At 36.3% G+C, this 240,978-nt stretch overlaps 8 protein-coding genes and 1 non-coding gene across 17 annotated transcripts; 4 read left to right on the plus strand and 5 right to left on the minus strand.

Annotated features, from left to right (window-relative positions):
- Positions 1–8,128: 8,128 nt before the first annotated feature.
- LOC127803600 (cysteine protease ATG4-like) lies at positions 8,129–26,071 on the plus strand. 8 transcript variants are annotated; one of them, XM_052339967.1, is made up of 12 exons: positions 8,129–8,345; positions 8,435–8,510; positions 11,982–12,054; positions 12,543–12,634; positions 12,737–13,131; positions 13,230–13,315; positions 13,625–13,675; positions 13,838–14,211; positions 24,095–24,233; positions 25,219–25,274; positions 25,425–25,495; positions 25,596–26,071. In XM_052339967.1, exons 1-12 carry the CDS (start codon positions 8,144–8,146, stop codon positions 25,811–25,813), a joined length of 1,833 nt encoding a protein of 610 aa, XP_052195927.1. In that variant the 5' UTR covers positions 8,129–8,143; the 3' UTR covers positions 25,814–26,071. The 8 variants fall into 8 exon arrangements, with proteins under 8 accessions (XP_052195927.1, XP_052195929.1, XP_052195928.1 ...); XM_052339969.1 differs by having other exon boundaries at positions 25,577–25,738; XM_052339968.1 differs by lacking the exon at positions 12,543–12,634 and having other exon boundaries at positions 12,663–13,131.
- Positions 26,072–27,184: 1,113 nt separating this feature from the next.
- Positions 27,185–27,256, plus strand: TRNAD-GUC (transfer RNA aspartic acid (anticodon GUC)). The gene has a single exon. It is a non-coding gene; the product is annotated as a tRNA-Asp (tRNA).
- Positions 27,257–34,361: 7,105 nt separating this feature from the next.
- LOC127804064 (annexin Gh1-like) lies at positions 34,362–37,337 on the plus strand. Its single transcript, XM_052340786.1, has 5 exons — positions 34,362–34,509; positions 35,454–35,599; positions 35,785–36,003; positions 36,333–36,545; positions 36,903–37,337. Exons 1-5 carry the CDS (start codon positions 34,434–34,436, stop codon positions 37,197–37,199), a joined length of 951 nt encoding a protein of 316 aa, XP_052196746.1. The 5' UTR covers positions 34,362–34,433; the 3' UTR covers positions 37,200–37,337.
- Positions 37,338–37,490: 153 nt separating this feature from the next.
- On the minus strand, positions 37,491–68,126 carry LOC127804065 (uncharacterized). Its single transcript, XM_052340787.1, has 5 exons — positions 67,898–68,126; positions 67,719–67,792; positions 38,711–38,840; positions 38,308–38,622; positions 37,491–37,967 (listed from the first exon to the last, which is right to left on the minus strand). Exons 1-5 carry the CDS (start codon positions 68,012–68,014, stop codon positions 37,692–37,694), a joined length of 912 nt encoding a protein of 303 aa, XP_052196747.1. The 5' UTR covers positions 68,015–68,126; the 3' UTR covers positions 37,491–37,691.
- On the plus strand, positions 65,840–66,871 carry LOC127804066 (uncharacterized). The gene is made up of 3 exons (XM_052340788.1): positions 65,840–65,996; positions 66,080–66,198; positions 66,295–66,871. The coding sequence occupies exons 1-3, from the start codon at positions 65,858–65,860 to the stop codon at positions 66,448–66,450; spliced, it is 414 nt and encodes a 137-aa protein (XP_052196748.1). The 5' UTR covers positions 65,840–65,857; the 3' UTR covers positions 66,451–66,871.
- Positions 68,127–80,219: 12,093 nt separating the features above from the next.
- LOC127804824 (ABC transporter D family member 1) lies at positions 80,220–168,558 on the minus strand. Its single transcript, XM_052341854.1, has 26 exons — positions 168,245–168,558; positions 166,945–167,091; positions 162,558–162,840; positions 158,974–159,198; positions 156,186–156,383; positions 155,549–156,003; positions 154,779–154,914; positions 154,614–154,692; positions 146,708–146,946; positions 146,266–146,570; positions 146,061–146,172; positions 145,781–145,939; positions 127,320–127,419; positions 127,100–127,208; positions 119,801–119,891; positions 119,308–119,432; positions 119,003–119,152; positions 118,834–118,906; positions 99,625–99,805; positions 99,372–99,530; positions 83,537–83,695; positions 83,230–83,466; positions 82,236–82,396; positions 82,072–82,124; positions 81,876–81,954; positions 80,220–80,813 (listed from the first exon to the last, which is right to left on the minus strand). Exons 2-26 carry the CDS (start codon positions 167,004–167,006, stop codon positions 80,727–80,729), a joined length of 4,017 nt encoding a protein of 1,338 aa, XP_052197814.1. The 5' UTR covers positions 167,007–167,091; positions 168,245–168,558; the 3' UTR covers positions 80,220–80,726.
- Positions 168,559–190,835: 22,277 nt separating this feature from the next.
- On the minus strand, positions 190,836–192,450 carry LOC127804366 (zinc finger BED domain-containing protein RICESLEEPER 2-like). Its single transcript, XM_052341225.1, has 3 exons — positions 192,158–192,450; positions 191,259–192,048; positions 190,836–191,066 (listed from the first exon to the last, which is right to left on the minus strand). The coding sequence occupies exons 1-3, from the start codon at positions 192,448–192,450 to the stop codon at positions 190,836–190,838; spliced, it is 1,314 nt and encodes a 437-aa protein (XP_052197185.1).
- Positions 192,451–201,890: 9,440 nt separating this feature from the next.
- Positions 201,891–203,696, minus strand: LOC127804923 (uncharacterized). The gene has a single exon (XM_052342026.1). The coding sequence runs from the start codon at positions 203,428–203,430 to the stop codon at positions 202,060–202,062; it is 1,371 nt and encodes a 456-aa protein (XP_052197986.1). The 5' UTR covers positions 203,431–203,696; the 3' UTR covers positions 201,891–202,059.
- A 14,431-nt stretch (positions 203,697–218,127) lies between these two features.
- Positions 218,128–230,495, minus strand: LOC127804696 (uncharacterized). 2 transcript variants are annotated; one of them, XM_052341634.1, is made up of 3 exons: positions 230,062–230,494; positions 220,972–221,717; positions 218,128–218,912 (listed from the first exon to the last, which is right to left on the minus strand). In XM_052341634.1, exons 1-3 carry the CDS (start codon positions 230,353–230,355, stop codon positions 218,396–218,398), a joined length of 1,557 nt encoding a protein of 518 aa, XP_052197594.1. In that variant the 5' UTR covers positions 230,356–230,494; the 3' UTR covers positions 218,128–218,395. The 2 variants fall into 2 exon arrangements, with proteins under 2 accessions (XP_052197594.1, XP_052197595.1); XM_052341635.1 differs by having other exon boundaries at positions 218,743–218,898; positions 230,062–230,495.
- Between the last annotated feature and the right edge of the window lie 10,483 nt (positions 230,496–240,978).

Genomic DNA, 240,978 nt, shown 5'->3' on the forward strand with positions numbered 1-240,978 from the left:
AATTGGAAACCTTTGTTGCTTATATAAATAGGCTCCTAGTGTCTATTTTTAGCACCACAACATGCAAGGAAGTAAAAAGAAGATAAAAAATGAATGATTTGGATGAGTTTTGGTGGTAGATTACATTAAGTTTATAGTGCTCACCCCAAGAAAATTAGGAACATAAAAGAAACAGAGAATAAACAAAAAATAAATTTGAAAATATGGTAAACATTTCTTTCATCTTCTATTTTGTTTTTTCTTAATTTTATATATCTAGTTTTAGGTGCCAATCTCGGGCCCTCTAGTTACAATCTCTACAATAACTAAAAGGAGACTAAAATGTCATTTAAGGAGAATTTATAACTATCTATTTCTTTATTCTAGTAGCCTCATGGGTAACTTCTTATCTCGTTGTGGTTTTTTCTTAGTTATGGGTAATTGCTCTTCTTTAAGAGCTTGAACCTTATTCATTGTATCTTGATCGTTATCAATTAATGCCAAAGGTATAGTTTCAATGAAATAGCGGTGATTAGTGGTTCTGTATAACCAGATTTTCAATGATTTTAATAACTTTTTTGAAATATGAAGGGTTTATGATAATTATCGATGTGAGGTAAATGTGATGAAATGCAATGATAAGAGGTTGCGATAACTATTAAAGCAGCCTCTTATGGTAACCACTCATTTTGAGAAAAATAAGGGTGTGTGTATAATTTTCTAAAAGTTCTAGGCTTTTGTAAGGTGACATTTCTACCCTTAAAACTTATTGCATTTAAGACCAACATGTTTATTATGTTATGCATTTGACCTCTATTTTTGCTCAAATTGCACGAGTGCTTTATAATTTACATTGTATTATGCATGCGACTCTCTATTTGGCAAAAATTGCATTATAACCCTAAAAATTAATTCATTTTGAAATATGATGTGAAACCTTATGATTATTACACTAAAACTCACTGTTAATGGTGTACATGCATATATGGTGTTATCGTCACCTTTTATAACTTGATAAATAAATGCGGGAAGAAGGAAAAAAGTGGTACATTATTTTCAATAGGTGATATACATTTCACCCTAAACCAAATTATGTTTGTTCAATTGATAAACAAAAAAAGACGATTACCATTTCATTTGTTATAATGGGTGTAATAAGCTTATGCATAACATGTTCTTGTTTATATGCATGAAAAATCATTTTAAGGGAAAAAGAAAATATGATTAACAAAGAGGACAATATTTTTAATTATGTTCGTGTACTTAGAATATTTTTTCATTGTAATATTTAATTTTCTTAAATTGTGGAGCATTGTCATGGGAAATATAATAACTTTGTTTATAAATTTGATATTTAATTTTTGATATTATGTCTCGATAAAGTTCGATCTAGACTATATTTTATGTATAACTATAATTAGTCATCTTAGTTATTGTTAAAGGGGTTAAAAGGAATATTCCTGAAAATTGATGGATGTAAACGTAATTTATAAAAAATTGGTGAATTTTGTAGGGAATTGTTGAGCCAACTTGCTCTATTTAATTTTCAATTAAGTTTTAATAATTAACAAAAATAATATTTTGTACCTAATTATTTTTTATTCATTTATAAAATATATTGGCATAGTATATGTATCACTAAAACTATTATCTTCCATTAAATTGCATAAAAAATTTATATAAAAATATATTTTTTCAAAATGTTACAGTGAATAGTGAATAAAGAATCTTGAATAATGATCCGACCGTTGTGAACAGTGATTTGACCGTTATGAACAGTGATTGGACCGTTGTAAACAGTAATCGGACTGTTATGAATAGTGTTTTTCAGCAAATGCCTATAAATGCCCCCAAGCTCTTTTTGAAGATCATTCATTGCTCATTTTGCATATCTGAAGCACCCACAAGCTCCCAAATGCTCTCAAATAAAAATCTAAATAATTCAAGGCTCTCGAAGCTACATTGCACATTCATCAAAGAGCCACAAGGCAAGAGGGGAAAAACATTTCAAGTTTTTTTAACAAATTCAAATTTCTCCAATCAATGTTACTAATTTAATTATTTATATTTCATTGTCTTATATATTTGTGCTTATTTATTTGGGTCCAATTGTGAACAAATATTTATATTCATAAAAACTTGTAGCGGATTGTATTAATTTTCTAGAACCATTAAAATCTAGGTGTATCTAGTTTCCAAGATAAGTTAAGGATAAAACCTTGGTGGTGGTTTTTCTAGAACCCGTTATAATCTAGGAGTGTATCTAGTTTCTAAGATGAGCTAGTGTGGAAACCTTGGTGAAATTAGTGGAACCCCAAGGGTGATTGAGACCTTGAGAGAGTGGAGTAAGCGTGTAAGATATCGAACCACTATAAATTGTCTTGTGCCTTATTTATTTATTTTTTCTATAACTTGTGACTTGCAATTCATTAATCCCAAACTCACATATACATAGCTACAAAAACTTAATTTGTTTAAAATTAAATAACAAGAATTTTAATTAAGTAAATTGTCAAAAATTTTAAGCACTCAATTCACCCCTCTCTTGAGTGGTCATATCCTAAAGGACCAACAATTAGTATAAGAGTAAACTTCTAAAATATTTGAACCTTTAGTTTATACTTCAATTTAGAAAAGATTTAGATGGTCTCATTTACTAACCAAGCCATAGTTGAAGGATCTTCATCCTCTGTACCACCATTCTTTGATGGCATGAATTTTGTCTATTGGGAGATGAAAATGGAGTCATATTTATTTTTAATAGATTATTATTTGTGAAAAATTGTTAGAGATAGTTGTACCACATCTTCAAACATAGAAGAAAAATGAACCGAATAAGATATTAGAAAACATCAAATGGATCACAAAGCTAGCTACATACTATTCTATTCAATCATTCTTAGTGAATTTGAGAAACTTTCTACTTATTCTACATCGCATGAAATATGGAAAAAATTAAAAATAGTATATGAAGGAACATACCAAGTGAAAGACACTAAGATTAATTTGCTAATATCCCAATATAAGAAGTTTAAATTACTCCAAAATGAAAACATTAGTCAAATGAATGATAGGTTCCAAAAGATCATAAATAACCTAACAATGTTAGGAAAAATAATTTCGGAAGTAGATGAAGTTAAGCAAATTCTTAGATCCTCATCTTTAGAATGACAACCTTTAGTGATTGTAATATTCCAAGTAAGAAACCTTAAAGAGTTAACAATGCAAGAGTTCATAGGAAATTTATTAACTCATGAACTAGTATTAAATAAAATGAACGAATACATAAAGAGTAAAAAGGATAAGAAAACCTTAACCCTAAAAATAAATGAAGAAAAGACACGTGTGCTATAAGGGTAAAGAAGAAGAAGAAGATATGGAGTTAGAAGAACTCTAAAGAATTATATATAAGATTTCAATTCACTAAGAAAGAATTAAAAAATTCTAAGAAATCTCACAAAGATGAAATTGATAAATTAAAAAATGAAATAAAGAATTTCGAAGAAAAATCACAAGAGTTGAAGATAGAAAATGAAAGTAAGGTAAATAATTAATTAATCAAACTTCAAGAAGAAAACAAATTTCTAAAAACTCAAAATAATAAATTATCAGTATAAAAGAATGCCATTGAAAGAACCTTAGCCACATTAATTTCAAAGAAAAATTATAGACCGAAACTAAGGTATAAGATAAAATGAAAACAATCTAAATAGAAACCCCAACCTAAGAAGAGCAATGAGGTGCAAATTTGGATACCAAAAGGGGTAGTCCAAAAATTGAGATCCTTAGAATATAAGATCTCAAATTCTGTAAATGAGTCTCATTCTAATGCTTTAAAAGCATTTTACTTAAAATGAAAAAAAAATTAAGGGACCCGCCTATAGATGGGTGCCCAAAATTAAAAGGTAATTTTGAAAGTGCATATGTTTGTGAGGGCCACAAAGGCAATAAATGATATATGGATAATGGATGCCCACGACACATGACTGGTGAGAAAGATTTATTTAGATCTTACTCCCAAAGATGGAAGGTTTGTCACTTTCAAAAACAATGCCCAATGGTAAAGAATGAAAATATTCTTTTGTGGGATAGAAGATTAGGTCATATAAATCCAAACCTAATTAGGAAAATCTTGATCTAGTTGTCGGGCTTTCTAAGATGAAATTCAATGAAGAAATTTTTTGTAATACTTGTTATCAAGGTAAGCAAACTAGAGCTTAATTTAGATCCAAACATGAAATTCCAACAAGTAAACCATTACAAATTTTACACTTGTAATTGGATTTATTTGGACTCACACAAATTAGGAGTTTAGGCAGAAAACATTATGTATATGTTGTAGTATATGATTTCTCTGGGTTTACTTGAATTATGTTTTTAATCTCAAAGGATGAAGCGCTTCAAAATTTTGTCAAACTAGCTAAAAGAGTTTAAAGAAAGTGATCGAGATGATACAATTGTCGCTATTAGAAGTAATCATGGTAAAGAATTTGAGAATAGGTGTTTTATGGAGTTGTGTGAAGAGAATGGTATTTTTTTTATCAATTCTTCACATTTAAAACCCCACAACAAAATTATGTTGTTGAAAGGAAAAATACGACTTTTCATGAGATGGCTAGGACCATACTTTTGGAGAATAGTTTATCTACTTATTTTAGGCCGAAGCAGTTAATATCGCATGCTATATTCTAAATAGGTTTAATTTAAAGCAAGGCATAAAGGAAACACCATTTATGAGAAAAAGCCTAACCTGTCCTATTTTAGAGTTTTTGGATGTAAATGTTATATATTTAACATAAATGACAACTTAGGAAAATTTGATGTTAAAAGTGACCAAGGTATTTTCCTTGAATATTCAAATTCTAGTAAGTCTTATAAATTCATGTAAAATTTAATGAGTTTGTTAATAGAAAAAGAAATATATGATATCTATATATCCATTTAAGGAATTTGAGAAGTTGAAAAATCAATAAGAGGTTAAGGATGAAACATCAAACCCTCAATCTAGAACCCAAGAGAAACTGTTAGATGAGTATGATGTAGGTAAACTTCTCAAAAGTTATAAATTTGTGAAAAATCATCTTATAGATCAAATAATTGGGGAACTAAGTCAATGTGTGAGGACTAAGGCATCCTTGCATCAATATTGCAAAGATATGGCATTCATATCTAATGTTGAGCCAACTTGCATAAATCTAGCCTTAGGAGATGAATCTTGGATATGTAATAGGAATTAGATCAATGAAGTATGAGAACTAGTTCCTAGACTTAAAGATAAATCCATAATAAGAACCAAATGGGTGTTCAAAAAGCAAATCAATTTTATATAATCAGTATCATTCATTTATTATCTACCACGTGCATATGGATTATTATGCTTGGATAATTTCTCTCACGGTTTATATTGTTTACATCTTTATTCTCTCAACTAACAATATCTCTTTTGATTATGATAAAAAGAAGGAGAAGAATGAGATTTTATGAGATGAAAGAGAGATCTTATTTATGAGAGTTATAATATATTTTGTTTATATGGGATAAGAATGTATGAGAAATTTCTTATATATGAAAGAATGAGAGCTATGCAATCAGGTTTGGTCTTTAAAATTTTTGAAAAATATTTTATCTATTAAACTATATCCAAAACACTTTTATTTATACTATTAGTACTTTTGAAAGGGGGAGCATATAGTATAAAATTAAGGGGGAGGTCAAAATATTTTCTATCAAATTAATAATCTTAAAAATTATTTTTTGTTATTATGAAAAAAGGGATGAATGTTGAGCCAACTTACTCTATTTAATTTTTAATTAAGTTTTGATGATTAAAAAAAATGATATTTTGTATCTAATTATTTTCGATTAATTTATAAAATATTTTGACATAATATATGTATTATCAAAACTTTTATCTTCCATTAAAATGCATAAAAATTTTATATAAGAATATATTTTTTCAAAATGTTACAGTGGATAGTAAACAGCAATCTAACTGTTGTGAATGGTGATCTCCCGTTATGAACAATAATCGAACCGTTGTGAATAATAATCGGACCATTATAAATAATGTTTTTCAACAAATGCCTATAAATGCCTCCAAACTTTTTTTGAAGATTATTTATTGCTCATTTTTTAAATACCCACAAGCTCTCAAACGCTCTCAAGCAAAAATTCAAACAATTCAAAACTCTCGAAATTACATTGCACATCCATCAAAGAATCGCAAGACAAGAAAGGAAAAACATTTCAAGTCTTTTACGACAAATCCAAATTTCTCCAACTAAGGTTATTGATTTAATTATTTATATTTCATTGTCTTGTATATTTGTGCTTAAGTACTTGTTTATTTGGGTCCAATTGTGGATAAATATTTGTATCCATAAAAACTTATTGTGAATTGTATTGATTTTCTAGAATTGCTAAAATCTAAGTGTATCTAGTTTTCAAGATAAGTTAGGAAGAAAACTTTGATGGTGGTTTTCCTATAATTCGCTGTAATCTAGGATTGTATTTAGTTTTCAATGTAAGCTAATGTGAAAATATTGGTGAGATTAGTGGAACTTCAAGGGTGGTTGAGACATTGAGATAGTGGAGTAAGTGTGTGTGTTGAGACATCTAACCATTAAAAATTGTCTTGTGCCTAATTTATTTATTTTTGTTATATCTTGTGGCTTGCAATTCATTAATCTCAAACTCACATATACATAGTTATAAAATCTTAATTTATTTAAAATTAAGTAATAATAATTTTAATTAAGTAAATTGTCAAAAAATTTAAACACTCAATTCACCCTCCTTCTTAAGTGATCATATTCTAAGGACCAGCAGGAATAATACTTTGAAAGTACACAGTGTTATAGATAATATCAAAGCAAACCTATTAGAGTAGAGGTTTACCCATTTGGAATAAGAGTGAAACTTTGGAGGTTTGTGTTGTATAAGACACAAGCAAACTTGATATACTAAGAGGTTACCGAGGAATGTAACTTTAATTAAGGAATAAGGAAAACGCAAAAATGAAGTACAAATTGACAATCGACATCATCTAATTCTCCTAAACTCTAGGTTATGGGAAGGTAATCAGTAGAGAACCTAAGAATATGGTCAAACATTATATTATTAAAGGGATTCATAAGTTGATTTTACCTAAATGGTTACAATTTAATCATGAATGGTGAGAATCCTAAGACCGTAGGTTTTGGAATTGTCATATGTGATTGCTTGCATTGTTACGTGCCCACATATGGAACTAACGATGAGGAGATGAACCAGATAATCGACAAATAAACAAGTTGAAAAAGAAATCTAAGTAATAATGATTAATGCGAAAAAAACTTGTAGATATTCTAAAATAATATTTTGAAGAAGATCACGAGAAATACATTAATGAGGATCGTAGGAAATAAAGTTTTGAGGAATAGACTTTTTGTCCCACTATAATATTAAAGTAGATTTATCGAGATAAGATGATTATCTTAATAAAAACAAATAACACAAAAACCTAGTTACGAGGTGAAAAAAGTTGAAGAGAAAAGAGAATAATTATGACTTTGAAATTCGTTCATCTGCTAAAAATAGAAGCATATTAGTACTTGCCCAACATACAAAGAAAAATAAAAGTAGTGTCGGTGGTAATTTTAGATCTGAAAATCTTTAGAAAAATGAAGTATGGAAGAAATAAGATGGAGAAATAATGGATTAGGAAGAAAAGAAGAAGATCAGAAGAAAGAATAAAAGAGAAATATTGAGAAGAAGAAAAATGTGACAGTGATGATTTTAAATTTAAAAATATTTATAAATTTAATTTTTAAAAGAATAAAAAGAGAAATAATGATAATAGATGATAAGAATAATACTAGTGACAATGACGATGATAAATGTGGCGATCACAGGGAAAGAGTTGAAAAAAAAGAAAGAAAAGGAGTTGACTTTTTATATATAGGGACAAATTTGTCCAAATAATGCGAAAGAGTTGAAAAGGGGAAGACAATGAGTTTTGAGTTTTTATATGTAGGGACAAATTTGTCCAAATAATTCAAAATTGTAATCCCACAAATACGAGTCAAAATTAAACCATTGTGAGTGGCGGGATTAAGTTATTCGCCAATATGGGATAAGTTAAAGACGAAACTAATTTATCCGATTTTTTGTCTCAAACCCAAACATGGTGATTCTTCTACCTTTCACTAATCCTCAAACCAAACAGCCCGTTAGGGTTAGCGCGCATCTGGCGTCTCTTTCTCTTCTTGCTCTCTCCTTTCTCTCTATCTCCCTGTCAATTTCTATTCAGGAACCACATCGCAGGCCGCCGTCGTCACTGTCGACGGCCATCGTCATCAACAACGACCTCCATAATCGGCGTTCAGGTACAAACTTCCTGCTCGGATCTAGGCAGTACACTTCTGTAATCTGTATGCTAAACATCTCTCTCGCTCTATCTTTTATCTCTCTTCAGCAACGCCGCAACGCCTCTGTGACCGCAACCTCCGGCCGCCTTCTTCATCATCATCGGCGGTCATCTCTCTGTGCTGGTACGAGGTTATTTTAGCTTTATTTTCTTAACCTATTCTATTATTTCACAGATCTTGGTCGAGCATTATTTTTTTTATTTTTTGAATTGAAGATATGTTTATTATTTTTTTATGTGTTTTTTATTTTTACTTTTAGTCTTAAAATCTGCTTGCATTCATAGGTCATTCAAAGCACAGTATTTGGTAATAATTTTCCTTCTTAGATCTGGGCCTAGCATATTTTTTTAACTTATTTTTATTTCTGCTATGGGAAGCTGCTTGGATAGTTCTCTGGTTTATTGATCACTTGTTTAATTTTTAGTTTTAATTTTTATTTTTTAACTTGTTTTTATTTCCCCGTTTTTTTTTTTCTGATTTATTGATCAATTGGAAAGCTGCTGGTGTATTTTTATTCTTTAACATTTTTATTTTTGCTATGGACAGTTCTTGGTTTTAACTTATTTTTATTGCAAAATCAGTGCTTGGAAGTTCCCAAGCCCTGGTCTGCATGCAGCCATCATTGTCAGTGTTCTCAGTTATGAATGAAGTTCATCTAATAATTTTATCAGCTTCTCTTTTGATGAAATAAAGAGAAAAGAGGAGCAGAAAAAGAGTGGAAATTTAGCTCCTGTTGTTTGGATATAATTAATCTTGTTCAATATGATTCTAAGTGTTAAATCAATTGTTAGAAGATTACTTCTCATTTTCTTGGAAGTTTTCTCTCTCAACCTTTAAATTGTTAATTAGATGTTAAAACATAAAACTAAAAAGAAGCTCATACTAGCTTGGTAGTGCTTAAATCTTTAATTACATTGAGTTAATGCTATTAAATTCTAGGCTTTTATAATCCTCATTTTTTCCTGCTAATTTTCAAACATTACATTATAATTATGTGGCATTCTATTTTGAAACTATTGTTTGCTGAATCAATCCTGTCATCCATTGTTTATGTGCTTTGCAGAAAAACAGTACATTTTGTCTAAGTGAGGATATCATATTATAATCCATGTACATAAGCATTTTTGCATGTTTCTTTTCACTATATCTTTTTGGCCTTTGAATTTTCATATGCAAGAGGATGAAATGTTGCAATTGTTTCTGAATTGGGGTTGGCTATATTTTTTTTTTTTTCAAATTTCACAATTATGTCTAGGCCTAAACAGCAAGGGGAAAGCCATGTATCTGGTGACCACCTTAGTAATGTGATAGGGCTGGAACACATGTTCATCCTTCATCCCCATCATGTAAGTCAAACCCTATAGTGTGTCAAGTAGGAAAAGCAAGTTGACTTCAATTGTGTGGAAAACTGGAAATACTTTGAAAAGGTTACAATAGATGGAGAGGACTGGCTATTTGTAACCATTGTAAGAGGCAACTAAGTGCAGAGCCTTGAAATGGGACAAAACATTTGCATGAACACTTGAATAGGTGCTTGAATGAGATTTAATCAACAACACAAGAAAATGAAAGAGCAATTCAATTGAATGCTAAAACAAACAGATAACTAATGCATGCAAAAGTATGCAATTCTAAATCTTCTCAATGTCACTTTAAATCATTATAGCTAAATGCGTAAAGTGTGCTAAAATTACAAAGTTACATATTTCCATGCATATCTATACTTTCCACACACATATAATTGCATGCATAATCATGTACCAAGTGCAAGATCTATGCAATCTTACTCCATGAAACTCAGATCAGAATGCAGAATTATACAATTAAATACATAACGTTAACTTATATGATTATATGGGCAAGGCATCCACTCCTATATATTCACTGAAAACGAGGTTTTTTGGGCTCAGTTGAACTTGGGTAAATACAGAATCAGAATAAGAAGGTCACAAAGATCTAAGTTGGTCAAAATAAGATGAGCAAGCATAATTTCTGGCAACAATTACCTTATGAAATCCCGAGTACAATCTATCTATGCACACATATCTAATAAACTGAAGATTTAATCCCACAATACAATCAAAAAGGAAAAAATATAAAAAAGAACAAAGAGAAATATACATTGAAATCAGGAAAATTCGGCAAAGGAAATACATCCATACATACTATGAAATATATTGTGAAAGGACAAAATTTATTTTCTTTTTTAGTTTTGTAAATAATTTAAACAGCGTAAAGTGCAAGTATAGATACATATATGCATACATGGAGAGAGATCACTTATAGGCAAGCAAAGACAGAGGAAGAGGAAAGAAAGAAACCTATAGTTTTTCAGACCAAGACAGACTGAAAGACCTCCAACTCATAAAAAATGAAACAAAAAAGAAGAAAAGTTAATTATGTGTGGACACTCTCAACTATGGTTTACTTTTGCTATCTCCTTTCTGCCAATTAACATTACACATTCCATTCGGTTATAGCAATGGGATGCATAACCAACATAAGAAGTTTTAAATTTCACGAATAAGTTTTTCGAACAAAAAATTGAAATTGAAGAATGAAATTGAAATTGTCAATAAAAAATTTACACAAATTTATTAAAAGGTAAAGGCAAAATGCTAATTAAGTTAGAAAATGAATGGGAATTAATGTTGTCTATAATGTTTTACTTGATGACTTCAATTAGCTCATGTGCCACTAAGGGAAGATCTCATGCTCATATATTGCCCTGCTACCATAATTGTTTGGTGGGGGAGGGGGTGATAGTAAAAGTAAACTATAGTTGAGGGGGTTCAAATATAATAACTTTTCTTTTGTTTGTTTGTTTGTTTTGTTTTTGATGAGTTGAAGGTCTTAAGGTGTGTCTTGGTTTGAAAAACTATAGCTTTCTTTCTCTCCTTGTTCTTTGTCTTTGCTTGTCTGTAGTAATCTCTCTCCATGTATGTATATATATATATATATCTGCACTTACACTTTATGTCGTTTATATGTATTACTACACTTACTGCACAATCTTAATTCCTTTCGTTAATTTTAGATTTATTGTTCTTATAAAGGCCAAAAACTCACATCTGGATATGATTAGCAGACAATAGAATTCCAATTCTCAATTATGAAAGCTTGAATCTTGTCCAGGTCAATAATTTTTGATTTTGTTATGATGAATATGTTTTTTTGCCAACTAATTGCCAAGTAAAGGGAGACATGGGTCGACTAGTGTAGCAATCCCCTTTGGGTGTGACCATAAGAGCTCTCTCCCGCTAGAGAATGTCTAGTTTGAGCCATAGCTACTACCTGTGAAGGCGAACCTGTCATCCTAGCCCCACCATGGTGCAGAGTGTGGGCTCGTACGCTTGCCCTATATGGTTGGGTCTACTTTCACATGTGGGTTCATATTTGAGGATATTATGATGCAATCTCCTGACCATCAGCAGCAAGGGGTGCCTCCCCAACCGCTGGGCTACAACCATGGTTTCTATATTATGTCATAAAACTTTTATATAATTGAAAAAATAATAAAATTTTGTCCGTTCACATATATTTCCTAGTATGTATGGCTATTTCCATTGCTAAATTTTCCTTTTGCCTTTTCAGTGGTCCTGTGGGTTTAAATGTTCTTTTTGCCAGATATGTTTGTGTACATAGCTTCTACTTGGGATTTTGTAAGGTAATTGTTGCCAGAAATTATGCTTTCTTATATCCTTTTGACTCAAACTTAAATCTTGGTGACCTTGTTCTGATTTTATAGTTCCTTAATTTCAACTGAGCCCCAAAAGCCTCATTTTTGGTGAATATATGGGAGTGTATGCCTTGGGTGTATAGTCATATAAGTTACACATTTGCTTAATTGATAATTCTACATTATGATCTGGGTTTCATGGTGTAAGATTGTGTGAATCTTTAGACTTGGTAATTGATTATGTATGCAGTTATATATAATATATATGTATATATGGAAAGTACATATAATCATGGAAATCTGTAATTTGTAATTTATTGTAGCATACTTTATGCATTTAGCTATAATGATTTAAAGTGACATTGTGAACATTTAGAATTGTGTAGCTTTTGCTTGCATTGGTTAGTTGTTTGTTTTAGCATTCAATTGATAAGTCATGGACAATAATTGACAGCTATCTAATTTTTTCCATGTAGCCACGTATCTTGGTTCCTATTTCAACCTTTTGCAACTTTTACCGTGGACTGTTGATGAGTATTCTAAATTCCTGTTGCCCTATGAGCCAGTTGTATGTTTTTTCACTCCTTTATGATTAGGTAATGAAGGGTATTTGCGAGAGAACTATTAATTCAAAGCACTGTAGTAAAACTTATTCTGATTCTCCAAATAGAAATTCTGGATCTGTTTGTTCGGAGCCGGGATCCAGTGACTGTAAGCCATCAAAAAGTTCCTTGTGGCCAGACTTACTTAAGCTGTCCAAGTCTTTGTCAATCTTTGAAACACATGGAGAGCACAAAGATGGTAGAAAGAAGGGATCCTGTACTAAAAGTAATGGGTGGACATCAGCTGTGAAAAGGTTTTTGAATAGTGGCTCAATGTGGAGACTTCAAGAGCGTGTGCTGGGCCTAACCAAGACTGGAATTTCTAGTTCCACTAGTGACATATGGCTTCTGGGAGTGTGTTACAAAATTCAGGGAGAATCCTCTAGTGATCCAGTTAATACCAATGGAGAAGCTGCATTTATTGAAGATTTCTCATCAAGAATTTTGCTGACATATCGCAAAGGTTTGTTTCATGGACCATTGTCCCATTCTTGAAGGATTGAATTCAACTGATAACTATGATGATGTGTATAAAGGCATGTTTTGTTCGCTCATTCATAGGCTTTGCTGCTATTGGAGATTCAAAGTACACTAGTGATGTAAATTGGGGTTGTATGCTTCGGAGCAGTCAGATGCTCATTGCGCAGGTATAGGGCTGTCTGTTTCCTCTCATTATTTCATGACATGTGTTTTTGTTAAGAACCAGTTACCGTTTATTTAATTTTTGGTTAAGAAAAGCAATTTGTCCAATTATCTATGGGTGTAGTAAATTTTTTTCCTTTGTTTTTTCCTCTTGAGTTTTATTTACTTGTTTATTTTTATGTTGATAAGAAGGGATGCTCTGATCTGTGCTTTCTTTTTGCCACATTCATAATGGATCTTATGACACCCAGCCCTGTATTCGTATTGCACATGACCTGATTGACTTGTTTTTCAATGACTACAACTATCTGCAGGCACTGATTGTTCATCAATTAGGGAGAGCATGGAGAAGAGCATTTCATAAGGTAATTTGAAATCTAAAATCCTTTATCTATTTTTTTTTTATCTTGAACAACAAATGTCCTAATATAAACATTTAAACCTGCTGGTTCTGGAGACACATAACCACACATTTTGATGGACTACTGGATGGTCATGCTAATGTAATTTTCTTTTCTTATATGCAGCCACTCGATAAAGAATACATTCATATATTGCACCTCTTTGGTGATTCTGAGACAGCACCTTTTTCTATCCACAATCTTCTTCGAATAGGAAAAAGTCATAAACTTGCTGCTGGATCATGGGTTGGCCCTTATGTAATGTGTCGCACATGGGAGTCCCTGTTGTGCTGGAATAAGGAGACTGAACTTGGACACCTATCATTTCCCATGGCTATTTACATCGTTTCTGGTGATGATGGAGAAAGGGGTGGAGCTCCAGTAGTTTGCATGGAAGATGCTTCGAGACATTGTTTTGAGTTTTCGAAAGGCCAGGCTAATTGGGCACCTATTCTTTTGTTGGTGCCTTTGGTTCTTGGTCTTGACAAAATCAACACCAGGTACTCGGAAATTCTGAGAGATTGTACTTTCCTTTTGATGCTTGTCCAGTCAATATCCATGTGTGGGCCTTAACATGTTTCTATTAGTTTACTTTTCTCAGATCTCATCTTTTTGTCTTATTTTTCATGTTTTGAATTTTTTCTGCTTTGTGGTTCTTTTAGTACAGCATCCTTATTTAGTTCATTTGTTTTTAACATGGCTAAATCTATAAAAGCTTAGCTATCAAGAGGTTTTTGTGCAGCTTGGATGGTGAACGAATTTTTGTGTATCTTTCTTTTGAGATGTTTGTATGATTATATTATACATGGCGCAATCCTCTGAGGCTGTGGCTGTTGCTGTTAATAAAGTCCACTCCATGTGAACTGAAATGTGGGGGTGGATATCCAGTTGCTCTTAACCACATATTACCTTTTTTTAAAACCACCTTTCACCCTTCTTCTGAGTCTGGTCAAAGCTTTCTTGTTCTTTAATGTTTGACTCACGCTTTTAATCCAATTTTCAGTTTTTGGTTTACAATCTGGCTATGTCAAGATCAATATTCAATGTTAGTACACAAAGTAGGTTCAAATTTATGAAAAAGGAGTGACATTGCAAGTTGTTATCAAAGGTATTAGTTTCCACATACTAATTAGCCTAATAAGGAACTTGAAAGAAAAGAAATAAATTAGAGCAAGAGAAGTGAAATAAATGAGTGTTTGAAAGGTGTCTCTCATGCTCAAGAGGATATGGCTGGAAGTGAGGAAGTTAGCTTGGGCTAGTGGTGATGTGCCCTTCCGTAGACAGCACTAGGATTGATCCCTTGGTCTTGGCCTCTAATTTATCAAAACAGAATATACTGCTGTCACTTCTGCTATAAATATGGCTAATTTGATATATTCAACTTCAAGATCTAGGATTGAACCAATGGTTGAAAACTGTGTTGCTCCCTAGCTTAATGGAGTTGGGTTGTCAATTTCTAATTTTGAGGGATGCCTGGAATGGATTTCTTGGACAATAATCTAAAACTCTTAAAGTAGGTATGGTCTGAGGAAAGACTTAAGTTAAGGTCTAAGGAAAGACCCATCATGTTCCATTTTATGACTTCTATAGCATTGCTATTGATAAGAATACTTTGTACCAAGATGGAGTCTGGGAGGCATGAGAGAACCTGCAATTTTTATATCTCACGGGCAAGTTTCTTTGGATCTCAATCTTGATAAGTATTGGAGAATAATAGTGATGTGGAAATAATGGTAACTTGTGGCGCATTGGAAATGGTATCCACTTTTTATAATTCAGGATATGTAAGGGTGTCTTATTTAAGTGGGATAATTTCAGGATTTCACTTTCATCTGTTGTTGGGTAATTGTGAGAGTTTCTATGTTCCTAAGTTTGACTATCTTACAGTGGATGGCAGCTTGGATGAGATTTTGAATGATTGGGAAGTGGGGAAATTGGTGAATCTCTTTGGTTTGCTTTGTTTTATTCCTCGAATAGGTCATGGAGATTAACTTTTGTGGAAGGGATGATGTTTCAATGTGAAGAGCTACCTTTTATTATACTTGGGAGTAGTCAATCTCATTCTTCCCTATGAAGGCGTGTGGATGTTTCATGCTCTTATTGAAGTGGCATATTTTGTGTGGACTGTGGGTACATTATAAGTTCAGACAGTCAAATCACTTAAATTTGGACTGCGAGTTCATGATAAGTTCAGACATTCAATAATTTAATTTAGATGTTACATATGTCAATTGGTGTTTTATGTGTAAACAGGATAGGAATTTGTTAATTACCATTTGATTCAATTGTCTGGTAACAAGACAATCAATCTCATTCTTCCCTGGGAAGGCGTGTGGATATTTCATGCTCTTATTGAAGTGGCATATTTTGTGTGGACTGTGGGTACATTATAAGTTCAGACAGTCAATCACTTAAGTTTGGACTGCGAGTTCATGATAAGTTCAGACATTCAATAATTTAATTAAGATGTTACATATGTCAATTGGTGTTTTATGTGTAAACAGGATAGGAATTTGTTAATTACCATTTGATTCAATTGTCTGGTAACAAGAGATCTCTCAACCCGTGATGCTTGATAGCTTTGATGCCAGTGGGAGATAAGAGGTTTCCTTCTCAAGTGTTGAAGTGTGGATGTTCATTGAAGATGAAGAAGAAAGGTTTTTGGGGGGGGGGGGGGGGGGTGGGGGGGTGGGAGAGGTGTTTTATGTGTCATCATGTAATACTTGTGGAGGAAACAAGTGCCATGTCCCTAGGAGGATTAGAAGGGTAATATTGAGATAGAGATATAATAAAGGGGTAGTATTGTAATAGGCTTATATTAGTTTGTTAAGAGATATTTGGTTGTTTGTTAGGAGTACATGGGTGCTGTTAGAAATTAGTTAAGGGGCTACCTATGCGGCCCTATGCCTATAAAAAGGCCATTGTAAGAGGAGATGAGGATGCTTGAATTGATTAATGAAAATCTGATTCCCTCTCTACAATTCTCCCTCTCATTTTCTCTCTACTTCTCTCCCTCATTTCTCTCTACATCCTTCCCCCATTTCTGTCCAAATATCCCTCTAAACTTTTTGTTCTTAATCCTAAGCATCTCGGATCCCTTCGAATGCCAATTTCAATCCGTTTTGAACCCTAGGATCATGACAACAAGCTTACCCACAATTACAAATACCGGAATGACAATGAAATGTTAAATATGTTTTAATTGCATAATTTTAATTTTGGTTTGAAGAGGATATTGTGGCCCTTTTTTCTTTTGTAAATTTTGTAACACATGTATTCCATGTTTACCTTATTTCTTGTGTATAGTCTCTTGTTCAAACATTTGCCTCTAGGAATCCTTTTACAAATGAGAAACCATGTTGCCCTTCCATTAGAGTATTTGAGAGGCAACAGTCTTCGTTGCAAATGCCATCTTGACCAGATGAACCCTGCATTGGAAAGAGGGTAAGCTGGTTCTATTTAGTGAATCATTGAAATTTAACCTCGGTATGCTTCAGATCTGTCTTTTATTCGGGAACTTTTTCTAATGTTATCAGGGTTCTTTAATTTTATTTTATGTTGGCCGATGGGGATACTTCATTAATTTTGCTGAATTCAAGTTTATTACTAATCCAATCACGTCTGGTGCACGTCAAATGCATGAGCATGGGCAAGTAGTGTTGTATCTTTGTTCTGATCCAAACTGCTTTGAAATATCTTGAAGATTAACTGAACAGATAGAATAAAACTTAAGACAGATATTTCTTGTTTTTGTGTTGGTTCTCTGCCCATTTTTACTAGTTTCCACTCTTCTGTCTTCATTCTTTCCTTGTACATATCTTTATTGATCTCGTTTTTGTTTCCAAATAACCTAGTGATGGAGATGAAGAGTGTTAATTATGTTTTTGGACTTTTAACTTCAAACTGCTATGTTTTTTTTTTGGTAGGGTTATGTGAGTGCTATAAATAACTCACTGCATAAGATTTTATTCAGTGTGGTAGGGTTTTTCTATTGAATTGTGGGTACATATGTCTTACATGCTGAGGTGGCATGCTAGATAACTTCCATGTCTACTGCTTAGAGCTTCATAACATTTAGCTACAAGGTTTGTTCTCCGCGTGAATTTCCAAATATGGTGCAAATTTTTATAATCTTGAAAAGAAGAGTCTACATGGAGTCCCTTTGAGATAGCAACTTGGCAAAAATCACTCATGCCCTATAAATTTATTGCTACCTATGAGGGGATGAGCTTGGGAGCCTATCATATGGCTAAGTCTTAGAAGGAGCAGGTTCATGTGACACACTTTTACCTTGATAAGACTGAGAAAATGATGGAACAAGAAGTGAGAACAAACGGAGTATCTTGTTGTCAACATAGTGATAATCAAGTGTCTTCTTGAACAGGTCAAAACCTTCATGAAGATGCACAAAGTGTTGGTGTGAAATTATGAAGGCCAGTTCTAGGTTGTGGGCAAGGTAAGGAATGTTTCCTACAAACTCAACCTACCTCTTAGCCTAAGATTCACTTGATCTTCCATGCAAGCTTGTTAAAACCTCACAACAAAAACCTAGGGTAGAGCGATTCAAAAAGGGCGCCTGTAATTGTGACCATGTCATTTGATGAGGCTATTAAGGAGGGGTATTGGTTGTTTGAGTTGTGGAAAGGATAGGGGTGCCACCTAACCCGTACTTGATAAAATTGAAGGGGTCGCCAAAAAAACATGTCTAGATGGGAAGCAAAAGAAGGAACTTTGGCGATTCAAAGACCACCTATGATGCTACAAGGACAAGGGAATGAGGAGGATGCCACTGGGTTGGTAAGGGGGGGGGGGGAGGGTGTTACACTGACGAAAAACAAATTAACTCTCTGGGCTAGGGAATAGAATGATAAGAGGTTAAAAAGAAGATTTTGAAATACTTCAGCCCCCAGATAAAAATTTGGGCTTCATAGAAAGTCTTAAATATATTCTAGATAATTCTAGACTTTTAACAGTAAAGAGTTCCATGTAACCATCCTAGATATTTGTAAGTGAGGCTGTGAGAACATTTTAGAGGATAGATCATAACTATTGATTAGATTTGATTTCTCCCTTAAGTTAAGGAGGTGGAATGCCCATAAATAAGCCATGCCTGATTGGTTAAAGCAAGGTAGAAAAGTTGTAAGCTCTCTCATATGGTGCAATACAAGTCCTCTCTCTCTCTCTCTCTCTCTCTCTCGTCATTTTTCTGTCACTGGGTGGTAAAGCTAATGTAGTATTCAGTAAGGGGCTAAAAAGGGATTGAGTGTTGGCATGGATGCTTGGAAGGTTGAAGGCTTTGACATTAAGTCCGTGGTTGCTTTTTTCTTTCCTATGTTGCCTGTCTTCATCCACTTGTCACACCTGTCCAACAATCCTTGGTTTTGATTTGCTTATTGCATCTTTCTTGTGCACTTCTTGGTATGCAATAAGCTTTTGTAATTTTTGAAATGGGGGTTTGGTTAAGTTTCAATATGAAGACTTTACTTGGATTTTTTTACCTAATAATTGGGTTGATGTATGTTCGAGTGTGGGCTGAGTCTTTTGATTGGTCACTTTGAGATCCAAGAAAAAACTGTTATCATAGCATGTACAAATCCTCCCTTGCACACTCAATTAATAGAAAGTGGTTGTTGGAATTCTTTGCTGTAAAGTTTGTTGGATAATCAATCTTATCCCACAATCTATGAGATTGCACGATCTCTGACAAGGTGATTTATCTGTGACCGAGTATTACAGCAAACTCCTTCAAAACTAGCAGCAACTGGATGCTTTTTTGAAAAATATTCCTAGGAAACCATCACTGATCTCAAACTTCACACGAAGATTATAGAGAATAAGAGGGTCTACAAATATTGCTTGGGCCTGAATTCAAGTCTTGACCTGAATTCAAGTCTTGATGCAGTAAGAGGAAGGATATTTAGCACGAAACCATTGCCAAGCTTACGAGAAGCTTTCTTTGAGGTTCGAAGGGAAGAGAGTAGACACCAATTGATGCTGGGGATAGAAAAATTAACTGTTGGTGGTGAATCATCAGCCTTGGCTGTCTGAAACCAACAACAGCCACAAAAAGGGGAAGGCCATGGTGTGAACATTGCTGCCCCCTCGTCATACAAAAGAAATTTACTGGCAACTCCATGGAAAACCTGCTTATTGGAAGCCAAAGATAGTAGCACAAAAGGAAAGTCGAGGCAACATGGTTGGCAGTTTAGAGCAACTTGCAAACTTTAGCAAAGAGGAACTTGATGGACTGAGAAGGCTGCTACAAGCACAACAAAACCTACTAGTTGTTGGATCAGGTTCCATAGCTCAAAAAGGTAATTTTCTTAAGGCTTTAATTGTGAAACAAGAGCACTATAAGCCCTGGATTGTCGACCCAGGTGCTTCTGATCTCATGACAGGAGATAGGCAAGTTTTCAACACATTCTCTTTGTAATGAAGCTCTTATGGTTAGAATTATAGATGGTTCTTTGGCAAAAGTTGAAGGGATCGGTTCGGTTGTGGTATCTAGGGACATAACACTCAAATTTGTATTATATGTTCCTAATCTAGATTGCAACTTGCTCTCCATAAATAAAATCACCCAAGAACTTAACTGTATAGCTAATTTTTCTCCTCATGTCTGTGAATTTCAGGATTTGACTTTGGAGAGACTGATTAGCAATGCTAGGAGTTATGTTGGGCTCTATCATCTTAAGATTCAACCAGATTCTGTGAGGCAATCTCATCTAGGAGTGAGTGAACCTATTTCTTGTCAAACTAATTCTTGTGTGTCTGTTAGTGAGTTGAAAAATGAGAGAGAGAGGTTGGTCATGATGTGATATTACAGGTTAGGCCACTCAAGTTTTCTGTACTTATCCAAACTTTTCCCACGTTTATTTAGAAATAAAAGTGCTATTTCTTTTCAATGTGAAATTTGTCAATTTGCAAAACACTCGCAGTTCATACGCAATTCAGCCATACAAATCATCAAAACCTTTTTTTATGATCCACATTGATGTTTGAGGCCCTTCTCAAGTTCCAAATATCATAGGAGCTCAATGGTTCATCTCTTTCATGCATGATCTACACAATTCATGGATTTTTCCCACGAAAAATAAATCAGAAGTTCCTCAAACATTTAAAAATTTCAAAACAATGATCAAAAATCAATATCAAACTTCCATTTAAATACTTAGAACTGACAATGGAAGAGAGTTTTTTAATTATAGTCTTCGCTCATACCTATCAACTGAGGGAATCATATACCAAAGTTCCTGTGTAGATACCTCTCAACAAAATAGGATAGCTGAGAGAAAGAATAGGCACCTTCTGGACATTGTTAGGTCTCTGTTGTTTTCATCTAATGTTCCAAAACGTTTTTGGGGTAAGGCTGTTCTTATAGCAGCATACTTAATCAATCAGCTTCCATCCAAGGTTATAGATTTCTCCACTCCACATCAAGTATTCTTACAACACTTCCCTCAAAGTCGACTGATTTCCTCTCTTCCTCCAAAGATATTTGGGTGTACTGTGTTTGTTCATATCCATCAACAACATCGAACCAAGCTTGACTCTCGATCCTCTAAATGTATCTTTGTAGGGTACTTTTCCAACCAAAAGGGTTACAAATGCTTCTGTCCTAACAACCAAAGGTTTTATCACACCATGGATGTCACATTATTTGAAACAAAACCCTATTACCCCAAAACTGACATTCAGGGGGAGAGTTCCAGTTAGAGTCAATAAGAATATCAATTTTTCTTGGATATCATAGATTGCACACCACTTAAAATTGCACATTCTCCAAGTGTCCAAATTGAACCTAGACCAAAACCAACTGATTCTTTCAGTCCCGAGTTTAGTGTCTATCATAGAAAGGAAAATCGAAGGAATCAGAGACTAGCAGATTCACCATTATTGTCGACATTTGAGCCTGAGGTAAAAATCCCTACATCTAACTTTCAGACTGTAGAAGAAAATTCTGCAAGTACTAGTTTAAGTGATCATGATAATTCCCATGAGAACCTACCCATTGCACTCAGGAAAGGGGTGAGAGAATGCAGAAGCAAGCCATTGTACCCTATTACCAACTATGTGAGTTATGAGGGTCTATCTTCATCTTACCAAGCATTCACCAGCAAAATCAATTCTATCTCCATTCCTTCAATCTAAGATGCCATGGCTATCCCAGAATGGAAGAAGGCAATTAATGAGGAAGTTAATGCTCTGGTGAAGAATGGTCTTGGGAAATTATTGATTTGTCTCACGGAAAGAACTTGATTGGGTGCAAGTGGATCTTCACAGTAAAAACAAAGGCATATGGTAGTATTGAGAGATACAAGACTCGATTGGTAGCTAAGAGGCTTACTCAAACCTATGACATAGATTATGAGGAGACCTTTGCTCCAGTTGCAAAACTCAACACTATTCGGATACTCCTATCTCTTGCAGCAAATCTGAATTGGCCCCTCCATCAACTAGATGTCAAGAATGCGTTCTTGAACGGGAATCTAGAAGAGGAGGTCTATATGGACATTCCCTAGGGACTACAAATCTCATCAAACATCAACAAAGTGTATCGACTAAAGAAGTCACTTTATGGTCTAAAACAATCACTCCGAGTTTGGTTTGAGAGATTTACTAGTGTTATGAAGAGTAATGGGTATATACAGGGACAGTTTGATCGTACAATGTTTGTAAAACATTCTTTAGATGGATTGATTTCTGTGTTAATTGTCTATATTGATGATATAGTTTTAACAAGGGATTATGCTGAGGAGTTTCCAAGAGTCAGAATTTCTAGCTAGAGAGTTTGAGATCAAGGATCTAGGGAGACTCACATACTTCTTGGAATGGAAGTGGCTAGGTCTAAGCAGGGCATTTCAATTTCTCAAGGAAAGTATGTACTGGATTTTCTTAAAGAAACATGTATGCTTGGGTGTAAACCTGCAGAGACACTTATGGACTACACTACCAAACTTGGTTCAAATAAAGACAGTGCTCCTGTAGAAAAGTGAAGATATCAAAGACTTGTAGAGAAGTTGATTTATCTCTTGCATATTAGGCCTGACATAGCATTCTCAGCAAGTGTTGTTACCCAGTTCATGAACAACCCTAATGAAGAACACGACAGTGGTGTACAGAATCTTGAGATACTTGAAGATGTCTCCAGGAAAGTGACTGTTATTCAGAAAAAACTCAAGTAGGAAAGTGGAATTGTATTCTGATGCAAATTGGGCAGGCTCAATCTCAGATAGACGATCCACTTCTGGATATTGTACCTATGTTTGGGGAAATCTGACAACATGGAGAAGTAAAAAGCAAGCTGTGGTAGTTAGGAGTAGTGCAGAAGCAGAATTTCGAGCTATGGCTCACGGTATTTGTGAAGGAATTTGGGTGAAAAGAGTATTAGCTGATTCGAAAATACCTTCTGAGGGATCAATCCAACTACTGTGTGATAGTCAATCTACCATAAGTATTGCCAAAAATCTAGTTCATCACGATCGAACAAAGCATGTGGAAATAGATTGGCATTTTATCAGAAAAAAAATAGAAGGGATGTAATCAAGCCTGTTTAGATTCCTTCTAATTTATAGACTGTCGATATCTTAACTAAAGTACTTTCAAGGGCACATTTTGAAGACATGAGTTGCAAGTTGCGTATAATAAATATTTATAACTCAACTTGAGGGGGAGTGTTGGAATTCTTTCCTGTAAAGTTTGTTAGATAATCAATCCCACAATCTATGGGATTGATTATTAATTATCCCACAATCTATGAGATTGATTATAATCAATCTTAATTGTTGAGATTGATTAATTGATGTAAATTAGTAATTGGTATAATTATGATTCTTTTTTTTTTTTCTTAATTATAGGGATTTGATTGATTTCTTATTTCTATATATATTGTAATCAAGTGAAAGAGAAATATACCAAGTTTTCTCACAATTATTCAGTGGTGTTGTGTGCTCATTTTAAACTTGGATGCACATATTTGTTTGCAATTATATACAGATCATTGTCTGCTCAACGTGTGTGACTATTTCATACATCTTAATGTTCGACATTGAGTAACTTATTGCTACATAAAACTTCCATAAGCATGTTAGAAGGACCTAATAAACGTTTGGAAGCACTTTTTGCCTCACTCATGACTAGATACTGTTAATAATCTTTTCACTAGGGTTTGTGCTTGATATTTTAGGATTGTATTTTGTGAAGTTATTATGCATGTTGTCCTGGGATTTCTGATGTTTTTACGGAAACCTCTCTTTTACACCGGTACATTTTACCTCCAGTTATATTCAAATTTATTGATAGGTTGTATGTTTTTCTTTTTTGGTTTGGTTTATGATGTGTTCTATATAAAATAGGATAAATTTTTCCCTCTAAATTTATCAGGTACATTCCTCTGTTAAGTGCAACATTTACCTTTCCCCAGAGTCTTGGAATCCTTGGTGGTAGATCTGGTGCTTCAACTTACATTGTTGGCGTGCAGGATGATGAGGCCTTCTACCTCGATCCACATGAAGTTCAGCCGGTACAATAGAATCCTCCTTGTCTTTTCACATTCCTTCACCAATGATATGAGGCTTCTAAGATCAGTCAAGGATTGGAATTTTATGAATATGGAGATCTAAGGTTTACAACACCCCCCCCCCCCCCCCCCCCCCCCCCCCTCTCTCTCTCTCTCTCACCCCCCCAAAAAACAACTAACACCCAAAGTAAATCCCAGTTTTGAAAGACGGAAACATATAACACCAAAAAATTGAGATCCTGTCACTTTAAAATTTGTCAAAGAAGCCAATTATTGGATTTGAACAGATGGATCCTGCCAAAATATCTCCGTATATCTCCGTCATAGTGTACTAATCCAGTGACAACCACAAGCCCGCTTATTTTTGTAACCAGGGCATGAGGCTCCCTGCTTTGCGAGGTTGTATTAGTATGTAGCCTTCCATGTTTTTTTTTGGCATTTTTTTTTTGGGCAAAGGGAGTGTTTCCAGATGAAACAAATCAGACTATTAGCAAGGACATTTAACATATCATGCCTCAGTCCTAATAGGTGGGGTTGGCTACGTAATTCGAGCTTGTCTATCAATTTGTTATAATTCGTGAGGTTTGATCTGATTAGTTTTATGTTAGCCACCAGCTACCTAACACAACCTTTATCTGGATTTGGAATTGGCTCCACAGGCGGAGTTTCAATATCAACAAAGACTCCTTTGCTTCTTTTTTGGGGGGGTGGGGGGGTGTTGGATTGTGTGCCCCATTCTCCCCTGCCTATGTTTGAAAATGTGCAAGGTATCATAAAAACATGATAATATGCCAACCAAATGTTGGATCCCCCTCGGTCAAAATTTTCATCAAAACATGTGTTCTTTGTAGTTAATTTAAATCCTTGGAATTATTTTCAAGGTTTGGCATTGTTCTTTGTTTTGGTTCTAATTGAAATTGTTGTTGACTTGCTGAGCCAAAAAAAAAAAAAATAATGTTCGTTATTTGCTTGCCCACATCATCATCAGGTAGTTGATATCAGGGAGGATAATCTAGAAGGTGATACTTCATCTTACCACTGCAAGTAAGTTGTGATGCAATGAAGCAAGAGTGCAGTTGCCTTATTATCATCCTCATTTTGTTGATTCTTCTTTTGTTTATGTCGTTTTATGCTTTCCCCTCGTCTCTTTTATTTTTTGTGACTTTTTTTTTCCCTGGCATAATGGTGTTCCAGTGTTGTGCGACACATCCCCCTTGACTCCATCGATCCGTCCCTGGCAATTGGGTTTTATTGCCGAGACAAAGGTATGTTGGCTGTCTCCCGGTTTAAATTCCAAGCGTTCATTATTATGGCTGCAAACTGAATCTCTCATTAACCAAAACCAGTAACATCTTGGGTTGACAGACACTTTTGATGATTTCTGTGACCGGGCCACCAAGCTAGCTGATGAATCAAAGGGTGCTCCATTATTTACCGTTACTCGCACTCGGACTGCACCGAAACCCGTTCACCATGAGATTCAGAGTGAAAGTGATGGGATTCAACTGGACGAGTCCTTTGACGATGAGCCTGGAAAAAGTGCAGAGAGCTGTTCGCAGGAAGATGACTGGCAAATCCTTTGACCATTTATGTGTAGTGGCTTTGAAGGCAGTCTTCCAGCTTAATTATTTATGCATGCCAACCTCGTCGAGTATCTAAACTGTACAGACAAATATCAATTTAAGTTTGCATTTATGTTTATTACCCGATGATGATCAGCATTGTTAGGTTAGTCCGTGTAGAATAAGTTAGTTGGGAGTTTAATCTCGATTTGTTCATAAAATTGTAAGTTAATTTGACTCGTGGTTTCAAGTTCTATACAATTGTCTTTCTTGAGTGCAGCAGATGATCTAAAGCAGCTAGCTGTCTACTTTGTGAGTTCTGTGGCGCACGCGCACACATCATTATACACTTTTGGGGTAATTCACTACTGAAGTTAGCCTTCTCCCTTCCCCACCCTTGCTCTGTTTTTGGGCCTTAAATTAGCATCAGTATGGATTGCTTTCTTGAAACATTGACACAATATATCCTGTAATTTGTCACAAAGTACAATTATTTAAATTCTTTGCACACAAATTGTTTTTTTTTATAGATTTATTTTTTGTAAATATAATTGGGTACGTGTTTTTTTTAGTCATTTTACAATTTTTAAGAGCCTATAAGTTTTTGTTTGATAATTTAAAGAGTATTTTTTGTAAGTACACCATTGATAATTTAAAGAATATTTTATTCAAACATTTTATTAGTTTACAAGTATTATAACATAAAAAGTTGAGAGCTTGAAAGCTCTTTTAAGAAACGCTTAGAATGAATGTATGAATATAATTATACATAATACATATTAGGAACTATTTAAAAGTAAAGATGTAAAAATTGGAGTGAGCATTGAACTAAAAAAAAAAACACTTAGAGAATTAAGAGTTAATGGTTAGAGCATGGTTGATAATACCATAATTATTAGTTATATATATACATTATTTTTAATTGTTTATGTAATTTTTGTTGTAAATAATTCATAAAGGAATGAAAAATAATAATCATTTTTATGACTTTGAAAATAAGAAGATATTTTTGACATCTTTTATATACACTTAAATTATTTATTTTGTCTTGATATATATATATATATATATGTTATGTTATCAGTTGTATAATCTATCTTTTTGTACAAGTTTTATGATGATTTGTGTGCATTATTATATTGTGACAAATAATATATATTTTTATAATAATGATAGTTTTATATTGAAAATTTTATTATAATTATATATATATAAAATCAATAAATTCGAAACAGTACTCAGTATTTAGAGGGGCTGTTTGGCTTATTTTATCTTCTCAATTCACGCCATTTACGAAAGAAGCCCCACGGACAGGAAAAATTAAAGAATAAGAACTTGGATACAATTGTAATAATCTTAAATAAATATAATTTACACGCTAAACGTCAATGGGTCGTTGTAGTATAGTGGTGAGTATTCCCGCCTGTCACGCGGGTGACCCGGGTTCGATCCCCGGCAACGGCGAAATCTTTTTTGTTCTTGACAAGTTTCAATGATCATGTCCCAATCCCTAACAGACACGTGGACTGAAACAGCACGCATTCATTCTCGGCGCGAGGAATCAGGGGAAGATAAATCAGACGGTCTGAAGATTATCTCAAGTGGGGCGTTGTTACAGAAGATTTAATTTATTTATGCATATATATAAATATATATCATTTATCATTGTGAATAGATTAAGTGTAATATTTTAAATTATGACAATTGCTTAAAAAAATTAATTATATGACTGGACACTTTAAAAATTTAGCTCATCAATTATGAAAATTGCTACTTTGTTCGAGAGAATTATTGAGAGGTTCTACAATGACGAAAATGCCCTCGTTTGTTGACCATATTTATATCTGTCGTAGTGGATGTAGTGGCAGTCGACGGGTAAGAAGCGACGACAAGGCAAAGGTGGTGAGGAGGCAAGGCAATGACGACCATAAGAAAGGAGAGAGATGAGATTGACAACGATCATGGAAGGGAAGAGGAAGCAATTATAAAAGACATGAGTGTGAAGGACATTTTTGTCATTTTGACATACTTCTATCAACTAATAGGTAAGCCTCTCGGGCAAAGTAGTATAATTTATCAATTATTGTTGCTAGAAAATATTTTATGATAAATTTTATATATTACTCAAATTTAATGAATAGAGCGACTGCCCTTAGATTATTAAGAATAAATTTCACATATCATTCTTGAGTTTTGGTCAAATTATACTGATTATTCTTACATTTTCAAAAATATCACATACCTCCTTTGTTTTTAATAAAAAAAAAAACTTAAAATGACCATTTTATCTTTATTTTTATACTAACACAAGTTGTAACACCCTACTCACTCACTCATGTGTCTTATTGAACCAAAAATTCATAATTTTTTTTAAATAAAATAATTAATTCAACTTTCATTGCTAAATTAATTTTTTTTCCTCATTTTTTGGCTGAACAAATATTCACCTTTTTATGAGATCCATATACTGTTAGAAATCTTGCGTGGTGGGTTACACTACACAGTTATTACCAAGTAGGGCATATATTTTTCTACTAAAATCGAACATATATGAAACCAAATGTTCTAGAAATTAGACTTTCTTGAAACTTTCTTCTAGTTTAATACATTATCTACTATTTATGGGAAGTTGTTAAAATAAAGGGTTATGCTATTGTTACCTCATGAGCTATACCTTGGGCTACATAATGTATCATAAATGATAAAAATACCCCTTATATCTCATCGCGCCTCATGACGTCTTACCGCATTGGATGAGGGGTATTTTAGTCATGTGCCTCACTGCCTCACTTCATCACCTTTAGTAAGGGGTATTTTAGACATTTTTACACCATTGTGTAGGCTAAGGTGTACGCTACATAATGGTGTAAGAGTAACATTTTCCTAAAATAAATTGTTTAATAGTAATACTCTGTTTTAAATTGTTCAAATAGGTTTTACAAAAAAGTCATAACTAATTGTAAAAAAATTATTTCTTGGTGATTTTGATATAAAAAGTTTGAGTACACGTCCTAATTTTTTTTTTAAATATAGTTTAAGAATAATCACACAATAAGATTTTCGTTCTAGCCAAAACAATAAGTATTGATAACATAGCCATTTTTTGATTTCTTGTTCACAAAATATTCATCACAAATTGCCTTACAACTCAATATCCACGACACTTCATTCTTTTAAAACTTTTTCAATGTTTTTTTTATTTTTGTAACAACTAGGTTTGTCTAACAAGTTTTTACTCAATGGGAAATCCCTTAGTTTCTCGAATGGTTGCCTAACTCGAATTTGAGACATGTCTGGTGCCTTGGTTTGGGACAATTCTTTTTAGCATGGATGGTTAATCTAATTCGCATTTTTGTATTTTTTTGATATTTCATTATTCGAATTCTTCAACTTTAATCCTTTGCAATCGCTCGTATGCTTCGTTTTTGGTTGGATTTTGTAAACTTAGGTCGTTGTAGCCACTTTGAACTAGAGACTATTCTAATAGCCTCCACTAGTGGTAGCCACTATCGAAACATCTAAAAATTTAGAAAATGAAAGTCATGAGCTTTTATAATTCAGTAAGAATTTCATGTATAAAATGAATGCACCCTTATTTCTCATTTTTCTATTTTCAAGGCCCTTGAGCCAAGACAATGCCCTTTTTCTACAAAGGGAGTAACCTCTATGATTACTGTCTTCGAAGCAACCTCCATTGCTACAACATGGAAAGTCCTCTATGGACAACTTTGTCATTCCATAATCCATGCACTTTAATTGTCCATGACAATAATTATATAGCATAAATAAAATGCATCACACATAAAAACCACATATTATGGATGTTGTGTCATTGTGCTCCATGCATGCAAGAGGGATTAAGGAAGACTTACTATGGTCTCCAAGCACTAAAATCTCTCACTACAACAAAAATGATTTGTTGAGGCATCTTTTTTAGGGCATTTTTTAGAAAGTGTCATCTAAAATACCATTTTAAGGCACAATCTAAAAAAGTGCCCCAATACAATAACTTTAATGAGTCACAACAATTAAGTGCCTTATAAAATATCATTTTAAGGCACAATTTAATAAAGTACCTCAATATAACAATTCTAATGAGGCACAACAATGAAATGCCCTAATAGACAAATATAAGTGTCTTAATAGATAAATCTAATAGGGCATAATTTTTGAAATGCCCCATTAAAATAATTCTAACAAGACACTCTGATGAAGTGCCCTAATAGACAAATCTTAAGTGCCCCAATAGAATAATTCTAATGAAACTTAGATATACTATAAAATAAACATAGACACATATATTAATAAGATGATGTGCAGATTAGGTGGTCACGCATGTGCAAGAAGAAGAAAATGTTTAGGGTTCGAGTCGAGGGAGAAGTAAGTTAGAATTAAGAGAAGGCCTTGTGGGGGATATGAAAAATAAATTTACAGTAATTTTTGAGGCATTTTTAAGTGTCGCAACAAACTTAAATTTATAATTGTTTTTAAGGCATTTGTAAGTGTCTCAATATGTTTTTGGGGCACAGTTACATGGGGCATTATTATTAATGCCCTAATAGTTAAAATGCCTCAAGAAACTATCTATTGAGGCATTTTTAAATGCCTCATAATTCAAAATTTGTTGTAGTGTCTATTTTATTTCCTTAGTCTCTTGCTTTTGGAAGAAGTGCTCTCCTCAAGCTTTTAAGATCTCTTCCATGTTTTTTTTTTCTTCCTTTCAATTTTTTGTAGCTTACTTTTAAGAAAACAAGAGAACCTATTCTTTGAGCCTCATACAATCCTTTACCATTTAGCAATTGCCCTTACTTGATACTTTATTTGTCTCTTTCATGAGCACATTTTAGTCCGCAAAGATTAGGAGACAACCTACAGATTTACCCCATTTTTTGTTTGTTTTCTCCCCATTTTTTCTAGCATTTTTCAGGTTTTTTGGCTTGGCCAATTAGGGTAAACATCAACCTTAATCCCCTTTCTAGATTTATACCCCGTTTTTCGGTGGTCCCCCTATTATTGTGGTTGGTTTTTATGTTAATCCCTTCATTTTCTCCTGTTTCATCCCTCAATTTTTGTCCAAACTTTTAAGAGATAAATATTGGAGACTTTTTGTCCTATCTTCTCGATTGTCCTCTAATTTCGAATCAATTTAACCAAATTATGGATCACCATAATTGATCAATTTGTTGGTGATGTATACCATAATGCTAGATTTAGATGACATTTATTATGTAATAGAGATATATGTATGATATTTTTGTAATTAATAAAATGGTTATTTCTTCATTCATTGTGCTCCAAATTGTTCATGAATGAGTCCCTAAAATTCCTAATGATCATATTCTTAAGTTGTTAAAAATATGTGACAAGGATCTATAACATGAAATTTCTTAAAAGTATTCATAGTTCTTAGATTTCTCAGATGGAAACTATGATTAATCATTTATGAACTAGCACATAAGTTGTTACCTTTGATTAGTATGAGATACTAAAGATAAAGGATGGTGAGTCATGTGCCATATTTCGTGAGATACATATAGTAGATATGTGGGTGGATGTTGGTTGAATATTTATTAAATGTAACGCTTCTGATAGATCACGTGGCTGAGAGGATTAATGATTTGTTATTGGTTTTCGATTGTGTATTTGATTCTCAAACTAGAGGTGATAGAGTTGTCTTATGCACTAGTATCGGAGATTTGTCGTTGAGTAGAATTATCCAATATAAGAGGTGAGAATACTCTTTGTGTGGTCTCTATGTAGTGGTGTATGGAAACAGATGCTCACCAATGAGATCTATTGACATTCGGTGTGAGGCGAACATCCTATTTAGTCGTAGTTGATTGTGGTTGAAAAACCCTTGATCAGGGTGCGCATGATCGGAAAGAAGTTTCTAATGTTGAAAAGTGTTTCGATGTGTCATCTCGATCATACCATATTGGATCTTGTCATAGTTATCGAGTCCTATGAGTTTAATTAGTCCATGACTCTCACTCGATCGAGATATTAGTTAGTAGAATAATTATAGTGCATAGTAATCAAAAAGCCTAATAGGTTTATTTGAAGTATTGACTTCATTGCCATTAAGATTGTCTTAACATTATGTTAAAAGTCATTCATGACCTTTTGGGGTGCTGTAAGGAAATGGTTTCTTATAATAGATCAAAGTGTTTGATCGGCATTAAAGAGTTTGACGTGTTTTGATTACTACATAATTGTGAACCTAAAAGTTTGTGTGTGACCTTCTAGATTCACCGCCATGTAGCAATCATGACACGCTAAATTCTTGATTTCAGACCACTTGGTTACTAAACGGTAATTATCTAACAAGAATACCCTTATGTTTTTAAAAAAAATAAATAAAAGACCATTTACCTTTAACTTTTAAATCAATATTTTCCCTTTCTCTTCCTTGTATTTGGCACAACAAAAACCTTTGTGGCTATTAATCATTGCCACTAGAAAAGCCATGGCTTCTCCAACGAAAGAGGAAGAAGGAAGTAAAATATAAAAATAACTGACCAAAGAGAATTATTAGTAGTCGGAATGATATATTTCAACAGTAAGAGTAAGAGAGAAGATAACAAGAGAAAAAATAAATTAATGGGAAAAACTCAAGCTACAAAGTTGTTTTTAAAGAAGACATAAAGAGTACAATGAGGAATAAGAAGAGAGATAGGAGAGAAAATATGAGGGTATTTTTGTTATATTAAAATTTTTAATGTTTGTGGAGTAATGAAAAAAGAAAAAGTAAAGACTTATAAAATTAAAGAAAATCTTTATCATTTTTCACATGTTAAAGGTATGAGAAATTATATCTGCAGCCCACAAATTTACTCTTCACAGCCCGCACCTCGCTAAATTCTTCACTCATTTTAAAATTCCTATTTTTACCTCTACAGCCCACAACACACTCTCTCTCCAACCACTCCCGATCGCCGCCTCGCCTTTCTCTTCTGCACCATACACACACAAACACATACATATATATATATATATATACACACGCATGGTCAACCATGGCTATCGACCCACCGCTTTTGCTGGGTCGGCCATGGTGGCTGACCTACTCTCTCTTTCTTTGCGACGGCCGTGAGGTAGGTCGGCGATGGCGGCCTACCTACCGCCATTGCCAAGGTGGGTTCGCTATGGCCAACTCACCGGGGGAACTGCCGAACTGCGGGGTTTGAGAGTTTCTCAAACCCCCGAACCCTAGCGTTTAGGGGTTCGAGGGATCCCTAAACCTCGCGGTTCGGCGGTTCCCCCCTCGGTGGGTCGACCATCGCACAGAGAGAGAGAGAGTGTGTGTGTGGGGGGGGGGTCAGCTAATGGCGATGGGTTGATCTAGTATTTCAACAATGTGGCTAAGTTCGTATTTGATTATGTTAATTTATTTTCTATTTTATGTTTTCTAATATGAAATGTTCAAGTAAGACTTCATTTTTTGAGTATTACTAATGGTGTAGGATACATGGCAGCAATTGAAGCACATTTTTCTCACACAGATATATATATATATATATATATACACATACACGACTGTGGGTGCGGCCATGGAATGCCCTGACTGCTGGTACCCATGGCTGCAGCCATGCAGTAGTCGTGTGTGTGTATATATATATATGTGTGTGTGTGTGTGTGTGGGTTGGCCATGGCCGACCCAATGGCATGTATATATATATATGTGTGTGTGTGTATATAGTGCGAGAGAGAAAAAGAGATGCGAAGCAACGACTGGTGATCATGGATGATCGGAAAAAAGAGTGGATTGTAGGTTCTGGGGGGTAAAATAGGTATTTTAAAATTATTGGAGAATTTGGTGGGGGTATGGGCTATGAAGAGCAATTTTATGGGTTGCAGATAGAATTTCTCTAAAGGTATTTTATGTCGTTTTGGCAAATCTTAGAATGCATATTGCAATTTTACTTACAAAATAACAACTTTTGAAAATATTATATGTAATACCCTTGAGATTTATGATAAATACAAAAATTACTTTTGATGTTTAAAAAAATATAACACTTTTAAGATTTAATATTACATTGTAATTTTTTTTAATCATTAGTTAACCTTAATTAAATATTAAAACAAATAACTAAAATATAATTGTAATTTACAGGCTCATTTTTTTTTCTTTCCCGACAAATTAAGATCGCTAGCGATGGCAACTTATTTCTGACAATAATGCCGACATTGACGATGATATTTCTTCTGTTCTCTCATAAGTTCATCATGCAATCTATTAAATTCATCGACAATACTTCTTTGGATTCGAAATTAAAACCACAAGCATTTATTATTTTTCATTTTCTAAGATTAGAGGAGAAACAAAGAAAAGAAAAAAAAGGGGGAAACTAAAAAATAATTATTTTATCTTTTTATTTAATAACATAAGAAATTATTGTTATTCTTAAAACGTAAAAATCATTCCTGTAATTATATCAAAACTGAAGAGCTTTATTGTAATTTCTCCTAAACTTTTCGACTCGTGACGTAGACGGTAATTCTGGCGTACATTTCCATGATGGCGTCAGTATCAGTGGGGCGTTTCACTCGCGCTAAACATATATATATACGTTACGCGCATTAGACGGGGAGAAAGCGTGAGAGAGAGAGAGAGAGAGAGAGAGAGAGAAGGACGACAATGGCGACTCTTACCATTCCTTCATCGGTTCCATCTCCAGCGGAGGACGCCGAGCAGCTCAGGAAAGCCTTTGCAGGTCGTGTTACAAATCACTTCTCTCCCTCTTTTGGTTCTGGTTTTGGTTTGATCTCGCTTCGCATACATTGACAAATCCGGAGGGATTTTCGTGTTTGATCAATCGTAATGGCTAGTTTGATCTCAATTACCGTCGCATCCTTTAATATACACAATTAGATTATATATGGGTGGATAATATGTATTGATAGGCTCCATTCTGCTGCTTATCGGTAGTATTGATCATTCATACGTTTCTTCTGATTTGTTTAACTTTCTTGAGGAAGACATATATTCAGCATTATTAGATTTGATCTTTTAATTGATGCTATTTGGTGTTAGATCGTCGCTTAACTACGATGCAGGGAGGCTATTGACTGTATATGATCATATCTGTCTCTTTCTCGTTATCAAATGGAAATGGCTTGAAAGATTTACGTTTGGAATCGTAGAACGTGGGGTTCCGTGCAGTCTATAGCGCCATTGATTAGATCAGTTGGATGTTAATAATGTCTTTTGTTTTACCGTGCTTCATTCCATATAATTTAGTTAGATTGCTATTACTGTAGATGAATGTGATTAGAGTTAGTGATCTATTTATAGACTGCTTAGACTCTTGAGTTAAATGCCAATTTCTTCGTATACCTTTGATGGTACAATTCACCAGATGCAATATAAGTACAATAGGGGCATCTGATTGTCAAATGATTGGTTTGGTTATTTGCCAACCTAATGCTGAATACCTGTTGGTTTTGTGACGTGTTTACAGAAGTTTTAAGTTGAGGATTTTATTGTAGATGGAACCAGAATAGGTAGATTTTTTGGTGACAGTTCTGAATTTTATTTGGACGTGGTTTGGGATGCTGTGTCATTGTCACTACAAGTACAAGAGCTGTGTACCCCCTAGGTTCTGCTGATATGTATTGGATGGACTAATCATGAGCTGTTGTCATAAACTCTTCGCAGGGTGGGGAACAAATGAGGATTTGATTATACAAATTTTGGCTCACAGGAATGCAGCCCAACGCACATTGATCCGACAGACTTATGCTGCCACTTATGGAGAAGATCTATTGAAAGAACTGGACAGAGAACTTTCGAGTGACTTTGAGGTCAGTCTTGGATACTGCTAGAAATAGAGTTCTTCATGTAGCACAAGCATAGTTGAGGAATCTAATTGTTGGCAATTTTAATCTCCTTTGCATTCTTTGAGTACAGATTGCTGTACTTTGAGTAAGCTTTTACCTCACTTTTAGAGTGGTTAATGCGTGTTTTTCATATTGTTTATGAAAAACAGCAAATAGTAATGCTATGGGCACTGGATCCAGATGAACGTGACGCATTCTTAGTTAATGAAGCTACAAGGAGGTTCACTGCTAGTAACTTGGTGCTCATTGAAATTGCTTGTACCAGATCTTCCAATGAGCTGTTTTTGGTGAGGCGGGCATACCATGCTCGTTATAAGAGATCCCTCGAAGAAGATGTTGCATACCACACAACTGGTGACTTCCGGAAGGTAAAATCATTGAACTTTCTGGTTTTTCAATTTGGATCTAGAAATTGGCCGTTATGATTAAGTTTGGCGAACATTGTATCGCTGTTGGTGAAAAAGAAGGTTCTTAGTAAGAAGATTCCCTGCTGATAGGAAAGGAATGTTGCTTTGGGACAATTTGTTATCCCCCGCCCCCTAAACATGAAAAATGAGGCGGCTATGGCAATGGACAGTTTGTTCTATTCATTTCTTATGTTTCTCCAAATGAAAGATTGTATTTTATTGTTGTGACAATGACTGTTTGTTGGTTGTTTGGTTATGTTTCTTTTTCTAATTTTTTAATTTTGACACAGCTTTTGGTTCCTCTGGTGAGTTCATTCCGGTATGAGGGAGATGTGGTGAACATGATGCTTGCAAAATCAGAGGCCAAGACACTCCATGCGAAGATATCTGAGAAGGCTTATAATGATGAGGAAATTATCAGGATTCTGACCACACGGAGTAAAGCACAGCTGAACGCAACCTTTAACCAATATAACAATGAATTTGGAAATGCAATCAACAAGGTTTGTGCATCTCCTAAGAGTTACAAGGATAATGTTGAAAGCCGTTAATCCGTGGTCATTTTATTTTTGTTCCTTCGGATAGCTAAATCATTTTTTACCTGACCACTGAGGAGCATGCATGCAAAGAGGAAACATTTAAGGAAAAATGGATGTCATTGAAGTTTAGAATAATTATACTGTTGACCTCCAAATATTTCCCTGGCATGTCGTTTGTAGAGGTCCTTAAAAACTACCCATCAGGAGGGCATTTTGAAATGGTCTTCTTCTAAGAGTTTGTTTGGTATCATTTTATGTGGTCCTTCCTTTTAGCATTTGATCAACTCTGTCTCATATCTCAAATAAGGGTTTCTGTTGCAGGATCTGAGGACAGACCCCAAAAATGAGTACCTTTCTCTATTGAGAGCAACAATAAGGTGCTTAACTTGCCCTGAAAAATACTTCGAGAAAGCTCTTCGACGGGCCATCAACAAGTTAGGGACAGACGAATGGGCTCTGACTCGCGTGGTTGCAACTCGGGCTGAGGTTGACATGCAGCGTATTAAGGAGGAATATCAAAGGAGGAACACTGCTCATCTGGACCGTGCGATTGCTGGAGACACATCTGGAGACTACAAGAACATGCTTCTAGCTTTGATAGGGCATGTTGATGCCTAAGCAAACTAAACTTGCTGCTGGCAAAGCTACTTTGTGTGCGTGAAAATGGTTTTTGTTAGTTTGCTTAAATGGGAGATGATGATGATGATCGAATAAAATGATCCATCTGTTTGGTAAACGATGATGAGCCAATTCTAATTTTATTTGATACCTTCCGCCCTATACAAATAATTCATGAATTAAAACTGGCGCCAGCAAAATGTTCAATCATTTTTCACAGTAATATAGAATGGGTTGCATCTTTCAAATGCCTTACTTGTTCGTATTTATAGAATGATTGCTGGAAGAAGATGCAAGAAAAGTCGTCCATGCTCGTCTTTTAAACAGAATGTTTCAAGTCCTAAAGTTGTTCTTATGCAACAAAACCAGTCCAAAATTGACACTATCCGTTTTGACAAGCACGCAAATGATGCTACACTAGCCAAACATGGTCGCACTGGCAATGATAGATAGGGATCCTACTGCCAATACATAACAGATTACATGCGACAATTAAACCAACGCGATGCTGCTCTCGCCGCCAGGGGGCTTGCGGATGCCCCTATGATAGTCTCTTGATACGGCCTTTCCATCAGCAAATATGTTGTTACCGCTAATTTCTCTCAGCTTAGCCATGCTCAATGGCTTTTCAGCCGACCCTGGCGGAACATCTCCTTTGAAGATGTCATTGCCAGTCAGCTCTGAAAGCTTCTGGTTGTGTATTTTCTTTGTAGTCCTAACTACTGGTGGTTCATTACCGAATAGGATGTTACTCTGACCTCCAGCAGGCTAAAGAAGCAAAAGGTTCAGAATAAGGTTAGCACAGCTTTGTATTTAAAACTAGAGCTTGAACAAGTATACAGATTGTTATGTTTAACAACACAGAGGAGAACATTCATGAAAGCTCGTATCTTCTAAATTTGCACTAAAAATGACGCAAGAAAATTTCCAATTTCCCTGATAAAATGTTATTTATTTTGGGGGTGGGGGAAAGTGACTCTTAAAAGGAATTGGATATCGGATTTGAGTATTACTTTCAGCATAACCTAAATATCCATATTTGGAAAGTGAATAATCTTGGAGAAATGAAAACCATAAACGAGAAAAGGATTCCAACAAATAAACTCACATTAGAAACTCTGACAGATGTCCGTAAATTCCTAGGTGCAGGTTCAACCATGTCTTTCCTTTCTTTTCTTCCCGAGGATCGTGCAGCAGCCAATGATCGAGGAGGAGTTTCAGAAGGGGGACCAAAAATATTATTCCCACTTAGTTCCTTGCACTTTGCATCAGACAAATGTTTCCTAACCTTTGCATTTGACTCACTTTTGAGTGTCCCACTTAATTCACGCTGCTTAGCTACCTCAGGTAAAGTGGTAGGTTTCTTGGGAGAAACCTTGCCCTCAGCGCTGAATGAAATCTGGCTTATTCCATTTATTGCTTGCTGAAAACTCAGAATTTCAGAGATATTGCTCCATGAAATTTTGGGCATCCTATATGCATGCTTAATCAAACCAATATAAAATAAATACCTGATAAGTACGTACTCCTGTTTTGTTGACATGGTCAGAATTAGCAATGACAGAGTTTTGTTCTCCATCTTCACCAGCAAATATTTTGCTTCCAGTCATTTCCTTCAATTTATATCCTGAACAGGGCTTCCTGAAAAGAGCACGCTAAGCAGTTCTAAGTTTTAAAGAAAAACCAAGTAAAACAGAAGCCATACAAGCCATAATTATAGCTAAAGTACATAGAAACAAGTTCACAATCTTGTGTGTTAGGTACCGTACTGGAAGCATGGCTCATAAGGGGCTTGTGCTTGCAGAACTACAATTCTAGTGCCATTTTCATATCCATGCTAGAAAGATGTAAAACAAGAAACATACAATCATGAAGCTTGCAAAACTACAATTCTAATGCCATTTTCATATCCATGCTAGAAAGATGTAAACCAAGAAACATACAATCATGAATTATGTGGAACCATTAACATGGAAACGTCTTTGGTAAAAAGGAAAACGGACATTGCAAGGATATGATGCATTTAAACATACATAAACCTATTGCCCAACTCCTCTTCTCCTTTTAGTCCATCTTGAATCTTAATTTATTGCCTTTTTTCCTAGGAAGGGTTCCTTTTCAGTTAGATCCTACTTTCATTATCATTTTCCTTCACAAATTACTACTTTCTGATACTCAAAAAGTCCTCTAATGGCTGCTGCATCTATCATAATTTTTTTGTCTAAAACCATGAACAGATCAAATCAAATGGGTCAACTAATCTTTTTTTTTTTTTTTTGGGAAGGGGTGGGGAGGGGCGCAGAGGGTGATCTACTCTCTCTTTTCTGTCACTACCATCACTAGCCAAAGATTAAAAAAACAGAAGAATAAAATATAAGATTTACAAGGTTCTCTATAAATTGTTAGTGTCTAGTGAGGTTGCCAACAATGCAAGATCAAACAGGAAATGGTCACTGTGTTGGTTTCACTCGTTCACAGTAGTTATGAAACAAACAACAATCCCAAGCTGCCTTCCTACTAGGTGGGCTTGGCAGCACAACAATTATGAAGGGAATGATAAATTTAAAAGGCGATATCTACTTGCAGGAATGTGCTTCACACACATAGGGATGCCAATTTTTACTCAACCAGACGAGTATCCAACAAATACAATCCATCTGGGGCAGATATGGGCATAAAATTTTGCCCAACAAGACAGGTATGGACAGAGAAAAAAATACTACACAGATACAAGCACAATGCCCCCATCCCATTCTTGACCCACATGTATTAACCAATATAAATTATTTTGCTTAACAAGGTGCTGTGCATTAAACATACAAGGCTAGGCTCAAGCAGTATATGGCCTACCTAATCCAATGTTGGTTGTTGGCTACTAGTTAGGCCCATACTCTCATTGTGTAGCTCATTGTTAGGATCTAACTAACTTTTTAATTTAAATTGAATGGTTATGGATATTCAATATGGATGAAAACTGGGGGGGTTGGGGGCTAAGTATATTGAGTACAGGAGAACATGCACTTGGTTCATATTTGGTCCATTGCCTTTCCCACCAACACAAGTGATTCATGAGAAACGATACATAATTGAACATTTTAGCCTTGAATTGGGGCATGTAAATGGACCTTTATGTGATAAACACAAGTCAGGTTTATCTGTACAGATCATGTAACCAGGATATCTGGCCAGCACCCTAGTACATTTGTTAACCAAAAAGTTTGACCTTGATAAAGAAGTGTGGGGCAATTCTAGCCCTTAGAGGTATGGATATCTGACACCTCAGGATAAGATAGCCAGGAATTTTGGGGTTATATCAGATGTTGTCATGAGATAGAAATTTGCCTTGGCATGCAGCCCAACAGGAAGTTTAGTGCCACAATGCCAACTTGACTTTGATAGTAAATTCTCATTATAGGCATATTAGGAATGGATTTTAAAGAATAAGATGGATAAGGGTTTGTGAGTGTATATATAGGTAATCCATAACCATTTGGGTTGGGATTATCCATATTATTGGTAGAAACCAATATGAAAGAACCCATTATCATCCTCTATATTAAGGGAATTGATGCAAATAGGAGCAGCAAAAATAGCACAAACACAACAAGGTTGTAGTGTTGAAACAATGGACAGCAAATAACACACTTAAATAACTGAGATCACACCTCTTCAGTCCTAGAACAGCCAAGTAGCAGCAGTTTCTTGCTAGCCTCTCGCGCCTATGGCAGAGGTGGAGGGATTGGTAGGCGCCGCAGGGTCGACTCCTCAAAACCCAAGCCTCCAAATCTTCAAAACCCTAGCTGGTTTGGAGCTGAAACTCCCTGAGGCTTCTGTCTTCAAAATGCTGAAAAAGTCGCCAAAGTGGCTTGGAGACCCTTTATTTATACCAGACCTCAAACTTCCAGGGAAGCCAACTTCTATCTCTCCAAGCTTCCAAGAGAAGCCAACTCCCATTTTGCAAATAACTCCCCTAAACGTCACTAATCTTTAGAAACCCCAACAAAATACTTGATCTTACAAAAAGACACCCCAAAATTAACTTACACCAAAATATACCAAAAGCTGAAAATTACCAAAATACCCCTACCCAATTAGAGAAAACACATGAAAATAAAAACTATGTACAGGTTTGCATCAGGAATCTAACCATAGAAGAGATGCCTTAATGAGGTTGGGAAGATGCCTTAATGTATTCCATGACAATGAGTAAGTTTGCTAGATCAAACATATGAATATGGGGGTCTTAAGGTCTTGAATGCACAGTTCTTATGGGCAGCAACTTCTTGTTTTGGTGGCTGAAGCTTGCTGTTTGTGGGTGTTAAAAACAGTCCCTAAATTGTATATAAAGTCTCCAGAAGGTTTTAGGAAGTTAGGTAATGAATGAAAAAATAATAAGGGTCAAGAAGGTTTTAGGGAATGGCTTAAAAACGGGTGAGTTTTCTTCACCCAAGTGCTTCAGTTATAGTTTGCTATTTTGGGGCCCAAAGAGCTTAAAATTTTAGGCCATTTGAACTAATAAAATATGGGCTTAATTGCTTAGGGGTCGTTTGGAATGTTCTGTGTTTCTCCTGTTTCTTTTTAGTGTTCATTTTCAAAATTTTGTATTGTGTCCAAGTTAGTTGGGAAAAGGAAACTGAACTTTTCGTTTGCTTTAGCTGCTAGCATATTGTCAAAGGCATGAGGTGTGCACATTTACTAAAAATTTGAATAAAAATACTTATACATCATTATTTTCAATATATACCTATAAAGAGGTATGCAAACTTGTAAAATCATAAGTAACAAATAACTAACACCATATTACTATAATAACAACTAATATTATTTCAACAACTATATTAAGTTAATTACAACTAATATTATTTCAATACGGTACTAGAAGTCTAAAACATCAACATGAAGCCTTGATTCAAATTCAAGTTTCAACCAGGGACATATACTTTGCAAACATAATAAATCACAAGTAATACTTAAATCACCTTAAAGCATAGCATTGTTTAAAATCTTTAAAATTTAAAATTGCAATCATTTCTCAATCCTCATCAGAAAGGGGCAAAAAACCAGATCTATGCTATTGTGCTTTCATGTTGACACCCAAAAAAAAAAAAAAAAACAGATTCTCCAATGACAATCAAGATAAAACCTTTTGAAAATAAAAAGAAAAATCAAAACAATACCCAAGTTTGTGCCAACAAGATTAATACTGAGATTTGATGGTCAAATTTGATATTGGATCTCTTTCAATCCTTTCTGATGCGGTCACTGTTCGAGACAAGATGGAGTTCAAGACCCGGTCCAAACTGGCCCATTCAAGAACCGGCCCAGACATGGGCCGAAACTTCATATTTTCATATTCTTTTAGCATTTTATTCTACTTCATATTTTAGAGTTTTATTTCTATTAAGATTCTAATTGGTTTTTACTTACAATACTACCATGGGGTGGTCAAACACTATAAGTACTTAGGTGGTGTTCTCTTTGTGTTTCAGTTTTGAGTTTTGAATTCATTTTCAGTTTTGTATTTTGAGTGTCTATTTTGAAATTTATAAAAATGCGTTCTTTTTGTTATTCTGCAAAATTGTTTCTCAAAACAGAAAAGTGAAAAACACGTTTGCTTTGAAATTTTGTAAAATGTTATTTTATGATATTTTATTTAAGAAATTTGACTCAAAATAAATTTAAAATATTTATTAATAAATTATAAATTTAATTTAAAGAATTTCATATATAATATAAGTTTTATAATTTAATCATATATAATATATTAAAATTACAAAATACATTCTAAGTCATTTTTAATTTCACTTAACTATTAATTTCATAATAAATTTATTTTCACCTATAAATTAAAATCTTATATTAATTTTGAGATTTAAATTATCCACAACATAAATATTAAAAAAAATATAAATCATCAAATAACAAAATATTAATATATTCAAAATTTTAAAAATATCATTGAAAAAAAATTAATGAAAAAACTATATTATTACAATGGGCGTGGAGGCGATGGTGGTAGGAAGAAATGACAGAGGGCGGTGGCGGGTGGTGGTTGTGGCGGATCTGGGTGTGGAAGACAATGGCGGATCTAGGCTTTGAGGGCAGTGGTGAGCAAAGACGGATCTGGGCGTGGAAGGCAGTGGCAGGGGGTGGCAATGGCAGATCTAGGCTTGGAGGGCAGTGGTGAGCGGATTTGGGCGTGGCGGGCGGCCAAATTTGGGTGGTGGCAGTGATAGCCATGGTAGTGATGGTCGTGGTGAGCGTGGATGGCAGTGATGGTGGCGATCGAGCTTGAAGAGAAAAGAAGAGAAAGAGAAGAGAGAAGAGATGTGGAAGAGAAGAGGTGAAAACATTGGTTGTTTTTCGTATTTTCAATTGAGGGGCTGGTTTTGGCTGAAAACAGCCAAAACATATTTTTGGCGTTTTGGGTTTTCTGTGTAAAATTTGTGTGTTTTGCAAAATGCGTTTTTGAAAATGGGTAAGGAAACGCGTTTTGAGTATTTTGAAAAATTGAAAATGGAAAACAGGCTGAAAACACCAAAGAGAACAGGCCCTTAGATTTTAGGGTTTGTAAACAATTTTTTCCGACTTCAATTTTCTAGCAACCCATTCGGTTTTCTTCTCTTACTCAAGACCAAGTTTCGGTGCTTGAAACTTGTTGCTTTGAGGGTATTATTCGTGTGTTAGTTTTCTACACACGTACTACAAACTACATAAGGTGGTATCAGAGCAGTAAAATCAACCAATCAGATGGCCAATCTTGAAGGTGATAGCCACCAACCTCATGATGATGATCAGGGGTTGCCTGCAGTTTGGAGAGCAATCAAAGAACAATGAGAAATAACTCGTAATATGAAAGAACAATTGTAGCAGATCAACCACCAATTGGGTACTTTATTACGAGGTGATGATAACAGGAACTAGAAAAATGGAATGAATCACGTTGGAGGAGTTAACCCGGGAAGATCAGCCATTAATCTTGTCCCCGTTAATCCTAGAAGACCACTAATGACAGATGATAGTGATGATGAAGATGATCTTGGTCTTGTAATGACTAATCCTGTTGGTAGAGGGGTTAGGAGGAATGCATATTATAATAACCATTGGGGAAACAATGAGTTTAAACTAAAGGTTGATATTCCTACCTTTAGTGAAGATCTTAATATTGAGTTCCTGGATTGGATCACTGAGGTTGCCCGATTCTTCGAATACATGAAAATCCTAGATGAAAGACAAGTCAAATTAGTGGCTTATAGATTGAAGGGAGGTGCATCTGTTTGGTGTGAGCGATTGAGCGAGATGAGATTGAGGGGAAGACCAACATCCAGTTCAGACATGGAGACGAATGAAACAACTGTTAAGAGGTAGGTTTTTGTCTCATGACTACAAACAACACATGTTTGACTACTATCAGAGATGTGCCCAAGGCATGAGGAGTGTGAATGAATATACCTCAGAGTTTCTGAGGTTGACGAAGAGAAACCAGATGTCAAAAAGTGACAATCAACAAGCAACCTGTTATTTGAATGGATTGAAGCCTGCTATTTGTGATAAAATTAGGGTTCAGATGGTTATGAGTGTGCTAGAAGCAAGGAACTTGGCTTTAAAGGCTAAGTTAATGTTGAGTGAGAGGACCCACAATGACAACTATTACTGATATAGTGGGAATGACAATAAACAAGTAGCTTTTGATAGAGGTAAGCTAGTTCAAGGAGTGCAACCTTCCAATCCATCTAATGTAGTTAACACCAATAAGGCTACAACGGTAGGAAACACTCGAGGTACTACTTCTAACCCTCCAAAACCCACTAATCCTTATGCAAAGTCTGTTCTTTTAAAATGTTTCAAGTGCAATGAGATTGGGCATAGGTCTAGTGATTGTCCAAAGCAAAAGACAATCAATATTGTAGAAAGGGAGGAGGAAGATGTTGTTGACAATGAAGTATATTGTGGACCTGATGGGGAGGATGATGAAGGAGAGTATGGGCATGACGAGTATACATGTGTGGTGAGGAAGTTAATGTTGTCTCAAAAGAATGAAGATAATACTCAACGGCATTGGTTTTTTTGCACGAGATGTACGATGAAGGGGAAAATATTTGAGTTGATTATCGATAGTGGAAGTCACGAGAACATCATAGGAAGAGATGTGGTGGAAAAGCTATAGTTAACTCTTGAGAAACATCCAAACCCTTACACGATTGGATGGATTAAAGAAGTTGATGGCATACGTGTGGATAAATGTTGCAAGGTGTCTTTCTCTACTGGTAAGTACTCTGACGAAATTTATTGTGATATTGTTGATATGGATGCTTGCCATATTTTATTTGAGAGGCCTTGGCAATTTGACGTGGGAAGAACACATATCAGCTTGAGAAAGAGGGTGTGCGTTATACGTTGTTACCTATGGTGGAAAAGAACTAAACCAACGCTTCTAAAGTGGAGAGGAGGAATTTTCTTACCATTATACATAAACACTCCGAGTTTTGTGAGGGAGTGTAGGGATACCCGAGAGGCTCACTTGTTGGTTCTAAAGGGGGAGAGTGTGAGTAAACCATTAGAAGTGAATCAAATTCCAATGGAGGTGCAGGGATTGTTAGAGGAATTTCATGATGCGGTTCCTAAGGAGTTGCCTGATGAGCTACCTCCTATGAGGGTGTCAAGTCTCAGGAACAAGACTTGAGAGAACATAATTTAGAAAGATCGAGAGGGAGAGATAGAGATAGAATTGGGAGGGAAAATGAGAGAATTGAGAGGGAAGAGAGAGAAATTAAGAGAGAAAGATCTTCTCATTCAACATAGAAGTCCCATCCTCATACAATCGGCCTTATATAGGCACTTCTTGCGGTTCATGTTATAACCGCAGGAAAGTTCTAGTTCCAGCTACACAAGGGTTGCAGTTATTACAACAACTAATTGCAAAAATTTACAAAACTGCCACTGGGACATAACAGAGGGATATTCAACACCACATTGATTTGGTTCCTGACGCTAGCTTGCCTAACCTACTGCACTACATGATGAGTCTTAGAGAGAATGAGATTTTGTGGGAGCAAGTAGAGGAATTGTTGAAAAAAGGGCACATTCAAGCTAGTATGAGTCCATGTGCAATGCCGACATTATTAACACCAAAGAAAGATGGGAGTTGGAGGATGTGTGTTGACAACAGGGCAATTAACAAGATTACTATTGGGTACAAGTTTCCAATTCCTAGACTCGATGACATGCTTGATCAACTTGATGGAGCTGCAGTTTTTACCAAGATTGATCTTAGAAGTGATTATTATGAAATCAGAATCCGTCTTGGAGATAAGTGAAAGACAACTTTCAAGACGAGGGATGGGTTGTTTGTGTGGTTAACCATGCCCTTTGGACTAACCAATGCACGAAGACGAGGTATGTCATGACCCTAGGAGCAATAGAGGGGCACAATTGTAATAGGAATATAAATAGTTGAGGGTATTTTGCAATTTGATAGAATTTCAATTGTTTTGCAGATGGGTGCATGGTTGAGGCTATAAATAATATGAAGAAATTATGCTTGAATTGTCTGAATGAATTCTTAATTCTCTCTCTATAATTTTCTCTTGAATGAATTCTTAATTCTCTCTCCAATCTCCCTCTCGTTTCTCTCTACTACTCTCCCTTATTTCTCTCTAAATTCTTCCTTATTTCTGTCCAATCTTCAGATCTAACTCTCTCAATTCCTCCCAATTACTTCTTAAACCTGTTATGAATCCTAGGTTCATGACAAGGTACAACGCCCTTTCATTGGTAAATTTGTTGTGGTATATTTTGATGATATTTTGATATATAGTAAGTCTATTGATGAGCATGTTGGCATATTAGAGAGGTGTTAACTGTGTTGAGGGAAAACAAACTTTATGCTAATTTGAAGAAGTGTACTTTTATGAGAGTTTGTTGTTCTTGGGTTTTGTTATAAGTAAAGATGGGATAAAGGTAGATGAGAAGAAAGTGAGAGCTATTAGAAAGTGGCCAACCCTTAAAAATGTGAGTGATGTGAGGAATTTCCATGGGTTAGCAACTTTCCGCAAGCGGTTTATTAAACACTTTAGTAGTATTGTGGCTCTAATTACTGAGTGTTTAAAGAAAGGAAAGTTCCATTGGGGTGAAGAACAAGAGCATAGTTTCGCCTTGATAAAAGAAAAGTTCTTGTCTTAGCTTTGCCAAGCTTTGACAAAATGTTGAGGTTGAGTGTGATGCAAATGGAGTGGGTATAGGTGTTGTGTTGTCCCAAGAGGAGACCAATCGCATTCTTTAGCGAGAAGTTGTGTAAAGCTAGAAGAAAGTGGTCAACTTATAATAAGGAATTTTATACAGTTGTGAGGGCTCTTAAAACATGTGAACATTACTTGATTGTTAAAGAGTTTTTTCTTTACACAGATCACCAAGCTCTTAAGTATTTGAGTAGTCAAAGGCAGTTGAGGAGTAATATGCATGCTAGATGGTCTGCTTTTGTTGATAAATTCCTATATAAAATTGTGCACAAGTCAAGCCAGCACAATCAAGTGGTGGATGCTTTGAGTAGGCGTGCGGATTTAATCAAAACTCTTAGTGTTGAAATTGTTGGTTTTGAGTGTTTGAAAGATTTATATGCTAAGGATGATGATTTTAAGCTTGTGTGGGAACTATAACATCCCGGTATTTTGGGAAATAAATTAATTTTGTATTTGGAAAAATTTATTTATGATTTATTGCTTAGTTGTGATTTTGAGAAATTTAATGGTGACTTTAAATTTATCGTATTTTTGGTTGAGAAAGTGATTGGAAGTTTATGGAATTATTGGGATTTAAGTATAATTTTAGAATCTGAGAGTTGGTTTAATAAAAATAAAATTAATTGTTTTCAATGTGGGTAAACAATGGAGTATAGTAGTTGGGTGGTTATGTGTGCAGGTGAGATTTGGCAAGTTCTCTAGTTTCGAATCATGGGAGGAAAATGCTAAAATTTATTTTAGCAAAGGGAGTTGGGATTAGTATATAAATATTTGGTGCAAGTATATTAATGAGAAAACGTGTAGGTGAGGTGGTCACACTTGCATGCATAAGTGTTAGTATGGCTGGTGATCTGGGGTTCGTATCAGGCTGGTGCATTCGAATTAAACTTTTCTACGCACTGCACGTGACGTGGGCCCAGTCACGCGGCCTAGTGGCGTGGGCAGAAAGGCTGAAGATGTTGGAGAAAAAAATAATTAATTAAAAGAAAACATAAAAAACAATGTGAGTTAGTGGCTAATAAACAATACTAAGTGTGCAATGGGATTCTAGGCAATTGGAAAAGAAATAAAAAGTGAATTGAAGAGAATGTGGGAGACAAATTGGAAAGATGTGCCCCCACGTGTATTGTTTTTACATATAATATAATATATAAAAAGAAAGTACATTTGAGAGGAGAATTGGAAACTGATATAGATAATTTAATATTAAAAGAATTGGCAATTTTAATTGAATATATAGATATATATGATAATATATATTATAAAAAAATAAAAAAGATATTGAAATGAGAGACATGATGGTGGAAGGAACAATCATGCCTATTTTCACTTTAAATTAGAAAAGTAAAATGACAATGTTATATATGTATGTAAATATATATATAAATTATAATATAATAAGGTGGTATATATAGATAGAAGAGGGGTTATTAAATTATTAAGCAAAATATGTGAAAATTTTGGAGGAAACAAATTGAATTGGGGGTGGTATCGGCACAGATTATTTTGTCAAAGGGACAAGTTAAATTGATGGATTGAAGGCCATTGATAAGAAAGGAAAGGGCATGGGGAGTAGAGGCCCATGATGGCGCGTGAAAAGGTGGAATTTGGAGGGCTTTTCCTAAAGCCTTCAATTTGACATTATAATACTATAATAAATAATATAAAAAATTGATATAAGAGTAGATAGTGGGAGACCAGGTTGTAGCCCACGTGAAGTTACCAATTTAATGTATAATATTATATTTTAATAAAAGGGAGATTTGAAATTTGAGAGATTGGATTGGAGAGGATGTTGTTGTGCGCATATATGTAAAAAAAATATATATATATATAATATGTTATGATATTAATAGATATATATATTTATGGTTTTATTAGAAAGAAATTGAATAGGAGACAGCTACCAAATACATATATATATTATATTTTATACTTTATATAAAAAGAAGCAATGTGCACGCCTCTTCTCCTATGTGTCGCTGAATTAATATGTATATATTCTCCTCTTCCATTTTCTTTCATGTGCTGTCAATTTAATATATATATGATAATTTAATGTGATTAATAAAAGGAAGATAAGGGGCAACAGCAACAGCGTGAGCCCTTCCCAATTTTTGCGTCCATCTCTCTATTTATCAAATGCATGAGTGTGCAACGCACTTCAATGCGTTCTGCTTCCAATTTTCAGTTGCCCTTGTTTCATCTCATTTCTTCCTTCTTCTGCTCTGCTGTCTGTTTAATTCATTGGATTTTCTCTTCTTGTCTCGATAGCTCCCAAGCTCATTGCAAACATTAAAGGAAAAACATTTAAGGCAAGTTCTTATACTCTTTCCATTTAAATTTTAGATACAAGTTTATACTGTCTTCGTTCTGTATATTTTTTTTAGTTCTTAAATCTCTTTTCTATTTCAGAAAATCTATTCCTTTCATTTTTTTTTAATAAAATTCTTATTTTCGAAAAAAATTGTATTATAATTCTTCTTGAAAGTAGGGTTTCAGTTCACCCTATATTTTTAAACAAAATGGTGTTCTTTGTCATAGTAAGCTTTATTTTTTTTGGGTGATCCAAGCTTCTCTGTTCGTGATGAATCATATTTATTTCATGATATTCTATTCAAACAGTATGTGTGGTTTCATAATAAATGTTATGTTGATTATTTACTTCATTAATATTATTAATGGTGCTAACATTTCGATAACTTTAAATTTACCCTCTCGTTGTTATAGAAATTACACGCATGAATAAAATTATTTGTTGTAATTTGCACAGCTATTATATTATATTTTATTGAAAAATAAATGAATTATGAATAGTTGGGCATAGCGAGTTGAAAAAAAAAAATTGGAGCATGATTATATATATATATAATATTGTATGATATAAAATAAATAAATAAATTAGGGGTGATGCAGCTATTATGTAGACAGAAAAATGGAAATGGGGGGATCAACCTCCCCATGTGTTGCCAAGATTAAGTATATAGATATATATATTATAATAATATATAGAAGATTGGCAAGGTGAAGTCCCAACTAATGCATTTTTAAGTGGCCATTTTCCATTTCTTTTTTTTTTCTTTTATTCTGTTTAATTAATTCAATCGTATAATATATATATATATAATAGTAGATATTCATAAATCGTGTTGGTTATTAATATGTACATTAATTGATTTTATGTTATGGTTAATCACGATTAGGGCTATTTGTTATAAATGTATATCCACGAGCATGATGAGATGCGTAATATATACTTATCTTGTATGAATTTTTATTCTTTACAACTATTTTAAGTGTAACATGATGATGAATGCTCGAGGCAGATAATATACGCGGGGTATACTCATAAGCTCGGTAGGTGAAAGCCTGACGCAAGGAAGTTGATGGTTATTATGCCATAAACTCGGTAGGCGATGGCCTGACGCGAGGATTATGTTGATGGTTTTATGCCATAAACTCGGTAGACGAAAATCTGACGAGAGAATTTTGGCTCGTATTGAACGGCTATTATGTCGAAAGCTCGGTAGACATAAGTCTATTGCGAGGAAGGACTTCGGTCCACAATTTAATATTTAATGTTTGCTGGCATATGACCATAAGACAGGAACGCATTTCTAGGCCTTGGGTGCCGGTATGACTTATGTGGGTCCCAAGGGCCATATGTGTGCATTTATGCATATCATTTTATATGATGTTGTAAAGCATAGCATGGATGTGTTTAATGTAAATAAGTAATTTCATCGCTTACTTCAATTCTTGTTGATTCTGTCCGTTTTAAAATTATACTTACTAAGCCTTACGGCTCATACTTGTTTTCACATCATTCCAGGTAAAGGGAAAACAAAGGTTGAGGGTCAGTCCAGTGGAGCTTGATCCTCGTTGGGTAGGCTTGCGTACAAAGCAATCTCGACCGAAAAGGTCTTTGGGAATATTTGGAGTGCAGGGGAAAAATTATCAAATTATGTTATATTGAACTTAGTTGAACCTTTTGAGAATTATGTTGGAATAAACCCCTAGTGGTTGTATTAGATAAACTTATGATTTTTATTATCTATTTAGCTTCCGCTGTGTGTTAAAAAAAAAAAGTCGAGGAAAAAAAATTCGGGTCGTTACAATACTAATTGTAGCGACCCAAAAATTTTCCTCATATATAAATATTTTTTTTCACCCAACGAAAGCTAAAGAAATATTATAAACTATAAGTTCATCTAATACAACTACTGGGGGTTTATTCCACCATAATTCTCAAAAGGTTCAACTAAGTTCAATATAACATAATTTGATAATTTTTCCCCTGCACTCAAAATATTCCCAAAGACTTTTTAAGTCGGGATTGCTCTGTACACAAGTCTACCCCATGAGGATTAAATTTCACTAGGCTCACCTCGACCTTTGCTTTTCCCTTATGTGGAATGATGTAAAAGCAAGTATAAACCACAAGTCTCAGCAAGTATAATTTTAAAACGGACAGAATCAATAAGAATCAAAGTAAGCGACGGAATTACTTATTTACATTAAACACACCCACACTATGCTTCACAACATCATATAAAATTATGTACATACACACACATATAGCCTTTGGGGCCCACATAAGTCATACCAGTACCCAAGGCCTAAAAATACGTACCTGACTTATGGTCATATACTTGCAAACATAATTATTAAATTGTGGACCGAAATCCTTCCTCTAGTCAGACTTACGTCTACCGAGCTTTTGACATAATAGTCGTCCAATACAAGCCGAAGCTCCCTCGCGTCAGACTTTCATCTACCAAGCTTATGGCACAATAACTATCATCATATTCCTCGTGTCAAACTTTTGTCTATTGAGGTTATGGGTATACCCCTCGAACATTATTCGTTGCGTGTATTCATCATCACGTAACACTTAAACAGTTTTAAAGAATAACAATTCATACAAGATAAGCATATGCTCATACATGATCATATATTATGCATCTCATCATGCTCGTGGATATATATTTATAACATATAGCCCCAATCGTGATTAACCATAACGGAAAATCAATTAATGTACATATTAATAACCAACATAATTTATGAATGTCTCTATATATATATTTCATATGCTTAAATTAATTAAACAAAATAAAAGAAAAAAGAAAGAAATGGAAAATGACCACTTAAAAATGCATTAGTTGGGACTTCACCTTACCAATATTCTATATATTATTATAATATAATATATATATATATATACTTAATCTTGGCAGCACATGGGAGAGGTTAATCCCCCCATTTCCATTTTCCTATCTGCAGCTCGCATGATTATTCGAGCTCACCCCTAATTTATTTATTTATTTTTTATATCATAAATGTATATATATAATCATGCTCCAATTTTTCTTTTTCAACTCGCTATGCCCAACTGTTCATAATTCATTTATTTTTCAATAACATATAATATAATAGCTGTGCAAATTACAAAAAATAATTTTATTCATGCGTATAATTTCTATAACAACGAGAAGGTAAATTTAAAGTTATCGAAATGTAAGTACCATCAATAATATTAATGAAGTAAATAATCAACATAACATTTATTATGAAGTCACACATACTGTTTGAACAGAAAATCATGAAATAAATATGATTCATCATGAACCAAGCAGACAGAGAAGCTTGGATCACCCAAAAAAAATAGATATCTATGACAAAAAACACCGTTCCATTTAAAAATATAGGATGAATCGAAACCCTACTTTCAAGATTAAATATGATAAGATATGTGAGAATTATAATATCAAATTTATTCTAAAATAAGAATTTTAATTAAAAAAAATGAAAGGAATAGATTTTCTAAAATAGAAAAGAGGTTTAAGAACTAAAAAAAAATACAGAACGAAGACGGTATAAACTTGTATATGAAATTTAAATGAAAATAGTATAAGAATTTGCCTTAAATGTTTTTCCTTCAATGTTTGCAGTGAGCTTGGGAGCTATTGAGACAAGAAGAGAAAATCCAATGAGTTAAACAAACAGCAGAGCAAAAGAAGGAAGAAAGGAGACGGAACAAGGGCAACTGAAAATTGGAAGCAGAACGCACTGAAGTGCGTTGCACACTCACGCATTTGATAAATAGAGAGACGAATGAAAAAATTGAGAAGGGCTCACGCTGCTGCTGGCCTCCTCTTCCTTTTATTAATCACAATAAATTATCATATATATATATTAAATCGACAACATGTGGAAGAAAGAGTGGAGGAGGAGAAAATATACATATTAATTCAGCAGCACATAGGAGTAGAGATGACTCTCAATGTGCATGGACGCACATTGCTTCTTTTTATATAAAGTATAAAATATATTATATAAGGAAAATGTTACTTGTACAAATAACTGGGTTACCTAAAAGATGACCAAAGGCGCCAAAATTCAAAAAATGTCCTCACCTAAAAGATGTCACTTCTGCCTCTGGATGAAGCCCCGGGTTTCATCCCGTGGTGAAGCCTGGTCGGGCTTCATCCCATGATGAAGCCCGATCCAACTTCATGATTGATGAAGCCTGATGATTGATGATGAAGTCTGATTCGGTCATCGAGCTTGTACATCTTGTCAGAACATGTAGCACGGTCCATTATATAATATATATATGTATATGTATATGGCAGCTTGTAACTGCCTCCTATTCAATTTCTTTCTAATAAAACCATAAATATATATATATATCTATTAATATCATAAAATATTATATATATATATTTACATATATCCGCATAACAACATCCTCTCCAATCCAATCTCTCAAATTTCAAATCCCCCTTTTATTAAAATATAATATTATATATATTATACATTAAATTGGTAGTTTCACGTGGGCTACAACCTAATCTCCCACTATCTCCTCTTATATCAATTTTCTATATTATCTATTACTTATTATAGTATTATAATGTCAAATTGGAGGCTTTAGAAAAAGCCCTCTAAATTCCACCTTTTTAGGCATCATCATGGGCCTCTGCTCCTCATGCCCTTTCCTTCCTTATCAATGGCCTTCAATCCATCAATTTAACTTGTCCCTTTGACAAAATAGTCTATGATGATACCACCCAATTCAATTTGCTTCCTCTAAAATTTTCACATTTTTTGCTTAATAATTTAATAACCCCTCTTCTATCTATATATATACCACCTTATTATATTATAATTTATATATATATATTTACATACATACATATATAACATCGTCATTTTACTTTTCTAATTTAAAGTGAAAAAAGGCATAATTGCGCCTTCCACTATCATGTCTCTCATTTCAATATCTTTTTTTTTTATAATATATATTATCATATATATCTATATATAAAAAGAAAAGAAAACAAGACACTCGAGCCCATCCTCTCACTTAGCCTTTCTCATTCCTTTTTCAATTAAAATTGCCAATTCTTCTAATATTAAATTATCTTTATCAATTTCCAATTCTCCTCCCAAATGTACTTTCTTTTTATATATTATATTATATGTAAAAACAATACACGGGGGCACATCTTTCCAATTTGTCTCCCACATTCTCTTCAATTCACTTTTTATTTCTTTTCCAATTGCCTAGAATCCCACTGCACACTTAGTATTGTTTATTAGCTTAATTCGAACCCCAAACCACCAGCCATACTACACTTATGCATGCGAGCGTGACCACCTCACCTACACGTTTTCTCATTAATATACTTGCACTAAATATTTATATACTAATCCCAACTCCTTTCACTAAAATAAATTTTAGCATTTTCCTCCCATGATTTGAAACCAGATAACCTGCCAAATCTCTCCCGCACACAACCACCCAACTATTATACTCCATTGTTTACCCACATGCAAAACAATTAATTTCATTTTTACTAAACCAACTCCCAAATTCTAAAATTATACTTAGATCCCGATAATTCCAGAAACTTCCAATCATTTTCTCATCCAAAAATACAATAAATTTAATGTTACCATTAAATTCCTCAAACTTACAGCTAACCAATAAATCATAAATAAATTTTCTCAAATACAAAATTAATTTATTTCCCAAAATACCAAGATGTTACAATCACTCCCCTTAACAGAATTTGGTCCTCCAAATTCTCACTTGATTTATTAAATAAATGAGAGTAAACACGTCTCATTTCTTCCTCTAATTCCCAAGTGGCCTAGACTATGACGTTGCTATTGGACCTTCACATAGGAAATGGATCGGTTCCTTAGTACTTTCTCCTTTCAGTCCAAAATACTTGTAGGCAACTCTTCATATGATGCGTCCTCTTTGATCTCAAGGGGTTGATAATCAATGACATGCTATAGGTTTGGCACGTATTTTCATAGCATAGACACATGAAAGACATTATGTACGTTGGCTAGCTATGGAGGCATGGCTAACCGATAGGCTAAGGATTCTACTCGCTCCAATATCTCAAAAGGTCCTATAAAACGAGGAGTGAGTTTCCCAGAGACTCCAAATCTTCACACACCTCTCGTCGGCATCACCCTAAAAAATACATGGTCATCGACAGTAAACTCTAGGTCATGTCGCCACTTATCAGCATATGACTTATGCCTATCTTGGGCCGCCTTCATTCCAACCCTGATGATCTGAATCTTTTCAAATGACTGCTCAATAACTTTCGGCCCTGATAAAGTTCTATCCCCAATCACTTCCCAACAAATAGGCGACCTACAAGGTCTGCCATAAAGTGCCTCATAAGGTGACATCCCAATACTGAAATGATAGCTATTATTGTAAGTAAATTCCACTAACTTAATTGTCTTTTCCCCAAAGTCTAACTATACCTGCTATTGGGACAATAAGTTCATGTCTAAAATTACATCAATATCTTGGATCTCCAATGGATTTCGGTCTATCAAGAACGCAATTTGGCCTCACATCCCAGCACATCACTTATTTTCCCTTTACGCATATGTACAAGGTTCACATAACAAATATCCAGTAGTCACATTTAGGCTGTTTCAATACAAAACTCTTATTTCATTTCACTTCCATATACATTATACATACTTCACCCATACACAACTGCAAATACAACAACCCACAACTACACCCTTAGCTAGAGCGGATAAGTTCATGTCACTTGTGGTACCCTAACTAGTACCACTTGTTTCTCCTCCTTACACTAGTACAATCACATTTTTGCTATGTGATACTCCTCTCATCTCCCTCAGCGTGGGTTGTTACCTGCATCCCGGGCATCGCTAGCTTCTGGATGGATCTCTAACTCTGTTCCCCCTAGCCTCTGTCTGCCATTCTGAGGTGGTTGTATACAACTTTTTTCTTTATAGCCTTCTCGACCACATCGGAAACAGGTTACCTCCTTGTTAGGTGTCACGTCCTGTTTTCGAGGACAATGAACAATGCAAGTCTAAGCAACCACCGAGAGATTTTTATGTGTGTGATGGATTTCTTATAAAAGGAAATCAGCTATGTATTGCTTATACATCCCTTCGTGAGAAAATCATTCGGAATTTGCATAGTGGTGGTTTAGTAGGGCATCTTGGTAGAGATAAGACTATTAAGGCTGTTATGGGCAAGTATTATTGGCCTATAGTGAGGAGAGATGTTTTTATTATTGTGGTTAGATGTTATGTATGTCAAACAACTAAGGGGTAATCTTCTAACGCTAGTCTTTACATGCCATTGCATGTTCCCAACGCTATTTGGAAAAAATTGTCAATGGACTTCATGCTGGGTTTATCGCGAACTCAACGAGATATGAATTCTGTTTTTGTAATGGTTGATAAGTTTTCAAAGATGGCGCATTTTCTTCCATGTAAGAAGACGATAGATGCAGTAGCCACAACCAAACTGTTTTTCAAGGAGGTTGTTACACTACATGGAGTCCCTAAAACCATTACTTCGGATCGTAATACAGGGTTCTTGAGTCACTTCTGGATTACTTTGTGGAGAATGATCAATTCATCTTTGAATTTCAGCAACACAACGCATTCCCAGATTAATGGACAGACAGAGGTGGTGAATCGTACGTTAGGAAATCTAATTTGCAGCATTTGCAAAGACAAGGCAAGACAATGGAATTTAGTCATAGCTCAAGCGGAGTTTTCCTACAACAATGTCGTGCATAGTTTAACAGGAAGGTCACCATTTTCCATTGTATACATGAAAGTTCCTAATCATGCATTGGATTTGGTGAAGTTGCCAAAGGTACCAAGTTTTAGTGCTACAGCTAATGACTTAGCCAAGCAAGTTAGAGCGGTTCAAGAGAATGTCAAGAAAAAGTTGCAAATAGCTAATGAGAAGTACAAGGTGGCAGCTAACAAGCATAGCAAGTACAAGGTATTTGAGGTTGGAGATGAAGTCATGGTATTCTTGAGGAGGGAAAGGATTCCAGCAGGAAAACAAAGCAAGCTCAAGCCAAAGAAGTATAGTTCTTACAAGATTACAAAGAAAATCAATGACAATGCTTATGTTGTGGATTTGCCTAATTATATGGGTATTTTTTGTAATACCCAAAAACTTTGGGTTGTCTTTGGAATCAGAATCAGAATAGTCTGAGAAAATGACCAAATCAACCAAAGAGAAGGCCCGAGAGCTTAGATAGCTAAGGAAATAGGTATGTTCCTAACAAGCACCCCAAGGCATGATTTTAGCATCAAAAGAAGTCAGATCAGAAACAGTTTTCGGTACAGCTATAATTCGGACTGAAAAATCGAATTGACGTAAGGGATTTCTGGGAAGTCAACGGAACCCTTAAAGGAGTCAAATTTTGCATGAGGAACAACCCTTAAGTGGTTTCGGATTGAAACAAAAGGATTTACGATCAAATTGGTTATTCGAGCCAAAGTGTAATTTCTTAAAAATGCCCGAAGAAGGTCGAAATAATGTAATTTCTAAATCTTCAAGGTGGGGATGAGAAACTTAGAACTTAAGGGCCTCGATGGAAGTTTTGAAAAGTTTAAGGGCTATTTGGAAAGGGCAGAAATGGAAATTTAAAAAGTCAGATGGGCAAAAGTGGAATTTCGAAAAAACTAGCAGTGAACATTGCCAACCGCCGACTGCCTTTCCCATCGCCAATTTCGGCCGGTGGGGTGTTCAAGGAAGGGCTCCAGAGGGTCAGGGCTAGGGTAGGATGCTTTGGGAGTTGTCCTTAGGCCGAAAATTGACCACGTCGTCGTCGATTTGTTCAAGAAAATCTGGTTGTCTTGGCCAGAGAATTGAGCCTTTGGGGGGTCATTTTCGGAGCTTTAATCACAGCTTTAGGTCGATCTAAGGGAGGTAAGGCCATTAATGACCAAGGATTAGACAGGGTTGGATGTTTTGGAGCTCAATTTTGGCAATAAATAGAAATCGAAGGGGCAGAGGGTTTCCAGAAATTAAAACTCAAATTTCTCTCATTTTGGTTTGAATCAAGAGCATGGGATGAGGGGCTTTTGTTCCTTGAAGGTTGAGGAGTGTTTCTAGAGGATTTGGAGAGCTTTCACATAGGTTTGGCGAGGTTTTGAAGGTGCATCGGGCGAAAGTTTAAACCTCCGGTTGGACCACTTCCGACCATCTTTTCAAGCATCCAAGCCCACCATCTTGATCGACTGAAGGAATAGAACAAGCTAGGAGAAAAAGCCAGCATCGTCAATGTGCCGGAGCCAGAGAAGACGACCGACGCGTGAGGTGCACGCGCCAGTCCTCACTCACAGCACACGCATTAGGGGCGTGGCTTTGAGGTATTTTCTGTAATTTTTTTAATATTCTTAGAAAATTATTTTAGGAATTATGGTGCAAAAATATTTGGAAAAATGTTTGAGTTGGTATTTATTTTGGATTTTTCCAAGAGAAAAATAGGAAGAAAATAATGAAAAATGTGAATAAATTATGAAAAAATAGGGTTGATATTTATTTAAATAAATATGATGAATAGAGTGCTTTGTGGCTCAAGATTTGAGTGTTTGTACAACTTTTGAGGCTTGGCATGCAAACTGAGGTAGTGCACATTTTTCAAGGTGATCTGAATCTTGTTGAAAGGTAAGTGGTTTTACTCTAAAAATCTTATACGTGATGTGATTGCTTATATTATGCATGATACTCACCGGATTTATGATCATCTTTATCATATTTGTTCATGTATTGTTGCATCGATAGTCGAAATTTTCACATGACATGATGTTATTGACATATTGATACTTGTGCATGGAATTGGGATGTCACCTTGATTGTGTAACCATAATTCCCTAAGAGTACTGTTGGAACAAGGTTTGGGGTACCCCGTTGCCTTGTATGCAAGTCGGGACTACTGCCTAGGATTCCGTACTGGGTTGGTTTGCCAGGGAAGTTACACTAGAGTATCTGTTTATACATATTCGTACACCATTCATTAATGTTGGACTATGTCCCTGGAATATTCCACGTTCCAGGCGAGATGAGCAGCCGGAAGGGTAAATGGGTGATCGAGGCGTGAGCATGGTGGAAGTTATAGGTCCTATGCCAGGACTAGGACCAGTCATTCAGATGGTTTTGTATTTAGTTTATAACTATTGTTGTAATGATTCATTGGACAGGAAATATGTATGAATGTATTTTTGTATTAAGTTGCAATATCGTTAGGTTTTGATTTTGCTTCCGTTTATGATTAAGTTTATCGTTCCTTAATTATATTATTGGGAATGCTATTCTTACATGGTTATGTTGAGGATTTTGTTATGATTTGTGTATATAAAAATAAAAAATCCTAGGATAAATTCAAACACCTTGAAGAAAAAAGAGATTACATTTCCAAAACTTCTAATGTTGCTAATCTTTCTTTGTATTTGTTGGATGTGGAGTTGTCATACCTGGATCATAATTCAAGGACAAATTCTTTTCAAGTAAAGGTGAATGATGTGGTCACTGTTTGAGACAAGATGGAGGGCCCGTTCAAGACCTGGACCAAACCGACCCGTTCAAGAATCGACCCAAATAGGGGTCGAAACTTCATATTTTCATATTCTTTTAGGATTTTATTCTACTTCATATTTTAGGGTTTTATTTCTATTAGGATTCTAATTGGTTTTTATTTACAATACTACCATGGGGTGGCCAAACACTATAAGTACTTAGATTTTAGGGTTTGTAAACAATTTTTTCCAATTTCAATTTTCCAACAACCTATTCGGTTTTCTTCTCTTACTCAAGACCAAGTTTCGGTGCTTGAAACTTGTTGCTTTGAGAGTATCATTCATGTGTTAGTTCTCTACACACGCATCACACACTGCGTCACTTTCTCACTTTAGGGTTTAGGGCTTTGTGTTGAATAGTTATTGAGACTTGAGAAATTTAGTTTTAATGTTGGGGTTTTATGTTAGATAGCTAATAGGGTGTTATATTGTTTTCTCAAATTTCTTTTAATTTTATCTAGTTATAACTGGTTAGATTTTTTAACATGTCCATAAAAAAAAAAATGACATAGGGGTAAAAAGCGTGTAACTTGTGCCACATAGAACAAGGCACCCTCAGCTGAGCATTGAGCCTAGATGCACCTTTAAAAACTATGTCTGTCAATTGCCATAGAAAGGAAAACTAAAACTGAAACATCGTTTGATTTTTGTGCTCGAGTTCAATTTTTTAATATATTATAAGATATATAATTACCAAATATATATATATATAGAGAGAGAGAGAGAGGGGGGGGGGGGGGGGGAATGGAATGCTCAACAAGGAAAGAGGTTTTGAGCATTTCCAAACTCTTCATTTTCTTGACTTGGTTTTTCATTTTTTTTAACACCAAACACAAAATCAAACATGAATTTTAGTTTTCATTTCGAAAATTTTGTAAACAAACACAAACTCAAATAGGCCCTTAAAAAGTGGGGTAAGGCTTGGGCTCAATTGGAAGTAAAATGGGATCAAAATTTGAGCGAAAGGAGGCACACATGGGAAATACCACCAAGGAGTTGGACTGGGGGCCCAATTTGCACTTATGTGGCGGGTGAATAACAAGCCCAAGTGGTTGTATAATGAACCCAAGTGTGTTTCAAGATTAGGCCCAAGTGAGGAGTAAATTGGGCACAACAATTTAAATAAACCTAAGGTCCAACTTAAAGAGAAGATTAAGGCCCACCTAAAACATAATTTTATGTGACACCCAATATCATAATTGGGGCCCAATGGGTTGAATCAAATGAGTAAACCAAAGTTGCGAAGTAACCTAACATGAGGGTTGAAATACTGTGATAATAACCCAAGGCAATTATGGGATAAACCCTAGATTGATTAAGATAACCTTGGATGAGTTATTTGAATATAGTTGGTTTAGTGTAGTTGCAGGATGAAAATAATATAAAATAATTAAATAATAACATTAAATTGAAAAACTACCCTAATTTTAATTATTAGCAGCGCACTTGAGGGGGTGAGTTGTCACATTATCTGCGATGCCCCTTTTACCAAATAAACTTACTTTCCCACAAAATAGATTACCTTACGAGTCCCTCCATGTGGTTGGCCCTGTCCATATACCTCCATAACAATTTTTTTCTTTTTTTTAGCAATTCTAGATGGATGAGAAACATACTAGAAATGGTAGGTGTCCTCTTGTACTTTCTCCAGTCACATCAGTAAATGAACACACTTTTCAAGGTAATTCATATTTGATATCTCCTACAAATAAAATTATTCTCATTCTTTGTTTCACTACCACTCTTGTATTATTTTCGGTACCAAGTCCCATGTATTTTGACCAAATCCAAGTACCTCATATTACATGCAAAGGTGCGTATTTTTTAGCCTCCCATAAACATCAATAACTTTTTATGCCCCTAGCCCTCCTCCTATACGAGGCACCGATCAAATTTCACATTGATTTGATACTATTTGATGAGTTTTCACGCCTTTCAAAGTTGATCTACTTCTACCAGCAACAAAACTAGAGTTTCGTGTTGGGGGATCTTTACTATGTCTAAAACCTCCCATTCTCGCTTCTAATGTTCTTAAATAGAGCCCACTACTCATACCTCAAAATTTCATCTGTTTGACCAGTCTCAAATTTCGAGTCTTATAAAACCTGTCATGCAAAATGAGGTTCCTCACCAAGCGCCCTATGGACTCAATTTTCACCCTCTCAATTTTAATATTCATTTCCATATTACCTCTAGTGCCTCACTGCCTCTCCAAGTTTTGCCCCAAAATTCACCCTTTATGGCAATTTCTCTTTTTTAAGATCAAAATGACTGTTAGGTTCAAACAATCGACTTTTTTTACTTGTGGTTCAATTCCTCTCCAAACTTGATCCATGATGAACTCCATCTCCAAAAGGATTTCCTATTGAATTAGACCTCTAGGTGTAGTCTAATAAAGGCTTTGTATTCCCAATTTGCCCCCATTTTCTGGTAATCCTAAGCCTGCCATGTTCATAAGTTTTCAATTTCCTCCAAATTTCACCCACTGGATCCATTTAACATCAAAATAGCTCTAAATACCTATGGAAAGGGTCAGGGCATCACACTGGGTGTATAGCATGCCCCACAATTCATGAAGATAATCCACTGCATTGGCAATTCTAGCATTAAAAGCAGAACTAGTAGCTGTTCCCATAGTTCTTCATATTCTAGAATCCCATCGTTCTTCATATTCTAGAATGAACATTACATTGTTTAGTGGTTGAAGAAAGCACAATAATCAAAGTCTACAGGAGCCAAAGGGTTCAATTCCTCTTAAAGACTAGTAATATCATTCTTAAAAAAGGGATTAATATTCTTTCAGAGACAAAGATGTGTGTTAACAGGATGTTTAGCATGCTAGGAAGCAAGCATGAAACTGTGAAAAATTCATTTGCGAGAATGAGGCAATATAGATGTTAGCCTATACCACAAACTACAAGGACACAGAGGATACTTGCCAATAATGCTTAAAGTCACAGCAAAATTCGCAGAATAATTTTACCAATGCCAGGGGCTTTCCGTTCCCATATAATGAAAAAATAGCCCCATCATGCAAGGGATGAAGCAGTGTTCGAAAATTCGGCCTAGGCAGCCGCCTAAGCGTCGCCTAGGCGCTGAGCGGCAACCGGCCGCATCGATTTAGGGCTACTCGGTAGCCCTATGCGCCATGGCCGACTAATCGGTCCGCGGCGCCGCCTAGGCGGACCAGGCGGCGCCTAACCGCCTGGGCGGCCACCTGGGTCGCGCACGACCTGGGCCACCTAGGTCGTGCGCGTCTTGGGCCAACCTTTTTTCCCCCCTCCCTTTCTCTATTTCCCGATCCCCTTTCCCTTTCTTTCTCTCTCTGGTTGTGTTCATCGCGGCTCCTATCTCTCTCTCTCTCTCGCCTTCGATCTCTTCTTGGTTGTTCGCCACCGCCATTGATCTCTTCTCTTGGTCTTGCTCTCTCGTTGCTGCCGACCTCACCTGTTGGTCGTTCTCTCTCGTCGCCGTTCGCGTCTTGCTGCGGTATGTATCCAACCATCCATCTTCCTCCGCCAACGCAAGCTTGCCTTTCTGCAGCAACTCAGCAGCAAGCAGCAACGCAAAGCTACTCATGGCTCGCTTGCATATTGCTTGCTTGCTGCTTCAACGAGCAGCAAGCAGCAGCAACTTGCTGCTTGCTTGCTGCTCGTTGAAGCAGCAAGCTTGCGTTGCTGCAGCAAGCAAGCAGCAAGTTGCTGCTGCTTGCTGCTCGTTGAAGCAGCAAGCAAGCAATATGCAAGCTTGCTGCTTCAAGCAGCAGCTGATTTCATTTCATTTGATGAGTTTTAGTTAAATTTTAATGTATATTATTGAAATTATTCAATACTCAGGGAAAAACAGGAGTCATGAAGTGAAATGAATGATTCGGATAGGACTGGAAGTACGGGAGCATCGTCCGAGGCCTCCTCAATTCTTAAAAGGAAGTCAAATGATGTCGGATGAGAGTATGGAATGTTAATTGATCCGAAAAATATGGATAAAATTAAATGTAAGTTGTGTGGTAAAATTATGTCTGGAGGTGTTTACAGAGTAAAAGAACACATTGGCCACATTTCTGGAAATGTTTCTACATGTCCAAAATCTTCTCCAACTGATCAAGCCAAATGTAAGAATGCTATTGCCGAGGCAAAGAATAAGAGGAAAAATAAGGAGGAGGAGGAAGATTTGATGAGATCAACTGTTAATATCTCCGAAAGAGTGGAAGGGGATGATGAAGATGAATTGCAAGAGTTAGGTAGCAGAAAAACGTCCCGTACTCTTGGCCCTATCGATAAGTTTGCAAGCTCCATCAGCCCTGAAACTTGTTTGAGTGCGAGAATGAGCCAAAGACAACAAACTATTAGTGAAGCACTATTTAAAGAGAGAACACAGTCTGTTCGTGAATATTGTGCTAGATGGGTATATGAAGCTGGTATACCTTTCAATGCGATTGACAATGATAGCTTCAAATTGTTTGTTGAGGCGGTTGGTCAATTTGGGCCGGGCTTCAAACCTCCCAGTCAATACCAATTGAAGGAACCACTATTAAAGGGGGAAGTTGACAGAATAAAAGAGTTATTGAAGAAGCATGAAGAAGAGTGGGCACGAACTAGGTGCTCCATTATGACAGATGCTTGGACAGATAGAAAAAGGAGAAGCATCATGAACCTATGTGTTAATTCTAATGCAGGTACTGCTTTCCTTTCTTCTAGAGAGTCTTCAGATGAAGCACATACAAGTGAACTTATCTTTGAGTATGTGGATAAATGCATTGAGCAAGTTGGGCCACAAAACGTCATCCAAGTAGTAACCGACAATGCTGCCAATAATATGGGAGCGGCAAAATTATTGAAGGTGAAGAGGTCAAATATCTTTTGGACCTCATGTGCTACTCACACCATCAATTTGATGCTTGAAAGTATTGGAAAACTGTCGAAGTATAAGAAAGTCATTGATCAGGCCAAGAGTTTCACAATCTTCATTTATGCACACCATAAGACCTTGTCCTTAATGAGGTCATTTACAAAGAAGAGGGATATAGTGAGACCAGGAGTTACTAGATTCGCTTCTGCTTTCTTGACTTTACAGAGTTTGATGGAGAAAAAGGCCCAATTGAGGGCAATGTTTACCAGCTCCGAATGGGAGGAGTGCAAATGGTCAAAGATTGTTAAAGGGAAAGCAGCCTATGCTACTGTGATGAGCATTGCTTTTTGGAATGGTGTGACTATATGCCTTAAAGTTTTTGCACCTTTGGTGAAGGTACTTCGAATTGTTGATGCGGATAGAAAGCCTTCTATGGGCTTTTTATGTGGAGAGATTAAGCAAGCAAAGGAAGATATTAAGGAGGCCTTAAATAATCTTGAAAAGAACTATAAGCCTATTATGGAGATTATTGAAGCAAGGGTAAAAGATAGGCTAGATAGTCCACTACATTTTGCAGCTTACCTTTTGAATCCCTACTACTTTTTCAAGGATATGGATATACAACTTGATAATGAAGTGATTGATGGGCTTTTTAACTGTGTGGAGATGTTTTATCATTATGATGGTGAATTGCAAGGCCATGTTATAAATGTTGAGTTGCCAAAGTATACTCGTAAAGATGGAGCTTTTGGAAAATCGTGGGCAACTCAAGGGTGTGCGAAAAATGATGACAATTATAATCCAGGTATAAAATTCTTTTAATCCTTTCTATTGTGTATTAGTGTATAAATTAAATTTGTTTACTTTATACTTGTTTGACCTGTGTAGTTACATGGTGGATGACTTATGGAAATCAAACTCCAAACTTGCAACGAATGGCGAGAAAGATTCTCTCGTTAACCACTAGTTCATCCGGTTGTGAAAGAAATTGGAGCACTTTTGAAGGGGTTAGTGTATATATGAATTATATTTATTTACTATCAATTAGTTATCCTTATTCAGTTATCATTTATATTGATATTGCTTTTATTTTATTTATGTAGATACATACGAAGAAAAGAAATAGACTAGACGTGAATCGATTGAACAATCTAGTCTATGTTCAATTTAATGCGAAATTGATGAACAAGCACAAAAGGGAGAAGGAAAGGAATGTTGATGTGCTACTTGCTAGTGATGCTAGTAATGCACAAGGATAGATCGTTGATGGAGAAGATGATGAAGAAGTTGAGCCTGGTACGGGGCTCACTTGGGAAGTGGTTGGTGAAGCATCGGGAGCAGACGAGATGCTTCAAGCTCGAAGAAGTTCTAGGATGAGAGAGCTTCATGAAGATGATTTTCAATCAGAAGAAGAAGATGAGCAAGAAATCAATGAATTTGATTTTGAGTCCGATGAAGATCGTGTATTGGAAGAATATGGAGAGGAAGAAGACCAATTAGATAGTTAGACTTAGATTCTTCGGATATGGTTTATGTTGTATTATTGCTACTTCTACCTTCTTGAACTTATAATTAATATAATAGTTTATTTTTTGAGTCTTAATTCTATTATTTCACTTGTCTTTTCAACTTTGATTTACCTGAAAATAATATCAAATTACATCAAAAGGTTTTTAGAAAAAAAAAAAAAATCATTTTTCCTAGTCGTCGCCTAGGCCCCGCCTAGGCGCCCTAGGCGCTAGGCCCCAGCCTGACGCCCGACTAGCGCCTAGCGCGTTTTTGAACACTGGGATGAAGACAACCCTTTTGAGCCATCTAAGAGAGAAAATTCTCCCTCTAGATAAAAGCAAGGCTACAAGCATTAAGAAATGCAACGATACTGCAGGTGGTTGAGAGAGAGAGAGAAAGCAAGGTCATCATAAAGAGATAGAATTAATTTGTATAAGCATTAGGTAACTGGTCATTAAAAGCAAAATTAAGATTTTGAACAGTTAACTGTTGAGAACTGGCACTAATCGTTGGCATGCAAACATTGCAGTAGATAATTATAAAAAAATAATAATAATAATAATAATAAAACGAGATATTTAAAAATCAGTGAACAGACTGACAGGAAGAGTTCGGGGCAAAGTGCTCACAGTGCAGAAATCAATCGATCAGGAAACCATTAAGATGAAAACGCCTTCTTTCTTCGGCTATATAAATTAGAGCCGAAATACGAGAACCAAAATGGAAAAAAAAAAAAAAAATTGAATCTCTGCTTCAAAAAAGCAGCGATTGACAAGAATCGCCGACACTACGTGACAGATTTAGAGATCTTCAAAAACATAAACGCTATCAACAGATCATGAAGCCAAATTCAACAAACAACCGGAATATGCAACGAACTCATCAAACAGAACAAAACATGCAAGCGAATAAAACAGAAGACAATCGTACAACTAAAATAAAATAAAAGACAAGCGGAAAACCATACAAAACCTCAAGAAAAAGGATTCAAGTACAAATTGGAGCAGATCTCTCTCACCGCTTGTTTAGGCTCTCAGATTCTTGATCAGTGACCCGACCTCCAAACAGCACCTTACCGATTCCATCCGACGGCTTTTTATTTTCAGTAAAAAAAAAAAAAAAACACAGAAACCTCGGTGAGTCGCAGGAAAACGACGGGAAGGACTTATAGTGAGGGCTGGAAATTAAATGAGGTACCTGACGGGAGCGAGAGGCACTGGCAGAGGAAGTGGCGGTCGCGGGAGCAACCTCCGTCCACGTCAGCAGATCGGCGGTGGATGTGTGGGGATTCCGTACAGGCGTCGCCCTATCCATTTCTTTTGCTTCGCTCTTCTTTCTCGCTTTGAAAGGAATTATCACCTGAGCTGAGCTAAATGCAAGTGCAGAATACAGAGAGCGAGAGCGAGACAAGGGGGAGTTTGAATTTTGAAAGTGGAAGATATATCTTATAATTTATCTCTAATTATTAATTAATTATTATTACAATTTATCAGCCCACGTGTTAGCATCCTGCCTTCTTACGTTTATCACTTTCGTTCATTCATTGCCTCGGTGCTTCCTTTCTTCTTGTTGGGGACTGTGACTGTGCGCGCTGTGCTTTTATATTTTTTATTTTTTATAAAAGCAATAAATAAATTTGCCAATTGCACGGTTGAAAACTTTATTTAATCTTATCTTTGTAAACCTCATTTAATTAATATAAAAATATCTATGTAAATAAGAGTTTTAAAAGATTATCTGAAGCAAAATGAAAATAAACATATGTTATTAGTTTCTATTCTTTTAGCACAAAATAAAAATAAAACATAAAATAAATAAAAATAAATTCCAAAAATATCGATAGTAAAATAAAATAAGTCTAACTCAATTGTTTTATCTTTGTAAATAAAGGTGTTTAATGAATTCAGATCGAATCGAATATGAATCAAAATTAATAAAATATTTAAATTAAATAAGAGTAGAATTATATTGGAATAAGACAGTTTAATTTACATACTACATACATTGCATATTACGGCGCATATACTATTGTATTTATTCGATCTTTAGTCTAAAACTAGGAATGGACCGGATTGTAAATTGATTTTTCAAATTTTTTTGACCTAAAACTAAATCAAATTTTTCAATCTACTCTGATTTGATTTTTCAGTTCAGGTCAAAAATTAAACACTCATACTTTTAAAAAAATTAAAATACATTTTAATTTCTCTATATCCTTATAAAAACCGAAATCAAATTTCTTTCTTTTCTTTCTTACTTTTGTTAAAATAAATATATTTTCATAATAGTTACATATTCAATTGTTATAAATTATACACAAATTTATTAGAATATAGTTTTAAATAATATATTTTACATGACTAATCTTTTTTGTAAAATACCCAACTCATTTTGATCAAATTACACAAAGACTTGTTAAAATATACTTTATATGTAATAATAAAACTTATACATAATTAGTTTATCTATATAATTTAATTTATATATATTTATATATAATTATAATTTTTATGTCCTTTTTAATCATGTACATTCTAATTTAATTTAACTTTAGTCTTTTACAAAACACTTGTAGATAATTAAACAACTTGACAAGTTTTCCTCCATAGATTTGCTTAAGGAAAATGTTACTAATTTTTTTGTAAATAAAATAATATAATACTGATACTTTCATAGTTTATGAACATTTTAATTAATTATTACCTTTAATATATTATGTAAATAACTTTTGACATTTGAGAAAATATAATAAGTACCTTTATAATTTAATATCATCTTGCGATTTTAATTGTCGTTAGTAGTTAGATATTCAAAAATATTTAGAATACCCTCATAATTTAAAAACCACTTTTTCTTTTTTTTTTTCTTAAACTCTCACCTATATCTCCTATCACCCATGTTTCTTTTCCTTATCTCTCTTGGTTTGCCATGGTTGTTTAAGGTCATAGCAATTAGAGGTGGTCAAATTTTAGTCCAAGACTCGATCCATTAAAATGCACCAATTGATTTCTAAATTGGTATGAACTGATCAAAGAAGGAAAATCAGTTGGTCCCGCTTAGTCCTGACTCCCTGCTGTTGATGTAACTTGTGTTATTGTTAGCTCATTTTCTTAAAAGTAAACATATATTTATATATTCAAAAGTATATAGATTTTTTAAATATATATTCAAAACAATATATATTTTTAAAATATATATATATGTATTTTTTTTAATTTCATATTCAGAAACAAGAAAAAAAAAATACCAAACTAGTTCAATCCCAACCCTTATTAGTCCAAGATTTTTAAGAATTCGATTCTCAATCCGAATTAAATAAACACCCTTAGTGATAATAGAGATGATTATTCCCAAAGGACAAAATTTTGCATTGTTGATCTCTCTTTTTCTCTCTCCCACATTGCCCGTGGGGTTGCAAAAACCCATGGCAATAGTGCTTCAAACTCTATTGTTATGGGATTTATGTAAGTCAATCGTTGATGGAGCCCATCATCAATCTCTCTCAATCATTTTATTCCTTTGCTAATCAAATGTAGGGTTTGTGATGGCTTCAAGGTATGATTTGTGAGGTAAGTTTTTTCTTCTTATTCTTTTTCTTTCATCTCTTTCTTTTCTTCATCATCATCATTCTCTTTCTCTTTTCTTGTTTTTCTTACTCATTACTTTAACATTTTTAGATCTCATTATCTCTTTCTCCATTTTTATTTGATATAAATAATATTGAGATTCACGTCATTGACTTTGAATTGTTGCGGTTTTATGATGAACCCCTACTAATTTGTGGTTCCATAATTGAACCTAATCAAACTTTAATAATTATTGCGGGTTCGATGGGCATCAGTGGTGGCCACAAGACCAACATTATCAATGTTTTAATTTTTAAATTTTGTATTCTTTTGCTGAGAAAAAAATGGTATTTTGGTTATTTTGTCTTGTTTGTAATAAGAGAGGAAGATGTTACTATTTCTAAAATGTGAAGGATATCTTTAAAATTAAGAAAATTTAAGAGGGTGATTATTGTAATTTATCTTGTTATTATCAATGAGACATATTTTTTAACATAGAAAATATATTTAATTTTTATTTAAGGGTAATGCTAACCATTGTTTTAAGGGCAACTGAAAAGTTATAATAAAAATGTATCATATTTTGTAACATTTTATCAACTAATAAAATTACTTTTGAAGTGAAAACTAAATAGAATAAATACACATTATTTGAAAATAAGGTACACTTGCTTGACTTTAATCATTACATTTAGAACAATAGTTAGTCTTATCTATTATTGTGGGTAAATTTAACACACCACCCTTAAGGTTTGAATAAATTGCACTAATTACCCTCGTGTTTCTAAAACTAGCATACACATCCCTTGACATTAACAAATCAAACAAAATGAATATGTTGTCTTTATATTTTAAAGATGTTTTCTCTTTCTCTCTCTTTTCTACTTATTTTCTTTATCTCTTATAACTCTATCCTTTTATTTTTGTTATATCTATTCTCTCATATTATCTATGATGAATTAAATGAAAAAAAAAAAATCTATTGCACAATGAGGGATTTTTTTCTTATGACAAACCAATAATAATAAGTGTGTAATGGGCTGGTGGTGGAGACTAGATGACGGTGATGTGCCAATGGTAGAAAAATGATAGGAACGATGTCTAATAGTAAATTTTTGTTTCTCTTTCTCATTGGTACAAATTTAGATTTGAAATAGTTATTTGAATTCAAATTCAAAGTGTTATTTGAATTTAGAAGAAACCATTCTAAAGAAGGGTTTCAAATTTGGGTTTGAAACCTATTTTCAAAAGGATTTTGAATCCGGGTTTCAAAACCCATGCTCTTTTGTCTTTTTTCTTTTTCATTGAACCCACTCCATAACAAGAATAAGAGAATGAATCCATTAGTGTGGGTTTTAATAATAATTTAGTTATTATTATTTTTTTATTATAAAAAAGAGAAAGAAGAGCAAGGAAGACATTTTAAAAATTATAATAAAATTAACTATATTTTTACTTAACCTCAAGAGAGAGATTAGTAACATTCTTTTAAACACCATAATAGTTAGTATAATTTTATCAAACTCATAAGTAAGATGTGAGATTTACCCATTATTTATATATCATTAACTTTAAAGATACAACACATATGCATGGTGATAAAATCAATGGGGTTAGTTGGGGAGATCAATCAAATTTAATAATTGCCAACTTTGGTGGTCCAGTTAATTGATTTCAGTCCAAGTTGAAGTCTAGTGGCCCTTCCTCTATCACAAGCAATAAAGTGACAGGATTTTGAAATTTTAGAGATTTTTTGGGGGGTTTAAATAAATTTTTAAATTTTTTATCTAATTTATATTTTCATTTATTATTTATGAATTTTATTTCCCCGAGTTAGAGCCTCTTTGGATTTATTGTATTTTTTAATTGTAATTGTTTCTTTTTTTAAAGTAATTATAGTTGCTTTTAAGTAAAACTTTTAGTAATGTAATGTTTGATAAAATATAATTTCATTTTTAGATTACAATTACTTCTTTAAAAGAAAACAAGTGAAGGCAGTTAAAAGTAATAAAGTATAGAGGATCCCTACTTTTTAATTTTGATTACAAAAATATAATAATTGTAATAAAACCCACATTTATTACTTATTTATTACAAGGGTTTAGTTATTGGTAAATCGTTTGGGTTGTAATTTTCTTTCTTAATTAATATAAAATTTCATCTTCTTTAAAAAAACTAATAACTCAATATTTTATTTTTATTATCTTGCACTCATTAAGTCGCTTCATCAACACTTTTGTTTCATTTTTGGATAATGTTATGTATAGATTAAGATATAATAATTATACATTATTTTCAGTTTTTGAACAATTCTATTGATTTTTTAAATATTTCTATTGTTGTCGAGATATAACAATAAATTTAAGTTGTGGGAGAATCTTTAGTTTTCAATAAACTTGTAAAACAAAAACCTTCCGATGTCTAAGTTAATTTAGTCAAAAATAATAGAGAATATAGAAAGTAACTGTATTATTTATAATAGAAATATAATTTCTATAGAATTTTTAACGTACCTGAAGAGGTCAGGTGGGAGTTATCCCTTATTTATAGAAGTTAAAACTAACAAATGGGAAAATATGCATATATTTTGAGATTATTTGTTTTGATTTTTAAGGTAAAAATTTTAGAGATGAGTTGACAGGACATGGTTTACAAGGTCTCTAGGAGACTGCTTCCCTGGACAAGGAGAATTGGACTGGGGTAAGCTTGTTGTAGAGTCTCCTAAGAACCTCTTCTATTGGGAGAGTCTCCTAGGCCCTTTTTGGGCTTTTTTGCAATCTATTTGGCCTTTGGACTTGTCTTGGGCTTAGCTCTATTAGGCTCATTTTACTTGGCACATTAATTTCCAAACATGATATATAATATCATTAACTAATAAGATTATTTAAAAGCTAACAATAAGATACAATACATATTTTTATTTTAAAACAAAATTCTAAAATAATGACTGACGTTTTTCTTTATTTTTATTAGAGTAATGCGTACGACATATATTGTTGTGTAGTTTGTTTCATTATTAAATAATGAAATAATAAATTAATGAAAAGTGAAGTGTCAAATAAGTCATTGTACTTTGATCTTAAGATTAATTTAAACATTGTACTTTAAAAAAGAGTCAAATAAGCCAATGCACTTTTAAACTTACGGTTATTTAGGCTTATGTACTTTAAAAAATAACAAATAAGTTATTGTACTTTTAAACTCGAGTTCATGTTAGCCATTATTGAAAATGTTTTCTTAATTTCATCTAATAATATTTTAATTCTATTAAAAGTCTTAACTCTATCCTAAATCAAGATAATCCTATACATCGATAAGAAAGCACTTAAAAAATTTAAAATTACTGAAGTACCCCTAGAGAACAACAAATTTGATCTTGTCATGTGTCCTTATTACCTAGCAATAAGGCTATAACACATGTCCCTATATCTAGCTGAGCTCCAAGAGATAAGTCAATGAATTCAACTTCTAGATTTCAATCCAAGAGGATCCGAAACAGATTTGGTGGATTTGCTATTATTATAATATGACCTGACAAATCTTCCATCAACCCATTAACTATCGAGCCTAAGAATCTTAATTAGAGATAATACTAAGTATCCTATTTTTGGCATAACTTTTGTTTTCTCATAGGTAAATCTATCTAATTCATCTTGCTCATTATATACTTACTAGTGCTTCATACTAACTTAAGCAGCAGAGGCTAAACTAGGAGATCCAATCTCGCATCTTTTTTATAGGTGCTTTCATCAAGGTAAACCTTGGTGATTGGTCCCTAACTATCATCATTTGGCACCTATCATGGAGCCCAACTACTCATTTCTACTTTGTTCAATATTGTTAAGCCTCAGGGTCATTTGAGCCACTAGCTATCATGGCCCTGAGATGTGACCTTACTCACAACTAGGAAGTTGGGAGCAATCCAAGTCAGGCTTAAGGAATCTCAAACCAAAATCAAAACTTGCCTTCACCTCCTAATTGATTTACACTATTAGAGGGTTAGGTTCGACATCTCATTGAGTTGTTGAGCAGATTCATTCGCTAATAGGACAACATCATCACTAGCATGAACAATCCCAATAGGACAATTGCCAAACAGAACAGAATGAAATGGAAGACTACTCTCTCTATAATGAGTAAGAGCAGTACCATTTTAAAGAAAAATAGCATTCTAACTCATTTCGTGCCCTAGAAGACAAGACTCTATAAGAGAAACAACATCGACTCATTGAAAAAGAAATTACAAAAACTAAAGAAGATAAGAGAAGAGCCTTGAGCCTTAGGCTCCAACCCTTGAGTTGGAATTTCCATGGCTAAAGTTCCCCTGAAAATATTTTGCATCCTAGCCATCAAGCTTTATGATGAAACTACTAACTTGATGGACCATGTGGAGCTGTTTTCCTTCCTTATGCTCGTTTAAGTTGCCATTGATGCTATGGAGTGTAAAGCCTTTAACCACCACATTAGAGAGCATAAGAGGACATGGTACTTGAACCTCACCCATCGATAAATCTCTTAACTTCGAGCAGTTAAAGACTTGCTTCTTGGTCCATTTCACACCCTTAAAGCATCATTGCATGTCTTTGTTGAATATTGATTCAAAGTTGCTGATTTAGTGGGTTGATTAGGTCAAAATTATCAGTTATGATTGGGTCTTTGATTCTATTTACTAATTTAGTAGGTTGAGATAATTTTGTTTTTTTTTAAATTTAAGTACAGCAATAAATCATATTTTCTTGTTATTCAGTTGACATGTATTGCCTACTTAAAGGCATAATGATATGAATAAAAATAAAGAGGTTACAGTTTTCACATTCATGTTTTTTCTTTCTATAGCTTTTGTTCGTTAACTTCATAGCTACCAATGCCTCTAAAATTCCAACAGTGGTATCAGAGCATTCAATGATCTTAAGAGGCCTGTGAGAGAGAACCCATCAACGCTTTCTTTATTTCTATGGCTTCCACCAACACATCATCTTTTTCACCACCAGTTTTTGATGGAGAAAATTATCAAGTATGGGCTGTCAAAATGAAAGCTCATTTGAGAGGTCTCAGTTTATAGCAGTGGGTTGAAAATGAAAGGGAGATACCTTCGCTTGGCAACAATCCTACACTCAATCAAATCAGAGCTCATGAAGAAGCAGAAGCTAAAGCTCTGAGGGCTTTATCTCAATTACACGCTGCTGTCTCCGAATCAATTTTCTCAAGAATCATGGCTTGTGAAACGGCTAAGGAAGCATGGGATGTATTGAAAGAGCTATATCAAGGGAATGCTAGAACGAAGAGAATACAAGTGTTGAATCTCAAAAGAAATTTTGAGATTCTTAGAATGAATGAAAATGATACAATCCAAGAGTTCTCTGAAAAACTAATGACGGTGGTAAATAGAATTAGACTTATGGGAGAAAAGCTACCTGACAGCAAGATCGTAGAGAAAGTCTTGATAAGTCTACCTGAGAGGTTTGAGGCAAAAATCTCCTCCCTTGAAGATTCAAGGGACATTAGCCAAATTACATTGGCAGAATTAATCAGAGCCTTGCAAGCTTAGGAGCAAAGAAGGATTATGAGAAATGAAGAAAGTGAAAAGACGGTGGAAGGAGCTTATCTTGCCAAGAGTTCATCGTCAAAGAAGAAAGGAAAAATTCCAGAATGTGACCATTGCAAAAAGCCTAGTCATGAAGAGAAAGATTGTTGGCACAAAGGGGAAGCCTCAATGCTTCCAATGTAACAGATTTGGGCATTTGAAAAAGGATTGCAAATTCAGCATGAAAGAACAAGCAAATACAGTGAAGGCGGTTGAAGGGGCAATTGAAGAGGAAACGCTCTTCTAGTTGGTGAGAAGTGCACCAAGAAGAATTTTTTTGGAGAGAAGTGCTCTATGAAACTGAATTGAGTTTTTTTTCAACATTTGAAGGAAGTATTGATTGTGATGAGAAGTGTATCAAAAAGTGAAGAGAAGTACTTCATAATTGGGAAGAAATTTGGAGAGAAGTGCTCCATAAAAAGTTGAAGTTTTGCAACTTTAAATCAAGGAGGAATGTTGAATATTGATTCAAAGTTGCTGATTTAGTGGGTTGATTGGGTCAAAATTATCAGTTATAATTGGGTATTTGATTCTGTTTACTGATTTAGTGGGTTGAGATAATTTTATTTTTTTTAAATTTAAGTCCAGCAATAAATCCTATTTTTTTTATTATTCAGTTGACATGTATTGCCTATTTAAAGACATGATGATATGAAAAAAAATAATGAGGTTACAGCCTTCATATTCATGTTTTTTCTTTCTACAGCTTTTGTTCGTTAACTTCATAACTACCAATGTTTCTAAAATTCCAACAGTCCTCAATGGCCTTAGTTAACATCAAGTAGAACCAATGGGCTTTAGCAAATGAGTTTGTAGCTTGGTTTAACGAAGAAGGACTGGACATGGAAGACTTTGACTAGAGAATTACCATAGTGGCATTCTAAAATGATTTGATAGTAAACACCTTTCGTGTAGTCTTTGGAAAAGACATCCCTAAGGACTTTTATTGAGATCTTTGATTGAGCACAAAAATACATCAACACTAAGGAGGTGATCAAGGTAAAGAATATTGAGAAACCTAACAAAAAAAGAGAAGCCTAAGCAATCTTTTCTAGCAAAAGATGAATGATTGTAAGGTAAGCCTAAGATTGATTAGGTCCAACCAATAACTAGAGGAGTTTAATTCGTTTCACTCTATTGAGTAACAACCAAGTGGAGATATTAACGGTTATAGAGGATAAAGACTATTTAAGGAGAACTCATCTAATGAAAGCATTGACCTCACAATAAGTATTGCCATTTCCACTAAAGCCATGGACAAGACATGGAAGATATCAACAACTCAAAGAGGAAGGGGAAACAACTATTGGATGAGCCACAACAACCGTTGGTCTTCCATATTCTAGTTGCTGGGACCATGCTTGGATGGAGTGCCAGGTAGAACTCCAACACTTATCGCATCCATTAGTCGGGCTCCAAGAGGTCATGCCAAGGACAAATAATCTCTTTCACAAACAAAAACCTATCAAGGCATCCCAAATACGACAATCCCTTAGTTATCGTTGCCATGTTAGGAAAGTGAGAGCTGAAGAAGATTTTGGTAGACCTAGGGAACTTCTTCAAAATTCTGTGCAAGAAGGTCTTCCTTGACATGGGCAACAAAATGGTGCAACTCAAGCCAGCCCATTTCCCTTTGATCAGATTCAATAGGAAGGTTGTCCATGTTGAAAGGCTTATCCAATTACCCTTAACTGTTCGTAGTAGTTTTAGGAGAGTACAAGTAGTGCTCAATTTCTTGGTAGTGGACATCCTCTTGACTTACAATATGATATTGGGGCAATCCAAACTAAGTTCCTTATAACCTATGTCGAGTAGTTATCACATGGTGATGAAGTTTCTCACCCCTAACGGCAGGGGCAGATCCAGAAATTTACGTAGAGGGAGGTTAAAATTTTTTTTAAGGTATAAAATTACACATCACAAATTTTGGGGGGGCTGAAATTTTTTTTAACTGAATTATTAGTAAAATTTATTATTTTTTACAATAAAAAATTAATTTTTTATATTAAGAAAATATTTTTAATTGTGAACTGCCCTGGGCTTCAGCCCAGGGCAGCTCATGCCTGCATCCGCCCCTACCTAATGGGATTAGTGAAGTGTAGGGAGATTAATGAGAAATTCGAAAGTGTTATGGCCTCCCTTAACCTCTCTTCTGAATTTGAGGTCAAGCAAAAGCACTGATCAAAATTGACGCAAGTAGAAAATATAGAACGTAAGTAGGGGTTGAACCCCAGGCCTGGGCAAATCTCTAAAATGCCACAATAGCTCGAAAAAAACCACTAGTTTCATCCTTAAGGGGTCGAGATAGACTAAGATTGAGGTACCACTAGAGAAATAGTAACCAAGACAGCCCAAGATTGAGATACCATTGAAGGAAGAGTAGTCGAGAGAGCCTAAGACTAAGATAACACTAAAGGAAGAGTCAATTAATGAGTTGGTGGAGATACCACTAAAGAAAGAGCAGTTTAATCGAGTTGCCAAGATCAGTGTTGAGCTAAAGAAGCCTGTTAAGATTGAGATTATTTATTTGCTCTGATTGTATGCAAACATCTTTTCTTTGTCGGTGCAAAACATGCCAAGGATAGACCTTGGTATGATCACTGACTAACTAGGGATCAAGCTAAATAACAAACAAGTAGAATAAAAGAAGAGAAAGTTCGACCCAGAAAGGGATGAGGAAATTGAGGAAGAGATAAAGAAGTTGATGGCAACTCAGAACATTTGAGAGGTGGACTGCCTAGACTAGCTAACGTGTTGGGTAAGTGGAAGTTTTGTATAGACTTTATTAACTTGAAGAAAGTGTGCCCCAAGGATAGCTACCCTTGCCCCAAGGATAGCTACCCTTGCTAAGAATTGATGGCACAATCAGGTGTCAACTCATGAGTTTTCTAAATGCCTTTTAAAAATACTACTAGATCTTTCACTATCTAGAGGATCAAGAAAAATGACCTTTATCACGAACAAGGCCATGTATTGCTATAATGTAATGTCCTTTTAAGTTAAAGAATTCAGGTGCCATCTATCTATGACGAATGAACAAATTGTTCAAAAAACCAACTCAACCACCACATAGAGGTGTATGTGGACGAAAGAGTCGAGATACCCCAATGGAGCAGAATTTGGTTGACTTAGAGGTGTGTTTCCAAACCCTAACGAAGTTTCGTATGAAACTCAATGTACCAAGTGTGCCCTTAGGGTTACTAGGTGTAACACCCTAAAATATTTTTAGAATATTTAGAGACTTGAGGAAATAAAGTTAGACTTAATTTTGAAAAAAATTTATTTAACGGAGTGAGTGAGTCAAATGATTTAAATATATGTATTTATACACACACACATATATATATATATATATAGAGAGAGAGAGAGAGAGGGAATCATAACGGGCTAACAATTGAGCCAGCCCGCCTAGTCTCCAAATTACATGGACCACAACGGGGCAGCAAGCAGCGCCATCTGCTTGCCTGCACAAGGGACTGCCTCGGGCAGCCCCCTCTTGCACCCTCGGGGATGGCTTGGAAACCATCTCTCATTAATACCCTTGACTTCTCCTTTCTCCATTCTCACATATATTTATAGGGATATTTCACAAAAAGAGAAGATTTAAAAATAAAATAAAATCAATGAAATACAAATTTTTCATATTAATTGATTTCTATATAGGGAAGATGAGAGGTCCTATACATTAAGGTAAGGTCTCTTACTTAAGGGATTTGAAGCAAGTGTAAGAGAAGAGAAAATAGAGAAGACCAGTGAAGGGAAGAAAGAATAAAAAAAATCTAGCGAATGAAAGAAGAAACTTGCTATCAAGGTTAACCAAAGAGAGGTTGGGACGCTAGGAGGGTTTAGTAGGCTTTCTTGAAAATAGGATGGCCAATTCAATTTCGAGCCGAAGTACATGCCTTCAATTCTATCTAATTCAATTTTATTTCATTATTACTGTACCTCCCGAACAGGATCGACCTGATAATATCCAATTCCATTCCATACTCCTATCCCGAACACACTGTCCATACCCATTTCTCCAGTGAGTATATTCTGAACTTTTTCGAGCATTAGTAAATTTCCTAAATACACACCCAAAAAGTAATAAGTTAAGAGTTCTCAGTCAATATAGAAAAGTGAAAATATCAATTGGGCCGATGCCTAAGCCCCATCTTTGAGGGGCCATCTGCTAATCAGGTGCAATGCAAGTTCATCTAAACTTTTCTCCAAAAGGTTTCAATAAATCAATGTAACAAGCATATACTAATCTGATTTCCTGTACACATCTAATACTATACCTGCCCTCAAAGAAAAGAGGGGGTTAGTGCTTGTTTGGGTAAAACGAAAGAAAGCAGTGAAGAATAAGCATCGGCGACTAACAATCTCGGGCCTTTAATTTCACCCAGTAGAATAGGTTGCATAAATTTTATACCTCCCAAAATCATCTCCATATGTCAACATATCCAAGGCAGAAATAAAAAGGAAAAAACAAAGCCAAAGGCTTAGGAAAGCATTAAACATCTATTTGAGAAAAAATAGGGCCCCCCCCATTTTATTCACAGGGATAACACCCAAATGGTCAGGGTTTTACAACGTAAAAGACCAATCCATATTAATATCAAATAATTGCCTGTACATAGCCTTCCCTAATATTATATAACCAATAATGAGACGCTCGTATTCTCTGTTTTTGCCCTATAACGCTGGGTGACACAGGCTTTCTACCACCTCCGCATGGCTCCATGTCTGTTGTTGCAAATTACTAGCAACTCCTGTGATCGAAGTAAAGCTATTTTGGGCAGTAAATCATAATTGACTTGCACTGGAACAGCATGCAGGACATCACCCTGAATTATGATTGGCAGGAATTGGAACTGGTTTTGCATCCAACTCATTGCTTTATTGACCGGAGCTCCCACTTGCCCTCACCATCGATCATTCGTAATTCGGTTGAATGGAATGGTATTAAGGCAGGACGCTGTGAGTAGCAAAAGAAACGGCCAAGTGAGCGGAGATCACTTTAGAAAGTAAGAAACAAACAAAAAATTGAAGTCACGGGAGACTCCTCAAATTATTAGTATGGTGTTGACATTGTGCATTAAGAGTGTGTAGGAGAATTAGGGGTCCAGTCTGAACCGGAAAACCGGTCCGGTCCACAGTCCGCTTAGAAGCACCAGCCAGTTTTCGGTCCTGTCAGTCCAAGACTAAAAACCGGCTGCCAGCTGCAATACATATAATAAACCGATCTTTTATCTCCCGCACTGTTGCACAGCTGCCCCGCCAATTGAATGGTCGGAGGCTCAGCGAGGGATGGGCAGAGATGGGGAAGCAGGCATGTGGATGAGTGGGGGACACACCAAACTCATTGGTAATAATTGAGTGAACGACCAGGAAAAAAAATAGCAAAAAGAAGAATTGAAGAGAAAAGAAAGAGACCAAGAAAGAAAATGGAAAAGAAAATAATAATGGAAAAATGAAAACCAGCCCCCTCCTCCACCCCTCTCTCTCACTGTAACTATTCACAGTATGCTCAATTTCGGTACTGCCATTGTTGAATCTGAATGATTTAAAGAGACTCAACAAGCAAACAAATTACAGTGAGCCACCGCAAAGCCTTTCCAGTTCTCTCTCTAGAATAACCAGACTCTATCTCTCTCTCTGGTTCTTCTCTTTGAGTTGTATATATAAATATATATATAAATGCATGTTTTTATTTAAATTTTATATACAAAAACAGGGGAAAAAATATACTGGACCGGTTCGGTCTTTGGTCCGGGATTTTTAAGAATCCCAGCCCCCGTCCAGAATGAACACCCCTGGAGAATAATGTCACATTTGCTATGTAATAGATTGATTGAGCTAGGCTGTATAATGTGATTCTAATAAAATCCTCTAATCGGAGAATGATGGAAAAAATGACTATCTTCAGCACAATAGATGAATCCTGACTATGTTTTCTGGCCTAATAATCATTTGAAATATTTAATGAGGCAAACCAACTTACAATGTGCTCATCCATAGTAAGAATAAAAGTACTCACCTGTGATGATGTAATTACTGTGATTCCCACATTATTTGCAAGCATATAAAGGTGTTCTTCAACATCAACACTTGTGGCACTGTAATTAAAAAATTTTGAAAGCAAAGAGTGAGATCCATGTTAGGCAAGCTATTCTAGGAGGAGGGTGGGGGATTGAAGGTAGAAAAAACGACTGATGAGAGTTTTTGTTGCATACTTGGTGCACTCATCAAGGATGGCAAATTTAGGCTTCTGAAAGAATAAACGTGCCTGGCGAAACAAAAACATGTCATCCAATCATTAAGCCTTCCAAGTCATGGCCAAATATTATTGGATCATATAAGAATATGAAATGAAGGTGGTCTAGTTTAGTGAGCTCACCATGCCTAACCTCTGCTGCTCTCCAAGAGAGAGTACATCTTCCCAGTTCTGACTGACATCCCAACCACCTTCTCTTTCCAGAAGATAGAGCAATTTAACATTCTCTAGAATTGTTTTCAAATGCGCATCGAGGATATTTATTGGATAAATTGATGTTCCACCTGAACTTACCATATGATTAGATATTGCATGGAAAAGTTAGCAACGCTGGAGAGTTGAAATATGTGTGTGCATGTATATATATATAACTAGTAAATTGAATGAAACTACGATGAACAGTAGATGACGTGAAACAAATCCACAAAAAAATGTTAAAACTGAATATCAAAATGATGTTCACGATACAACTTCATACTTGTGAGATCTGCTTTTGACTTCCAAGAACAGATCAAACTCCTACAAGCCGCCCCGATATTTTCCTTCTGCTCTTCACATAAATGGACCAACCTGTTTTTATTTTTATTCATATTTTCCCTGCTAACAGGGGGATACACTGTGTTCGTTCCCTCTACCAAGGTATCATACCTTACAGTTTCCTGCCATACACTAAAAGACTCTGCCTTGACTTCCTCTAAGATAAGAGGTTATCATATTATCAGGAGACCATAAGTCTCACAATACACGTTTTCCAGTTACGGAGATGAAAGCATCAATCCCGATTGCTACAGCTAATATATTCAATTTTTATATAAAAGAACCTGTTTATTTATCCCTCCAAATATATTAAATAAACAACCTTGCATTGTAGAGAGGACCTGAACCAAGCAATAGAGAATGTCTCCAAAAATATTTAATGGTAATAATAGTTTAATATACCACCATGAACTAAGACTGATGAAGCAAATAAGATCTCAATCAAGAAAAGCCTAAAATTCACTAATTTAAGAGTGAAAATAGTAAAACAGGGGTTGTAAGATGTTCCAAAATAAAATGAAGTACTTTTGTGGAAATAACAGAAAACAATTAAAAGAATATAATGTATATAGCAACCTACTTTTTCCATGCAAAGCTAATGTCCTTTGCTCTGCTTCCTTACAGGAAAGTGGATATATGACTTGATCCCTAAGCGTTCCTAAGCATGTATAAGGTCGCTGAGGAATATAAAAGACACCACAACCGAATCCAGTCTCTTCATCAAGCTTTTGACATGGTTTTACAAGTCTTCCATTGACAACAGGCCAAAGACCTCTAAGGACTCTGAAGATGGAACTTTTTCCGCTCCCATTTGGACCTTCAAAAATTCAGACTTAATCAGATTTGTATTAGTACAAGAAGGTTAACAGCGAGAATGTTACACTAACCAGTAACAAGCAGGCTTTTCCCTGGTGTTACATCACAAGTCAACTTTGTTGCCAACATTTTCTGTACAGGGCTAATGATGTCCACCTTGGAGAAGGAAATGACATCATTAGAATGAGATTCTGTCAACTTAGTTGGTGATTCTGCAGGAAGAGGATCATCTGCAAGAGTTAACAGACGTTCTCAGCAGGAATGTCACAATTCTCAAAGAAACTTTATCAATAAAATTCAATTAAACAGTCAAGAAAGAAACAGCATTCTAGTAATGTATAACAATGTATAAACACCAAGAAACTAGGACTTAGCAACTCAAATTTAAGCACCAAAATACAAACATACGACACAAATCCTATGAACATTAGAATTGGAGAGAAGTGTAACAATTGAAAAGGGAATGGAGGATAATCTACATGGCTGTACACAGAACCATGGACACATTATTATCGTAAAACTACACCCCTGTGGTTTGGCTAGGAGTCACCAACCACCCTTGTGTTTTTAGAAATGTCATTCACCTCCCTTGAGGTTAATTATTGCGCAATACATAACCCCCCCCTACTGTCAAATAATGTGGCTTATTTTTTTTAAAATTCCTAAAATGCCCTTGGCCCCTCTCTCTCTCTTCTAAAATTAAAAAAAATAAAGTAAAAACTAAAAAACAATTACTTGGTGGGATCTAAACCCATGACGATTCAGAACCCACCAGTGGAACCTAGATCTCATCATAAAGAGAGAGAGAGAGAGAGAGAGAGATCGTCGGCAATAAGGAAGACCCATTGTCAATAGAGAGATATAGAAAGACAAATATGTGTGTATAAATACATATATAATGAGAGAGAGTTGCATAGGGGTGGAACCAACCAACGCCCATTGGTCACCGATGGGGAAGACTGATCACCGATGGTTGGCAGGTGGGTAATCCTTTACCAACCGTCAATGATGTGATAGAGTGAAGAGAGACAAAGATAGGAGGGGAGGGAAAGGAGAGAGAAAGAGAGAAAATATCTTATATACAAGGGAAAAATGATCATTTAATTTAGTTTGTTAACAACAAAGGTGTATGCTATTTCCCAAAACACAGGGGTGGTCAGTATCTTTGAGCCAAACCTCAAGGGTGTTGTGTGAAATTTACCCATTTTTATTTTAACTACTGAAGAAACAATAATGCATATGTAAAACGGTAGATGTTTAACTTAACACATTGACAAGATAGTGTGGTGGCTAGGTTGGAAAAGCGACAGAGACTTCCCTTGGTTTTATTAATTACCCAATTATGAACACACATTCACCTTGTACAAAGGAATAACAAATAGGTACTTGGTGGCAATAACTTTCTTCTAATACTTATCCCTCTAGCATGTGCATTTTCACAGTCACTTATTGGTCCTCATTGGAAACCCTAAAAATCCGAATCCCAAAGTTTTAAATTATTAACATGTGATAAGGGATAGAGTCTAAGGGAGATTAATGAGAGCAGTAGCTATTTCCGTGCAAGAAGGAGATGCCTGTTAGGACCCCCATTAAACAAACTTATCAGAGCATAAAGGAGAAGGGGAAAAGGGTGGGGACCATAGGGGGCAACCAAGTAAAATGACTCAAGGTTAAAAGAGTCACAAGTTAGTTAGAAGAGAATAATCGAGCATGTGGCTGGAACGAGTGTGAGGAGTAGGTACGTAAGGGAGGAGAGAAAGAGAGAAGGATCTGGAAAATTTGTTGAAGAAGTTGGGGGAGAGTGAGGCCCTCTCGAATAGGCCTGATTTGTGTTCTTTCATTGTTTTCACTTACATCCATTGTGGAAGCTACTGTAATTGAGGGATTCCTACTGTTTTTTTGAGTTAAGGTTCAATCAATTGTGAAGAGTTCTATCATTTTGGTATCAGAGCGTGATCCATGGGGGTGTCTGTGTCGGAGAGGGTGGGCAAGTTAGAGGGGAGGTTGGAGACCTACCAACAGTAAATAGAAAGGAGGATGGATGGTCTGCAGGCAAGAATGGACTCGCTAAAGAACGAGTTCTAGAGGATGTAAGGAATAGAGAAGAGCTTAGCGATGGTGCTGGAACAATTTAACTTGCTGGCGGAGAAGTGGGGAAAGCAAGAGAGGGGACGAAAGGGGAAACAGGGCGAGGAGGACGTACCGGCGGACTCATCCCTTGCTTTGGGAGGATCACCAGCACTGGGCGATCGTAGTCGTGAGGTCGGAATGGAGCACGAAGCTTCTGGGAGGCAAGATGGTAGAAGCCAGTGGCTGGAGATGCTGATCTTCGAAGGGGGCGACCCTAATGGGTGGGTTTTCAGGGTCAAGAGGTACTTTGCCATCAACTAGTTGACGGAAGCTGAGAAATTAGACTCAATAGCTTTCTGTTTTGATGGCCTTGCACTTGCCTGGTTTTAATGGAAATAGAGGCAGTGTAGAGTCAGGAGCTGGGAGGAACTTAAGGCAATGCTGAGAAGCCGTTTTCGGTCCACGCAGGAGGGCACGATGGAGGAGAGATTCCTGGCTCTTAGGCAATGGGGGTCTATCAAAGACTATCGTCTCAGGTTTGAGACATTGGCTTCGCCACTTGAAGGCATGCCGGAGACTTTGTTGGAGGGCCAATTTCTCAATGGGCTGAAGCCGGATATTTGAGCTGAAATGCGAGCACTAAGATTGAATGGGTTGGAGCAGATGATGGACGTGGCCCAAAGAATCGAAGAGAGGAATCAAGTGGTTCGTGGGAGCCCTTCGGGAACCGGCCAGAACAGGGGACCAATTCATTCTGGTCATTCTAGTCCAACTCCAAATCATCCAAGGGTGGTGATTATGCCTCCCCCACCGGCATCATCGAGATCACCGACGGTTAGTGCGGCTGCCTCATATCGATCGCTGGCTGCAGGTAAGTGGAGCACTCCTCCTTTCAAGAAGTTGAGTGAGAGTGAGTTGTAGGCCAAACGGGCGAAGGGGTTATGTTTCCGTTGTGACAAGAAGTATTCGGTGGGCCATAAATGCAAGAATAGGGAGCTGCAAGTGATGGTGATTTATGAGGAGGAAAGGGATGAGGAAGAAGAAGAGATAGAGGAGGTTGAAACAGAGAATAATTCAAGGGAAGGGGGAAACCAGGTCAAATTAAGGGAGGTGATGGAGCTATCCCTTAACTCGATAGTGGGATTAACCCCTCCACAAACCATGAAAGTAAAAGGGGAAGTGGAGGGACAAGAGGTGATGGTCTTAATTGATAGTGGGGTTTCTCATAATTTTATAGCAGCTGAATTAGTGCAGAAATTAGGGCTGACCAGGACACAAACAAGAGAATATGGGGTGATCATGGGCTCGGGTATGGCTATTCAAGGGGCGGGGGTGTGTAAGGGGGTGGTCTTAAAGTTGCAAAATATGAAAATAGTAGAGGATTTTTTGCCATTGGAGCTAGGGAGTTTAGATGTGATACTCGGAATGAAGTGGTTGGCTTCCCTAGGGGAGACACAAGTTGATTGGGGCTCATTGGTGATGAGATTTAAGGCAAAGGGGCCCACTGTGACATTGCACGGGGATCCCAGCCTTAGTAAGACCTTGGTAACATTGAAATCAATGATGAGGGCGTTCAGGGAAAATGGGGAAGGGGTGCTACTTGAATTGGGCAGCTTGACTACTGCTGAAAACAAGGCTGGGGGGGCAGCTCCAGACAGCTTGCAGGAGCTGCTCATGGAGTTCAAACATGTGTTTGAGGAGCCGGGAGGGGGGGGGGGGGGGGGGGTCTTCCCTCGCATCGGAAGCAGGACCATGTGATTACACTGCAATCGAAGGTACCACCAGTGAATGTTCGGCCTTATCGGTATCCCCGCTTTCAGAAAAATGAGATCGAGAGACTGGTTAAGGAGATGTTGGCAGCAAGGCTTATCAGGCTGAGTGTAAGTCCATTTTCCAGTCCGGTATTGTTGATCAAGAAGAAGGATGGTGGTTGGAGATTTTGTGTTGACTATAGAGCCTTAAATAAGGTAACCATTTTCGATAGATTTCCCATGCCAATTATTGAAGAATTATTGGATGAATTGAATGGGGTTGCTGTTTTTCCCAAGTTGGACTTAAAATCAGGGTATCATCAAATACGAATCAATCCTAAGGACATTCCTAAGACTGCTTTTCGCACACATGAGGGACATTATGAATTCTTGGTTATGCCGCTTGGGTTAACCAATGCCCCGCCACATTTCAATCCTTGATGAATGAGATCTTTAAGGAGCAGTTGAGGCAATTTGTTTTGGTATTTTTTGATGACATTTTGGTTTATAGGAAGAATATGGCCAAGCACAAGGAACATTTGAGGTGTGTCTTGGTGCTGCTAGCAATGCATCAACTGTATGCTAATGCAAAAAAGTGTTAGTTTGGGCAACAGAAGATTGAGTACTTGGGACACGTCATTTCTCACGAAGGGGTGGCTGCAGATGATTGAAAAATTAAGGCAATCATGCAATGGCCTAGTCCTAAGTCCTTACGGGAGCTTCGGGGATTCTTAGGTCTTACGGGGTATTATCGGAGATTTGTGAAGAATTATGAGAAGCTAGCATGGCCATTGATAGACTACCTTCGGAAGGGGAATTTTTCCTGAGATGAATTAGCAGAACAGGCCTTTCAATCTCTTAAAAGAGTGATGACCGAACTGCCGGTGTTGGCCTTACCAGATTTTTCCAAGGAGTTCGTGGTAGAGACTGATGCATCTGAGCATGGATTGGGAGCTGTTTTGATGCAAGAGCAGCGACCTATAGCTTTTTTCAGCCATTCCCTAAATCCCAAAGGTCGACAAAGGTCCGTCCGTGTATGAGAGAGAGTTGATGGCCGTGGTATTTGCCATGAGGAAGTGGAGACACTATTTGATTGAGCGAAAATTTGTTATTTGGATAGACCAACGAAGCTTAAAGTTTTTAATGGAACAAAGGGAGCTCAGTCCAGAGTGTCAAGAATGGGTCATGAAGTTGATGGGATATGATTGTGAGATTCAATATTGACTTGGGTTGGAGAACCGGGCAACGGATGCCCTTTCACGTCTCAAATCTTCTGTTTCATGAGTGGTGCAACTTGACCAACTTAAGAAGAAGGTGGAGGAGGATGTGACACTCCAACTAATAGTTAAGGAGGTGAAGGCTGATCCCAATAGAAAACCTGGGTTTACCCTGGTAGATGGGCACTTGCTGTTTAGAGGGAAGTTGTATCTACTTAAAGGCTCCACCTTGATTCCTTTAATACTGAATGAGGGGCATGATGGTCGGATTGGAGGCCATTTTGGGGTTCTCAAGACCTATATAAGGATCTCTTCGAACATGTTTTGGGTGGGGATGAAGAGGGATATTCAACAGTATGTTCGTGATTGCCCTATATGCCAACAGAATAAATATGAAGCATTCTCACCTGGTGGGTTGCTGTAGCTGCTTTCAGTTCCGAGCCAAATTTGGGAGGACATGTCTATGGATTTCATTAAAGGGCTGCCAAGGTTAGGGGGGAGGGATACGATATTGGTGGTGGTTGATCGGTTAAGTAAATACGGACATTTCATTATGTAAAACACCCATTCACAGCAGCAAGCATAGTAGGGATATTTGTGAAGGAGGTTGTCAGGTTACAAGGGGTTCCAAACTCTATTGTTTCCGAGAGAGATAAAATTTTTGTTAGTCATTTTTGGGAAGAGCTATTTCAATTGCAAAGCACTCAATTGAACAGGAGCAGCTCCTACGACCCACAGTCCGATGGACAAACGGAGGTCCTAAACCGCACCTTAGAGACCTATCTTTGTTGTTTTTGTTCCTCCAAACCTAAGGCGTGGTGCAGCTGGTTGCCATGGGCCATTGGTACAATACTTCCTTTCATACATCCTCCAAATTAACTCCGTTCTGGATTGTCTATGGGCGTGAACCTGCCCCATTATTGAGATTTGAGAAAGGTACTACAACAGTTTCAGCAATTGAACAACAACCGTTGGAGCAGGACTCAATTCTCGATGAATTGAAGTCCCAATTGTTGAAGGCTCAAGTTCGGATGAAGGAATTAGCAGATAGGAAGCGGCAAGATGTGCAGTTTGACGTGGGGGATATGGTTTATGTAAAAATTTGGCCCTATCGACATAAGATGTTGGCAAAGAGACTGAATGAGAAGTTATCACCAAGGTTCTATGGGCCTTTTCCAGTGGAGAAGAGGATCGGGAATGTGGCCTACATGTTGTCCTTACCCCCTTCTAGCGCTATCCACCCTGTGTTCCATGTATCACAGTTGTGCAAGACGGAAGGAGCAATTAGGAAACCCTCGAAATTCCTGATCAGCTTTCAGTTACGCTGGAAATGAAGGTGTCACCGGAATTTCTATTGGGAAAAAGGCCAGGCACAGGGAAAAATTTAAGGAACCTTGATGTCCTTATTCAATGGAAGAGGCTGCCCCCATTGGAAGCAACCTGGGAGCCTTACCATCAGATTTTACTTCAATTTCCAGAATTCCACCTTGAGGACAAGGTGAGACTTATGGGTGGGAGTGTTGTTAGGACCCCCATTAAACAAACTTATCAAAGGAGAAAGGAGGGGAAAAGGGTGGGGACCACAGGGGGCAACCAAGTAAAATGACTCAAGGCTAAAAGAGTCACAAGTTAGTTAGAAGAGAATAATTGAGCATGTGGCTGGAACGAGTGTGAGGAGTAGGTATATAAGAGAGGAGAGAAAGAGAGAAGGATCTGGAAAATTTGTTGAAGAAGTTGTGGGAGAGTGAGGCCCTCTCGAATAGGCCTGATTTGTGTTCTTTCATTGTTTTCGCTTACATCCATTGTGGAAGCTACTGTAATTGAGGGATTCCTACTATTTTTTTGAGTTAAGGTTCAATCAATTGTGAAGAGTTCTATCAATGCCTTAATAGTTTGTTTCCCCCTTCTTACATATGGTGAAACTTAGGGCTCATTAGAGAGAAGCCCATGACATCAAGTGCTGGAAATAATTCTTATTGCTTGAAAAGTTTAACAAACTAGAGGGTATTTATAAAAACCCTAGCACAGCGATTTAGGAAATAACCCAGTAAGGAAACTAAACTAAATAGGAAACTAACTATTCCTATTTAGTTTTAGGAAATTGAAATACCCTAATAAGGGTAACCAACTTATTAGGAAACTAACTAATAGGAAACTAACTTATTTAGTTTTAGGAAATATCCAAATAACAACAAATCACTAGATAAGGAAACAAGTCCTTCAAAGAAACTAGTCCTCCTTAGTTTTAGGATGTCTCTGGTACGCATGGATTGGCTCCTTTGCTGGCTTGGCTGCTATAAGGCTCATAACATCCTCTCATCTAAAAGCTTAAGTTGGTAGATAGAGGGTTAACAATCTTTTACATCATCTATGTCCAGGCTTTAATGCGTAACTTGTCCAAATGCATGTAACTATTTAAATATTAGTTAGTTATGAGGTTTGAACTTAAGGCCTTTGTCCACTCTAAAACCAATTAATTTTTAACTACCATCTCATTTAGAAGTTTAACTTTTTAAACAAAAGGGTAAACTTTATTTTCTATATTATCATTTTTACTCTTAACACGCCCCCCCCCCCCCCCCCCCCCCCTCACGTGTGGCCAGGCTTCATTGCATATTTGGTCCAAACACATGCAACAATTTAAATATTCAGTTAGCGGTGAGGTTTGACTTAAGATCTTTTCTTGGTCTAATATCATGTTGAATTGTTAACCACCTTCTCATCTAAAAGCTTAAGTTGTTAGATAGAGGGTTAACTTTGTTTTTTATATTATCATTTTTAACCTCAACAAGTGTCACAATTTTCTCTAGCAGTTACCACCATATCAGAATTCATCTAGAGGATGAAGGGAAGATAACCATTGAAACAAAAGATAGTCATGCAGTTTGGAATGTTAAATGCATTGAGTACTTTTGTGCGATTCATGACCCAAGCTCTTAAACCATTCTTCAAATGTTTCTTGGTTCTTTGTTTTGATATTATTTATAGCAAAACCAGGGACCACCACTTGTAACACATTATCCAAGTATGTTTAACTCTTAGGAAAGATTACCTTTATCGAAAAACTCAAAAAGTGTTCATTCTTCATAGATAAGGTTATCTTCCCAGGATTTATTGTTTCTTCAAAAGGAGTTTTTGCTAACCCTAAAAAGAATAAAGTAATTGTAGACTGGCCAATTCCAGAATCTAGCCACAATGTTAGGAGTCTTCACAGTTAGCTACCTGTGTTTTTTTTGGCTACGTAAAGGTATGGATTAGCGACCTTTTATCATCAATTATCAAAGTTTAGCACTATAGTGGCCCCAATTATGGAATAAATGAAAAAAAGGAGAAGAATTTAATTGGATGAATCGTGCAGACAAGGCCTTTGAAATCATAAAAGAAAGAATAACAAAAGCCCTATTAATATCACTTCCAGATTTCTCCAAAGTATTTGAGGTAGACTGTGACGGTACAAGAGTAGGCATTGGTGGAGTCCTTAGTCAAGAAAACCTCCCACTTGCTTGTTTTAGTGAAAAATTGAATGAAACCAAACAAAACTACTCCACCTACAATATGGAATTCTATGTTGTTGTCCAATCCCTATGTCATTGGTGTCATTATTTGTTACACCAAGACTTTGTCCTCCATTCAGACCATGAGACCCTTTGTTTCTTAAATTCACAAAAGCAATTGAATCATAGACATGATCATTGGATTGAATACTTGGGAGCTTAAGAATTTTTTGTAAAGCATCAATCAAGAGAAGAGAATAAAGTCGTGGATGTTCTTAGTAATGCCTCAATTTACTAACAAGATTGAATACCAGGCATGCCATACTTTTGGATAAATCTATAAAACCTTGCCTGTTTGGAAACCTTAAAAACTCTGGAATTGGAATTCTAATTCCAATGTCTCAATGAATTATTGTTTTTGGAATAAAAAAAATTTGTAGGAATTGGAATTTCATTTACCCTCAAACTCTGAAATTAGAATTCTGATCAAAGTTGGTGGCAATTGGTAAATAAAGAATTGGAATTCTCAGGCCCCATTATTTATTTATTTATTTTATTTTCACAAATACTCCTCTCCCATTCTATTTATAATATTTCTGCTGTTTTCAATCTTCCTTTTCTCCTTCTCCTTCCTTTCTCCATGTTCGTGGTGCTATGTAAGACAACCAAGAGCCTATATATAAGGTATGCATGATAGCATGAAGGTTCTTTATTTGCAATATAATTTAAATTTATCTAGTGTTTAATTTTATATTTTGTTATTATCAATGATTTAGCTTTGCGTGTTCCGTATAACTAATTATTGTGATTATCAATAATTTCAAATTTATTAGATTTGTATCATTGGGCTTGTGCATTTTGTTATATTATTTATCTGATGTGTTTGCGAATCCCCATGAGCTTCCAATCACAAATAAATTTGTATTGCTGGACCTAAATATTAGAAGTTGTAAATATAAGTTCATGAATGCTATTTATAACTAATTGGAAGTTATGATAAAATATTTGTTGAAATCATATGTTTAGCATTATGTTAGTTTAACATCTTTTTTTGTTATAACACTTCTAATGATAAAAATGTTATAATTATATACATGATGGCAACGTACTTATTTTGGTGCCTAATATCTTAGTTAAATTTTTTATAGTATGGGTATTTAACTCATTGTTATTGATATAGTGGAGAAAATTTAAAAATTAAAATTAATTATTCAATGTTATATACTAACTTTATATTTTGATTGAGTTGTTAAAAGTAATATGGTCAAACTACTCATTTAATTCCATTTTCGTATTGGTTCCAAACATAAGAATTGGAATTCAATTCTAATTTTTAGTGTTATATTCCAAACAAATAATTAGAATTCCAATTCTGTTGGAATTATTAAGATTGTTGAATGGTTAACCACCATCTCATTCAAAAGCTTAAATTGGTAGATAGAGGGTTAATTTTTATCTTTTATATTACTATTTTTACTCTCAACAAAAACTATGGAATTAGAATTCCGATTCAACTGGAACTGGCTCCAAATAGGCTCTAAAGGTTGGATGGATTAACTCCTTGGATGATTTTCATATTCAAGATAGATTTCTTTTCCATGTTAATAGGCTTTGTATCCTGCTAAAATTAGTGAGATGGGAAACTCATGCAGGAAAATCAGGACATTTTGGGCGTAACATGACTATTTAAGAAGTAGAATGCCAATTTTATTGACTAAGACTAAATGAGATGTAGCCACAATAGTTTGTTGGTTGCACTTAGCAAACAAGCAAAGCATTGGCTTACATAGTCCGGTGTTGATTCCATGTCATCCGTCTTAAGATGTCAGTATGCTTGTTTTAGGTCTTCCTTGCACCCCAAAAGGCATTATTCAATTCTTATGGTTGTGGATCGTTATTCTAAAATGGCCCCTTTTATCCTATGCAGAAAAACTTCAAATGGTTCTAAAGTTACCCAAATATACTTTAATGAAATTGTCAAACAAAGTGGCCTTCCTAAGACCATAGTTTCTGATCAAGACATTAGATTCACTAGTTATTTTTGGAAAATCCTACAGCATTTAGTTGGAACCGAGCAAAAATTTTCCCCAACATATCATCCATTAAATTGATGGATGAACTAAGATCGTCAACCAAAGTTTAGGAAATGTGTTGAGATGTTTTAACTCCTTGAGGACCAATTTGCAGACATGAATGGAAGCATTGGAGTCTAGGGTGAGCAAGAATCATGAAAGTATTTAGTCACTGGAAAATAAGCTGGATGCTTCGATGGGGGATTGGCCAAGAGGCTGGATGGATTCTTGTAGATGTTTTCCAAGATTCCACAGTTAAGCCTACAGGTGGACTTCTCGCCCAAGGAGAATGAGGATCCTATCTTGGAAGGCAATGGCTTAAATCTTAGACAAACTAGAATTCCTGCAATAAAAGTTGAAAATATGCAAGATAAGGAGATTATGGCTGATAGGATGAACGATGGAAGGATGGAAAATAATACAGTGAATAAATCCTATACCCAAAGTGTTGCTCCCATGCCAAAATTAGAAAATCCTTTGTTTGATGGAAAAGACCATAGGTGGTGGATAAGAAGATGCCAAAAGTTCTTTCAGTTTTATAATATACCAGAATTCTAGAAAGTCAATCTGGCTTCAACTTATCTGAATGATACTGTTGATGCCTGGTATCAAGGCTGGGCAAGACTTAGGGTTGAATGCATATGGAAAGATTTTGTGAAAGGTTTGGGGATAAAAATATGACCAATGTTATAGAGGAATTTAAAAAACTGAACATGTTGGATTGGTGCTTGAATATCAAACAAAATTTGAGGAGCTAAAGTCTTTAATGGTCATTACTAACCCTACCTTATCTAAAGCCTATTTTGTCTCTAGCTTCATTAGTGGCCTTAGTGATGAGTTGAGGCCAACAGTGAATATGCTGCAACCTGTAACAGTGAAGTAGTCAGCAAAGAAGGCAAAATTGTAAGAATTGAAAGTAGAGGCCATATACAAGAAGCACATAATTCCGTATAAAGGAATTGGGTCAAGTGAAGCACAAATTTCATCAGTTATCAGGAACTTCAATTCTGGAACTAATAAGGGAAATTTCTTGGAAAAACCTCACCAAGATCCATTATCTTCCTATCAACCTAATATGACAAAAGCTACTAGTTTAGAACAAAGGAGGCAGTTGGGACTCTGTTATACATGTGGAGAAAAATATTCTCCTGGACATCAATGTAAACGACAATTGTTGCAATTAGAAGCTAGAAATGAAGAAAAAGAATTAACAAAGGAAATAGAAGCCACTTATAACATTCCCATCAAGAATGAAGACAGGGAAATTTCATTGCATGCTTTAAAGAGGTATTCCACTAATAAAATCATAAAGGTGGAGGGTATAGAAAAAGGTAAGAAGTTGATGATATTGATTCATAGTGGCAATACACACAATTTTCTTGATGAAAACACTACCAATGACTTGTGTTGTAAGTTGAAGAATACTTTTCTTTTGTTGGTCATTGTGGCAAATGGAAGTAAAATGTACAGTAAATTCAAGTGTGTCGACTTTTGTTGGGAAATGCAAGGGCAGGAATTTATCATTGACTTGCGGTTATTAAAATTAGATGGATGTGATTGTATTAGGAGTGGATTGGATGAGAATAGTCAGTCCAATCATATTTGACTTTAATAAATTAGAGGTTACTTTTGAGAAGGAAGGAAATAAGGTAACTCTCACTTGCAGCTTGGAGATGGGAGCTTATAAACTGATTTCTGGAAAGAAATTACAGAAGTTCTTCAAGATCTCTCCATACAAGTTGTGGAAGAGAAGAAACAGAAAAGGCTGAGATTTGAAGTTGTGGAGTCTAAAAGCTGCTTACCACAATGATACTCAATCTTTAACTGAGGCTTTTATAGAATGTCTTTGTTTTTCTTGAGGACAGGAAAATTTTCAAGGGAGGGAAAACGTCAAGCTCATAGGTTAAAGTAGGCTGTAGAATTGTATTTTGTATGTCAACTGTAGCAAGATTATATCTGCAAAGAATCAGTTATAGGTTGTAACTGATTTGTAACTATTGATTGGTTAGCTATATATAAAGCTAACCAACCTGTTTGGAGAATCAATGAAAAATTGAATTTAGTTTTTCATCTCTCTCTTAATTTTCTCAGTTTTCTCCCCATTTTTCTCTCTGTTTTCTACCCACTTTCTCTCTGTTCTCTCTTCATTTCTTTCTTCCATTCTTCCTTCTCATTTCTATTATGGAAACCCTAAATTCAAAATCTAGGGTGTTGACAATCTCTCTTTCTTTCTCTTTTTCAGGTGACAACAAAACAACCTGTTCCCTCTTTCTCTCTCTCCTCCCTCCTCTTTTCCTCCCATCTCACTGACACAGTAACCCAGTGATCATGCTAGGTAGTGAACCAAACACCTACCATCATCATTAGGTTCAATTCCTACTGGTGATGCTAGGTGCTGGCTTCAAAATTGAACCTAGCAACACTACTAGGTTTGGTTTAGCAAAATATATTAAAAAATTCATCGGAGAAATGGGGGGTGGGGGGCGCAAAACCTAGCATCGCCTTAATTGATTATTTCTTAAGTAATTGGCATTGCTGGGAGGTACAACTATGAATTCTACGTATGCGTGTTGATTTTATCAAAAGGATTATTCACTTAGTTTTTTAAAGTAGGAAACTTCTATGCGGGATATTGATGTAAAATCATGTTATTGCACTGAGGAGGGCTCCATTGGAAATGAATTACGCTAGGAAGTATGCAAACTCTTCCTTATGTTCAAACGATGTTTCATTCTTCAATTCCCATGCTTCAAAGAAAAAAAATGGGTTTTCTTTGAAAACTTTGATTTAGCAAAGCTGAGTTTTCTAGTAGCTAGAAACCCAGGGATGGGAACCCAACCAAACAATTTGGGAAAACTAGCAATTCCTTCGTTACCATCGTTGGGAACCCAATGATGCTAGGTCTTTTAGGTTTCCAGATGGGAGCCCAGCCATCTCAAAGAGAGAGAGAGAGAGAGACATTGGCATTGTCGTTACCAGAGGAAATACGAAAAAAGGGTAGAGAGATAGGGAAAGGAGATAGAGGAGAGAGAGTTTGAAATGGAAGGGGTAAAATAGTCATTCTATTCTGTTTATATTTCAAAATAGAGGGGTGGTCCTTACAATTAAGCCTTACCTTGGGTGATTAGTGTAATTTACTCAAAATTTTAAAAAGTGTTGGACCAAATTCATATGTCAGTGAGATACCACTTGACTTTGGTTTTAGCTCTACTTTTAATGTTGAGGACCTTGTTGCCCATAGAGGCCACATCAGACCACCTGATAATCCTTTTATTGATTCTTCTACTGAACCTCCTCAACCCAAACTCCACACTCCATTTCCCAAACATAATACTGCATTGCCTTCACCTATAAGTTCTGCACCAAGATGAAGAGGTTCAGAGGTTCTCAGTATAATTGAAGGATCACCCTAATTCTGATTCTACCTGGATCACCCCAGTTGAATTACAGCAACTTAAGCCTGATTTACTGGAGGTATACAGGAGCCAACATGATGCCACATAGTTGTCAAAAGCACACCTATGGAGGTCCTAGGCACAAGGCCCAGCAGAGCGCACCTTTGCACAGATGAAGTGAGGTGCCCTCCACAAGGCACCCGCCTAGGTGCAGAGGTGCTTGCCTCAGCCTGAGGCTTAAGGTGCACGCTTTTGTGTCTAAGTCATATGTGTGTGTGTGTTTAGGTTTTTTGTTTGATTGAGGAGGGATTTTAGCTTGATTTGTTATTGAATAATGTTTTTTTTTTCCTAGTCAATAAGAAAGCATAATCACATAAACTGTGAGAAATAAGCAAGAACATGGTAGCTGGAAGTCCACCAGACAGGCCCATGTGCCAGCAATCAGCCGGTGCATGGGACTACCTCTGACGACCTGCTTTCACTGGCAGTGTTGCCAGAGGCAGGCGAACTACCTATGACTATACTTTCACTTTTGGCTTTCATTTGTGTTTTATTGATTCTTTTTTTTTTTTTTTAGTTTCTTCTCTCTACACCCCTGGTTTTTCTCTTCATATTCTGCCCCTGAAATTTGTTTTTCCGTTTTTTTTCCTTTTTGACATAAAGTTTGCGATTTTCATTTATTTAATTCTAATGAACACTTCAAACCCCAAGACCAAAGGAGCCACCTTTAAGGTTTCAGGAAGTTCCATATAATTATATTCTTCATGCAAGTTCCATCAAAATAAGTATTTTCGTACAATTTTTTTTTATTTTTTTACTCTTCACATGCTGGGTTCACTAAATCTCCTTATTTTTCACTAAATTTGGGCTTTTTTTTTTTTGGTCAAATTTGAATGAATTTTTTGTGTTGTTATTATGTAATAATAAAGCAACATTTTGTCACTAAATAGATATAAATATCTAAATTTCAAATGAGCAAGCCTCTCAGTATTTCTTTCCAGTAACACACTAACACTTGAAAATTATAATATGAAACTCTTAAAAATTTGACATCTCTCACAAAATGGGCCCAACCTGTATGGCATCTCTATCTATGTATACATCACAATGAAATCTTCCTACCACAGGCAAGTCGATGCTGATGAAAGTGCACGGCCTCTAATGACATGGGTACATACCATAGGCGGCGATAGAAGGCCATCCAAACAATTTCTCTATGGTTGGGTGATTGAGCAATGTAGATTGGCCAATCTCGATGGCAAGGTTTTCTCCTACTGGAGGAAAACAATAGGATAGTTCTGACATTGATGACCTTATTTATCTTATTTTGTTTCAATTTATCATAGCTTGCTTAGGTTTTAGAGTCATATTTTGTTAATGTTTTAGATTGCTATATTTTGGTTTAACCTTTTACTATAGTTAGGATCAAATTTCATAATTATGTTTTAGTTTAGACTCGATTTTGCCTATAAATAGGTGTATGATGTCTTCAGAAAATTTACACCTTTGATTATATGAATAAGGTTCGTATTTTCTCTACTGAGTTCTCTCCTCTCTCTCAGCTTTACTTCTTCTTCTTGCTCTTCTTCAATCATTCTTTGTTTTCTGGTTGTTCCGTATCACACAAAATTACAGGTTGCCACAAGCATAGGTAGCTTTTTTATCCTTAAAAGAAAAATAAGGTTTTTAAACAATTATACAGGTGACCTACAACATAAGTAAAAGGCCAGATTGAAGCATAAAGATTGATCTTTTTTTCTAAACAAGACTTCTGGTGCAAGTGGTAATACCTTTTTGGAAAACATAGAAAGATCTCTAAAGAATCAAGAAACTCAAACCACTGCAAAACAGTAAGATTTTGGAAATATCCACGCTAAAAACTTAGAAGGAAGAGGAAAGAGAAAAACCTCTTTGAACAGCAGACAAAAACTCCTCCAGTTCAAAAATTCGATTGACACCTCCGGATAGCTCAAGGAACTTTCTATGCAGTTCAAGAATATCACCAAAAGCCATAAAGCTTTGAGTTACAACAGATGCTAAGAACCTCAGTGCATGAGCCAGCTCACCTGATAAATTACATAGTACAAAACAGGCAACTTTCATTATGTATGGAAGGCACTACTATAGTTTCAATTAACAATATTACACACCTAAACTCACCTTGAGTAGAAGTCAAGGCCCTATCTCCCTTGTGTTCCATAGCATATAACAAGCTCAAACCCCAAGTAACATTATGTGGAAGTTGCTTTGTGATAAAGTCATCGAGTACACCAAATAGCCATTTCTTCTTAAGAAGTAACTGAGAGTGATTAAGAAGGTCACTAAATCTTGATTCAACCATCTGCTTGTCACAAAAGGAACCACCATAAAGATTCAGGCTACATTATGAGAAAGGTGAATTCTCTAAAAAAAGGCCAATGCACAGTACTGAACTTGGTGTGTATGGCAAATCCAAAAGCCAAAAGTCTTTCTTGACTTTGAGACTTATTAAGGGTATAAGGTAAACAGGCAGTCATTAACTGTCTACAGAACAAACCCAGAAGCACAAGAGTTAGATGGCACACAGCACAAGTATTCACTGCCCTCTAACATAGTCAATTTGCAGTGACTTTACAAGGCACAACTACTGCAACATAAAGATACAATTAAACTCATAATAATGAAAATATAAGAGCATTCAGCATAAAAGAGAAGAAGACCAAAAATAGCTATTTCTTCCAGCAATATATAATTAGGATGAATTTTATTTTTGTTCCATACTCATAAATTTACTGCATTTGAAGATTTTACCTCAATAAAGGTCTAAACTCCATAAATAAAAAACCTATAACCTCCTCAAGCATGCCCATTAAAATTAAAAAGATTTTATAACATAGTTAGAATATTGGGCAGTAAAGTACCAACATGTGCAAAATATGGTCATAATAGAGATAAAGATGCTAAGATAGATGTGCCGCCATATAAGAAAATAAAAAAGTAGAGGATCGAGGTTATTTGTAATAAGGTTGGCGTGACTCTTATTGAAGATAAGATGTGTGAGACACAATTATGATGGTTTGATCATATGAGAAGAAGACTAATAAATGCTCCAATGAGGAGAGTGGAGTAAATAGAACAAGTATTTTTCCTAAGAGACAAGGGAAGACCAAGGAAAACTTGGTCGGAGACACTTAGGTTTGATATTAACTCTATGGACTTTACAAAAGATAAGGTCATAGAAATGAATAGAAAGATAGAATTCAGGCAGCCGACTTCACATGGTGGGATAAAGGATTGGGATGTAGCTCTTGTTTGTTATTTTGAGACAACTCCTGCATAGTTTTAGCATCAGTTTTCCAAACATAAAAGAGTATGGCTCTTATGTTGGTTAAGTTATGCTATTGGTATTTTATATGTGGTCTTTACTATGAGCAGCATGATATCTATAATGTCACAGTAATTTTAAAAAGAGGGAGAACAATGCCTGAAGCAAGAAAAAGGAGGCTTACAATCAAGACACCAGATAATTTCCAAAATGCAAGTGTGTATATTAAGGACTATCTTAGCTTCTTCACTATAGACAAACAATTTTGCTTTGGGCCCCAAATTGCTAGATGTTTCCCTTCACTTGTATCTTCAAAATACTAGTGGTAATGTAGTTTCAATTATACGGAGTACATCAAACTTAAAGATGATCATATTTCACAATATTTCTATGGGTACCGTGTCTTCTTCCATAACCCCTAATATGGTGCCTAGTGCCTACCATTTTGGCATTATTTGAAAACAAAACACTAAGTGTTAGCTATCAAGAACTTCCAGTACTAAAGTTTCTTAAAAGTTAATTCCAATTACCTTGGCATTCAGAAAATGTCCAAACCTAATCAATCCATAAGACATGGAGCCTTAATCTATCTTTGTTCCCAAAAGGCAAACTTTCCACCCATCTCTGCAACCATAGGTCTGATCACAAGCATGATTCCTCTTGAGGGAATATTTGGTAAGAACTGATACTTTTAGTACAGAAGTTCAGGGATTAAATATTCAAGTACCAAATGATTATATTTGGAAATTGCAGCCCAAAAATGTTAATTGAGAATTAAAGTGAAAGAAACCTTCTACCAAGCATATGTGGCACTCAGTGGTAAGTCTCCATGACTTAAAATGGACTGGGTTCCAGCCAAATATCAATAAGAAACATTTCAAATCAAATTTCAATATATTATGCCAACCAACGGAAAATGTTTTAACAAAAGCTCGCAAGAGAGTTTTTCTGTTCTTTTGCTAGGTACAAGAGAGAGAGTGAGAAAATAATTAGGAGAGAAAAATCTAAGAGATTAAACTCTCTTAGCTTAATATTTATAATAAGCATAATAGCCTTAATCTATGGGTTTCACCTATAGTAGATTACAAGGCCTAATAATTACAAATAAAACACACACAAAATATGTACAATTATACTAATAATTTTAATACTCCCCTCAACCTAGAGTATAGATATTATATGCACCAAGTTTGTTACAAATATATTCTACTCGAGAACCCTTTAGAGGACTTGGTGAAGACATTTGCAGGTTGATCATTGGAGTTAACGGACTCTGTAACAATAACATCTTAAACCAACTTATCTCTAATAAAGTGACAGTTGATTTTAATATGCTTGGTCCGTTCATAAAACACTGGATTGGAAGCAATGTGTACGACAGACTGATTATCACAAACAAACTTCATAGAGGACACTTCACAAAACTTGAGTTCTTATAGGAGTTTCTTAAGCCAGACAAGCTCACAAGTTGCATTAGCCATAGACACTCCGCCCTTATACTGGATCTAGCTACTACATTTTCTTTCTTACTTTTCTAAGAAACTGGATTTCCTCCCACAAGAACACAATACCCAGAGGTTAACCTACAATTAGAAGGAGATCCTGCCCAATCTGCATCTGCATAATAATAAATATCTGTGTGTCCCTTATCCTCATAGAGTAGCCCAGGATAAGCCCTTTACCTGGTGCTCTTTTGATGTATCTTAGAATTCAGATGACAACATCCCAGTGAGATTCACATGGAGAATTGAGAAATTGACTAACTACACTTACAACAAAAACAATGTCAGGACGAGGGACTATGAGATAATTCAATTTGCCTACCAGTCTTCGATACCTTCTAGGATCTGAAAAGAGCTCCCCTTGCCTTGGCAAGAGTTTTGACATTTAGGTTAATTGGAGTGTCAACCAATTTGCAGTTTACCATACCAGTTTCTTCTAAGATGTCATGTGCATACTTCCTCTTAGAGATTGAGATACCATCTCTTGATTGCGCAACTTCAATACCCAAGAAATATCGGAGTCTACCCAGGTCTTTGGTCTGAAATTGTTAATGTAGATGTTCCTTCAGCTTCTGTATGCTAACCTGATCACTCCTTGTGATAACAATGTCATCTATATAAACAACACGGTAGATGTATAAAGAAGAGAAGTGTTGATAGAAAACCAAATGATTAACTTCACTCTAAGTGAGACCAAATGCTTGAATCACAGTGTTGAACATGCTGAACCACGCTCGTGGAGATTGTTTCAGACCATAGAAAAGACTTCTTGAGTTTGCAGATTATATTGGACACCCCCTGAGCAATAAAACCAAGTGGTTGCTCCATATAAACCTCTTCCTATAAATCACCATGGAGAAAGGCCTTTTTAATATCCAGCTGATAGAGAGGCTAATGACGCATGGCTGCCATAGAAAGAAATAGGCGAACAGAGACCATCTTAGCAATAGGAGAGAAGATATCACTATAATCCAGCCAATAAATCTGTGTAAAGCCTTTGGCAACCAAGCAAGCCTTAAGACGATCCACCTGTTCATCGGGGCCCACTTTAGGGGTGAACACCCACCGACAACCAACATGAGTCTTTCCTGGTAGTAAAGGCACAAAATCCCAAGTACCATTTGAATGTAAGGTTGCAATCTCATCTAAATAGTCTAGCGCCAACCAAGATGCAACATGGCTTCACTTGTGGTTTTAAGAACAGAAATAGAGAAAAGACTCGAAACAAAGACATTATAATCAGGTGACAAATGGTCATAGCACAAAAAATTATAAAAAGGGTGTGGATTACGAGTAGACCATGTACCTTTGTGGAGAGCAATAGGAAGGCTATCTAGCGTAAGATCCGTGGCAAGAGGAACCACTGACGAAGAGAGTGAGTTAGGAGAATCCTATTCGGGAGGAATGTTGGAGTCAGTAGCTGGCTGAGGATGACGATGATATGTCAGAAGTGGAGGATCTGTGGAATGTGGACCTGAAGATGGTAGAGGAGGGTCCACAGAGGAGGAGACAGACGAACCTGAAGAGCGCAGTAGAAGAGAAGAGAAATGAATAGGCAATACCTAATCAAGACTGTGAATCGGGCTCAGCAACTGAGAAGAAAGACTATCGTTCAAAGGTGGCATCAGCAAACATCAGATAGTGGTTTATCTTAGGAGAACAACACTTATAGCCTTTCTATAATTGGGAGTAGCCAAGAAAGATACATTCGAGAGATTTGGCTGTAAGTTTATCCTGTCTAAGTGAAAAAAAATGCACAAAATAGATATATCTAAATACAGGAAGGGGAACAGAATAAAGTGGTTGTGTAGTCTAAAATGCTTCTTCCAACACTTGTCTTCCTCATGCCCCTTTTTTAGCAAAAGTTGCACTGAAGGCGAGAGCAGCTACTGGACCAGCCCTAATTACCACCTGAAGTCTGAGATATAAGAGCAGAGGCCTTGAGAGGGGTACCTGTAAAAGCACTAATAGAGGAAGATCTGTCAGCCATATTAAGTAATCTTTTGTATGTATCTTTCATAGTAGGGTTAGTGGACCCAGTCAAGATCTGATGGCGGACAGCCTCGAACTCGGGCTTGAGATTGGATAAAGTAAGGACCATGAACAATTTTCCTCGTTGAGAATCTTGAGTTGCTTTAGAAGCAACGTATGGAAAAAGAGCTTCAAACTCTTACATGAGAGAACACATATAGCCCAAATAGGATTCCATAGATTGACCTTGCTGGATGTTCTTGATAGAGTAGATTGTTAGGAACCGGGCAACCGTGAAGATATGATTCTGCCTTGATTGATCCGTAGAGCCGCAAACACGAACTCCTCCAAGTCGGTCCACACGATCGGCCGTTTCCACGAACGCTTTGAGTAATGCTAGTAACCCTAGGCGCCTCCAATGAGAGATCCGAATTTCTCCTTCTTTTTCCAGCTTCTTAAGTGGCCTATTTATAGAGTTAAAACCCTAATTATGCCTTTGGAAAAACCCTAAACGATTTAGGTCTGGCCCATAATCATATTGGGCCGTATCTCTCTCTTAATTTGTGGAACGGACTCGACCCAAGTGTGTGACCCCTTAGGTCCACCATTGGGCTAGATGTAGGGCCAATTCTATTGGGCTATATGAAGGCCCAACTCCTTAGAATAATTAAACTCTTTTAATTAAACTTATGGGTTTCATAATTAACTCATCTCACGGGCTTCTTAATTAAACTCTTTAATTAATAGTTTTAGAATTAATCATATTAATTCTAAAACCCTACATATCATGGTTAACGTCTAGCAACATGCCATGAACGCCTAGCCAACGATGAAAAACATGAACCTTTTCGATTGCAATTACCGTATAGTAAAATCCTTTCATCAACTATGTCCCGATTGAATTTAGGGTATGGTTTTATGACGAAACCCTAGTCATTCAATAACTATGTATTCATTCCAGATTTATGACTTGTTCGATGAAATTAAAACACCTTTCGATTTCCATCTCACCTTGGCCAAGGATTTCCTTAGTCATGAAATCATCGGAATACATAGGACATCTTCTCATCTTGTCGATAAGTGATGAATCCTATTTCGACATTCACAAGCCTTCATATGTGATAAGGTTACGCCCAGTGATAATTTGTTAATGACTCCATTGGAATCCAAAAAGAACCAAAGCGTAACCAGTCAGATATAAGACTACCATGATGTCTCAAGTCTAAGGACCAATCTGCACTACTGCAACACAGAAATTCCAATTCGACAATCAACAATTACCATTAGGAATTCTGTAGCGGGTCAGTTCAGTGTACTTATTCTTATAATAAGCACCCACATATATGCACTAGTGTCCATACACCAATGTCTATGAAACAAGACATTCTCCTAATTGAGCATGCATCATATATGCTAGTCTATCCGAGTTATTAGTGTCCAATCCTAATAACTCTATGACTAGGAACATTTAAGATCAAGGCTTATAAGGAATATGTTTCATGATCGTCATCTCTATGCACGACCATATTCTATGAGCCTATTTGATCTATGGAGTTTGTCAAGAGTGGAAATAATAAAGTCAACCATCAATGACAAATAAAACATAATGCCTTACAATAATAATTGATTGAAGATAAAGAGTCACAATGGAAAAATATGATCAATTACATGTAAATATAATTGGCTTGTGGGGCATAACTCTAACATAGATAACAATAAAGAGACGCTGAATGTCGGTATAACAGTCAGCGGCTTCCTTCCAAACCTTATAACAAGTTTCAAATGGCCAAAAGAGCTGCAAAATAGATCAGTCAATGGAATTCCATAAAATATTACACAACTGAGCATCAACCTGTTCCCAATTAGCCTTGTTGGCTATGTCAACATCCTCTACCTTCTTGGTGAGATGGTCTGCTTGTCCCTATCCCTTGAACCACATCTTGACAGAAGTTGCCCATGAGAGATAGTTGGCAAACCCTATCAACTTGTCAGAGGTGATAATAAATGGTGAAGGGTTGAGATGCAAACAAGACACCAAGAATAGAGTTGGCATCACTCAAGGACGACATGGTGGGGTTCAGGTAAATAGACTGAAACTTCAGTGTTTAAAAAACTATTGTGTAATTGATACACACAGATCAGGATGGTTTTTGAGAAAACAGACACTGGGGACTGGTTTAGAAGGCTCTGTTGAGGTTTCTGTGGGAAGGCGACAAGATTCCGATGTTGCACATGTTGGCGCGTGGCAACGAGCCAAAAAAATCGAGTGGTGCGTGGCGACTCTGAGGGAAATAGGTCTTCAGTGGTTGACCAATCTGAGAATGGCAAACCCTATGGTGGCAGTGATGCTGGCAACCGGTGGTCGGACAGTGGAGTTTTGGCCTTAACAGTGGTCGCAAAGAAAGAGAAAAAGAGGATTTTTTAGGGTTTGGAAACCACTGGTGATGCAGCGTGTAGCGCATGTGTGAAAAAAACACACCAAAATAAAACCCTTGAAATAACAAATTTCAAAAGCCGAAGCTTGGCTTTCAAGAAGACGCAAAAATAAGACTGTTTTGCTAAAAAAACCCAAATAGGTTGCTGAAATTTGATTGAAAAAAACTTAATTACAAACTCTAGATTCTAGGTATATTTATAGTATTTGGCTAATCTAAATCCATCTAATATTTGTAAACAAAACAACAACAACAACAACATATCCAGCCTTTATCCCACTATGTGGGGTCGGCTACATGAATTCTAGACTTCCATGTATTTCTGTCTTTTGTCATATCCTCATTTAGATCCATATATTTCATATCAAATTTTAATGTCTCTCCCAAAGTCTTCTTGGGTCTACCTCTACCTCTTTTTGTGACTAATTGTTCCATTTCATCAACTCTCCTCACAGGAGCGTCTCTTAGTCTCCTTCTCACATGACCAAACCATCTTAGTCTAGTCTCTCTCATCTTCTCCTCGATTAGCACTACTCCTACCTTATTACGAATAACTTCATTTCTAATTTTATCCTTTCTTGTATGTCCGCACATCCATCTTAACATCCTCATCTCCGCTACACTCGTCTTTTGTTCATGCTGGTATTTGACTGCCCAACATTCTGAGCCATACAGCAAGACTGGTCTTATAGCTGTCCTATAAAATTTTCCTTTCAATTTTAATAGGATTTTATCATCACATAACACCCCCGATGCATTTCTCCATTTTAGCCAACCTGCCTTAATTCTATGTGCGACATTCTCGTGGATTTCTCCATCTTTTTGAATCACTGATCCCAAATATCGAAAATGGTCTTTTCTTTGTAAGATTTGGTCTTCTAATTTTATTATAACATCATCCACTCTTGCATTTTTACTAAATTTGCATTCCATATATTCTGTTTTCTTTCTACTTAATTTAAATCCCTTAGATTCTAAATTGTTTCTCCACAACTCAAGCTTAGTGTTCACTCCTTCTTTTGTTTCATCCACCAACACTATGTCATCTGCAAATAGAAATAAATCCTAAATAAAAGTTAACTAGAATCTTAATAAAAATAAAACCCTAATCAAACATGAAGTAGAATCCTAAATCAAGTAGAATCTTAAAACATATGAAGTATTAAAATACTATTCTGACGCTACTATTCTAGTGATATTGTTCCGGTATGGTTGGGTCGGTCTTGGGCTAAGTCTTGATTAGTGACCGCATCATTCACCTCCACTTGAGAAAAAATTTGACATCGAATTTTGATCCGGGTAGGACAAATCCACATCTGGTAAGTACAAAGAGAGATTAGCCACATTAAATGTTTGGAAATACCCATATGATTAGGCAAATCCACAACATAAGCATTATCATTTATTTTCTTTATAATCTTGTAAGGATCATACTTCTTTGGCTTGAGTTTGTTTTGTTGTCCTGCTGGAATTCGTTCCTTCTTCAAGAATATCATGACTTCATCTCCAATCTCAAATATCTTATGCTTCCTATGCTTATCAGCTGTTGCTTTGTACTTCTTATTTGTGCAACTTTTGGTTGGCATCTTCTTGAACCGCTTGAACTTTTCTGCTAAGAGAACATGAGCAAAGACATTCCTCCCCCTCTTAGCCTTATCTTCATTAGCATGGATCCAACCATCGCCATGTTTGTTGCCCTCTGCCTCCATTGTATTATTACTGTTAGATTGAGGACATTAAACATTCCATTTTAAGCGCTTCTCTAATCTGGTAGATCTTATCACATGTCCTTCTCGTTTTATAAGCTTTCTTGATTTTGACTCCTCAACAGCTTCCGAATTCATCTGTAGATTTTTCTTATCTGGAGAAGCATTCTCTTGCAACTGTTTTGAATAAAGGCTTATTCCATGACTACTAGTAGTCTCTCCATCACTTAAAATATTGATGCTTGAATCCTCCTTTGGTCTAAGGACTTGATTAGCTATAGCAGCAATTGTTACAACATTCTTAGTTTCGGAATCTAATTTCAGATTAATATCAAAAGCAGTTGCACTACCTGAGTTAACTAGCTTGAGAGATCCAACACCCCTATCCACAAAGAGACCCATGTGACCATCTTGTTTTTGCAATCGCGAAGGTGAATATGTTCCTATTGCCTTTGATTCAACCATGCCAAAGCTTGAATAAGCTATAGAAGATTTGCTACCATGACCTCCACCTCCTTTACAATCACAAGCCGATCAAAAGAAACGCCACTATCATTGGGTTGCGAAGCAATGCCTGAGCTCTCGAGACTAGAAAATACCCTAGTATGAGTCAATAACCTTGGAGTTTCTGTCATGTTAGCAGCATAAATCACCTGAGTGTGCAAACGTTGAGGTTGCTGGGACAACATAATCTTCAAAATCAAGCTCCAAACTAATCGAAAAGCCATTCTTTAGTTTATACTCATCGTTTCCCCAATGGTTGTGTTGCTGCGTGTAATACCCGGTATTACATGGTATTGAACCCTAGGAGTGGTTCGATTTTGAGAATAAGGCAACCCTTAAGTGTTTTTGGGTGGAATAAAGGTCCCGTGCAAGCGCAGGTACGAAATCGGTAATTCCGAGTAAAAGCCAATTTTTAATTTTGGAGAATTAAGGTTTTAGTGGCTTGAGGGTAATCAATTAAAACCTTGAGAGGGCCCAAGTGTTATTATAAAAATCCCCAAATGTAATTAATATGTTCCCTTAGAGTAATTATCTAAAAATAAAGGGATTAAAATTGTAAATATATATATATGTGTATATGTATTCCCGCGTGAGAGGAAGCTTCCTATGTATTTTCTCGGCCATTTTTAAATGGCCGAGAAGAGCATAGCCGAGAGCTAGAGAGCATGGATGAGAGAGCTCGGGCGCGAGAGAGAGTGTGAGAGAGAGCTTGAAGGCCAACCGGCCATGGCTTTCGTGGTCGACGGAGAAAAGCAGCGACGACTTGAAGAAACCGTGGCCATGACCGCTGTTGCTGGAGCTCGAGGCAAGGTTGGAAGCAACGATGGCCGGCCAATGGGGGGGGCGAAGGCGACTGGAGAACCAGCGGGCGGCCACGTCAAGGTGGTAAGGAGCTTCGCCAATCGGCCATGGCAGCTACACGTAGGGGAGAAGGACGCTGGCAGCGAGCGAGGCGGCGGTCAGAGGCGGTCGGCCATTGGTCGAAGGTGATGGTAGCGAAGGCCAGCAGCGGTGGCTGGTGGGCGGCCGTGCGCAGCAGCAGGCGTGGCCCTGTATGGGCGGGGAAGAAGCAGCCATGGGAGAGGAGAAATGGAGAAGACGGTGAACAGGAGAGGAAGAAAAGAAAAAATAGAAAAAAGAAAAAAAAATTAAAAGAAATAAGGGAGAAATTGGAGGAAAAATGATAGAAAATCTAGAAAAATTCCCAAAAATTTGGGGAAAGTTCTAGAAATTATCTTGGGGCTTGAGGAGCGGGCTGGAGGCCCGAGAATGAGATTTGGGCGCAAGATTTGAGGTCAAGGAGGTAGCGCCGATATGAGCATTTTCTGGAATTTCTCCTCCAAAAATGAATAAAGGTAAAATTACTAATTTCTTTTCAAGTTAATGCTTTATGTGAGAAGTTGTTGGATTGAACCCTTAGGTGGGGTTGTTTGAAAAATTATTGATGACCGGTTTATGTCGTAGTTGGGGTTGTTTAGAGATAGTGTTGATGAGTGATTTTTTTGTGGTGTGAGCAAAAGCAAAGGCATCGGTTAATGTCTGATGTATGGTTGGGTTTCTGTGTGTTTGCCTCTAGGTTCGTCTGGGAAGGCAGTGATCCTAGAGGAACTTGAAGTTCAGCTTGGAATTCGTGCCGAGACAGAGATGAGGCTTTGAGCCAGGTAAAGGATAGCCCCATGTGGAGGTGGCCTTGTAAGTTGGTAAATATGTTTGATAATGTTTTTATGTTGCATTTGCATGTAGTGGTCAACACTTCCGTGATGCGAGATCTAGTGGACTTGTGGCTATATGGAGGACTAGTGTGGTGGAGGCTCATAGGTTGATGCCTCAAACCTTGGTGGGTTGTGAAGACGAGTGGGCCTACCCTCATTTGCATGCATTTGGCATACATAAGCATGGTTATACTTATATTTACATGCATCGCACCCTTACTGAGTCTTTATGACTCATGAGGTTTTACCTCATGTTGTAGATGATGCAAGACCAAAAGCAAGCAGGGATGGTGTCGGGAGACCGTCGTGGCAACTAGCATCGTTGCCCGAGATGTGTGGATGTGTATTCTCCTATATTTTCTAATATGTATTCATGTGTTTGAATGTAAGCGTCACTAAGCCCTAGATGTATCTAGTTGTTGTAATCATAACAGTGTGATAGATAATTGTAAGTCTGCGTGATGTATTTGTGGCTTTAGTTGTTGAAGCCAAGTTCGGACCGAGTAAAGATCAGCGAGGTATGTTCTCATAAATCCCCAATACTCAGCGAAGTGTTTGTTTGCTAGTTTTGTGCCTGGGTCACCTTTGGCTTGCTATGAGGCGAGCTGAAGAGAGGTGAAGCTCACTCGGGTTTCGAGTCTCGGTCCGTTGTGTTTTCTTATTTGAGTTGGGACTGATTCCTGAGTGGAGTGAAGGGAATGACGAAGCCTAGTTCTCACCTAGGGCGTTTCCTGTTGAAACATAGTCCAACCCTTCAGTTGTAGTTCGTTGGGTGAGTAATCCGGTCGATTATTTACCAGTGGCGCCCGTAAGTGAGAGCGGATCATTACACTGTGCATTCCTGCTAACCCCTTTACCACTAGGGTTGGCTATCATACGACCAAGATCATCCCCAGCGTCGCTACCATCCATCATTGGTCTTCTAGGATTAATGAGAATAGGATTAATGGCTGATATTCCCGGTTTAACGTAGTCGGCTTGATTCACGCCATTAGTCCGGTTCCGATTATCCTTAACTCGTTGTAAAACGCCCAATTGGTTGCGGATTCGCTCCAATTGCTACTCCATTGTACGTGTTATTTCTTATTGTTCTTCGATTGCTCTCCAAACCGCGGGCAGCCCCCGATCACCATCACGAGGCTAGTTGTTATTGTTACCTTCAAGATTGGCCATCTGATTGGTTGATGAACCGCTCTGATACCACCTGACGTAGCGTGTAGCACGTGTGTGAAAAAAATACACCAAAATAAACCCCTGAAAGAACAAACTTCAATGGTCGAAGTTTGGCTTTCAAGAAGACGCAAAAACAAGACTGTTTTGCTAAGAAAATCTAAATAGGTTGCTGAAATTTGATTAAGAAAAACTTGGTTACAAACTTTAGATCCTAGGCATATTTATAGTATTTGGCTAATTCAAATCCATCTAATATTTGTAAACAAAATCCAACTAAAATCCTAAAAGAAATAAATCCTAAGTAAAAGTTAACTAAAATCTTAATAAAAATAAAACCCTAATCAAATATGAAGTAGAATCCTAAATCAAGTAAAAACATGAAGTAGAATCCTAAATCAAGTAGAATCTTAAAACATATGAAGTATTAAATTACTATTCTGACGCTACTATTCTAGTGATACTGTTCCGGTATGGCTAGGTCGGCCTTGGGCCGAGTCTTGATTGGTGACCGCATCAGCTAAAAAAGATACATAGTGGTGGCTTGGGTTTTTCTTAATGGTTGCTCTGGTACCATGTGAGAAAATAGTTAGGAGAGAAAAATCTAAGAGATTAGACTCTCTTAACTTACTATTTATAATAAACATAACGGACCTTAATCTACGGGGCTTAACCTATGACCGATTACAAACCCTAATAATTACAAATAAAACACACAAAATATGTACAATTATACTAATAATTCTAGTATAGTGTTTTAACATCAGCTTTGTGAGAGTATTTCCACATGCTTGTCATTCATGCAAAACATAAAAGAAAAGGAAATTGTTGAAGAAATATGTAAATAAACTTAAACAAGTGAATAACAGCCTTAACTAATATGTATATTCTAGTCTGAAACCAACTGATAATTGTACTTGGGTACCATTCAAAGCAAATTCTCCACCAACCTTAAAGAATTGTATGTTACCATAATTCACTCCTTTAAAATGGAAAAGATTGATGCAACTTTGGGAGTATGTATCATTGCACATTAAGACAACTAGAGGTATTGTTTAGGTTGCTTTTCTGAAGTAGAATTAAAGTATAGATATCACTTCATTACTGAGAGAAAATAATTTTTTATGATAGAAAAACTTAAGAGATTAGCCTCTCTTAACTTGTTATTTATAATAGGCATAACGGGACTTAAACATCTACGAGCTTAACCCATGGACTTAATCTAATTACAAATAAAACACACACACATAATAATTACAATATATACAATTATACTAATAATTCTAATACTCCCCCTCAAGCTGCAGCATAGATATCATATGTACTAAGTTTGTTACAAATATATTCCACTCGAGGACCCTTTAGAGACTAAGTTTGTTATTTATAATAGGCATAACGGGCTTTAAACACCTATGGGCTTAATCTAATTACAAATAAAACACACACACAATAATTACAATATATACAATTATACTAATAATTCTAACACTGCCCCTCAAGCTGGAGCATAAATATCATATGCACTAAGTTTGTTACAAATATATTCAACTCGAGGACCCTTTAGAGACTTGGTGAAGACATCTGCAAGTTGATCATTGGAGTTAACAAACTCTGTAACAATAATACATTCAACCAGCTTTTCTCTAATAAAGTGGTAGTCGATTTTAATATGCTTAATACGCTCATGGAACACTAGATTGGAAGCAATGTGTAAGGCAGTCTAATTATCACAAACAAGCTTCATAGGGGACACTTAACAAAACTTGAGTTCTTGCAGGAGTTGTTTAAGTTAGATGAGCTCACAAGTTGTATTAGCCATGAGCTCACAGGTTGTATTAGCCATAGGCCGATACTTTGCCTCTGCACTAGATCTAGCTACTACATTATGTTTCTTACTTTTCCAAAAAACCAGATTTTCTCCCATAAGAACACAATATCAAGAGATTGACTGATGATTAGAAGGAGATCATGTCCAATCTGCATCTGCATAACAATAAATATTTGTGTATCCCTTATTCTCATAGAGTTACCCTTTACTTGACGCTCTTTTGATATATCTCAAAATCTGGATAATAGCATCTCAGTGAGAATCACATGGAGAACTAAGGAACTAACTAACTACACTCATAGCAAAAGAAATGTCGGGACGAGTGACTGTGAGATAATTCAACTTGCCTACCAGTCTCCTATACCTTATAGGATTTGAATAAAGCTCCCCTTGTCCCGATAAGAGTCAGACATTCGGATCCATTGGGGTGTCAACTGGTTTGCAGTTCACCAAACCAGTTTCTTCTAAAATGTCAAGGGCATACTTCCTCTGAGAAATTGAGATACCATCTCCTGATTGAACAACTTCAATACCCCAAAAATATCAAAGTTGGCCTAGGTCTTTGGTTTGAAAGTGCTGATGTAGATGTTCCTTCAGTTTTTGTATTCCGACCTGATCACTCCCTGTGATAACAATGTCATCTAAATAAACAAGGTAGATACATAAGGAAGAAGAATGTCGATAGAAAACCGAATGATCAGCTTCGCTTCGAGTGAGACCAAAGGCTTAAACCACAGTGCTAAACTTGTCAAACCACGCCCGTGGAGATTATTTCAGACCATAGAGAGATTTTGTTATTTTGCAGACTACATTGGACTCCCCTTGAGCAACAAAACCAGGTGGTTGCTCCATATATATCTCCTCCTGCAAATCACCATGAAGAAAGACATTTTTAATATTGAGCTGATAGAGTGGCCAATGACGCGTGGCAGCCAAATAGGGAAAGAGGCGAATAGAGGCCATCTTCGCAACATGAGTGAAGGTATCACTGTAATCCAGCCCATAGATCTATATAAAACCTTTGGCAACCAAGCGAGCCTTAAGACTTTCCATCTATCCATCAAGACCCACTTTGGGAGTGAATACCCACTGGCAACCAACGAGAGTCTTTCCTTGTGGTAAAGGCACCAAATCCCAAGTACCATTCGAATGTAAGGCGTCAATCTCATCTAACATAGCCTGGTGCCAACCAAGATGAGATAGAGCTTCACCTGTGGTTTTAGGAATAAAAACAGAGAAAAGTGATGTGATCCAACCGATAGGAAGGATCTCCAATGGATGAAATGGATTGAATTGTATTTCAGAATTGGAATTACAAGAAAATGAAAGTAAGAACAGCAGCAACTAGGCGTTCGAGAGGCCCAGAACTCTCCTACAATCACTCCAAATTCTTCACACCTTTCTCACTCTCTTCCTACCCCTTTTATAAACTGTTATTCCCTTCTCTCTCCTGCATAACCGTATTTGGTTATGCAGGCGTGTCTGCTGGTTTGTTACACAAACCAGCCAAATATCTATCCTACCCCTTAGCGCACCTGCTGATTGGTGCTTCCTCCAGCTGTACCCTCAACTCCCTTCGGATGCTTGTGACGCCTATAGTAAGTATGCAAAACCGGGGGCCTAACAGAAAGACTCGAAACAAAGGCACTATAAGAAGGAGACAAACAGTCATAGCATAAAAAGTTACAAATAGGATGGGGATTACAAGTAGACTGTGTACCTTTGCAAAGAACAACAGGGAGATTTTCGGGCTCAGGATCCGGGGCAGGAGGGACCACAGACGAAGAGAGCGAGTCAGGATAGTCTTGGGCTGGAGGAATGCTGGTGTTGGTAGCGGGATGAGGATGACGATTATATGTAAGAAGTGGAGGAGTCATGGAAGGTGGACCGAAAAATGATAGGGTAGACGCCACAAAGGAGACAGACAGACCCGATGAGGATAGCGGAAGAAAAGAAAAAGGAACATGCAAAACCTGGTGAAGATTATGTGAATCAGACTGAGCAACCGAAAAGAAAGACTATTGCTCAAAGAATGTGACATCAGCAGACATAAGATAGCGATTCAGCTCAGGAGAGTAACACTTATAGCCTTTCTACAACCGGGAACAAAAAAGAACGAGGAAGGTACACTTGAGAGATTTTGCAGCAAGCTTATCCTGTCCAAGTGAAAAAGAATGCACAAAATAGATATATCCAAAAACACGAAGAGGAACATAATAAAGCGATTGTGTAGGGAACAAAAGGGAATAAGGAATTTGGTCTTGTAACGCTGAACATGACATGCGATTGATTAGATACCATGCAGTTAGAACATCTTCCCAAAATTTGGTGGGAAGATTGACATCTAAAAGGAGTGTTTGTGCAGTCTCAATAAGATGGCGATTCTTACGCTCAACAATACCATTTTGTTGAGGTGTGCAAGGACAGGAGGATTGATGCAGGATGCCATTAGCAGTCATAAAGGTAGTAAATTAATAAAAAAAATACTCAGGGGCATTATCACTATGTAAGACACGTATAGAAACTCCAAACTGTGTTTTTATTTCAACAGTAAATGTCTGAAAGATAGAAAACAACTCGAACCGACTCTGCATAAGAAACAACCAAGTGCAATGAAAAAAGTCATCAATGAAAGTAATGAAATATGAAAAACCAAGAGTAGAATTGATGTGACTAGGCCCCCATACATTAGAGTGCACAAAGGAAAAGGGAGCCTTAGCCCTATTATTGACCTGATGAGAAAAAAGAATTACGAGCGTGTTTACCACATTGACACGATTCACAATTAAACATAGACAGTGACGAAAAACTAGGAACTAATTTTTTCAGCTTAGAGAGGCTGAGATGACTGAGACGATAGTGGAGAAGATCTGGGAAAGCGGCACTGGTACAAGCTACTAGCGAACTAGGCACAACAAAATGATAGTAACCCTGTGACTCCCGCCCGACGCCAATCGTGTGCCCCATACCCTAGTCCTAAACATAAACAGAGGTAGGAGTAAAGATAATAGAACAGTTAAGGGTTTTGGTGAGTTAGCTAATTGAAATCAAATTAAAAGGACTATCAGGAACATATAAAACAAAATTTAATAAGAAAGATGAGGTGGGTGTGATTTGGTCAATTCCTTTAATTGTAGTTTTGGTACCATCAGCCAGGGTAACAGTAAGCAAAATATCAGAATAGGTAAGTGAGGAGAAAAGAAGTTAATTACCATATATGGTCAGTGGCGCCAAAATCTTTAATCCAAGAACCAACAGATAAGCCTTGAGCAACACAAGCAACAGGATTACTAGGATGAGACTGCTGGGTGGCCTAAAACTTCAGAAAAGCATCATACTCATTTGCAGACATAGGTACCAATTGCAAAGCTGGTGGAGATTGAGCAGAACTGGGATTGCTCTGAAATACATGAGTTACACTAGTAGATGATGCAGGTGGAGCAGCTGGCCGACCATGTTTCTTCCAGTATTTGTTCTCAAGATGACTCAGTTTCTTACAAAAGGTACACTATGGACATGGGCGACTATTATTGCGTCATTTATTTCCTCATACGATAGAAGCCTGAGACACAAGAGCTAAAGATTCGACTGGAAGAACAACATGAGAAGAAGAGAACATACCATGCACACTTGTCATATTCAACAACTTTTTAAAAGAGTCCTTCATGGTAGGACTAGCGGAGCTGGTCAAGATTTGATACCTGATGGCATCAAACTCTGGTTTCAGGCTAGAGAGAGAAATAACCATAACAAACTTCTTTCGTTGATCAATCTGTTCGGTGCAGGTCGTAGTAAGAGGAAGAAGAGCATCAAATTCTTGCATGAGAGCCCGAACCTGCCCCAGATAAGATTCCATGGACGACTCCTGGTTGAGATTCTTGATATTAGAGACCACAGTGTACAAACGTTGGATGTCGTTTGTATAACAATCTTCAACTTCCTTCCACACATCAACACAAGTTTCAAAGGAGCGAAAGAGCTACATGATGGACGGATCAATAGACTGCCATGGGAGGCTACATAACTGGGCATCGACCTGTTCCCATCTAGCCCGATTAGTTTCTGGTACACTTTTAGCCTTTGTGGTAAGATGATTCACTTGGCCTTGCCCTTTGAACCACATTTTGACAGAGGCTGCCCATGAGAGATAATTGGCGGACTCTATCAATTTGACAGTAATAATATTGGTTGTCCCAAAATTGAAGACAATAAAGGATTGAGAGGCAGTAGGGGCAACAGATGCTGGAGCGGGAGTAGCACCGACAGAAATTGCGTCGCTTAGATCAGACATGACGAGGACTTTGATACCAGAAATAGCTTAAGGGGTCGTCAGGGATCAGATCTGGAGAAGCCGGAGAGAATTGACTAGCGGATGCGCCGACGCATGGAGGTGGAGGTAGCGCGTGGCAGCAGCGCGTGGGTGGTTCAGTAACAGAGAGTCTTTGGCAGTCGGTCGATTTGATGGCGACGAACACTAGGGTGGTGGCGGTGTTAGCAAGTGGTGGCCGGACAACGGGGTTCTGGTATGGGCAATGACGGTGACAGTGACAATTAGGGTTTAAAGGTCGTTGGAAAAAGATACACATCAACGACTAAGGTTTTTCTCATCGGTGGCTCTGATACCATGTGAGAAAATAATTTTTTATGAGAAAAAAACCTAAGAGATTAACCTCTCTTAACTTATTATTTATAATAGGCATAACGACTCTTAAACACCTACAGACTTAACCTATAGGCTTAATCTAATTACAAATAAAACACACATATAATAAATACAATATATACAATTATACTAATAATTCTAACAATTACGATAATGCAAATATGCTCAATACTGATTTCTATGAACAGTGCTTCTAACCATAAGCTTACACACATATCTACTTCTACGTTGCAAGATACACAATTACCTAGGTAAGTGACCTACTAATGAATAGATTATCATTTATTTCCCTTCCTTTGAGGTCCATTGATTTCTAAAACAAGGACTAAAGCTTAGGCAATGCAAATGCATTAGGTACATCATCTAAGGGATCCATAGGAAATTCATCATATTCACAAAAATTCACCACTGTCCAATGATGGTGGCCACAAACATGAGCACAACAGTGTACAGTATTTACGAAAACTTAGAGAAAAAGGTCAAGCAATATCTAAAAACAAATGCAGTAACTCACAAACATTGCATTTTGAAACCCAAATTTGAAATATATAATTGTAAAGTCTAAGAAACCTACCGCTTTTTCTCGAGCACCACCACCAAAGAAAGCAACAGATTCTGCATGGGTGCGCAATCTCTCATGCATGAACCTAATTAATGCCCCACATAATAGCTCAGATGGATGTTTGCAGCAATATATAAACAAGAAGAATAAAAAGTAGCATTAAATAATAAAGTAGAATGACCTAAAGGTTCCTTCAAGTTGTTGTTGTTGATTTGCCAGGTCACCAAAATCAGGAGCAACACTCCTTAAAAAGCCCAGGCCCAGTAACATATAAGCATATAAAATGGCAACTCCCCTCCGTCCGGTCAACAGCTTCATTCTCCATGTGAACCTTAAAATTGCAGCAGTGCTTAAGATTATTGGTGAAGAGAAGGCATTCTTATTTCCCCATATCGATATCTTGCAAAGCAGCCAAGCCAACATGTTCCAAATACCCCTCCCCCACAAAATAAAAGGGAAGAAAATTAGTAAAAACTGCGTACTCACCATAAAATGTCAACAGATGGCTTCACCATTCCAGTAACTAGTCCCGACAAGTCATGGGCCAACTTCTCAAGATCTTGAGTTATTCTTTGATCAGCATCAATATTTGTTCTTGACATGTAAAAAACCTACAAGTGATATTTTCAAATGATTTGGCAACAGTTCTAGACTTCCAGATTATCATTTACACAACATTCACCCGAAGCAGAACCAAAAGTTTTTAATGAAAATTAGAGAACATTATGGATACTTATGCAATGACAGCATTTTGCAGAGAAGTTGATTAAGAAAAGCATTAGAGAACATTATAGATACCTATGCACTTGAAAAGCATTTTGTAAAGCATGAGAGAGGTTGATTAAGAAATAAGAACCATAAATTTCATAGTAGCGTATTATAAGAAAAATGAACAACTAGCTTAAGCAAAAGAATAATAGAAGTCTGAGTTAAACAAGAGAAACCTGTCAAAATAAGAGTGGGAATCCTATTTGGTTACCTTGTAATATGCATTATTTCTCAAGTAGTATTTCAGTAAATGTTGTGTCAAACGAATCCTCCATCCAAGGGCAAGCCTGGCTGTCAAGTGCCTATGGAGTAAGAAAAGCCAAAATATTAATCAAAATACCAAGCGATGAGCCATTCATTATGTAAAAGATGCCCAACCATTACCATTATTGAAGAAATCTTAATAACTTAGGAATTTTTCCATTAATTTCTAGACAAGTAGCTCTTAGAAATAATTCATTGCATAAGTCAACCCAAAACCTAAACCCATTTATGGAGGCGTGCATGCAAACCCAACCCAACCCCCCCCCCCCCCCCCCCCCCCGGGGCTCTCTCTCTCTTCCATATGGCTGTCCATAGTGCAACCATACAAACACCTGCATAGGACATGTAGAATACGTATAAATATACCAATTTTCCCCTTACACTGATCCTACTAACCTCCCATACTTCAGGCAAAATTTTCACCCTTTAATTAATTGCCCTTTTCAAATATACTGCCATGTCATAACTAATTTTCATTAATTGAGGCCTAAAGCCAAGGCATGTGTGAGTCCTGGCAGATTGGACTTAAGACCGTCTGGGCAGCCTAGGAATGGCTTGTCATCCATGGGATGGACTAAGCATGGTGCTCCCCTTTGTCTTATGTGCACGTTATCTTGCTAGGCTATTGTAGCGCATTCTTGCATGATTTACATTCCATGGATGGCTCAAATGCTTAAGTCTAAGCTCGAGATGCTTAAAGGCTAGCCCTACATGAGGATGTACAGCTACCCTTGTAGCATGCATTGATATTGTTATTTTGATAAGCTACAATGTTTAATAACATGTTTTATGGGAGTTGTGAACATTGGTTTTACATATGTGTTGGTTGATCCACTTTGTATGTAAGACCTAGAGCAAGGCCAAGACAAAATCATGTATTTTGAGGTTTTGGGTACTTCACATTAATGCAAATTTATGTTTGGATATGATGCATGGTAGTGATGATTGGTTGAGTATGTTTAGGATGCGGTGGCGTGTGAGATGAACATGATTGGGAGTGCGAGAAGTAAGCCAAGAAGGCCATTTAATAATTGAGTATAACATGCCCAAAGGATGATGAAACAACCTCAAAATAACCAAAGGGACTAATGGGGCCATAAGAGTCAAGATTGGATCGAGTAAATGAAGCAGTGAAGTGATAATGAGTTATAGTTGAGGTGAGTAGTTGATTGCATGGTTGACTATGTGATTCCATAAAGCCTAGGAGTTTGACTATGGAACCAATAGTTGACTGCAGGGTTGACTATGAAAATCCAGAGAACCTAAAGATCAATTATTGAAGGAAGTAGTCAACCACGGGTGAGAATCTTGAAATACAATGGTCTAGGTATAGACCATGTAAGGGGGAGTGGATTGAGGATAGTATAGTTCTATGATTAGTCAACTATTCTAAAACAAAAATGTTCTAGACATCAATTGTGGCATGATGCAGTTGACTATGAGTTTGATATTCCAAGAGAGTGATCGTGAGAGATTGACTACCATGTTGATATTCTATTATGAGATCGACTATAGGGAGTGAAGGCCAAGTCAAGGTTAAACAAAGGGAATTGATGGTTTAAGGCCTAAGGTGTTGAAGAGATTACTTGAGCTTGAGCCCCTATTTCTGTTAGAATAATTAGTTGTTATTATGTTATGTGTTATATAGCTTAGGCGGTTAGTTTGTTGTTATAGTAGTTAAGCGCTTTTGTATATAAGCTCAGTGAGCTTCGTTGTAAGGTGCTGGAAATTGTATTCGTATTCTTCTTTGAAGATCATTTCTCTATTTTCTCTTGTGCCCTAGATTTCTCTAAACCTATTCATCGTTACATGGTATCAGAGCCTACGACTTGCGTCAATGGCTTCGAATCTGGATCAGGATTCTTCTTCCTCACTTCCGATACCTTCTTCCACTTCGTTATCCTCATCTTCGCAGTTGGATTTCTCGTCTGTAGCAAAGGCGTTTAGCTTCATACCTATCAAGCTAGACTCAAGTAACTATATCTTTTGGAAGGCACAAATTCTTGCAACGATTCGTGCCTTCGACTTGTGCCGTTTTTTAACAAGTCACCTCCTCCTAAACATGTGTTAGATCTGGCTGGTGATAGTAATGCTCCAGTGATTAATGTAGATTATATGAATTGGATGCGATCAGACCAATTGCTACTTGGCTGATTGTTCTCCACCATTAACAAGGAGGTACTTGCGCAAGTGATTCAATGTGAATCATCTACCGAGGTATGGTCTGCTCCTGAGAGTTTATATTCTCGCCAAACTATAGCAAAATCTTTTCAATTAAAGCAGCAATTAAGGTTTGTTAAGAAGAATTCTATGTCCATTAATGATTACATACTGAAAAGTAAGACGATTGGTCATTCATTGGCTGCTATTGGTGAATCCTTGAGTGATAAAGATTTGTTATTTGCAATCCTAAATGGATTAGATCATGAGTATGAGACAGTTGTAAGCTTGATCACCTATCAAATGGATGAAATAGACTTAGAAAAAGTGCAGTAGTTGTTGTTAATGCATGAGCAGAGATTACATTCTAAAAATACTGCTGCACAGTCTATGGTGAATTTTGAGTCAGTTATGAATACTCCTGTTAATGTAAACATGACTTTAGTTGCGTCACAAAATGGTAATAATACTAGAGGAGGTTTTGGACAAAGAGGAGGAGGATATAGAGGTGGAAGAGGTCGTGGTAGATCAAATAGAAGGATCTATTGTTAATTGTGTGGAAAACCAGGGCACTTTGTTGATAAATGCTATCATAGATTTGACAAAAAAATTTAGAGAAATGCTGGTGGTCAAAGTTTTCAAAATTCGTTTCAGAATTCTCAGAATTTTCAAAGGTTTCCAGCTGCTGATTCTAGGGCATATGTAGCTACCTTTTCTGATTCTAATGAGCCCTACATGACTGATATAGGTTCTTCTCAAGGAGTCACCTCGTATAGCCATTTTTCTTAGCCTCCAGAAAATTTGTCTCCCCCACCATTGCCTGATCATTCATGGTTTGTGGATTTTGGAGCCACAAATCATATCACTTCAAATCTCAATAACCTGACATTGCATTCTCCTTACAATGGAGGAGACAAGGTCTCTGTTGGAAATGGTAAGCAATTGTCTATATCTAATGTTGGTCTTGGACATCTATATACTAACACTAAGCCTTTTTTCTATTATCACATTACCTAGAGTTCTTCATGTTCCTCATATGAAGAAAAGTTTAATCAGTGTATCACAACTTACTGATGATCACAATGTGATTGCTGAATTTCATTCCAATGTGTGTTTGATTAAGGACAAGAATACAGGTCGTGTGCTACTTCAAGGACAACTTAGGGATGGTCTTTATCAGCTGGTTCCTGCTCTTGGTCAAGCTGCCAGCATCCCTGAGCAATCTATCAAATCTTCTCATCCAGTGTCTTTTACAACTACTGCTACTTCGTCATCTATGAACAAATGTACTGAATTTTCTTCCAATTGTTGTAAACCACAGCTTCCATTTAGTCATGGACTATCTCCTAATGTTAGTTTAGTTCAGTACAATAAGACATGCCAGCAGTGGCATGCTCGATTGGGTCATCCTACTTACAATGTATTGAAATTGGTTCTTAATAAAGTTCGAGTTCTATGTTCTTCTTCAGCTCTTTCATTCTGTGATTCCTGTAAACTTGGAAAACATCATCAACTTCCATTTGTTTCTCATAATATTATTGTCAAAAGGCCATTGGAGTTCATATATTCAGATGTTTGGGGTCCTTCTCCCACTATTTCTGTTAAAGGATTCAAATATTACATTATCTTTGTTGATGCTTACTCAAGATTCACATGGCTATATCCATTGAAATTAAAATCAGATGCTTTACCTACCTTTATTAGTTTTCATAAACTTGTTGAAAATCAACACCAAACCAAGCTTAAAGCTATCCAAACTGATAATGGGGGGGGGGGGGGGGGGGGGGAATTTCAAGCCTTTTTGCAATATCTACGAAGTCATGGAATACAGCCTAGGTTTTCATGCCCTTATACTCACCAACAAAATGGTGTAGCTGAAAGAAAACACAGGCATGTAGCTGAAATGGGTCTTACACTACTTGCTCATGCTCATATGCCATTAAAATTCTGGGAAGAGGCCTTTCAAACTGCAACTTTTATTATTAACTTGCTGCCTTCCTCTTCATTACAGTTTCGTACCCCATTTGAGCTTCTCTATAAGAAAACACCAAATTATCTTTTACTTCAACCCTTTGGATGTGCTTGCTTTCCTTATTTGAGACCTTATAACAAGCACAAGTTTGATTTTCACACAATCAAGTGTATATTTCTTGGATATGGCCATACTCAAGGAGGATACATTTGTTTGCATCCTTCTGGAAAAATCTATGTTTCTAGGCATGTAAGTTTCAATCTTGATGAATTTCCTTTTCGAGATCTTTTCTCTTCTTCGTCTTCTCTGTCATCTATGTCAAATTCAAATAATTCTTCTACTTTGATTTTTCAATCGCTTCCTAATTCATCTCCTTCTTCTATTTCTTGTCCTCGGGTAGCACAGTCCTCTAATTTGCCATAATCAGTTCACAATTCTGTAAATTCTGATCGTTCTTCAAGACAACCAGTGACATCATCTCAACCTGTTCACTCTTCTCCCAGCACATTAATTCCAGTTTCTAAGTTTACAATTGTTCCAGCTCCCTCCATTCATCCTAAGATCACAAGGTCCAAGACTAAACAACTTCTAACCACTTCTCCTCAAGCCTTGGTGAGTTCCTTAGAACCTAATACAGTTCATGAGGCCTTATTAGACTCAAGATGGGTTAAAGCTATGGAGGAGAAGTTTGCAGCATTGTAGAAAAATGATACATGGGAACTTGTTCCAATTTCTAATGATATGAATCTAATTGGATGTAAATGGGTGTTCAGAATTAAATATAATTCTGATGGGACTGTTCTAAAGTTCAAAGCTAGGCTGGTTGCAAAAGGTTTTTTTTCAAAATCCAGGTGTTGATTATGCTGAAACATTTAGTCTTGTTGTTAAAGCACCTACTATTTGGGTGTTATTCTCTTTAGCAGTGATGTTTGGGTGGGATATACAACAGGTTGATGTCAACAATGCATTTTTAAATGGTGATCTTGAAGAAGAAGTATTCATGTCGCAGCCAGAAGGCTTTGTCAGTTCTAAGTGTCCTTCTTATGTGTGCCGACTGAAAAAGTCTCTTTATGGACTTAAACAAGCTCCTAGAGCCTGGTACACCAAGTTAAGAAATGCTCTTCAATCTTGGGGTTTCATAAGGGCTGTTTCGCATGCTTCACTGTTTATTAAAAGAACTTCAGCCTTTGTCCTTTTTATCTTGGTGTATGTTGATGATATATTGATTACTGGTTCAAGTTCAGCTGATGTTCAAGCTTGTATTCATGATCTTGACACTCATTTTGCTCTAAAAACCCTAGGATTTGTTAATTATTTTCTAAGGTTTGAAGCATATAGAGATAGAAATGGTCTCTACCTTACTCAATCCAAATATGTGCTAGATTTGTTAAAGAAGGCTGCTATGTCAGATTGTAATTCATGTGACACTCCAGTTGATTCAGCTGTTCCTCTAACTGATGAAGGTGAAGTATTTGCTAATCCAACCTTATATCGAACACTTATAGGGTCATTACAATATCTTACTTATACAAGGCCTGATATAGCTTTTGGAGTGAATAAACTTAGTCAGTTTTTGGCTAATCCTAAGCAGCAGCACTGGTTGGCTTGTAAAAGGCTATTGAGATATCTTAAGGGTACAATTGGTCTTGGCCTTTTATTTTCACCTTCTTTAGCAAATTTCTCTCTTAATGTTTACACGGATGCTGATTTTGCTGGCTGTAGAGTCTCTAGACGGTCAACTAGTGGATTATGTATCTTTCTTGGTCCCAATCTAATCATTTGGAGTTAAACGAAACAATAAGTGGTTGCTAGATCTGTTGGGGAGGCTGAGTATAGAGCCATTGCTCAAGGGGTGACAGAAGTTATGTGGCTGACATCTTTGTTTGGTGAGCTGGGTTATTCATGTGTGCATACTACAATTATTTGGAGTGACAATCAAGCAGCCAAAAGCATGGCTGAAAATCCAGTTTCTCATGATCGTACAAAACATATTGAGGTTGATATTCATTTTGTTCGTGAAAAGGTGGAGAAGAATCAAGTTGAGATTAGGTATGTCCCTACTACTCATCAAATTGCAGATGTATTTACTAAAGGATTGCCGCGGAGCAGATTTAAAGAATTGGTGAACAAGCTATATTTACAGCAGTCTCCTATGGTTGTTGTGGTTGCTGATACTAAAGCTGACTCTAGAGAATTGATTGCCAGACGAAGTCTCAAAGGGAAGTCTACTTTGAGGGGGAATGTTGAAGAGATTACTTGAGCTTGAGCGCCTATTTCTGTTAGAATAATTAATTGTTATTCTGCTATGTGTTATATAGCTTAGGCGGTTAGTTTGTTGTTATAGTAGTTAAGCGCTTTTGTATATAAGCTCAGTGAGCTTCATTGTAAGGTGCTGGAAATTGTATTCGTATTCTTCTTTGAAGATTGCTTCTCTATTTTCTCTTGTGCCCTAGATTTCTCTAAACCTATTCATCGTTACATAAGGAAGATGAATCCCACTTAATGAGCAAAGAGTAACATCCTATTCCACCCAAGTGAAGCATGAGATGTGATTGTTAGTCCATTCTTGCCAGAGTATGAGCATTCTTGCCAGAGTATGAGCCAATGGAAGGATAGTGGGGACTGCGGGTGTCCCAACTATGTTTTTCTTTGTCCCATCCGTGGGGTATGACATGCAGGCAAGGTATGATGGAGGAAAATGGGTTTAGAGGATTGATGGTATCAAAGGATAATTCAGATAATTAAAAGAACAATTCTCAACCCAGTATTTTATTTAGGACTAAGTTGGTTAATCAGGACCAGCTCCTGACATGATCCCATTAGTGTGGGTTATTGCAACTGACCTACATTAACAGATGGAGAGGGCATGCCTAAGTTTAAGGTGGGGCATTACACATATTGCACCTCAGCTCATGTTCTTAGACCAGGGAAAAACAAAGATTTAATTAGATCTCTAGTAATTCACGAATTCTTATACTGACCTCATCTAATGCTTACAGGGTTTGTCTATATTCATAGTATTGAGTGATGTAATCTTCTTCGGCATTAAGTGGTGTAATTATTGCACTAGGACGCCCCATCCCCCCAATTAAGAAAATACATAAAATAGTTTACCTCAGAGAAGGTGCAACAAAAGAAGATGCAGCACTCTGAAGAACACTAACACCAATCAAGCGAATGAAGGCTGCCTTATCTTGCTCCAAAACATACTTCACAGTGGTCCCTAATAAAGTCAACAGATTCAAACTCGCAAGAACATAGTATCTCGATTTCCAAATGCATAATGAAGTTCAATTTACTGATAACAAGAAACAAAGAAAGAAAAAGACCACACCATTCAAAGAGGCAATTCGATCTGATATCCAAGTTCTTGAGATCACAAGAACAGCAACTGCAAGAAGTTGTGCTCCCTGCTTATCAAGAACTGTGGGTACCTGAATAAGCATCAGAAAGCAATTATCAAATGCACGTCAGAGCACAGTTTGCAGAGTGCTATATATCCACACTTCAGAAAAGAAACAGACATTTCGCAAAAATGTTGGAAATGCAATGAAATAGCACTAAATTCTATGGAAGCCAAATTGCTAATTCATCAAATGTACGCCGAGGTCTATGATCCACCACATTAGTAGAAAAACTAGTGGAATTCTGGAATAGAGATAAAAAGCCATCAGTATAATGTCACCAACCATTGCCAAATTACTAATGAATCAAATGAACATTGAGGCCTATGCATCAACCACATTAAAAGCAATTCCAGTGGAATTCTGGATAAGACATGAAGAGCCATCACTACAATGTCACGGTGCACTACTAAGACAATGCACAGGAAGGAGGATTATGAAGGATTTCAAAGTTAATTTTCTCATTTGATCTGAATTACTATAATCAATGAAATCCTATGACACAACAGGACAATATAGTAAGAAAAAGAAGAAAAACCTATTGAACTACAACTGAATAAAAACCAAAGATATCAAAGGAAGAATAAGAACCAAAGGCAAATCTTTTCTTTCTTTTCTTTTTTTTCCAAAGGCAAGCCAGCAAGTGTTAATGACAAGTACTTGTCATTTTTCCTTACCTCTGCTCCTTGTCCACCCTTTTTAATTGGAATATACATCTTTTGCAGCATTTGCAGGTTTAACAACCCCTCTGATCTTTTAGGTATACGCAAATTAAATATTTCCTTTTGTATAAAGGAGGTTTGAAACATTTATGGTACACATTTGAACCAATTTTCAGTATGCTTGATTTTGATGGAAACAACTTTGGCAAAAAGTACTGTTAATTTATTTTTTTTTTACCCCTGTTGCTTAATTGTTCACTAAAAATATAAGTACGTCAGCTATCTTTTGTCAAAAAGTTCAAAAGAAAATTTAGAACACTTTTAAAGAATAAAAGAAAATTGAGACACTACTGAAGAATATTGCCCTAGGGAGAAGAGAAGACCATAATGGTATTGTCAACATATCCATACAAATCTTGATTAATATGCCACCCAGCAAATAGTTGGAGCCAGACACAGACACTCAACTTTTAAGTTCAAATAGATCTGATAAAGACAAACCAATCAAATTCAACTGCTAAGAAATACCAATATGAATGGAACATAAATGTGTCAAATTGTTAATTTTCGGAAAAGACAGCACGTCAATAAATGTATAGAAATTATACAACTATATATACAGGAAATATATATTCATTAAATATATATAACTCTATATACTTTCCTAGCATAGACATTTATATCACCAAAATAACAAAAAATTATTCTTCATATCCAATGTTTTAAAAACTGGACACAGCATTGAACAGGAAAGGGAAGAGGGTCAACGAATTGAACCAGGGCCAGACAGAGATATATTTTTTATTAAATAAATAAATATATAATAATTAAAATTATGATTTAAAAATAAAAATAAAAAATATATTATATAATGTTTAATAACATTACTCTAATCTAAATATTTTCATAAAATTAATGAATATACTATATATGTATAAAGTAATATTTATTGACCCATCTCTTTCAATTATAGTGTAGAAACTAATTGTTGAAGTTTGCCTCGAGTTTTGTCCCGGAAGATAGCAGAACCGGAAAGGAGCTGAAGGAGTAGTCTTGGCTGAAGAAATTAGGCAGCTAAGGGTTAAGTGTAATTAGTACATTTTGTTGGGGTTAATATGTAATTTTCCTAAATTAGTTAGTTGCCTAAGTGTGTCCGCCTCCTCTATAAATAAGAGGGCAAGGTGCCTGCTGAGAGAGAACTTCGATGAGTGCTCTAGTCCTTTGTATTATGAGTGCAAGGCATTGTTCAAGAAAGAAGACTATCTGCAAGTCTTGGGTTTATTTTCTTGAGGAAACAGTGTGGTATTGTACTCGGGTTTGTGGGCTATGAGGGCTATGATGTACTGATCTTCTTTCTGGAAATAAAGACTGCTAGGAGTGCTCTTTGAAGGCTGGATGTAGGTTTCCTCAAAGGAAACCGAACCAGGATAAATCCTTGCGTTGTGTGGTTTGCTTTCTGTTTCTTGTTCTTATGTTTTCTGTTTTCAATTCCTATAATTACTGGGTGGATTTAAGAGGATTTAAGAGTGTTGAGAGAGGCATATATCTTCCAAGGTTCATTCCGCATAGTCCTAGGATAACACTAATATTTATTTCCACATCATTGGGAGCAGTTCGTAGAACACAGTATGCTAATAGCAGGTGATGCCAGTCATTGGTGCACCACGTTCCACACTAGTTAGAAAGGGAACTGCTAAACCTGTGAGTAGCAACACATGGCTCAATTTATATTTCACAACTTTGGCCATTCTATACTGATTGTTGTTCTTCTTGTATACTCCTTGTTGTCATGATTCAAGGAGCAATAAAGGGGTAATATGGTAATAGACTTATGATAGTTGTTAGGAGCATATGGGTGCTGTTAGGAAATTTGTTAGTAGCCAGATATGTCTATATAAAGGGCTACTGTAAATGGAGGGACATTATGCTTGAATGAAAAATGAATATTCTCATTTTTCTCTAGAATTATCTCCCAATCTCCCTCGCATCTCTCTCTTGTTTCTCCCCCCCCCCCCCCTCTCTCTCTCTCTCAATATCTCCCTCGCAATTCTATATGTTATCTTTCCCAATTTATGTCCAAACTCCCCTCTAAACATTTTGTTCGTAATCCTAAGCCTCTCTGACCCTTCCGAATTCCAATCTAATCCTAGCTAAACCCTAGGTTCATGACAATTGGTATCAGAGCGGCTGTTCCTTAGCTGTGAGTTTGGAATTCAATAGTGCTCGATCCAATTGGAAGTGAGCAAGCCGAGCGATCTTTGGTGGTCAAGCTGAGATTCCAATGACTAAGGAAACAGATTTGGAAGCAATTGTCAAATCAAGGCAATCGCATGTTGGATCCAAAGTATTAGCGGTTCAGTGGGGTCACGATTTAAACTAGCAGTGAACCTGGTGATTTTGGAATCCAAGGTGATTGCGAGTCTGTAGGTGTTGATGCGGACAGCCAAGAGAATCACTACCAAAGTAGAAGGATGGTAGGGGAGCTCCGTTGTAGTTGTCGAAGCATAGTAAGCGATCAATTATAGACTTGGAATCGAAGACACAGTAGAAGCGAGGTGGGATTCCGATGATCGTGGACCATGGCGAATTCAATCAAGTGAGCTTTGCTGAGATTTCATGAAGAGTACAACAAAGCTGGTGGACCATTGGACGATGACTGGGTAAGGCGAGCGCGAATTCAATTAGGTGCATTGCTAGTGTTGCCACTTAAATCGGTCAACGATTCCAACCCAGACGGACGGTGATTGGGTTGGAAAAGCAGATTTGGCGATTGGGAAGCCACTTCACAAATTACGGCAGCCAACGATTCTACATTCCGGAAAATTCCATGGGTGCAACACAATCACTCAAGGAAGGCACTGTTGGACTCGAAATTAGAAGGTGATAGAGATTGGGTCAGACGTGGAAATAAGAGTCACGACCAATAGGGGACGGTGATTGGGTTGGCGACTTCCCTGGGCGGTTGACGTGAGGCGATTGTTGCATGTGAATCTGGGCCCTCATGGAAGCAAGTGGTAGCTTTAAAGCTGGAATTTCAACTATCGAAATAGATAGCAGCAGTATCTAAAGGTTGTTTCTCTACTATTAATTGAAACAGCGTTGGGCAATTTTTGATGAGCCGAAGTAGCGTTGATTGAACAAGGAGGCGAAGCTGAGCAAAGCATTTCAGCTCAAGAATTGAATTCGACGCGGGTCAGGAGAGTTCCAATAGTGATACCAAGTAGAATTTGAAGGCAAAATCAAATTCAGCTACAATTCTAGTAATTTAGTAGTTGATCAAGGTTCGAGTATTGATAGGAGATTGTTGTGAAATTCAGAAGTGTGTCCGACTTGTGGAGACGAATAGGTCGGCGTTACCGACGCGATTCCAACAAGTATAAAGACTACTTGCAACAGTCGAGTTAGGAGAATTTATAGCTCTATGCGACTCTAGAACCTACAATTTGCCACCTCTGGATCAGATTCAGAGGTGACTGTTACAAGGTACATATTGAACAGAAGTGAGGGATTTAGGATGTATAGAGCTCCTATTTATTGGCCTTCGGATTGTCCTGTGTCATAGCAGTGCTGTGACAATCAACAGCTCTTCTGATTCAACGTGAATCTAGGTAGCATGCTAAAATAGGGAAGAAGAATGGAGAGGGAAGTATAGAAGAGAAATGAAGGGAGAAAGAGAAATAAGAGAGGGAATAACAAAATCTTTGATTGAATTTCTTGAATGCCTTTAATAGAAGAAGGAACAAGCTTATATAAGCTTGTCCCATGAGTGCTGCTACAGCTGATCTTACCCCTTCTAACCAATTATTTTGTCCTATTCTAGCACTTGGACACTTGGCAGATTCTGCCATAACCAACTAACCAGCTGGAAAGTAAATACAAGCAAGAGAATAAAAATACTAAGGCAATACAAATAAGTAATAACCGGTTTTAACACAAAACTTAGCTGCAAAAATCTGCTATCTCCTTGTCTCGTGACATCCTACTCGTGAGAAATCTGCTAGGGGGAGCAGTGCATGCACAAGGACATTGGAGTCCCAGTCGCAACAGAAGGGTGCTGCACTTTCAGGGGGACAACCTGCTCATGAGGCCATTGGGAGGAGTGCATACATGAAGCAGATGAGCTCGCAATTGCAGCAGAAGAATGTTGCATTTTCAATTGGAGTTGGACAACATGAGGAGTTTGGCCAAAAGCCTCAGGCATGGGAAAGGAAGTTTGAGAATGAGATCAACCAATTCGACAAGGAAACAGAAGTTGGCTACATGATACGAGCAAGGAATTCAGTCGTATGTTATACGAGTAGTTATAGGAGTTTGCAATGCTACTGACTAAGAAGTATCACTAAGAAGTATCACTACAGCTTTCCCGCGGAATTTTTCGAGGATTATCGCGGAAATTTTAATAAAGAGGACTTCCTTAAAATAGAGCGGCCGAAGGAGAAATCAAGATTATGGAAAAGCAATTCATTGCTTACTTTAGATTTTGGGCCGAAAAAAAAAGTATTTTGATTTTAGCAGCAATGACAAGAGGGATGACTACAATATCGGAAATGGTATTGGTGATGAATGACATTATCCAAAGGGAATCGGTAACAATCAGGTGGATAGGACAGCAGATGCAAAGGGACCATCGAATATTTTTGAAAAAGTTCATATAGAGGAAAATTCCAACAAACACAAAGAAGAAGATGTTGTTGGACTGCCGACATGGAAACAAGAAATTCTAACAGAAAAAGTAGTTAAGTTTGTTTTGCAGCCAAAGGAAGAGTTAATACATTTGGATGTGCCTAATGAGGGTTGGCAGGTCACACTTGCGAAAAAGAGAGATGTTGATTTCTCTTTCATTCAAGGTAAATCTTCTACGAGTTATGACTCTGAAAGTAGTTCTCTCCACCGGTAGCAGATTCAAAGTGGTGAGGAATTTTGGAAGCCAATGGTAGCTGGGAAAAAAAGCAAAATTTTTATCAGAAACTGGATATAAAATATGGTACACAGGAAATGATAGACTGATAAATAAAGTGGGGATTATTATGGATAAAAGCTTAGTAGATGAGGTAGTGGATGTAAAGAGAATAGGGGATAGGATTATTATGGTAAGGGTTGGTCTAGGAAGAATAATTATGAATATCTTTAGTACATATGCACCACAAGCGGGGTTAGGTGAAGAGATAAAAATAAAATTCTGAGACGACCTAAAGGGACTCATACAAATGATACTAAGAGGAGAAAAAGTAACTATAGGAGGTGACTTAAATGGTCATGTGGGAAGAGACGGAAGCAGCTATAGAAAGGTACATGGAGGGTATAGATTCGAAGAAATTAATAATGAGAGTAAATCTATTCTAGATTTTGCTATGGCATATGGGCTCATCATAACCAATACTAGGTTCAAAAAACAAGACGAGCACTTAATCACATATAAAAATGTTACATCAAGCACCTAAATAGATTACTTCCTCATGAGACAAGAGGATCGGTTATGTTGTAGGGATTGTAAGGTAATACCGGGGAAGTGTTTGACTACTCAACATAGATTTTTGGTACTTAACGTCCAAGTAAGAAATTGAAAGAGAAAAAAACACACAAAACAAAATCCAAGAATTAGGTGGTGGGATTTAAAAAGGGGAGAAACAATTAATCTTCAAAGAAAAATTAAGGGGTAGAAGGGAATGAAATGGAGAACGATAGGTAAACTAAATGTGGAGGGAAATGGTTACTGCCTTGAGAAGCACGACATAGGTAGTCCTTGGAGAGACAAATGGTAGAACCCCAAACCTTAAGAAGTCTTGGTAGTGGAATGAAGAGGTACAATTGAAAATTAGAAAGAAGAAAACTTGCTATAAGGCTATATATCAGTGCAGCAATGAAGAAAACCTAAAAAATTATAAAGAAACAAAAAAACGCAGCAAAAAGAGCTGTTAGTGAAGTAAAGTCAAAAGCATATGAGAATCTATATAAATGACTTGATACAAAAGATGGAGAAATAGATATATATAAATTAGCTAAAGCAAGAGAAAGAAAAACAAGGGATCTAAACCAAATGAAATGCATAAAAGATGAAAACCAAAATGTATTAGTGAATGAGGGAGCGATTAAGGAGAGATGGAAAGAGTATTTCACAAAATTATTCAATGATGGTGAGGACACAAGAGCTAGGTTGGGACATCTTAGTAACTCCGAAGGGAACGTGAGCTATACATTTTATTGACGCATAAGTTCAAAAAAAATAAGGCAAGCATTAAAAAAAATGAAAAATCATAAGGCGGTGAGACCGGATAATATACCAATAGAAGCATGGAAATGCATGGAAGAAGAGGGCATCTCCTGACTAACGAAATTATTTAATGTGATTCTTAAATCAAAAAAGATGCCAAATGAGCGGAGAAAAAGTACTTTGGTTCCTATATACAAGAACAAATGAGATGTTCAAAACTGTGAAAATTACAGAGGAATTAAGTTAATGAGCCATACCATGAAATTCTAGGAGAGAGGAATAGATTAGAGGCTCAGAAAAGAACCATACGTCTAGGAAAATCAATTTGGTTTCATGCTTGGTAAGTCAACAATAGAAGCTATATATCTACTGAGGCACCTAATGGAAAGGTATCAGGATCATCAGAATGACCTGCATATGGTGTTTATAGATCTAGAAAAGGCTTATGATGGGGTCTCTAGAGAAGTATTATGGAGGGTTTTAGAGAAGAAATGAGTCTGAATAGCCTATATACAAGCCCTTAAGGACATATATCATAGTGCAGAGACAAGGGTCTATACATGCGGAAGGGAAACTGAGCCGTTTAAAATTACAATGGAATTGCATCAAGGTTCTGCATTAAGTCCATACTTATTTGCTTTAGTAATGGATGAACTCACTAAACACATTCAGACAGATGTGCTATGGTGTATGCTATTTGCAGATGACATAGTATTGTAGATGAAACAAAAGAGGGAGTGAACACTAAGCTTGAGTTGTTGAGAAACAATTTAGAATCTAAGGGATTTAAATTAAGTAGAAAACAGAATACATAGAATGTAAATTTAGTAAGAATGCAAGAGTGGAGAATGTTATAATAAAATTGGAAGACCAAAGAGGTAGAAGTAGACCCAAGAAGGCTTTGGTCATTTGAGAAGAAGACCAAGAGACGCTCCTGTGAGGAGAGTTGATGAAATGGAATAATTAGTCAAAAAAAGAGGTAGAAGTAGACCCAATAAGACTTTGGGAGAGATATTAAAGTTCGATATGAAGTGTATGGGCCTAAATGAAGATATGAAAAAAAAACAGAAATACATGGAAGTCTAGAATTATGTAGCCGACCCCACATAGTGAGATAAAGGCTGGATATGTTGTTCCAAGGGTCATAGTCCTAAATTCTGATTCTGCACTTGATCTAGCCATAATGCTCTGTTTCTTACTCCTCCTGGATACTAGATTCCCACCTAGGAATACACAGTATCATGTGGTTGATCTTCTATCAATGATAGATTCTGCATAATTAGCATCTGTAAAGCCTCTAACATCTAATTCCCTTCCTCTTCTGAACAATAGACCCTTACCTGGATTAGTTTTGAGATAGCTAAGTATCTTCCTTACAACTTGCATATGCTCCTTAGTTGGGTTATGCATGAATTGGCTTACAAGACTAACAACAAATGTAATATCAGATCTAGTATGTGAGAGATATATCAACCAGCCAACTAGCCTTAGGTATCTCCCTTTGTCAATTGGTTGACTATCAGGATTCTGCCATAGTTTTCCATTAGGTTCCACTGGGACACTAGATCCCTTGCCTCCAGTAAGCCCTGTTTCAGTGAGCAAGTCCAAAATATATTTATGTTGACATAGAAAGATACCATCCTTAGAATAGGTCACGTCAATGCCCAAGAAATATCTGAGAATACCAACATCCTTGATTTCAAACACGTGGGCTAGGTTCCTTTTTAGCAGCATTTGTTCCTCCTCATCTCCTGTCACGATTATGTCATCCACATATACTAGCAAGGCTGTAATTTTTTCTTCCCTTGAGTGTTTCATGAAGAGTGTGATCACCTCTGCTTTGAGTGTATCCCATAGTCTTCATGGCTTTAGAGAACCTACCAAACCAAGCCCTAGGGGACTATTTGGGCCCATAGAGGACTTTCTTGAGCCTGCATACTTTTCCTTTTTCTTTTTCTTGAAATCCCTAAGGCAACTCCATGAAAACCTCCTCTTCTAGGTCTCCATGCAAAAAGGCGTTCTTAACATCAAACTGTTACAATGTCCATCCAAAAAATGTTGCCAAAGAGATTAGAATTCTTATTGTTGCCATCTTAGCCACTGGTGCAAATGTTTCAAAATAGTCTATGCCATAGGATTGGGTATATCCTTTGGCTACTAACCTGGCCTTATACCTATCCAATGTTCCATCAGCCTTGTATTTTACATTGAATGCCCATTTGCAATCTACTGGCAGAACTTCTCTTGGTCTTGGCACTATTTCCCAAGTCTGATTTTTCTTTAAGGCTCTCATCTCTTCCATCATGGCTTGCTTCCAATTTTGATCTCTTAGGGCCTCTTCTACTAAATTAGGAATGACAATTGAATCCAAATACGCTAGAAACCATTTGTGTTTTTGAGACAACTGGTGGTAGGATAAGAAATTAGTTAAGGGATGTTGGGTACAGCTTCTGACACCCTTCCTAACAGCAATAGGAAGATCTAAATCATCATAACTTGGGTTAAAAGGATTAGAACAGCCTGAAACTGAGAGCTGAGAGTCATTTTCTAGAATAGAAGGTTGTATAAATTCCTTACCTTGACTAGGGTCAGATGATGGTGCTTGCTGTAATCCAGAACAGGCTGTCTTCTTTTGAAAACATAGGAAGATCCCTTGAAACGACCTGAGGGCTGCTGGTTGGATTGCATATTGTGAGATGCAAAAACAATCTGCTCACTGTTGTTGTTTAGTTGAGATAAGAGAGGCTTAGATTGAGATGGAGGGTAAGAAGAGAACGAAGAGGGAGGAAGCTGAGATAGTGCTTGAAAAATATCCTCTCCAACTATCTGGTCACCATCTAAACACTCCCCCTGTCGACCAGTTTGATGTGAAGGAAAAAAAGGTTGGGATTCAACAAATGTAACATCCTTAGAAATATAAAATTTCTTTGTAGTTGGATGATAACATTTGTATCCCTTTTGGGTAGGAGAATAGCCTAGGAAAACACACTTTAAGGCCCTAGGATCAAGTTTGTCTTTGTTTTGCTTGGGAATATGAACAAAAGAAACACACCCAAAGACCTTTAGTGGAAGAGGAGAATGCAGATTCAGATCTGGGAAATAAGTAGATAGGAGCTGAAATGGGGTTTGATGGTTTAGGATTTTTAAGGGTACTCGATTTATCAAATAGGCTGCAGTAAGAGTGGCTTCCCCCCAGAAATTCTTAGGCACTTTATGATGATGTAAGAGACTTCAAGCAACATTAAGAAAGTGTCTCATCTTCCGTTCCGCCACTCCATTTTGTTGTGGAGTATGGACACAAGAAGACTCATGAATTATCCCTTCTTGTTGGAAAAATTGGTGCAAATGATTATTAACATAATCCTTTGCATTATCAGTTCGGAATTTCTAAATTGAGCAATTGAATTGAGTGGAGATTAGCTTACAAAAATATGGCAAAATGGTGCTAACTGCAGCCTTATCTTTTAATAAGAAAACCCAAGTCATTCGAGTACAATCATCAATAAATAAAATAAACCATCGGGCCCCCGAACAATTTGGTATTTTAGAGGGTCCCCACAGATCGGAATGAACCAAAAAGAAAGGTTTAGATGACCTCTTATTACTAGATGGATAGGACACTCGGTGATGCTTGGAAATAGCACATACCTCACACTGAAATTCACTAAGATCTAGGCACTGAAACATGGAGGGAAACATAGTTTTAGAAGGGGAAACGAAGGGTGGCCGAGCTTGTAATGTTGCAGCCAAACATGTGCAGTGGGATTAGAAGTAAACTGAGAGAATCCAGCAACCTTAAAGAATCGATTTTCAGTCGAAGGATAGCCTCCCTTTTTCTCCAGATAGTACAGCCCATGTTGTTCCCTAACTGTACTAATCATCTTCCCAGTCTTCAAGGCCTAAAATTCACACACACTAAGAGAGAAATTGGCATGGCAATTTAGATCATTGGTTAGTCTATGAATAGACACAAGATTGGTGGATAAATTTGGCACATGTAGGACCTTTTGAAGGGTAATACTTGGGCTGAGGGTGACTATTCCTTGGCCTTTAATGGAAACTAAAGTTCCATTAGCAATGGTAATCCATTTAGAGGTAACAATAGGCTCATAAGTGTCAAAAACCAATGGATCAGGGGTCATGTGATCAATGGCTCCTGAATCTAGATTACAAATGTCATTCTTATTAGTTTTAGAGGCATTAAGAGATACTAAATGAGATACCAAATTTACACAATTACCTTGTTGGGCGAAAGCACAGTTTCCATCATTGATAGCCTTAAGAAAAGCCTTAAGTTTGTTAATTTCCTCGCCATCAAGTTGTGCAAGCTCAGTACCTGGGGCTGATTTTGCCTTACTAGTTGTTTCTCTTTCCTTGTTCTCTTTGGCTGATATGTAGGCCTGCTTTCGTGCTGCCATATTTTTAAAACCTACCATCTTTTTTAACACAGCCTCCTTACCATGAAGTTTGAAGCAATGATCCCGGGTATGCCTAGGCTTGTTGCAAAAACTACACCAAAGCCCTTCACGATTTTTGTTGGCCTCTGTTTTTCCCATTCTGAATCGTGCTCCATCCTTCTTTGCGGTAGCCATGGCTGATCCTTCTATTCCTCCATCACTAAGCATGATTCCCCTTCAGTTTTCTTCACTTCTAACCATAGCGAAAACTTCATTCAGGGAAGGTAGCTTCTCCCTACCAAGGATTTGAATCCTCACTTGATCAAACTCAACATTTAACCTGGCAAGAAATTCCACAATCCTATCTCTCTCAATAATTTGGCTAAGAGTTGCAGCATCATTCCTGCATATCATCTTGATCTCTTGGTATTGATCTAGCTCTAACCAAAGCCCATTCATCTTGTTAAAATACTCGGTAATAGTTAGAGATGCTTGTCGAGTACTATTAATCTTTGTTTTGATATCAAAGATTACCGACACATCTTGTACCTTGGAATATGTCTGCCTAATGGTGTCCCAAATAGCCTTAACTGAATCTAAGAACATATAGTTTTTACTAACCTCATATTGCATGGCAATCCATAGCCATGACATGATAAGAGAGTCCTCGATATCCCATGCCGGAAAAGATGGATCTTTAGTCTTCGGGGGTGAGGCAGTGAGGTGTCCTAGTTTTCCTCGACCTTTGAGGAAGGTTCGAACAAGCTGCACCCATTGGAGGTAATTTTTACCGTCCAATCTGTAGGAAACATGCATTCCAAGTAATTCTCCATTGCCAGATCCAAAGAAGTCGCTCGCACTTCTAGTTGTACCGGTAATCAAGTCTGGTTCTAACTCTCTAATAACAAGGCCGGGATTAGCATTCGAGAGTTCTGACATCCTTAGTAATTAAGGAATCAAGAGAAGGCAATAAAGGTCTCGGGAGGAAACAAAGAACGAGTGACAAAGAATGAAAGACCAGAGTGCAATGAAGGCTCGGTCAGGGACTACGAGCAGGATGAAGGCTCTGATACCATGTTGAAAATAGCAAAGAACAACAAGGATGAAACTTGGATTGGGAAATCTCGGAAGAAATCGTACTTCCTGATGATCCTATTGAATACTCCATGAGGAGTTTAAATAAACAAGAGATCCTAAAATCTAGGAATTTAAAATACAATCAAAAACTATTTAAAATACAACAACATATTTCAGATATAATCAATCTCCTAAATTTTAGAGATAGATAAGATTCTATCTCCTCCTAGAATTTAGGAAAGTTGGAGCTTTATCTTGATCATAAATTGAGGCATTATCTTTGACCATAATATCCCATATTTCAACAAGAACAAATGCCAGGTTAAGGTTTTTGTTGCAATTAATAGTGCCTTTTCCAGAAATAGGAGAGAGAGTACCATCTGCAATTCTAACCTTTTCCCAGTCAAAACATGGGGTGTACGTCAAGTAAGAATTAGATAAACCAGTCATGTGGACTGAAGCCCCAAAATCTATGATCCAGGTTGATTGTTCTATAGAATTTGAATGATAGAATGTTGTAATAGTATCTTGAGTAGGAGCACTACCAGTTGTACCTACTTGGGCATAGTGTGATGTAGAAGGGGTATTTGAGTCCAACTTCATCTTATTCATCAACTGCTATATGAAAACCAGTTCTTCTCTTGAGAGACTAGCCTTTTCAAGTTCTGGTTGTGGCCCCCCATCAATTTGGACAACTTCTGACAAATGACCTTGATGACGTCCCTCCTGCCTTTTCACAATATTCACAATATTGTATGCCTAGGTTTTCCACAATATTCACACCTTAGCTAATTCTTATTGATACTTCCATGGTCGGTAGGGGTTCTATCAAGTGATGGTTTCACCATCATGGCTAATCTGTTTGTTGCAGTAGGCTGAAGCATAACACTCCTTTTGCTCTCTTCTTGATGAACATAGGAATAAGCTTGCTTCAAGATCGGAAAAGGCTCCCTTCATAAGATCTAAACCCTTATTTGGTCAAACTCTATATTTAACCCAGCTAAAAAATCAAATACCCTCTTTATCAATTATTTTTTGGATCTTAGAAGCATCATTAGAACATCCCTCCTAGAAATCTTGATAATAATCCAACTCTTTCCATAAACTGTTTAATTCAGCATAGTATTGAGAAATTGACCACTCACCTTGTTTAGTTTCATGTACCTTTTTTCGGATCTCGTAAATTTGTGCATCATGTTCAACTTGAGAGTAGGTCTGTGATACAGCATTCCAAATCTTCCCTGCTATATCTAGCAACAAATACCCCTTAGCAATGTTTGGCTACATTGAATTGATCAGCCAAGACATCACAAGGGAGTTCTCTATCTCCCATTGTTGAGCTTGTACATCTCCAGTGACAAGTTTTTGAGTTTTCATGCCAATGATGTAGTCTTCCAATCCTTGAGCTTTGATGAACAATTTGTAGGAGCAGGACCAAGCTAGATAGTTACTGCCATCTAGTTTCACTGGACTAATAAGCAAGGATGGATTTTCAAAAGGAACTGCAGTTTTAGGCCCCTCAGTAAGCACCACAGCCCCTGTAACACTAGATGATCTAAACTCCTCTTAGGACATTTTCGCTTAAACTATTGTCTTTTTTGTGCCTAGACTAGTTGTGGCTCTAATACCATGTAAGAATAGTAGCAACTAGATTTTGAAACTATAGGCAAATACACCTTGCCCCTTTGGATTATCCTTTATTTATAACCTCATAATTTACATCTTAGGAATCTTAAACAAAAGGAAAGAATACATAACGAAAGTATATATAAAAATCATCCTAATTATAGCTCATATAAATTCACGATTCTTTAGATTTGATTGTTTTGTTGTCTTCCTTGATTGCCTCCATAGAATCTATCATTTATAGTCTTGCACCACAAGGTCAACCTTTCCATAAAAACCATATGTTTACCACTGTAACAGTTGTCTTGCCAGCCCTCTTTGACTCGAGATTCCAACACTAAATCTCCCACTTAACGGATAACCCTACCTAGCCTAGAGCCATCATCAACTTCAGCTCCACCTCAGTCTCCCATCTACCTTGTAGGAAATCTTTGTTACCCTCAACTTTTATTCGAAATATGGTGAATGGTCTTGATATTCCTGTTGCAATTAGAAAAGGGTTCATACCTATACTTGCCTATTTCTAACTTTGTTTCCTATGAAGCTCCATCTCCTTCCTATAAAACCTTTGTCTCTTCTTTGTCTTCAATTTCTATCCCACAAGATTGGAACGAGGCCATTGATGATCCAAAATGGAAGGAGGCCATGATGGAAGGAATGAAAGCTATGGTAAAAAATGATACTTGGGAGCTTTGTATTCTTCCAACTAGAAAGAAAGTAGTAGGGTGTAAATGGGGCTTCACAATCAAGCATAAGGCAGATGGAACAGTTGAGAGGCTCAAGGCAAGATTAGTTGCTAAGGGATTCACCCAAACCTATAGTGTGGACTACCAAGAAACATTTGCACCGGTAGCTAAGATGAAGTCAATCCGTGTCCTCCTATCTTGTGTAACAAATCTGGAATGAGATTTGCAACAACTAGATGTTAAATGCATTTCTACATGGAAATCTAGAATAGGAAGTATATAAGGAGATTCCCCCAGGTTTCTCATGTGATAAGACAGCAAGAAGGGTTTGTAAATTGAAGAAAGCTTTGTATGGTTTGAAACAATCTCTTAGAGCGTGGTTGAAAAGATTTAGTAAAGTTGTGGTGGCTTATGGATATCATCAAAGCAATGCACACCATACTTTATTCATCAAACAGTCGTATGATCAGCTTACCATCCTTGTTGTCTATGTTGATGACACAGTAATGACAGGCAACAACCCAAATGAAATATCCAAGTTGAAAGCCTACCTAGCAAAAGAATTTGAGATCAAGGACTTGGCTAAATTATGATACTTCCTAGGGATTGAAGTTGGTCATTCAGACAAGGGCATCTTCATATCACAATGAAAATATATTCTAGATCTTCCTGAGGAAACTGGCATGTTGGGGTGCAAACCTGTTGATACTCCCATTGAAGAAAATCATTGTCTTTAAGGAGGTATTGAAGAAACACTTGATATTGGTAGATATCAAAGATTAGTTGGAAAGTTGATTTATTTGTCCCAGACACAATCAAACATAGCATATGTTCTAGTAACACCTAGAACAGGCGCCCCTACCCCAGCGGCCCCACACCATGGGAGGGGAGTAAATTAGGACTCGAGCTCCCTCAGTTTCGAACCCGGGAGCATCCGCACTTACGGTACCTCCACGAGAGCGCCAGAGCCACTCGGGCTGAGCCCTGGGGGCAACATAGCATATGTTGTTAGTATTGTAAATCAGTTCATGCATGATCCACGCTAAATACACTTGGATCCAGTATTTGGAATTCTCAGGTATTTGAAATTGACTCTTGGAGAAGGGCTACTTTTCTCAAAAAATAACCACCTGAGAATAGAAGCCTTCACAGATGCAAATTGGGTTAGAGCACCAGACGATAGGAGTTCAACATCTGGGCATTGCACCTATATTGGAGGTAATCAAGTCACATGGGGAAATAAGAAGCAGTCAGTGGTGGCAATATCAACTACAAAAGCAAAATATAAGACCATGGCTCAAGGGGTTTGTGAACTCCTATGGCTTAAGAAGCTGATGCAAGAACTTGACTGGAAAACAACAAACCGTTGTCTCTTTATTGTGATAACAAGGCTTCTATAAACATTGCTCACAGCCCAGTCTAGCACGATAGAACAAAACACATTGAAAATGATAGGCATTTCATTAAGGAGAAGCTTGATGGAGGAACTCTTTGCATACCCTTCGTAAAATCTGAATAACAGCTTACTGATACTTTTACTAAGGGCCTCAGCAGTAAGCTCTTTCATTCAGTTATCTTCAAGATGGGCATGAGAGATATCTATGCACCATCTTCAGGGTATAATTTAGGAGATTGATTGATTTGGATTGATTGATTGATTGGTAGCTGATTGATTACTTGATTTAGGGTGATTGACTAGCTAATTGCTAGGAGCTAATTATTAAGAAGATTTACAGAATAATCTAGTTCTCAAGGCCGGACCTTCCATGAGGCCCATGAGGCAGCTGCCTTAGGGCCCATGAAAATTTCACAATTTAGGGGCCCATAAATTGAAAGTGGCCCATGTAAATTTCACAACTTAGGGGCCCATGGAAATTTCACAACTTACAGCCCCATGCATTTTTCGCCGGCCCATTCCCTTCTCACGACCCTTCTCCCTCCCTCTCTTTCACTCGCTGCCCTAGCCCTACCTCTCTGGCTCCATCACGCCTTGCTCTCGCCTCTCGCTGCTGCTCCGTCGTCGGTAGCTCGCTGCTTCTCTCTTCTCTTGCTGCTCCTCGCCCTTCGCCTTCGCCCTCGCTTTCTCGCCTCTCACTGCTCGATCTGTTATCGCTCCTCCTCACCAACTTGCCTCGCCCTCGTGGCCGGTGGATCGCTGCTCGGGCGCTCGTCCTCACCAATTGAGTTTTCGGGGCCCATTTTCACATCTCGCCTCAGGGCCCCGAAAACTCAGGTCCGGCACTGCTAGTTCTACAGCTATATTATCTTTCCTCCTTCCATTATAAATATAGCAGTAGGTCAGAAGCAAAAATATGCTTCAACCTACAGTCTTTCTCCAATTCTTCTACTTCTCCCTTATAAAACTTTTTTCTTTCTTTCTCTTTGTAAATTCTCTGTTTTCAACTGTAAGGGTGTTGCATATAGAATTAAGGCAAAAATGGTTGGAAATATGATATAAGATTATGTTAAAGCTAAAAGAAAATTTTCATGGGATAATAATAACACCAGCTGCAGCTTCGTTGTGCGGCATAGAATGTCAAGCAGTAAAGGACCAATATGTGCAAAATATGAGTGTAATGGCGATGAGGATGTTAAGATAGATGTGTATCTATGCAAGAAAAGATAAAACTAGATATGAGATTAGTCATAATAAGATTGGAGTTGCTCCTATTGAACATAAAATGCATAAGACATGATTAAGATAGTTTGATTATGTGAAAAGAAGACCAATAAAGGCTCTTGTGAGGAGAGTGGGTGGAATGGAACAAGTATTTAGCAAAAGAGCCAAAGGGCCAAAGGAAGACCACGAAAAACTTTGTTGGAGACTCTTAGATATGATATGAGTTATAACGGTCTTATGGAAGAAAAGGCCATAAATAGAAATAACTAGCAATCTAGAATTCATACATAGTGGGATTAAGATTTTGGATATACTCTCATGGTACTTCGGTGCGACACTCAAAGTTCTTAAGTCTCAAAAAGGGTCTTATGGAAGAAAAGGCCACAAATAGAAATAACTAGCAAGCTAGAATTCATACATAGTGGGATTAAGATTTTTGATATGTTCTCATGGTGGTATTGACACTCAAAAAGTTTTTAAGTCTCAAAATATTGATGTAGCTTGAAAAATCAACTCTAAAAAAGAATATAGCAGCAGCAACTCTAGACAAATTATTCATAGAAAGTAGAAAGGAAATAAGAGAATGACAAGGAAAAGATGGGGTGATGGAGGACGGAAATGGCATCCCTGATGCACAAAACTCTCCATTTTGCAAGGATAAGGGGAGGATCATTTTTGTACAAAGGCTTACCCTTGTTTTCCAGGGAAGCTGCTTCCACAATTCAAATTCATGATCTTCTAGTCACAAAGAAGGAATCTCACTGTTGCTACCAAGCCTCACCCTTGTGGGACAGCAAGAAATGGCAGAAAATTAGGACATAAAGAGATGATCAGGGAGGGAAGACCATCAGAGGAAAGTAATGGAGTTTAGGCTTTAACCTAGAATTGAGCTCAAGACCATCAGAAAGAAAAATGGACTTCAATCAAAATGCTTGCGAAAGTATGTTGAATATTTCAAAAGGTGAAGGTGAAAGCACAGTCAATGACTAATAAGCTGATAATCCCAGTCCAAAAGAGAACTTTGAGAAATAGTGCAATGCACTTGACAAGCCATTGTTTACTATAAGAGAGAGGAGAAATTACATAAACGTTGCTGAGCTTTAAGCACTCACCAATATTTTAAACATGGAGGCTATTCTTAATGGTAGTAATCTTGGAGCACCTTGGAGTTGTCGAACAATGGGCAATGGAACATCATGATCCACATGGGGGGACGTAGTTATTAACTCTGAAATATATGGTTGTGATTTTGCATTTGAGAATGAAGAATCCTACATATAAGGTCAGAACCAACATTTCAAAATGATTGTTAGATCCAATAGAATGGAACAGAACATTAAGGAAATAAGGATAAAGTATGACAGTTCTCTAGCCAATCACAATGGGTATTACCTTTGTTGTATTGGAAAATGCACGCTGAACTGCAATTGCATCGCTTTGGCGGTCTGTCTCAGAAAGCTTCATTGTATTGACTGCAGCTTCACTTAAAACAGGAGAATTCTCCCTGAAGATTTAAACATAGTGTTATAGGATAAATGCAAGCTCACAGTCAATGAACAGGGATAAATTGATTATAAAAAAAAATCAGACGTCTAACCTCTTGTAATAAACACTCCAGCCTCCTTCACCATCCAAGGATAAGACCACATCATGAAATGCCACCAGTGCAGGGCGATGGGATATAGTGATACAAGATGTTCCCATTGCTCGTACTTTAGTACAGAAGCGTTCTTCCATATCAGTTGTCACAGCACTGGTGCATTCATCAAGAATAGCAAATTTGGGCTTATGGTAGAATAGCCTGGCCATTCCCAATCTTTGTTGTTCACCCAGAGAGAGCTCATCGCCCCAATTTATCTCCTTTTCAGGTGGGTAACGTTCTAATAGGTACTCAAGGTCAACCTTGTAAAATGGCATAAAAGTTTTCACCAAAGTTAATTTCAAGGTAGATCTTCAGCTTAAAGATTTCAGTAGTCTCATAAGATGACTGAGTACCATAACAAGAGAGACCAGGAGAAAAAAGACAGGCAAAAACTTACATTTCTTAACAGGACAGCCATTTCATTGACTTTTAGTGGCTCAACCTCTTGATCTGCTGTAAGTGGATAGATCAACTGGTCCCGAAGAGTCCCCACTGCTGTATATGGTCGTTGAGGCACATAAAAAATCTCCTTGTTGAGATCAGAGCCAATTCCAGGTTTCACAATGTGGCCAGACACCAGAGGCCAAAGCCCTCCTAAAACTCGAAAAAGTGAGCTCTTGCCACTCCCATTCGGACCTTCAAATAGACAGCAAGAAAGTCCCAGTGTTAAGTTTGTACACAAGCAGAGTCTACAAAAATCATGCTTTTCATCCACATGTGCTAAACAAAACTTTAGAAGTCTTCATAAACTATTTTTCATTACTCTTAGGGGACAAGCAGAATACACCCAGTGAGAACCCAGTGCAAACCCTGTCCCTTCCTGTAAAGGGAAGTCTGGAGATAGCACCACTTCAGGCAACAACTGAGACATAGAAGCTTGACACCATAATTACCAGGAATGATGCTATAGGGGAGGTACCCATCAAAAAGATCGTAAAGGGAAGAAAAATAATTCTTACATTAAGGAACATGAAATGGTAGAAAGTGAATGCTAGATTGAGTGAACAAATTAGTTCTTAAGTATAATGAACTCGACAACATTTATTATCAACTTTGGCCCCAACAGAATTTCAGAACAGCATCCTATCTGAGGCACATACTTCAAAGATCTGCATTTGGCACAACCTAATATGGATGACAGTATGGCCAGATATGTGTCCAGATCTAACTTTAAGTGATGGAAGAAGGTATTCACGAACATCTTTTATTTCTTCCTTTTTTACTTTTTTTTATAAGTAAAAAACATATTCCTAAACTCAGTTGAATTATACCTTTATTCCCTTCTCAGAGATAATTAATTGGAATTCCTAAGTATGCTCCCTTACAGACTTTCCGCATGTGTATGGTACTTCAGCTTGAAAATGCCACCTTGGGTAAACAAATTTCTCTATCTTAAGCAAGGTTACCAGAAAAGCCATGCAACTGATACTCACTTCTGTGATATGTTTGGCCTATGAGTCCAAACCTTAGATACATCACATTCATCATATGTACGTTGAACTGTGATAACACAAAACTGAATGAAATGTTCACTATTGGATATATAGAATATTTAAGACCAAGTAGATATATCGATTAGCCAACCGCATGTTGAGAGTAAAATTAGAACATAAAAAGATAAGTTAACTCTCTATCTAACAACTTAAACTTTTAAATAGGATGATGGTTAACAATTTAACATGGTATCAGAGCAGACAAAGGTCCCAAGTTCGAACCTTGCTGCTAACCTAGTATTTAAATTGTTGCACTTGTAATGAAATTCTAGGGCACAAAAAGAACAAGAAAACGAGAGGAAGAAGAAGAAGTCTCTCGGTAACTTTATTATCCAGAGAATCAAAGAAAATCATACAATCAAATAAGAGGCATAGCTATTTATACATACAGCTAGCACTCTTATTAATAGACATCGCCTAATTAACTTTAAGTTACTGAACAGTAATGCAAAGTAATACAACAAAAACAAATTAAGCACAGCAAGAACAACAATAGAAAAACACTTGTACTTCCACACTCCCCCTCAAATCAGACTCCTCTGTAAGAGGACAATCTGTAATTTGCAATTTCCTGTTACTAGAGGATCTAGTGCTGGAAGAATCATAGGAATTTCTTTGAATAGGAGACATCTTTAGGCTAAGCTTTTGACATAGAAACTGAAACCGATCCCTGGCTAGACTTTTAGTGAAGATATTTGCAATCTGATAAACTGTAGGAATATACCGAACTTCAATGTCACCATTCTCAACCCGTTCACACACAAAATGTACATCTATCTCAATATGTTTAGTGCGAGAGTGAAACACAGGGTTCTCAACCATACTTTTGGCTGCCAAATTATCACTCCAAACAACTCATGTAGTATTACATGGATATCCCAACTCAGCAAATAAAGACATCAACCACAGCAATTCTGTAACACCCAATGCAACAGCCCTATATTCAGCTTCTCCTACTGACCTGGACACCACAGATTGCTTCTTTGATCCCCACACAATCAGATTGTGTCCACGAAACACACTAAATCCACTGGTAGATCTCCTAGTTTCCTTGCAGCCAGCATGATCTGCACCTGTGTACACAGTTAGAGACAAATCATCAAATGAGGAAGAAAACCACAAGCCCAATCCAATTGTCCCTTTTGATGTCTCTAAGTAGCCTCTTGCAGGCAGTTCAGTGCTGCATTTTGGGAGCAGATAGATACTGGCTTAACTTGTTAACAACAAAAGAAATATCAGGGTGTGTATATGTTAGATATTGCAAAGACCCGATTAGAGTCCTATACAAAGATGGATTGGGAAAAACATCACCCTCATCAGTCAAAGAAAGGCTAGAAACCATGGGTGTATCACAGGGTTTGTAGTCTTGCATGTGAGCCTTCTTCAGCACATCTAAGTCATATTTAGATTGAGAGAAGTACAAGCCACTTGTATCTCGATATGCCTCAAACCCAAGAAAGTAATTAACTGAACCAAGAGTCTTTAAGGCAAAATGTGTATCCAGATCAGCAATACAAGACTTAAGAGTTGTATTATCAGAACCAGTAATCAAGATGTCATCTACATAGACCAAAATGAACAAGACATGGGCTGAGGTTCGTTTAATGAACAAAGACGCATCAGATGTTGTCCTAGAGAATCCCCAACTCTGTAAAGCCATCCTCAATTTATTGTACCAAGCCCTAGGTGCTTGTTTAAGACCATACAACGACTTCTTTAATTAACAAACATGTGAGGGAAACTTAGAATTAACAAAACCTTCCGGTTGTGTCATAAACACGACTTCTTGCAAGTCTCCATTTAAGAAAGCATTATTGACATCTACTTACTGCACATCCCAGCCAAAGGCTACTGCTAGAAAGAACAAGACCCGAATGGTAGGTGCCTTTACCACTGGACTAAACGTCTTACCATAATCCACTCCAGGGTTTTGAAGAAAACCCTTTGCAACTAATATAACCTTATATTTAAGAACTGAACCATTGGCCTTATATTTGATCTAAAACACCCATTTACATCCAATCAAATTCATATCCTTAGAAAACGGCACAAGAACCCAAGTATGATTGCAGTGTAATGCAAAAATTTCCTCTTCCATAGCTTGAACCCATTGTGGGTCTAAGAGAGCCTCAAGAACAGAATCAGGTTCAAGGGCACCAACTAAAGTATGAGGTGAGATAGAAGCAATTTTAGCTTTGGATCGAGTGACCATAGGATTAACAGAAGGTGCAGGGGCAGCTTTGGATCTAGGTAAGAGAACAGTTACAATGGGCAGTGAGGAAGAAGAGATAGAAGAAGCCGACGAACTGGACCTGGTTTGAGGCGCAGAAGGAGATGATGCCAGAACAGGATTAGGAGAAGGACTATGAGGTAGTGCTACTTTAGGAGATGAAGAAGATGAAGAAGGAAATGAAAAAGAAGAAAACATTGTGGTAGATCCCCCATATTGACTCTCATTAGAAGAATTAGACATAGAAGAAGAAGACATAGAAAACAAAGCTGGATAAGGAAACTCGAGAGGATTGAATTGGACATGACAGAAATATACACCCTTCCCAATGGATGCAAACACTTATAACCAGAATGAGTGTGACTATATCCAATGAAAACACATTTAGATGTATGAAAATCAAATTTGTGCTTATTATAGGGTCTAAGGTAAGGAAAACAAACACAACCAAAAGGTTGCAGCAATAAATAGTTTGGTGACTTGTGATATAGCAGTTCAAATGGAGTTTGAAACCTGAGAGGAGAAGAAGGTAAGATATTTATGGTATGAACTGCAGTGAGAAATGCTTCTACCCAAAACTTTAATGGCCTGCAATTCGAACTCCTCTTCGTCTCCTTGTAATTCCTCTTCTTCAATAGCCTCGCAATTTGATTTTTCTGCAGTGGCTAAAGCATTTAGTTTCATTCCAATTAAGCTCGACTCAAGCAATTATATCTTTTGGAAAGCACAAATCCTTGCAACTGTTCGTGCATTTGATCTTGTGCCATTCGTTAAAAAAAAAACCACCGCCATCAAAGTATCTGTCAAATTCAGATATAGCGTCAACTGATGATGCAATTGCTGATGTGATCAATCCCGATTATCTGGCCTGAATGCGGTCAGATCAATTGTTGCTCGGGTGGCTATTTTCTACAATTGACCAAGAAGTTCTTGCACAGGTGATCCATTCAGAATCATCTGCTAAGGTATGGAATTCCTTAGAAAGTCTTTATTCGCACCAAACAATTGCTAAGTCATTCCAGTTAAAACAACAGCTAAGGTCTCTTAAGAAAGGTGCGTTGTCAGTGAATGATTATGTCTTGAAGATTAAGAACATAGGCCATTCGTTAGCAACAATCGGAGAACCTCTAGATGATAAGGAATTGCTTCTTGCTATTATAAACGGACTTAATCATGACTATGAAACCGTTGTCAGTTTGATAACATATCAAATGGATGAGATAAATATAGAAAAGGTGCAATACTTGTTGTTAATGCATGAACAAAGGTTGTTATCTAAGAATTTGCCATTGGTTGCTTCCACTTTTGATTCAGAGTTACAAAAATCCCCTAGCATGACAATTAATATGGCACAGTCAACAAGAACTAGATCAGGTGAATTTGTTGCTAATAGAGGAGGTTACATGACTAGAGGAGGAAGTTTTATTAATAGAGGAGGAAGAGGACGAGGTAGATCTTCTAATAGAAGAATTTATTGTCAGCTTTGCAGCAACCAGGGCACTTTGCCGACAAATGTTACCATAGATTTGACAGAAATTTTCAGAGAATCATTAATCCAGGGTTTGGTCAATTTAATAATGGTGATGGTTAGTCAAAATCCAAGGCATACATGGCTACCTATAGTGGTTCTAATGGAGCCTACATGAATAATTTAGGATCAGTTCCAAGTGCTTGCTATAGCAATTTTCCTCAGCCAGTTCCAAGTGCTTGCTATAGCAATTTTCCTCAGCCAGTTCCAAGTGCTTACTATAGCAATTTTCCTCAGCCAGTTCCAAGTGCTTACTATAGCAATTTTCCTCCACAACCTGATAATATGTCCCAATCTTCAGCTTCTGTTGCAGATCCTGCTTGGTTTGTTGACTCTAGTGCAACAAATCATATCACATCTAACCTTGGTAATCTTTCCATTCACACTCCTTACACTGGGGATGATAAAGTGGCCATAGGAAATGGTAAGACTCTACCTATCTCACATGTTGGTTATAGCAATTTATATACACATCAGCAGCCTGCTTCTATTCTCTATTTGCCTAATGTTTTGCATGCTCCTAGCATGAAAAAGAACTTAATTAGTATATCACAACTTACTCGTGATCACAATGTTATTGCTGAATTTCATGCTACTTCTTGTTTGATTAAGGACAAGGATTCCGAGAAAGTGCTTACTTCAGGGAGGTCTTAGAGATGGACTCTATCAGCTGTCACCAGCATTTGCTCATGCTGCTTCCAGTATTCCAATCCAATCAAAATTTTCAAAAACTTCAAGTATCCATTTGTTGTCAAACAACTCAGCTGGTTCTTGTTGTAATAAACATAGCTCATTTGTTCATGAGCAGTCTCCTAATGCTAGAATAGCTCAATGTAATAATGCTAGTTTACAATGGCATGCCAAACTAGGGCATCCATCATCAAGTGTACTGAAAGCAGTATTGAATAAAGTTCGTGTTCCTTTTTCAAAATCTGATCTATCCTTTTGTGACTCATGTAAGCTTGGTAAACTACATCAGCTTCCTTTTGCTGATTGTGAAATTAAGGCTACAAAACTATTAGAATTGGTCTATTCTGATTTGTGGGGGCCTTCTCCTGTTTTGTCCACAGAAGGTTTTTGATATTACATTGTTTTTATGGATGCCTACACTAGGTACCCGTGGCTATATCCTTTGAAACTGAAGTCTGATGCCCTATCTGTTTTTGTTACTTTCCACAAGTTTGTTGAACTGTAGTATAATTCAAAACTTAGGGCTTTACAAACTGATAATGGGGGTGAATTTAAAGCCTTCTTACCTTACCTTCAAAGCCAAGGCATTCAACCTAGATTTACTTGTCCATATACACACCAACAAAATGGTGTGGCTGAAAGAAAACATAGACACATTGCTGAAATGGGGCTCACTTTATTAGCACATGCTCTGATACCATGTAATGAAATTCTAGGGCACAAAAAGAACAAGAAAATGAGAGGAAGAAGAAGAAGTCTCTCGGTAACTTTATTATCCAAAGTATCAAAGAAAATCATACAATCAAATAAGAGGCATAGCTATTTATACATACAGCTAGCACTCTTATTAATAGACAGCGCCTAACTAACTTTAAGTTATCGAACAGTAATGCAAAGTAATACAATAGAAACAAATTAAGCACAGCAAGAACAACAATACAAAAACACTTAATACTTCCACAACACTTGTTTGCACCAGTTACGCAATGAATCCTAATCACATGTGAGGGTGCATGTTGAGAGTAAATATTACAATATAAAAAGACACGTTAACCATTTATCTAACAACTTAAACTTTTAGATAAGATGGTGTTTAATAATTCAACAACCCACATAGTGGAATAAAGGATTGGTATGTTGTTATTGTAGTTGTAGAGGAGATATATCTGGCGTAGACACTAGGCAAACAGTCCATTGAGCACTAGATAGCAAAAGTTGTGGTCTCCACCCACTCAGTATAATTCACCCATAAAGATTGTAAATGCAGTGACCATCATCAAAGTCTACCTGGTGCATTTTTCTTGCATTTATAGCAAAATATGTTTGATAAAGAAGATAATGCTACCACCTCATGCTTATATATGTTCTTTTCATTTTTTTTATTGTTATTGTTTTAATATAAAATAAAGTATAAATGTTAAAGAAGAACTTTGGGAAGAAGTTCTAAAATTATGGGGGTTTAATATAAGAAGTATTAAATATAAATCTAAAATTATAAATACATGGAATGTGATTTAGTAAAACCAAAAAAGATGAAGAAGGGAGTAGATGTGAGTAGTTACAATTAAAAGCCAAATACCCATCAGTGAAGAATGATCGTCCTGGATTTGATTATACATGAGGGGATATTAATAATGAAACTATCATAGAATTGAGGTATGCTGGATTAATAAGAGGAACACTTAGGGAGTGTTGTGTGGTAAACTCAAGCAAACTAGAATAAAAGGAAGACACAAACAATTTTTGAAAAAAATGTTGGCCACACAAGAGAAGCGTTAGTAAAAATCTGTACATGAGATGATGATCCTTAAGTATATTTGTGGCAAAACAGGGACACACAGGATTAGAAATGAACGACTTCTTCATATATAATAGAAGGAAAATCAGTTAAATAATAGCTTAAATACCATAACTATATAGTCAGGAAGAGTAGCGCAGTCCATATTGATGGCAATGCCAAAAACTTAATGGGGATTGAGTTCATAAGAGGAAACACACATAAGCTTGGGTTTGGAATAAAATTATTACCCTTAGGTCAAGAGGAATGACGCAACAAGATTCATCTATTGACTTTCTTATAGTACATGAACCACAAGGTCTTGATCCCTAATGGACCAAACAGCAGTTTCAGACATTCCTGCTCATAGTAATAGCACAATTCATATTCAAGAATAACAAAATAAGCTCAACCACAAGTGACATACCAAACAGACACACTCTCACAACATACAGAGCCTACAATGAAGAAATGGATATCATAAAATCCTAAAAGATATCTTCTGTTCTTATCCAAAGAGGAATAAAACAACAAAGCATTAATGAAAAACAAGTAAATAATAGATAATTAAGTATAAGAGATTACCTGTAATTAATAGATTAGATCCTGATTCAACCCTTAGAGTCAAATCCTCCACCAAAACATTACCAGTTGGAGTAACAACCTGGAAGACAACAAATCCATAAGAGCAGGAATAACAAATAAAACACTCTGAAAACAGGGAAGTATCCCCAGTACTTGTTCAGGTACCTTGACATTATCAAATTCAATGTAATTTGCTTCACTAACATAATTCCTACTCCCATTTCTACGCAGAGAAGATGTTTCTTGAACACTAAGCTCCCTTGATACAGTCATCAGCTCATGAATACGATCAGCATAGCCACTGCATACGATCAATGCACATAAAGCAAGGCACCAAAAAAACATTATTCAAAATGCTAAATTCTTTCCACTATGTCCTGATGCCTTTAAACCCCAACATCAAATTATTAACTGCGTCTCACACGAACCTATAGCAGTAAAGCAATGAAAATGTCAAAAATATAGCACCACAATGCTAGAGTCCACATAAATCAAAATCAGTGTGAGAGAGAGTCAGAACCATGGAGATTCGTGTCCATACGAACAACTGTGCCCAGTAAACCAGTCAAAAGCACCTAACTAGAGGTATTCAGCATTGTATATAAAAGGGAAAGACAGAACAAAAAAGGACAGAATAATGCATGAGACTCTTACCACTTCAGGATTTGCCTTGTCTAGGGAAGGTTAAACACGTGCAGACTTATTCTCACCTGTGAAAGAGGCTGTTCGTTTGATGCTTCTATATGTTTTAATTCATAAAGCCAGGCTAGTATGAAGCAAGCTTACCACCATGCCAAGCCACTTCTTCTAATTGTACAATATGCCAAATGTTCAAATATTTGGTGATGCAAACAAAGAATTCACTACTTTAGATTATTCTGCTTCTGTGGTGTTTTACCCTAAAATGTTGGAACAAGAAATAAATCAAGTAATACCTAAGTTTATTAAGCCGCCTTGAACTAGCAGAAAGAGTGCCCAGGGACTGGAATAGAGATATTATGACACTAGTATGGTATCTCAGATTGCTCAACATTTCTGCCCGTCCTATCGTTGAAGCATCAGGTCTTAGATTACCAGAAAAGAAGGGCTCAATAATCAAGACAACAGCAACCGTAGCACCAAGATACTTTAAAAAGAAATCTTGGATCATGCCAAACCACCAATGGTCATGAAGAACAACATTCATATGCTGAACAAGGGTCCTAAACTTCTCCTGAATATGAGATTCTTCTCTAGTTTCACCACCATAAAATGCTATGCTCTCTGCATGAGTCCTTAATCGTGAGTGAACCTGCCGATACTCACCTTCCAATTGTTGTTCCTTAGATGTTAGCTTACCAAATGCAGGAGAGAAGTTTCTGATCACAGTCCCTGCTACTAATACATAAGCCTGGAAGAAAACATCATAATTTTGAGATGACAAATTACTAAGTGAAATAAAATCAGGATGTTAAGCCCAAAAGTCCTTTAGTAGGAGGAACTCAATGCCTGAAACTGCTTATACAGACATATCTAATATCAAGCCAAGAAATCAATTTGACTAGTTAAAGCAATCCAAGGATGAAGATTTACCAACACCCAGAAAACATATTTTGGGCTTGCATATGAACACAGACGCCAAGTATAGAGCAGACCATCAGTAACTGCTATGAGATCCTCCAATACAAGGTCACTCAACTCTGAACAGAACCTTGTTACATCACTTGCAATCCGTTGTTCAGGATTAGTTATCCGCCCGTCAACATGTGATATTTTATAGTATACCATGTTCTACAATCAGATAAGAGATTAATCAACAATAAAGAAAGCCAATCCATTCATCAGGATCAAACAAAAAGAAATCTGTTTGCCAGATTATAGGTAACATGTCAATAAACAAAATAAAACATTGACCGCCTTACTAGGTAAAAATCCACAGTAGCATAAAGAAAATAATATTACCTTTACAGTTTCAATTTCAGTATTTCATTTTAAAAGAATTTCAGTAAATCATAAATTGTATGATCCCCATCAAAGGATCAAAATAAGAAAAAAAAGACCGAAGAGGGGAGCAATAAAGGCATTAGCATTAGGATGATACAAGAGAAATGCTTATGTAAACCACAAGTAACAACAACATTTAAAGCCTTAATCCAACTATATAGGTGGGCTACAAGAATTCTAGCTCTCTAGTTATTTCTATCTATCTGTAATGCACTCATAACTCGTAAAAACTCTCTCACCAAGTTTTCTTGGTCTTTCTCTACCTCTATTATAGAAGTTTTGTTCCATTCTATCAACTCTCTTCACAAGAGCCTCTATTAGTCATCTTCTCACATAATCAAACCATATTAATTGTGTTTCACGCATCTTATCTTCAATAAGAGCTACTCTAATCTTATTACAAATAATCTCATTTCTAATTTTATCTTTCTTGTATGGCCACATATCCGTCATAACATTCTCATCTCCATTACACTCATATTTTGCATATATTGGCTTGCCCAACATTTGTGCCATACAACAAAATAGGTCTTATAGCCATCTTATAAAAGTTTCCTTTAAGCTTTAATGAAATATTACTATCACATAAAATGTCGGACGCATTTTTCCAAGTTAACCACCCTACCTTAATTCCATGGGTAACATATTAATTTCTCCATCTTTTTGGATAATTGATCTAAAATATATGAACATGTCTTTCTTGGAAGGACTTGATCTTTGAGTTACAATACAGGCCAGCAAAAGAGTTTCAAACAAGAATAGAAGAAATACATATTCAAATATTAAGCATCCCCCCCCCCCCCCCCAAACACACACACACACACACGCGCGCGTATCTCCCTTTTCTTTTGAGTGCAAGATAGAAAAGGAAAAAATTAGGACATTCACAAGAAACAATGAAATTTCTAAAAGATCAGTTAACATGAAAACCTTGAATGTTAATCACTACAATGCTTCCTACCTTGTTAATATTTTCCTTAATCACAACAACTGCCCTTCATCTAGCTTGGTAGATAGGGAGATAAATTGTGAAAACAAATATGTACAACATTTAGAAGGCTAAGATAACGTTCTAAACCTCACCAAACCAATTCAGAAATTCACATATTGTTCAACTAGATGCTCTGTGTACATATAACACATGCACCACAAGTCAGTCAGGCAAAGGACAATCTATTCATTTAGGTAAAGAAGTTAAGTCACTGCAAGCACTGTTACCAGATGTTTTCAAAAGAAAATTCAAAATATAAAAGCATTATCTTGATATATTCAAATTAAAAGATGGATCAAACCACCATGCATAACAATAATTTTAAGCCTTGAGGGGTTCACCAAGCGCATGTTTAAAGGCATAACAAAGAGGGCAAGGAATTAATAAGTAAGTCAAAGAGTAACACTTTGTGAAACCATGACGAAGACACTTAGCAATTGGAGTGTAATATCGGAGGAAAATCGAGCAACAATGCTTGCATAACAACCTTCTGCAAAGGGAAAGCTCATGATACAGAGAATAAGGTTTCATTTTCCATACAGACGAGCAAACACTAATTAACCACAAACAGCATAAGATAACTTGTATAGGGAAATTATTGCACCTAAACAGCAATGTTATATATACAAACTGCAAGCAAGGGGAAAACAATTGAACTAGAAAACAAGTATTTGATGAGTAAAAGAAACATTTGATCCAACTAATTAGAAAAAAGGCTCAGTGCACAAGGCCCCTTGCTTTGTGAAGGTCAAGGGAGGTTTGTTTTTGTACACAACCTTACCCTTGCTTTTTTGCAAAGTGGTTGTTCCCACAACTTGACCCATGACCTTCCAATCACAAAGGAGTAAACTTACTGTCAAAGACATTAAAATAAGGAAACAATGTGTCACTGCTGGGCGGTGACAATAATTACTTTTCTGGTTCGGTGAGAACCAGATAATAGCAACAGAGAAAGATCAAGGGAAATTTAGAGAAGAATAGGAAGAAAGAGAACAGAGGAAGAGAAAAGAACTGAAAGAAATCGAGAGAGAATTCAAATTGTTCTTTTAGATAATCGATCATCCCCTCCAAGTGTGCCTTGAAGAGTATATACACTCTTAGCAAGGGAGCTGCCGCAGCAGATCATACCCGTCAGGCGGTTATAACAACCGCATTTGTCCTATTCTAGCCCTCACCCGTGGGCCCCCCTAGGCTAACAATCTGACAACATAATTACAACTAGGAAATGAAATAACAAAATTACAATAGCAAGAAATATCAGCAGTAAAATGAAATAAAATTGACAGCAAGATAAAAAAAGAAATTAAATAGGGCATCTCGGTCGCAGCTTGTGACACAATGGTTAGTGAAAGATTGATGGTTGTTTGTAATTGTGTCAATAACTACCTGAAAATACTGTGCATGGATAAGTTTGGTTAATATCTTTCTGAATCGCAGACTCAAAGTTCCAGTTATGTACTTTGATGTAGAATGCAAGGTTGATTGAAGGAAACATAGTAACAGATTCTCCAAAATCAGACGGGAAAAGGTCGGTACACGTCGAAGAAAAGCAGCACGGAATAGAAACCCTTGCACTTTTGCTAATCTATTACTTAAAGCAGTTCTCAAGATCTGCAAAATAGACACATAAACATATGTCAATACAGATAGCAACCATTCCATACCATGCTTCTAACTCTGATCTTTTCAATGTAAGAAGAATAAAATGAAGGATTAATTAAGTTCAAGTTTGGTTAAAAAACAAAATGACAATTCCAAAAAACAAATAAAACAGACTCCAATATGAGCTATTATGACTAAAAATAAACAGAAAATAAAACAAATATAGGCCTTTCCTGATTGAGAGTAAAATGAAGGGTCTCACCCTTTTTGTTTTTCATCATTTGTTGACTTTTTATTAGAATAGAATATGACTATACAAGTATAGGCCTAAGCCTTTGTGGTGGGACTGTACTACCATGCACCTCTGTTGTTGGTACTGTCATAAAGAATTGTTCTTTTCCAAGAATAAGTAACAGTATCATGCAATATGTCAGGTATTCTTCAAGAAAAGACAAGCTCTCACCAGCATGTTTGACATTGTAGATCATGTGATATACAAATGCAAGAAAACAAGAAGACTGATGGTCAGTTGGAGTTGATGGAAGACAGAAATTGATAACCAAGCTGAAAGAAAGCATCCAAATATTATTCCAAAACAAAGACTGAGGTGGGAAAGGGGGATGCCTCAGAGATATTTGGGTTGACAAATGAACTAATGGAGGAAGAAGAGGTACAGATGGACCTATAGTTAGAAGAAAGCTATTGATCTGGAAGAACAAGCTGCAATGGAGCAGGGGTTTAAAAACATACTAAAGGAAAGACCGGTGCAAGGAAAGAGGGAGATCTGAGCCAGATATGAGCAAGCTTCAATTGAGTTAGAGTAGGAGAAAATGTGGATAGATGAGCTGGAATCAAGATAGCTTCTGTGATATTAAGGAGAAGAGGCATTATGTAACACCTAAATTCCAGAAAAAAATAATAATAATAATAAATATAATATAGATAATAGAAATCAAACTGATAATGAATAAATTTAAGTCTTAGAAATCTGGAGATTTAGCTGATATGAATTATCACAGTTAGGAAAATTAGTTGATGATAACTGGGTGCAACAGGAGATAGAATATTATAGTTCTTGTCAGATTAGGATTAAGCTCAGAATTTGCTAAAGACAAAATTGGATTATGGGCATTAACCATTGATTTCAAGATAATAATAACCCATAGAAGGTTCTTGGAAGAGTTGGAATTGCAGTTAATTGCAGATTAAAGAAGATAAATCAGAAGGAAGATATACATACATTAGCTAGAGACCTTCACGAGGATTACAATTATCACTTGGAAACAAAGGAGTTCAATCCCAATTTGAAAAGGATTAGATAACTCTCAGATGGCTATAAAAGCATGTCTAGACGAACCAAACCATCACAAATTCAGGAGCCAATAAAGTGGGATAAAGGAGAGAAGAAGCAGGGCATGTACCAGATTATCGGCAAAGAGATCTGAGTTCTGAGATAAATGTGGATTATACCTTGTGGATATTATTGGGGATTACTTTTATTTCAAAACTAGGGGAGTGGTTATTTTTGCACTAGTATGTTTTGAAAATTATTCCCATGCATGTTTGGAAAATTATTTTGACGTGATATAAATTCTCAATTCTGTTACTTGATATATACATGAGTTGTTGTTTGAAATTAAATTGAAAATGTGGAATTGTGAAATTACTTTGAAAAGTATGAAGAGAAGTTTGTAAATGTGGCATATGGGAATCCAATGTTGTGAAACTTCGTAAATTGGTAAACCATAGAAGAAAGGGGTACTGGCTAGATCCAGGAAGAGTACTAGATTACCTTGTGTATAGTGAATCCAGGAAGAAAGAGGTATTAGTTAGATCCAGGAAGAGTACCAAGTTACCTTGTACATTGATGGACCCTAGGAAGATAAGGGTACTAGCTAGTTATTAGCTAGAACTAGAAAGACTACTGGGTCCCCTCTTGCATCAATGAATCGAGGCTTTGTTGCCATGGAAATATTTGTTGAGATGATGATTTATTTACACTATGGAAATTTTGATAAATACGTTGTGTGATGCAGCATGAATTGAATCTTTTGTTGATACATGTAGTTGCATGGGAAATCTTGGTGAATCTTTGAAGCTGAAATTTTGTTTATTATATGTATCAAAATCTTTACATTGAAACAGATCTAAATGCAAGGTAACCTCCACTGGCCTTTAAGCTTACCACTGTTCCCAACATTTTTCAAGTGACTGGATTAATTGGGCTAGTTATGGACTCGAACCAAAGGATTCACAAGTGGGTATCAATTAGGCTAGTTCGTTTTTCAGTTATTGTCAGCTATTTAGATTATGTGAAACTCCTAGGATTTTAGTAGAATATTGTTTTAGTTATTTCAATTGTGAATATGGGTTATCTTCTTTGATGATAAATTGGATGAATGTACAGGCTTCATGAACTTTTTAAGTCCTGGTTTAGGGTTCATGGCCAATCACACAACCCATAGGGGGGGATGTCACGCTTTAGATGATTAAGATGTTGCCACTTGTAACGGCAGTTGAATTGCTGTTACGTTAGTTGAATACTTGTGTGAGAATCTCACATTGCCCCAGCAAAGGAGACTTAGGCTATATATAAAGAGGAGGATCACTCCACTTGTTAAGCTGGCTTTTCAGGTTGGAGTTCTACCTCTGACTTCTCACATGGTATCAGAGTCAACCCTTAGCTGGGGGACTACTCTCAGTCGTGATCATGGACCAGTACCCTGCCCGATCACCTGAGCATGTATCAATTACTGGAGAAGCTTCGACCGGGGGGGGGGGGAGTGTAAGAATCCCACATCACCTCAGCAAGGGAGACCTGGGCTATATATAAGGAGGAGGATCCCTCCACCTATTAAGCTGGCTTTTCAGGTTGGAGTTCTACCTCTAACTTCTCACAAGTAGGTATGTTAGTTTTTCAGTTAGTTGATTGTCATTCACACCTTAGAAAGAAATATATAAAAGGCAGATCTTATATTCAAGGAAGTTAGTGAATGAATTCAATTCTTTTTCTCTTTCTTCCATTTCCCCTCTGCTCTGGATATCATCTTTTCTCCTCTTTTTCTGTTGTTTAATCCTTCTTCTACAACAGCTGATCACTGGCTTCTCAGTAAGCAGCCCATAACATCATGTAACTTGTCAAGAAGCATATACACATTTTTTATGTTTGTCAATTGTCTTCTCACAAAATCTGCATCCAAATGTGTGTCTGAACAACAACACAAATAGAGTGATTTCACTCTCTGTTCACAAAATAAGAATCAGCAGAAAAATAGGACAGCATATCAAAAGTCATCCATATAGTATGGTTGTTAATAAAATACAGCATATTTAAACCACAAAAATCAGGCTGGTGAAAAAAGGCTTACCACTGTGGCCACTAAACCAAGAAGGTCCCTTGCACCAGTTCGTTCCATACGAGACAGAAGAATTGCAGCTAAAACCTGAAGTGACTTCAGTCCACCTTTCTTTTTTTGCCTACTTTTCTTTACAATATTTTCATCACCATCTACCTTCTCTAGTTGTTCTTTATCATCACTGAGTCCATTGTAATGGCCAAAAGAATCAGGTGTTTTACGCAAATATCGGGACTGGAAATATGCAGCAGTCCCACCACCAACTATGACCCCAGTAGCAATCAGTAAGGTTTTCCTGTAGGGAAACAAAAGGAAAGGGAAAGGGTAAAGAAAAAGATTCTATTAGTCCACTACTGAGATGGGAAGTGGACAATACGCACAGTATGAAAACAAAAGGATCATATGCCCACATAGAGAAGGAATAACAGAGAAGGACAGTTTCAAAGCCATAAATTATATAGTTGATATAAAGGACCATTCTCAATCTAAAAAAAGTTTCAGTTGCAAATTTATCAAAACCTGCCAACTTTTCCAACTTCCCAGCCAAAAATAAGAAGAGTCCTTGGAAAAGCCATTTCTCTGGCATGCACCAAATTCCTCATATTATAAATTTCCTTAGGCAGTAAAACTATCACTAAATAGCATGAAGTTAAAAGAGTTGCAGTCCAAGTGGCTGCTGGTAACACAAACTACTTCCTTGGAAATCACACATCTAATCAGTAATGGAAGCAGTGGAAGCAGAACTCTTCATTGCATGCCACTAAGGTTTAATAGAAGTTTTAAATATTAATTAGACAAATAGGCTCATAAAAATGCAAGGTCTCACATGACAGTGAGAACAAGTATGGACCAATTACTAAGAGGAGGTACCTACAGAACTAAAGTAAGAGAAGATGGGTCTTCAATTATGCCCATATTCTTTAACTCTGTCTACTTTAAAATCAACTCCAATTTTCTTTCTGTTCTTTATCTTAATAAGAAAATATAAATAAAAATTAATGTTGTTAGATATTCCTCATGAAGTATCCAAACAATTATTGCTTTGGAAATGTTTTCTAAAGTTTCAACAGTTTCAGCAACTTTAGTTATATGTCTCTGGACACTCTGGAATTTTCTTTTTTCCCGCAATCATTTCATGTTGGCCCCACAAGAAATGGAAATGTTTAGGCATTTCAAAGAAGAGAAACAATATTTTGTTCCTTGGATCTGACATTAACTGCCCTAAATGTCTGAAGATCCCACCCATTATCCTCTCACAACAATAAGAGATGAAACAACTTCACACGAAAATGAATATGGTTGGTCACAACCACAACTAAAATATTCTATCAATATGCTATTAACATACTCAAAAGTATGTAACCAGAAATATAAACACTTCTTCATTCATTAACTTTCTAACTCCTCAAGAGATGAGATAGGTTGGGGAGAAGGCTAAATTGCTAGCTGAGTCAGGATATAAACTTTGGTAGAAAAAGATCCCATGAGGAATGGAATGGGAATAAATATTGATAAGATTTTTTAAAGGAAGAGGTATTCGATATGAAGAGGTTGTGACACAAGATTATTGTAGGTAAAATTATTCTAGGAAAAGTGATTTTGTATAATATCAGTACATAACACACCACGAGTTGGATTGCAAGAAGAGATAAAGGGCAAAATTTTAGGAGACTTTAGAGGTGTTGGTGCAAGGAATTCCTAGAGGTAAGAATACCATTAATAGGAAGTGACTTAAATCATCGCATGGATAGTTCAATGAATGAATATATAGAGATGGCAAGGAGTGGATGATTTTAGAGAAATACATAATTAGGGAAAAGCTATTTTGGATTTGGATGAATTGCACCCAGGTCCCCTGTGATTTGGATCATCCGCTCAGAGACCCCTTGTGATTTCAAAATGCCTCTAGAGATCCTTATGTTATGGTTTATATTTTTTTGTTCAGGCACCCCCTTTGTTAGTTTTTAGCAGTAACGTGTTAATTAAATCCTTACCTTCAATTTTAATCCTTTTCTCTAATAAAAAAAATAATAAATTATTCATCAAAAAAAATATGAAATTGAAAAAAATATGAAAGCCAACACAAAGATCATTTTCTCCGATGGTGACCAACATTTATCTTCTCCGATGGACCTCTTTCTGTCGGTGGCAAGAATAGGCAATGACAACAGCAACTCACAGCGAGACTCCAGGTGGCAGCAGTCGGATTCTGGCTATTGTTGGTATCAATGAAAGATATAGAAACATAATCAGAGATAGAACCTTGGCGGTCAGCAGAGGTCTTAGATGGTGATGGTAAAGAAGATGAGAGAGAGGCAAAACCCATCGCCAACAGCAACGGGGTACAACAATTGAAATGCATTCTAAATATGGTGAAACTTTCATCTTCCCCAAGTAACAGCAATGGAGGCATTCGATTTTGGCAGCAGTGAACAATACGAGAGAGAGAGAGAGAGACGTCGGTAGTCATGCAGTCCCAGCAATTGAAATGGATTCCAGATTTGGTGAATCCTTTCGTCTACCCCAAGTAGCCACAACAAAGGCTATTAATGACAGCAGTGAAGAAGATTAGAGAGAGAGAGAGAGGGGGGGGGGGGGGAAGAGGCGAAACCCATCACAGCACCAGCAGTGATGGGTTTCCAGTGATTGAAAGCAAGGTTGGTTTCCTCAACATGAACTGCACGTTGCCACCACCTTTTCTGGTCTCTCCTTTTCTTCTCTACGAATGGCAACCAAACACCGCCGTGAACCACCCCTCCAGCACCAATTTTGCAGCAAACCACCTCTGTGAATCACCATCTCTATCCCCCCCTCTTTGTCTTTGACCCCATGGCTCATCTTTGTCTTTCCCTCTCTTTTGCTAAAACCAGCAATGATTAAAGCCCCATTGCCACCAACTGGAAGCCATCCTCGACAGAATGGAAATGTAAACTTCCTAAAACTACTAAGGAAAGAAATAAGCAAAGTTATTGCAAAACAAATAAAAAAATATATCAATAATATAATCTAAAAGATCTTCTAAAATACTCTTTATCTCACCCCCCATCAGAAGATAAGAATTAAATAATCTATAGGCATTTGCTCAAATGAAGTAAAGCTAGCTGTAAAAAACAAAAAGAATTGTAAAGGAGGTGAACTATATAATCTCTCGACAAAAGCATGAAAAGGCATAGTAGAAGAAGGTATTTTATGATTAACAAAATTATTCAACACTCTAGTACCCATGATCCTTAAATTGAGAAGGATACCTGAGGAGTAGAGAAAGAACACTCTAGTACCCATTTACAAGAATAATGGAGATATTCAAAGATATGAAAATTACAAAAGGATCGAGCTAATGAGCTATACTATGGAATTTTGAACAGAATATATCAAATGTAAGTTTAATAGAAATAGAAGAGTTGATCATATGTTGGAAAGACTTGAATGTAAAGTTATTTCTAAAAAAAAAAGTCAATTTAGATATATTGGATCAATTATTAAAGGGATTACTAAAGATGTTACTCAAAAAATAAATTAAAATGATTAAATGGAGAAGTGTATCCATTATTTTATGCAATCATAAAATCTCTATTAAAGCTAAAAGGGAGTTTCTATTGTTATGTGGCATGGAAAGTTGGACATTTAAGCACAAAACATGCATAATACTGATATAATTAAGATGAGAATATTACGAAGGATGTGTGATCCACAAGAAAAGACAGAATTATAAATTAATGTTATTCATTATAAAGATTGAGTGGCATCTGTTGAAGATAAGATGCACTAGACATGATTAAAATGATTTGAAGATTCAGGGACAAGACCAATGACACAAGTGTGAGAAGGGTGGATGGAATAGAAGAAGTTTGTAGCAAGAGAGGTAGAGAGATTAATGCTTGCTTGTGATGAAAGGCATATAATAAGCCATTTCTTTGTGAAATTGCCATGTATGTTGGAAAAATTATCCACATTTAAACAACAGTACAATTATTTGGCTTTGTTGCTGACCACAATACATCCATACACCAGTAATTGCCTGCCACTCTACACATCCAAACACAACTCATGCACCCAAGCATAACAGTCACTTAGACATTTGATCAGAAAATTTTGACAAATGAATATTGAATGGTTGTATAGACACAATCAGTTGCACCAATAGCTGATGTCTATAAAAATAAGCAGTAACGAAGTCAACTTATATTGGAAGTTAACAATAATCAAACCATGCAAAGACAGTACACAATGAATGCATTAAGCATATTATATATATATATATATATATATTGATTATTGATAAGTAAAAGCCTTAAAACATATATAAACATGGAATGCCATGACTTGAAAGATGGTTTGCAAATGTCATGGTAAATCCAGATGCATCATTAATCATAACAAAAAGAATAGAATGGTCTACCTCCTCGAGTCCAAAAGGCTACGACCATGTTCAGTTAACTGCAGTAGCTGAAGAGAAGGCATGACTGAAGATGAGGCTTCCCCAACCAAGTATCAGTAACGGAAATGACTTCTCTCTCTCAGTTTCCGAAGAAACAAATCTGACAGACTAATTAATTCCACAAAAAACAATTACACATGATTACTCCACAACAAGACAAATGGTATAAACTAGAACTACATCAGTGCAAATGGCATACCACTTAAAGAAAGTTAAAAGAGGAATCAAATTACTACAATTCAAATAGAGATTCTCTCTATTAATACAGCATTTTCATCTCTATCACACAAAAGTTGCTGAACCTATTTATAAAATCATCAGACATTCACCCAAATACATACGACATAGAAGTTAGAAGTTAAGGATTAGAAAACTAGTAGATGAAATTTTCCACAATGTGAACCATCCAAATGACATTACTGAGTTATAGTTCTTCATTTAACCAGCTGCATTAAACTAAGATGCCTGATCACGTTATGTTCAGCTGTAACATCCAATTAGATCTTATTTAGGGCTCAAATTTGTGCTTTTTATTACTCACCCACACACGGGTGGTCTTTACAGATTTTAGCCAAACTATCTGTAAAATTTATTCAATGTCCCACTATGTCCTTGTCATGTCCAACCTATGGACACATGCCTATGACATGTTTGAAACCAAAAATAACAATAAAAATACGAAGGCATCATCTGGTGTGTCGAAAGCATATCTATGTCCAATGTGCCAAACATCGATAAGGCATTCAAAATAGTGTATCCATGCTTCCTAGATTTTAGGCATAAAAAATTGTCCTGATCTAATCCCAAAATGTGTGTTCTTAGAAATCCGTAATATATGGCTTGGGCTTATGATTCTCAAAATTAACTTCACCTAGCAATTTAGGAAAATGACCAACGTGAAGGAGAGCAAGAGAAACTGAATCAGACCAAAAACTGGCAAACATGATCAGAGTATGACAATTTGCTCGAGCAATTGGTTCAGGAAATCAGAGTTCGTCAGATAGCATTTTTTACTTTTCTTCTTCTTTTGATAATTCTTTTCACTGAGCAACACAGCACATAATTCACTATAGAATCAGCAAACGAGAAGAAGAAAGAAAACACTAGGCCTCAAGAAACAAAAATCAATGCTTCGCATGGTTGACTCATCGTCAAAACAAAACGAAAACAAAAAGAAAAGGTTTCTGATTTCTCATTCGTTTTCTCACCAACCAAAATAAAAAAATCAAACGGAAAAAAAAAGTCTGCTGTCTGTACTCACCTCATGGCTAGCAGAAAACCCAAACGGTGCACTGTTCTTCTCCGTCTCCGTGTCCGTCTCTCCAGCGCCACTCGGAACAAAAAGCTCGGAAAGCACCGAACAACTTCGATTGACAACCAAGATCCTCAAACAGCCACCTTAAATCTGAATTCGAACCGAATCGGACAAGCCGAATCCCTAGATAATCACAGCAAATAAACACGCGTGGAATCACATCAAATCAGACCCCAACCAAAGGGGGCGGGGCGGAGAGCGAAGAAGATGAGAAAGGAGTGAAGCGAAATTTCAGAAAGTAATGGAATGTTAATTTTTTGCAATATATGCCTTTTATTCATCTTTTCTTGGCTTATTTATCCATTTTTCCTAAACAATCCGATGTCTGGTCAGAGACGAGTCCGCCAAACAAAGGGTCGTCCGGTCTAGGGACTTCGATATTTATTAATTCTGTAGGGTAGATCGCCTTACGTCCTTTCTTTCAATTTTATTTATTAAGTACGTACGTATAAATTTTTTAATTTTAAATTTTATTTAATTAATCTTTATTTTTTTAAATAAATCACAGCAATCCTTTTATTATTATTATTATTATTAACAACATTAAATAAATCAATCGCCTACCCCCTAAATATTGAATCTTTGGGCAAATAATCTGTTGACACACATTTTTGTAACACCTCATATTGAATGATAAGAAGATTCAGGACAACTTACCTTGATGAGCCTATATGAACTTTTTAGGGAAGTCACTCATTATTGGATTTTTCCAACATACTTAATTTAGGAGTTCTTTGTCTGCATTCAGCCCAAAAGATATTCAACTGATATTATTTTTTTCTTTACTTATTCTTGATATATATACTACCCTTCTTTAGGCTTTTGGGGTATTACATATATCATGTCATCATCATGGGGCCCACAACTGCGAGTCAATTCTTTAGCTCTCGCCTTTCAACGGCTAGAAGCCCCACTGCACTTATGAGCCCCTCAGTGGTTGTCTTCTGGACAACCGATGTGAGACGAACCCGATGCATATCAAGAATAAGTAAGGAAGTAAACAACACCAACTGAATACATTTTGGGCTGAATGCAGACACAAAACTCCCAACTTAAGCGTATTTGACGTGGGGTAGTCCAAGAATGGGTGACCCTCCTAAGAAATTCGCGTAGATCCATCAAGGTAAGTTATTCCGTACCTTCCTATCGCTTGATACAGGGTATTACAAAAATGTGTATCCACGTAACATCATCCAATCTAATAGTTTGAAATATTTGATATAATAATAATTACATTAATTTTAATATTTATATCAGCGTATTAGACATTTCACTTATTAATAATATCAATTTGGACGGTTAAAAAGGGATAATAATATCATTATTATGCTATTATTATGACTAGTAGGAGGCTTGACATAAATAAATATAAAAATGAAAGACATAAATATAAGGCTTCTTAAAAATTTTATTAAAATAAGTATATAAATAAATAAAATTAATTTGGACCCCATTTACATCCTTAAATTGTCATGGCACACTGGAAGGCTGTGGAGTTGCCCATTGAAGTAATATCCTGTGGTACTGTGTTCTCATTGTAAAATATTTTATTTAATTATAATAATTCTTATAAAAATAGTATTTGATAATTAAATATAAAAACTAAGGATAGAGTATAACGAGGTATGGATGAGAGTGAAGCCACCTGATACTGTGAGTGATAAGCTTAAGGTACATCCAGACATCAACACATTTACTAGTACAGTTAATATATTAACAAGCTGTCAAAAACTATTGAAAACTACTTTCGGTGACAGTTGAGAGACAGTAATGATATTTATTTTTAATAAAGATAAATAATGATGATATGATAATTAATGTAAAAAAAATATTTATTTAAAAAAGATAAAAAAAGTGTCCAATAATCAAAATTTAAATATCATTATTTTACATATTTTTTTTACATGAATTGTCACATTATCGATGTTTATCTTTATTAAAAATAAATATTATTACTTTTTATAAAAAGTTAGGATTAAATGGTAATGTATATGTGGGGGTACGTCACAAGAACTAATAATTATATATTTTTTATATAATATGTTACTATAATTATAAAAAAGTTAGAATATGTTAAAAAGGAAAAATGGCAAAAAAAAAATAAAAACCAACACGAAAACGACATTAAAAGAAAAAAAAAAGAATCAATTAATCGAACAATCACAACATAAATTAAAAAAATAATAATAAATTACACCGATATTCATTTTATGAGATTAAGTGAAATTTAAGGGATCTTTCTTGATAAATTACATAAATCATATGCGTAATTAAAATTAAGATAAAAAGATTATTTTCTCTCACTTCTCTCTTTACTCTCTCTATTATTTTAGAAAAATAAAAATGAAATGTTGATAGAGATACTTAGCCAAAGACGATTGCTTATTAGGTGAAATTGGATTTACGGTGACGAAAAGAGATGGATGGTAAGTGACACGAATACATTTATTGTAAGTGACACGAATCTAACGATGATTAGGTTTTAATCAAAGGAAGGCCAACAAAAAACCTCAACAATTCAATTATTAATTAAGAAATAAAGAGAGAAAGAGAGGGAGAGCATGCTATTGCCGGTATTACAGTGCCCAAAAAAAAGTGTGACAGAGAGACCAAGAGGGGGAAAACATATATAAATATGTGAGGGCATTTTTATATTTAAAAAATTTAATTATCTTTGTTTAACAGCAGGGATACGAATTTATTCAAATTTTAAACCTTAAAAAAATCTCTATAATTCCTCAAAATTAAAAAAAAAAAAATCACAAGAAATGCTGACGTGATCCATCAGAAGAAATAATAAAATCCACCCCTAGACCAGCCCCGATTGCCATGTGGAGACTGAGACAATACTCATCATTCATACTTATAACTAGAACTTTGAAAAACTCTAGAGAATTTGTTGTTTAAAGAATAATATTTCGAAATAGAAAAAGGAAAGGTCGACTAATCTTATTATTGATCCTATAATAACAACTGAATAAAACAACAGAATTAAAAGATAATTAATAGAAATAACAAATCAGCTAACTCCTAACCAACAAGGCAGACAGTTGATTAATTGATTAGGTAATCTTAACAAAACTTAATGCTCCACTGGGGCTGGCTGCCACACGTACGCTTAGTGTATATATTTTTGTAGTGGCAACAACTAAAAATAAATGCATGCTGCTTCTCCGTTACGGCAACGAATTCAATTCAAGAAAAAACGTTACTTCCGCTAAACATTCCATCACATAGAATATGGAAATTTTCTATTTATTTCGTACGTTGAAATCTCGATCGATCTTACTTAGCTTTGACTAATTTCAGTCATTATTATTGCAACAAAGGACTAATTTCAGTTAGATACAAGAGAATGAAATAAATTATGGACTATGCTACTTCTACATAAAGAATTATATTTTGGATTATATATATGTACAAATAATCGAAATATCCTTCACTCAATTATAAATTTACTCTCTCTCTCCTTAGTTGCCTTCTTTCTCATGTCTCATCTTCTCATGGTTACCTCCAACGATCATTTGTTATTGCTTTCGACTCGTTACCTCACTGCCTTATCTCTCGTGTATCGATAGCTGTCATTACAAGAAAAATAAATTTTAGTGAAGTAGTTATTCCGTCACCAATTAGCGACGAAATATTCGTCGCTAAATTTAGCGACGAAATTAGCAACGGGAGACCCGTCACTAAATTTAGTGATGGAAGCTCCATTGCTAAAAAAAAAAAAAAAAATCAAATTTAAATTTTAACGATGGGTCCCATTGCGAAAAAAAATTAAATCAATTTTAAATTTTAGCTACCGGCAAACCCGTCGCTAAAAGAAAAAAATAAATTTTAAATTTTAACGACAGAAAAACTCGTTGCTAAAAAGAAAAGAAAAAAATTTAAATTTTAGCAATTTGCAAAACCATCACTAAAAAGAAAAAAAAAATTAAATTTTAGTGACAAGTTAACCCATCGTTAAAAAAAAAAAAAAATTTAAATTTTAACGACGGGCAAACTAGTCACTAAAAAGAAAAAAAAATAAATTTTAGTGACAAGTTAACCCATCGCTAAAAAAAAAAAAAATTTAAATTTTAACGACGGGCAAACTAGTCACTAAAATGAAAAAAAAAATAAATTTTAGTGACGGGTTAACCTGTTGCTAAAACAGAATAAAATTTAAATTTTAGTGACGGGTTGACCAGTCGCTAAAAAGAAAAAAAAATAAAATATAAATTTTAAATTTTAACGACGGGCCAACCTAGTGCTAAAAAAATAAAAATATATTAAATTTTTAACATAGTTTATATTTAAATTAAAACAAATCCATAATTTATATTTAATGTGAAATTCATACTTTAATTTCACATTTTAGCAACTAAATTTATATTTTTGAGTCAATTTAATCAAATATACTTTTTTTTTGGTGATAACTTAATATTTTTATTATTTTAATTACATTTATGTCCTTGTATTTATCTTTAATTTTTAAATTTTTTTATTACATTTATCTTTGATTACATCAAAAATGGGTTAAATTGATTAAAAAATAAAAATATAAAAATTAAATTAACTTAAAAATACAAATAAAGAAGTGTAATTAAATAACAAAAAATTTAAGTGACTTTACAAAAAAAAGCGTAAAAGTATATAATTGAATAATATGTTATCCTTTAGTGGATACTCATATTTTTAATTTATCTCTTTTTTTAATTTTAATTTATCAATTAACTCATTTAATTTAATTTAATTCAAAATTTTATTTTTTAATTAATTAATTTAATTCAATTAATTAGTTTTAAAAAATTTAAACTATGAACTTCCCTACATAATTTTCATAGTTAAATGTAAAATTTATAAAAATTCTAATTAACTTCAAAATAAGAATAAAATTTTCCGTTGCTAATATAATAATTTATAAACTTCTATTTGCATTTGTAATGAAATAAAATTAATAAATATTAAAATTAATATTCATTAAATAAGTTTAGAAAATTTTGGAGTGTAAATGTAATATTGAAAAGTTTGGACAGTAATACTATAAATATATTTTATACAAATTAATAATTAAGGAGATTTTCAGATCGGTTGGTTCACGCACGTTACTTCCTTATAAGAGGTTGGGGGTTCGATTCAAGGGATAGGCAACTGAAGGATTACTGCTGACAAATAATATTGGCGCGGTCATGTGGCAAGCAAAAGGAGAACTGGCAAGCGTGCGGGGGCTGGCCATTTTGCGACCAAGGCTAAACTCAGCAACGGGAAGCCCCCTGTCACTAATCCCGTTGCTAATCAGCGACAAAATTGTCCCGTCGCTAATTAGTGATGGAATATTCTGTCACAAAAAATAGCCTGTTGCAAAACCCATCAATAAATAAATTTTAACGATGTAAAATTTAGTGACGGAAATTGATGGATTTTTAAGGTTTAGTAATGGAATTCCATCACTAAACGCAGGATTTTTTGTAATGTGTTACATGGGAAGATGAAAAAAATGAGACAAGATGTGGCCTGCCAAGGGTAAGGGGAGTAAATTTGCAATTGAATGAGTAGTATTTTGATCATTTGTGCATATATTTGTAACTCAAAGTATAATCCTCTATGTACAAATAGCATTTTTCATAAGTTATAAACCTCATGCTTGACAGAGTTTTGATAATAGCGATGTGCTTGGAAGTGCACAACGGTAACAAATCTAAATGTAAAAAGGCAAAACAATGCGATCATCCTCCAAAATTGTGGCAAAGAAAAATATCTACTAGACTACGAGGTGAGTGTAAAAATAGGGTGATTTGGATTATTTATATGAAAAAATTATATAGTTTAAAATAGTTCTAGAGGTTTTTGTAGTTTATTATTTTTGTTGAGACACTCTTTTTGATATAAATAAAATTAAAATAAGTAAACCTAAGTACATTAAAATTAAATAGAGTGATTAAATTCTAATTAAAGTTATAATTAATTAAAATAAAAAAAATCTTCTAAGCCAACAATAGGTTCCAAATCCAAAACACATCAAATAGAGAGAGAGAAGAAAAAAAAAGAAAAACAACTATAGAAATTGATAATAAGAAAAATCATTTATAATCTTGCATAATGAAACGATGAACCACCTAAGAAAACAATCTTGACATGATCGACAACAAAACCCTATTGCTCGTTCCTTGGTAAAACTTGTGCACTTTAATTCTACACCAAACTCTTACCTTTACTTATTTCCTTCCCCAATTAAAGCCAAATTACTTGAGCATCAACCATAGCTAGGGGCCGGGTTGGCTCGATCATGACCTTGATGGAGGTGAACTGGATGATCTTAAGATGTCGCCATGGCAAATGTCACTAGAGACTAGAGGATGCATGGAAGGGTGTCTAAGCAACAAAAGTAAATCACAAGGATAACTCAGGCATAGTTTAATAGAGTTTTTCATTTTTTTTATTTTTAATTGCTCTTTTTAAATTTTATCGTGTTGAGTTTTTGTCTTCATATAAAAAAGATAAAAACTTAACATGTTATCTGGCAACTTTATGTTTTTTTTAACTTTAGTGTTCTTTTTTTTATTCTTAATGTGACCAACAATTGAACGAAATGCAGGTTACTAGTCATTCATACAATAAATTAGAACCAACGTCGGGGGTAGGCTGGTGAGCCAATTGCTAGGGCCCCAACCCCATCAACTTAATAAATAATTATTTTTATTTTATTATTAAAACAAAATTAATAAATTTTTAATTTTTCATTAAGGGTTAGAGCCCCTAAATTAACGATGGCTTAGGGCCCCCTAAACCCTTGAACTGGTCTTGATTAGAACGTTGAGAAACTCTAGAGAGTTGTCACTTAAAAAAGGGTCATGCTATAGGTATCTTATGATCTATATTATGAATTATGCAATGCATTATAAATGATAAAAATATTCCTCATGTCTCACCGTCTCGTGTCATTGTGTCTTAGTACCTCGTGCCACCTCACAGTATTGGGTGAAGGGTATTTTAGTCATGTGCCTTTCTACTTCACGTCTAATCTTATTACTGATCAAGATATTTGGTATGTATATAATCTCCTATATTTATAATGACAATAAACAGAAAAACAAAAAGCTATAATGACTAAATAAAACAACAGAATTAAAAGATAATTAATAGAATTAACAAATCAGCCAACTCCTAACCAACAAGGCAGACAGTTGATTAATTGATTAGGTAGTCTTAACAAAACTTAATGTGGTGTGGACCGTGCGGTGGTGCTCCACTGGGGCTGGCTGCCACACGTACGCTTAGTGTATATATTTTTGTAGTGGCAACAACTAAAAATAAATGCATGCTGCTTCTCCGTTACGGCAACGAATTCAATTCAAGAAAAAACGTTACTTCCGCTAAACATTCCATCACATAGAATATGGAAATTTTCTATTTATTTCGTACGTTGAAATCTCGATCGATCTTACTTCGCTTTGACTAATTTCAGTCATTCTTTATTGCAACAAAGGACTAATTTCAGTTAGATACAAGAGAATGAAATAAATTATGGACTATCCTATTTCTACCTAAAGGGCTTCACTCAGAGTCCTACGTAAGATTTTAGGGTTTTGAGTCGAAATCTAAAAATGGACCCTCTAATCATAGAATATATTTAAATTTTATTTTTTTATAATAAAGTATAAATAAATAAATAAATATTTATACCATATCAAAGAATAAAATTAATTTTTTTTAAATTATCAATTAAAAACTATTCTCCTTGCAATTTTGTAAAAAAAAAATATCGATCAAGTTTACATAATCAAATTATTCGAGCATTTTTTTTCTCAATAGACAATATAGTCAATTCATTTAATCTGTTTTATGACATAATTGAGTGGACATAAGTTTTAATCAACTTCAACTTGGAGAAATTTCTTTCTACATATGCAATTTTAACTGGTATAGTTAGCAAATTTCTTGTTCTTCCATCAAAGTTTCACTCAGGTTTTCAACTATTTCTTATCTCTGTATTATTTTGTTGCTATTAAAATATTTTAATATATTATAGATTTGACATTAAATTAATACTTCTTCCCTTTATTTCTTTTTTTTTTTTAGCTCTAGACCTATGTTTATGGGCACACTTAAATAATAATAATGTTAAACTTAATTTCTATATTTAGACTTATAATAATAAAAAAAATAAAATAAACAAGGCATCTTTAGACTAGTTATAACTTCTAACAAGAAAACACTTATCATCATCGTATCATATTATGTATCATGAACAAAATAGAGAAACATCAATAAAATGAAATTTGTTTTTTACCAGATTCAGCAAACATCAATAAAATAGACACATAGGCAAGCCAAATCTCCAAATGCATTGTAAATGAATGAAATGAAAGAGTAACTAACCACTATTTAAGAAGTCGGATAGAAAGAAAGTTGAAGCAGATCTAGATACTGGAGTTAGAGCCTCTGAGAAGTAGATCTAAGAGACTGAATCTGATGAGTGATGAGCCAATCGACAACCGAGAGGCAGCAATCGACTAGTGACAGTGCGTGACGGAGTAAGAGGCAAAAGCAGCGAGTCACCAGCCACGAGGGCCAGCCAGCAGGGACGAGCAATGGAAAGCGAGCCTGCAAGGGTGCGAAACTGCGACAGAGAAGCAGCGAGCGATGGAGAGTGAGCCACCGCCCATTGACCACGAAGCCAAGGCGAGCTGGTGAGGGCGAGTGACCGATAGATTAAGCAATGGAGCGAGAAAGAGGCAAAGAGCGACGATGGATGAAGCAGACGAGTAGCGAGAGGTGAGAGCGAGGACGAAGCTAGGAGTGACAGAGCGAAAGAAAAACTGGGCATCGAGCAAAAACGAGAGGGGGAGAAGGGTAGGGGCAGAGAGAAGGGGGTGGTTGGCTGGATAGTAGGCCCTAGGGGTTCCCAATTTTATGGCCGTCAAATAATCAAATATTCATGGACTTGAGGTAGCCGCATCATGGGGCTCATGAAAGGTCCAACCCTGATTACACTTTAATTTATATATATATATACACAAATAATTAAAATACTATTCACTCAATTATAAATTTACTCTCATTCCTTTTGGCCGCCTCTTCTCACATTTCTCTCATCTTCTCGTGGCTACCTCCACCGATTGTCTATTGTCATCGTTGACTCACCACCTTGCACTGCCTCACTTCTCGCGCGTCAACAACTACTACATCTTTCTTTTTCGAAGCAGAGAGGATGCAACAGTGATAGACAGCATGGACAGTGGAGAGAGAGGAGGTGGCCAATGGTAAGGGGAATAAATTTGCAATTGAGTGAGGAATATTTTAGTTATTTGCGTATGTGTGTACCTCAAAATATAACCATCGATGTACAAGTATTATTTTTCATAAATTATAAATCTTACACTTGAAAGACTTTTTCCTTTCCTATTGGTAGGCAGATGATGCTGATAGCAATGTGTTTGGAAGTGTACAATGGTAACGGATCTAAATGTAAAAAACAAAACAATGCCATCCCCTCTTTCAAAATTGTAGCAAAGAAAAATATCTACTAGACTAGCACGTGAGTGTAAAAATAGGGTGATTTGGATTATTTATATGAAAAATTTATATAATTTAAAAAAGGTTCTAGAGGTTTTTGTAGTTTATTGTTTTTGTTGAGACACTCTTTTTAATTAAATTCTAATTAAAGTTATAATTAATTAAAATAAAAAATAAAAAAGTCTTCTAAGCCAATAATAGGTTTCAAATCCAAAACACATCAATCAATAGCAAGAGAGAAAAAGAAAGAGAAAAAAAATAACAATAGAGATTGATGTTAAAAAGATTCATTTAATGGACCTCAGGGAACAACCTTGACATGGTCAACAAAACCCTATCGCTCATTTTTTGGCCAAACTTGTGCACTTTAATTCTAAACCAAACCTTAACTTGTAACGCTCCCTTTCTTTCTTTATGTTTCCTGAGTCTCTCGACTCACTTTACTTTTCATCATTTCAGGTAGTGGCAACGTGAGCCATGGGCAAGGGAATTAACTTCTAGCGTCAGAATCGATATGATATACAGACAGTCCCGTCAATCCCTGTCAACTCTGATGGTTGAGTAAGATTTACTCTATTATTTTTACTATGCCAGGTCATCTCTCAAGTCGCATGTATGTTGGCATAGGAGTTGATTTTCATTTATTGATCTTATGACCGTTGTGCTAGCTGTGTTCCCGTAGTACATGCATGTGTTTAACTTTGCTTCCGTTGCTCTCATTTTTGAGTATGCATGTCAGGATAGTTTTTATCTTGTGTTCCATTCTTTCTCCAACAATGTAAGCACCCCGGATATCTCCAACCACGCTCGCCCTTAACTATATTGCGCGCGCATTTAATTTAAATAGGTCTTTGGACCCTTTTACGAAATCGCGCTAGCCACCCCCAACTTCCATTATTTACACTCTCAACCCCTATATTAATTACACTAACACCCGGAATTTCTAAAAATCCTACAATTTGATTTATTTCAATTTTTTTCTTATTCCAGAAATTTTCTAAAATAACATAATTAATTATCCTAATTTCTCATTTCCTTAAAATTACATAATTTATTATTATTTATAACAACAAGCTATTTTAATATTCTTTTTAAATTAAATTACCTCAAAAATAAATTAAATTGCCATTTACGGGGCGTTACAAAATTAGTATTTGATAATGGGTGATGTGACTGATTTTCATTGGTTGGACAAAAAAGAAGACAGCAAATTGGGACAGCAGATCTGACTCCCATGGCAGTCGTGTGGGAAATTAGGGAGTTGATTTTGGAGTCTCGCAACTCCCAAATCTTTTGAATCCTCTTCCATTGAATTTTCCATGCAAGTAAGGAGACCTCAAAATTAATGAATAGCAAGGTACTCTCCATCTTTTTCGATGATGGATCCTCCTCTTTACGATGGCACCAACCTCATCTTTTCTGCCACCCCTCACTTTATACCTATTTCTCTCGTTCTTTAAAACTTAACCAATTTGTAGAAAATTTTATATGCAAATCAAAGGGTCAACCCTTAAAAAAGGGGTTTTCTCCAAGCCAATGAGAATTGTGTGTATGTAAGGGCACATGTGTGAGAAAGAGAGAGAAAAGGCAACTTCACAGCATTAGCAACGATTCTTCGCAGCGTTAGCAGTGTGAAGCTATCTATTTCTCTCTCTCTATAGTGTCAACAAAGATTGTCCATGTGATCAACAGGGTAAGGCCTCTTTCTCTCGCTTTCCCCTCTTTAAGACGCTAAAGCAAAGATTGTCTGTATCTCTTATATATACTTTAGCAAATGCAACGACGGACTTTAATCGTGGGGGAGCGGCGGCTTGCAGTTCTCTACACGACAACTGCATCTCCCTCCTCGATTTGCAACGGACCTTCACCAAACTTGTGACGGTCTCTCTTCAGCATTCGATTTGCATCTACTGATCAGAGAAAATGGCTATAAGAAGTAATTCTTGTATTTTTATCGAATGGGGCTTGTGGCATGGCATGAGATGAGATCCAATTAAAAGCTTGTGGGGTTTCTGTGGCCGGCTCCCGCGAGATTCCATCGCCAACAATAGGAGGCAATGCACTGAATCACAGGTCGTCCCATCATCAATCAAACGTCGCTATTGCAGCTGCTTGAAGTATAAGAGAGGCCTAGCAACTGCGTAGAGTATAAGAGAGGTGCCCTAGCAACCTGTGTTTTCTTTTCGACTACTTGTTCGCAATGCAAGACTCCTTGACGGAGTCTTGACAGAAATTTAACTCATTTATATTTTACTTATTTATTTTTCTTATAACAGTTAAGTAACAAAAACCATGTCAAATTTAAATTATAGTAGTATAAAATTAATTTAAATCTTGTTGTTATCAAGACATAACAATAAATTTATAATACGGGAAAACGTGATCTCGATGTATGATTCGAGTGCCAATGATAAGGAGACATGAGGTCTCATTGTAATGATAAAGAGATTCAAGAGTCTTGTTGTGAATATCAAGTGACCTGAGAAACACGTGGCTATTAATGATCGAAAGGCTCTTGATGATCGAGAAGCCCTTAGACTTTTATGATTGAGTTGAGCCCACTCGACATTGTCTTATCTTTCATTTGCTTGATCCATTATTTGTTACCTTTGCTTTATGGTTGTGTTTTAGTCCATTTAAATTTGTACTTGATATAAATGTTTATTCGTAAATTTTGATTGGGATCTACATCTTGAGTCTACTCTGTATCGAAATTGTCTGTTGTATGCGGGGCATATATATCAAATTTAAAAGTGTCAATTCTAAAGGCAATTTTCCTATCTTATCTCTATTAAGGAATTGATTCCAAACTTAAATTCAATCTATTTAATTAAGTCTAATATTAAATATATATTTAAAATTTAATATATTATATATATTCAATTAAATATACTATATATTAAATAACATGATATTAAATAAGGTAATGTAGCAGCTGTCCTGACTTAATTTGTTTTTAGCAGGTATGAACACGAATAATAGATTAAATAAATGGTATTAAATGTATTATTTTTATAAAATAATTTTATTAATTAAGAAAATATTATAAAATAGGATACATTTTTCATCAACTAATAAAAAAATAACACATTTTGAATAAAAACAAATTGCATTTATTCAGCCTAATTAACCATTGCCAAAGATAATGGTTATCATTCTCTTATTAAATATTATATAATATATGATTATGAAATATATTAATATTATTATATATTTAATTTACTGTATATATATCAAGATCGTTTATGATATATGTAATCCAATCTGGATTTATATTCGAGTTTAGGTAACTTTATTCATGTTTAACACTAAACCTAATTTAAACAAATCGAATTCGGATTTGAAGTGAGTCCATTAACATGTATAAGGTACGTAAATTACCTTTAAAACTATATATCTCTGGATTTAGATTTAATTTTATACTTCTATAATTTAAATATGACACATTCTTACTACTTAATTGCAAGAGAAAATAAAATAAAATAATTAGGTAAAATTTTGGCATTAAATATTGCAAAATTTGAGTCAATTTAATTCTCGAATTTTTAAAAAGAGATCAACTTGATATTCAACATGAGTTAATTTAACTAATAATGACTAATGACAATTAATAATTAACTGAAGAAACTGTAGGGAATACTTTGTGAGGGCTATCACTAATTGTTAATAATTTTATTTTATTAAAAATATGCTGATAATATGATGGATTATTTTTTAAAAGATGTGTATAGCGTTTTCGTTATTAATAGTGGCCCAACTAATTGTTAGTAGGATATCTACATCAATTTTTAGATTTAGGTGTGGCATTAAAGCAGGCTTAGGGCATTATATTATTAATTCGTAATGAGAGGTGTTATGGGTGTTTTTCAGATAGAGTTAAGCGGTCTGGACTTGACCCAGCAGACTGGCTCAATCTCTCAAAACTCAACGAGTTCAAGGCTGAGGTTGTCAGAGTAAGATCGCACGTTGCCGAAAGTCGAGCTCAGACCGCGAAACTAATCGAGCTCCCAGTGATACTTTCAGGTCGCATAACAAAAAGATTGTAGAATAATCGTAAACGATATCCACCTGTCTTATCTGAGGCAAATTAAATCCCTAAAATCACAGTGTTCGTTCCTGATAATTCGAAGATGATAAGGAAATGCCATCAACGGAGCATAATTCTTCTATATTTATAATTCATTCAAATTGTAAATGCCCCACTCTATAAAGAGGGGTCAATATCATCACTGTAAAAGGGGACAGACAATACTATATTATTACTTTGTCGAAATAATCAAAGAAACAGTCGTGAATTAGGCATCATTCAGATAAAAATCACGTAAAAATTCTCTTGTGTGCTTTTTATTCTTTGTTTTGTTCTATTATTTCCTTTAGTCTCGTGTTTGTTGCTTCACTGCGGGTTCTCGAACTCCAGTCGACCAATTCCGAACGTCGACAAGAGAGTTATTAGATAAATATTTTATTTACAAATAGGTCACGTTAAAAAGTTATCTCTCTAACAAGTAGTGAAAATAAAATTTTGTTGTCTAAAATCAGTTTTGATCTAAGATCAGTGTTCATAATCGTAATTTAGTGACAAATCGAATCATACAAAATCTTATTCAACGACGACATACAAATATGTCATATTTCGTCTATATTTAATATTTTATTAATTCATACAATTCATTCGTTGAAATATTCTACAGAAACGTACTAAGTTAACAAAATGAGGGGGTGGTCATGCTACCTTAGAGCCACGTATAATTATTTCTCCATTTATATCATTAAAAAATATATTAAAATATCACATACGTACAACTAGAACTAGAAGATCCCCTCAGCAAAGGAGGCGTCTTTTGTACGCCCATCGGTTATGGGGTTGGTATCGTTGTCATTACGCTTGTTAATTAGTGTCAAAGCAACCCGCAATGCCTTGGGATAAATGGTAATGTCAAGTCCAAGCATGGCCTTCACAGCATTTTCACTTTTACAAAATTCACAAAATACTCTTGGTAACAGCATGTCTCTCAGAGCTTTCTCATGCATAAAAAAGATTTTTGAGAGGGTCATTATTAAAATGATACCGAATAATAACATAATCTTTATTTAAATCATAATTTTTTTTATTATAACATCTCATAATCATTTTTACAAAAAACATTTATCACTTGGTCCCATCTAAGCTTACATAACATACGTCAATCTCAAAAATGTAAACATTAACTTTAACAAAGGCACAATGACATCCAGGATTTAGTTTCGGGAGAGTTCTGCACTTGCTACCATGACACGACGGCCTGGACCCAAATCTCGTTGAACGTACCTGCTATCATAGGCGTCTCTCTTACCTAAAATGATGGAAAGCAAACATGAGTCGCGAGACTCAACAAACTCATAAAAGAAAGGCTGTACGTTTAAAATATGACTCCTCCCATAACACCCCATGCAATTCATGCCAATACAACCATACCATGTCATGATCCATACGTGCCTTACTTCTACATACATAACATAAAGTTAATTGTACATAAGGAACCAGGGGCCTACATAAGTCACACATTGGCATCCAGGTCCCGCATACAAACATGTTTTAGCCTAACATATGCTACCATATCATTATCCATAAACACTCGCTTTTTTTTTTTTTGACATTAGTCAACTTTTCTTGATACTCGTTATAATTCTGGATAACATTAAATGCTCGTTAGTCCTTTTGATTCAAAGGGATGATCGAATGTGACCTTGCAGCGACAAAAAATGAACTTCAATGATCGACACAAGAGCGAATCATTTAGTTGTGAAAGTAACCTCTATTCTGAAGAAAATTATTCTAAACAAAATAGAAAATTTATTCAAATAAAAAATGAAATTTTGGAAAAAATGATTTACTAAAATTGACTTAAACTTAAGAAGCACCTAAAATTGAATTTTCTAAATTTTCTTACCGATTTGGAGATTCATAAAATGTTGGTTTTTAAAATAATTCTTTTCAGATCATTTCCATTTGTGATGATACCCAAGAATTGACCAACTAGTCATGTCTCATTTAGTCTCGAGTCATTTATCAAGTCTTGGTCCATTGGATGGACCACCCACAACATCAATCCACTAACAAGGCCTCGCTTGGTCTCGGCTCACTAATTGAACCTGATTTAGTCTTGATATTCCGTAAAGACTTTGTTCAACTCAAATAGAGAATCTTTCATAGTAAGTAAACCAATCTTGTTAAAAGATTAGAATTCATACTTCAATCAATACTCTTATTGAGAATCCAACGATTTAACCAACTCTAAGCAAACATAGGATAAATCTTTTTTCTTAAATTTTACCTAATTCTTCGGATTACCGTCCTTACATGATCTTCCATCCCTCGTGTTCTCGATTTTGATAAATAATGTAAATTGCAGGTGGAGGGTTTGTCTCATTGCGAAGAATAAGAAATCGAACCCACAATCTACTGGTACGAATCCCAATTTATCGTGATCTAATCATTTGATCTGTGTCTTGAAAACAAATTTTATCTAATTGTTTCAAATTCATTTAGGATAACTAAATTTAAATGTTGCCTACCAATGAAACATCATCCTAAATAAATAATTATATTTCCATGGCCATAAAGAAAAGAGGATATCTCATTCGAGATAAGCATTCATTCACAATATTCGGGAGAGATAAATAAATGACTATTTGGCTATAAACTTGGAATAAGTCCCTTTACCTAAATCTTAAGGGGTGGGAGTCCATAAGGGTAATTTTAATCCCTTTGAATTCATCTAAGGGTGCGTTTGATAGGTATGAAAAATAAGGGTGGAATTCATTTTCCATCTAAATTCTAGAAAATTCTATCAAACAACTTTTCAATTCCATGGAATTCGAATTCTATTTTAATTCAAAAAGTAAATATTTTCCTTGAAATCAAGGAATTGAAATTCCTAAGAATTGAGATGAGAATTGGAATTCCATGTAATTGGAATTTCACCCTCATTTTCCAACTCTATCAAACACACCCTAAGATAACTACTGGTCTACTAAGGGTCCGTTTAATTCGTGGACAACATATTTCGAGATAAAGAATAAGCAACCAAGTACGAACACAAATTACACAAGACAAATTAACATATTTTTCTATTTTTGGATATATATTCCAATTTTCTATATTAAAAATCATATTTTTGTATTACTAACATTTGATTTCTTTTTCAAATTTTATATGAAAAATAAAAAACTATAAATTTTATAAAAAATGAAAATCGATTTCTAGAACTAAACAACCCACATGTTTCCTGTACAACTAAAAAATAAACAGAAATTTTATAGAAAATTAGAAATAAAAAAACTAAAAAATATTTTCCAGAACAAAACAGTCCCTAAATGCTTAAAAATAATAATAATAAAAAATCTCCATTACTATTATTTTAGGGGGGGAAAAAACAAGTGACTGAAGAGAACACAACATGTTAGTTATTAATTGGATATTGGAATTAGAACATTAATCATCTTAAATATCTAAAAAATAATTATATTATGAACGGTTTAAAACCTTAAACCTATAAATTACAAGACAAACAAACACCTAATATAAGCTATAATAGAGAAGCATGCTTGGAGTGACTCCACATTAAGTGCCACTCCTTAATCATTAATTATATATAATTAGTTTCGTTTTTCCCACTAGAATAGATTAGATTTCATGACTTTTTATTACTTAATTAATATTGATAAACTATAAACCCACTCTATATAAAATGAATTTGAGTGTGCTTATTAATAATAGGAGGTTTAGGGAAGTAAAAAAGATTGTTAGACCAATTAACTAAAACTAATAATAATAATATGTTAGGGTAATGTTTGTTAATCAGTACGTGGGCTAAAAATAGTGAGATATGGAAAGTATTATAAACAAAAGTCTTTTTCATTGCGTTCGCTAAATTTATCTGACAATTTTTAGGATAGAAATCACGTGATTTTTTATTTAAAATTGTTCTAATAAATTTATTTCTTTCCCTTCCAGATAAATTTATCTTAAACCTTACAGATAAAAAAAATAACTCATATCCCTTCAATGCATTCTAAAAAATTTAACAAACAGTGTAATAAAAATTTTGAAATATTTTTTAATTTTATCTTAATCATCCCATATTTTATTTTAAAAAATATTATAATTTTATTTTAATACAATCTTATTTTACTCGTTTTAACAAATGTTATCGAGCTAGTTACATGGATGAAGGTGACAATACGTAATTTATGTTTTGCTCAATTGAGTGATAGCCTAATTGGGCTTGGTGAATAGCCCAATCCAGCATTACGAGACTGGGCTTTTCTGCTGAAGCAGCTCATTGCTGACTTTAATATCAGAAAGAGCAGCACACTGCACATCCTAATTCCTAAGTTTGAGACTCTATTTTTATTTTATTAAATTTCTACATTAAGAATATAATTATTTTTAAATTTAATTTAATTTCAACCTTTTTAATATAATTTTTACAGACATTTCATATGATGTGATGTACTTTTAAAAATTGGAGCTTTTTAAAGCAATGGCGTTCTATAAAGATAAAGAAAGTGTTGGATCTCAACGAACTCTCAAGTAAATGCAGGATCGGTGTTGGTCACTGTGAAGTTGGATTGTGGTCCAGACAACATATATATATATATATATATTAATGGAAGAAGATGACTCACAGAGATCTTAATTCTTTTAGTTTTTGATGAATTGGAGAGGGGAGAGAGAGGATGGGCTTCTGCTCCATCCATCCTGTGCCCTTTCCAGTTTTTCAATCCCAAAATCAAATCTAATACATATTATTATTATTGATTTAAATAAATATTAATTATTAAAAATATATTAAACTTTAGGGGATGTTTGGTACAGGAGAAATTTTAAGATTCGTGAAAATGTTAAGTTGGGAATCTGTATTCCATGTTTGGTACAATTTTTTTATAAAAAGAATTCTGAAAAATAAGATTACTGAGAATGTTTTTAACAAAAAAAAAAGACTAAAACATCGCTTACCCTTTTATAACCTCATACAAACATATTATATATTATATTATATATACATATATGTATATATATTTATATATTATATAAAATATAAAAATATATATTATAATATATTTATATAATAATATATTTATATTATTTATTATAAAATATTATATATATATACACATACATATATATATATATATAATGTGTAAAAAAATGATATTTTTTTAACTTTTTAAAGATGTTGTGGGTCCCAATATTTTATATAGTAGAAGAAATTTATTATTTTTAAATAAAAAATTAAATAAGGGTAATTTTAGAAAAAGAACATAAATTCTCAAGAATATTATATTTAAATCAAACATAAGAATGTAAGGCTGCGTTCTCTTTGCTTTTTAATTTTCAGTTTTGAGTTTTGAATTTATTTTTAATTTTCTGTTTTGCTAATCTGTTTTTAGAAAATTGAAAATGCGTTCTCTTTATCATTTTGAAAAACTATTTTTTAAAACAAAAAATTAGAAAACGCATTCTTTTTGAAATTTTAAAAATAAATTTTTAATGATATTTTATTCAATAAATTTGATTATTTAGTAAATTAAAAATATTTAATGTTTATAAATTATTAAAAAAATCTATATTTTAAAGTTAATGAATTTTGTAATATTTTTTTCATTATAATAATAAAATATAAATAAATAAATATATTTTGAGTTTTGAGTTTGTTTCGGATGAAAACTTTCAAAACAATTTTTTGTTGTTTTGAGTTTTCTTTACAATTTTTTTTTTGTTTTCAAAAATACATTTTTAAAAACAATAAAAAGATCGCGTTTTCATTATTTTAGAAAATTGAAAACTAAAAATGATTTGAAAACAGTAAAGAGAACCCAACCCAAGATTTTTAGAAAAGAATACTAACATTTCTAGAATGTTTAAATCTAACCAAACATAAAATTATATAAAATTTGAAAATTAAAGATTTCAAGAGTATTTCCAAGAATCATGAATTCCAAAAATTTAAAAACTTCTTCCGTACAAAATGCCTTAGTAAATTTAGAAAATTGTTAACCCTTAAACCCATATATATATATATATATATATATATATATGAAAAGTTAAAATCAATCCAGACAACAAAGGAGCTCGCAATCTGTATTGAGTAAAACAATGATGTTTTGATTAAAATGGCATCGTTTTACTTTCTCTTCTTCTTTTTTTCTCTTTTCTCTCTTTCTCTTCTCTTTCTACAATCTTTTTGAGAATAGGTGACTAACCAACGAGGTGAAACAACGTCCTTTTTGGTAGTCTGAATAGCGAAACAACATCGTTTTGGTAGTCCGAATAGTAAATTTAAATGTAATCTAGACTAATTTTAGATAATATATATATAGCTAAGTACCGGACATAGCATTGTACCAACTCATCAATTGCTCCCCAATTTCAACTTCATTCAAGACTTTCTTTAAACATCATGATTCAATAATATTAAATAGTTCAAGATTTTCGGTTGAGCTCAAGTTTATCTCTTCATCATCATTACTTATCAGTGTTGATGTGGGAATAAAATGAATTTTTTAATTATTTTAGCTCAAAATTTTAAAATGCTTAACCTCGTCCAATATTATTATAATAACATGATAATATCTAAAGTTTTACTTGCAATAAAAGAAGTTTTAAGGATAATGGTTAAATTGTAATAAATAAACTAAGTTATAAAATATTTGTATTGATCAATCATAAGGCATTGCATTTTGTAACATTTTATCAACTAATATAAGTGTTTTATAATTAAAAATAATATATAATAAACACAAGTTATTTAAGAATAAGATGTGTTTATTAGAGTTCTTAGATCACAGATCAAGTGATTGGGTTAAGATAAGTTGAGGTTCATACTAATAGGTCATGGATTCGATTTCTTATCCTGTGTAGTGAGATAAAATTTTCGCTTGTAATTTATTTCATTTGTCAGAATTGATAGCACAAGCGACGGTGGATTGCTCAAAAACAATAATCCCAATATATGTTTATTACAATTTAATCATTACTTTTAGATAAATTGTTTGAAATACGTTTGTAAAAAACTAAACCTTAATAATAATAAAGCTACGTTTGGTACAACTAGACAGAAGGAGTGGGAAAGAGAAAAATAATGAAAATGAAATTGATTAGCTACTCTATTTCATGGCTATGTTTGGTATAGGCAGGTTATTATGTTTGGTATACATGCCTGCATTTTGATTGAATTTAATGGTATAAATTAATTAATTAAAGAAAATATCCGACCTGTTTGATTGGTCACATTTTCCATCTAAATTCCAGGTTTTGATGTGTTTGATTATCCAAATTTTTCATGGAAAATGATTTCCATCTTTTGGTCACGTGATGGCTAATTGCCACTTTTAGGACGTGTTTGATAGCTAATTTTTTTCATGGAAAAGGTAAATTTTTCATCCAATTTTCAACTTATGCATTGTTTGATAGTCATTTTTTTTCTAGAAAAATCATTTTCCTTGCAATGGTCACGTGAGGGTATTTTCCTTCAAATCATGGAAATCAAATTTCTTGGGGGAGGAGATGGAATTTTCTAGGCAATTGAAAGCAGGGGGTGGATGGATGAGGGAGAAGGGCAGATGGGTGGGGGAGGATTTGTAAATTATTTATATTTTTTATTTTTAATGATTAATAAATATAAATATATAAAAATAAAAAATAAAAAATATTCTATATAAATTATTTCTTTGGAAAACAAAAAAAATAATTTTGTAGTTTTATTTCTTTGAGAAAATAATTTAATTAATTTAAAATACATTATTATTTTAATTTTTCTATACAAAATTTAATATTTTTCAATACATTTTCACCATTAAATTCCATGAAAAATGATCAAATTCTATGAAAAATATTATCAATCAAACACCAAAAGATAAAAAATAACATCATTTTTCAAGTAGAAAATTATACCAATCAAACAGGTTAAACTTCCAATTTTCAGGAATTCATTTTCCTTGCAATTCATTTTCTTTCTACTCAAATTCCTCCATTGCAATCAAATGCACCCTTACTGAAAAACAAATTCTTAGAGGAGGGGGGGTTGGAAAAACTTTCCATGGAATTGAAAGTAGAGGGGGCGACGGAGCGAGAGAGAGAGAGAGAGAAAAAGAGAGAGAGAGAAACTCACTGAATAGCAAACCAACTCCATCGCATCAGAGGCGGATGATGGCCACTGCAAATCAGCTCCCAGAATCGCTTATGATGGTAGCTTCAACGGCGGTCTATGCGTCAACGGCGAACGGCGACAAGTGGAAAGGCGAATCAGCTACTCTGTTACTGGCAAATCTGCTACTCTAATACTGCAGGCAAGATATATATATATATATATATATAGAGAGAGAGAGAGAGAGATGGGGGGATGCAGGGAGAAGGCGGTGGGTTTGGAGTAGGGTTGGCAATGGTTCGGTTTGATTTTGATTTTTGCCAAAATCATAACTAAACCAAACTTAAACTCCTAAAATCAAAACCAAACCAAAACTCATTTGGTTTTAAAAATTTAAAACCATAACCAAACCATTCGGTTTCGGTTTAACCATGGTTTTTTTAGTCTAATCCATACCAACAAACAAAAACAAATAACATTCATAATTTTTTTTGATAATTTCACAACAAACAAAGATAAATACTAATAAAGTTACCTTATTCTTGCATAAAGTTACAAAACTTCTTGGATATAAAATCACATCTCCAAACCTATAATTGTTAAGATCAATAAATTAATATTTGCATAATTAAATTGTAATTTAAGTTAAAAAAATTTAACTACGAAAGTTAAAACCTTCATTAACAACATTAATATCTTCTTCGTAAATTGATGCATATCCATCTAAAATGAATGAGCCAACTCCATCTAACAAAATTATAAATATAAAAAATAAATTAATATGAAAATGTTAAAGTCTTAACAATAAAAAATAACTAGTAAATGAAATAAATTTACCTTTTTTCACTTCATTTGACAACCAACTTTGGGTACACATCAATACTTCTATTGTCTTTGGATAAAGTCGATTATGATAAGGACTCACTAGTCTCCCCACTAGAACTGAATGCTGACTCTGTAACAATAGTAGATACAAGAATGGCTAATATATCTCTTGCAATAGTTTGCAAGGTAGGATACTTCACGCCATTCATTTTCCACCAAAGTAAAATATCAAACTGATCATTATCAACTATAACATCTTCATCCAAGTAAAGGTCCAATTCAGTTCTAAAACTAATAACTTTAGTAGTTTTCCTCTTTTTAAGAAAAGTTTGATATTCATCATTAAAAGAAATGAAATTCTCTCTTAGAGTGACGCTCCCATCCAATGTACATTCTTGGTTATTCAGATCATTCACTTTGTTCTTTTTAATGTGACATTCCTTCATCAAATCATAACAAAGTTACTTGATGCTACTAATTTGTTCATCATAGTCAAAAGGATAAACCTTAGGAGAGTAAAAGTCAAGAAAAGTCATCTTACACCAAGGATCTAACACTACAGCAACACCCATCAACTTATGAATCACATTCCAATATGCATTAAACTTATCTGACATGCTTTTTGCCATTGTACTAATCACTTCATTGCGAGACTTGACCCACTCATTCAATGTCAACTTGACCTTACAAATTATTGAAAAGTATATATTAGCAGTTGGATATTTTGTCCCAGGAAACAACTCAGTTACATTATAAAACAACTCTAATCTGTCACGAACATCTTTTGCAGTTTCCCAATCCATGTCACTTAGCACATTCTTATATTGTGATTCAAATAATTTAAATCGAGGAAACACAGACTTATAAACCAAAGCAGTTTTAAGCATCAAATAAGTAGAGTTCCATCTAGTAGGACAATCCAAACACAACCTTTTAGCATAAGGCACTTTCATTTGTTGACAAACGTCCTCAAACTTTTCTATTCTTTTTGGAGATACTGTCCAAAAAACTACACTTTCCCTCACATTATCAATGGCATGCTTAATCACATCTAAACCAATCTTAACAATAAGATTCAAGATATGAGCAGAACAACGCATATGCAATAAAGATCCACCATTCAAAAAAAGTCCAACATTCAATTTTGCTTTAATCTTACCAATCATACTATCACTGGTAGAGCAATTATCCACCGTAATTGTGGATAATCTTGAGTCCACATTCCACCCAAGCATAACATCAATTAACACATTGGTCAACACATCACTTGTATGAGGGCAAGGGACATAGATAAACCTAAATGACATACAATTATAAATTATTAGTAAACTTAAAGTTTAAAACTACAATTATCAAATTTAACAACAATAAAACAAAATACTAAGTTAAAAAATACTTGCCATACCTCAAAATTTTGCTATGCAATGTCCAAGACTTATCAATGAAAAGTGTTGTAACAGCCATAAAACCCATTTTTTGGTTACTAGAAGTCCACATGTCTGTTGTAATAGCCACCCTATTATCAACGTTTTCAATCAAACTCATCACTTTATTCCTTTCTTCACTGTAAATCCTCATGATATCATTCTTCAAAGTATTACGAGAAGGACACTTGAAAAGAGGTTGAATGGTACTTGTGAAATCTTTGAATCCACTATGCTCCACCATGGAAAGAGGATAATCATGCATAATGATCATCTTTCCTAATTTCTCTCTTCTTTTTTTTTTTTTCATCACATGGACCGGAAGAGATATCTCCTTTCAAATCAGATTTTATAAACATTTGCCTTATATCTCCTACCAATATTCTCTTAGGACATCTATTGAGATGTTGCTTCATAGTTGATGTACCATTCGTTGATTTCCCCGCAAGTAATTTCTTACAATAGTTGCATTGGGACTTAATTTCTTTATTAATGATCACTCTTTGAAATGTTTCCATACATCACTTCTAGTCCTACCACTAATTTCCTTATCAGAAGCACTTACCTCTTGAGAACTCTCCACCGGTATTGATTGATAAGTTCGTTCACCGGACGACAATCCGCTTACAAAACATTGTTGTGTGCTGCCACTTTGCAAGCATGCCATATTCTGTAAAAACTTGCTAAAAACTGACAACAACTTCAACTGAAACAAGTAAAAACAAGTATGAAAGAAAAACTACCTAAAATCAAGCATAAACAAGTAAAACAAATATGGCCAAAAAATAGAAAAACGACCTAAATTTAGCTGTCAATCAAGAGAATCAAAGAACTAAAAAAGATAAACTACACCAAGTAAAAATACCTAAAATAGAAGTAGCAAGCAAGGGTGGGCGAGGCCGACTGGGCCCTTGAGCAAGCGTGGGGGAAAGGGCGAGAACCGAGAGGCAGCAAGGGCCAACGAGAGCGATAGGGGTCGAGCGAGAGGTCGGAAGGCAAGCGAGGGCGAGCGAGAGCAAGAAAGGTAGAGAGCTAGGGCGAGTGAGAGCAAGAGGGGTCGAGAGCAAGAAAGGCAAAAAGCTAGGGCGAGTGAGAGTAAGAGAGAGGTAGAGAGCGATGGCAAGCGAGAGTAAGAGAGGGCCAGCGATGACGAGCAAGAGAAATAGAGAGGTAGAGAGCGAGTGCGAGTGTGAGCGAACAAGCAAGAGAAAGGAGGCAGCGAGGGTGAGAGAGATCGAGGGCGAGTGTAACGCCCCGTTCCCACTCGCGGGTGTTACCGACGATAATCTCCTGGATTTCTCGCCACAAAGCTCGAATTTGAAGGGTAGACTATGTTTCATGACGAAACGCCCTAGGTGGGAACTAGGCTTCGTCTGACCCTTCGCTTACCCAGGATCCATAAACACCCTAGGACCTCGCGAGTTTCTTATGAACGAAGAAATAACCCGCTACACCGCCTAAGGGCCTCAAGATGCTTCTTAACACTGGGCTAGACTAAGGGGAAACTCATACTCAGAAAATCCTCTAATTTTCCAACATTTCATCACTCGGGGACTCCTTCGGGGGATTTTATAAATTTTTTCTATAGCCCAAAATCTCCCAAAATTGGGCTTAATTATTCCCCATTTTTTTCCCCTAATTTCAGAATTCCCCCCCCCTTTTTTTTTTTGAGTGGGCCCCACGGCCGGCTGGGCCTTCATTGGGCCCGGCCGCGCGCTGGTTGGGGCGGCCGCAGCCCGCGGCCATGCGGGCCGGCCGCGCGCGGCTGGCAGCGCCTGGCGTGCCCACGCGCCTGGCAGCCCCCCCTGTTGCCTTCTGCAGCTGCCTCCACACATCTTTTTTTTTTCTTTTTTTTTCTTGGGCATTTAAACCCCAAATTTTCCAGAAATTTAAAATAAATAAATAACTCACTTTCCTTCAAATTTTCCTTTATTTCTCCAACAAAAATCCTTTTTATTTGCATTTTGGATGCTTCTCACAACACACCCCACAATGAGACTTACACCATAACTTAGGCTTCATATGCTATAAGCCAACATCTCATCCTAAAAATAAAATCAAATACTCTCAAGAGATGAAATACACCCATGATCTTAGGCTTTAACAAGCCATTAACAATCAAATAAAAAAAAAATAATTTACAACATGCTTAGGCTTCCAAACCCAAGCTAAATTACATGAGTTCCCTAGGGTCTTCATTTCATCAAGCATGCTTAACCTTCCAAGATCTCTTCCTTCTTGCACATGAGATACCTACATGGTGAGGATAAAAACCTCATGAGCCATTAAGCTCAATAAGGGTGCAATGACAAAAGTATGAACATGAATAAATAAATGTGATGCCAATGCATGTATGCAACATGGTTAGGGCTTCCACATCCTCACAACCACCTTGGTTTAAGGCTTTAATCTACCCTACCCCACTCAATCTCATGGCCATAGGTCCTAGAACAAACAACATGCCAATGCACACATAGAATTCATGCATCATACTTACAACTTGCAAGCCACCATCCCATGGGGCTATCCCTTACCCTAACTTCATTCCTTGAAGCTTGAACACATTCTAGCTTTATTCCTACTCTTCTCCTTGAAAGAACCTTGAACAAAATAAATCCCATGGATTTAGAAGAAATACTTTAGGAAAAAGGAAGGAAACCTAGCCTTTAATGGCTAGAAAAATAATACCTCCCTTACCTTTCTTCTTTTCCTTTCTTCTCTTGGGAGAAAATTCTTCTCTTTTGCAAAAATGGGAGACTTCTCCATCTCTTTCTCTCTTCTTTCATTCTCTCTTCAAATGGCCAAAGAAGACAAGTCTTCCTTACACTTGCTTATTTGTATTATTTCTCCCATTATTCAAGAACAAATTCTAGCCTTTGGATCTTATGGATTTTAGAGAATAAATCCTAGCCCTTCACCCAAAGCACAATCCATGTGCTTTGTAAGAACAAATCTTGGCCATACACTTTACTTTTCAAGAATACATCCTAGCCATTGAAAGAAACACAACCCATGGCCTTAGTCTTCTTAAATCTCAACCATTGGATTTCTTTCACTTTTCCAAGATCAAATCTTCACCATTCAAGAAAGCACAATCCAAAACTTATGGAGAGCTTAGATCCCAACCTTTAGATTTTCTTTGGAGATTAAATCTCCACCTTCCACCTCATCTCTTCTCTTGGATTAATAAACCCACATGGAAATCCATGCCCACTTGAAGGATTTAATTTCATTCATTGGATTTAATTCCACTTTCAAGACAAATCCTCCACCCTTGGATTATCTTGAATTCCCATTTCTTTCTCATTTATTTAAATGGGACTATTTTCAAGCTATCATCTTGAAAGACATATATATACATAATACATATAAATTAAATCCCACATTTTCCAAACATTAATGGGTGACTAATTTTCTATTTTTTTTTGGAATTTTTCTTTAATTCAAGTAATCATTACACCCACATGGCTAAAATGGCTCATCTTATTTTCTTTTCTATTTAAATAAAAGCCACCATTTTTGCTTGAACAAGAATATGCCAAGTGTCACTCTAAGACACAACTTGGCTTCCAAGCTTTAATCTCATCCATCCATGTGGCACCACCAAATAAATACACCAATTTAGGAAAAATTAATTATTTCCACTCCCATAATTAATTTCCCCTTTTCCTCATATTTAATTCCTTTATGGAATTTCTCTCCAAAATTACTAAAATACCCTTTGTGAATTTTCAATCCCATTTATCTCTACATAATGCAAAATGGGAACTAATTCACTTCCACACTTAATTTCCATCTTGGAATTATCTCCAATTTACCAAATTACCCTTTATTGGACTTCATTATTCAAATTACCAAAATACCCCTCTCATAGGGCACCTCAATCTCAAGGATCCAACACCTTCTCAAGGGCATTTTTGGAATTTTCTCACTTTCTTTCTCATTCTTTTAACACCTGTAATACCGGGTGTTACAGCGAGCGAGAGCAAGAGGGGTCGAGCCGAGCCCTAGTGAGAGCAAGAGAGATTCGAGCCCTAGCGAAAGTAAGGAGGCAGCGAGGGTGAGAGAGATCGAGGGCGAGCGAGAGCAAGAGAGATGCAAAGAGCGAGGGCGAGCAGACGAGCAAGAGAAAGGAGATAGAGAGCGAGAGGCAGCGAGGGTGATAGAGAGCGAGAGCCATATTGAGAGAGGAAGGAGAAGAGAAAAGGAGAAGAGAATGGGAGAAGGGTTTGCAAGGCAAGTGGGCTGGGGTGGTTTTTTATATAATATATATATATATTATATATACATATTATACCTATTTTATTATATATATAATATATTCGGTTCGGTTTGGTTCGGTTACCCACCATTCGATTCGGTTTCGGTTCTGATTTTGGTTTGGTTTTAGTGAAAACTATAACCAAACTATACCCATTGAAACAGTATTCGATTTTTTCCCAAACCAAACCATTACCCAGTCAAACGGTTTATAACCGCGTTGACCGGTTCGATTTCGGTTCAGTTCCCCACGATTTCGGTTACAATTGCCATCCTTAGTTTGGAGGGGGAGAGAGAGAAAAATGGGGGAGGCAGGGAGAAAGAGAAAGTGGGTTTGGGAGGGAAAGGCAGGGGAAGTGAGATTGGTGGGAGAGAGAGAGAGATGGGGAAAGACAGAGATGAGGAAGTGGGTTTGGGGAGGGAGGCAAAGAGGAGACCGTGGGGTTTGGTATAATTTTATGAAAATTAAGTTGTAATTAAATATTAAAAAATAAAAAATTATAACAAATTATAGGTAAAAAATTAAATCAATCAAACACCTTTAATTGATAATTTCTATACAAATAATTTCTAGATAATTTAATTGCCTAGAATTTATTTTCTTTCCATGCAAGTTTCATGCTTGCAATCAAACACACCCTTAGAAAATTAAAAAATATTATAAAAATTAATATTTAATTTTAAATAATGATATAATTATTGAATATATGTAAAAATAATTATTTTTTTGTCAAGGTTGGGTTGTGGTGGTGTTAACGACGAAAGAGGCACACGATTGCCAGAGCTGGCTTAAGAATATTTATGGTTTAGGTAAGAATTACTTTAGTGGCTCTTTAATAATATAAATAAATATTAAGTTTATTTAAAATTACTTTATTTTTTATGATGAAAAATCACTAATTAAATTTTTGTGTTCAAGTTTAGAAACCAAATCTTTTTCAATTGACAAAACAGACAAGAACAAAAGATCTGAAAACGTAGAGAATAATAAAAAAATGTAGAGAATTCAAGACAATTCTTGTAAATTAAAAAGTTGTTGATTCACTTTTATTTTATTTTTTATTGTTCATATAAGTGTGGATTCCCCAAATAAAATTTTGATCGTTTAAATAATTGTTTTATCAAATTATTCTCCTAAAATAACATCACTTCTTACCTTTTATTTTTTTATTACGCTATTGTTATGGGTAATTCTCACTCTCCCCTTTATGGGTTGGACTCAACCCAGGGGGCCGGCCCAATTGCAGACGGCCTAGTAGACCTCGAGTTGAGTTCGTCGAGGCAAGCTCACACGTCGCTGGAGCCCGAGCTCGAATCTCAAGGCCAAGTGAGTTTCCAGCAATGCCTCTAGCTTGTTGTACTATCCGAGCGAGCTCCCAACTACACTTCAAGCGAACTCCCAATGACTTTTGCAGTTCGCTGACCTGGACAATCAACTTGCATAACTAGAAAGTCATATGCCCGAGAATATTAGTAGCCTAGGGGTTGTCCCAACTGGGCCATTTAGGCCCAATCTGGCCCTATCATCTCGGCTCATTTAATCGACCCATATCGGTCTCATCTTGGCCCCTTGTAACAATATCATTACAGCCACGTCTGAATTTTCGTGCGCTCATCTTAGATCTCATTCTTATTAATGACAGATCACGTCCACATTAATAAGGGTTCCGTTGGCACCTTACTGCTGCATGGGCTCTTCCGCCAGGGTCGAAAGTTCCATCCCATCATCTGCAGACATGCATCATACGCAGAAGGACTTCTCCACCTCTCATATATCAACGAGTTCTTCCTAGAGCCAATGTATGCTTTTCCCGCCAACTGGCTGATACTCTGCATTTCCTTACTCGCTTACTTACTTGAGCGTCAGAGTATTATTGCAGGGACCGGACGACGGATTAACAGACCGAACCAGATAACCCATTTCTTTTTCCTTTCGGATTCATCACACCAATGCGGGCCAATGAATCACGGTCAACCAATTTCGAACGTCGATAGCTACTAATTTATACTCCATTATTTATTATCTAATAAAATATTAAAAATTGACGTGAGGTTTATATATTTATTGTTTTGTAATTAGAAGAATTTTATAAGAATAATAAATATAATTGTGTTACTCATTCTATGGAATAATTGAGCTTTATATTTATTTTTTATTTTTTAATAAAAGCTTTTCTATTATTTTAACGGAATATGGATTAGGCATTCCGTTGCTTTATACCAACCAAATGAATGAATAACTAAGGGCATGTTCTTTTTGTCATTTTTGGGTTGTTTTATGTTTTCAATTTTTTAAAACAATGAAAATGTGTTCTTTTTATTATTTTCAAAATTACCTTTTCAAAAATAGAAAAAGATGTTGTAAAGGAAATGAAAAACAATAAAAAAATTGTTTTGGCTATGTTCAACCAAAACGCGGTAGAAATTGAAAATGGAAAAAAACGCAAGCATTTTCCTTCCCACGCATTCCCTCTTCCTTCTCTCTTCCAAGCTCCACTTTCTCTTCTAACAAGCAATCTAGATCTTTCACCGCCACTGCCATCGCCCTCCACGCCACCACTCACTACCGCCACTGTGCGCCATCGGCACTGCTACTGCTTTCCACGCCTAGATCTGTATATGCCACTGCCCTCTATGCCCAGATCCACCACTATCGCCACCGCCATCGCCCGCCATTGCCCTCCACGCCCAGATCCACCACCGCCACCGCCATCGCCACCACCGCCCTCCACGCCCAGATCTACCATCACTATCGCCACCGCCGGTGGTCTCTTCTACCCTTTGCCATTTTTTCCTTTACCTTCTTCCATTTCTTTCCTGGCATTTCTTCTACCTCCAAGCCCAAAATATGTATTATGGTTTTTGTTATTAATTTTTATTTTTAATGATATTTTTAAAGTTTTAGATAAATTTTTTCTTTTGCTATTTTATGATTTATAATTTTTTTTAATATTTATATTGTGGATAATATAAATTTCAAAATTAATGTCAAATTTTAATTTGTAAGTAAAAATAATTTTATTATAAAATTATTAGTTGAGTCAAATTAAAAATGATTTTAAAAAATACTTTGTAATTTTAATACATTATTATATATGATTAAATCATTAGTTATTTTTGGTATTATATTTTAAATTCCTTAAATTAAATCTATAATTTATTAATAAATATTTATAATTTACTTTGAATCAAATTTATTAAATAAAATATCATAAAATAATTTTTCTCATAACTTCAAAATAAATGCGTTTTTTAATTTTTAGTTTTGAGAAATATTTTTTCAGAATGATAAAAAAAACGTATTTTTAATAATTCTAAAATAAATATTTTAAACATAAAATTAAAAATAAATTTAAAATTAAAATATTAAGAAAATACCACCTAAATTTCTTTCTTTTACATCTACGGAGCAAATCCGGAAAAACAAACAAGCCGTCGAAAACCGACAATATTTCTATTGTCACACGAGACACGAGCAAGCAGCCAGCCAATATTTCTATTGTCACGTTTAGAAAGCCGACACGTAAGCAATACTGTCGGCCAGGGCCAGGGCTTCACAGCTGTCGCCCCGTCTCCTGATGTGACATTATTCTATCTATCTATCTATCTCTCCACCGACACATTCCGGACTTTATTACCGGAAGGTAGTTTTGGGAAATTTAGTGAGTAGCCACCACACCACACTACACAGTCTTTAATTGGTTTCAATTATTATTAAATATTAAAACTTATTTAAAATATTTAAAAAGTTCTTAAGTTCTAATTGAATTTAAGATAAAAATGTTATTTCAACATTTATTATTTATTTGCGACAACACTTATATCTTACCATCTTCTATTTTGTATTATATTAATATAAATAAATATATAATAAATTAATGTACATCTTTATTAGAAATATCATAAATAAATATTAAATTATATTTTTGTTTTAAGAAATTAAAAATATTATTTAAACACTATAAATTATGGGAATGTGTTAAAATCCCAATACTTTTCTGACACAAATCTCTTCCTTTTAATTCATCGCTTGTTAAACTATATATTGACAAAAACACAAAAATATTCTCGTCAACACAGTTGTATGATTTATCTAGGACTATTTCTTTCTGCTATATTAGGCTGACTCTAATGCCAAATAGCTCACTAAGCTAAATAAATAGTGAGTTAATTGAATTTGCCCACCTCCAACATTACTTGCCATTACCAAATTTGTTCACCAAAGTTTTGGCAAAACCCAATCCCCTTGTTAGATTTGGTGATTGATTTTGACCAAGCCATCCTCTCCATCTCTCCCTTCACAATGGCCATCTCAATTCCGAAAGAGGCCCAACCAAACATGACGAAAGAGGAAATTGGCTGAAGAAGACAAGTTGCAGACGTCGTTGAACATACATAGATGCAACAATGATAAGCAATAGATCAGGCGAGGGGATGACCACCAGATCTGGGGCACGCCAGAGACGAGCAATAGATTTGTCGGCAATGATGAGCAGATTGTTCAACTATAGGTTGTTTGGCCATAGGCATAGGCAAATCTTGGTTTCTAATTTTGGAGATTTTGTATTTATTTGTGTATTGAATGAATAATATTGTATATTTGGTTATTAATTTGTGCATTTAATTATTAATTTTGTGTATGTGTGTATTTAATTATTTGTGTATTTAATTATTGATTTTGAATATATGTGTATATGATTATTTTGTGTATTTGATTATTGATTTTTGTATTCGATTATTTTGCGTATTAATAGTTCAAATATAATTTCATGATTAGATTAATTGAATTTTGAAGCAAAATAGACTAGTTATCTAAATTAGAAAGAACTGTATTAAATATATTTATATTTTTTTATACAAAATTACACATTAGTGAATTATCTCATTGCGAAGCTAAATCACATAAAATTATATCATATTTTTTAAACAATTTTTTTAAATAATTGTATTTAAAATATATTAGTAAATTTATTTAAAAATATATTGAATATTATTAACATTTAATATTGTAATATTTATTATTAAATTATAAAATTAATAATAAATTTTTATAACAGTAAAAATTATACATAAGATAAAACAAATAAAATTAATTTTTATTAATAAATAAATAAAATAAGGAGCCAAACAAAAAAGAAAATAAGAAATGTGATTGGAATAAATATAGCTTTTAAAATAAAATCAGAATAGAAAATAAATTATTTATAATATAATAGAGAAAAGAAAAGAGACGTAATTGGAGTCAATCTTATAAAAAATATATATATATATTAACCTTAACATAATAATTAAAAATAATATATATTTATTATACATCACTTTTAGTATCCTTAACCAACACTCTTAAAATAATGATTAACATCACCTTTCAAACAAATACTGCATGAAAAGGCCGGCTGGGAGTCGAACATAGGCGAAAATATTGAGTGTGTGTGTGCTCATATGAGCGACGGGTGAGATTAAACATTTCTATTTTATTCATAATTATTTCATTTTTTTATAGCATGCAAATTGCCAAAAAATGAAAAAAGAAAAACAAAGGAAAGAGCGAAATTTCTCGCTTCTGTCGAAATCATAACCCAAATAAAGATTAAAAAAAAATATAAAAGAAAGAAAAGCAAAATCAGCTCTTCTTGCCTTCCTCGCCACCGTCTTCCAAGTAAGCCTTCTTCCTGCGGTCGGCCCTGGCTAACAGACAAATCACGACGAAACACGTGGCATACATGGCGTGAACCTTCCAGCTGGTCTTGGGCGGCTGGTGCAGCACCACCCTGTGAAAAACCGCCACGTAGTAATGCAGCCCGACAGCAAAGCCCACAAAAGTCTGGCCCAGGCCCAACATCTTCGAGGCCGGCCCAGTCTCCGTCGAGAATACCAGCACCAGGTACATCAGCAGCAGCAGGAGGTACAACACATACGCCAGCGTCTGCAGCACCTGCACGCACACGTACGTGGACCACGACGTAGCGTAGAAAAACTTCAGCGGCTCCAAGCCCGTCACCACCGAAGACAGGCACAGGATCGAGAAGTATATGGCGAGGTAAACTTGGATGAAGATGAGGAGCTTCTGCAGCGAGAAATAGGCTTTGATTCGATGGAATATGAGAGAGACTAAGATCAAGGGGATTACGATGAAGGCGAAGGAGACTGTGGAAGCGACGGTGGCGGCGTATTTGGTGCCCACAATGGGCTTGAACCCCTTTGTGATCTCCTTGTTTGCTCTGGTGAGGTAAACTTTGGAAGTAGTTGAAATTCTCTCCAAATCTGGCAACAGTGTTTCCTGGAATTTGGAGGTTAGATCCCTGAACTCTGCGACCAAGTCGTCTTCATCATCTTGGTCTGCCCAGCTGGGTTGCGTAGGCTTCTGGGTCTTTGTTGGATTGGGTTTCGGTTTTTCTGGGTTTTTGGATTTGAGCTGCTCGGAAAGCTTTTTGTCCAACTGAGTTTGGGAAGGTTTTGATGTAATGGGTTTGGTCGTCTTGTTCTTGGGCGAGATCTGCTTGATTAGATCCGGTGTCTTCTTGGCTAGATTTGAACTGACCTTGGTCGAATTTGAGGATTTGACGGTGGAGTTGAGCTTCTTGAGCTGAGCTTTATTAAGGTTGGCCTTTTCTTGGTTTGCATCTTTGGCGGATTGGACGAGCTTGGTCTTGTTCTTGGCCGTCTCTGAGGCGAGCTTGATGAGTTTAGACTGGTTTTGGGGGGAAGAAGCAGTGGTTTTGATCAATTTGGTTTGGTTTTGGGGGGAAGTGGAGGTGGATTTGATGAGTTTGGTTTGGTTTTGGGGGGATGAGAGAGTGGTGTTGGTGCTGGATTTCTTCTTGATGGAGGATTGAGATTCTTTCTGAAGCTCCAGCAGCAGTCTTCTCGTGGCCAGGGAGGAGTCGCCATGGCTCAGGGGCTGAGCTAAAACAATTGGGAGAGAAGTGAAAAGGAAGAGGGCAGAGTACAGAAGAAGTAGATTGGTGAAACTGTTGTACTGAAGTGGAGCCATGCTCTGCAATCCCTGTCTTTCTTGCTCCGCAGATCTAATAGGCCCTTCTAAGATTCAGAGCCCCCCAACCCCAACGACTGGATCTACGATTTTAGAGAGAGAGAGAGTGGGTGAGTGTGTGTGTGTGTGTGTGTAATAAAGAGTGATACAGAATTTTGTATGTGAAAGGGGGAAGTGAGTGACGCTGTGAGAAGCCTTTAATAATGGCAAGGAGGAGGTGGAGGACGAGAGAGGGTGATGAGATCGGTCACATGGCGCAACTAGACACCCTACGCGTTTTTAGTTCTTCTTCCCCCCTTGTATTAAAGATGCACCTTGCAAGCCTAACTATTTTATATTGATTGTTTTTATTATTATTATTATTATTATAATAAATATATTTATTTTAATATCAGTTAATAACAAATATTTTAACTTAAAAATGAATCGTAATAGACACACTTTATTTAAAGATAAAAGCATTTTTATTAATAATTATCTTATACCTTTATCTCTCAAGATAGAAAAATAAAAAATAAAAATAGCAATGTACTTTGGCTGACACCCGTGATCTAAAATTACACCCTTTGTTCCATTGAGATGACACTTTGATTTATAGAATCTATTTGTTGTGTCACACTAATTTCCATACTTTTAAGTCATTAATTTATGTGGTTGGACGTCAAATGTATGGCTCCTTTTGGTCTGTCCACATCCTTTAATGGGAGGTTTAGTTTTGCCCTCCATCCTCTCTTTATGGTACCCTATAAATCTTGTTTCTTTGTTGGTGATTGAATGAGAGAAAAGATCCCAACTTCCTGATTTATGGATACATGCATTGGGTTTACAAATATGGAGATTTCTCTATCATATAAGTCTTTATTTAGCGTCTTTTTATCATGTGTAAAAATTATTTTTAATTTTATATTTTATTTGAAAAATATGTTTTATAATGTTGGAGATTTACGATTTGTCTATATATTTATCTCTTTACTTTTTATATTTTCTGCATTTTTTAGGGGCTGAGATTAGGTTTATTAAAAGAGAAAATAAGAAGATAGGTTTATTACGTGAAGATAAAAAATAAGAATTTTCTTAATTATAGGAGATAATTTTTTTTTTTTGAATTTTTAAAAGATAGCTATCAAATTTATATATGAGTTGTGCTATTTGTACATAATAACTTTTACAGATTAGTTTACAGGAGGAAGAAATTGACCATTTTACCCTATATGAATTTAATTATTTTGCCCTTATGTAAAATCTCTCTCTACTCCCAAAATCTGGAGAACGTCGAACTTAACGTGATATCTCATTCTCTTTCAGTTTTTCAAGAAGGCTTCTCATTGATCAACATATTTAGCAGTTTCAACTTTTAAATTGTATTATTTTACAGTTTGCATCATTATGAGAAAATGAATATGGAAGAAGATTTTGGAGAGAAGAAAGCCATGATTTTTTTTGTTAGTTTGTGAAGAAAACGCTAGAAAATTTGAAGGAAAATCCAAGACAGAAAGAGATAAATTTGGAAAGAATTTTCTGTGATGAAAAAGATTTTCCATCTTGTCCTTTCTCTTTCTCTCATTTCTCCAGTTGGAAATCAAACAAAAGCCAAACCAAAAATCCATAATCTTCTCCTCAGGCCAATCTACACAAAACAAAATATAATCACTTTAAATAACTAATTTCTGCATTGAAGCAGAGGGAGAACTTGAAGAAGTTCGAATTCAATACTGATAGTTAGGTTTTATACAAGAAAATCAGATGAAATAAAGAGCGAACATAGTAAAAAAAAAGGAAAAAAAAAAAAAAACTCAGAAAAACCAAACCCAAATGAATCTCAAATTTGCTTTGCCCCAAAACTTGCCAAAGTCTCATATTCAAGAGACAAAAACAGGGTTCTTCAATAACAGAGAGAGAGAGAGAAACTTCCAAACCCAAAGCTAGCCACCAGAGCAATGGCTAAAGCTGGAAGCAGAGGTAGAAGAAGTAGAGATTGGCCACCAGAGCAATGGCTTCTAAGATGGAGACGATCTTGAAGAGGAAGTCGTTGACGAACCAAAGCTAGAAGCTAAGTTTCTTCCACCGGAGGTCGGAGCTTTTGAACCACCACCGCGACGAGCCCTTCTTCCCCTACCACTTGAAGATGAACGATCCCAGCTTTTCTCCATTCTTCTATCTCTCTTTCTCTCTTTATTCATTTAGATGAGATTCACATTTGAATATATCGCGATAAATTGGTGTACTTTACACCTGAGATATCGCTAATTTCTCGCGATACCTCGTCTCTGTAAAGTATTCTGTAAAAGCTATTATGTACAACTAGCATAACTCTTTATATATATGCATGTGATTAGTTTAATGGAAAAAACAAGAGAATAATATATTCTCTAATACCTCTTGTTTCATGGTATCAGAGCCACTAATTCTGGTAGCTCTAAGTTGTTAAATCCTATCCAAACATGGTTGGAATCTAGTCGACTTCAGCAGAATCATCCACCACCCCATCTACCAATCTTATAACCCAATCACCATCACCCTTAGTCAAGTCCACTACCCCATCTGTCAATCCTAAAACCCAATCACCATCACCCTTAGTCGAAACCTATATCTGCAAATCACTCACCATAAACTTAGTAGAGTGAATTATTGAGAATGGTTGTAATCTGTGATGCTTGTGATAAGAGGAAAATGAAAGGGCGATAAGAGGAAAAGGAAAGGCTGGACATCTAATGGGGGTGATCTTATCACCATCGAAGATAGCACTGAACTAAGGAACATGAGAGGCTGAAAACTCAATCGTGATGGTTTGGCTCATCAATTCCATGGAGCCAAGCATAGGCAGAACCTATATGTTCTACAAAACAACAAGAGAGATATGGGAAGTTGCGTAAGAGGTCTACTCAGATGTAGAAAACACCTCTTAATGCTTTGAAGTTAGGTCCAAAATTCAAAATACCCATCAAGGCTCCATGATCGTAACTGAATATTACAATACACTCATGGAACTTTGGTAGGAGATTAATTTGTTCTATGAAATTGAGTGGAGTTTCCAGATCGATGCGAGAAATACAAGAAGTTATTGGAGAAAGAATGGGTCCAAGCCTTTTCCATCCATCCGAGAGGCATTTGCAGAAGTTTGAAGGGAGGAAAGTAGAAAGAGAGTTATGCGCAACCCTTGTAACTCAGAATAAATCACCCAAAATTCTAACTCAGAATAAATCACCCAAAATTCTACTTTGGTCGTGAATAAACATGAGAAAGGATCAAGAATACAAAACTGTGAACAAAAGCAACTAAAAGAAAAACCATGGTGTGATCACTGAAAGGAAAACTATGGTGTGATCACTGTAACAAACCTTGGTGCACTCGAGAGACATGCTGGGAGATCCATGGAAAGCCTTTCGAGTGGAAGCTTAAGAAACAGAGAGGGCATCACCATGCAACACAAGTAGCGAAATCAAGCCCGGGGCAGATTATTAGTCTCAATTTTTTGGCCAAGCAAATTAAATTTGTGCAAAACTTGATGAACCAAATAAGGCTTTTCCTTTCGTTTGATCCTACGTCCTCACAAAATCCAATGATAGATTTGACACAACGAGGTAACATAAGCCATTCACTGCTCTCAAAATCTTTATCAGACTGATGTTGGATGGTTGATACAAGAGCCTTAGATCATATGATTGGATCCTCAGATATGTTTGATGCCTATGAGAAAAATAGCCATGAAACTCATGTGTGGGTGGCTGATAGGAAGATGTTACCAGTAATATGACAGTGACAATTTGTGTATCAAATATTGTGTTGAAATCCATGTTATATGTGCCAAAGTTTACATAAAATTTATTATCTGTTAGTAAGCTAACAAAAGATATGAATTGCATAGTGATGTTTTTTCTTTCTCATTGTGAATTTTAGGAAAAGTCTTTAGGAAAGATGATTGGCAATACTGAGAAGAAAGATGGTCTTTACTACCTCTCAATAACTAGTACTTCCTCTAGATATCAGTTACCACATAATTTGTCTTTATTAGTAGTGTCTAGTTCTGATGTCATATTATGGAACAAACATCTAGGTCCTCCAAACTTTTCTTATTTAAAGGCATTGTATCCCTATTTGTTTATCAATAAAAAGAATGTTTCCTTCCACTGTGAAGAATGTGTTCTTGCAAAACAATGCCAAAGTATTTATATATTTTTCACTCATACAAACCTTTAAAAGCTTTCCATTTAATTCATAGTGACATCTAGGGATTAGCAAGGATCTCAACTTTGATTGGAACCCGATGATTCATTACGTTTATAGATGATCATTCTAGATTTTGTTGAGTGTATTTTATGAAAGACAAATCTAACGTGCGTGTTGTATTCCAACAATTCCATATGCTTGTTCAAACTATTTTCCTGACACCTATTCAAATTCTATGAACATATAATGGGATAGAGTATTTTTCACCAGAGTTCACTCAATACCTCTCCACCAATGGCATTCACCATCAAAGTTCTTGTGTCTAAACCCCTTAACAAAATAAAGTGGTTGAAAGAAAAAATTGCCACCTATTAAAAGTTGTTTGTTCTATGATGTTTACTAGTTCAATCTCACATTCTTACTTGGAGGGGGGGGGGGGGGGAAGCTATATCCTAATTAGGAAATAGTTGGCAAACCTATATATAAACGTGATCAGGTCAATGGAAAAACCAAGAGAAGAATTTATTTTTTAATACCTCTTGTTTCATATAATTTCATATCGAGAGGTTGGACTTAGAATTTATAAAAATGATAAGTAACTACTAACTACTTAAGTAACTAAAAATAGTGGGTTAATGAATTCCTTTCATGCATTATTATAGGGTCTCAATTAAGTTTATTGTCACTCTCCTCTTTTCTTGTCTTACCAAAGCAAAAAATAAAATAAAAATGTCTAAGGCTTTGGGGAATCACTCCATGTCACGGGGCATCGCAGACCGCGGATTTGGTTGACTAATATTGGTAGGTCCAAGTGTTTGGAAAAGAATGAAATTAGACAGATGACGATGTATATTAATATATATATATTTGTGCTGGGATTTGCCTAACTACTGGTATTACAACAGGTAGGTCACCCACCTAATCTCTTCTTTGACTGCTATATATGACCCCTCCTCGGATCTCCTCCTCATCCCACACCCCACAACATTGTTTGTGCTGTGGGATCTGAAGTGTTAGAAACACTAATTCGAAACTAAAACATGCACTCCCATCTGAATCTGATGTAGAGTTAATTTGGGTAATTGTAAAACTTGTTGCTGTCCAACGTGAGATTTGAGGACCCCCTATTCCACCTAATTTTGTTTCATTCTTAGATCCATTATTATATTATAATACCAATATATATATATACAGCACATAGGCTGAGTTGAAATTGTTGACAATCTTGGTTCCCACCCCAACTTGCCCTATTCTTTTTTAAACAAATACATACATATATATATATATATATATACTTTCCCATCTCGAAAGAATATTTCATTTGGAAATACATAAGATAAGAGTCGTACATAACAATGCAATTAATTTGATTGATAGTGCATGACTGAGGGAAGTCAATCTTCTGCATGAGTCCACTTTAGGATAGTTTACAAGGTAACCACCCTTCCTTGGAAAATGGGTTCCATCCCTGGGTTGCCTCGGATGCTTTCTTTGCTAATTTGATTATTTAAAGAAAGATTCTTTTATTATATGATCACTAAAATACTCTACAATAATTATGTGCATAAAGAAAACCATATTCGTTATTGTTGTGGTCGGAATACAATAATAATTTTATTTGAATGGAAGCGTTTTTGTCAAATTACTTGAGCTCGAAAAAAATAAAAAAATAATCAAAGGGTACGGAGAGGTCCCTATGTAAACACTCTAATATTTAAATCAGACATTGAGTATAATGAAAAAAATTGTATTGAAACTAGTATAAGAGACTACATTTTCTAAAATGAGTACCTGTCTATTTATAAAGGAATATGAAATAATCTTAATTAATTCAGGATTAAGATTATTATAGATAACGTCTATCTTGATTAATTTTAGTCTGAATGGAATCAAAATTATTATAAATGATATTTATGTATCTTTTATAGATGATGTTTATCTTGTTTCTTTTGCAAATGGAATTTATGATGGATGATAGTTCATCTTAATATTTTGAATTTTTTTAAAATTAATTTTTTTTATAGATAATTAATTATCTTTTCGAAAATTTTTTGAATGTCGAAATTATTTAGTTTGGGGTTTGTGTGGGACCTCCGGCCCCGTGTATGAAAAATTTACGCCTTGTAGCCCAAAATCATATTTTGGGTTTTGGGGCATTTTCTTTGATATTTTTTTTAATGAGTTTTTGCTTATGCCACAATAGTTATTATTTTATTATTATAGTAACTATTATTATTATTATTATTATTATTATTTTGTGATTTAAGAATGCAAAATAAAAACAAAAAACCTATTTAAAAAGAGACTACAATAAACTGTTTCGTCTCCTACAGTGTCGTGATGTCGGCCCTTGCAATGAAGCACACAGCTACTGTAAATAGTAGATATTGATATACACATGTATGTATATATAAGCACATAGCTACTCTTTATCTTTGATTGGCATCATCAAAGATGGAGAAAATTTCGTCCAAAATCAAGATCATCCAAAAAGAATAAAAGACGAACGATATGACACCAAATAAGACAACAACAGGCAACCTAGCTAGCTAGCAGGATTGGATTATTATTCAAGTAAAATGGGACGGCATCCTATAAATACATAATATATATTGACTATTCCTAACTCAATTCTTTCTCCTTTCATACAACTATTGTTCAAGAATATCTAGTGATTGCCAATATGTTTTTTATAGGCCCATCAAAGGAGCACTTGGAACTCTTCAATCTCTTCAATTCCTTAAGGTGTGCAATTTTCCATCATTGATAAAATTCTCTAAAATAAACAGTTTATAATGACATCTAATTAAGAGTTGGTGTAATAGTAAGATATTATTATACCAACTTTTTCTACAAGTAGAAGTTCTAACTTTTTAGGGTTGGAAACTATATATGGTGTCACTAATTGCATCTGATCTACAGTCCCCACTTTCCCACAATCCAAACAGCCTAGCCTGGAAAGAAACTATCCAAGAAGAGAACATGAGTGTGAAAAGAGCCGCATCCAGAAGAAAAGTGAGACACCTTACGCGTCTCTTGTTTCTTTAAATAAAAGCAATTGCATGGAGCATGGACATGGTCAATCCAGGACTGGGCTCCCTTGCCAAGATGTACACAAATTTGATTTTAACTAATTAATTTATTAATTGTCTGATATAGAATACATATATAAATTTGTATCCGTATCTAATTTTACAAAGTTTAATCTCATACTGTAGACTTCGTGTTTTAAAAGATGAAAGTGTAAGTTAAAAGTGTTTACTTTTGGGGGGACGGGATGTTCATCTTAGGACATGGAGGGTGAATTTTACAAGTTTTAAATTTTTAATATTTAATAAAAAAAAGAAAAAATACTTTAGAAGTATAAAAAATAAATATGACCCAATAAGCATATGTTATGCTTGATGATTAGTCTAAGTACAGACAAGGAAGCCCACGACCTATCAAGGCACCTAGGCAAGAAACTATATGGTTACTCGAGTAATACTTATGTGATAGACGATCAATCAAGTGAGGCGGTCAGACACGAGCTCGCGATGGAAGGGAATGAACTTCGGGGGGGGCGGTTGGCACCTGCAAGTACTCCGACTCTCAAGTAAGTAAGAGAGTAAAATGACAGAGTATCACTGGACTAGAGAAGAACATGCCTTGGCTCTGAGAGAGTTGACTTATATAAAAGGAAGAGAGGTCCTCCTTCATGCATGCGTCGTGCGTTTGCAAGGTGATAGGATTGGATATTCGGCGTCGACGGGGCTCTATGGTGCCGACAAAACCCTCATTAATGCGGATGAGATTCGCTATTAATGAGGATGAGATTTGTCACTAATGAGGATGGGATCTTGAGCGGGCACTGGAGTTTAGGGGGCTTGTTTTAATGCATTAATTGTGTTTTTGTATAATCTATAAAAGACAAGGTTTTCTTCATTCATTTTTTCTCCAATCAATTATATGAATGAGTCCCTAGATCTTCTGTGTGAAAATCTTATTCTCAAAGTGTTGAGACTGTGACAGGATTATCTGGTAACAAAATATCTAAAACTATTCATACTCCTTAGATTCTTTGGATAGAGACTTCGATTAATCAAGTATGAACTAGCACAATGGTTACTACCTCATTCGGCATGGGGATACCGATGGGAGGATGGTGTATCATGTGCTATATGACATGAGATGTCACTGGTAAACCTGTAGGTGGTTGTTGTGGAATGATCAGTCGAATGTGATGCCGATGATTGACCACATGACATGGTGGATAATAGACATGTCATCAAGTTGCGATGGTGTGTTGATCTTTATACTTGAATCAACATGATTGTTTTGTGTTTTGGTGTGCGAGATTTGCTAATGAGTCGAAACATCCAATTGAGAGGTAAGAACTTTCATCTATGTGGTTCTATATTGTTAGTATATGGAGACAGGTGTTGGAAATAGGATCTGTTGCCCTCGTTGGTATTTGATGGGGTGAACGTCCTGTGTGACCTACTATTTATGTGATAGGACAGTTCTTGGCCTAGGGCAGATTAAAAGTCAGGAAAAATGTTTCTTGAGGTGTCATCTAGTCACATAAATGAGGTCTGACACATAGTCATAACTCTCGCTCAGTCGGGATGTTGAGTGATGGAAAGATTATAACACATGGTAATAGTCAACTATAATATGTTCACTTGAGGTGAGACTTCACTACCACCTATACTAACTATCCTGAACTGCTTCTAGGGGTTATCTAGGAACTCTTGAAATGTTATCAAGATTTGAAAAATTTTTAGTGATGGGTCAAAGGGTTGACCAATACCAAAAATGGTTTCAGTGTTATTTGATTACTAGGGGGTAGTGAACCTAAAAAGTCATACACCATATAGTGTTACATTTGATATTGACATTGTGTGCCTGAAATGTCTTAGAAATTAATTGGTCAAAAGTTGACTATTGGCCGCCTACCAACAGTGCATAGTGCACAGTATGAAATCAATTATTAATTGTACAGTAAGAGGCAACGCATAGTGAAAGTGTATAGTAAAATTGCATAATAACCTTTGAATTATTACTTGTATAATTGGGATGGTGGGGCGGCGAACGTGAGAGAAAATTGAATTGAGGGAGGGGAAGAATAAAAGGGGTGGGGAAGAGGAATTGAATTAAATAAAAGGCAGAGGCTTTACCTCTTCCGCTCCCCTGACACGCTACTTTTTGTTCTTCTTCTTCTTTCTTCTTCCTCTGAATAATCATAGAAATTATACGTGTAACTGTTATGAATATAATTTTGAGATACGAGCACCTGTTATACATAGATCCTCTATGTCTAGCACATGAAGAGGTGACTGGAACGATACCCTATTACATATTAGGTGTGGACCAACTAAGACCACCACATTTTGAGGTGAACTATGTCTCAATACAAAAATTGGTTCTGTATTTCATCCCTTCATCAGACAACAGGTATGCATTTATTTATGCATTCAATTGTTTTACATTCGTGTTTCTTAAATAACCAAGATATGTATGGTGTGTATGTTATATTCCGCTACGTGTATTTGATACATGACAAAAATTTTATTTTTGCCTATATCGTTGCACTAGTGATTCCCTTTAGGAGTATCCAACATGTGATTGCAGTGATGTACTGTAGGTTGGCGTAAGGCTAGGGTTGGACTAAGACCAAGGGCCGAAGGTTATGATTGGGTTGGTATGGTCCACAACCCCCCAGGTCAGATGCTCGAGAAGCAAGTATTCGAGTTAGAGAAGGAGAAGCTGGATGGATTTGTTACTTTAACCAAGTTCGATGGTTAAGGCGGCGTTAGAGCCCGGCCAGGATAGATGGCCAAGTCGACATGCAGATATACTTAAGGTTAATGTCCGAGCTGATGTATGACGACTTGAGCGATGTCCAAACTTGGGTCGAAGCTAATGGGGTGTTGTTTTAAAGGACTCAAAGACTGTCTTAGTGATACCTAATGTCGTTGGGAATTTTAGGAAGTCGTTTTGACAATGCTTTGTTGTGCATGTGACTCGAGATTTGAAGTGTATGCCTGAGAGGGCATGATGGTGCACGTTGCTACAGTGGCTCCCTATTGCCCTAGGCGCGACGCTTTGTCAAGGCATTGATTTGATGCTAGGTGTCATTATTTTCGTGAAGGACATTTGAAGATGGACGGTCTCCCTCTGTCGAATGTGTTTTGAGGTATCTATAAATAGGTCTTTCACTTGCTTGCTCGTGCTTTTCCATTCGTCTTTCAAATTTATCTAGCTTTTGCTGCGCGAAGATCTTTGCTCCCGATCGCTTGCAGTATTTGGTCTCCTTCATCTTCTACAAACTTTTCGTATACAGGTAATGGTCATATCCTTATGCTCCTTTTTTATTCTTCATTATCGTCTGGTCACCATGGAGAGGTCTAGGAGAGCAGCTTTGGGTGAGTCTGGGGGTTTGGCACTTGGGCAAGGGTTTAAGCCTCTGGCTCCCCTTGTTAGGTTTAGGGAAACGGTCCAGGTTGCGGGGTTCTAGGTGCTAACTTTTTTTCTTTTCTCGAGATCTTGTAGGTGTGCTATCCATGATTGGACCGCCTTCGACTTTATATGATTGGGTGAGGGAGGATGTGGCCAAGGTTGCTTCGATGTACACCATTCTTCAGCGTGTGAACGCTATGAGAGAGCGAATCTCTCTTTCTAGAACCACCGACGGGGAGGGGTTTTTTGTATGTCGGTCGTGGTGGGTGGAGGATCGTGTCTACATGGAGCTGGGTTAAGCTCCTAACGTCAGGTTCATCTTTATGTATGAGACGTTATTCTTCTTTCTCGGGGTATGGCTCCCATTGATTGAGTTCCAGAGCTTGGTCCTGACGTTCCTAAACGTTACCCCCACCCAACTACATCCCAATAGTTGGGGTTTCATAAGAGTGTTCGAGGTACTATATGGCTTTTTGGCCGCGAGCCGAGCTGGGCATTGTTTCTTCACTTCTTCTAGTGGAAGGAAGCAGGAAACGATAGCTGGGTTTCTTTGAGCGGTGTCTCAGGGAAGAAGGTGTTGAAGGCTTTCGACAGCTCCTACAAGAATTTTAAGGTGGGCTTTTCAAAGGTGGCTTTCGCGAAGTGCCAACTTTTTTTCTTTCTAGATGCTTGGGGCTTTTCGAAATATCCCTTGTTCTGGCAGCGCAAGCCGAACACATTCTCAAAGGTTAAAGTTAGCTATAAGGGCCTGAGTTTTGAGGATTAAGCCTTTGTGGATATAATATCCTTCTCCCCCAATTTGTTTGAAGCCTCCAAGCATATACGTAGGTTGCTTTCATTTTTCTTTGCTTGATATTTGTCCTCAATTGCTTACACTTGCTTGTTCCTTTTCCAGACAAGATGGCGTTGAGGTTGACCGTTGAGGAAATAAAGCGACGTACTAAGAGAAGAGAGCACATGCTTCGAGTGTTGGGCTGGTCGCTGAATCTGTCAGGAGGGCGGCTAGAAAGGCCCCTGCCTCTTCTACTACTAAACTGGCCAGGCAATCTATTGGTCAGGCCTTTACTCCATCGAAAAAATCCACCTATTCTCGGTTAGACCCTCCGGTAGCCCTAACGAGTTCGCATCTGTGGTAGTGGCGGAGGAAGCGATTGCTGTTGAGGAGGATTCGCTTTCGGTAAAGAGGTGTTAGGTTAGGGCCAAGTCGAGGTCGTTGGGTCCAAATCGGGAAGGCGCGGGTCTGGACCAACAACTAGTCGTAGTTGCCGAGTGAGGGGTCATCAACGGCCGGTCTGAGCCAGGACCATTGAAGATCCGATTTTTGGGGCTACGATAATGTTGAGCCTGATGAGGTGAGTCTCTGGAGCCACAAGTTTCGTGCTGACAAGTTCATCGAGGAACATCTTTCTTTGGGGTCAGATTGGAAATGGATGGAAAGACATAGTCATATCGGGCTGTGCTGCTGGGTCGAGTTGCAGTCTTTTCATGTCGCTAGTGCATTTCGAGTGTTGGAGATAGATGTTTGGATGATGGCGTGTGACCTTTGAAAGGCCTAGGAAGACTTGAAGACGGCGGATGAATGAGTATACAACAAGCAAGAAGAGGCAAACAAATAGGCACAAGGGCGAGTGGAGGCTGAGATGGAGGATTTGTGTAAGCAGGCTTGGGAGGCTATCGGTGAGAGGGACAGGGTGAACAAGATCTCGGCAAAACTGATCGCCAAGGTTGAGGGCTTGAAGAGGCCGGTTAAGGTTGTCAAAGATCGGGCGAAAGTCGTGGCAGGGAAGGTGGCGAGTCTCGAGGCCGAGCTTTCAGCATCTTGCTGTCATGTCCATCAATTGCAAGAGTCAGAAGTGGCTGCCTGGGCCAAGGTTGAGCTGTTGAAAGATGAAGCCACCGATTAATACCTTGAGGGTTTCTCCTAAGGTTTGACTCAGGTTCGGCTTCTGTATCCTGAGGTTGATCTATCACCCTGCGGACCTTTCAAGGAGATTGTTGACGGTCAGCTTGTGGGCTCTCCTTTAGATCAAGTTGATCAGACCGAAGATTTGGAGGTACTGGAGACCGTGGACAATCGACCTCAAGGAGACGTCGATTCACTCCCTAAGCCAGTTCTTCATCTTGTCGACCCCGGAGCTCTTCACCTGCCCCCAAGCTCCACTAGCCATATGACAGCGTAGGTTCTCACCTATTTAAGTTTCGATGTAATACCCATTCTTGGTTGTCTCAATAAAGTGTGCGTATTACCTGATTTGGCTTTTGCTCTTTGGTTTTGAGTCCTATGCTTTCACTTTGTGACGCCTATTTTTTGAGTACATTGGGTAGCGAGGTCTGGGTACATTTGATTGTTTAGATGAGGGGCCAATTTGAGGCTTGCGTGCCGAGTTGGACCTACTTCGAGAATGCTGGCTCGAGGTTAGCTTTGATTGAGCCGATTTGGGTCCTGGGCTTGGTAGTGAAAGAAACAATCGTCCTTTTAACTTCACGATACAAACTTTTGGATAGGTGTTCGTAAAGTCGAGACGACGTTTATCGACACTGGGTGCATCGCATCCTTAGTTTGATTTCGAAATTGGCCTAGGCACACTGGTTCGGGTTGATCAGACTTAGATGAGGTCAGGGTGATCCTGAGGTCTGCCCGCTAGGATGGACCCGGGCCCTCGGGAGTGAACCAAAGCAGATGGCTAGCAAACGAGGTATGAGGTGGTCGTGTTCTATGCTTGCTCATTCTTGGATGTCCGAGGGTGGCTGTCTAAGTGTTATGTTTGGAATGCATGTGTGACACAGAGTCTGAAGTGTGTGGTTATGAAGACAAAGCGATGTTTTCAAGAGCAGGGTGTGTTGCTTCCCTAGGAGGCACGTTCACGAAAGTAAGGGGGCGTTTTCCCATCACGAAGATGGGATCCAGATGTTCTTTCTGGCTTAAAAGAGAGGTGGTCGGACACAAGCTCGCGACAGTAAGGAATGAACTTCGGGGGGGGGGGGGGGCAACTGACACTTATAAGTACTCCGATGCTTAAGTATGTAAGAGAGTAAAATGACAGAGTATCACTGGGTTAGAAAAGAACATACATTAGCTCTGGGAGAGTTAGCTTATATAGAAGGAGGAGAGGTCATCTTACATGCATCATGTGTTTGCAGGGTGATAGAACTGGATATCTGACGCAGACGGGGCTCCTTGATAGTAGCATGGTGTTGACGAGACCTTTATTAATGCGGATGAAATTTACCATTAATGAAGATGAGATCTGTCATCAATGAGAATGGGATCTTGAGTGATGCGCATAAGTATTCAACATGCGATTGCAATGATGCTATTGCAGGCTGGCGCAAGGCTAGGGTTGGACTGAGGTCAAGGGTTGAGATTGGGCCGTGGGTCGAAGGTCAGGATTGGGCTGGTACGGTCCAATACTATTACAGTAATTCATAAAAAAATGATTAATGATTAATAACTAATAATACTAATAAATCATGTTAATTAATCCATCCGAGTCTCTTAAATTTCAATGTTAATTATAATTAAGCGTATACCCCAAGTACCCAAAACTTAAAAAGTTATCTCTTTAAGCACCTGATACAACCCCTAACAAAGTTGCTTGGAACTTACACAATTGCATTGAAATAATTTTATGCTGTCTGTGCTGTAAGCCTGTAGGGAAAGCCAATTTTGTTACATTGAGAATGGCGTGGGTGCTCTTGCCTTGGCGCGGTCTAAAGCGTGTTGATTGCAATTCATTGGATATGGTTTTGCCACCACCACAAATAGGAATATCCAAATTATTATGATTGCCCAATCATAGTGCCCCAGACAGTGGTCTATTGCCATGGCCATTCATAACATGCTAGTGCTCCTTAAGATACAGGACCCACTAATTTCCAAGCTATAATATGACACCAAAATTGCTGCTCTACAACCGTAAAAGCAGAAACCACCATTTTTTAGTTGTTAAAAGGGTAAATTATTAAAAGGAAAATTACATTTAGACTCACTTTATTTTTTTAATAGAGACATCTACCTTGTTATTTAATTTCAATTGTAAACTACTTTTTATTATCATTAACTATTAATGTGACAAGATACAATATATGTATTTTCAAATGACAAGAACTTGCAGAGGAATGAATAACAAGTCATGTATTTTCAAAAAATTACACCTATTTGTTACAAACTAAAAGGGGTGTTTCAGTCCCTCCAAAGAAGTATTTCAAATGAAAAAAATGGTTCACTTTGCTTCAATCTTTCATGGTCCAATGATACAAACAATTGCAACTGTAGGGAAACCGTGTGTTGGACATTGTTAATCAAAATTTGCACCTATTTGAGGAAACCAGCGTTGTATCAAACAACTTTCATCCGCTATCTGCCAGAAACTGACAATGCCTGCACGTTAAGCAGCCTCTCCTCGTCGTTCTCATTGAAATCGCGGCTTTCCTCTCCTTCATAATCTATATCAATCACTCTTCTCTCTTCATGCAGCTCACCTAATCCCAGAACATGAAGTGGAGAGTATTCATCTCCCAAAGGAGCATTCTCTATCTGCAGCATCTCCGATTCGATCAAAGCCACCATCCTCGCGCGGTCCCTGTCTCTCGGATAAGTACAGTAGAGGAATGAGTAGATGAGGCAACAAACCACAAAAGGAACACCAATTGCTGAGTAGAGAGCCTTGGCAAGTGCTGCAGCGTTCTCTCTGTCAGTTTCAATCTCTTCTGAGTCTGTTGATCCTTTCTGAACTGGAATGTAGCCAAAAACGTGCCGAGCCAAAAACCCAACAACTGGAGGAGCAAATGATGCTAGTATGGACTCAAATGATCGATCCAGGGCATAGACGCTTGTCCTTGATCTCTCAGGAACTATCTCTGCAAATATTGGACTGTATACATGTCAAGAACAATGAAAGGGTTAACAATCTCAAAGGTAAATACCTTGAGACACTTTTAAAAACAAAATGTAAACAGTAAATGAAAAATGTATTTTTAATATTTTTGGTGCTGTCATTTATCCCACAATGAAAACAACACAAATCTCATAATTTGAACTACCTAATATATTTTTAAGTCATAATATCGTTCGATTATGTGACTTATTGTACTTCCACTTTGTTCCATACATCACGTAGATTCGCTTTCTGGGCAGCACAGTTTAAGCACTGAATAGCCTGCTATCCTGTCTGAAAGCATGCTGACAAGAAGGCAGATGTCAAAATGCCTTCTTTTTCTACCTTGTTGGCTCTTTATATCCCCCATATATCCAATGATTGCTCTTAGCATACTTGAATTTCTTTAGCAAGTCAAAATTTGTGGCTCTAAGTCAGAACAATAGGATACCATCAAGAACAGTGGCCCCAAGAGCAGTCCTTCTGTTGAAACCCTCACTCTCCTTGCGGGTTTTGAATCAGCAAGGGGCCTCAATTGCCTTAATGTTCCTTTGTGACATCTTGTTGGGAAAGAATTAAACAGAGAAATCCTTTAACCAACAAAGCTACAGCATTTTGAAAGAAAAAACCGCAAATCTTCTCTCAACTCCCCCAACCCAGGAACTCGGCAACACTCTCTCTCAAATGACCTGAGAATTGAAATATGGTACACAATTACCTCATACTAATTGGTCAATTTGTGAAAAACAACTCCCTTGGGTTTTCTATTCCTATCATGATTTGGTTTCCCATCCACATTTGCATTTAATTTTTTCAAAAAACTTACTCCCATCTGACTTGGGGTTTGAAGAGTCACTGAACAACTCTTCACTTGAGTCAAACCTCTAATGTACTCACTCTCACAAAACTTTCTTAAGAGGGGAACGACCTCTTTGTTGATGCCAATTGCAAAAACCAGATTCTTCACTGATGCCATCACAGGCAACTGGAGAGGCAGTACCCTCTCAGTCTTCATCATTGTCAATTAACACAACAGCCTAAAAATGCAGCAAGAAACAGTGCCAAAAACTCTGCCATTATTGCTGCCACCTTCTCCATTCCAAACCTTGAAGGGCCACTATTTTTTTTTGTTTTTTTTTTTACTTTCTTCTTTGTATACCTCATCATCTCTTGAACAATAACTACTTAATCTCAGAAGGTGAATCAACAATTCTGATACGACTTTTTGAGAAAGAACTTAATAGAGAGAAACCGCACCCAAAGCAAAGGGTGCCCATGGTGCATGAGGTTCCCTGCTTTTCCAGACACACCCAAATATTTAATAGTTTTGTCTCTCAATAGGCATACATCCATGACCTCAAAAGGAGTAATTACTACTCAAACAAGCTACAGTTTTTAAATGGGAAAACTACAAATCTTCCCTCTAACTCACACCACTCCTAACCCGGTTACTCATCTCTCAAATAATTCCGGCTACTAAAGCGTGGTACACAATTACCTCATACTAAAGATATCTAGTTATACGAAACAACTCCTCGGGTTTCCTTTTCCTATCAAGATTTGGTTTTTCATTCCTAGCCGGATTTCGTTTTCTTGAAAAACCTATTCCCATCATATTGGAATTCAAGAAGTTATCCACCCCGTCATATGAACTATAGGCAATTTAGTGGACATTCTAGTCCCCCTTAGTTAATCCAAATATGAATGCACCATTCCTTAAGTTAGTATTTCTATATCTGTTTCCCTAATAAATCTTGAAGATAACTGAGAAAAAAAGAAACATATTGAAATTTTTTTAGAGAAGTAAAGGTAAAAAGAGACATACTGGGAAAAAGAAACAGAAAGGGACTTGCTTCTTTCCAAAATGTTCTATTGTTTCACAATCATCCTTAAAAACAAATCTACATGGTTGGCACAATGAAGGTTCCTTTGAATTGTTGATCCATGGTAATCTAAGCATCCTTTAGAATATTTGAGAGACAGAAAACTGATATTACCACTTTTGTTACTCCAATAATTTCAGGAGAAAGTGTATCTGTGGTTTGAAGAGACGTACTTGTTTGTAGCTGGACCATTCCAGGATATAACTAATCCCATGGCAAACAATACAAAACCATGCAGGAACGCAGTGGAGGGATCATCAGGCAAAACTAGCAGCAGTATTGCAGCCAAAGGAATGGCTGAACCAGAGCTTATCTGTGAAAGAATTATTCTACCAGAATTTGGAAAGTGTTGGGCAAGGATATCCCCCATCTTTCCTCCAAATAGACCACCAAGAGAACCAGCAATAACAAATAGAGTCCAGAGCAATGCCACTGTCTTGTGGGAGAAACCAATAAGCTCTAACCACATAGGGGCAAATGACAAAGCTGACCAAGGAAATGATCCAGCCACACCTTGAGCCACAATAATTTGGAAAGATGGTATTTTCAGTACCATCTTTGCCTCCTTAACCAGGTCCTTTAGTTCAGACCAGAAAGACTTGTTTGGAACCTGTGCTTTAGCTTCACTATCAGAAAAGCGGGGATCATTGGCAAAGAGGCGGACCAAAATACCAACTATAACACTGAGCAGCCCAACCAGATGGAAGGCTATTCTCCAACCAGGGATACCCATGATTGATGTTGAGGCTATCAATACTGAACAAAGCCCACCAATAATTGAGCCAAAATTTGCAGTTAACTGCAGCCATCCAAAAGCTGTACCCCGGTTGGTGTCATCAGTTGAGTCTGCAACAAGGGATTGAATAGCTGGTGTGACTATGGCAAGTCCTATCCCATTCAGACCTCTTGAAATTGCCACCTAGATAAACAGCAAAGACAATTACAGTTTTTTAATGTTATACACTGTATGAACATAAAAACAGCAATACATCACAATGACAATTCAATTAATGTAAGGCATCAAGTTTCAACATAAAAAGCCTCAACTCTCTCCCTGCTTTCTTTTTCATTTCCTGAAAATCCATGAATTTTCAACCCAGAAATGAGTTTTTCAGTAAGGACTTGCATCTTTAAATTTTCTTGGGCAAAAGATGTTTCATGCAACATGAATTTGTTGTACTCAGATCTGTATCTCAGTACAAACTTTTATCGAGGCTGCAATTGCAGTCATAAAGTTAAAAAAACCACTCATATTGAATTTACTCAAGGTAGTCAAGGGTGAAAGGCACTATGTCATTATATCACCTGAGACACTAGGTACATAAAAAGCGCTAGCTTGAGCGACAGCGAAGCTTTAAATTGACAAAAAAATAACAATAAACATATTTAATGAAAAAGACAATAATATAATGCATATAATAATAAAACATAAGAAATAGTCTTAACACAAATTCTTTTAATATTCTTCAAACAATATAACAAATATATTCAATATTTAAGCAGCAACAAACAAACAATATTCAATATTATATCCAATATTTATATATTATTCAATATTCAAAACTAATCTTAAGGAGCAAACAATATTCAATGTTCAACTCTCTTTCTGCAGCAGCAACAAACAAAATATCACTCAAACAGAAGCAATAACGAAGAGGAGCAATGTGTTAACAGTTGAATAAATCCCACAATAGACCAGACTCTAGAAAGAGGTTAGAGGAGAGATGGCCACCAGAGAGTTGCCGGTGAGCGTGCTAGTGAAGATCAGTTGCTGGGAGGGTCAGTCATGTACCATCACACCAAGGGTTCCTGAGCATGACGACTCCAATCGACCTCCTGAGATTGCTCTACGACTTGCCACCCTCAGATCTATGAGAATGCCATTACAACTATAGGAGATATGAAACATGGGAGAATCACAAGAAACTTGCCTCCTTTGATTTTTCGAGCCAATGACCTCTCTCTCTCTCTTGGTTACACCCAGGCAAGCATCTGAGACGCTTGATCTCATCAAAGGTGCTCACCTAGGCAGTGGCTGAGTAAAGGAGCCTTGCCTAGTAGTACACAAGGCGCTTCCATGGCACTTTGCATCATCCATGCACCTTTCTCGCCTTTGACTACATGATTATACTAAAACGTCTTCCTAATTTCATGGTTTTGGCCAAACCATATTGTAACACCCCGCACCTATAATAGAAGGAACTATTTGTTGGATGTTAGTAGAAGAATCTAGAATTCTTTAGTCCTTTGAAGAGAGACTTGGACTTTTCTAGATTGGCGCTAGATATTCTAAATGATTCTACACTTTGTTATTGTACATATTTAGAATGTTGTGTATACAAACGTGTTGACATTCCCTTAGGTAAGGTGGGGTGCTTATGTAGGAAGGGATGAGAGTTGCAAGTTGATTAGTATGTTGTACAAGAGAAAGGAGATGAGTGCTATGGTGAATTTCTCCAGACTTATCGGCATTACTTGTTTAGGTCTCATTTCACCAACAACATGGAGAATGTGGCCACTAGCTACTTTCACACCTAGAAGAATGACTCCAAAAGCAAGGCATGTGGTATGGACTTCTTGGCAAAGTTTGAGACTTCAAGTATAGGGATGTAAACAAGCCAAATTGAGCTGGGCTTAGCTTTGTTTCGGGTCGGCTTGTTTATTTCTTAAGGCGTTCAAGCTTGGTTCGTTTATGAGCTGAGCTCTACAAGGAATGTTTGAACTCAATTCGTGAACAATTTTTCATGTTCGGGTTTGGTTTGAGTTACAAAGCTTGTTCATGAACAAACTCGTTTCCTGTTCATGAACAAATATTTATAAATGAGCTATTTTTTTAATGAATAGTTCATACAATTATATTATTTAACAAAATCATAGACTTCAAAGCAAGAAAAAAACAAAATAAACCCTAAAACATCTTAGGGATATATATACTCTTATTAAATGAACAAACAAATGAGTTTTTAATGAACTTTAAATGAATTACAAACAAGTTGAACAGGCTTCTATTTGAGCTCAGCTTGTTTATTAATGAGCTTTGAATTTTTGTTCTATTTCGTTTATTTACTTAATAAGCGAACATATATGAGCTCAAATCGAGCTTGTTCACGAGCTGTTCACTGAACGTATTAGTTCATTTACACCCCTATTTGAGTACAAGCAAGGGTATTAGATATTTTTGTAGAACATTGTCATAGAGCAAGGGTATAGTTGTAATTAAAAGGTGTAATGGCAGTATTGTAATAATTCTGTAGGGGATAATTCAAATGGCGCGCGCATGGGCTGGTTTCCTAACTGCCGTGCCAAGCCATGTAATTCTTCTATAAATACAGATAAGTTGAGGATGGAAAATTATGTGAGGATTATACCACAAATTCCTTTCCCTCTCATTTCTCAATTCACACTTATCTCGCCTATTTCTTAATCTCTCTCAATCTCTCCCTCTCAATCCTTCCCACCTATACCATTTCCTTCCAGAATTACGGAAGGAAGCCTCTCCTCAAATCCGAGCCTGACATTTGGTATCAGAGCCCGCGACCTGGCAGCAGTAATGGCTGACGGAACGTGAGCGAAGCAGATGGAAATTAGACTGGACACAATCGAGTTGGGATTGCGATAGCATCAGGAGCAGGTGGATGATAGATTGGAGACGATGGAGTTAGGAATTCGGAATACTCAAGAAGAGATCCACCGAAGTAAATCGGAATACACGACCGCATTAGATTGTGCCGTGAACGGAATTTGAGAAGAATTCTCCAGACTCAGTCAGCAATTGACGGCAGCTTTGAGCATGTTTGCTAGGCAACCAAATGTCAGTTTACCAAAGGATTTTCCCCCAAGGACAACGTCAACACTAATCTTGACTGCACCGGTGACTTGATTGCGACCTCAAGAGCCACGGTGTGGGGGAGAACCACCGGAATTGGGAGAGGGTGCGAATCCAAGGTGTTATGGTGGTATCAATTCAGCTCATCCGGGTTTGAGGATGGAGATTTCGGCCTTTGATCGGGATAGGCCGAGGTGGTGGATACGCCGATGTGAACGGGTGTTTTATCAATATTGAATCGTTGAAGGTGATAAGGTATGTATGGCTGCTTCTTACTTAGATGATGTGGCAGATGCGTGGTTCCAAAATTGGAGTCATGGCAGGTTGGATTTAAGTTGGCCAGAGTTTGTTAACCAATTGTGCCGAAGGTTTGGAGAGAAGACTAGATCTGATGTAATTGAGGAGTTTAACAAATTGAAACAAAATGGAACAGTGGAGGAATACCAAACCAGATTCGAAGAATTGAGGTCCTTACTCTCATTGTCACATCCCTACCTAGATGAGGAGTATTTTGTTTCAAGTTTTATCAGTGGGCTGGAGGAGTTAATTAGACCGACAGTTAAGATGTTGTACCCCACAATGGTGGCACAAGCAGCTGAGCAAGCTCGCTTACACAAGCTATCGATGGAAACCTTTGCTAGGAGACATAGGTTGTCGTCTAAAAATAGCAGGGAGGATCACACCTACGGGGGTATCACAAGGGTAATAATTTCCAAGCTCGCTTACACGAGCTATCGATGGAAACCTTTGCTAGGAGACATAGGCTGTCGTTTAAAAACAGCAGGGAGGATCACACCTACGGGGGGTATCACAGGGGTAATAATTTCCAAGGGCAAAGGGGAGGACCTACCAGTAAAGTCACCCAACCTACGGTACAACCAAGAAACCTATTGGTGGACCAAAAGCGACAATTAGGCCTCTGTTTCCGTTGCGGAGAAAAGGTTGGACAAGGTCACCAGTGTAAGAATCTCCTCCTTACTATGGAAGGACAGGAGAAGGTAGAGGAGGATGAAGTTGGTACTGACAGGAATGAAGAGGTGCCTGAGGAAAATGAAGGGGGTGAGATCTCAATGCATGACTTGCAGGGCCAAGCAGCGGGTAGGGTCATTAAGGTGAAAGGGGTGGCCTGAAAAAGGAAAATAGTAGTGCTAATAGACAGTGGCAGCACTCATAGTTTCCTAGATGAGACAACAGCCCACTACCTACAGTGCGACCTACAAGAGACTCCCCCTATGTCAGTCCTAATAGCTGATGGGACCAGGATGGTAAGCCAACTCAGATGTATGGGATTCAAGTGGCTAATGAGTGGGCGAGAATTCTCGACAGATTTGAGAATACTCAAGTTGGGAGGGTGTTATGTTGTGTTGGGAGTAGATTGGATGAAGACAGTGAGCCCCTTGGTGTTCGATTTTAATACTTTGGAAGTGACCTTTAATTTGGAGGGCCAACAGGTTATTTTACATGGAAGTCAAGAAACCGAGGAGTGTAGGGCTGTTTCAAGGAAAAGAATTCAAAAGCTGCTGGAATAGGGAAGTACCACTATGGGACAACTGCATTCAATTTATGTTATGGACGTTGGGGTAATGACAACTGGAGAACACAAGCTTGTTGCACAAAGGGACACTTCTTTGATAATGAAGGACAATAAGGTACACCTCCCTACACCTATTCACAATTTGCTAATAGAATTTGAGGATCTGTTTGCCAACCCCCAAACCCTGCCACCCCATCAAATCCTTGACCATTCTATTCACCTTAAACCCAATAGTGAACCAGTAAATTTAAAAGCCTATCGATATTCTCCAATACAAAAGGCGGAAATAGAAAAACTTATAAGAGAAATGTTGTCCAAAAACCTGATACAACCAAGCCAAAGTCCATATACCTCACCAATCCTCCTAGTTAAAAAAAAAAGATGGCACATGGAGATTTTGTCTGGATTATAGGCAACTCAACTCACTAACCATCAAGAACCAATTCCCTATACCCATTATTGAAGACCTCTTAGACGAATTAACAGGCGTATCCATTTTTTCTAAGCTTGACTTGACCTCCGGATACCACCAAATCCGAATGAACCCAGCTGATTGCCCTAAGACCGCTTTTAGAACCCATTAAGAGCATTACGAATTCTTGGTAATGCCCTTTGGCCTCACCAATGCGCCTGCAACCTTCCAAGCATTAATGAACCACATTTTTGCTCCCTATTTGCGTAAATTCGTATTGATATTTTTCGATGACATTCTCATTTACAGTTTCACCTTAGACCAGCATTTATCCCACCTCAACCTAGCATTTCAGATCCTTAGATTCCATAAGTTGTATGTGAAAAGGTCTAAATGCTCATTTGCAGAAAGGAAGGTTGAATACTTGGGTCATATCATATCTGGCCAAGGAGTTAGTACCGATCCTCACAAAATTGAAGCTATGAAGGCCTGGCCCTGGCCTAAAACCTTGAAGGAACTGAGAGGATTCCTAGTCCTTACAGGGTATTACAGACGCTTTATAAAAGGGTATGGCATGATTAGCAAGGCACTGACCACTCTGCTAAAGAAAAATAATTTCGGTTGGGGACCGGAAGTAGAGGAAGCATTTGAATGCCATAAAGCAGCCATGACACAAGCCCCAACATTGACTCTACCAGATTTGTCCAAGGAGTTTATTTTGGAAACGGATGTGTGTGACATCGGTATAGGGGCTGTGCTTAGCCAAGAAGGGCGACCAGTGGCCTATCTAAGCCAAACATTGCCCCCCAGACACATTGGCCTAAGTATATATGACAAGGAGTTGTTGGCAGTTTTAATGGTTGTGGAGAAATGGAGACATTACCTAGAGGGCAAGAAATTCACCATCAAGACAGATCATGAGTGTCTTAAATTCTTGTCCCAACAAAGAGTACATAACCAGCTACAGAGAAAGGGAATTACCAAACTCATGGGATTTGACTTCATGATCCTATACCGCAAAGGGAAGGAAAACAGGGCAGCCAATGCTCTGTCAAGGAGAGATGTGCCAGCCTCTTGTTAGGCCATGTCGGCCTTGGTCCCAGATTGAGTGCAAGACATTACCCACAGCTATGACAAGACTCCTTGGATCAAAGAGCTACTTACTAAGATTTCAGTACATGCAACTGCTGACCCTAACTACTAATTAAAAGGGGGATTATTGAGGTTCCAAAACAGAGTGGTTATCGGGGCAAGCGAAATGTTGAAGAAGAAGATACTCTAGAGCCTGCATGACTCCCCCATAGGTGGGCATTCGGGGCTCAATGTGACCTACAGGCGGGCATGGCAACTCTTTTACAAGAAGGGGTTAAAGAAGGATGTAACTAGATTTATCTTGGAATGCACTACCTGCCAAAGGTGCAAACATGAGCAAATTCCTTATCCAGGCCTCTTACAACCTTTGGAAATACCCTCGCAGGCTTGGGAACTGATTTCAATGGACTTTATTGAAGGTTTACCAAAATTTGAGGGTGCTGACACTCTATTGGTTGTGGTGGACAAATTGACTAAATTTAGCTACTTCATCACGTTGGCTCACCCATTCACAGCCACTGAAGTAGCAAGGAAACTGATGGATTCAATATTCAAAATACATGGATTGCCTAAGGCGGTAATTTCTGATCGTGATAAGGTATTTACCAGTTAGTTTTGGAAGTCATTATTTCAAGGGCTCAGCATCAAGCTTCATCTCTCTTCTGCCTACCATCCCGAGATAGATGGGCAAACTGAAATAGTCAACCAATGTCTCGAGACTTATCTTAGATGCTTGTGTGTTTCCAAGCCAAGGAGTTGGAGTAGATGGGTAGCTCTTGCCCAATGGTGGTATAACACCAACTACCATACAACACACAAAAGAACTCCTTTCGAAGCTCTATTTGGGTATCTGCCACCTATCATTCCTGCTGTAATGCACTATTCTTCCTAGGAAACATCCACCGATCAGTACCTAAAGGACAGACAGGACGCCCTACTGACCATTAAGCAGGAATTGGCCCTAGCAAAACAACGGATGAAGCAGTTGGCAGATAAACATAGGACAGAGAGACAATTTGAAGAAGGAGCTGAGGTCTACTTAAAGGTTAAAAGGTTCCAACAACACCTTTTCCACAAGGGGCCAATCTCTAAACTCAATCCTAAATTCTATGGGCCCTTCAAGATTTTGGCAAAGGTGGGCCTTGTCGGTTATCATCTCCAGTTGCCTGAGGGCGTGGGCCTTCATCTAGTGTTCCACATTTCTCTTCTGAAGAGATCCACTGGACCAGCAGACAACGCAAGTAGTACACTGCCCATTTCCTTGGAAGACATCGAGGACGACGGTGAACCAGTGGCAGTGCTGGACAAACGGGTGGTCTACAATGATACGGCTCCATTGACTCTAAGTCGTAGTGCAATGGTCTCACCTCCATCTGGACAACACCACGTGGGAGTATCTCCCTGACCTTGCAACGCTTTCCTAGGATGACAAGTCTACTGTAATTTCTTGGAGACAAGAAAGGTTTTAAGGGGAGGGAATTGTCATAAACCAAGGGTATAGTTGTAATTAGAAGGTGTAATGGTAGTATTGTAATAATTCCATAGGGGATAATTCAAATGGCGCGTGCATGGGCTGGTTTCCTAACTGCCGTGCCAAGCCATGTGATTCTTCTATAAATACAGATAAGTTGAGGATGGGGAATTATGTGAGGATTATACCACAAATTCCTTTCCCTCTCATTTCTCAGTTCACACTTCTCTCGCCTATTTCTTAATCTCTCTCAATCTCTCCCTCTCAATCCTTCCTGCCTATACCATTTCCTTCCAGAATTACGGAAGGAAGCCTCTCCTCAGATCCGAGCCTGACAAACATTCTGAATTGATCCGTTGGACAAACCATTCTAAGGTAATCCTAGCAATTCAAGAAGAATTGTTATCTCTCTCTAGTAACACAAAGCTCTCTGTTCACTCATCAAACTTTCTAGCTCCTCTTGTCTCCTATTCGTTTCTAAGGATTGAAAGCTGATTTAGCGTTCACCAAAGGGGTGATAAACCTAAGAACACGCACAGCTAGCTTGGAAGTGTCAGGGCCATCACAATATATGTTGTAGATCTATTGCACAAGCATATGCTTTCTTTCGAAACCACTCGCCAAATAGAAGAATTTGCGAAGGCATATCAGTTAAAAGCAACAAATCTCATCATTCATATATAATCAACAAATAATGGCAAGACCAACATTTGGGGTCTGGTAACTTCAAATTCAGTCATGGCCTGGTTTGAACAAATTCAATCATGCTAGCTAATAGACATAATAATGTAAAACCAGATTAGGCTCTCAATTTCCAGTTTGACACATCCGACCCATTTCTTTTATTATTAGTTTAATTGGGATTACACCTAATCATCAAAACCCACAAATAACAAGAGCTCATTCATTATCTGCGAATGGATCTAACCTCTAAGAAAGTGGAGGAGAAGGCGACGAGGAAGGTGGCGGCGGCCCAGAGGAAGGCGCCGAGCGCGATGACGTGGGTGCGGTTGTGGCGGGAGGCCAAGTAGGCGGCGAGAGGGTAGCATGAGGACTGCACTATGGATCTGAAGAGAGTGAGAGATCCCAGCCCGGTGGGGTCGGTGTGCAGCGCCGCCCCCACCTCCTTGTACACTCCCGGCAGCAGAGACTCGTCGGCTCTCTCCATGATTCCAGCCAGATTCACCAGAATCAGTGTCACGCTCTCCGCTTTCAGCCCCATCGTCGTCTTCGTTTACGTTTTTCTCTGCTTTTCCTCCTCCCCTCCTTAGAGAAGCCGTGAAGGTGGGGGGTGACTTGGATGGTTGACTTGGACTGGGCAAGAATCCAATCCATCCGTCCATGGTGTTCTGCCCCCCGCAAGAATTTAGAGGTGTTGGTGTAGGTCGTCTGGCCCAGTCTGCCACGCGGAACTGCTTCGTCAGTTAAGGCTCCTGATAAACTGCCACGTGTTGTTTGTTGATAGCCCATTTTCTTCAACGAAAGAACAGAAAGTCAACAGTTTTACTAATTGCGACCACAGACACATGGCCTAAAAAATATCTCATAAGCCATTTTCGAGCAATGAACTGGGATATGCCTCACGCAAGGCATTTTTGTTCGCTTTGAGTGGAAGTAAAGGTGGAAAGGGAGGAGAGGGCATGCCATTTTAGACCAATCAAAATGGAACAAAGTCACGTTAGAGGACAGCCCAAATGAGGATCCTCAAAGCCTGCCCTAAAAATCCCCTGATGGGCTTTTGGTTTAGCCTGGGCTACCTTGTGACAAGATGACCCACTTCAATACTTCTTGTGGGTTGTCTACTTTCTACATGTGGGCTGGGTTAAACTCCATTGGAATGTTTGAAAAAATAACTTACTTTCTTTTGATAAAATTATTATTATAACTTGGATCACTCGTAATTTTGGTCATTTTTATAAATATTCTGTATTTTACCTTCAATATTTTTATAAATCTTAGTTTATCAGCAAAATATTTTTCATTAATATGATACGTCATGACAAAATATAAAAAAAATTAATTATTAACCAAAAGAAGAAAAATGTATGCAGTATTGTTGTAGCACAAATCAACGTCAAAGACCGTGGCCAAATAAATAGCTCGTGGCCTTACCATGGCCCATGGTCATGGAGCCAAGACTCATGGCCCATTACCATAGACCACGACCATGCCTTGGACTATGGCCTCAGCTGTGGGCTTAGCTCGCGGTCCCATTGAAATGCATTGAAAATCTGATACATTGTCAAAGTATTTTCTTGAATAAGAGAGGGTTTCGCATAACGCGTGAACTTAATAATTCAGACATATAAAAATTCTATTTGTAAAAGAATAAGATAAATATTATTTATTAAAGATAGATATTATTTATAGTTATCTTAATTCCAGTCGAACTAAGATTAATGAAGATAAACGTTATCTATAAGAATCTTAATTCTATGGCACTTTAAATTACTTCATATTTTTCTATAAATAGGTAAATTTTCATTTCAAATGAGATACGTCTTTGATACTAATGTGAATAGTATTATTTTTGGATTTCTATTATCTTTAATGTTTGATTTAAGTATCGAAGTATTTGTTCGAGAATCGTTTTATGTCCTTTGATAATTTTTTTCTTATAAAATCAAATAGTTGGACGACGATGTGTTTTAAAAATTAAATTCATTATTATATCCTAATAACAATAATATATATATTAAAAATTTATACCCCATAAAAACAAAACGTTGCTGTCATGTAAGTTAATTTTAGTTATGGTGGTTATTCTAATTATTTTAAAAAATTAAAAAAAATAAATTTAATTTTAATATAAATTTATTCAACACTATTTTGCCTTTTTGAGTGGGACCACTTGATTTTAAAGTGTGTCATGATCAATGGGGATTGGGTTGGAGTCAAGTCATTAAATTGCCGTACGGATAAAGGAACAGGTTAGGCTATGGGCCATGCTTGATATGGACAAACCGACCCACTCTCACGGGGCCACGTGTACATGTGTACTTTTTTAACTCCTATAATTACGGGCCTTTGTGGCTGGGCCCCTCTTAATCTCAAGTCAGCCTGAGGTGTCTCTGACGTTAGATTTATGAGCCACGTCATTTATCTTTTTCAACTTCTTTACTTTAGTGCGGATGACCTCCACGTGTAGTCATATTTTTGTGAGTTAATAATACCCTAGAAGGTGATTTAATAGAGTGTGATTTTGTTCACCCCTCTTTTAACGAGGTGAACATCACCCTCATAAAAATTGTGAGAATGAAAAAATAACGAAATGATAATTAATTAATTCAGGTCGTTTCATTACTTTTTTCACCCTCACAATTTTTGTGAGGGTGATGTTCACCCCGTTAAAGAGGGTGAACAAAATTGCACTCGATTTAATATACTATCTCTCAAGAGGTATAATTAAGGAAAATGCTATTTGATATTTAATTATGATAATTTAAATAATATTTATATTAAATATTAATACACTTATAATAGAAAAAATATAATGTTTTAATTAAAATGTTGTAGTCAAATAAACCTTGTGTTATTATCTATTTAGATAGTGTTTATTAATAAATAAATAGACAAAAATAAATAGAATATAAAAAGTATTTTAGATAAAAGTGTTTTTCATTGTATTTATTAAATTTATCTGATAATCATTAAAAAAGAAGTCACACGACTTTTTATTTGAAATTTTTCAGATAAATTTATCTTAAATATTATAAATAATAAAATATGACGCAAACATTCTTTAGTGCATTTCAAAAAATTTAATAAATAGTTTGATAAAAATTTTGAAATACTTCCTAGTCTTATCTTGATCATTCTATATTTTGGTTCGAAAAATATTCTAACCTTATCTTACCCATTTTAAGAAACGTTGTCTTAACAAAAAAAAAAAAAAAAAAGAAGAGAAATTAAACATGTGATTAATTTATATATGGTTGAAGATGGCGAGAATACCCTTGATGGTGCATAAAATTTACCAACAATAAATGTAAGTTGACCTGCATAATAAATAATTACAAGCTCAAGCGTGGAAAGATGCTTTATAGTTGTTGGAAACTTTAAATGATCACACTATTAGAAAGATTAGTGGGGAGTTGGTTCCAAAAACTTTTCTTATTTTGAACTCAAAGATGGTGCTTTGTTTATGGTTTTGATTACCTTAGAAGGACTTTATTTGTAATAGTCAAACCACATCTTTGTAAGAGTTGACAGTTTAGATGTTTAAGCTGAAACAATGAGAATTAAGGTAAGACATTTATGCATGATTTAGATGTCACCTTTTTTTGATGTTAAAAATATTTTACTTTACCTGACATTATTATTAATATCTCAATCTAGTTGAGACTTTGAGTTGCTCAGGGACTGGCACTTAGAAGTTGGTGCTTCTTTATTGACCAATCTTGACTCTTGAGTGGTCAAGCTACTGGTTCTTAGGCTTTTGTGGTATTGTCAAGCTATAGGTAGCTTCTTTATTGACCAATCTTTATATTTACAAATATTGTATTGAATGAGGGGGATGATTTGTTATTGGTATGCTAAGGTATAATACTGACTACTATTTTGGATTTATAATAAATTAATAATATAAATTATAAAAATATATAAACATAATATAGTGTTTAATAAAAATATATTAATTTAACTTAAAATTTTGGAAACCTAAACATCATATAAAACCTCTTTTAAAATATATATATATATATATAAACCAAATAAACAAATATGCCTATAACTAATTTAAAACAAAATAACAAAATGATAAATTGACATTACTTCAAATCAATAGAATCAACGTAAATAAGTACACAACATTCAAAATTCAAAAATGGGCTTTGAATTTTATATTTTTATTATTTTTTTTAAATTTTAAAACTTATTTCTTGAAGGTATATAACTAAGAGAGGGATTGAATTGGGTGTTTCAAAACTTTTTGAGTTTGATAAAAGATTTGTACAAAAATTGTTTTAAATTTCTTTACGTTTTTGGAAAACAATGCTGTGGTTGTAAATAGAAAAGCTTGAAATGCAAAAATAAAAAATATAAGAATCAAAACAAACAACATATAGAATTTATAGTGGTTAGACACAACCTGGCCTATTCTACTACCTTAATTCCTCATCAATGATTTTTTCAAATCCACTAAGGAAGTGCCTGTTTAGAGAGGCGAGCACTATCCTTTATAACGGTAGCTTATTTTCAAACACATAGCTATAACGTTTACAGTTACTTTTAACAAGCTTACCTATAACATTTTAGTAGCTTTTATAAGGCTTAGTTACAACCTTTACAAAAGATTGAGATAGAAAAGAATTGAGCAACACCTCACAGAGATAACAACTCTCAAACAAATGTGAAACAGAAGCTCACATAGCAAATACCCTCAAAGGAATATGAAATAAAGAGCAAGAGAGATTTAAGAATTACAAATAGAGAGAATAAAATGATGGATAATAAAATCCATATAGTCTCTCTATATATGAAACACTCTTGAAGATAAATGAACACTTGGCTTTAAGCTCAACTCTTCTTTTTCTTTCTTTCTTTTTCATTCTCCTGAAGAGAATTTCTTGTTAGCTCATGTGCCTCAATCTCATGCATGCATTGGGTATATTTAGTTTGACTTCTTCAATGCACTCTTCATATTGTCCAAAGGATAATAGCTTTTAAGACTTGCAACTTGCAAGATAAATCTATTTCTTTGCATTCCAACAGTTAGATATGTATTTTAAGCTCAAACATAGTCAATTTTGATAAAAGAAATGCTTAGACATCTTTTCATAATAGTTTGATTGTCTAAAATTGAAAACTGTGCACATTTAATACTATTTTTGAATTTCAACACAACATTAGTCGAGTAAACTTGATGTTACTCGAGTAAAACACATAATTAGTTGAGTAAGCTTAAAAATTAGTCAATTAAGTTTAGACATTACTTGATTGTTGAATAATCTTACTCGATTAAGATTATTAGTTGTATTAGTCATTACTCAACTAATATACATGTTACTTGATTGAATAATGATAATACTCGATTACAAGCATATCTTAACCACTTGTATGTTTGAAGTTGTTGCTCAATTAATCTCTTTTGATATTGTTAGTGATGCATCCTAATGCTAAATTTAAATAACGTCTGGTGAGTATGCAAATACAATTGATATATATCTCTGTATATATATTATTAAAAGACAAGTTTTTATCATTCATTACTCTCCAATTTGTTGTATGAATGAATCCATGGCTTTCTTGTTTGAGATTTTTATTCTTAAAGTGTTAAGAATATGTGACAAGATTATCTGGTAATGAGTTTCTTAAATGTTCCTTGTCCTTAGATTATTTAGATGGGGACTCTGATTAATTGTTTATGGACTAGCATGTAGTTTACTATCTTGATTAGTATGTGATACTAATGGTTAAGGGTGATGAGTCACATATCGCATAGCATGTGATGCTTATAGTAAACTCATGGGTGGTTGTTGGAGAATAACTCACTGAACGTGACACTGATGACTAATCACATAGCATGGTAGATAATGATCTTGTCATCAACTGATCCTTTGAATTGAAGTGACACAATTATCTTGTGTATTAGTGTGCGAGATTTGCTAATGCATCGAACCATCTAATTGAGAAGTGGGGACGTTCATTTCTATGGCCTCATATTGTTGGTACATGGAGGAAGGTGCTGATGGATATGATCTATCACCTTCATTAAGTTAAGGAGAACATCCTATGTGGTCTACCGTTAGTGTGATGCAAAAGTCCTTGGCCATGGCAGTATGATTAATCAAAAAAGAGTTTCTTGAGGTGTCATATAGTCACATTGATGAGATTGGACTCATAGTTACTGAGTTTGTAAGTTTATTATTCCATGATTTTCGCTTAGTCAAGATGTTAGATGATAGAAGGATTATATTACACTGTAATCATCAACTGTAATACGCTTATTTGAAGTTAGACTTCATTGCTTTTTTTATTATTCTAGACCATTGTTAGATGCTACCCAAGACCATCAGAATGTCTCGAGGAGATGGAGAGATTTTTGAGATAGGTTGAAATGTTCAACTGGTATTAAAAGAGTTTGATGTTATTTGATAACTATTAGACAGTAAACCTAGAAAGTCACACACCTTAAAGCGTGGTGTTCAGAATAAAAAATATGCACCTATTGTATTCTCAACATCATTAATAGTTAATGATGGGTTTGAATATGTCATTAAAGGTTAATAACGAGATTCTTTAAATGTTAATGAACCAAATGTAGGTATATGTGGGACCATGTAGTAAGTAGGTTGAAACTGTTGACTGCTTCTGTAAATGGTCGACTGGGTTTCAAATTGTTGGGAAAATGATCGATAGTTCAGTAAAGATAGTTGACCATTTTTCCAAAGAGTTGGGAAACAGGTCGATAACTTGAATGAAACGGTTGAACATTTTTGTCGTCTTTACTCAAGTTAGTGGCTTACACGTGTCATCTTTATGGCTGATTTTGAGGAGACAAGTGGTGGACCTTTTTGAGGCAGAAATAGGGAGTTTAAGGAATAAAGAAGTGAGTTTTGGAGAGTTGGCTTTTTCCTTATGCCAGTCTTGTTTTTCTTTTTTGTTGCATTGCTGTTAGTAGCTCAAACATTGAGTTGGGAAGTTTTAGATAATTTGGGAAAATTTGAAGGGTGCGAGTGACTTAGCGTTCTTTGGCTAACATGGGATGAGGACCATAAGTTGATACCAGAAGGCTTGCTAGGTGTGGACTGTTAGTGTTGTGTGCCCTGATGCTAGATTTTGATGACATCTAGCGGGCTTGTTTGATGCATTTATTGTATCTTTGTATAAATCTATGAAAGACAAGGTTTTCTTTATTTATATTTTCTCCAATCAATTATATGAAAGAGTCTTTAGATCTTCTGTGTGAGAATCTTATTCTCAAGGTGTTGAAATTGTGTAACTACCCGTTCATGCATATATTGATAAGCAGCTAAAAGAAAATATTGGATTACGTGGTTAAAAATAAAAATTTACTAAGTTGATTAATTTATGAGTTTTCAGGCAAAAGTGTTATAAGTGATATTACTAAGGTGTAGGTGTTAATAATTGAAACTATGGGGTCAAGGCGAAATTGATGGAAGTGGCTAAGGAAATTCCTTAAAAGGAATTAAGTGGGTAATATATAGTGAATGAAGTAGTTGGCGCGGGTGGCACACGCGCGCGCTGGGGGAAAAATTGCCTGGATTTTCCAGCTAAGCCTTGCTCAAAATGGTGTCGTTTTGGGCAAGGCAGTGCCACTGTTTGGTAGCCACATGACCAGCTTTCCACCACTCATTTTTTTTTTTTTTTTTTGCCGATTTAAAGCCCAAATCAGGAAAGACCCGTGCGTTACACGAGAGGAATTAAGGGAGAAAGAGTGGCATGAGAAAAAGCTAGGAGAGGGAAAATTGGAAGGAAAATCAAGAAAAGTAGGGGAAAAATCTGCGTAATTGAGGTTTAAAGTAGCCCAGGTACGTGGGAAAATATTTATTATGAATTTTCTATGGATTGGAATTAATTTTTAGGCCACGATTTAATTATTTGTGGCAAAAATATTGTTTGTAGAGAGCGAGCATTTAAAGGTGGAATCAACTACAAATAGGCAAGTTTCCTTCCTTTCTTTACATATCAAATTTCACCTCCTTGCTCGTGGGGATAGTAAAAATGAGTCCGTTTGAAGTTATGGGGATATTTCATGGAAAATTCAGCCTTTTGTATATAATCTGGTTGTGTGTAAATCTTCTAGTTGCAACTACCTTGTGTGTCTAAACTCATAGTTTCATCGGGGTTTTGTTCCACCTTGTGTTTTCTAAGGATTGACACTAGCTTTAATCCAAAATATGTGTGTGGGAATAAAGGTGAGTTATGTTACGAGGACGAGAAGAAAATGGATCATGGAACTCTAAATGACCGTGTGCCACTCATAGTAGGCAATAGTAAGGAAGCACTGAGAGGGGTAAACGAGAAACATGTTTAGCCGAAATCACATGATGCTTTTATATATACATGTTGGGCGTGCATGGTATGCTGATACTCACAATAGTGCACTTGTTATTTTGCGTAGCGATGTGACCGCAAGACAGGGATATCCAACTCTTTATATACTTGGTGGGTAACTGAGGGAGCCACGACTTGTCAGACTCACTTGGGATGGAGCTGGGGTGAGGGTGGACTAAGATCCACAACACTTTCATAGCATTTGTATGTATATTTTGCATGAGGAGTGCATATTGTTTCACGTTGTATAAGCAATTTACTAAAGTGGCAAAAGAATAACAACTTTATATCATAAATAGGGGTAGCTATATTTGGTGTGTGAACTTTAGCTATTTCATGACTTCATGTGCTGTTGGTCCCTTTTGTAATTAATTCTCTAATGCTTACTTCCTTCCATGTTATATGCTTGATGAGTCTTGTGGCTCACTTTGTTTATTCTATGTCAATCCAGATAAGGGCAAGGTGGTAGCAGGTGGTGAGTCTAGCCACACTTGATCGGGGGAGTACACAGCGTGTATATAGTCACCTCAGGCAGAGGGTCTTGAGGAGTGCTTTAACCTTTCCTTTTGAGATAGGGTATGAGGAGAGAGAAAGGTATTTTGTTGTAAGTTTTTGGCATGCCACTGGTGCTATTTTGTAATGCATGGCAGTCACGCCATGAGTAGAAACCTTGGCTGATGTTGTGACATGACTGAACAAACTATGTTTTGTTGTAAAGTAATAGTAAACTGAGTTGTATGTCTTGTTGAGATGCTTTGTGCCATTTCTCGAGCGATCTTCTCATGGATTGCCTATGCTAGCGGGTACTTAGAAAGGTAGGCCGTGACAGTTTGGTATTAAAGCAAAGTTTTGGGATATGCAAAAGAGTGGACTCTGTACACATAGGAGAGTCGGGTAGTGCCGAGATTAAGGCTAATGGTCTAGTAGGAATTTAATTAGGTACTAGGGTCTAAAAGTAATTTGCTTATGCATGAAATGAGTACTTGATGAGGAAGAAGGAGACCACCACGTAGGGTTCGAGGTCTGGGTGCTCCCTCACCTACACCGGGTGCCCCAGATGAGGTTATGGGGAACTTGCTGCAGGAGGTGAATGAGTTACGAGGGGCTCTAGTGGGTTTGCAGAGAGTTATGGATGAGCTTGTGGCTAACCAAAGGGCACATAATCAACCGTGTCAAGAGGCGGTAAATAAATTAGATATGAATCGGAATGATAAGGGGCAGGTTGCCAGTTTCGTACCTCATGGGGTAGTACAGGAAGCAGAAGGCAATATTGGGAGCCAACTTCTGAAGAACTTTATGGCCCTATGACCTCCGGAGTTTAGTGGGGGAAATGATGCAATGGTTGCAAAAAGATGGATAAAGACAGTTGAAAAGCACATTCGGGCTACGGGAAGCATCGATACATAGAGGGTGTAGCTGGCCATCTTTTTGCAGATGGGTGATGCTGAATCATGGTGAGAGACGGATAGGCAAAGATTTGGGGGCAGTGAACCTATGTGGGCTGATTTCCAAAGGGCGTTTAATGATCATTATTTCCCCGAATGGATGAGGGCACAGAAAATGAATGAATTCGTTGAATTGATGCAAGGAAGCAAGATAATAACCCAGTACAAGGCATAATTCACTTCCCTGGCTAGATTCACCCCAGAGTTAGTGTCCTCAGAAGTTGGTAAGGCGATGAAATTTTAATGGGGCCTACGACCTAAAATCTGGTATGCTTTAGCTAAAGCTTGGATTATTGACTACTCTGTTGTGGTATAGCGAGCTTATGCTGTTGAAAGGGAAAGGATCAAGTTCGGAATGGATAGGGTATTATCAAAGGGAATAGGGTCTTCACAAGGGTGTAGCAATGATTAGAAAAGAAGATGGGAAATGGGGCCAATGAGGAGTGCCTTAGAGATTCCAACTTGCAAGATTTATGGCAAGAAGCATCACGATCCTTGTCGTTATGCTGGAAGAGGAGATGGAGTTTGCTTTCTTATGGACAATTAGGACACCTATGCAAGGATTACCTTATGCGTACTAATGCCACTAAAGTTGGCAAGGATATGGTTTGTTATCGATGTGGACGGAGGGGTCACCGAGACAGCTCATGCACCATGCCATTTTAGCCTGGAGAACTGGGACTAGGGAATCCAGAACAGAGGCCCAATCAAAGACCCATGGCTCTCAGAGTGCAGGGTGTAGCCCTTCCGTTAGCTTTGCCTCCAGTCCAGCGCCCGGCTATCACAAATAGGCCCTATATACATGGGAGAGTTTTTGTAGTGATGGTAACCGATGCAGAAAAGGGAAACAACACCATTCAAGGTATTTTATCTTTATATGGCATTGATGTATGTGTACTCTTTGACATGAGATCTACCCACTCTTTCATTGCACCCCGGGCGGTATGCTACGTACCTTTTCCTAGGACTTCGTTATCGTATTACTTGATATTGACTATGCCGGGGTGTGTGGCCATGATGGGTAGTGAGGTATATAAAAATTGTAAGATCGAGGTGCACGGTACGGAGTTACTAGGGGACTTAGTGGTTCTGGACATAGAAGATTTTGATTTGATTCTGGGCATAGATTGGTTATCTCAACACTACGGTAATGTTGATTGTTGCCGGAAGATAATTCAGTTTGAGCGTCCTCAGCAACTGGCTATTATTTATCAGGGGATTAAACCGATTAGCTCCAACCCTTTGATATAGGTAATGAAAGCAAAAAGATTAATACATCATGTTTATGAGGCGTATTTAACTTTTGTTACCACAAGTAAAGGGAGCCAGTTGGAATTATCAAAAATTCCTATGGTTTGGGACTTCCTTGATGTATTTCCTGA

The sequence above is a fragment of the Diospyros lotus genome, chromosome 6 (genome assembly GCF_014633365.1).
Source record: "Diospyros lotus cultivar Yz01 chromosome 6, ASM1463336v1, whole genome shotgun sequence".
Lineage (NCBI taxonomy): Eukaryota > Viridiplantae > Streptophyta > Magnoliopsida > Ericales > Ebenaceae > Diospyros > Diospyros lotus.

Bases quoted from the DNA above. Each gene is read 5' to 3' on its own strand.
- LOC127803600 (XM_052339967.1), top strand. From the start codon at position 8,144: ATGGTGATTCTTCTACCTTTCACTAATCCTCAAACCAAACAGCCCGTT. The intron at 13,316-13,624 runs GTATAGGGCTGT...AACTATCTGCAG, and splicing joins GTCAGATGCTCATTGCGCAG to GCACTGATTGTTCATCAATT. The intron at 25,275-25,424 runs GTAAGTTGTGAT...ATGGTGTTCCAG, and splicing joins ACTTCATCTTACCACTGCAA to TGTTGTGCGACACATCCCCC.
- LOC127804064 (XM_052340786.1), top strand. From the start codon at position 34,434: ATGGCGACTCTTACCATTCCTTCATCGGTTCCATCTCCAGCGGAGGAC. The intron at 34,510-35,453 runs GTCGTGTTACAA...AACTCTTCGCAG, and splicing joins GCTCAGGAAAGCCTTTGCAG to GGTGGGGAACAAATGAGGAT. The intron at 36,004-36,332 runs GTAAAATCATTG...ATTTTGACACAG, and splicing joins CAACTGGTGACTTCCGGAAG to CTTTTGGTTCCTCTGGTGAG.
- LOC127804066 (XM_052340788.1), top strand. From the start codon at position 65,858: ATGTTTTATCATTATGATGGTGAATTGCAAGGCCATGTTATAAATGTT. The intron at 65,997-66,079 runs GTATAAAATTCT...TGACCTGTGTAG, and splicing joins TGATGACAATTATAATCCAG to TTACATGGTGGATGACTTAT. The intron at 66,199-66,294 runs GTTAGTGTATAT...TTATTTATGTAG, and splicing joins ATTGGAGCACTTTTGAAGGG to ATACATACGAAGAAAAGAAA.
- LOC127804065 (XM_052340787.1), bottom strand. From the start codon at position 68,014: ATGGATAGGGCGACGCCTGTACGGAATCCCCACACATCCACCGCCGAT. The intron at 38,623-38,710 runs GTATTTATTTTA...CTGAGTTTTCAG, and splicing joins CAGGAGTACGTACTTATCAG to CAAGCAATAAATGGAATAAG. The intron at 37,968-38,307 runs GTGAGTTTATTT...TTGCTTCTTTAG, and splicing joins CATCTGTCAGAGTTTCTAAT to CCTGCTGGAGGTCAGAGTAA.
- LOC127804824 (XM_052341854.1), bottom strand. From the start codon at position 167,006: ATGCCTTCTCTTCAGCTACTGCAGTTAACTGAACATGGTCGTAGCCTT. The intron at 145,940-146,060 runs GTAATACCCATT...CCTTATATGTAG, and splicing joins CATTTTCCAATACAACAAAG to GATTCTTCATTCTCAAATGC. The intron at 127,420-145,780 runs GTGAGTGCTTAA...ATGCTTATTCAG, and splicing joins CCTCCATGTTTAAAATATTG to GTACCCACAGTTCTTGATAA.
- LOC127804366 (XM_052341225.1), bottom strand. From the start codon at position 192,450: ATGATCATTATGCATGATTATCCTCTTTCCATGGTGGAGCATAGTGGA. The intron at 192,049-192,157 runs GTATGGCAAGTA...TATGTCATTTAG, and splicing joins TTGCATAGCAAAATTTTGAG to GTTTATCTATGTCCCTTGCC. The intron at 191,067-191,258 runs GTTTATCCTTTT...TTTCTTAAAAAG, and splicing joins TTGACTTTTACTCTCCTAAG to AGGAAAACTACTAAAGTTAT.
- LOC127804923 (XM_052342026.1), bottom strand. From the start codon at position 203,430: ATGGCTCCACTTCAGTACAACAGTTTCACCAATCTACTTCTTCTGTAC.
- LOC127804696 (XM_052341634.1), bottom strand. From the start codon at position 230,355: ATGGGGCTGAAAGCGGAGAGCGTGACACTGATTCTGGTGAATCTGGCT. The intron at 221,718-230,061 runs GTTAGATCCATT...CTGTTTATCTAG, and splicing joins TCTCCTCCACTTTCTTAGAG to GTGGCAATTTCAAGAGGTCT. The intron at 218,913-220,971 runs GTACGTCTCTTC...ACATGTATACAG, and splicing joins AATGGTCCAGCTACAAACAA to TCCAATATTTGCAGAGATAG.